This window comes from Mauremys mutica, chromosome 2 (assembly GCF_020497125.1).
Source record: "Mauremys mutica isolate MM-2020 ecotype Southern chromosome 2, ASM2049712v1, whole genome shotgun sequence".
NCBI lineage: Eukaryota > Metazoa > Chordata > Testudines > Geoemydidae > Mauremys > Mauremys mutica.
Window position 1 is genome coordinate 112,310,588 of NC_059073.1, and position 288,358 is coordinate 112,598,945.

Below are 288,358 nucleotides of genomic sequence, written 5' to 3' on the forward strand. Positions count from 1 at the left end.
TTTATATGCTTTTAAAGTGCGTACTAATGTTTCTAATTCAATCCAAATTTCCAATCACTAAATTAGCAACACTGCATGTAACTAATTCACGAACTGGGGCGCGGGGGGGGGGCGGGGGAGGGCGTTGGGGAAATGTCAGGGGTGTATGGAAATCTCTGGGTGGAAGATAATCTCCGCCCGGACGCGGGGAGCTCCTGGTGGTAGGAAACGAGGGCTGCTGTCCTGGCAGCTCCGCTGTTTCCGTGCAGGACCCGGCCCCGGGCGCAGTCACAGGCCGAGCCGGGCCAGGCGCTGCTGCGCTCATGGGGCCGCCTGGGGTGTGAGCAGCGGCCTGAGCAGAGCTCGGCTCGGCCCGGCCCCGGCGGCCCGGGGGGCGCAGCCGCGGGGGCTCCGGGTTTGGGCTCCCCGCCCGCGCAGCCGCTGGATCCGCCGGGGGGCCCCAGGCACGGGCAGGGCCGAGGGCGGGGGGTGGTTCGGGGTCGGGCCCGGCTCCTCCCCCCAGGGGCGGGACGTGCCGCGCTGCACGCAGCAGCGGCCGTAGCTGGGCCCTGACACCAGCCGCTGCCGCCTGCGACCGGGCGCTGCCGCGGAGGTGGGTACGTGCCCCGGGCCGGGCCGCTCAGGGGCGGGGCTGGGCCCCGGGAAACCTGCGGGGCTCGGGGGACGCGGGGCGGGCTGGGGGGGGGCGAATTGGGGGCGCTCCCCTCACGGGCCTGTCAGGGGCTGGGCGGGGCTGAGAACATCGCCCTGACAGAACCCGGCGGGGGGAGCCGGGCTGGGACCTCGGGCTCGCAAAGCCTGAGCCCCTGCAGCCTGAGAGCCACCCTGCGTGGGTTACACCCGCCTCCAGCCCAGGCCCCTGGGGCTGCCTCCCGTTAAACCATGGGGGTGGGTTGCTGGTAGCCCCCACCCCCCATCCCCCACCTCCGGCGCACCCAGTGTGAGCCTGTGTTGCCTGAGCTAAGAAAATGGGTTGGGTGCCAAGTCAGTAGCAGGCTGATGAGTCTGTATTACCTAGCCCAGGGGTCCTCAAACGGGGGTCAGGACCCCTCAGGGGGGTCACAAGGTTATTATGTGGCGGAGTTGCAAGCTGTCAGCCGCCACCTCAAACCCCACTTTGCCTCTAACATTTATAATGGTGTTAAATATAGAAAAAAGTGTTTTTAATTGATAAGGGGGGCTGCACTCAGAGGCTTGCTGTGTGAAAGGGGTCACCAGTACCAAAGTTTGAGAGCCACTAGCCTAGCCACTACTAGAGAGGGTTAAGAGTGTCACGCTGAGTCAATGTGGGTCAGTGTAACCCACACTAAGGGCTTGCTTATCCTTTGTATGGTTTGAATTATACCTAGTGTAGTTTTCGTTACACTGGGTATAATTCAAGCCATACAAAAACTGAAGACCAGCCGTAGCACATTTGAAAATCTGAGCGTAGAAAGGGCAAGTTGTATTTTCAGAGAAATGTAGGGCTTGAGAGGTCATCTAGTTCATCCCCCCCATGCTGGGGAGGGGGACGGGACACCAAGTATACCCTACTATCCCCAATATCCAACCTATTCCTAAATACCTCCAATGATGTGGATTCCACAGCTTCCCTGGAAGCTTATTCCAGTGTTTTACAGTTAGTTTTTCCTGATATCCATCCTAAATCTCCCTTGCTGCAAACTAAACTGACTACTTTTGTCCAACCATTGGTGGGCATGGAGAACAATTGATAGCTGTGTCCTCTCTATAACAACCTCTTACATATTTGCTGACTGTTATATTGTTCCCTGTCAGCCTTCTTTTCTAGATTAGACATGATATGGTCTGGGGTGTGTGTAGGTCCCTAGTGACCTCAGCATCACCCTTGAATCTTTGAGGGAGTGGAGCACTTCATCCAACTTGTTGGATGTACTCTCCAGTCACATGTACCTGCCATGTAATAAATATTGGATGCCAGCAATCAAGAGGCACACTGTGTGGTAAAGCTAATGGCCATGGGCCATCTGACATGTTCATAGCCACCTGCAGCACCATCTTTTCTACCATCTGGTACTCTTGGATGGCTTTTCTTAGCTCTTCATTCCTGATGGAATTTGGGTATGTACGGGCTTATCCTTTCCCATGCCAAAAATCTGTATTTAGCAAAAAGGGCCTTGTAGTTTGTGATACAAAATTGGAGGGAGGAAGATGAATATCTTATGCCTGAAAAGATCCAGGTTTGGAGTCCTTATTTTTCAGCACACCCTTGGTAGATCAGGTCTTTTCTTGGACCATGGACATAAGTAGAGACTCGGGCTGGATGAATGTAAAATTTTTTGACATTTTTTATAAATATTTTTCTACTTGCTTTGAAGTAGGGGGAAGCGAGCCTTAATGTGTTAGTTGGTTAAGGTCATCCCAATACATTTTTAAAAAAATTACTTATTATCCTAGTCTAGACAGAGCCCTGGCATATAATGTGGGCAGGATATGTTGTGTTTAACCCAGGCTCCCGCTCAGGCAGAACACAATGATCTAGCACATTTTTAAAGTGCTAAACTGAGTCTACACTTGTACACTAAGTGCAAAATTGTATTTAAATTGTTAACGCTCACATTTTTCTAGTCTAGAAAAGAGCAAGTGAAGGTTTTTCCCATGTTTATCCCAATGTGACACTTTAAATAAGACTTCCCTTTGTCTGTCTCTCATTCCTGCCACAAACCATTGCCTCAATAGATTCTAATCTGAGATCCTACAAATGGTTACATGAATGCAAACACCCACAGGTCGGGTCTGTGAACACAGGTCCACCTATGCATTTATCATTGCAGGAATTAGGCCCTGAATATTTCTGTTTGACATACTGTTGTTGTCTTTTACTTTGTTACACAGTGAAACATCATATACATGCTACAGTATGCTCTCAGCAGTACAGTTGCCTGTCTAAGCTGTATGTGTGTATGTGATCTATTTTTGAGTATAATTATTTTTAATTATCAGAGGGGTAGTCTGAATCTGTAAAAAGCAACAAAGAGTCCTGTGGCACCTTATAGACCAGGGGTCAGCAACCTTTCAGAAGCGGTGTGCCGAGTCTTCATTTATTCACTCTAATTTAAGGTTTCGCGTGCCGGTAATACATTTTAACCTTTTTAGAAGGTCTCTTTCTATAAGTCTATAATATATAACTAAACTGTTGTTGTATGTGAAGTTAATAGGGTTTCAAAAATGTTTAAGAAGCTTCATTTAAAATTAAATTAAAATGCAGAGCCCCCGAACCGGTGGCCAGGACCCGGGCAGTGTGAGTGCCACTGAAAATCACCTCGTGTGCCGCCTTTGGCACCTGTGCCATAGGTTTCCTACCCCTGTTATAGACTAACAGATGTATTGGAGCATAAGCTTTCCCACAAACTCTTTGTTTATTATTTTTAATGTATGCTTGAACAAAATTAATGTTTTTAAAGTGTCTAATAGACAAAATTATTATGCTGTGATGCCAGTAGTGAAATCATGATCTTTGTAAAGTGCAATAAACTCTCTGCATTATATAATCTTAGTATGTATGTTCTGTCATCAGTACCAGATAGTTAAAATTGGTTTAAATATTTTTATATACATTATTCTTTCAATACTATAATGAGAATGATGAGGTAATATAAGGGAAATAAACACTGGTTTTGTGTGTGGTTTTTACCTTTGACAGTTTCCAAATATAGGGGGAGCTTCTTCTTTTGATTGGGATGTAAGAATATCTGAGTCAGTGGAAAGTACTGTGAATTTTAAGTATCTGGGAAGATTCTATTTAAGGGAAAAAATATGCTGGTTGTAGTGAACATAAATATGAAGGGTTTTTTATTACTTTCCTCCATTTTTGTATAGTTGATTCTCTCTATGCTTTTGTGGATTGTATTGATTTATCTATTAAGATTACTTTAAATTCTATTTACCACTAAAGAGGAAATTGACTTATAAATACTACCAATAACACTTTCCAATATGTTCATTCTTTATAAATGTTACATAGTATAAGGAAAATTACAATACCAAGGTGCAAAGGATAGAGCAGCTGTACTGTGTTGAGAGGTAATTGGATCTAACATGCTAAACACCAGGATTGAAATCTGTATTATGGGCTTGGCTGAATGGTCTTAGCCCATTGGCCCACTAAGCACTTGATCACCCTTACCCTGTCTGAGGGTCTCATCAGCCTTGTCATAAGGGAACATAATTCCCAGTGAAATCAGTGTAAGTTGTAATAGTTTACTCCAGTTGTGAATTTTGCCCAGTGTATGTTTTACCATCTGTAAAGGGGGAATAAATCTCAGAATTAGTTAATGGTTGTATGAGGTATTAAAAATTAAAAGCCCTGTATATGCTAGGCATTACTGTCTGCACAATATCACATTTTTCTTTATTAAACCCATGAGATCATACTGTATGTTTTCAATACAAGGACTCGAGTCACGGCAGAGTGGAAAGAATTAATTCATTTTATGGGGGAAAATATTAATTGGCTATTCCACCTTGAGTTCAAGTAAGATTTTGACATGTCTGTGTTTTGTACTGGGGAAAAAACCTAGAAAAAATGTACGTATTTCAGTACTTTCTCCACAAGAGGAGGATCGGCAGTCCTTTAAATCTTTTGTTATGTTTTATCATATTATTTGATTGCTCTGTAAGTTTGAAATACTGTAGTTGTGAACTTTGTCCATAAGCAATAGTTGAGCAAGATAAATGGGGTTAAGGATGAAATAGTATACACTGCCAATTCTCCTCTTGTGGGGAAAGTACTGAAATACGTATATTCTTTCCCCAATACTGAACCTCATTCTTTTTGTGACACAGAAAAGAGAGTATTTAAGAGTATATTCGCTGTATAGTCTTTGCCACATAAACATGTATTCATACAACTTTTCATTTGATCTCTCTTTTCAGAGTAGGAACTACTGTATAAAGTGATCCTGATGAGTCTCTTCCAGTTTACCAGTAGAAGGCTGGTTTCGCAAGCATATTGTGGACTTAAGCCTCCTTCTTCCAAGAAACAAAGGATTTGCTTAGAAATGGCTCGCCCTAATTCAAGTAAGATAAATTCATTCCTGTGCTATGTATTTTTCTTTTATACTCCAGACAAATATTCTGTAAATTATTTTTCTCTCTTCCTTGCTTTCTGAGTTTTGAATATCTTAAAGTTAAGCAGCATTGTTGTAGACACAAAGGACTGATCAACATAAATGTTCAAACTCGAGAGAGTATATTATATAAACATACAGTACAACACCTGCACATATTTCCTTATTTTAAAGATTGCAAGGTCCAAACCACCAGTCTTCTTTGCTGAATCACTTTTGGCTCTGTGATTGTAGTATCAGTTCTCTGCCTTATCACTTTGTAAAGTTATAGGAAATTAATGATGTTTGCGTGTTCCTTGTGTTTCTATAACTTTTTAATCCTAACTTTTGCAAACAAGTCAAATTAGTCATCATGTGGATGCAAGCTCTAAGTTTAAAAAATGTTTTGGTTGTTTAAGTGCAAGAGAATCCTGTGGAAAATTTAATAAATGGTATGTTTTTAAACTTCGAATTGAAATGACTGAAAAGATTTAAAAAAAACAAGTTTAAAAAAAATTCCTTCTAGGCTTAGACATAGCATGAGAAATTTTAGCATTCAAGGTAACCTGTCGCAAGTTACAAGTGCCTGATAATGAGTGTTTAAAATGGAAATGCAGTCTCAACATTAAATACAGCATCACTACAGTGAAGCTGTAATAATCAGGAGGAGAATGACGATTGAATAAAAGCTTGATTTGAACCTGCCCGGGCTTTAATAATAACAATCTATATTTTAGTTTGAAAGTGAGATTCTTGGAGAGACGAGTATTTAAATGGAGAAGTGGGCTGTGAAGCTTTGGTTTCTTTTTTTTTTAAATGAGTGAAAGTCACCTTCTTTGCAATCAAGCTGAATGATTGCCAAGTTCCTGACATAGTTAGGGGTCAAAATGGCTATTCCTGTTAACATTTTTTATCATGTCAATATTTATAAAATAGGCAATATATTTGTGTCACTGTATATTTTTGTGTGTATGTTTAGATTTGTCTTGCATATTCATACAGAATAAAATTCACTCCTCCGCTTCTGCACTGCAGGCTTTCTGCAGGAATTGAGATAGTGAAACCACTCCCACCAACTCACAGGTAGGGTGTTGGGTAATGCTACAGCTGTTCAAATCCCGGTGATGATCTACATGAAAATCTTTCATCAAAAGAGTTAGTTTAACTTGAATACAACAAGCAAGAGATTTTAGATCAGGGATTCTCAAACTTCATTGCACCGTGGCCCCCTTCTGACAACAAAAATTGCTACATGGGGACCCAAGCCTGAGCTTGCCCAAGCCCCACAGCCCAGAATGGGGGGGCCAAAGCCTGAGCCCCACCGCCCCGTGTGGTGGGAGCCAAAACTGACGCCCAAGGGCTTCAGCCGCAGGCAGGGGGCCTGTAACCTAAGCCCTGCCACCCACAGCTGAAGCCCTCAGGTTTCAGCCGTGTGTGGTGGGGCTTGGGCTTCAGCTTTGGCCCTGGGCCTGAGCAAGTGTAAGCCAGCCCTGGCAACCCCACTAAAACAGGGTCGCAACCCACTTTGGGGTCCTGACCCCCAGTCTGAGAACCACTGTTTTAGATTGTAATAGTAAAATACAAATAGTCAGTATCGAAGGTCCACCTCCACGGTCACTTTCTAGGAGGGATGCGGTTTGGTTTGAGCTGTGAGACTGGGAAGGTCACGTAACATCTGTCAATTTAAAGGGATGCTGTTGACGTACAAATCCTATTTCTTTCTGCAAATATCTTGTTTGCTATAGTTCAAAGCAACATCTAAGATTACTATAATTGAATGAGATTAGAGATGCAGATATTTTTTGTTTTTCAGTTTGTGCATTTGAAAAGCCCTTTGTGTATTAGTTTAATTCTTTGCTCTTTGTAATTAGTCACTTTTCCAAGCTACTTGTGTGGATTTTTCACACATTCCTGGGAAAATGACTGATAAATGTAAATGCAAACCAAAAATTGACAAGGTGACTCAGAGGCAGGTGTCATACCTTAAACTATTTTCAATTAATGTTTTTTACACTAACTAGATTTTAGTTTGTGTCTTCCTTTTAATTAGCACAATGTACGAAGAATTTTAAGATGGTTGTATCACAGGTCAGGGTAACTATTTCCCCTCAGTGGTCCAGCAAGGGCACTCACTCTCAAGCTTCCAGCTTCCCAGCCATTGTCTTTCTGGGTGGAGACCTGCTTCTCTTTCCCTTCTGGGGTATTTCCCGGCTGCACAGTTCCCTGCCTTCACTGTGTTATTCCCAGCACAGATAGGTTGCCCAAGTTTACTTGCTTGCTTTCTCCTGAGCGATGGTTAACAGGTGTAATTGTTATAAAGTACTACACAGCACTTCCCATACAAGCCTATTTTATTCTTACGGTAAAAAGCGTTACTGAGAAAACATAGTAAAACCAGTAAAAGAATCTACATGTATGCTAATAAGCTTACCAGCCGTCGCCCAACCCTAACATTGGCTATGGGAGGAGGAGTCCTTCAGCTTCCCCTCCTCCCCCCGATTTCCTTTGTGATCACAAGATTATCCCAGCCCCTGTTCAGAACTAGCACCTGTTCTTATGGGGCCTCACTAGGCCCAGTCCTTTCAATCCTAACCTAAGGATTGGGGCCTTCCATGGAAGCCCTTAGACAGTTTAAACTCAGGCTGTTTATCCAATCCTTTCATTGTCCTTTGGTACCTGGAGAATCCAGTTTGAACTAGTATATGCAGACCTCTAGGGAGAGGTGGGTGGTGGCTTCAAAGGGGAGGAAGTATATATTAGCATCCCTCTCTTACTAGAGAAGGTACATACAATGCCACAGTATCACAATTGCATTTTTAATACAGTGTAATCCAAAAGTATTAACCCTAACTCAATAAGGTTTAACTTAATTCTGCAAAGTTTATCTTAATTCCATGAGGTTTGTTCAGGATATTACAGGATATTGTCAGCCTGTCACCGCTTGGATGAAAGGGGTTTATATATAACTAGAAATTATAGCATTTCAGAATTATTATTATATCCCTGTTAATTCCAGCATAGGAACTTTTGTTTAAGGCCTCAGTCTTCCAAACACTTAACACGTGTACCTAACTTCATGCACAAGAGTAGTCCTCTTGCAGCTAGTAGGGCTACTTGTGTGCATAAGTGTTTACAAGATCAGGGCTTAAAATAGTTTCTCATGGATAACACTTCTAATTATGATCTACAGAACATCAGGAAAGAATAGATATTCTAAAAGTAAAAGTGTGGCTGTTTTGCCATACAGCCACATTTGTGCTTGTATGTCCATTGCTACATACCTGAGTGATTAAACGGTCTCTATTTAAAAATGAAACAAAATTGGTGGATCAGTTAATGTTGTTTTTTTTCATTATATTTAGATATGGCTGATTTTCGAGAAGTGTTTGCCAAAGCAAAGCATATAGCCATTATTACAGGGGCTGGTGTTAGCGCCGAGAGTGGTGTTCCTACCTTCAGAGGCACAGGAGGCTACTGGAGAAAATGGCAAGCTCAGGTATGTAGCTGAGCCAGACAGTTGATGAGCTACTATTATTCCTTTAATTCAGATGTGCTATTACAATGAGTTAGAAGCAGCTAGCCGTTTAAAGGGTTGCAGTGCTCCCACAGTGCTTCAGTAGTGACAAAATGTTCTCTGCTCAACCATCTCTGCAGCTTCTTTCTAACGCTCCACTGTGGTAGCCTCATGCAACTGCTCTTTTTCTCTGGTCAACACAACAGTCTTAGTTGTCTTGGAGACATTTAGGGGTCCTCCTTGCTGCTTCCCTGCCTGCTTTTTCCCGCAGGACACCTCTCCCTTTCTAAATTCAGACAAATGAAAAAACCAGGGATGGAGAGTATTGAATACATTTTCTTTGCTTATTTGATTGCTTCTTGTCTTGATGCTTTTGTCTGTCACACTTTGACAACTTCCTACTGCAGCCTGCTGTCTGTGCTCCTTCTGTGACTCAAAATTAACTTGATTTAATGTTCTCTTTCTTATACACCTCTACCCCAATATAACGCTGTCCTCAGGAGCCAAAAAATCTTACCAGGTTATAGGTGAAACCGCATTATATCGAATTTGCTTTGATCCAACAAAATCGTGGATCAGTCGTGTCGTGTATCGTCGTCCGTCCGTCCTCCCCCCGCCTCTGGAGCCCTGCTTTACCATGTTCTATCTGAATTTGTGTTATATCGGGTCGCATTATATCAGGGTAGAGGTGTATTTGCACTGCAATCATAATCAATTTTGAGTGTGTGTGTGTGTGTGTTTTTAAGATAATGCTCATGGAAGATTAAATTCTTCTGGAAACTAGAGCAGCTGTGTAGAAATCCAATTACTGGCAGGATAAAGGTGCACCTGTATTTCTTTCAGTAATTGTGCATTTAAATACAGTATATTTATATAAATGTTGTTTTTTCGTATGAGAACTTTGACATATTAATGTTCAATCTTTATGTAGCACTGCAAGTATATAGTTCAGATGGATTTATTTGAATGAGCTTTCTCCTCCTATCTTTTAAACAAGAAAACTGAATGCAAAACCCATATTAATGCAGAATTATGGCTGAAATTTTATAGGCACGCAGGAGACAAAGTATTAGTTGCTGCCAGAATGAAAGCCTATCGTTTGGCTACATTATTCATAAATTAAGACAGAATTGAAATTACCGGTAACACAAAATATATGATGTAAAGGTGTCTAGTTTTATGGCTTCTTTAGTGCATATAAAATATTAACTATTATGTTGCACTTAATTTCTTTGTTTTTCTTTTATATTGTGTTTGTACTCTCAAGAGGAGGCTTGGTTGGGGTGTGTAGGATGAGTTCTGTGTGCACAGTGCAAAAGTACAGAATTCTGGATAATATTACAGAAAAATTATTTAGGGGAGAGGGATAGCTCAGTGGTTTGAGCATTGGCCTGCTAAACCCAGGGTTGTGAGTTCAATCCTTGAGGGGGCCACTTAGGGATCTGGGGCAAAATCAGTACTTGGTCCTGCTAGTGAAGGCAGGGGGCAGGACTCGATGACCTTTCAGGATCCCTTTCAGTTCTATGAGATAGGTATATCGCCATATGTTATATGCAACTTTGAATGGCCTTACTTCATTGCATAAAATACAGTATTTATAGATCCATAATTATAAGGCCATAAGGAACAGTTATGATCATCATGTATAACACTGTATGGCCCTATAGAAAAAGGAGGACTAATTCTGGCTATTGACTTGTATCCTTGTTAGATATAGCTGGTTACAAATACTGTGATGTTAATATCTTGTCATCTACATAATACCTAGGGCTGTCGATTAATCGCAGTTAATTCACACGATTAACTCAAAAAAATAAATTGTGATTAATCACAGTTTTAATCTCACTGTTAAACAATAGAATGCCAGTTGAAATTTATTTGCTACATTTTCATATATATTGTATTCTGTGTGTTGTAATTTAAATCAAAGGGTATATCAGGGAGAGGGATAGCTTAGTGGTTTGAGCATTGGCCTGCTAAACCCAGGGTTGTGAGTTCAATCCTTGAGGGGGCCATTTAGAGATTTAGGGGGTTGGACTAGATGATCTCCTGAGGTCCCTTCCAACCCTAATCATCTATGATTCTATTATTACTTTTGATTACAAATATTTGTACTGTAAAAATGATAAACAAAAGAAAGTGTTTTTAAGTTCACCTAATACAAGTGCTGTAATGTAATCTTTGTCGTGAAAGTGCAATTTACAAATGTAGATTTTTTTGTTATATAACTGCACTCAAAAACAAAACAATGTAAAACTTCAGAGCCCCCAAGTCCACTCAGTCCTACTTCTTGTTCAGCCAATTGCTAAGACAAACAAGTTTATCTCCAGTAAATGTAAATGCTGCCCTCTTCTTACTTACAATGTCACCAGAAAGTGAGAACAGGCATTTGCATGGCACTTTTGTGGCCAGCATTGCAAGGTATTTACCTGCCAGATATGCTAAACATTCATATGCCCCTTCATGCTTCAACCACCATTCCAGAGGACATGCTTCCATGCTGATGATGCTTGTTAAAAAAATAATGCATTAATTAAATTTGAGACTGAACTCCTTGGGGAAGAATTGTATGTCCCTTGCTCTGTTTTACTGGCATTCTGCCGTATATTTCATGTTATAGCAGTCTTGAATGATGACCCAGCACATGTTGTTCATTTTAAGAACACTTTAATGCAAAGAATGTACCAATGTACCTAAAGATAGCTACAGCACTCAACTCAAGGTTTAAGAATCTGAAGTGCCTTCCAAAATCTGAGAGGGACGAGGTGTGGAGCATGCTTTCAGAAGTCTTAAAAGAGCAACACTCCAATGTGAAAACTACAGAACCCGAACCACCGTAAAAAGAAAAAAGAAAATCAACCTTCTGCTGGTGGCATCTGACTCAGATAATGAAAATGAATATGCTTCAGTCCGCACTGCTTTGGCTCGTTATTGAGCAGAACGTATCATCAGCATGAACGCATGTCACCTGGAATGATGGTTGAAGCATGAAGGGAGATATGAACTTTACTGCATCTGGCACATAAATATCTTGCGATGCCAGCTACAACAGTGCCATGAGAATGCCTATTCTCACTTTCAGGTGACATTGTAAACAAGAAGCGGGCAGCATTATCTCCTGCAAATGTAAACAAATTTGTTTGTCTGAGCAATTGGCTGAACAAGAAGTAGGACTGAGTAGGCTTGCAGGCTCTAAAATTTTATATTGTTTTATTTTTGAATGCAGTTTTTTTGTATATAATTCTACATTTATAAGATCAACTTTCATGATTGAGATTGCACTACAGTATTTGTATGAGGTGAATTGAAAAATACTGGGGGGTTTTTATAGTGCAAATACTTGTAATAAAAAATAAATAGAAAGTGAGCACTGTAGACTTTGTATTCTGTGTTGTAATAGAAACCAATAAATATGAAAATGTAGAAAACATCTAAAAATATTTAAATAAATGGCATTCTATTATTGTTTAATAGTCTGATTAATAACGTGATTAATTTTTTAATCGCTCAACATCCCTAATAGTAGATACAGTCACATGTAAGTTATCATCAGGTGTGGTTGTTTTGCTCTTATTACTAAAGAATGAATGTTTTTTTTCAGGAACTGGCTACCCCAGAAGCCTTTGCAAGGAACTCCTCCCGTGTGTGGGAATTTTATCATTACCGCCGGGAGCTGATGTTGAGTAAACAACCAAATCCAGCACATATTGCCATTGCAGAGTGCGAAGCCAGACTGAGCAAACAGGGAAGGAGTGTTGTGGTCATTACTCAGAACATTGATGAACTCCACAGAAAGGCAGGCACAAAACACCTCTTAGAAATTCATGGTTAGTATTAATGCACACATACACTAGAACTGATCAGAAGATGGAGGGGGGGGTGTTTCTACTGAAATCTTCGAATTGTTGCAGAAAATGAAATTTTCAGTCAAAAACTTCAACTGAAAACCAAAACCATGTGCCCAGTGGCTCAGTTCTCCTTTATGGGTCTGGCTTCCTAGCCAGATTACATCTCCCATTACACATTGTGGCCAAGACCTCCCATGATGCACTGTGGCTGCTTAGCAAGAGGGGACACCAGGGTGCAGCATCGGAGATGTAGTTTGAGATGGGTGCATGCACTATTGCTCACAAGAGGTGCTGTGGTGGCATGTCCAAATAAAATTTTTGGTTTTCAGGTGTTTGAGTTTTAGATTAAAAGTCAACATTTTCCAGGGAAAGCAGACACTTTTTTTCATTAACAGTTGTTTTGTTGAAAACTCAATTTCTGTCAAGCACTTGAGATGGAAAATTTCGACCAGTCTTAATGCATGTGTAATGCCGACAGACCCTGGTTGTCAGCAGGCAGGATCGAACCTGGGACCTCTGGAGCTTAGTGCATGAGCCTCTATCGCATGAGCTAAAAGTCAACTGGCTGTTAGCTAAGGCTGTAGAGCAGACTCATTTAACTCTCTCTCTAAGTGGTCTTGGTGCCACTACATGGGACAGAACACCACACCCAAGGAGGTGTGTGGGTTACACTAACACATGTACTTACTCTGACCAACTATTGCTGAACTTATCACCTGCTGTCTCTATCCTTTGTTGTTTGTCATTTTGTTTTTTATACTGACAATGGCACTGGAACTGTCTCTCTCTTAACACTTTCTCCTTGCATATCTCAGATTGACTTGGATGAATATACTCATACAATAGAACTTAGCTTATGTATCCTAAAGGGTAGGAATTACAAATTACTGAGTTTTCCAGTTCGTGAGCAGGGATAATACATCACAAAGTATTTTGTTGACTTATTTTGATGTGTAGTTTAATTCTGATTATAATTAATTTTTACAAAATATACTACAATATATCATGAAGTCTTAGTAATGTCAGGCCTCACTGTATCATTCGCTGTTAATTATTTGAGAAGTCAGAGGTACCTTTTTTGAGCATTTTTTGTGCAAATTACAAAGTGTGCGTTTTAACACAGTTCTCCTGTACGCAGGAGGAAATGCTACCATCATAAGTCATCCTTCTTAGCCAGATTGCAAACAATTCCCATTTCTTTGTAAAATTATGTTTTTCAGCAATACTGTGTTATAGTCATCTAGATATCATGAGATAAACCAGAGTATAAGCCACAGTCTACTAGAGGGACCATTTCTCTGAATAAATATGCTATTGGTTTCTTTGACTGCCAGTCAAAAATGTTATATGTGCATACTTTATAATAAACTAATTCACAGTGCTGCCAAGCTGGAATTTCTTAGTTCTGTGTTCCTGTAACTTAAACTGCCCACAAGATATATTCTCCAATGTCAAATAAGGGAACACTTGGGGTGGATATAACTGTTTGCATGCGTAACCACATCTGAAAGTCATTGTTTGATATTAAAATCTGGAATTGCTGCTTTGTGCATTTCAGGTAGCTTATTCAAAACCCGATGCACCAGCTGTGGAAATGTGGCAAAGAATTACAAGAGTCCAATATGTCCAGCTTTGGCTGGGAAAGGGTAATATATTGTGAACCCCATACTTTCTCTTTTTCAGTTTGCTACTTACTTATTATCTTTAGCAGGGTAGATATTTTCAGAGCTGGGCTGGGTTTTAGCCAGGTGTCCCCCATTTACCTCAGTGGGAATCGTGTTTAAAGCCCACATGATGCTTTTAAAACATAGGATATATTGTTTCATTATCTCTAGCTTTATTCACTGAGAACTGGAAGGATGTCAGGCCACTGAAACAGCTCACTGCTAAAGTGCACATAGGGCTTAGCCATGTTTTTCCAAGTTTTTTAAGTAATGATCTTACAGGAAGTTAGCAGAATAAGTTTATTAAAAATAACCCACTAGCAGAGACTAACCTGGATCCAGTTGTGTTATATATTTTGGCTTATATTTTATATCACTCATTAAGGTTTTTTTATATCTTCATTTACCTACTGTGACACCAAGCCCCATTTGTGGTTCACTACTGTATGTCAGCAAATCTTGTCAGGCCTGACATACTCACTACACCTCCCACATTGGTAAAATTCAGAACGGGGGATGTATTTGAGGTCACCTTGGTGGTTGTAACCAAGGTTGATGGAAGCCAGAGTGGGGTTCAGAACTGCTGAACCAGGGCTGTTTAGCACACAGACACTCAGGGTGTGACCTGCATGCTTGTAGGCAGGCTGGGAGCTACAGCAGCAAAATATTGTAAGGCACCCAGGATTGCAGGGCAAGTGGTGACCACCCCCTACTGGTCTGGATTGCCACTGAATGCAGTGACACCTACAGAAGAGGAAAAATGAAAGATGTTTAACAACAACAGCTCTGGGAAGTTCCAAAACCAACAAGCTGCATTTCAAAGATCAGTTAAGATTACTGAGTGACAAATCAAATACAATTTTCTGTCATATACAAATTATATCAATAATGAGCACTTTAATGACACATCAATTATTTCAAATATTAGGCTACATAATGTCATATGTTTGGCTATTAAACTACAGCTCCACCCTTATTCTCAAGAAACAGCAATAGATACTTTATTTTTCTGATATCCCCATATACCAATATTCCTTGAAATATTTAGGTATCAAAATCAAAAATACATTAAAATTCTCCCAGTGATCCATGTCTATCAGTTGTGGTTGATGTGATTAAAATATATATTTTGTTTAAAAAATGTTGTAGAAGGTGTAGTGTAACCTTCAAGATGTCTTTACCTATTTTTTATTTGCTTTCAAGTACTTCAGTTTTGTAAATGATGATGTGATACATGGGTACATTGCTGTCACTTAGCAACCTTGACTGGATTTGAAGCAAAGTTTTCGGGTTTTGGAAACTTTTCATGTTGGACTCTAGGAAATTAAACATTGGTTCTGTGCACGAGAGTGTGACCAGATGAATTAAACTGTTATGTACTATTTCTCCTTTCCTCACTTTCCCCTTTTTAAAATCTTTGCCACTCTGTCACCAAAAACAAATTCAGAAATTTTGGAGGCTGCTGAAAATCTGTTTTAGGGAGTGATAACTCAGAAACCCTTTGTCCAAATCACTTCACATTTAGTAGAAAACATCTATCTCCACCCCAATCTTAATCTGACAGGTTTTAGACTCCTATTCCTTTGTTGCGGATTTTGGAGATAGGAGAACTATCAGGCTTGTAGTAAAAGCTTGATTATAGACTTAACTTTGGAATGGCTTTGGTGCTCCATAATATCACAAGATACAAAGGTAGTGTATGAAAAATTGTTTATCCTAAATCTTACACAAAATTGTATATCCACTCTATTAGAACAAACATTTCAGATGGTCTGGAACCATCAAGTTGAGTGGTTACTATCCTATGTTACCATGGGTACTTGTTACCTTTATCCCCTTTTCTTCCTCCCCACCTTTCTACCATTTTTTATGCTCACTTGTTACATCTTGTCTTAAATTAGATAGTAAGCAATTCGATACAGGGACTGTCTTTCTATAGGTATGTCTACACTGCATGCTTCTTCTGGTGGAGTGTAGAATATGTACACTATGCTCCCTCCTAGCATGGGTATAAATAGCAATGTAAACTGGGAGGCACTGCTTGGGTGAGTAAAGTAAAGACACACCTGAACCCTGTGGCTGTGTACCTGGGTATATACACCCTACACAGCTCTCTGCTCACCCAAGTAGTGCCTCCGATGTCTACACTGTTATTTTTAGCAGTATAGTGTCCTGCAGTTGCTTCCCCACTGCTGGAGTCTTTCCTTGCCACAGGGACCTGCCAGAGCCTTTTCCTGCCACAGAGAGAGACTTTGGCAGCAGGGAATGGCTCTGGTATGTGGGAGGCAGTGGGGAAAGGCTCTGACAGCTCCCCCACAGCCAGAACCTTTCACTGACAAGTGTAGCTACACACTGCAGTGTGGATGCAACTTGCTTTTCATCATGGTACGTAGCTACACATTCCCTAGGCACTGTGGCCTGTAAAAATGATGGTAAATCTGACTTCAGTCATTTAACAAGTAATTTTCTTCTAGGTCTCCTGAAGAGAAGAGCTGCTTCAAGTTAAAGGCCAGGTCTACACTCGGAGCAGTTTGCTACCGTATAATATAGCAGCAAAACGCTCTTTGTGTGAACATAGTTTATGCTGGCAAAGTGGTGCTTTTGCTGGTACAGCTTACTCCAGCTGTGCTGAATGAAATAAACTATACTGGTAAAAGTGCAGTTTTTCTGGTATAACGGCGTCTATGCTAAGGGCCTTGTGCCAGCATAGCTACGTCAGTTAGGAGTCACACTTCTTCACACCCCTGACTGAAATAGCTATGCCCTTTGCAGTACGTACCTAGCCAAAGATGACCTGCAAGGGAAGATTGGATTTGTGCCCACTTTTGCTGCTTTATGATATGTAAAGAAGATCTAAAAATCTTTTTTTAACCTTCGTATTAAGGATATCGAATCTGGTCTCTCTGAATTTGCTTGATGGCATGTGGTGATGGGGAAAAATGGAGAGAGAAGTTTGGAATTTTCTCACCTCTTAGTGGAAAACATGGGGGCATTAGATGCAAACATGTCTTTCTTCCAGTTGCGTTAGGCCTGGTCTACACACGCAATTTGTATTGGTATAACTGGTTTGGTTAGATCTGTGATTTTTTTGTTTGTTTGTTTCTTATTTATCCAATTACAGTTATGCTGGTACAGCTCTGTGGGAGGACACAATTATACTAGTGGGGATGCACTTACACCAGTACAGCTTATTCCCCTTCCTGTACAGGAATAAACTATACTGTTAATAACTGTATCCATGCTAGGAGTGTTGTGCCAATATAACTGTATACCAATATAGTTAAAGTGCTATACATTTTGTGTGTAGGGAAAAAACTTAGTTAAATAGGCATGAAAAAAAACAGTATTTTAAATGGTCTGACTGAAAATTACATTTCCCCTCAATATCAGGTTTCACTTCCTTGGTATCTGTGTAGTGATGCTCTTGCCCCGTCTGTGGTCATATAGCGTTGTCCCTGGTGGACAAGTCTTGAATTTCTCATATGTGAAAAAATCAAGGAAAAAATGTGTTTTGAAGGAAGAAAAAGCCCTTCCCAGGACTTTTTACATTAAAAAGAAGCAAAAAAGGGGCATACGTGCATTCCCCCCTGCCCTTTGTGGTGCTCCACGTAAGTGGAAACCACTTTTTTTGGTGCCTCGCACCTGAGCCCTATTATTGTTCTTGCCATTCTAAAACCAGTGAGGAGCCTGTTTTACTGACTTTAGAGTTGTAGTAGATATATTTATTTCCTACAGCTACTAAACCACCTTGATTTGGGAGAGTGCTCTGGAGAAATAAGTGTTATTTGTAATAGCATTTTGTTTGGTACATAAAATGTGTTTTTATATTTTGACTTCAGTGCTCCAGACCCTGAAATAGAAGATGCCAAGATTCCAGTTGAAAATCTTCCTCGGTGAGTGCTGACTATCATCCCTTTTCACCACACCAACATGATCCCCCTCGAATTTTACAAGTACTTTGAAAGGATGCCTCCACAAATGATTTTATTATTATTATTTATATAGCATCGGAAGAACGTGAAAGTGGTTTACAAAATGAGAAAGAGAGAACAAGTCTACACTACAGGCTTGTATCAGTATAACTATGTCACTCGGGTCTGAAAAATCCACACCCCTGAGCGACGTAGGTATACCGACCTAACCCCCGGGATACAGCGCTGTGTCAGCCAGAGAGCTTCTCCCGTTGACATAGCTACTGCCTCTTGCAGAGGTGGATTAACTATGCTGATGGGAGAAGCTCTGCCCTCAGTATAGGAGTGTCTTCACTTAAGCTCTTCAGTGATGCAGCTGCATTGGTGCAGCTGCACCAGTGCTGCGTTTTAAATGTAGACTTGCCCATAGTGCCAAACATCTTAAATTTAAACATAACATTACAAAAGATAACTGATAACGGGAATGTGGATGAGGGTTATAGTGAAGAAAAATAGGTTGCTTATTTATCTGTACACATCTGGTAAAGACAAGGCTAAATGAATAGATTGTTTAGCAAGTGGGGAACTGAACAGTGGTAGCAAGCAGCCAAGTACTATAGGATAATCTGGTGTTTATTCAGTAGCTAGCACTCTTTCCTCTGAGGCAGTATCTAATACTATGCTTGGGGATGTCTGCTGCAAGGTATCTTGTGATCATTAAAAATTCCATGGCACTTTTTGTGGCAGTAAGTGATTTACCTCAACTTCTTGCACTTGACTATATTATTTTTTATTCCTTGCATAAGACTGTTGGGTAGCATTGTTCAGTCTTGTTAGACAGCTTCTGTACTTCACCCAGAAATGTAGCTGCACTGTATAACAGAGGAAGCTCTCCCGGTACACTTTAGTTAAGATGATGTTGGTCCAAATGGAGTGTAACAGTTTAAATCCCCAATTGTTCAACTGACTCCATACAAACATACCCCCTTTGATGTCTGCCAGCACAAAATCAATTTTGTAAAGTACTATAGAGTCCTTTGGAATAAGAGATTTGATGTCTTAGCTTCAGCTGTAATGTAAACATTATTTTTATATTATCATGTCTAAGGCTGCGAGTCTTTCACAGAAGTCACAGATTCTGTGACTTTCTCAGACCTCCGTGACTTCTGCAGCGACTGGTGCAGCTGACTCCAGGGCCGCCCTAGCAGCTGGGGTGGCCCTGGGGGATGGCTGCTGCTCCGGCAGCCCCAGGCAGCTGGTCCTGGAACAGCAGCGGCAGAGCCTCGAGCTGCCCCCCCCCCCCCCCAAAAAAAAACAGCATCGGTGGGGCACCTGCCTCTTCGCCCCCCCCTCGCCCCCCAGCAGCTTCTCCCAGATCCTCCCTCCCCTAGAGTTAGGGTGAACAGATGTCTCATTTCTTCTTCGAGATGTCCCTGTGGGTGCTCCACTCTAGGTGTTGGTGTGTCCCTTGCTCAGAAATTTTGACAGTAGTACTTGTACCGGTCACGCACGCGTAGAGCCTGCCCCACACGCTGAGTGTGCCTTAATAGTACACGAGTGCAACCGGTCTCCTCAGTTCCTTCTCTACCGTCCCCGGCCTGAGACGGAGCTCAGCAGACTCGTTAGAGACTTTTCTTTCCCTTTGTTCAAATACCTTCCTTGTTAGTTAGTTTTCCCAGTAGTAATTAGATACCACTTCTCCTATCTATTTCTCTCTTTAAAAAGAAAAAACAAAAAAAAACCCTCTTGTTCCTGTCAGCGGTAGCCGCTTCCGACATGCCTGGCTCCCCAGGCTTTAAGCGCTGCTCTACCTGCAATGATGCCATCCCTCTCTCAGGTGGCCATTCAAAATGTATAAAATGTTTGGGGGAGTCCCACATCCGCCAAAAATGTGCCCACTGCAGCAAGCTAAAATCCAGGGCACATACGGACAGCGAGCTGAGACTAAAACTGCTCCTCTTCCAGAAGTCCTTAGGATCAGCTTCAGACCCGGGCGCCGACTCTGCTACATGCCGCAGCCTCAAAAAAAGAAAAAAAAACCTCAAAAAAAACGGCACCCACTTTTACCCGCAAAGGGTACTTCGTAAGAGAAGACTTCCCTGGGCAGGTCTTCAACCTTCCCCGGCTGAGCACTTTTGACGTGCCGGGCTCCTCTGGCGCTGTGCGAAACTTGGCTGCGGTGGAAGCACAAAGCTCCAGTGCGAGGCTTCCAGTTGCCTGCTTCTCTTACAGCACCATTCGGCACCGCTACGGAAGCGGTACCAACACATGTTGACATGCCTGACACCCTCCCCACACACACACACACAGGCTATTCTCGCTCTCCCAGCACTGTCATCCTCTGAGCTGGCTGGCAGTGAAATAAGGCTCAGGACACCGGTGCAGAGGAACCTTTCTTCACGACAGATTCCTCTTGCACAGCCTTAACCTCACAGAAAGGCTGTGACACCGCAATTCATGCAGTCAAGGGACCTGCTGGTGTCCCCTATCCTGCAGTTACCCCTACTTAATGCCTACTTCTCTCCAAATGCTCAGTCAGGGTCCGGACAGCCTTCCTCCAGTGATGAGGAATCTGGACTGCAGGGAGAATTTTCACCCTATCAAATCTCCCGTCCTCAGACCCCAATTAATAGAGGTCATAGAAAAGTTACTTTGTCCTTCTCTCAGGATCCTGCCCCGTGGTGCGTAAACCCCTGGATGGCACCACCCAGACCCTTCCCACCATAGTGGCAATATTAGGCTCCTTGGGCACCTAATCCTCGAGACCACACTCGCTATGCCACCAGTCAGGTGTGATGCCTGCCCAGTACCGCCAGTTGATGAACCTGCCACTGACTTAGGACACCAGGCAGCACCGTCACAACTGCAGGATCAATCACGACCTGCCTCCAACCCAGTAGACCCACTGGTTACGCCTGATGTAGCATTACTTCCTCCTCCCCGACATCTTCCGATGACTTCTCAAACTGTCAAGATCTTTTTAAAAGAGTTGACAATGAGTTAAGAATTAACCTGGAGGAGGTTCCTGAACAGCAGCATGAGCTAACTGACATCCTGCAGCCCTCTTCTTCTTCTAGGATTGCATTACCAATCAATACAGCCCTTTTGGAACCTGCTAAGGCCATCTGGCAAACTCCCACTGCAAGCCTACCTACCTGTAAGCGAGCAGATCGGAAGTACTTCATCCTTTCCAAGGCCTCTGAATTCCTTTTCATTCATCCAGTGCCAAACGCTCTGGTAGTAGACGCTGTCAACCAAAAGAGCAAACACCAGTTTCCCCACTCCACCCCATCCAACAAAGAAAGTAAGCGATTAGATCGGCTCAGACGTAAGGTACACACACCCTCCATGTTACAATTTCGCATTGCTAATTATACAGCCGTTCTGGCAAAATATGACCACAAAAATTACAATAAATTCATGGACTTTATTGATGACATTCCAGAAGAAAAGAGACAATTTACAGCCCTAGTTTCTGAGGGACAAATCATCTCCTGTACCGCTCTTCAAGCGGCCCTTGATGCAGCCAATACTGCAGCAAGAGCCACTGCTACCGCAGTGGTGATGCACTGAGGTTCAGGGCTCGCCTCCTCTTCCTTTCCTCGAAAGGTCCAGAGTACCATTGAAGATCTTCCCTTCGATGGCGACAAACTCTTTGCCTCCATGACGAATGATGTACTTCATTCAATGAAGGACTCAAGGGCAACTCTCCGGTCCCTAGGAATTCAAACCCCTATGACCAGAAGATGGCAATATAGATCTCAATCTTACCAGCGTCCACGCTACCCCACATACACCCGCAATTCCATGGATCACATGAGAAACAATAGCAGCAACACCAGAGACCCAGGTACCAGCTCCACTGGGGTAGCCTCCGTTGTAGAGAAGGGACTGAGGAGACTGGTCGTGCACGCGTACTATTAAGACACACTCAGCGCGTGGGGTAGGTTCTGCGCGTGCGCGACCGATACGAGTACTGCTGTCAAAATCTCCGAGCGAAGGCGCAGGGACGCACCAACACCTGGAGTGGAGCACCCACAGGGACATTCATCTTGAAGAACCTCAATTACTGCACAGGTGAGTAACCTCCTCTTTTAAAGGGACAGTCCCAGTTTTGGGGGCTTTTTCTTATATAGGTGCCTATTACCCCCTACCCCATCCCATTTTTTCACAGTTGCTATCTGGTCACCCTACCTAGAGCAGTGGTTCTCAACCAGGGGTCTTGGGGCCTCCTGGGGTGCTGCAAGCAGGTTTCAGGGAGGCCGCCAAGCAGAGCCAGTGTTAGACTTGCTGGGGCCCAGGGCAGAAAGCCGAAGCCCAATCGAATGGGACTGAAGCCCGGGACTCGGAGTCCCACCACGCATGGCTGAAGCTGAAGCCTGAGCAGTGTAGCTTCGCCAGGGCCCTTGTGGTGTGGAGCCCCAGGCAATTGCCTTGCTTGCCTCCCACTAACACCGGCCCTGGCTTTTATATGCAGAAAACCAGTTATTGTGGCACAGGTGGGCAGTGAAGTTTTCATAGCATGTTGGTGGGGCCCTCAAAAAGAAAAAGGTTGAGAACCCTTGCTGTAGAGCATCAGCAGCCACAGGAGTGCTCCCCCCACCTCCCAGCACCTTAATTTTAGCTAGGGTTTTTTTTTAGTAAAAGTCAAGGACAGGTCACAGGCCGTGACTTTTGGGTTATTGCCTGTGCCTTGTCCGTGACTTTTATAAAAATACCCGTGACTAAATCTTAGCCTTAATCATGCCTAGATTGAACATATTGTTGTCCGAAGTGTGATCGAACAAACCTATTGTAATAGAAATAGGTCTATTTTAAACATTTTTAACAAATCAATCCAAGGCTCAAAATCACTTTGAGTGTTCCATCTCCTTCTATTGTTGTAACTTTTCACAGGTGTGAAGAGCAAGGCTGCAATGGCCTCCTCCGTCCCCATGTTGTGTGGTTTGGAGAAACTCTGAATTCTGACATTCTTACAGAGGTTGAAAATGAACTTGAGATCTGTGACCTCTGTTTGGTGGTAAGGAATGCCTTAGTTTCATATTTAGTCAAGCAAGCTGAAATTAAGAAATCACATCTCTCAGATATGGGAAATGTAGATACAGCCGTGAGACAGTTTCCGTGAAACATAATACATTAAAATAAAGTCTCAGTATGTTAAGGTAGCATTAAGTTTGATAATTTAAACATGTCAGTGAAGAATTTCTGAGCTGAAGTAAATTCAGCAGTGTTAACTTGGCCACATAGCACATACTATCTATATTAAAGTTATACATTAGCTGCATATGCAGTAGTTGAAAGTACTTATGCAATATGACCAAGCTAATATTGCTTAACTTTAGAATTCCTTAAACACTGGAAACTTAAAAAAAAAAAATCACACTTTTGACAACTTCTTCTTTTTTTATATATATATAACTGTTTAGGAAGTTGTAAAAGCTAACATCATTTTAAAAATATATTTATTTTTGTTTTAACTTTGCATTTGACAGAATTTTATAAATGGTCAGATTAATAGAGCCAATCAGTTTCCCCTGTTTGCATGGATTTTTCATGTAGCTAAAAGGGGGAGAAAATATTTCAAAACATAAGAAACTGTGTTCTGTAAAATCCCATAAGTTGGTAGGAAGGGAAAGGGACGGGTATTGTACTTGAAACTACTTTTAGCTTTTTTCTTTAATTGAACGTGTCCTTATAATGTGTTTACATTCTCAACTTTAAGGTTATTTTAACATTTAATTTATACTAAATGAGGAAAAAAAGAGAAGAAACATCTTTTTAATGATAGCACAATCTATGCTGGTAGGTGAGTGACGGTTTCCTCGGAGCTGCCTCTTCCACCATAGATTATTCTTTCAAGTGCAACTTCATCTTTTGCTTTTTAATATATTCAGAGTTTTACATGCTCAGATTAGCGCTGTTGATTAATCGCAGTTAACTCACGCGATTAACTCAAAAAATTAATTGCGATTAAAAAAATTATTTGCGATGAATTGCTGTTTTAATCGCACTGTTAAACAATAGAATACCAACTGAAATTTATTAAATATTTTGGATATTTTTCTACATTTTCTTATATATTGTATTTTGTGTTGTAATTGAAATCAGTGTACATGGTTTTTTATTGCATATATTTGCCCTGTAAAAATTATAAACAAAAGAAATAGTATCAGGAGGTAGCCGTGTTAGTCTGTATCCACAAAAACAACAAGGAGTCCGATGGCACCTTAAAGACTAACAGATTTATTTGGGCATAAGCTTTCGTGGGTTAAAAAACCCTCACTTCTTCAGATTTATTTGTCAATTCACCTCTTACAAGTATTGTAGTGCAATCTTTGTCCTGAAAGTGCAACTTACAAATGTAGAGGGTTTTTTTGTTACATAACTGCACTCAAAAACAAAGCAATGTAAAACGTTAGAGCCTAGGAGTCCACTCAGTCCTACTTCTTGTTCAGCCAATTGCTAAGACAAACAAGTTTGTTTACATTTACTGGAGATAATGCTGCCCTCTTCTTACTTACAGTATCACCAGAAAGTGAGAACAGGCATTTGCATGGCACTTTTGTGGCCAGCATTGCAAGGTATTTACCTGCCAGATATGTTAAACATTCATATGCCCCTTCATGCTTCAACCACCATTCCAGAGGACATGCTTCCATGCTGATGATGCTTGTTAAAAACAATAATGCATTAATTAAATTTGCGACTGAACTTTTTGGGGGAGAATTGTATGTCCCTTGCTCTGTTTTACTGGCATTCTGCCATATATTTCATGTTATAGCAGTCTTGGATGATGACCCAGCACATGCTGTTCATTTTAAGAACACTTTCACGCAAAGAAGGTACCAATGTGAGCTTTCTAAAGATAGCTACAGCACTCGACCCAAGGTTTAAGAATCTGAAGTGCCTTCCAAAATCTGAGAGGGACGAGGTGTGGAGCATGCTTTCAGAAGTCTTAAAAGAGCAACACTCCGATGTGGAAACTACAGAACCCAAACCACCAAAAAAGAAAATCAACCTTCTGCTGGTGGCATCTGACTCAAATAATGAAAATGAACATGCGTCGGTCTGCACTGCTTTGGATTGTTATCGAGCAGAACCCCTCATAAGCATAGATGCATGTCCCCTGGAATGGTGCTTGAAGCATGAAGAGACATGTCAATCTTTAGCGCAGCTGGCACGTAAATATCTTGCGATGCCAGCTACAACAGTGCCATGTAGAGATGAAAGTAAGCCAGTATGGTCTGCTATGGGGTACTGGCAAGAGCCAGCTGGTACACCGTACCAGACTGGCTTCCTCAAGCTGGCGATTTAAAGGGCCTGGGCTCCTGGCAGCAGCTGGAGCACCCCTGGCCCTTTAAATTGCCACCTGAATCCCGCTGCCAGAGCCCTGAGGTAGCAGCAGCGGGGCTCCGTCGGTGATTGAAAGGGCCAGGGGCTCCAGGCGTCTCTACCGTAGCGGAACCCCGGGCCCTTTAAAACTTGATTTAAAGGGCCTGGGGATTTAAAGGCCCCACCTCTTCCAATTGAGGCCACACCCCTTCAGGTTGAGGCCCCGTCCCCCCTGCTCAGGACTCCAGTGTACTGGTAAGTCCTTTAAGTTACTTTCACCCTGGTGCCATGAGAACGCCTGTTCTCTCTTTCAGGTGACATTATAAACAAGAAGTGGGCAGCATTATCTCCTGCAAATGTAAACAAATTTGTTTTTGAGCGATTGGCTGAACAAAAAGTAGGACTGAGTAGACTTGCAGGCTTAAAATTTTACATTGTTTTATTTTTGAATGCAGAGGGTTGGTTTTTTTTTTTTTACATAATTCTACATTTGTAAGACAACTTTCATGATAAAGAGACTGCACTACAGTACTTGTACTAGGTGAATTGAAAAATACTATTTTTGTTTTTTACAGTGCAAATACTTGTAATCAAAAAGAAAGTGAGCACTGTACACTTTGTATTCTGTGTTGTAATTGAAATCAATATATTTGAAAGTGTAGAACGCATCCAAAACTATTTAAATAAATGGTATTCTATTATTGTTTAATGGTGCGATTAATCGCATGAGTAATTGCGATTAATTTTTTTAATCACTTGACAGACCGAGTTCAGATCCCTCTATAAATATTAATCTCCACAATACACCTAAAAGGTAGGTGGGAGGCTACTTCCTTCATATATTTAAACTTGCTTTAGGTTGTTTTCTGTTAGGATTTCCCTTATTTATTCCCTTGCCAGTGGCCGTGCTTCTGAGTGACTTCACACCCCTTCCCCCCAACCACATATGACTGAAAATGGCTTACTTTGTAACCAATCAGCACCATACCACTGTCAACTAGAAGGGCTGAAGAGCAAACGTGGGTGCTGTTTTTACTCCCTTCCAGTCCAAGGAGCACTGCATCAGACCTCTTATCCCTCAGGTTTCAGCAGGTTGCGCTAATCAGGCCATATTAATACTTGTAGACTTGTATTGTAGGGTTGAACATGCATTAGATGTTTTAGCAAATCTGCAGGTCGAGAGTCTCTCAGGATGTCTGAAGGTTACTGAATTCTTTTTTTAAAATGCTGGTCTGGTGCTATTTTTTTCCCCTGCAGGTGGGAACCTCTTCTGTGGTGTATCCTGCTGCTATGTTTGCTCCTCAAGTATCTGCCAGAGGAGTGCCAGTTGCAGAATTTAACATGCAAGCCACCCCTGCTACAAATAGGTTCAGGTAAAATTGCTCATATTTTAGGTAGAAGGGGGAAGCAACGTTAACTTAAATGATATCTTATGTTGTCCTGATAAAACTTAATGCTCTTAAGTCTTGAGAACAGTGGTGTCCAAACTTGTCCTGTTGGCCCCCCTTACTAGTAATGGAATCTGTCCATCCCCGCCCCCTTGCATTACTGCACAGACAAGGCTTCATCAGCAGAGGAGCTTGAGCTGACGGAGGAGCTGGGGCTAGAGGTGGCTTTGGCCTGAGGGTGGAGAGGGAATGAGGGCAGAAATGGGTTGGGGGACAGAGCAGGGGGTGGAGTGGAGCTGGGACTGGAGCTGGTTTCAGAGCAGAGCTGCGGCTGGAGGCCAAGTGGAGCTGGTCTGGGGGCAGAGCAAGGTCTGGGTGGTGCTACCTCCCTGCTCCCTGTGGAGGCTGGCCCAGGCCCCTCCATGTGCCCCTCTAAAACATTTCCCCCATGACTCTCTAGGGTGGTGTGCCCATAGTGTGGGGGGCACTGGTCTAGAAGACATTAGTCAATGATATTTCCTAGCACTTTACTATTTTTGCAAAATCTGCCTAAACTTTATAGAGAAGGCAGTCCGAAGAGTTTATAATTCTCTGTCAGATTGTATTAAACTCTCCTGTTTTATTTTTAGTGTTTTAGTTTAACTGACAATTTATTGAAAATACAAAAACTAATGTGAAGTCTATAGAATTATGGTCAATTTACTACTTCACCCTGTTGTTGTAATAGCTGTTTAAGCAGCAAATGATTCAAGTGCCGCTTGCTCTGGAGTCTGTGTAGAAAAATTAACCCTTTTAAAATGACTAGACAAACTGCAGAAACTGGATTAAGGGAAGTGTATAAAGGGCAGAAATGCTGTGGTGGTAATTTGTATTCTAACTGGCTTTCTGAAAAGTTCTCTCTCATCATTTTTTCTCCTAACCATTCTGATTTCTGTTTCAGATTTCATTTCCCAGGTCCCTGTGGTACCACCCTGCCTCCAGCGCTTGCTCGCCATAAAAGTGAAATAATCTCATGAGTATTCATCTGAGGAAGGGAGGGGAAATAATTAAATTGCTAAGAATATCAAGAAGTACACACAAGGTGAAATGGATGTTTGTAGAAGAAACCCTAAGTGTTGTAAGGAGACTACATCTGTGGATAAAACTAATCAAAGAAAGCCTGATTCTCAGTTACACTGATGGCAGAGAGAGGGTTGGGAACAGGGGAAAATACTGGACTTTCGAATTTAAAAAAAGGTCACGTTTCTGTTGGAATAAAATCTTTTGTCAAAGGAAAACATACAATCATGAATGACTCCAAAATTGCCTGGCTACAGTAGGAAGCGGCTGCTCTGTTAGATGAATCTGAACTCCACAAAGACTTCATTGTAAACCAATTTGAGGCTTATGTATCTTTGACATGTTCTTAAGAGAGGTGAAATTTCTGAAAGGATGTTGTGTGAAAGGAGGGAAAGTAACTAACTTTTTATGGGGCTAACACTTCAGCACTTTGAAAATAAATAAGCAGAATAAAAACTTTTGAGTTATGGGAACGTTTATGCCAGGGCGAGGTCTATGCTTGCGGTGCTGCACTTTGTGTTTGTGACAGTAGCACAGTGCACGAGGAACATTTCCAGCCGAGCTGCTTTGCCCTCTGCACCAGGGAGCTGCACGGTCTTTGTGTTATTTCCCTTGCTTAAGCAGCTGTTACCTTGTTACGGGTTATGTTATTAAACAGCGTCACTGGCGCCTCGGGTCGCTTTTTACTGCTGAGCTGTGGCTGGTGTCTGTCTTTGCATAACTTACTGCAGGCTGCGGCGGGGCCGCTGCACACGCGCCTTCTGCTCCCGCCGTGCGCCCGCGGGCAGCGCCCCTGCAGCCCGGCTCCGGGCACGTTCGCCGCGGCGTCTCTCCCTGCTGGGAGTAGGTCGGGACGGGGGAGGGGCCGGGGCCCAGTGTCGCGCTGGTTGCCGGGAGCCTCCCCGGCCCGGGGCAGCGGTTGGTCTGCGCCGAACGAGGAAGCGGCTCTCGAGCTCCGTGTAGGCGCGCGCGCGCCCCCTGCAATTGCAACGCGCGAGCCAGGGGAGAGCGCGGCGCGTGGGCGGGCCTAGGCGGAGCAGGAGTGGGAGGCTTGCCGCGGCGGCCCCGCGACTGCTTCCGGGTCAGAGGTGAAGGGGGGGGACTCCTCGCCTCGAGACGCTATGGCGATGACGCGGGGGCGGCTCGCGATGCTGGAGAAAGAAGCTGCTGCTGCCCCGGAGCCGCCCGCGGGCGCCGCTGCCGTCTCCGAGGAGGAGGATGAGGCGCCCGAGGAGGTGACCTTCGAGCGGGCGAGAGCCGCGGCGGAGACCGACCGGAGACTTGCCGGGGAGACCGCGCGGAGGTAACAGCCCGACCTGGCCGGAATCGCCCCCCGCGCGGGGAGTCGCTTAAAGCAACGAGCTGCCGCCGGCCCCTCCCCCCGGCTGCGGGCTGGGAACCGTTGCCCGTCAGAACGCGCTGGCCCGGAGCGGGCGCGCGCGGCCTGAGCCTGCGCCCAACAAGCTGCAACGGCCCCGCCCGAGCTGGTGGCTGCAGCGCCCGTCGGGGGGGGGTCCTGGGCCCGCAGCGAGAACCGCGTGACGTGAGGGGACTAACGGCGGGAAGGTTCCCGCCACTGCCCGAATGCGCGAGCTGCGCACAGCGGTTACCGGCCCTGAGCCCCGGCCGGACCCGCTCGCTCAGAAGTAACGTGGCCGTGGCAGGCGGGGCAGCCGCGCCGGAGTCCTGCCCCCAAACACTGTTACTCCTCAGGCCTTACACCGCTACCATTGTACAGTGCTGGGATTACAGGGGTGTCATGGAGCCAGGCCCATGCTCAGAAGGGGCCTCGCCCTGCTCTGCTTGCGGGCTGCCCCCCCCACACACACACCCCTGCTCGTCTCGGCCTGGAGGGCTGTGCCAGGGCGCTTTGCATGGGGGGGGGGGGAAGGGGGCTGGGGGTAGTGGCTGCAGAGGTGCTGAATTTCTGATTTCCCCATGGGTGCTTGATCTGTCCCAAGGCCCTGCCACCCACCTCTTCAGTGGTTTGAGCGTTGGCCTGCTAAACCCAGGGTTGTGAGCTCACTCCTTGAGGGGGCCACTCATGCCATGCCATGCCCCATTGCCCCTGGCTGGACCCTCACTCTGGGGACTGACCTCCCTGCGCCATGTTTCATTGCCCCTATGGGGGCCCACAAAATGTTAACCCGGCCCTGATTTTGTATGGTCCAGGTGTATCCCCAATTTTATTTATTTATTTATTTATTAAATCCAAAGAGGAGGAGTGAAGTCGTGGAACACTCAACTTTCTAACTGTTGCCCTGTGTAGGGGAAGTCTTTGCAATATTTCCACAGGTATCAATTTTGACCTGACAAAATTTCAATAAATTGTTTAAGGTTAAAATTTAGGCCAGTGGTTATCAAACTTTTTTTTTCCCCACGGAAACTTGAAAAATTGCTGAGGGTCTCGGCGGACCGCTTCATGATTTTTCCAAATGTTGTTTGTACTGTTAGCGAACTATTGTAAAGCACTTTGGATAAAAGCGCTATATAAAAAAACCCCTAATAATTAATGATTTTGTGTTCTACAAATAAAAGGACACAACTCATATTTTAATATCCGTAGTCTTACCTTTCTAATGCGATGGATGTGCCCTCTCTCCCCCGCCGTGGCAGCCCCTGAGCTGGGGCTGGGAAGGAGGGCTGTCTCTCTCTGGCAGCTGCAGCCCTGGAGCTGGAGAAAGTTGCTTCTTTCTCTGGCTGCTGCAGCCCTGCACGTTCCAAATTCCCCCCAACCCCTCTTCTCACCCCACTGCCCTCTCCCACCTACCCCTTCTTGCCCCCAAGGCCACCACCTCACTTTACATATGTGTCTTCTCCAGGGTCCAGGCACCTAATTACTGGAGCCACCCCTGCACGGCTCCACTAACTAGGTGGGTGGCCTTCATTCTCTTTTGTGCAGCCGCCCCGGTATGCACCTTAGAGGGAACTATCCACAGACCGCCTGAATAGAGCTGGTCCACGGACCACAGTTTGAGAACCTCTGATTTAAGGTGATCTCTCCTCCTTTCTTTCCTGCACCAGTCAGAACATCTTTCACGAGCAGGAGAATGAAGCCCAATAGCATCATGGGAAATTCTGCTGGGCACACAGAGGATGTTGGCCTAGCTGTACAGTGATCCCCTTTATAAGCAATGCATATAAAGTGATGGCACTTTTATCCTATTGTAATTAACCAATTGATCCGTGTTTTAGGTGCTTTAATTGTAAAGAGTCCTCTTGATTTTGGCCTCTACCTGTTTGCTAACCACATGTGATATAATCTTGTTTTTTTTAATTATGTGCTTGCAGGAAAATTTAACTTACAAACACAGCATATGTTGTGTTTACATCTTTCTTACATTATGGTGATAAGTCCATTATTGTAATATCCACAAAAAAATGAGGACACAAGTCTGTCAGGCTGCAACTAAAATATTTTCAGCTCATTTAGAACATTGTGATGTTGTGTCTCAGCACACATGTAGAGTGCAGGGCCGATCACCTGGCTCAGAAACATACATAAGAAAGATTATGACGAGCTCGCTGTGTGGCTCAAAAGCTTGTCTCTGTCACCATGAGAAGTTGGCTCAGTAAAAGATTTTATCTCACACAACTTGCCTCTCTAATAGGATGTGGCAGTTACTAGAGCGACAAAGAGTCCTGTGGCACCTTATAGACTAACAGATGTATTGGAGCATGAGCTTTCGTGGGTGAATACCCACTTCGTCGGATGCATGTCTGCAGTTACTAGACACACTCTGTTTGTTTATGAAGCTGTATAATGTTTTTATTGTAGGCAGGCCAATCACCCTATAGCTGAACCAATCAGAGCTCAAGGGGGGGACATGTTATAAATATCTGTCGAAGAGAGCCTTGTGACTTCGGTGTCTGATCAATGCAAGAGCATGCACATGTCTGCTGTGACGGATGATTTTACTGAGAACACTGAAAAATGTTTTGAAAAGAAAGAGGATACTGACCTTCTTAAGAGCTGAAGAAGCAAGGCATGTGCACTACATATTCTGGGCACATTATAAAATCACAGAAATGTAGGGATAGAAGGGACCTTAAGAGCTCATCAAGTCCAACCCGGAGCGGAGACTGAACCAAGAAACCTAGACCATCCTGGACATGTTTGCCTAGCCTGTTCTTGAAAACTTCCAGTGATGGGGATTCCACAGCCTCCCTTGGAAACCTGTTCCAGAGCTTAACTATCCTTATAGTTAGAAACAACTTTCTAATATCTAGCCTAAATCTCCCTTGCTACAGATGAAACCCATTACTTCTTTCCTACCTTCAGTGGGCATGGAGAACAATTGTTCACAGTCCTCTTTGTAACAGCCCTCAACATATTTGAAGACTGTTATCAGGTTCCTCTTCAATCTTTTTTTCTCAAGAGTAACCATGCCCAGTAACCCTTCCTCATAGATCAGGTTTTCTAAATGTTTTATCATTTTTGTTGCTCTCCTCTGGACTCTCTCCAGTTTGCCCTCATCTTTCTTAAAGTGTGGTGCCCAGAACTGGATACAGTAGTCCAGCTGAGGCCTCATCAGTGCCAAGTAGAGCAAACCAGTTACCTCTCGTGCCTTACATACCACACTCCCATTAATACACCCCAGAATAGTAGCCTCTTTTGCAGCTGCATTGCATTGTTGACTTATTTAATTTGAATAGCTGTTTTCCCCCATTTTGTAGTTGTGCATTTGCTTTTTCATTCCTAAGTAAAGTACTTTGGACTTGTCTTTATTGACTGCCATCTTGTTGAATTCAGACCAGTTCTCCAATTTGTCATGGTCATTTTGAATTCTAATCCTGTCCTCCAAAATGCTTGCAAGCCCTCCCAGCTTGCTGTCACCTGCAAATTTCATAAGCATATGCACCCCCCCTCATTAATGAAAATATTGAATAGTAGCAGACTGAGGACTCACTTCTGTGGGACCCCAGTTTGATAGTGAATCATTTATGACTACTCTTTGTGTATGGACTTTCAACCACTTGTGCACCCACCTTACAGTAATTTCATCTAGACCATATTTCTGGGGGTTGGACCTGGTGCAGGCAGCCAGGGGCTGGGGTATGGGCGACTGGCCAGGTGTTAACGGTTAAGGTCAGTTAACATTTTACATTCCTAATTGCAGTGCATAAGTCCCTTTGTGAATCTAGCCCTTTCTGTTTTGTTTGACTTGGAGTAGCTACGGTGGGGGTATTAGTGTGAGCTAAAAACACAGTTAGGACAAGCAACTTCAGTTTTAGCAGTGAGGCAAAGACCTGAGAATATATCTCGGAAATAAGATTGGGAGTAATGGACTCATATGTTTGTGCCAAAGTAGAGTAGTACACGTTTATGTGTAACAGTGACAGTGGTGCGTGTGTCTGTATATGGAACAATAGTAGATGTTCTGCCTAAGAGCTTTTGTTGACAATTTATTAGTTAGTATTTAAAATACTATTTACTGTGCCTTCAACTAGTTTCAGTGCTTTGTGTACATTAAATGTTTGTTTACTATAAAAACTGTATGGCCTAACTACAATGGAAGGAGACTAATAAAGAAATAACACCATCTTCATTCAGGGTTTTGCATACACTAGCCCTGTGGTTTAACTCTAGAATGCTTTTATTTGTGCCCCAATTTAAAATGATTTCACAATGGTAGCAAATAGTGATGGAATTATCACAACTGGCTGCCCCCGAATCTGGAGATGGGAAAAGCAAATTGCAACAGGTGAACCCTTATACATCATAATTTGCTTCCTTTGGACCAGAGGATGGGGAAAGGTAGAGATAGCAGATTGTGACAAGTGTACCCGCATCTGCCACAGCTTGCTACCCCTGGACCCAAAGATGCAGAATGGCAGAGACAGCAAATTGTGATGTAGCAGTTTGTAACATTGTACCAGCTCTGACCTGCATGTTCTCTCTCTCCCCGTCTCCCCCACAGGGACAGGGAGCTGCTGAAGGAGAAGCGGCGGCGGCGAGAGGAGTTGTTCAAAGAGCAGAAGGTAAAGAGGGCCCACTTGGTCTGGGCCGGGCCAGGTTGCACTTTGTGCCTGCTTGCTGAGAGAGAAATGTAGCCCATAGGCAAGTGGCGTCCTTGTCTGCCACGAGCCTGGAAGATGAGCCACCGGCCCCCTGCCCGGGGACAGCGTCTCCCATGACAGTGTGGGAGTGGAGGAGCCTTTACTGCAGAGTCCACTCAATGTGGCCAGGGCATTAGCGACTTCAGGTTAATATCACCACCCTGCAGGAACCAATCGCACCATCCACTGTAGTGTGAATGGGATTTGGCTGTTGGCAGCCACATGCCACTTGGTGAAAATCAAGGCCCTGGCTGCAGGTAGGGAAGGCAGCCCTGAGAGCCCACCACAGGCAGGCTTGCAGGACTACAGCCAGGCAAGGAAGCATTGGGACCTGCCTTTCCTTGCTGCAGCCACGTAAACCGGACTACTCCTAGGGAGTGCACAGGCGATAAGGGCCTGCAGGCTGGGAGGGGAGGGGAGGCTGTGGCCAGACCAGTAGCAGGGATGGGGGCTGCAGTCCAGATGCCAGAACTGCATGGTACCCTCTCTGTGTTCTCCAACTTGCACCCTGCTGGAGCCTGCACCCAAGGACAAAAAGCACATTGAGCCCTGGAGAGTGCAGGGGAAAACTGTATTGTGCAGCTCTGTGGGCCTCCAGTGCCCCCACTCCATTTGGGTAGCAGCACCCTTCCCCACTGCTATCTTGCCTGCCCTCTGCAGGTTTGCAGAGGGCAGGCAGGGAAAGCACATTCTAGCACTTGCCTCCCTGGCTGCAGCCTCACAAACCTGCCTTTCCCCTTATTGGCAACTGCCAAATAATGGCAACTTTTTGCTGACCGCTGAGAGGTTGCTAATAAGCAGAGTCTACTGTACCAAGATTTACAAAATCTGTGGCTGTTTGAACTCAACAGTTGGGTGGGCTGGATAGCTACTACCACCACTTACTTATTTCTTCAATCAAGAAGGAGCTAAGCCCCCTGATCTCTAGGAACCAATTAGAACCTACTTACCAGTAGCCGAGCCTAGAGACCCACATGAACATATTTTGAACATCTGCACAATCTACTTACAGCAGTACTCTTTGTAGCAGAGTAGACAGGACTGAATTTGCTGGTGGAGCTTGTAAGAATAATCCACCTCTTTTTCCCCCCCAGTTCACAAGTGATTTTTCTCCAAGAGTTGAAGTTAACCAAAGTTTTGAATATTTGTTGACACTCATATTTTGACAAGTTCAAAAATATGTATAATATATTTGCCATCATCAAATACTGCCTTGAAAAGGAAAGTTGTAGCCATTAAAGCATTTTCTTAATTTTCTTTAGAAAAGAAAATTACTTCCTGAAAATGTTCTAGAGGAGTTAACTTCAAGACCACAGATTAAGTAAGTATAAGTAGTGCCCTAATACACAAAACAATGCCCTAACTTTATTAGGACTGAGCTGTATTTTCTGGCTTGCAAAAAAACCCCATCAGCAGTAATAAAGGATCTGTGGTTGGAACTTTGATGATGGGTGGGCAAGAACAGAATGCATTTCTCTCCTATAACTGTATTGTCTCTGCAGGTCTAAGAGTAAGAGGTTTCTTCATAATCACTTTTCTAATTATATTCTTAGCATATCTTTCCAGATATGTTTCCAATCAAATTAGCTACATCCAAATGTCATGTTGCTTAGATTGTTTCGTCCTGTATATGTCATTAATAATGAACTGTGTTGTTGCAAGAGTATGGTTTATGGTATTAACAAGATTTTGCATGTGCTTTTGTAGCTTACTATTTAAGATATTTTTGAAAATTCAACAGCATACTGGCACTAAAGTTCTAGTAGGGTTACCTAGGTTGTTCCAATCCCCATCTTATCTTTAAGCCTCAAGATCATATACAGAAATAATTATTTAAAAGTATTTATTCTATTTAGGACCCTGTAAATATTGTAAGGAGTTATAGACATTTAAAGTACATAACTGTGCATAACCACAGACTGATGGGCTCTTTCTTCAAATGTGAAGAATAATGTTTCTAAAAAAACCCTCTCATTCCCTCCTAAGCAACAATAACCTGTCTGACACAACCAAACAAGGTAAGATACAAACTTTTTATATTAATTTCTTTTTATGATGTTCCAGACATCATGTCCATTTTGTATTAGAACTAGCTGCAGTAAGATTGTTCTGTGACGCTGCAATCCCTCGTGATAGTGAAACCTGAATTTAACAATTGCTGGTTGCTTCAGCCTAGCAATTCCAATTTCCTCTCTAACCCTCCGTTCTTCTGGAGTTATCAGTGTTGGCCCTAGTTCCATGTCCTCTTGTTTTGAGAGGCCTGCTGTGCAAGTGCTTGATTTAAAATACTTGGTGTTGTCTGAAGAAACGTTCAGAATCAAGCAGCTTGGAGAGCTGGACAGCCTAAGTAAAGAAGAGGGATCAGTAGAAGACAACCAGGTTTTTCTGGGTGACCCAACAATGGGAGGCAATCCTTTGTATTTGCATCTTTGTAATTCTCAGAAATGACCACAACCATAAAACAGCCTTTACTAATACATGTGTTATCTTGATTCTTGGAGCAGGGCCATGTATGTTCCATATTCTCATGGCCCTGTAGAAACAGAGAAGAAACTTTTCACCTCATCAAAACCAAAATCCAGGGCACTCAAAGACATAAATGTGTAGTGCTGTAGCCTTGTTCATCTGCAGATCTGTGTTTTACAAATATAATTTCACAACCTCCTGTAAGCTATGTAAACATTACCCCCAATTTTATATCTCCATAATGCTTTAGAAACAATAAAGGAGTTGAATTCTAGGTTTCTTGATAAATCAGTCTTCATGGGTGGTGCTTAATTCTCTTAAGATACAGGGAATGAAGCCAACTGTGGACTGTATTTTAGGACCCTCCCTGGGATATGCACAGCCATTATGCAATATTACAGGCTGTCTCTACTCTACAGCTTTATTGCTCACTATAGCAAAACTTGAAGTGCTAAATACTGATCCAGCCATGTTGTGTCTCTTGCTAAGTAGCACTGATTCTTGCCTCTCATCCTTTCCTGTGACCAGGCCGTACCAATGATTCCCCCTTGAACTCCCTTATTGTTCAGGAAGGTGGTCATTAAGCTCTGATACCACATTTACAGGTGTGTCCTCCAAAGCCTGTTTTGTCCTCTACTCTGCCTGAATGGCCTTGTTCTGAAGGCAGCACCTCTTACTGTTATGAGCTGCTGCTTCTGGAACTGTTTGGTTTAATCAAAGACCTATGCATTGTTTTTCTCAAGGGCTTATCTATAATCAGTTTAACTTACTGTCTGTGGATTGACAGTGTATGGAAATAGTTTGACTGTATTGCATCTATTTTAGGTGAAAATCGAAATAAGAATGAAGAACGTAACAGGAGACAGGACAATAAAGGAAAGAAACGGGTTGTTAGGTATGATGTTAAGTAGCTCCAGTTCAGTTAAAGTGTTACTGCGATCAAAATCATGAAGGACTTGAACTCTACTTTGAAATCAAACTTCTACCCCTCAGTCATGTCAGTTTGACACAGGCCATCCTAAGTGAGTGACCTCTCTTTCCTGCAGTAGAATGCTTTTTCACTGATAATGAAAGGAATACTTTCTTTCTGTCTTATTAATATTGGGGCATTGGCATTCCCTGTGTTATTATGGAATCCCCACACTTCCATGCACCCCATATCATTCCTCCCTCTGACCAAAAACCTCTGGGCAGAACCCCCTCTAATATCCTTTTGATGTAAGTCAGAAGTGGTCTCCTGAGAACAATGCATTTTAGCACCTCCCACACCTGTGCTATTTTTGAAACAATATGTGGCTGTGAGTAGGTTTTACAATGAAACTACACCATGCCTTGTTTGAAATGTGAATGTGCTGCAGTTGGTCCATACATAGAGGCAGCATGCTTAATCTGGAGCAGCAGAAAGATGGAATATTGCCCTGTGGCTGATACTGTACGTCATTGACATGCTGTGGAGGGAAATGTGTGCCTTTTGGTAATAGAGGGCAAAGATAAACTTGCTAAAAACTGCAGTTTGGACTGTGTTTGTCTTAACAATCCTGTAAGTTTCCTTCTCCCTTTTGTCAGGAGCTTCAGGACACAGCTAATTCCTCCTCAGCCTACAGTGAAAACTGCCTGGAAAATCTGCCTGAGTGCATGGATTCCCCTAGTCACTCTGAGTGCTGCAGTGAGATCTCAGATTTCATCTGCAAATATAGAAAAGAAGGGTTACGGTTCCTGCACTATGCATATGACCTGGCTATCATGCCGTACAACAGTAGTGAGGGACTAAAATGATGCCTTATGCACAGTCAAGTCCCCTTGCTGGAAGCAGTGGGATAATGGAAGAGAAGGATCTCACAGAAAAAATACCAAAATTATTCAGACATGGTCTAAGCATCCAGCTGGTGATGAGAGTCTAGAGAGTAGTTGGTACTGGCTTTTGTCAGGAATATTTTTAAGCTCCCACAACTTTAAAGGCAGAGACATCATTTTTGGTGCTGTTGAACTCAGTGGAAAGATGTGTATATGAGACTTACTGGTATGAGCTCTCCATGCTGGGATAATATAAAAATAGTTTTGAATTTTGCTGAAAGATTTTCTAATGAAGATAAATATTACATGATTGGAACGTGGCTTAGGAATTAGAAGGCAGTAAAAGCATCTCTTGTAGCAAGATGTTGGCCAGTACATATACTGTTTGGGGGTTTTAAACAAGTGACTTTATTTTTTAACTTTTACTTAACTAGATTGAAAGGACGCTATATGGCTGTGCGCTTAAAAGACCAAGATCTAACCAGCCAGCACCAAAAAATGGCCAAAGACTTTATACAGAGTCATCTATATGGACCAGGCACCAACCGAACAACTGGTAAAGTAACTCTTCTAGGTGTCATTCTGTATCTTTTTGATCACTGCCCGTATGACCAACTTTTCCTTTCATTTATTTCAGCAAACCAGTTCTTTTCTTTTGCGAACAAGAAGAGTCCAGTTAAAAAAGCTGCAGTTCAGTTTGTGAACAAATCTTGGGGTAAGTGCAATGAATCCAAAATAGTTTGTTAGGTATTTTTGCACATTTTAAATAGGGAGTATGATAAATTTGTCAGCTAAAGGGAGGACAAAAACTAGCCACGCAGGGGTTTGGCTAACAGTACACAGTCTGGAAAAGTGTAGTTTAATATTTATAAATCTGAACTAAACTACTGTAATATTGTGCTTAAGAGCCTTTTGGTGAAGGGAAAGCTAAACTATATACGCTCTATGGAACATGATAGTTTAGGTCTGACTGAAGTGCAGAGAGGTTAGGACAACAGTAGGTGGCAAGATGCAGCAATTTAAATGTGCCTGATACTGTTTTACTATGGGCAAAAGTCAACATTTTGAAAACTAGGGCCCTGAACCTATTTAAATAGGCTTATAACTGTAGTCATAAGAATGCTTTGTAGGAGCAGGGCTAAAATTTCCTTTAGTAAATGTGTTAGGTAGAATCTGCCACTTCAAAACAAAATGGCTTCAGTATTAATGTGGAAAGTTAGCTCTTGTGAATGTTATTTTTGGCCTATGTGTATAAAAATGAGATTAGGAATATAAAACCTATTCTTTTCTAACTGCTGGTCAAAGCATTTGTTTTGTGAATGTTCAGTATATCAAAGGATGGAGTTTGCTTAGCAACATGGTATTTTGAATTCACAATGTTCTCACCGTAAGGATGATCTTGAGGCCCTGAACTTGTCTTTTTTGGCATAGGTGGGCATTTTAAGTGTGAAACTTGAGGGTGAGAGGGGGGAATAACTACGTAAAATGTGAAAGTCTTAGTATTAACATGCCCAAAACATCTACTTCAACCCCTTAAAGAGGGACGAAAGCAAAGAACAATATCCATGTGGCTAGGCATTTTAGAGTGGGGTGGAGCAGTTGGAGTCACTGGGGCCAGGAGATGTCAAGGAAAAACTAGTAGGGGGAGGAGGAAGATTAGTGTGTACTGTTTTGCTTGCTTTCTTTGACATTAATTAAATGTGCACAACAGAAATTGTTTTTGAGTAATAACAAATTAAATACTCAGCTGTGGGCTTCAGTTACAAAACAATAGCTTTCTTCAGTTTTGAACAGTATTTTGTCTAAAAGGCAATGTTCCATTAGGTGAAGAAGTATTTGTGCTCCTAGTGATATATTCTTTGCCATGTCAAGAATGTCCAAATCCTGGTGCATAGTGGAATCTTCTGCCACAGTACATGCTGAGTCACAAGATTTTCTGTGCTATTTAGTCTGAAATGCTGTAAAAGGAGCAATGTAGCCTTGTTATTCTAAATGAAAGCTACCTGGACATACCACAGAACCTGCAACATTTTTTTATTTTAGGGCAAGAGAAAAAACAGAAAGCTAAGCACTTTAAAAAACGCTGGATGTCTATGAAGATGATGTCTTCTGTATGAAGGAAAAGAAAAGCCCTCCATGATGGACACTAATGAAATTTGCCAAGGAACATGCTGGCTTTCTCAATTTTTTTTTGCTTGTCTGTTAAGTTGCAATGTTTCACTTTAGTACTGTACAACTAACATCCTAAAAATAGAAATTACTGGTATAACTGTTTTAAAATGGGTGTGTGGTCAAGTGGCTGTCTCTTGCAAAGATATCGCTGAGTAAACATTTTATGCACTAACTATGGCCAGCACCCACCTTATTTGTCCAGAGATGTTTTGGTAGGCTCTGTGGATTAACTTAAATAAAAATATACCATTTAGATTATCACCTTTTTTGGTCCGCCACTGTTTTTAACCTTTATAGTTTTTTTCCACATCACTAAATACCTTTATTTCTCTTAAACCCACCACTGCTGTGATGTTTAAAATCAGTATCTAGCTGATTTCTCAAACAACAAATGACTGATATAACCAAACTTCTTAAACTCACCCTGCACCTAAGTTATCAAAATGTAGTTCTTATACTTAAAATAGGTTTTATTGTCAATTATGGCATAATGTACATCTTCTTACTATGCAAAAGTGTGTCCGGCTGATGATTTCTGCAAGCAGAATCTTGCTCGGGCTGCCCACCATCTAGAAGGCACTTGTGCCCATGCCAAGTGCAACTGCTATTTTGAAGGGAGTCTGCCCCATCCAAGCTGCAATTGAATGGTACCTGAGGTCACAGGATAGGACATTTGAATCAGCTGTGATGCTACCACACTGCTTGAGTTCTGCCTCCACGAACCTTCAGCTTGACAAGGTCAGGGGGTTTATCATTACTGCAGGTTACAAGGCAAGGATTGCTTCTGTACCATACCCACCACAGATTCCCCCCACTTCTCAGCCTTAGTTCAACTTAAATGAATGAACATAAAAGATGAAAACAGTCTCTGAAGTTGCTGTGTGACTTCATCCTGATGGCTAAGTTGTGAGCTCAGGTTTAATGTTTTCTATAGAAGTGCTCTGTATCAGACTTAAGGCAAGTAAAAGGCCAGATTCTCAGCCCTCAAATTACTCACCAACTTTTCTCAAATCTAATATTCCACCAGGGATAGGAGGGAACTTATGTCCTAGCACTTTAACCTTTTGCCATGTTGAAAGGTGATCTGTTTTCTCTCTCAGGCAGTTGCTAATCCTTGGCAATATTCCTGCATCCTGCATTATCTACTAAGGGACTGGCAAACTAAGTCTCAAGCAAAATTATGCATCTAGTTTACTAGAACTGTGTTAACAGAAGCTGTGTGTTAATTTTCCTGGTTGAATTAGCAGGATCATTCCTGCTGCCTCCTGTTGACTCACTGCATTGCCTTAGAGGCTGTCAAGCTGAGTATTCACTTTTCATATTCCCTTTTAGTACACTACCTTACCTGCTGTAGTTTTTCTGTTGCCCTTTAATCACACTTTTTACTTTTGGATATCTTCTGTGACTCACTAGCTTTCTTGCTGACTAATATAAGTACAGAAATTAAAATTCAGAGTCTGATGACTAGCATCTTTTTTACATTTCCTTTTCTGAAATCTAGTGTCAGTGCTCTTTGGGTTTGATTAAATTAAATCTTATATTTAAGGGCAAGTAGGAGGTTGAAAGCATTTCCTTGATGGCTCCCTCACAAATTGTTGGCATGTTCAGGTGAAACTTCAGTCAACTAGCCCAAGCCCAAGACTGGGGAAGCTGGAGTATATCCCAAGCAATAACACAGCTGGAAGCAGGCAGTATTTTGCTCATGAGAAAGCAGCTTTTAAGCTATTTTAACTTTCTACAATTACTTGATGCTTCTGCCCTGTACATAATTAAAGTGATCAATTCACATCAGTTTCAAAAGCTAGAACAGAAAGTAGAATCAGTGTAGCATACAAATCCATGCTTCTAATACCTGTAGAAGTAAGTTTTTAATGGCTGGTTAATTATATCACTACATTTTATTGCAATATAGTACTCATTTAAGCACTTTTAAAAATGCAAGGTGTACAAAGATTAAATTAAGACTGTAAATTGACTAATATTTGGTTTTTATATAAATAGAGGTCGTAACCACACTGTGACATGTAATACTGTTATTATACAACAGTTAAACTGGTGAGTCTATAACAGAAGTTGTCTGTAGTTAAAGAAAGTTGAAAAGACCATGTTAAAACAAAAACTACTAAGATCAACAGGTAGGGATTGTAAGTAGCAACAAACATATTCACTCAGCTCCTGAGTATTTCAAGTTTTACAGTACACGTTAAAAAATATTTCTTCCCATCAACACTATATATCCAAACTGTCAGGTGTTTATGCATTTTGCAAGTTACACTGATTGAACTATGTAATAATGAGGGTGGAGGTTGGCAAGTCATCCTGCTTGAAGTTTACATCACCCACATGCTAACACATCCACAACATTTTCTATTCTTCTGCCCCACCTCAAAGTGGTAGGATTTTTGGTTTGTTTTGAACAATCATTTAAAGAATTTGTAATTGTCAATTTGGATGTCTGACATTATCAGTGATACTTTTAACTCTTAGTTGTCTAAGAGGTTAAAGATGGAAAATTTCTCCTAACACTAAGTTAGAAAATCATTTGCATCATGCTGTAAACTAGGAAGCAACATAAAGCGACAGACCTGTCCTTAGTACATAATTAAAAGATCCAAATTCCAGTCAGCAGAGCTGATCTACCTCCATGTTGAATATGCCACAATACATACTTGAGATCTTCAAATGCATAGCTAGTGTAGATAGTCTTCCACTGTGGCAAATGCACACGACCCAATTCCCGAACGCGCCATCAATCCTAGACACTGTGAAGCCTGTCCCATTGCTAGGGCAAGTGGTGGCTGCTTTGGCAGATTGTGGGTCTCTGAAAAGATTCAACAATGCAGATGTGTAATAGATCTTTAAAAATTTAGCATGTAAATCACTTTCTAGGACACAGCACTAGGAATGGAGTTGGCATACTGGAACAGATCGAAGATCTACCCAGTTTCACACACTAAGCCTTTCAACTATACAGTAACAAACTGCAGATCTGTGATTTAGGTAAGTTTGGATGTATAATACAACATGCACATTTCATACTACTACTAATTGTTTGAAATCATTAACCTGTTGCATTTCCTTTGTGCATGAGGTTTTAGATATTTATCAAAAGATAAGTCTTGCTGTATGATGAACTGTGGTTGCCCGTAAGCCATTATTTATCAAGTTACCACAGAATGGTTTCTGATACTGCAGCATTGCCTATACATGAAATAACCATTGCGATTATCAACTTCTACTGTAGTAATCTGAAAAATTGCTGACTTTAATGGTGAAAGGCGTATATACTCTGATACGCTCTGAGAGAAGCAAAGCAATATAGTTGTGGCACTAATAACCCCAATACCAGGGTTTTATGATAAATTACTGCAAAAGCAACAACATCACAGAATTTTATTCTGTTTCTCTTCTGCGATGCACTGTCAGTAATTCACAGGGCTGATGTAATCTGTTCAGTTGGGGGGGGGGGGGGGTTGTCCATTGTGCCATGAGTCTTCAACACTCAAGTCTGTCAAAACTCTGGTTTGCGGATTTTGTCTCAGTTTATTTCAGGTACAGTGATTATTCAACTCTACCTATTGCAGAATACACAGTCCTTTGCAAGAGTCTAGGGAAAGCAATGTCATTTGTGCTTACAAGCACCACTTGCCTGAACAAACATGCCAAGAAGCAAAAAAGCATATATACTTACCAAGTATTGCACTATTAAGTACAGAGCACACAGGTTCTCTCTGTATTGGATCAAGCTGGTTTCCAACTGGACTGCTCCAAGGATCCGAATATGCAAGTAAACTGAATGCATCCTGTTAGAAAACAAAACTGAACACTAATCTTCCATCTAAAACTCACACGCTAGATCCAGTTAGTACTGACAAAGCTATTTTCCTCATTCATTCTAATCTAGAACTAAAATTTAGCTGTCTGCCATAAGAGGCTGCAAATGCACTTTGTTAATAAATCAGCATACAGAGATACCGTATGATATGGGCATGTGCCCAAAACTCTAATTAAGAAAACTCAGCTCATGCCATTTAGCCCAGCAACCTGCAACTTCGTAATATTAGAAAAACCTAAAAAAGTTATTTTCAATGTGTGAAAAGGACTTAGATAAAAAGTATTTGGTGACAAGGAGAGCAAAAGAGGTTTAAAAACTGTATTTATAATACAGTGCTTGTTTCAGCTAGCAAAACTCAATATGGTTTTTGTATGGGAATTATTTTCCACCAGTCTCATGTAACAAAAAGCAGATGGAGAAATTATAAGGGAAAAAAAACCTGACAAAGATTTTCTCTATGCTTCCCACCCACCCAAAGAGAGAAAACATTTCACACACATGTATGCTCCCTTGATAGAGCACTCCGTGTTCTGCTTCTTCACTGGGTCCAATATTTACCTTACCGGAACTCAAAATGGCACATATGTAGTCCACATTCTAGATTTATTGGGAGGCAACTATGTGATTTATTGTATTTGAGGAGGATACAATATGTCTTGTATTTTTAAATCTAGAAGTTTTTAAAAAGAATTTTTAACGTTTGTCACTTACCCTATTGCGAGAGTAACGTTCACCTTATATATTCAGACTATAAAACTGCAGTACAGAAGATGGGAAGCCATGCTCCTCAGAATAGAAAAATATTGCAATAGCTCTTATTTTCATGAAGGAAAAAAAAGAAGCAAAAAACTCTCTTTGGTCAATGCAGCAGATATTGCAAAATTCCATTTGGAAATGCAGTCACCAAAAACACGAACGTAAAATATTGCCATACCTTCAGCATTTTCTTATTTGTTGTGTTTTTGCCACATTCTCTCCTTAGCTGTTCACTCATTGCCTGCAATTCTCTTCCAAAATGGATCATTCTTTCAATGGCTGCTTGGCTACCTCCACATAGTTGACGTCTTAACTGACTTGAGTCAACTTCTGCAAGAATGACAAACCATCATCACTAATACAGTATGGCAGTATAAATGTACGGTACTAATAAGTTTCTGCCAACGGATTAATTCATGTAATCAGGAGCAGATATGCGATCTCAGAATGAAAGCAATTCAGGAGCAGGATTCTTGGCACACTGTGCCTGGTGTACAGTACACAGCTGTGGAGCTATTTAAATAATTACTTAAGTCTCTACCTACAGAAATGGCATTAGTTTAACAGATTTAATTAAAATGCCCAAAAACCTCATGCATCTGGTTTAAAGACATGTTTAGTTAAACTGGTGCAACACTGCATAGACCAAGCCTAATGAGGAAGCCTATTCTCTACTGGGGAGAGGCGGCGGAGGCGGGGCAACAATTCTAGTTGCCTGTTCACATTAGCACCCAGCATTACAAATTCTGAACTGTCAAAACAAGGAGGTTAACAGATCAGACATTGCTACAGAGCTAACCCCAGAAACATACTTTATGTCTGCAAGTCCACTGTCACTTCATAGTTACTAGGAATCAACAGGACCCTGGGGAAAAAGCTAAAAATATTACAGCAGGCATAAATGTCAACTAATCTTAAGTCTCAGATCATAAAAGGATACTGGCTAAAAACCAGAGGTTTTTTTAAATCTTATTTGAGCATTAAAAATTGGCACAATTACAGGTGATAGTACTTCCCACTTCTAATATTTTCCACCAAGGGATTTCAAAGCACTTTATGAACATTAATCAATTTCAACATGTTATGAGATTATCTGTAAAAATAGGGATAACACTAAAGAACCTAAGGTACGGAGAAGTTAGCAGACTTACCAAGATTACATGGGCGGCTATGGAACAGAATTAAGATCTCCAACTCTGACTTGTGCTTTAGCCACAAAGCCATCCTCCCTATCCCTTTAAAACTAGTCTAGTCTGTACATAATTTGCTTGTGATAATAACAATCTAGCTTTCAATAGTGTTCAGCAAATTGTAAGAGTCATTTTTACCACAATTATCTTAGGTAAGTGAACTGTCACCTCCAAAACAGATCTCTGGTTACTTCAATCACACACTCATGTATACATTACTCTACAGAGAAATTGGAAAGAGTTCAAAAAACAAAATATCATAAAATAGTTCTCAAACTGTGGGGTGTAAAGTATTCTGGGTAGTCCAAGAAGCCACATTTCTTTTACAGAAGTGAAACACCCACGAGTCTTGAAGCAGCGATATCTGTTGCTAGCTGGAGCCCAGTCTAGGACTTGATTTTCCAGAGGCTGTAAACAACTAAATTAAAAAAAAGCAACTCTGTGCCCTGTGCAGCTGTTTCACGTCTATCACAGAAAGCCTCTGTGGAAAAGGCTGCAAGAGAGTAAAGAAGTGGTTTTTCGAACACAAACCAGATCTTGTTATTCAGTTTCAGCAATGTAATATACAGGGTAAGACTGAGGATTCAGATGACTCTCTTTCAGTACTGGGAACAGAAGTACTGTGTTAGTTTACTAGGGAAGCTGCAGAACAGCACTAGTGTATGCTCTGAGACTGGAGCAGTTTCACAGATCTTTTTAAGAACTGTTGTACTCTGAAAGTCTACAAAAAAAAATCCATATGTTTGTCTCACTTTAAGTTTAAAAAAATTTGTTTTTCCAACACGCAGCCCTGCAAATACAGGAATTGACTGTCAAACTGGATTCTCTGTCTCACACATGAGGAGTATGAAAGATTTAGTGAGGCCAAATTATGGCCTATTTACACCAGTGTAACCCTCAATGCCTTCAGCATGGTTGCACAGGTACATTTGATAGGACCTATAATTAAAATTTAGTTAACAACTTCCTCTTAGCTGTGCTGTCTCTAAAAGAAGCTGTTAAACTTACGTGTCACTCAAGTCAACAGGTATGAGTGCACACTGAACAGATCTGATGAGTAAGAAAGATTGGGCCATTTTTACATAGTTACTTTTTAACGTAGGACTATAAGTCAAATGTGGAAAATATGAAATTTCTCTTTTGTGGAAAGCAGAACCATTTCAATCTCATCAACCCTTCCTGTTTCTGTCCATAGAGAAAAGAAGATTGTCCTAAAACATCTCCCGAATTCTTTAGTGTAGGCCATTTTGGGGACCCCATGCTGAAATAAATCTTTCCTAAACCCCCTCTTCTGGCCTTCAAACCACCAACAACCACCACCTCTCCAAGCTCATCAGATGCAAGTTGCCCACATACCAGGAGACACCAACTCAAAGGAGCACCAGAACCCACCAGAACAAAATGCAAAACCTGCAAACATATCCCCACTGCTACAGCAGCAAAGAATCCTGTGGCACCTTATAGACTAACAGACGTTTTGCAGCATGAGCTTTCGTGGGTGAATACCCACTTCTTCGGTTGCAAGTGGACTTCGGAAGAAGTGGGTATTCACCCACGAAAGCTCATGCTGCAAAACGTCTGTTAGTCTATAAGGTGCCACAGGATTCTTTGCTGCTTTTACAGATCCAGACTAACACGGCTACCCCTCTGATACTTGACACCCACTGCTACAATTATCAATATACCTTTCCATACCCATAGGTCTCTACACATACTTATCAAAACACGTGGTATACCTCATCTAGTGCACCAAATGCCCCAGTAACGACTATGTGGGTGAACCTCAGACAATCACTACACTCTCGAATGAACTCTCACAAGCATAATGATAAAAGACAGACACCATATCACCTGTGGGTGAACACTTAAAGAGCTCCCTCTCTCAGTCCTTATCCTCCAAGGAAACCTGGACAACAGTTTCAAAGACAAGCCTGGGAGCTTATATTCATTACTCTGCTAGACACTAAAAATCATGGACTGAACAGAGTCACTAGATTTATGGCTTATTACAACAATCTGTAATCCACTAAACAACCTCTCTCCTCCTGCCCCTCCCTTCCTTTTCTCTCTCTGAGAGGTATTAAAAGGCCACCTCATCTTGAATGGTCCCTTGAAATGTGTGTTAACTACTTATGCTAAACAATCTGTTCAAATCTTGTAGTTTCCCAGACCTGAAGAAGAGCTCTTTGAAAGCTTGTCTCTTACCAACAGAAGTTGGTCCAATAACAGATATTGGTTGTAATGCTATCAACTAGAGTTGAGTTTTCAGGGGAAAAAAATCAGTGCTAACATCAATGAACTAAACAAAAAGCATGATGGTTTCCAACTGAAGTTGTGTGCCGCTTATTTGATTTTTTTTAAAGTATCTATTACAATATTCCCCTCTCCCCTGCTTGTTTTCAGATTAACATCATGCCAGATAGAGTTACGAGAGTTACATATAGTACAATACTAGCAAAATGGAAAGTTAAGATTTCAGTCAAGTCACTAATTTTCAATTTGGGAAGCATTGCAAGTAAAAACATAACCTTGTTGCCATCACTTTTTATTAAAAATGTAAGAAATATCACTGCAGACCCATTTCTGTGTCACATTCTTCCATTTCGTGATCATGTTTAGAACTACCATTTAGGAAGCCATTGGATGAAGTCTCTGCAACTCCATTGGAGTAGTGATCTGTTTCCATGTCTACATCACTGCTGAGAAAGAGGGGAAAAAACATATCACTAACTTCAAAAATACTTTGGTTTGCTTCTTCACTTTACAGTTTCACCTTAACAATTTCCTGTCTGCCCTAGTCAAAATATCACCTTTTAAATAATATCACATTGGATCAGTAATAATTAACCACAGATTTATTCACAACAACTAACTACACAGGCATCAGGGATTTTGGATTGCCCCAACCCAACAGCCAATGTGAAATACATTAACACTCAGGATGAGGTAGTACAGATCTCTGGTGCTAAGAGATGTGAAAAGTTAATTTTACTATTTTGTTGAAATTTGTTAAAATACATGTTACTACATATAGCTAATTTAGAGATAATTATCAGAGATCCTAGTTTTTCTTGATAAAAAAGATCTTGGATAAAAAAAATCTGTTTTTCCACGACTAAAATGAAAGGCTGACCTTTAGTTTCTCTGGCCATATTATGATGTAAATTCAATATGTTTTATTGATACAGTGGAACCCTGTTTACCCAATCTAATTGGGACCGGGGCCAGATCAGATAATCAAAACTTTGGATAATCCAGAGAGCTTCAGCCCGGTTGACAGGTCTCTGGTGAAACCAGAGCCCTTCAGCCCCAGTTTGGTTTATACGGAGAGCTGGATAATGGAGGCTTGGGTAAACGGGGTCCTACTGTATGTTTTTATTTTTTCACAAAATGTAAAAACTAAAGATTCGCTGTAAAAATGCAAATTCCTCATTTTTTTGTGGCAAACTGATTTCTAGGATCCCTGATAATTATACACAGAAATTCCAATGTGGGTTTTGTGCTTGGTCACAAGCGGTAGGAAGTATACTTCAACTGCTGAGCAAATCTGCTATTCCGGTTCTCTATTTTATTTTTTACACCAAAGGGCAAGCAAGCATGAAGTTTATTTGGAGAACACCAGCTTTAGGTAAAACAATGCAGTTCTTTCAGCAAGTTTCAGTCCATAGATTATTCACTCAGACTGGAAAGCAATACCAGGAATAAGACTTAGGGCAGAGGAACAGGGTTGGGGAAAGAACCAAAACCCAGTCAGCCAAAGCAGGCACAAGACACACAAGAATCTTGTTCAGAAAACACACGGAGCACAAGCCTGCATGAGAGATCTCTGTTCATGGCACTGGACAAAAGCACTCTTTGGAAGCTGCATGTGCTCTGGTTGAACAGAGTGCCTTCAAGGGCTGGAGCCTCAGACAGACCCATATTTTAAAATGTATTTAGGTGTTGCAACATTTAAATGATGTAGGAGCCTAAATCTCATTTTCAAAAGGAATTTAGGCACTTAGAAGACACCAACAGGCAATGCCTAAATACCTTTAAAAATATGGGCCATAGTAACCACATACTCCAGCTCATTCTATTATCAGTTATGAAAAGCACCATTTAAAGATGCACTTCCTCTCAGCCATTGCTTTTAAGGCTAAAAGAAATCCAGTTTACAACTAATTTCAATACTAGGGAATATTCAGCGCCTTTAACATCAGGAGAAAAAGGCCCCTTGTAAATGATGGGCTGTAGTGCATGTTACAAAAAGCTTCAAAAGGCAGGTTGGAGTTCATGGAGCTCTTTGGCAGAGACAACTGCTAAGACAAAACACTTCCTTGAAACAGAGACGTGTTTTTGGAACCTCATCTGTTTATGCTAATTTTTTAATTTCTGGAGAAGGGACCAGAAACCATAATTGCATTAAAAAGGCAAGAAGAAAGCAACAGGGCTGTCGGCAATACATCTTCAGTGCCTGCACACAAATGCAAGGAGCATGCGGAACAAGCAGGATGAAGTGGAAGTCATGGGATAATGAAGAAAATTATGACTTAATTGGCATCACGACACTTGGTGGGACAACTTCCAGGACTGGAATACCAGCACTGAGGGATATAGCTTGTTCCAGAAAAAACAGGTACCACTGAGGGAAAAAATTCTGGCGACTATATGCAGGGCACGCACATACCTAACGCAAAATGGACATGTGCAAGCACTCGAAGTAGTAGTTCCATATTTGTCATCATAACTGGTTCTTTATCAAAGACAGCTTTAAAAGTAAACGCTCCCCCTCCACCTGCTAGGTCCGTAAACTCTTCCTGCACTCTCCAGTCTGGCTCTGTCCATCTCACCCAGCACCAGCAATAAACATTTTACAGGCCAAATTAGGCTCGGTTATACCTATGCTATCTATCATTTTAGCATTACCATCTCTGACATATGCAAACCCATTAAAAGCAAAGGGGTCGCACACATCTAGTGCTTACAGCAAGCCATTGTGGTTATGTACTACATACAAGAGAATCCACAGTTCACTCAATCTTATCTGCATACAATGAATAAAAAGCAGTGAATACGTTTGTCATTGAAGTCCTCACACATGATTTTGAATAAGCACCAGACCAGAAGATGAAGGGAGAAGTCTGACGACCAGAAGAAGCTGGTCTGCGAACAAAAACTGATGTCTCTAATGTCACAGTTAAAATAATTTGCCTTTTCCCAATTTACTCATTTAACAGAACAGTATATGTGTACTATTGTACTGAGTCTTAAAGGTGAAAGTATCACAATACATTTAATGAAAAATATGAGAAAATAATTCCAACCCTCTCACCCCATCCCATTTTATCAACTATTAGTGAGTACTCAAAAACACATGCTATGCCTGGGTCCTAAAAACCCATATAAAAGTTGCTCTCTGCAGTGCAAAATAAAGATGTTTATGACAAAAAACTAGCATCCTGGTGGATCAGACATCTGTTTGGGAGATTACTCACCTGGTGTAGCTGTTAACTTGCTGTGATCTTGATACATTTATATTGTTGAGTTCAGGTACATTCAAACTTGTGGATTGGTGTTTAATATGACAGTAAGACTGATGTGCTTTGTTTGATATTACTCCATTACTGCAACTACTTTCAAAACCTAAACAAAAGAATATTTTAGTAATCTCAGTCAGTTACAAATTGTGATTTTATGTACACATTTCTGAAATAAGTTAAGATTGATTTGTTCATGTACAGTAGATTTATCAAATAATTCCACATACCTAGCTTCCACTCCTCAAGCCTTTGAAACACATTTAAGGCTTTCACAGTAAAGAGGCCAGGTAATAAAATTAACTAGCAAATAAGAACAGCAGCTTACATTTTCAGTTCACTAGCAAAAGTTCCCAGTGAAATAAACAAGTCAGAGGAACTACAAACCTTTTTCTTGGAATATACCATTCAGAAAGTATCTGAAAACCCTGACTGGGCTAGTGTCTGCCTTGGTTTTTAATGGCTACACTTTATCTTAATTGGCTTCGTATAATAGCTGTTACAAACACTTATTTTTGTGTTAGTTTTCATGTGTTAGTTTTCATATGTAAGTTCAGTAATTTGAAGGTATATTCAATATTATCAGCTAAACAAACGATTAATGAGGATCAAAATTTGATGGAGAATTACAATTTGCTAAACCGCAGAACATTTGGTTAAACATCACTCCAGCCTGATGTACTACTCTTTCCCGCTAACACCTCATCCCTCCCTGGTAATATTTAATTGAGGAAAGCTGTAATTTAAAAGCAGACACATTAAATGTGTACTAATTTGATACTTTATTTTATCAAGTCTTGAAAATGGGAGTTCCACATATTCTACTCTAGCAATAGATCACGAGCACTTTCAATCTGCCATTCAATAAATCCATCAGCCACTACTAATATACAGCTTTGCATAGATTTATTATTATTAGGTGTGGCTTTATCTTCAAAACAATAGAAAGTCAATGTTTTGGGAGATTTTCTGCATCACATCCTACTAAACTTTCAAAGCTGAAGATAGGAGAAACAGGATACAAGTTATAAATACCTTCTATCTGAATATTATAATAGCTACATGTTAACTTTTCATAAGGTCTTCGGTCCCTTCCCCACGACAGCAGTTGCCTTTCCAGCAGCAGTGTCCCCGATACTGGCCACTTAACTCTCACTTTCTACTTAGGGAAAACTGGACTGAAGACAAGAAGTTGGCCTCAATTTAGATTTTATAACAGAATTGAACTGAAAGTGAACAGAGGGACACCAACTACTGCTGAAAGAGGACTGGCTTCAGTGAAGATATACAAAACTTCCACTTTCTTTCAAAGAGCCTAATCTCTCCCTCTGTCCAACCCACTTGCACTTTAAAAGCTAGTCCTCCCCTAAAATATTTATTACTTACACTGAATTGGAAGCCTTGAAACATTCAAGTCTGTCTTTTAAGTTAAAGATCTGCTTAAGACAGCCTGATCACCCTCAGTAGAGCTGAACAGCATCAACTGATGTTTGGTTGTCAGCAGAAAGTCAGAAACTGACCTGCCTGACCACCAACCCCTTATACCAGCACAGCACTGGGACTCCTTATCAGTCACTGTCTGTTCTCTATGCCCTATAACCCATGCTCATTCCTAGGCTGAAGGAGATGGTAGCTTCTGGTCATGTCAGCAGATCAAATGGGGCAGTATGGGGGGGGATGGAATATAGTGGGTCCCCTGCCAAGGGAAAAGCAGTGCAATTTGGGATTCACTCTTAAGTCCCACCCTGGAATCACCTCCAAGCAGCTAACCACATACTAGATGCCAAAAACCACCCTACTACACAGAAGACTTCCCAAAATATTTGGAACCAGTCCCCAAGTGACATACACCATGAGATTAGCTGGTTGCCCAAGCCTTTACTTTCACCTAGCTGGATTTATACTTTGATGACTGGACCTCAGCTATGCACTATTTCCAGTTGGCAAATGACTGACATCACCAAAACCAGCCAATTGAGGAGTATAAACTTCCCTCTGGGTAACTAATTCAGTATGTTAAACTAGAAAACAGAAATCATTAATACGCAAATCTGACAGGTCTGTAATTCATTCTTGACATTCAGAATTGAAGAAAGATCTCAGTATAGTGTGGGGTTTTCCCCTAGTTTGACTCACCAGAAAAGTGTGTGCTGCTTCCTTTGCTCACTGCTAAACTGTGAATATTCATTCCATGGCTGGGGCTCATGCTAGGACTACTAAATGATCGAGGGCTTACAGGGTAACTATCTTGTGATTTTGGACTATGGCCGCCCAGACACCGCACTTCACTGTCTGTACCATTCACCATTTCTATAAACTGGCGCACCCTAAACAAATAAAAAAGACAACATTATTTTAGGGAGAAGACATGCCACTTCAGAATTTCAGATAAATTACTTCTACTTGCATTGAATGTTTACATCTTGAAAACAAAGTTTTACTCACTGACAAAGCACTCAACGTCAGAGATTTAGGCCTGGTCTATACTTAAAAACTAGATCAACCTAGCTACGCCACCAATTGCTGTGAAAAATTTCATTCTGAGAGCCATAGTTAGGTCGATCTAACTATCAGTGTAGAACTCTTCCGTTGGCCTAGCTACTGCTTCTCAGAGGTTGATTAACCACACTGATGAAAAAAACCCTTCTGTCAATGTAAGAAGTGCCTACACTACAGTGCTACAATGTAATAGCTTCAGCTGTACCAGTGTAGCGCACGTAAGTGTAGGTATATTCTCAGTCTTCAGATTATGAGGTTAGAGAGTATCCAACCAGAACGTAACCACAAGAGAACAAATAACTGATTTGTGGGGAGGACCTAGAAAAGCAAGAACTTTATCCTGCAAGAATAAATTTTGACTATCAATAGCCTTTTAAAAAGGAAAATTTAGAAATATTAAATGTTCTATTTTAAATTAAAACTTTTTCCTCAGGAAGAGAAGGGTTTTCACCTTGTGCAGCAACTCAGGTTCTTCGAGCTGGTTGTCCCTGTGGGTGCTCTACTGTAGGTGCGTGATGCCCTGTACTTGTAATCTAAGATTTGTGGTAGTAGTGCCTGGTTGGGCTGCGCATGCACCAGAGCTGTCTCACGCTGCTCCGATCAGTTACATAGCGGTGTGCAGCCAACTGACCCAGTTCCTTCTCTACCTGAGAGAACTGGCCTGAAACTCTGAAGTAGAGGGGAGGAGGGAGGATAGTGGAGCACCCACAGGGACAGCCATCTCCAAGAACCTCAGTTACTGCACAAGGTATCTTCTTCAAGGAGTGTCCCTGGGAGTGCTCCACTTTAGGTGACTGTTAAGCAGTGCCCCTGAGTGGAGGGGAGGGGCTTCAGAGTTGGTCTATGGACGGTGGATAACACCGTAAGTCCAAAGTGGAGCATCGGATGCTGATTGTTGTTCTAAGGCATAGTGTTTAGTGAAAGTATGGACTGATGCCCATGTAGCTGCTCTGCAAATGTCAGTGATAGGGACGTTACTGAGAAAAGCCACAGACGCTGCTAGTGCCCTGGTGGAGTGTGTGCAAACTCCCAGTGGATATTGTGGTTTTGGTAGCACAAATGGATATATCCTGCCATCCATTTGGATAATCTCTTTTGAGATGGTTTGACCCATCAAGCGTTCTGTTATGGAAACAAATAGTCTAGATGATTTTCTAAAATGTTTTTGTTCTTTCACTATAGAAAGCTAATGTTCTGCGAACATCCAATGTGTGGAGTGAGGCCTCCTTCCCGTCCGCATGTGGCTTAGGAAAAAATACAGGTAAGTAAATGGATTTGTTTAAATGAAAGGGGGAAGCAACTTTGGGTATGAACTTCAGATGCCGTCGTAGGATTGCTTTCTTTAAAGCATGTTGTATAAGGTGAGTGTGCCATTAGGGCACCTAATTCTCCCACCTGTCTGGCAGATGTGATGGCAATGAGGAAAGCCACCTTCATGGATAAGTGCAACAAAGAGCAAGTTGCAAGGGGTTCCAACGGCTTTCCCATCAGTCCACATAGAACAAGGTAGAGGTCCCACATGGGTGTAGTTCCTTATTGTGGGATAAGTGTTTTCAGTGCCTTTAAGGAAGCGTTTAATCGTCAGGTGAGCAAATATAGTGACCCTGTCCACCTTGTCGTGGAAGGAGGTAATAGCAGCCAAGTGTACTCTCATGGAGCTTGTGGATAGCCCCGATTTTTTAAGTCCTAGCATACAGTCCAGGATCCTCAGTAGGGGGGGACGATTGTGGCAAGATTTGTTTATCTGGGCAACAGGTGCAGAATCGTTTCCACTTATGGATATATGTGTTACTTGTACTTTGTCTCTCACTGCTCAGTAATGTATCTTTTACTTCCTCAGAACAGGCCTTCTCGACCCCAGTCAGCCACGGAGTACTGCGAGGTTGGGGTGACAGAGGCATCCCATATCTTGTGACAGAAGATGAGGTACTAAGGGAAAGGTTCAAGGCGGTTTCACTGCCATCTGGCACAAGTATGGGAACCAAGTTTGTGCACTACGAGAACAACCCTGGATTTGTCCTGCTTGATCTTGTGACCGACTCGGCTTAGGAGTGGGGTCGAAAGAAATACATACATCAGTGGTGCCTCCCATTTTATGAGGAGAGTGTCGGCTAGGGAGTGGTGTCCAAATCCCACTCTGGAGCAATATTGTGGGCATTTGGCATTATAGAGCTGTTGCAACTAGATCTATGGTAGGGAACCGCCATAGTTTGAATATGAATTTGAGAATTCCAGGATCCATCCCCCACTCATGGGTTTGTAAGAAATCCCTGCTTAGTACATCCGCCATTGTAGTCTAACATCCTGGCAGATAGGATGCCGATATCAATATGTTGTTGGTGATGCACCAATTCCAAAGGCGTATCGCCTCTGTACATAGGGAGTATAATCGTGCTCCCCCTTGGCCGTTTATATAAAACATGCATGCTAAATCGTCTCTGAGGATCTTGATTTATTGTTCTCGATTAGAGGAAGAAAGTGCTCACATGCATTTTGGACTGCCCTTAGCTCCAGTAAGTTTATGAGCCAAGGGCAATCTCTGTTTGTAAAACCTGCCTTGTTTCTTTTTGTTTGCAGGTACGTAAATGCCAACGGTTTTTAAGGTCGCCCTTGAGTCTTTTAGGGTGTGTAATGAAACATCGGTTTTGTCTGCAAATAATTTCTGCCCCTCGAAAGGTAAGTCCTCGACCATTGCCTGGACCTCCCTTGGGAACCTGGAGAGGTGGAGCCATATTGCATGGCGCATAACCATGGATGTCATGATGGATCATGCTGTCGTGTCTGCCAAATCAAGGGAGGGCCGTCCTGGAGATGAGACCCCCCTTCAGAAATGTTTACCTTCTACTGTTTTTTTTGACATCTTGTAAATTTTCAATAGAAGTCGACCTTTGGAGAACAGATTGTGTGTATATTTGGCTAGCAGGGCAGCATAGTTAGCTATGCAGAACTGAAGTGTAGCTGAGGAATAAGCTTTCTGCCCGAAAAGGTCTAGCCTGTTCCAGTCCTTATTGTATGGGGTGTTTCGAGACTGGTGTTGTTTGCCCCCTTGGTTGGCCACCTCCACTACTAGGGAGTTTGGTGTAGGATGTGTAAATAGGAACTCCGCCCCTTTTGCTGGCACATAATATTTTTTGTCGGATCTTTTACACGTGGGTGGCGCTGAAGCAGGTGTCTGCTGGATTATTTTTGCAGGCTCCATGATTGCATTACTAATTGGCAGAGCTATCTTTGCCGATGGGGATGCCTGGAGTATGTCTGTAAGATTGTGTTGGGCGGCTTCTGGTAGCTGAGCCAATGAAATGTCCAGGGATTCAGCAACCCCTTTGAAGCAGTCCTGAAAGGATCTGAAATCATCCCCCATGGTGGAGGGTGGTGGCATTATGATTTTGTCCAGTGATGAAGATGAGAGCTGAGTAGATGGCGAAGTGTCATGTTTGGCTATGTCCTCAGGTTCCTCAGTGTCTTCCTCTTGTGTTTCTGAGGGTGCCTGGACAGTTGAAGGGTACAAGGCTAGGGGACCTAGGCAGGCTAGGAGGCCTGAAGTTGGACTCTATACACTGCCCCAAGATCCCAGTATGACCAGTTAGGTGGGAATGGTATGAGGGGGTGCCCATGGGTGACCATATCATCCTCGTATATCTGCAGATGGTTGGTGATGAAATGGTCATGGCTTGGGTGAGGAGTGGCGAGGAGTATATATTACTGCCTTGTCCTTTTCTTCCTCATCACTGGAGATTGGGGGGAGGAGGGGAGTGTGGGCTGATCTGCAGGTAGTAGTCAGCTGGCTTGATGCCGATCTGGATGGGGTACCCTCGGTGCCGAGTAGAGGAGATTCAGGTGTTGAGATCACTATCTGGTCCACATGCCTCATGAATTGCTGAGGAAACATGAGTCTCGGTGCCAGAGACGGAATGGTGGACGGCCCAGGAGCACGAGTTGAAGCTGCTAGTGCTAAGGATTTAGAGCTGTACAGCACAAGTACAGCAGGTGGTGCCATTGTACTGCTCAGTGCAGAGATCTTCAGTTCCATGGGTGCTGTTATGTTTCACTTTAATGTGTAAGCCTCCATTAGAGCTTGCCCACATAGGGTCCTTAGCTCTTCAGGAACTCTCGGGGCCAGATGTTCCTGGTGCCTCGCAGTCCGGCACACTCAGTGCCATTGATACCACGGCAAATTTTTCAGTTGAGAATCACTTTCTTTTTAGACGCTTCTCAGTGCAGAGATGTCTGCGACTGCTTTTTGGTAGCCTTTCTAGGAGTAGGCTCCTTGGCAGCCATTGTTGAAGTGGAGCCCATGTCAGAGACTGGCAACCATTGGCCAGCAGGTGACCTGGACTCGGGGATGAGAGGTTGGCCTGAGGGATTTCTCCATCATAAGAAGCTTAAATTGGAGGTCCCTGCCTTTTCTTGTCCTAGCTGTCAGTTTACTCAAAAATACCCACACTGCAGAAATGTGCATCTCACCAAGGCAGCGGACACACTGAGCGTGACCAGCAGAGACCAGTATGGAGAGTCTGCAAGTCAGGCAGTGTTTAAAGCCATATGAGCTGGGCATGCCTGAGGGAGTCTGTCTCTTAGAGAAAAATATAAGGGTAAACCCTGTTTAAGGCTAAGGCTGTACAACTGCCAGAGGCAGGGGTAGATAGGAAAGGTAAAGGAATTTTTTTTTTCCAATTTTAAAGAAATTAGAGTAAAGCAAGTGTTAAGTTAGTTGTAGTTAGCTTCCCTAAAACTATCACTATGAACTATTTATTATAAATCTTATTGAGGTAAGAGAGGGCACTGCTGATTGCTCCGACTCAAGCCAAAGGCAATAGAGAAGGAACTGGGGGATGGCTGGCTGCACACCACTATGTAACTGCTTGGAGCGGTGTGAGAGGACTACAGCGCATGCGCAGCTCAACCGGGCACTGCTACCACAAATCTCTGATTACAAGGTCAAGACACCTAAAGTGGAGCATCCACAGGGACACTCCTTGAAGGATCTACCATTTCCCTCAAAGTCAATGAGGAAAGAGGACTCAGTGTCTGGAACTAATAAGTATAAAGTGACAAAAGAAAGTTTAACATTAAACATTCATAATGGAAAACCGTTGCAAAAAATTAAAACACACAGATTTAGATGAAAACTCAGATTCTGGAAGACAATTTTACAGCAAAAACAAATTATGTCCACAGAGCTACAGAATACAAAGGATCCTGATGACATACTAGTTATTTGATCTAAAAGATACATATAGCACACAGAAAAGTTAACTAAATAAGCAGTTTCTAAAAATTCTGTTGAATTTAAAGCTTTCACAGGAACAAATTAATTATGTAATATCTCCTAAGACTACACAGTTCTCTATAGACAGCTGCATAATTCGAAGACTCACTTTAATGCAAATAAGAGATTAGGATTTCTTTCTAGTAAACTTGGATACAACTGTTGTGTTGTTTCAATGGCTTCTCCCATTCTTCCTGCTAAAACCAATTTTTGAATTCCTGTCCACCAAAGCACAAAAAAGTAAGGTTAAAACTTATAGTTTAAGGATTCATATACATTAACTATTAAAAATACCACCAACATGAATCAATAGTATTTTTACCAAAAAATTATTGGAAAGAAGAAATGGGTTGGTTTCCTTGGAAATTCTGAAATATTTTAAGAGTTGTATTTATTTTACAGATATTTATATAAGCATTATATACATTATATATTGCCAGCTGCTTTGCAAACACACTGACCTACCACTTACTCAAATAGCTCATTTAAAGGAAGATTAAAAAATTAAGCAGGAGGGATAGCTCAGTGGTTTGACCATTGGCCTACTAAACCCAGGGTTGCGAGTTCAATCCTTGAGGGGGCCACTTAGGGATCTGGGGCAAAATCAGTACTTAGTCCTGCTAGTGAAGGCAGGGGGCTGGACTCTAACCTTTCGGGGTCACTTCCAGCCTGAGATAGAATGTAAGAGATATACCTAAGACACTGTTGTAATTTATTTTTAACTGATATATCTTCATAAAGTATGTCCACACTGCACTACTGTCATTTGCAAGACCAGGAATACCGGACTATATCTAGCTCATAAAGGCTATATCTAAACTATGAAAAATGGTCAAGTTTAGATTGTGTTTAGTTAATATGCTAGCTAAGCCCAACGTAAATATGACCTCTCGTCTAATGAAAATCAGAGTAACACCTTAACTTAATTTTCACCTACTTACTTTATAACTTAAGCGCCTGACTAGACTGCAACTCATCCTGCTAGAACTGAACTAAAAGTGTTGAACTTTTCCAAGTGTAAGCCTGACAAACTCAATCTGCATCTAAACAGCACCTGCTAGCTAAGCTTCTACTACTTTTCCTACTCAAGGCAAAAATCTATGTCTGTGGTCCCATTCAAGTTAACTGACTGACAACCAACTCTGGTTTACTAATATGATTGTCAGCATTAGTCTAGACCGGTGGTGGGCAACCTGCAGCCTGTCACAGTAATCTGCCCGCGGGCCGCAAGACAGTTTGTTTACAGCTCCCAATGACCACAGTTCGCCATTCCCAGCCAATGGGAGCTGCGCAGTCCACAGAGACGTGCTGGCCATCACTTTCCGCAGCTCCCATTGGCCGGGAACGGCGAACTGCAGCCACTACGAGCTATGGGCGGCAAACTGTCTCCCAGCCCGCCAGCGGATTACCCCAATGGGCCATGTGCGGCCCGCAGGCTGCCCACCACTGGTCTAGACGCATCATTAACATTTGTTCCAAGATAACATCAAACACCTCTGTGTCCTCCCTTTCAAACATAAGCGCCATGGTAGGTAATTCATAACATTCCTCTTCATTAAACTAGTTCCAAAATTAAACAGTACTTTCAAGATTAACAAACCAGTGGCTCAAGAATCCATGATTGTGCATTAATACACTGAATTATAATGGTGTAAGATTGTTAGAAAGACATTCCATGATGAAAAGATTCATAGATTAAATTATAGGGAACTGTTTTTAATATGAGCCAATTTAAGTTAATTTGTTTTAAAAAGTATACAGTATACTTTCCAGCCTTACTTTGTCTATTTTTAATGGAGGCTAATTCTTCTAGTACAGTCTGGTCTGTAGATCTGGCAAAAGCCTCTGCTGTTGCACAGTACCCATGATGAACTAAATAAGATGAAACCATTCTGAGAAGAGAATTCAAACAGTTAAAATATGCAACATCATTTACACCATTATGCAGGTAAAATAAACTGAAGACAATTTTCAAATTTCCAGGCATATGAGCAAACAAAATCACTTGCTTGATAAAAGCAAATAGTGGAATTAGTAAGATACCTAAACCAGAAATATATATTTGCAACATATAAAAATGTCCTATCCCAGTTATCTAGTCATGAATACATTAATTGAATGTATTTGATTCCTTCCCAGAAGAGCTAAGCTCCTTGTTAGAGCATATTCTTACTTGTACTTGTTTTTACAAACTATTTTTTAACATTTTATTTCAATTATATAGAAACAATTGGGGTTTTTTAACCAATCCCATTTGTTAACTCAAGCTATGATCAATTACATACTGATTTTTTTAAGTGTATTCCTGGCTCATGAAATGTGCTGGACTTAAAGCCCTGTGAGGCCAAATTCTGTATTAATCCACAGAACAAATACAGTATGCTCAGCAGCAATGAGAGTTTCTCTAAATAGCACCAAAAATGTTCCACAACCCAGAACTGACATGAAAGTCTGCATGTCTACACTGCAAAAGAGACCTGCAGCATGTCTCAGGTCAACTAACTCAGGCTCATACCACAGGGTTAAAAATAGAGTCGATATTTGAGTTCAGGCAGGAGCCAGGACTCTGAAACGCAGTGAGGGAGGTGGGTTTGAGAGTCTAGGTTCCAGCCTAAGCCTGAACGTCTACGCTGCTGTTTTGAGCTCCACGAGCCTGAGTCAGTGGACCTGGCCTCCAAGACTTGCCACTGTGGGGTTTTTTTCCCCCCCTTTTATTTGTTTGTTTTTGGGCAGCACAGACATATCTTCTGAGTAAGAGGGAAGATTTCACGTTAAGGAAATCTGTGACTGTACCAATACTCACTTGTCCACTGGCAACTAGAGACTACCAACCCAGTTTAAACAAGCCCCAGAGTAGCCAGCTGAATTGCAGTCACTAGTGACATTGATATGAATTTGCACTTATGACTTAACTACTGATCTCCTGCAAACACTTACGTCCGTGTACATAAATTAAACATGAATAGCTCCACTGACATAATGGGTCTGCTTATATGCATAAAGATAAGCACATGCATAAGTGTTTATAGGATCACAGTCCTAAAGGAAAACCCTCAAATCCGTTGAACCATCTAAGTCTTTGTTTTAACAGATTTTTAGCCTGAACGCTGGTGCAGAAAACAATCATGGTGACAAGTGTCTTGACTCTGTATGGTAATTAAAAAATTCAAATACTTGTGACAATTCACTTAATCACATGAATTGTAATTGATCCAAAATACTGTATTTAAGCTTCTGAATCAAAGTACACTGAGAATGACAAATTAAGTTACATTTCCCCTTCAGTAATTTTTTTTTTTTAAATTAAAATGCTTGTTTGGCTAGGAAAGATGACAAAATGGCTTACTCTAGCACTAATGTCAACACATATGGTGTCAGGAGGTGGTGAAACAACAATATAGTGAGTATTCACTTAAAGACCAAAATGTGTTCATTGGGATGTTCCCATAGCCAGTGAGTCTGCTCAAAAAATTAAAATTAATGCCACATTAATACAAAACACTGTTGTAAACAATGCATTCCAGCAAGTAGCTGGACTAATGTATCCAAATTTACAAGTTCTACTGACATTATGTGAGTGCAGAAAGGAAGACTACCATAAAATAGGTTTTCAAAATCTGATTTCTTTAGTTTAAGTGAATTTAGTGCTCATGAAAGAAGGAGGAGGCTCTGAGAGAGAAAGCGAGAGAAGCAGCAATTTTTAAACTGCAAATTTCATCCCAAAGTACTTTACAAAGTTAAACAAATTACATGTAGGGATCGCTATTCCACAGCACATACACACTATTCCACAGCACAAACAATATTGGCAGTGAGTAAAAACTAAAGCCAACTGAAAATACAGGAATTCAGGCATGTTTAATTTAAATTACCTGAGTTAGGCAAAAAAAAATTTTTATTTTATTTATACACACACACACACACACACACACACACACACACACACACAGTGTTCACCTTCTCTTGTCATTTCAGATTGAATGTTCTTTGGGGGCAGAGACTAAGGGCTAGTCTACACTTACCTGCCGGGTCGACGTGGTGAGTTCGACTTCTCGCGTCTAATCTGGACGCGATAGTTCGAACTCCCCGCGTGCTCCGGTCGACTCCAGTACTCCACCACTGCAAACGGCGGTGGCGGAGTCGACCTTGGAGCCGCTGACTTTGATCCCGCTGCGTCTGGACGGGTAAGTAGTTCGAACTAGGGTACTTCGAGTTCAGCTACGCTATTCACGTAGCTGAACTTGCGTACCCTAGTTCGACCCCCGCCCTTAGTGTAGACCTGCCCTGAGTGTATTCCATGTTTTGTGAGGCAACTAGCACACTTCAGGGTGCCAGATAAACAGTTATTATTCTCCATAGGCCGTTAAGTCCCCTGCTTCTCTGCTGAGACAGTCATTATCTGTGTCAATTAGTGTCAAGTGATACAGTTGTTTCTTTGATAGAGACACCTGTCTACCAAGACCTGAACTGATAGAGATTTCTACATATGCCATCCCAATGGCTATTCAACAGAAATAATTTTTGATCACTACTGATCAAGGCTGCATTTGCACTAGTGACCAAGAAGTCAAATGTCATATAGCTTTTCACTAATTTTATATGCCAGACAGCTGCCCTGATGAATCTTAATGGTAATAGTTCTAACTGTATCAAAGAATGCACTTCATTTTTTACCATCACTTCAATATGACAGGACAATATTAAAGTTCTCATGAACATTTAAGAACTGCCTGTATTTGTTAAAAAACTATTTGAACAGTTGAATTTAATTAGGATTTCGTACAAACATTTTTTAAATGCCCATTTTAAAATCCCTTTTATCAAATTTTAAGTATACAGTCTTTAAAATCCCTCTAATTCTTACTTTTGAATCATTGTCTGCCATTCTCCTTCCCGATCTCCTATAGGAAATCTGTCGATCTGAGCCTGAATTTTGGTTCTCCATTCTCGCATATAGTCTTCAATGTCAAACACAAATGGATGCTGCCCAAAGTTAGCATCTACCACTTCTCCTGGTGTTTGAAGCCCTACTGTAGGGTACAAGTTTGGCTGAAAGAGATTTTTTTTTAAATCAATACTTTTTCCTCTTATTCCAAATTCCCCCCTTTTTTAATCAGCTTCAACATCCCCACCCACACCCCTCACTGGAGAGAAGTAGTACTCACTCTCTTAGCATTCCCAGTGGTTAGTCAAATTTAAGTAACTGATACCAACTCAGCAATATGAGGACAAAACAACTCTGTCACCAGTGGGAGAGAAAATAAAACACTGCCCATTATTTTGACATCCAAACCTCAACACTGGTAATTCTTCAAGCTAACAAATGCAGTTTTTAAAGCATGGTAAACGTCACACTTTTTGGCTTTGATTTTATGTTGAAAACATGCATCTCCAAGTAAAATAATCCTGGTCTTAAAAAAAATATTGATTTCTAAACAAGAGCAAAAAAATTTAACACAAATGTATTAAGTGGGTCATTTCCATTTTCAGGTGTACCACCACTAAAGTTCAGATATTTTAGCAATGTTTTAAGGTAGAGAATTGAAATGATAGGGGCAACTCCTTAGCTTAGAAATTCAAGTATAATGCCTACAAAGAACGGTACCAGTTCACTAAAGCCCTCGTGATTTCTTTGATTTGTATCTAAAATGACTTCAAAGCATTGTCTTCCAAATTCTATTTTCTTTTCAGAGATTGGCCTTCACAGTGAACTTTTAAATATGGGCCCAATTCCCAAAGGGGTAAAAATCTGTTTTGCCAGCACTTATGTGTTCTAGGATCAGAATGAATTGTTGGATGCCAATAGTGTCTCTTCAGCTTTCTCTCTTAGGACCTAGAGGTGCAATGATGCCTTCCAACAGGATTGTGTGTCTAAATCGTTGTCCTCTAAATCACAACACCAAAGTCCAGATTGAAAATGATGTGAATGAGAGAAAGGCCAAAAAAAAAAATCAAAAAAAATCATGGTGTACCCATGGTACGGGGGGGCATTCATACAGAATGCTGCTGGAATAAAATCCAATCAAAAGATAAACTAGGGTTTATAGAATTTTATGCAGAATGTCACGATATTAAGGTATTTTAATTTATTTAAAATAATTAGTTTACATACTTCGTACTATGAACTAAATTATGATTGAAAAGCCAAGTGTGACTAGTATGGACACACATTAAAAATAGCCTTTTTTGGAGGAAACACCTAAATTTGTGATTTTACACACACACAAAAGTTGGTGTTTTAAGAAGTCTTTGCATATAATATAGCCACCATTTGTGTTTGAACAATGGGCATTTTGTGCTTCCAACTCAGGTATTCCCAAGAATGAACGCACAGACATACTTACATATTTGGGCATAAAACTATTACAATATAAAATGTTAGCTTTATCATTATTGTTCACAGATTCTCTCTCAACTGTTTGACAAGCACACAGGGTATATAAAAGACGGTTACTCACCGTTGTAACTGTTGTTCTTCGAGATGTGTTGCTCCTATCCATTCCATGTAGGTGTGCGCGCCGCGCATGCACGGCTCTTTGGAAGATTTTTACCCTAGCAACACCGGCGGGCCGGATGGGCGCCCCCTGGAGTGGCACCGCTATAGCGCTAGATATATACCCCAGCCAGCCCGTCCGCTCCTCAGTTCCTTCTTGCCGGCTACTCCGACAGTGGGGAAGGAGGGCGGGTCTGGAATGGATAGGAGCAACACATCTCGAAGAACAACAGTTACAACGGTGAGTAACCGTCTTTTCTTCTTCGAGTGATTGCTCCTATGCATTCCATGTAGGTGATTCCCAAGCCTTACCTAGGCGGTGGGGTCGGAGTGAGACGTGGCAGAGTGTAAGACTGCTGAGCCGAAGGCTGCATCGTCTCTGGATTGCTGTACCAACGCGTAGTGGGAAGCGAAGGTGTGGACAGAAGACCAGGTGGCCGCTCTACAGATGTCCTGGATGGGGACATGGGCCAGGAAGGCGGCAGACGAGGATTGAGCTCTCGTAGAGTGAGCAGTGAGACGGTTAGCTGGTACACAAGCAAGCTCGTAGCATGTTCGGATACATGCAGTGACCCAGGAGGAAATCCTCTGAGAGGAGACCGGCTCGCCTTTCATACGCTCCGCAACTGCTACGAATAGTTGGGGCGAACGCCGGAAGGGTTTTGTTCGCTCTATGTAGAAAGCAAGGGCCCTGCGGACGTCCAGGGTGTGAAGCTGTTGTTCCCGACTCGAGGCGTAAGGCTTCGGGAAAAAAACAGGAAGAAAAATGTCCTGGTTTAAATGGAAGGCCGACACCACCTTAGGGAGGAAGGCCGGGTGTGGCCGAAGCTGAACCTTGTCTGCATGAAAGATGGTGTACGGTGGACCAGCTGTCAGGGCATGAAGCTCGGAAACTCGCCTCGCTGAGGTTATGGCGACGAGGAAAGCTGTTTTCCACGACAGATGGAGCAGGGAACACGTGGCCAAGGGCTCAAAGGGGGCTCTCATGAGCCTGATCAAAACCAGATTCAGATCCCAGGACGGAGTAGGACGCCGCACTGGCGGGAATAAGCGATCTAGGCCTTTGAGGAAGCGGGAAACCGTCGGATCGGAGAAGATGGACCGGTGACTGACGGGCGGCCGAAAGGCGGATATGGCTGCTAGGTGCACTTTCAACGATGAGACCACGAGACCTTGCTCCTTAAGTGACCAGAGGTAGTCCAGGATCGTTGGTATAGGGACCACGAATGGATTCAGGTCTCTCTGATCGCACCAGATTGCGAATCGCTTCCATTTCGCGAGGTAAGTCGAGCGAGTGGAGGGCTTCCTGCTCTCTAGCAGGACCCGCTGGACCGCCACCGAACAGGCACGCTCCGCGTGGGTCAACCACTCAGGCACCAGGCTGTAAGATGGAGAGACTGCAGGTCCGGGTGGCGGAGCCTGCCGAAGTCCTGCGTTATCAGATCCAGCCACAACGGGAGGGGAATGGGATCCCGAACGGAGAGCTCGAGCAGCAGAGTGTACCAGTGCTGCCTCGGCCAGGCCGGAGCGACGAGTATGAGGTGGGCCCTGTCCCTCCGAAGCTTGAGAAGCACCCGATGTACGAGCGGGAACGGAGGGAAGGCAGGCATATAGGAGGCGACCCGTCCAGGAGCAGAGGAATGCGTCTGACAGGGAGCCCGGGGCGCGACCCTGGTAAGAACAGAACTGGTGGCACTTCCTGTTCTCTCTGGAGGCAAACAGGTCTATTTGGGGAAACCCCCACCTGCGGAAAATTGTGTACACCACATCTGGACGCAGCGACCACTCGTGTGAAAGGAACGACCTGCTGAGACGGTCGGCCAGCGTATTCTGCACTCCTGGAAGATAGGACGCTACCAGGTGAATCGAGTGGGTTATGCAGAAGTCCCACAGGAGCATCGCTTCCGTGCAAAGCTGGGAGGATCGGGCCCCACCCTGCTTGTTGACATAAAACATCGCCGTTGTGTTGTCTGTCAACACTGCGACACAACGCCCTTGGAGACGGGAGCGGAAGGCTTGACACGCGAGACGAATCGCCCGCAGCTCCCTGACATTGATATGTAAGGAGAGCTCTCGGGGCGACCAGAGACCTTGGGTGTGCAGGTCGGCCAGGTGTGCCCCCCACCCTAGCTCCGAAGCATCCGTGGTCAGGGTGACAGATGGTTGAGGAGGGCGGAATGGGACTCCGGCACACACCACTTCTGGGTCCAGCCACCAGGTGAGCGAAGAGAGGATCGGCTTCGTGGGCGTGACTACCATATCCACGGAGTCACGGTGGGGCCGGTACACTGACGCAAGCCAAGTTTGAAACGGGCGAAGGTGCAACCTCGCGTACGGAGTGACGAACGTGCATGAAGCCATGTGGCCCAGGAGGCGGAGGCAGGAGCGCACTGTTGTCGTTCGAAAGGATTGTAGTCCCCGAACTAGGGAGACCAGAGACTGATGCCAAGGTTGGGGCAGGCAGGCCCTGGCCAAATTGGAATCCAGGACCGCTCCGATGAACTCCACCCTTTGCGATGGAGTCAACGTTGAATTCTCAGCATTTATCATAAGTCCTAGGCGCTGGAACAGGGCTAGGATCGTGGTCATGTGACTCGCTACCAGTTGGCGGGATGGTCCCCGGACCAGCCAATCGTCGAGATACGGGTAGACGTGTATCCAACGACGGCGGAGGGCCGCGGCAACCACTGCCATACACTTGGTGAAGACCCTCGGCGCTGTGGAGAGGCCGAAGGGTAGCACTGCGAACTGGTAGTGCGTGCTGTTGACAACGAAACGCAGGTAGCGTCGATGAGGAGGGTAAATCGCAACATGAAAATATGCGTCCTTCATGTCGAGGGCGGCAAACCAGTCTCCCGGATCCAGGGAAGGGATGATAGTCCCCAGGGTTACCATGCGAAACTTGAGCTTGAGCAGGTACCTGTTGAGCTCTCGGAGGTCGAGTATGGGTCGTAGACCTCCCTTCGCCTAGGGGATGAGAAAATATCGGGAATAAAATCCCCTGCCTCGCATATCGCTCGGCACCTCCTCTATGGCACCCAAGCTCAGCAGAGACTCGACCTCTTGTAAGAGGACTTGCTCGTGAGAGGGGTCCCTGAAGAGGGACGGGGTGGGTGGGTGGGAGGGCGGGGGCGAAACAAACTGAAGACGGTAACCGGACTCTACCGTGCGTAGCACCCAGTTGTCCGTTGTAATCTGGGACCACGCCGGGAGGAAGTGGGAAAGACGGTTGAAAAATAACGGGGAAGGATCTGATGGAGAGACTGATGGGCCGTCCTCGGGCGTCCCATCAAAATGCCTGTTTCGGCCCTTGAGGGGCTTTAGAGGGCGCCTGGGACTGGGTACGCCGATTGCCCGATGGTCTACGGCGGTTCAGTCTGCCTCTGCGTCCATTATCAGGCCTCGACCTGGACTGATTAAATGGCCGATAGGGCTGCTGCCTGAAGGACCTCCGCTGGGTAGCAGGCGTGTGCATGCCCAGGGTGCGGATGGCAATACAGCCATCCTTAAGGGTCTGGATTCTGGAGTCTGTCTTCTCCGAGAATAGGCCCTTGGTATCGAAGGGCAGGTCCTGCAAGGTATACTGACTTCTGGCGGCAAGGTAGACGATTGCAGCCAGGAGATCCTCCTCATGGTCACTCCTGATGCCAAAGTCCTGGCTCCAGAATCTGCAGAGTCCAGTGAGACCTGAATGGAGGACCTGGAGGCTTTCTTGCCCTCTTCTAGCAGGGCAGAGAACTCCTGCCTGGAGGTCGTGGGAATCAACTCCGTAAACTTAGAGAGCGCCACGAAGTTGTCGTAGGCATAGCGGCTAAGGAGAGCCAACTGATTGGATATCCGTAGTTGAAGGCCGCCAGCCGAATAGATCTTCCGGCCCAACAGGTCCATCCTGTGTGCATCCTTGGACTTCGGCGCTGGCGCGGGCTGCCCATTTCTTTCCCGGTCATTCACCGACTGCACAACGAGGGAGTACTTTCGCTCCACGCCTCCAGCAGTGGGAGGGATGGACGCAGGTGATTGCCAGATTGTAGTGGCATTTCTCTGAATAGTGCGAATGAAGGGCAGGGCCACTCGCATGGGGGCCTCAGCTCCAATCACATTAGTAACCGGATCCTCGTCCTCAGTGACCTCTGCGACCGGGAGGTTGATGGCTTGTGCCACCCGACGGAGGAGGTCCTGATGGGCATGCAAGTCAATCGGTGGGGGATCCGATGATGAGGACCCCGCCACCGCCTCGTCCGGCGAGGAAGACGAGGAATGGCCCTGACCCATGGCTTGTAGCTGTGGTTCGTCCATGGGGTGCGAAGCCTCCGCCTCTACGGGATGTTCCGCCGGTACCGCTGGCGGCGGAACCTCAACCGGAGGTGATGGAGGGGGCCTGCTGACAGTGGCTTCCGGCACCCTGTGGTCGGAGGGCCTGGGTCGCTGGAGGGAGGGGGCGGCTTGAGCCTCGTGAAAGGCCCAGGGGGTCCAGAAGCCCCATTGCTGTGGACCGTGGTCCTGTCCTTGGGGGTCTGCCCGGTGATCTCCACCGCTGCCCTCGTGCGAGGCGACCGACGGTTGGCGAGAAGGCCACGGGGGGGGGAGGCAGAGGCGCTCAGGGACTGCGCCGTCGATGCCGCTAGTCTGTCCGTGTATGGTGCCAGGGATCGGTGCCGATCGTCGCGGTACCGGGAGCGAGAGCGGCACCGTCGACCGCGTGAGTACCGGGAGGTCGACCGCGATCTTGACCGTCGGCGGCAGGAGCGGCTCCAAGAACGGTGACGGGATCCGGACCTTCTTCGGTGCCGACGGCCCGGAGACCGGGACCGGGATCGCCTCCGGGAGTGCGACCGGTACCGCAATGAGGAGCGGTACCGGGACTGCGACCGGCGCCGAGACTGAGAGCGGTACCGGGATGGTGACCGGTGCCGGGACCTGGATCGGCGTGAAGGTGACCGTCTCCGAGATCAGGATCAGGAGCGGGACCTGGATCACCTTTTATCCCATCTGTCAGGGGAAGGAGGCCGTATCATGGCCGGCTTGCCCACTGACTGCACAGCCCGCACCGGCGGTGCCGGGGGCCGGAGGCTTGGTGCCTCTGTTAGCTCTATGAGCTCTCTCGCCGTCGAGAACGTCTCGGGCGTGGACGGGAGAGGCAGCTCGACCACGGTTTGCACCGGGGAGCACAGAGGTACCGGACTCAACGTACAGGTACAGGACTCAAGGTACCTGCCGGCGCCGGAGTCGACAGTACCGCGCACGTTCCGTGCGCTGTCGAGGTCGGTACCGAGGGGGCCGACACTGGCTGCTGGACAAGCGGTCTCGATGCAGCAGTCTTCCCAGACTTTGGCTGCGGCTTCCGTTTCCCGGATGGTGAGAGGGAACGGTGCCGGGGCTTCGGTGCCGGTTGCTTCTTAAGAGTCTCGGTACCGGACCGGTCGGGGACCGCTGGAGCGCTCCGTGCCGAGGACGACGGCGGAGCTGATGGTGTCGGCACCACAGGGGTAAGCGCCGATTCCATTAGGAGCTGCCTTAATCTAATGTCCCGCTCCTTTTTCGTTCGAGGCTTGAACGATCTGCAAATAGGGCACTTATCTGGTCGATGGGCCACACCAAGACAACGCAGGCAGGAGTCGTGAGGGTCCCCAATCGGCATGTGCCGCTGGCAAGCCACACAGGGCTTAAACCCCGGTGTCTTGGGCATACGCCCGCACCGGACGGGAAAAGAGGGGCTAAGCCCCCCTAATTCCCCTTAATCTACCTAATAACTTACTTAACTAACTATTTTAACTACTATATACACTAACTACAAAACTAGAACCGAGGTGAGCTAGGGATGTGGAGGACAAACGAGCACTCCACTGTTCCAACGGCCGTGAAGAAGGAATTGAGGAGCGGACGGGCCGGCTGGGGTATATATCTAGCGCTATAGCGGCGCCACTCCAGGGGGCGCCCAGCCGGCCCGCCGGTGTTGCTAGGGTAAAAATCTTCCGAAGAGCCGTGCACGTGCGGCGCGCACACCTACATGGAATGCATAGGAGCAATCACTCGAAGAAGAAATAAAATATTTTGAAATCATGTATTACATTCTCATCCTGATTTTCTGATCAAAATCCTCAAGTAAATGCCCTGATACTAAAATCTGAACAGAGAAAAAATTGTAACTATTTGCTTTTCAGTATTAGTGTTTACAGATACTGAGTTTCAAGTTGTTGCCTCAGTGATATCTGTCAAACTGAAAACCAGATATAAAATGATATAAAAAGGGCATACTGCACATTTCCAATAAGCATAAGCTAGACAAGAACAGTCATAGTACATTTGAAACAGCTATTTATAGTATGCATAAAATTCTATTTTCTGTTTGAAAATCCACTTATCTTACCGGTAGATCCGTAAAAGCAATACCTGCAACAAACAGAGATGCATTAAAATAATTTTCATATATTTGTATTCAAAATGTATTTGAAAAAGCAAGCAACTTCCTAGATGCTTTTTTTTTTTTTTTAAAGTATACAAGAGCATTCAAGTAGTCAGTTAAATTTGTCAGATCTTATAATTGTTGAAGAGAATATCTAATAGGGAATATCTAGATGCTAAATATTTAGTTTCTCTAATCGTTATAAGTTTGTAAAAACTTCCCAGACCTGCCTCAAAAGTAAGTATGACAGGCATGCTGACACCCATAATGCTTCTGCACAAGTTAGTGTAGTAGTAACAGGAACCAAAAGGTAAGTATTTGGCAAATAGAAAAATATTTTCAAAAGATGATAAACATTTAAACTACCATACACAAATATTCAGACCAATATTTTGAAACTTGGCAGCTTAAAGCTACGTTCTCTTACCCATGTTATACAGGAGTCTAAGTAAAGATTTGACAGCCTATCTTTAAGCAAACAAGTGTGAAAATTTAGGCCGCAGTTGACTGTCTTAAATGTTACAGAAAAAAGTAGCAATAGCATTTTCATAATATATTCTGGCAATGTACAAGTTCTGTCATATGCAACTATAATAATGAGATGAAAGCAGCAAAGAGTCCTGTGGTAACTTATAGACTAACAGACGTATTGGAGCATGAGCTTTCGGGGTGAATGCATGCATCCGACAAAGTGGGTATTCACCCACGAAAGCTCATGCTCCAATACGTCTGTTAGTCTATAAGGTGCCACAGGACTCTTTGCTGCTTTTACAGATCCAGACTAACAAGGCTATCCCTCTGATACTTAATGAGATGAAAGTTTATTGCAAAGAAGTCTCTCCTACTGGCAATGCATAGAACTTTTCTTGTTTGCAAAAATTAAAGCAGAAGTAGCATATTTGCCAGAGGCTTTGTTGAAAATTAATTAGTTCTGATCCAAACTAAGTATTCTACTAGAGTTTGATAAAGTTAAACCAGGTATTTTAGTATCTAGTTATAAAATATGAGAAGCTGATAAAACCAGAAGAGTAATTTTGGAATTTACTGGAATTAGGAACAAATAAAAATAAAATCTAACCTTTATATATTCCCAGAGCTGTAGGTAAATTTTAGAAAAATAATTCCAATTTCAAATAGATTCTTTTGAAGGAGTGAAATTCTGTATCTGAAACCCACAGGGTATATCATAATTTTCTTCTCTTCATGCTGAAGGATTTTATTTTTAACCTTACTAGCTGTCCATCTATGCTGACAACTCAAATCTACTTCTGTTTTATTTCTCCATCTGATATAGCACTATCATCTCAAATGTACTATGGCAAAAACAAAGCTTCTAATCTTTCCTCCTAAATCCAACCTCATTTTCCACCACCGTTAACTCCATCCTCATCACTGAGGCCCTCGATATAGGACTCCCTATCATTATCTTTCTCCCACGCAAACTGTAACCAAATCCTGCTGCTTCTTCCATCGCATCCAAAATTTATCATTTCCATATGGCTAACTTGCTGTCCATGTCCTAATCGTCTCTTGCCTTGACTACTCAAACCTCTTCCTCTTTGGAATTCTTACCTGTCACCTCCTCCTCCAATTTCTCCAAAATGATCTCTTACGTGTTGCTATGATCTTATTACTCAACTCCCTCACTTTTGCAACCTCCCAACAGCTTTCCATGACTTTAAACAAGCTTTTTGTCCTTCCCTTCAAGGCCTATATTAAGCTCCTGCCTAAATCTACAGCCAGTTTCTTTCCTAGTCCCAGTCCTACCAACAAGAGACGTCTTAACTCTTCCCCTTTGTCATTTTCTCACATTGTCTAAGCCTTATTCCAATGGTACCCAGCCCTTTTCATCTGGCGGAGGACTGTGGTGGCAGATGAGCATCCGCCGAAATGTCGCTGACAAGCGCCATCATCCAGAGTGTCGCCGCCGAAATGCCGCCGAATTTTGCCAGCATTTCAGCGGATGCTCATCTGCCGGCCAGTAGGCGGGTGCCATGGCGCCCGCAGGCACCACACTGGGGACCCCTGCCTTATTCCGTTAGCCCCTATTTCAACAGTCTTCCAAAACCTATTCACCAAGCCACAACCCTCTCTCTCCTTAACCCACTGCTAATACAAACATACAAGACATGAGGAAAGTAAAATATCTTTGGTCACTAAAGTGTGTGCAACCTATCTGAACTGCCAGACAGGTAACTTATGTAAGATTAACACCAACCATCCCTGCTGTGCTCATCCTCAAAGTTTCTGTACAATGTAGTATAATGAGACATGATGCTAAAACATACTGTGAAGGGTTAACTGGCATAAATTTGGGATGGCCTATGTAACTAACTTGTGGCTTTGTTCCAGCTCTAAATGGCTTGGGAACTGGTTACCTGAGAAATCATCTCTCTTCCAGTTGAGATAAATGAATATGCTTTAGATAAAGCCCCTTTGATTTAAGGAGTATGGAGCTACTGGCAGTGTGCTGTTCACAAAGGGACACACTATATTCTCCTATGCTCTGGGACAAAGGGTAATTAGATTTGTTAGCAGACTTCAACTAACAGTAACACACAGTATATAATTACAAATTCAAAAATATAAGCTTGAATTTAATTGCGACAATTGAAGACTAGAGACCTTCAGAAAATTCAGATGCCAGATCTTAGTCACCATGAGTTGAAATATACGCAGATCTCCTGAGAAAGATGGTGTGGGAAAACCCCTCCAAATTCATGTATAAGGTTTTAATGTTGCATTAGTAAGTTTTTCCACTTTTCTTATCTGCTCATTTAAAGCCCTGGAGTATAACCCCATTTAAAAAAAAAAAAGGTCCATATTTAAGGTGCTTATGAATCTTGACTCCAATGTCAGGGACCAGTATAACACAATTTTAAGATTTTAAATGTACAAAAAACTGCACTAGGTTTGATGACATCAGCTGTCATTAGCAGTGATTGTTTTCCATACCCAAACTATGTCCGTTCTTTGTGTAGAAGCAGGTATTGTTGATAAGGTTTACACAACAACCAATGACATCACCAGTTGTAAATGTTGGGCCATAGGGTTGTCCAGTTCCAGAGGAACAAAATGAATGTCCATCATCTCCATGGTAACCATATGAATGTTTATCCCAACCTATAACAAAGCATTTCAAGTTTTATTCACTTGTTTCCACTACAAATTAATGGAAAGAAATAAACATATAGCAAAAGTTTACTTGTTACAATCCAAGCAGTTTTTTATTAAGGTTGATTACTACACTCACCGTTATTCCTGTAAAACGGAAAAATAACTTACCAATACACATAAGACACAAACTGCTAACATTAAAATGCTCTGGTTCACATGAATATCAACTTCTTTCAAAAATGGTTGAACATATAATTGTATTTACGGGTGCCAAATAGACTAATCAAGAAAAAAAGGGAAAGTGTTGCAAATACTGTCAATTCCCTCTCCCTTTTTAAAAAAAGATTTGACATTCAAAATTGTCAACATTTGACAACTGACCAGATCTACTGTCTGAATATTAAAGCAACCTGAATGTCTGGCATGTCCTAATAAAATAATAAGGTTTCCTCTTAATGTCCCACACTTTACAACATCCATACTTGAAGGCACATGTCACGGTCACATTCAGATTGTCTAAAGACCTAGACATGTCTCCGGAGAAAGTCACAGCCACTCTTGAACATCCTTAATTGTTGTTCAGCAGCAAGTAGCACTACCTCCATATGATAGCCAAGCCCACAGACTGTAGTACTACTAGCCTTGCTGCCCTAAAAAACTTCAAATCCAGAAGTGAACTCAGGGGAAAAGTCACTAATACTAGATAATCAAGAAGGCCTAATTCTGCATGTGGAGAAGCTGGAGAATAAGTAAGTTTCACACAATTGCACACTTTCCTCTGTTTTCAAAAGGAAACTTATGAATGAAGCAGCTATAGTGTTCCCTCAGTACAAACACAAAAAACTCTCTGGAAAGGAGTGACCTTGTAGGCATCAGATGTTCAGATCTGCAAGGGAGCATACATCTGATGCAAGGGTATATAAAAGGAGCTCAAACCCCAATTCCAACCCAGTTTCATTCCACATAATCGGCAGCTAACGGACTCCAAAGAAGTGGGGAATGTGGATCTATATACAATCTGCCTGAAGAGCTAGTTACTTGGAAGTAACTCATTTTCCTGAGTACTATCCAACAGCCCCACTCATGGGAGATTACCCAGCAGTAACTGTCAAAGGAAGAGAGTCACAGAACTAAAATTTCAGGACTGCTCTCCTGAATTTTCAGGATTATTTTTTTTTTTAAATTGGATGCTGGAATTATTGTACTCTTGACAGGAGGCTTAGACTGAAAATGCAGCTTGTTTGGATGCATGAGAAACTGGAGACTAAAGATGCTGTAAGGCTAATTTAACATTATTTACATTTGATTAAAATTAACCAAGTCTTTAAAAAAGGCATTTTTTGTGTCTCCTATTTCTTATGTATTCAAAAATGGGAGCTGCATTTCCAGTCCTACTCAAAGGGCAGCTATTTTAGTGATCAGAATCTTACTGTATTACACTGAAGCTTTTCTTTAACATAACATTTTAGGTGAAATGTTCAAACACTACAATTCGGGGAAGTTATGGTTCCCACAACAGCCATATCTTGAATGCATGTATAATAAGGACACATTTGACAGCACAGACAGTAAATGTTATATATTGCACTACAGGATCAGTTTAGTTTACTGTCAGAACTAACTTGTTTTGCTAGCCTCTGAGCACTTAAAATCTCAGCCATAGGATTACAATTATTTTTCTTCTTAAAAAACCAAGCAATTAAAAAAAAAGGTTGGGCGGGGGGGGCTAGGCCAATACGATTTGAAATAGCGAAGTTTAAAATCTCTGAAAAGCCCGGTAAAGTATATACTAACATGTCACAACGTGTTAACAATGTACAACAATATTCCATGTATTTGTATTAAGATATAGGCCCAGATCCTGAAAATCAATGGATTACTTGTGTGATCAAAGTTAAGCATGTGAGTGTTGGCACCATAGGAGCTGACTCCGTGAGTGGCTCCAGAGCTAGATCACCCATGGAAAAAAGTTAGTGGGGAATACCTTTGACTGCCCTGCCGAGCAACTCTTCCCCCTCCCTTCCAGTGCCTCCTGTCCGCTGCGGATCAGTTGTTCCGTGGCATGCAGGAGGCACTGGGAGGGAGGGAGAGGAGCGGGAATAGGGTGACCAGACAGCAAATGTGAAAAATCGGGACGGGGGTAGGGGGTAATAGGAGCCTATATAAGAAAAAGATCCAAAAATCGGTACTGTCCTTATAAAATTGGGACATCTGGTCACCCTAAGCAGGAATGGGGTGTGCTCAGGGGAGGAGGCAGAGCGGGGTGGAGTAGGGGCAGGGCCCAGGGCTGAGCAGGGCTTGAGCACCCCCCAGGGAAAACTGGAAGTCAGCACCTGTGGTTGGCACCATGCTGTGCATTCCTTAACATTCTTAAAACAGATAAGGAATCAATGTTGAGACAAGAGTAGATGTCCTGCTCTACTCATAACAGTGATATGCTTTTGATTACAGCAGGAAATCTCTGTTAGCTATTAGAAAATGGTGTACTACAAATTTACTGAGCAAGGAAGCATTCTGTGATTCAGGCTTTCACACAACTGCTTCCTTTACCAGATTTGTATTTATTCTGTAGCTGAAGTGTCTTGGTGGCGTTCTAAATAGGAAAAGTATGATGGATATTAACAGGCTGGATTGATTAAGTCAGTGATTTAAAATGAGCTATTTTAATCATTATTTAAATCAGCAAACCAGGTACACTGATTTAAATAATCAGTTTTAATTGTGTTTTGCATTTGTACGTTCTTTTCCTAAAGCAAGGTTAGTAACCGTTAAAACACTAAGTAAATCTCACCTTCTCACACCAACTTAATATAGCTTTTACACTACATCTGGTGCTTTCTTCACTAACTAGCAGGATACACTAGATCTAAAACATTTATTTATGCAGTTACATAGCTTAACTTACATTTATTCTAATTTTTATTTATTAAAAATGGTGAATGATGGATTTCTTATTTACTAGATTTTTTACTTGTGATTTCAGATTAAAATTCAAAGTCAACTAAAATGCACAAAAACAGCATTTTAATTTTTTTATTAAATAAAAACTACCTTAAATGTTCTGGATATATAAGCAAAAAAATTGTATTTAAAATTAACTCATTTATTAAACAAATAAAGCATAATTTATAGTGAATTGAACTGACTGGTTCCAGATCCTTAACCAGTGATTTCTACCTCTTCAGTGGTTTGACTTCAAAACTTTGGCACTAAACATGTATTGTTGACTATTTTTGTATTTCATTTAAAATATTTTAGTAGATTATAAGAAGCAGAGGCTTTAACATAGGTTGCCAATTTCAAAGCAAATTTTAAATAGATTTATTATTAAAAATAAGCCTGCATTTACTTTAAATAAAAAAATCTTATTTAAAATAAGACAGAGTTTAATTTTATTTGCTTTTATCCACCCTTGATTTTAATGACCTGAGAGCCAAAGTACAGTGACCATGATTAAGAATTAACTTTTTAGGCTGTAAGCTCTACAATAGCAAGGACTGTCGTTATATTGTATTATGCCCTGCTAAACACACTGTTGATGTTCATCAGGATCAAACATATTTCAAAATATATTTACTTACTATACTGCAGAACCATTAAGTTAATGATATTAATTGTTTCTAAAATCAAACACAAACATTAAACGTACCTGGTAGTCTGTTCATATTTACACCTTGAGCAGAAAGCCCAATTCCCATGTAACTGTAAAAATCAAAATAAAACAAAAACTTATCTTTCTTTTACAATACATGAACAAAAATATATGAAAGACATTTCCAAGAAACATTATCCTGATGAATCTAGTGCCAGTTAAATTGCTGAGAAATCATTTAAGACACTGGCAGTGCAAACTGGAATATGGCAGTGCAATCAAAACAGGAAAGACATTTCCAATGTACTTGCTGATTTGGTGCATCATGGATGAGGTATTTGTCCTTGAGGGAGGAATGATTTTAGAACACGTTCCCTCTCCTGCAAACATCTCAGTTTTTATATAAAAGTACTAATGGAGGCCATCAAGTTCACAATAGGGCCTTGCTTCACTAGGCCAGTAACTGTTGCTATGAAGAGAAGGCTATTCCAGAGAAAGACGAACCCCTGGAGGGTCCACCAATCCCTTGAGAAAACGCAGAAACAAATCATTTTACCAAATACTCACACACAGACTGCATGCACATTTAAAAACAAATGTATATTTTTAGAAGACATTTATTAAAGTCACCCTAATAACCCTAATCATGGTCTTTGAATGTTGTTTGCCAGAAGCTGGGAATGGGTGACAGGAGATGGATCACTTTATGATTACCTATTCTGTTCATTCCCTCTGGGGCACCTGGCATTGGCCACTGTCAGAAGACAGGATACTGGGCTACATGGACCATTGATCTGACCCAGTATGATCATTCTTATGTTATCAGTAAGACTGAGCACTGGCCTGCTAAACCCAGGGTTGTGAGTTCAATCCTTGAGGGGGCCATTTGGGATTGGTCCTGCTTTGAGCAGGAGGTTGGACTAGATGATCTCTTGAGGTCCCTTCCAACCCTAATAATCTATGATTCTATGTGTCTAATCTAAGAAAACTGTTCAATTTATTGTGGTTTTGAGAATAGTTCAAGCTAGTTCACATAATAGAAATAAAAGAGAAAGGCAATATCTTTTATTATACCAACTTCTGTTGGTGAGAGAAAGAGCAGCTTCTGAGCTACACAGAGCTCTCTTTCAGGTCTGAAGGTGTAACGTTGCACTCCATAATGTTTTATGGAAATATGCTTATGAGTGTAATATGATGCAACTGGAATATGCTTCATGCAAAAGGTCTCTTGTAAGGTATCACTACAAAGGTTATAACCTACTGAATATATTCCTCTTATTTGTATGCATGTGTCATCCTTGTATCTGAAGCTAAAAATATGAAGCATAACTCTGAGACCCTATTGTAATTATGCAGATGTGGGTCATAACGGTGGTTTAGAATCTTGATGGCTCCCACTGACTAAAACGATAGGTTGTAAAGGGTTTACTTTACCTGCAAGCCTTCCTATATATGTGCCGGCCAGTCCTGGAAGAATGGAGGGGGGCTCACAGTGACATGTGACCATGTCACCTGATACTGGAATCCATCTTAAACCTGGTACTTTTCCATTTAGAAGGAGGGGTGGGGACAAAAGATTCCTGCTTTGTGCCAGATATATAAAAGGTGGAGCAGAACAAAGGGAGGGATAGCTTTGAGCATTGGCCTGCTAAACCCAGGGTTGTGAGTTCAATCCTTGAGGGGGCCATTTAGGGAACTGGAGTAAAAATCTGTCTGGGGATTGGTCCTGCTTTGAGCAGGGGGTTGGACTAGATGATATCCTGAGGTCCCTTCCAACCCTGATAGTCTGTGATTCCAGTCATGAGAAAACCCCTGGTTTACACCTAAGATGTCTGCTGGAAATGACAAAGACTGTACCAGGAGAAAGGATTGGGCGCAGACTAGGAAGGAGTCTAGTCTGTGAAAGAAGCTGATTGGAACATCTCTGAGGGTGAGATTTAACTGTAATCAGTTTCTTAATGTATTAGGCTTATACCTGAGTGTTTTGTTTTATTTTGTTTGGTAACTTACTTTGTTCTGTCTGTTATTACTTGGAACCACTTAAATACTACTTTTTATACTTAATAAAATCACTTTGTTTATTAGGAAACCCAGAGTAAGTAATTAATACCTGGGGGAGCAAACAGCTGCGCATCTCTCTCTATCAGTGTTCTAGATGGTGGATAATTTATGAGTTTACCCTGTATACATTTTATACAGAGTAAAACAGATTTATTTGGGGTTTGGATCCCATTGGGAACTGGGTGTCTGGGTGCTGGAGATAGGTGACCTGCTGAGCAGTTTTTGGTTAAAGTCTGCAGCTTTGGGGGCATGGACCAGACCTGGGTCTGTGTTGCAGCAGGTTAACATGTCTGGCTCAACAAGGCAGGGTTCTGGAGTCCCAAGCTGACAGGGAAAACAGGCTCAGAGGTAATCTTGGCACATCAGGTGACAGTCCCAAGGGGGTCCATCACCAAACCCATCACAGAAGCTACTCAGAGTTGGTCCATTAAAAGATATTACCTCATTCACCTTGTCTCTCTAATATCCTGGGTCCAACACGACTACAAAACTGCATACATAAATCAATCAAGGCACAGTAGCTAATGAACAAACACTATTAAGCAAAAAAGACCCCCTAGGCCAATTTGAAAATAGTCTATGCTAATAAGCTTGTTCTTAACATTTTTCTCTTTGTATACATCTGATTTTCAAATAAATTTTCTATTATGGAGTAGAAGTTAACTTGGTATTTTAACTACAACTACTAACCAGCCATGAGCTAAATGGCCTGAAAGTGACCAGTACATCATGGATGTAACATGATTACTTGTGGGAATTCAGGGTTTCCTGTCACATCTGATCACCACAATTAGCTGCTTCCCTGCTGCCTCATGTATTGCTACATGCAAAGCATTCCCTCCAGTGATGCCTGATGTATCCCAGGCACACCCCTGAAGTGCTGACAATCCATGATGGAACCTCAGCACTTCAAAGATGAATGCCATAGTTTCTGATACAAAGAAGCTGAAGCATCAGTCAGTAAATAAAGGGGTCAGGAGTTGGACTTTTATTTACATTACTGAGGCACTGATCAAGACAGTCAACATAACTATTCCAAATAACGTAAATGAAAAAACCTAGATTTCCATTAAATATGTAAAGGGATCAGATTTACAAGGCCAGCCTATAATCCCCAATATATGGACTCCAATGTGAAAATTATAAATCAGTCAAAATACAACTGACAAGAGGGTTTTGTAAGCAAGTGTAAAGGATACCAATTTAATCGGCATACATTTAGACAGATTCTTTATGAAGTCTAACTACAAGAAAGCACCCACAGTTTAAAATTAACCAAATTACACCAGAAACATTTTTTCAGCCTGGTAGTCAAATGTTCATATCAGTATTTTATAAAGGAACAGTATTAAGATTATGTCAAACTGCAGGATCAAAGACAGATATCAAGTACACTGAAAGATGAGACTGCATGCAATATGTTGGTCAGAACGTCCATTTAATCTGAAGAAGGAGCAGACGATGCTCCTGCCTGTGAAGATAAAAAATGTTCTTCCCCCTTCTTTCCACCTCATATCACTTAAATCGTGGCTCTATGGATATTAGTCTCAAAAAGAGGCCTGTCATTTAATACAGCTGTAGACAGTAGTTTCATGTGGTGAAGAAAGTGGCACACTAACTACTCCTCCCCACTAACAGTACTGTTACTGTAGATACCATGTGAGTCACTTAATATTGCTAAGAAAGCTAAAGGGTTTCAGCATAGTGTCTTTATGGAAACTAATGTGAAACTAGACAGTATTTCAATTAATTTATATTCTTGTAGAAATCTGAAAGAGGAAAGGATGAGCTAGAAATCAGTCAAGTATGTTTAATCAAATATTGACAAAAACAGTTAAGGTTAACACAGATCAATGCATCTGCGAAACTGAGGGGAAAAAAAAAAAGAGTCAGCACACTTTGGTTCTCACTTTTAGTTACTGCAAATCACAACCTACACTGATTTCCTCTTTGAGCACTAAAATACTGCATGTAAATTAGTTGAAATAAAGCTTTTGTATTTTTACTTGTTATCCAGCACCTAGAGCTATGGATTAAGTGTTTTATAAACTGAAAGATTAAAAAAAGTACAAATTTTTGCCCAGAATAATTGCTTGTACAAGAAACACTCATTAGATGAATTGCAGTTACTAAGGTTCTGCACTCCTAAGGTTCACATATCAAGAATTTCTATAGTTTTGGAACTGGAGTAAAATTAAGGGCAAATATATGGATTTAAGAAGGGGCCCAGCACAAAAGGACAATGAAGCAAAAGGCAATGGCAGGCCAGGCTCAAGGTGTAGAGACAGACTCTAGGCTGCTGTCCAGGGCAATTACTGCCACACTTACTGGAAGCACTGGCATAAAGTGGGGCTCAGTTTCGGAGGCAGTCACGAAGAAAGCTAGGGACAGTTACCCATCCCCCATTCAGGGCATGTCATGGTATAACAGTCCAGGTAAAGATGGTGAGAATACAACAGGAAGCAGCATTACTCACTTCAAAATGCAGTCAGTCAACCTGCAAACCAATATGACTAAAGAACATGGAGAGAATGAGAACATAGCTACAGCTCAAAGATATGTGTATATTTTAAAGATTGCAGTTCCCTCCTTGCCTCTTCCCCTACCCAAAAACCAGCCCCCATTTTGCTACTGATATGAGTAGACTGAGGAAGAGGGTGGGTCAGTGAGAGTGTCTGGGCCTCAAACCAAATATCTGGAAGGAAATCATGAAGTCATAAAGTACTAGCAAGACTCGGTATGAACTAATATTTCAAAATACAGTGTAATCTTAACCATGCACCATATACAATCATTTTAATCAGCCCATGAGAAAGCAGGATAAAAGCTTACGGTTGACAATAGAACTAGAGGCGAAATGCTAAAAAGGACTATTCCTAATAGTATTCAGAGGCTTTTATATTTCCCTCTTTTTAATGTAAACACTCTTTTTTCAGGTTTCTAACTAATCACATGGCACAAGAACAAGCTGTCTATTTGAAATCAGAGTATCCTCTAACTTATATGCAGAATCAAACTCGCATTTTAAACCAATATATAAATTCCTCAGAATGCTAAGGAATTAGAAAAAGGTTAAGGTTCAACTATTTGAATTCTCTTTTTGTAAAATGTAATCTGCTAAATGGGTAGCCATAAACAGACCGCTGTGTTTTTTCACTAGATTTACATTTTGTCTTCACTTCAAATTTAATGTGAAACAATTCAAGTTGACCCACAAGAAAGTGCTTGGTGTCCACAAACCAAATATATTGTTGCAAATCATCTGGCCTTTGAATATGCATTAACAACTTTACATTGGAAGCGTGTTTGCTGAGAGTGAAATCCTGCCTCATCTCATTAGAGTAGGTGTGGGTGCATCTCCATCTCATGGCAAATGCTACACAATTTTACTGCCAAGTCATCCTGCTGGTATCCATGCTGCTCTGCTGACTACCTGGGTCGCCTGCCTCTTTACCTGTGTGCCTTCTACTGCTCCAAGATTATCCTGGCTGGCTGTTACCTTTCGGTTTATATGCTAGCATGCAGCCAGAGTCTTTCCTTTGCAATTCCACCTTGTGTGGGTTTCAGATACCTGTGTTATTCTTCTGATCATTGATTAGGCAGTCATACCTCATGAATCAGTGTGGTCTTGTTGTGACAAAGTCCTTGACTTCATTGCCCTCTAGGGAGAGGTGTGAGTAGTCATCTGAAGTGGAATCACCACAATGCACAAGTATACCAGTAGTTATCCAAACAAACCAGGGCTGCAGCAGCGGGGCTCCGCCAGTGATTTAAAGGGCCTGGGGCTCCCCATGGCCGGAGCCCCAGGCTCTTTAAATCACTGCTGCAGCCCTGCCACCGCTACCCCAATATAACGGCATTTCACCTATAACGCGATAGGGACTTTTGGCTCCCCATGACTGCGTTATATCAGGGTAGAGGTGTATTTTTATACAAGTTTATGGGAAAGGGGTTTTGAGCAACTTACTTCCGAGTACCATGAGCATACTATAATATTTGTATAAAATCTCACTGACTCTTGAGCTTTTACACCCCATTGGTCAAAATGGCGGCCATGGCAAAGAATGTATAAATGCAGCCATTTTCCCCCTCTTTGCTAACTCAGCCACCATCTTGCTGTCTCCTGTCCCACACACCTTACCATTGTGTCTGTTGTCTATCCCTCCCCTAAGCATGCCCCCATACCCAAGACGGCAGCACCACGGGAGTTAAAGTTTTAAAAGGAAAGCACTTTTTATCGTAGCAGGAAATACACGGGGGAAAAAAAGCAACTGACTCACTTTTATTAATGCCCTCTCCACTTTTAGCTAATATGAGTCATTAGAAGGTAACTCAGACTAGGCATGGTGCAAAAATTAAACGAAAAGCACTAAGAATTTAACCCACCACATACAGAAGAGAGCCCCTCCCGCCACCCTCTCTCAAAAGTTTCTAGATCTTGGTTTTATTACTGCCCTCAGCTTTGAGGCAATGCAAGTTATTACGAGGTAAACTGACCAGATCATGCTATACCGACATCTCAAAAAGAAAGATTTTAAGGTACTTTATGAAATTCACCCGCTCTGGCACTACTGCAGAATTCTATTTATTTTGCAGTATACTTTATGCTAATCCTCAGGTGTTACAAAAGAAAGTTTAAGACAAAGGTAATACTCCAATTTAGCACCGAGATTACATGGCAATCTTGGAGCACTGCCCAGATAGCTTGTGGATCTTTTCCACTGCTAGACCTGCTCTGGGGTCACGATTCTGGCACACAGGAGCATGGCATATTTTCATGGTTTGCCCATTGCCTTTCTGAAAAATATCCTCCTCTGATTCTTGTGGACACACTTGAGCATAATATCCTCCATTGCAGGGGATCTCAACCTTTTTCTTTCTGAGGCCCCCCACAACATTATAAAAATTCCACGGCCCACCTGTACTACTACAACTGTTTTTCTGCATATAAGAGCCAGGGCCAGCATTAGGGGGTAGCAAGCAGGGCAATTGCCTGGGGCCCCACGCCATACAGGGCCCAGTGAAGGTAAATTGCTCAGGCTTCAGCGCCAGGTGGTGGGGCTTGGGGATGCAGGGCTTTGGCTTTCTGCCCTGGACCCCAGTGAGTCTAATGTTGGTCCTGCTTGGCGGACTCCCTGAAATCTGCTCACGGACCCCCAGGGAGCCTCAGACTCCAGGTTGAAAACTGCTGCTCCATAGTAAGCACAGCCTACAGAAGTGTAAAGTCAACTAACTAGGCTGACTGATGCTTCCCCCCGCCCCCTCCCTCCACCAGCAGCATGCCAGTCTGCACCTTTCATTTATTATCCTCCTAGTTGTGGAGCAACTAACTCCCTGCTGCCACCTTCAGACCACAGGGCCAATGATCCTACTCAAAATGGGAATAATTTGAAAGTGTCTTAACATGTCCAAGCAAAACCCAAAACTCAAAGAAGCCCAAGGAAGTGCAATTCCAACATCAAGGGGGGCGAGGGAGAGTCAACATTTTATCACTGGTGGCATGAATACTACAGCTGGAATAATAACTAGTTTCCCCCCCCCGCCCATAGCTACTGAAACTTTGGAGTGACCAAGGACAGGGGTGCTATCATAAAGCAAATGCCTGTCCTATACAAGATAAATAGGTGCTCAAGAGAGGGCATTCAAAGAGCTCTTGAACACATCCAAAGAGAGAGACAGAAAGGTGTGTGGAGGGAAGGGTTCCTGAAGCATGACAAAGAAGAGGGAGGACGACAGAAAAATGGCTAAAACTTCAGACCCAGGGGCTGGACATGTTGGAAAGACAATCCTCCTGCAGACTAAAGTGCCTGTGTTCAAGGACTCAGCCACATCCTGTGCCTATGTCACAACTTGCACATCCCCAGCAGCCCTTTATCTCCAAAAACATCTGAATTGTGGAACAGATCCTTCAGTGCAACCTTGCCCAGAAACAGGTCTTTCAAGGCATTCTGTGCCACAAAATAAAGAAAATGCTGGCTTTGTGAGTTACCTTTAACTCCGTCACAAACCAGGGAGATGCCATTCTACCAACATGCCACTCCCCAAGATGCAGAGAACAGTGTAAGACCCTACATACACATATTTATGACCTTTACAGCAAAAATTTATGCTCACTTTTGTTTTTAAAACTGTTTGTTTACAGTGTTCCAAATAAGGTGTACACTTCTTTAAATGCCAAGTTTATAACGTACTGTTTAATAAATAACATTCATGTTTGTACAGTGTAAATGAAATTATCAACATGTTCTGTTTTAAAATACTCATATACTGTTACCATAGTATGAAATGTATTTCCTACAAAGGTAGGCTCCTATTTCCTACAACAGCCATATAGTCCATGTTATGGGCTGTTCATTTCATAGTAAGCTTGCCACAGGTTTCCTACTAACATAACCCATATTCCCTCCTAAAACACACTAATATTTCATACTAAGGCAGCCAAATAAGATAGAAGTTGTGTTCCTTGGAGATTATATTGTTCACAATTGTCCCTAGACTCAAAGCAAGAGCACAATTCATCCCTAACACCGTTTCCCTGAGTAGCTGCAGCATGTAGCAGAGCCCCACTCTCCAGCAGTTCAAAATATTCAGAAAGTTCCCCAACTTCTTCCTCCCATCCATCCACAAGACTCTCTCACTTGCCCTCAGACAGGATGTACAATACGCCCATTATAAGAAGCAGATACATCTAGGCTGGAGGCTAATGGGCCCCCCGCCCCATGTACCTTTCGATCGCCTAAATCAAGAGTCATTCTGCAATTACTCTGGTCACCGTTAACAAGTTCCAAGTGTCAAGTAAAAGGCTTCATCAGTGCAGGAAGCAGTCAGTGAGCTGGGTTTCCCAGAATGACTGGAGGAACAGCAATGCCATCAATATCCAGAAAGACCACAGGAAAAATAGTTCCTGTTTATAATACAGAACACACTCCAAATATGTTACAGATCCTGGCATCATGGGCTTTTCCAGACCATCCCATGTTAATATTGGGAAACTTTCCATGGTAATCACCCAGGCCATACTGCGCCAGTAAGAAATATCCCTTTCTCTGATGAACTCCAAGGCCAGGTCGGGGGAAGAACGGGGGGACGGACACACAAAAATAAGCATATGCTGCATCTCATCAACAGCCCCAATCCAACTGGGGAAGCTCAAGCTTGTAAACCCATTAATAACCTCCTGTTCATTGCAGAGCTTTCTGACTCTGGGGGGAAAGCAATTCTTGGAGAGCATCACACCCCTCAATGACAACAGCCCTGACAGGCGATTTACCAACCCAACTGGTTAACAAGCTTCCAGATGGTGACAGCCACAAACTTCTTCACATGGAAGAAAGTTCTCATGCAGGTGTTCTGCCACTGCAACTCTGGGGCAAGCTCTGCACAGATCTCTAGGAAAGTTGCTTTAGGCATCCTGAAGTTCTGCCCCCATTGCTGATCATCCAAGGTCTTCAGCACTACCTTGGTCCCAGCAATCACTGCTAGTTTTCCAAGATAAAAAAAAAACATAGTGCTTCAGTGAGAAGAATCGTTTGAGGAAGAGATCTAGAAGGGTCTGTATGTCAGCCTCCTCCTCCAGTGATGCCTTTATATCCCTGGTTCTGAACTCAGGCATGACAGTAGACATCCTTTAAGCAGCCTATTTATATTCATCCCTATAAGGATCACAGCATTGGCCAAAGTTTCCTTGTTGCTGCCTGCCTGACAGCACTTGTGAGCCACCACCATTTTCAAAGGAAGAACAAGGATGGAATGAAACAGGAGAAATCATAGGAATTATTCAGTTTGATACCAAGTCTCACAATTCCATAGCCTAAGAATCCCACAATCCACAGTACAAAAAGTCTCACAATGCCTACTGAAGAGTGGTTGAGCAACAGCATGTGATGTCTGACCAGAATTTTGTATGTTCATTGCAAAACAGTGCTATACATTTGCGGCAACATAAGGCAACATTAAACTTGATCAAGGGATAATAAAATGTTGCATACAACCAGATCTTGCAACCATTCATTGCAGATCACTTAACATAAATAAACCCAAACCAAGTTAAGTGTAGAAATGCCCTGACTGGATTTCACTGCAATGTGAAAAAGAGAGGAAGTAATCTTATAGTAGCTAGGCTTTTTTTGGTTGTTTTTTCATTTGAGAACTGCATTCATATCATTGCTGGAGCTTAAGTTTCTATCTTGATGTCTGATTAAATACAGATTAAGCAGAACTATTGAGAATATGAGGATAAGAAGAGAATGAGGAAAAAATCATTAATATGAGGAGGTATGGAATTAGAGACTGTTGAGAGAAAGAACAGGGATAACCATTCACGACAATGCAGATTTTAGATATACAATTCCCATTATACTTAACTGAAGCTGTGCAGCAAAATCTTGCACCATCATGTTGAATAGCTATCTCAGTGTGGAAGGCAAAAGAGTAACTATCAAAATTCAGATCTAACAACATTCTGTATACTCTTTCACATTTCTAAAAGGAATATGGAGTATGTATCAAATCTTGTTACCAAATCACTGCTTTACTAGAAAGCTTGTTGGTATCAATGATGAAGTTATTGCTGTATACATTATATATATATATATATATATATAAGATTCCTTACTTTTGATAATAAATCCCATTCTGTTTAAGAACAAATTAAAAAAAAAATCTCTGTCTTTGGTAAAGCTCACTAAAACATTTTTGCTAAAAACACCACATTTTATTAGGAAGCTATAATATTACAAAAATCAAAATCCCTATTTTTTATTGCTCAATCTTTCTTTTGTGCCATCAAGATATTACAGATGTTGTATCTGGAGAAAGTTACTCCATCATGCCTTGAAATCCAAGTTGTTTTGGTGATGATGAAAATAAGCGACTAAGCTAATATCTGGATCCTGTCCTCACATACGTGCTATAGAAATAAAGAAAGCAGCTTAACACCATACAGTGATAAATCCTAAGTTACCAAAACATCCGTATGGGACCAAACGCAACTGAGGTCAAGTACTATCTAAGTTATATTTCTTCCTAACACTTCAATTTTAAAGTTATCAAACATGGCAATATGGAAAATAGTGCCAATAACTAATAAAAAGGGAGGTTTAACACTCCGGGGAAAATAATCAGTTATACAGTGAGTGCAGTTAAGAAGAGGGTTTGTTTTATTAGAAATCCTACCAGTAAAAGGGTACGGGGGGGGGAGGAGGGAGCTTAACTACCCCCTCTATATGATGATTTAGATTACACAGTATAAAATTTTAAGAGGTTTTCGCATTGAGTCACTTGCAAGAATATTAAGAAATCTCAAATGCCCTACAGTATTCTACCGTCGGTATTCATTGATGCCTGATTTTTAAGAGGTCAGAAAACTAAAAGCCATCTTTACAACATGCATTAAAATTCTGAGAAAATTAATGCAAGAGCTCTATTGTCAAGACAACCCATGATTCAACATAATGCACTGTTTTATGTTTCCTTCCCTATAAACTGCTTCAAAATATGCAGGAGGCCTAGTCGTTCATTTAACCCAAACTGAATGCAGATTTCTTTTTCCAAGAAATTTCCTAAGAAGCCATTTTTGAAAGTAAAAGACTAGTCCATTCACACACAGTTCTATAACCAGTGGTAGAGGAAAATGAGATTACAGTCCACTGTAATAATGACTTTTTCTTCCATGGTATTTGTCCTCAGAAGATTTTAATACATTGATTCGGTCTTCATAGGTTTCTTCTGGCTTTCTAAGGTCAGCCACACAATTTTTCTCCAGTGGATGTTCTCTGCAAGGATGTAAGTTATACCAACTGAACAATACAGAGGAAAAAAATGCATACAAATATGACCCCTGCCAAATAGATGGTATTGTGGAGTAATCGCAGAGTGTTCTGCGAAGTTATACGCAGATGCCCAGGTTGCTGCCCTGCAGATTTCCAAGATAGGAACATTCTTGAGGAAGGCGACAGAGGAAACTGATCTTGTGGAGTGTGTGCAGATTCCAGACGGAGGTCCCACTCTGCAAACATGATAGCAAAGCTCAGAAGATTTCCTAAAGGCCTTCATCCTATCCAGGTAAAAGGTGAGGGCTCTCCTAATGTCTAGCATGTGCAGTATAGCCTCCCTGTTATCATGGTGAGGCTTAGGGTAAAAAGTCAGGGGGTGAATCATCTGGTTTATGTGAAAAGACGAGGTCACCTTGGGGATGAACTTTGGGTATGACCTAAGAGTAACCTTGTCTTTAAAGAAAACTAAGTGGGGTGGGGGGGAATATGCCATTAGTGCCACTATTTTCTCTATTCTCCTTGCTGAGGTATGACTACCAGAAATGCTATCTTCATTGACAGTATGTGAGCAAGCAAGTGGCCATAGGTACAAAAGGAAGTCTAGTGAGGCTCTTTAAAATTAGATTTTAGGTCCCACATTGGAGTGGGATGTCTGGTTTGGGGAAAGAGTTTCACTGTGCCCTTAAGGAATCTCTTTGTGGTTGGGGGTGAGAAAACTGAGTAACCCTCTACTTGTTGATGGAAAGTCACTATGGCTGCCAGGTGTACTTTAAGCAAACCAAGTAACAGCCCTAACCTCTTGAGGATTCAGCATGTAGTCCAACACCCTGGGGAGAGAAGATGCTGGGGTAATTTGTCTGGAATTCCACCAAACCTGAAACCTAGTCCACTTTTTCAGGTAAGTATGACAGGTAGCCGATTTTCTACTGTATAGCAGCATTTCCTCTATCTCCTTGGAGCAGGAACCATGTTGGAACCATTAACGACCCAAGCCTTGAGCTAGAACATCCACAGGTTGGGATGGAGAATGTGTCCTTTGTTCTGCAAGAGGAAGTAATGTGTAGGTTGCGTAGGGATCTGTGGACATGTCGCAAGCTGTGACAGGTAAAGGTACCACATCGGTCTCGGCTAGACTGGAGCAATCAGCATGACATTTGTTTTTTTCCCTTTTTATGTTTAACAGGACTTTCAACAGCAAAGGGAATGGGGAAAGGTATATAGAAGGCCCTTGTCCCATGGAAGAAGTGTGTCACCTAATGAGTGCTGTTCGAGGCAAGCCCTGGAGCAATAGCGTGAGCATGTCCTGTTCAGGTAAGTAACGAACAAGTCTATTGTTGGTATCCCCCATTGACAGAATAGGCTGTGGAGTACTGCTGGGTTCACTTTCCACTCATGGTCGTGTGAGAACTTGCAACTGAGACTGTCTGCTATTATATTCTGCATCTCCTGGTAGGTAGGCTGCTGATATTAGAACACTGTGGTGAATGCACCAATTCTATAGCTTTAGTGCTACTGTGCATAAGGAGGATGATCTGGCACCCCCAATGCTTTATGTGGTACATGCATGCTATGTCATGATCTTCATGTGCATTCTCTGACCAGTGTAAGAAAGAGAGCAAAAGCATTCTCAATTGCTCTGAGTTCAAGGAGGTTGATGTTGAGAGTCCTCTCCATGGACTACCACTTGCCTTGAGTCATGAGGTTGTTGAGATGTGCTCCCCAACCTATAAGTGAGAAGTAATGTCAGGGGTGTGGGGTGTGCAAACAAGACCCCTGTGCAAACATTTATTGGGTCTTTCCACCCATCCAGGGAGTATTTGATCCTGGAGGGCATCAAGAGAAGTTTGTCTAACCTGTCTTTGTTTGGTCTGTGAACCAATTTGAACCATGTCTGAATACACCTCATGTAGTGTCTGGCATGAGATACTAAAAAAAAAAAGTGCCAGCCTCCATGTGCGCAGAAGCTGGAGGCAATGCCTGGCTGATGTCTATGGGCTGGCCTGAACTTATGAGTGTGGACAGTGTGAAATTTGTGTTGCGGAAGGAGTGCTCTGACTTGCAGGGAGTAGAGACTGGCCCCTATAAACTCTGAACACTGTACTGGAGTTAAGGTTGACTTTTGGACATTGATTTATAGCCCTAGCTTCGTGAATATTTCCATAGGCCCGTGAGTGGCCCATAGGGCATCATCGAAGAAGTGGGCCCCTGAGGAGACAGTCATCCAAGCATGGGTAGATCATGACCCCCAAGGTACATAGGTGAGCCGCTACTATGGAGAGAACTTTGAAGAATACTCTGGAAGCCAATTAGAGGCCGAAGGGGAGTATTCTGTACTAGTAATGGTCCTGACCTAGGGTAAACCAGAGGAATCATCTGTGGGATGGCAGAATTGATATGTGGAAATAGGCATTCTGGAGGTCGAGGGCAAAGAACAAGTTTCCCTGTTCCAGAGATGGAACAATCACTGCTAATGTGACCATCATGAATTTTTGAGCCTTCACAAATTTGTTCAATGCTCTGAGATCCAGTATAAGTCTCCAAACTCCCTGTTTCTTGGGGATCAGGGAATAAAAACCTTTGCCTCAGAGAAGTACAGGAACAGGTTCTATGGCTCCTAGGCATAGATCAAATCCTACCTCCTATTTCCTCTCTAAAAGTCTCTTGTGAGAAGGGTGTCTGAGGAGGGGCGGGAAGAGGGGATTAAATGAATAACATACCCATTGGAGATAACATCTGACAGATGGGGTTTGGAAATTGTGTGTTCCCAATTTTGACGTAACGGACCAAGGCGGCATCCAAAGGGATGAGAAAGTTGCAGCTGATGGTGTTGTTAGTGATCTCTCAGGGCCGTGACCAACATGTCAAAACTGGTGTTTTGAGGTGGAAGGCTGTGACATGGAGGATGGAGGACCTGATGGTCTGCACCTCTGAAATTTGGATGTTTTCCGCTGTGGAGTGTACTGGGTCAGATGTGACTTATTAGAAGACTGAGAACTAAATTTCCTTTTCTGTCCAGGTATATAGATCCCAGTGACCGTAGTGTGGCCCTAGAGTCTTTCAGAGTGTAGAATGCGGCATTGGTTTTATCTACAGTTTTGAGCCTTTAAAGGGGAGGTCTTCGACCATTATCTGAACCTCCTTCAGCAGCCCCAAAACCCGTTGCATCACAACTGCTGTTGAAATCGAGCAGGCCACAGTATCCATGGTATCTAATGCGGTCTAGAGTGCTATTGTCTCCACGCTGGTGCTGTCTTCGCAGAGACAGCAGTACAGCCCGTACTCCTATCTATGATTGGTGGTACCACTGCCTCAGCACCTGTGCCTATAGGGTCCTTGGCTTACTAGGGGTGTCTGCTCCAAATGACCCATGCGATTTGTTGGTTCCGTGCTTAGGAGCCATCGGTACTGAAATGACCAAAAGTGCCGGAGATCTCCTCTGGCTGGTTCAGGGCTCACTATGAGGGCTTGTAGCTCTCTTTTTTGGAGATCTTACGCAGGGAATCTGAAGGTTTCTTCCTTGGTTCATCCCCTTTGGAGTCGAAGGCTGCAGTGATGGCCCACGTCAGTTGCAGAGGTCCCTCCATCAGGAGTAGTTTCAGTTCCAGTTTTTTTTCCAGAATTAGGCTTTTTAGCTACTGGCAAAAAGTACACTTCTGTGGAACATGGGCCTCTCTGAGGCAACGGACACAGTGGGAATATCCGTCTGTTACTGGTGTGGCCTCCCTACAGGAGAGGCACCTTTCAAGCCCGGGAGAACTGAGCATGCCCCTTGTTGGGGACAATCTCCAGTAAATAGGATGAAATTCAATAAGGACAAATGTAAAGTACTCCACTTAGGAAGGAACAATCAATTGCATACATACAAAATGGGAAGCGACTGACTAGGAAAGAGTACTGGAGAAAGGGATCTGGGGCGTATAGTGGATCACAAGCGAAAAATGAGTCAACAGTGTAACGCTGTTTCAAAAAAACCCAATCATTCTGGGATTTATTAGCAGGAGTGTGGTAAGCAAGACTCTTCCACTCTACTCCACACTGATAAGGCCTCACCTTGAGTACTGTGTCCACTTTTGGGTGCCACATTTCAGGAAAGATGTGAACAAACTGAAGAAAGTCCAGAGGAGAGCAACAAAAATGACTAAAGGTCTAGAAAACATGACCTATGAGGAAAGAATGAAACAATTAGGTTTGTTTAGTCTGGAGACGAGAAGACTGAGGAGGGACATAATAGTTTTCAAGTAATAAAAGGCTGTTACAAGAAGAAAGGTGAAAAAGTTGTTCTCCTTAATCTCTAAGGATAGGAAAAGAAGCAACGGGCTTAAATTGCGGCAAGGGCGGTTTAGATTGGACATCAGGAAAAACTTCCTGTTAGGGTAGTTAAGCACTGGAATAAATTTCCTAGGGAGGTTGTGGATGACCTGTTGAGGTCCCTTCCAGTCCTACATTTCTACAGTGGGTCTGAAGACTGTGGCTCAAATCTCAATAAGGGTCACTAAAGAAAAAATGGATTAGTGATCTTATCCAAGCTCCATTTATCATCAACCCTAGTGCACCACAATTTGGCATAGTTCAGTAACTGTTCTAGAGACCAAGATCAGACTGCGTGCATTAAGGGAGCTGTGTGCAGAGGCTAGCGAAGTGCTTGACTACGCAATGCCTGATTCAGACAAGTACTATTGGCCACTCACTTTCCTGAACATGAAATTTACGTTTTTGAGTAGTCACAGAAAAAAAAAACTAACTGACTTCAGCTTTCCAATAACAAAATTACAGTAAATAAGGAATGCATTCAACACCTTAGAGAAAGGTTTAATATATAACCATCTCATTGATACAATAACCAAGAAACATTTCCCCAAGTGCATCACGGAATATTTTGTCAGTAATTACTGTGATATCCAAGGTTTACCAAAGCACAAATGTGTTTTTTTATACTGATGAGGGTTGCCTATAACAGTAAGTGACAGTGCATTGCAGTTAATATTTGAAACAAGGCATCACTCCCACTATTTTTAAATGCATGAATAGACTTTTCTGGAAGCAGTGTTTTTAGCTTGACAGTCAAGAGACATAAGGGTGCATATGTTTTTGTTTTAGGTTCCTTACCATGCCCTATCCACCCTTCTCAGTGGAACCATTGTGGCCTTGCTCACTAATGATGAGTGCCAACAGTTGCTTCCCAGGCACCATAGTCAAATCTTAGAAGTCTCCAGCTCTCCAAAAAAAGCTGCTGGATCAGCAGAAGCTTGTACAGTTGTGGAAGTAGAGCAAGAACTGACAGGGATTTCAATGCAAACAGTCACCTCTGTTAGCAAGAGTCAAGCTAACTGTAACCCTAATAACGTGAGATTTGTAGAAGCAAAGATTGTGAGAGGAGAGTGGGAAAGAACTGTGTGAGAAGTTGTTGCGACCTTGTGTCGATAATGAGGAATGTAGATTAGCGTCTAAATAGAAGTGAGAAAAATAAGATATGAAGATGACCTATGTATAAACAAAATGCAGCTGTTGCTTATTATTGTATGTAACAAAGGGTATAAATGCTTGCTGTAATTGTTTATCTGTAGAGAGACCTGCCTAGGAGGGGGAAACCCTGTGGCCTAGCGCACTCTCTCCCTCTATCCAATTGCTTGAGAAAAAGTATCTGACTTTGCTGCACCCAACCAGAAAGTGAGAACTAAGTCTGTAAAAGTGTGTCGGAGAAAAACTGATATTTAAACATTCCTCCTGACACTGAGCCTGCATTTCTCCAAATCAACACCACTGACACTTCCAATTGAAGTAAGAGGAGTTCTTGCTGACGTTTAATTACTTATTCTGTTTTTCCATGCCTCCTGATCCTTATCGCCATACTTTCCCCAATTCCCTCTTCTCCATGCCTACATCCTTTGTTCCTCCACTCCCCTCAATTCCTCCTCCCTCACCTTTCACCATTTCCACCTCCTTTCCCAATGTTCCACACAGCGCCACCAGAACAAAGGGTGGGGGCAGAGTTAAGAGGAAGATGAAAACCAGACAGACTCTAGAAACAGGCAGAGGCTTAAGGAGTAAAACTATCCAGAAAGAGGCACAGGATAACAAAGCAAATAATAGAAACAAGGCAGTGGTTGGTTGATTTTTTTTTTTAATTAACACATTTTAAAGAAATTGGCCACAAACAACTTGTGCAATTATTTATTTGTACTGTGGTGGCACCTATGAGCTCCCCAACAATCATGGACTACGACCTCACTATGTGAGGTATGTACAAAACAGAACGAGATGGTCCCTGTTCGATCCCCCAACTCCTCCTACAATCCCTCAACTGGCTTCCTGTCTTTGCTCCATATTCTGTTGAGAGGCTGTCCTCCCAATATGTCCCAACCTAGTCAATGCTCTGACCAGAAGACAAAAAGGTTACCCATTACCTCAAGGAGGACTTGCTGGTGCCTTAAAAAGAAGGTGAAGTGATGGGACAAAGTGAAATTAACTGTACTTGACACCTTTAATAAAGTTGAATAATCTTGGCAAGAGAAAAAAACTCAAAAAAATTCCTGGCATGGGGCACCTCAAAGTCAATTACGTGCTTATACAATACCTGTAACAATGAAACACCAATACTACTCAGGCCTTTAAGTGCTATCACAATAGTTACTAAACCATATTGGAGAATGATTACTCACCTTTTGTCAGAGCAACACCACAAAAGTGTTATAGTGGGCAGTCCCCCAAGCAAAAAAAATATAAATATATATATCACATATATACACACACACTACTGCTTTTAGAACTTCCCCACGAAAAAATGAAAGACAAATGTTCCCTATATAATTGAGGCATATTTGCCAACCCACCTTTATTTATTCACATTTCAGAATTTTCCCAGTAAGCCCTTACCTGCTTTAGTTAGATAATATGCCTTTTTATAAAGCAATGCAGCCTAAAAGTTCTGAGATACAAGAGAGAGACTCATGACTTTCACAAACCAAAACACTCTGGAAAATAGCAGCTGTACTTGCTCAACTGTTCAAGCCCTTGTGTTCTTTCCATGGGGCCATTGCTTAATTACTAAACATCTACTCAGCATATTTAACAGTTGAAATGTTTTCAACAACAGTTCATTGCCAAGTGGTTTAATATACACAAATGTCATTTACTTTTTAAAATTAATACAGTACTTGAAAAAGGTGCTGGATTGACAGTCCCAAACAATAAACTTCTCTATTTGGCCACACAATGGACAGTACTGAGTGGTACCTGTGCTGTTAGCTTCACAACATGTCTCCACCACATTGTGAAACGACTACACCTGAGAGCAGGCTCAGTCTTTGTGGCCATTTAATCCATAACTCCTCTGCCAAAACTGCCACCAAGGATGCTAATTATGGCGTTTTTTATAACCAAGACACTTAACTATTGGGAAATGAACTAAGCCTACTAATTCATCTAACACAGGCTGCCAGATGGTAATTTCTGGTCAGTAATGAAGAAGGCTAGCTTTAAAATGGTGAGAGGTGAAAAGCTCACTATATGCATTGTCACCAGTCTCATGAGCCATCTAGTTGCTATAAAGTATTTTTTAACTGAATAATCTGTTTTGACTTTGAAGCTATCAGACTGATTAAATGAAAACTGGTATGGAGATGTAGAAATATGTAAAGTGCAACTCTTCCAGAAAGGCAGAAAAATAATATGAAAACAAAGAGATACAATCAATGCTTACCCATCTCTTCCTTTACTGACAATTTTAACTTCAAAATAGTATATTCCACAGGCTGCAGGTATAGGGTGTGTGGCTCGAACTGAAGCAGCATCCTTTGGAGTTTTGCCATGGCCTGCAAAACAGTCACATTAAAAATCTAAAGTATATTTTAAATTAGTAAACTGTAGAAGTGCAAGTTTGAGTGTACAAGCCAGTCATTCAAAATAAAGGATTTACTTTGAGTAGTCAATTTACTTCAGTGCATAAAAAATTTCTGATCAGACTCTCATTATTTGTGTATGGAACAGCATATAAAGCAATGTTCTTTCTTATGAAAGTGTTCTAGAATATGCTAGCCATTGTCCCTTGTCTAAACAAGCTGAGAGAGGTACTCAATGTCTGCCGCTTTAAAAAGGCTTTACAGTTATCTGAAAACAATTACAAAACAAGATTCATTCTGTTTGCAATAAAATGTGGATATATGATTGTGACAACAGTCCATATAATAAATCTTGAAAGCGCTGCATGGCTTCTCAGTTGCACAGCATTTACTGATTTTTAGAAACTGAAATGTGATACAATTGATTTTAATCTACTGCTTGGTATACTTATATTTCTTTAAACAATTTCAAGATATTTTGTTACTGCTGTCTACAATAGAACTGTCAGTTACTTTATAGCAAGCACAGTAGGTAGCTTATTTACATGTTCTGAATGTCTTTGATTTCAACAATGCATTAACCTCATAAAGTCTTCAAATAAGTAAACATAGGCCCTGCTCTTTTTGTTACAAAACAGCAAATGCTATATCAATCTGCTACTGCAAGAAGTCCTAGTCTCTGTATTTTTGGCCTTGGACAACTGTTTTCATTTTCTAGTTGTGTACTACCTTTAGTATGTGCCATCAGGGGCGGCTCCAGGCACCAGCACATCAAGCGCGTGCCTGGGGCAGCAAGCCACAGGGGGTGCTCTGCTGGTCGCCGTGAGGGCGGCAGGCAGGTTGCCTTCGGCGGCATGCCTGCGGAGGGTCCTCTGGTCCCACGGCTTCAGCGGACCTCCCGCAGGCGTGCCACCGAATCTGCGGGACCGGGGACCTCCCACAGGCAAGCCGCCAAAGGCAGCCTGCCTGCCGTGCTTGGGGCAGCAAAATACCTAGAGCCGCCCCTGATAACCATTTTTTTTTAATCTAAAATTGTTTGAATAATCCAACATTGATTTTTTTACTGAAGTTTATATATAGCCTTTATTTTCTGCAATCAAATCATACTCCTGCCATGTACTCAAATTACAAGACTGGATGCATTTATTGTATTTCTCAATGCTGGTAAGTTATAATTATCCCAATTAGAGTAATAAGCAAATCTATAGCTCTAGAACAGGGGTCTCAAACATGCGGCCCACGGGCCGCATGCGGCCCTCGGAGCTCTTCCCTGTGGCCCGCGGAGCTCCCCCAGTTACTTCCTGTTGCCGCCAAACTCCCCTCACCCCCGCCCCCCTCCCCGAGTTATTTTCTGTGCCTAAGCTCCCCGCGCACTGCTCCCCAATGTTTGGGGCCAGGTCTCTCCCCTGGCCCCACCTGCCGCCCCTACGCGCCTCCCCCCAGTGTCTACCAGCCCCCACTTGCTGCCCCCTCACCGCCCGGTAGCCTGCCCGGGAGCTCACGCTGACTCCACTCCTCCTCCGCTATGCCGGCTTCCGGCATCACCTGCTGCCGCAGGGTCCTAGCGCCCCCCTGCACTAGGGCCAGGGCAGGCTGCCCTTCCCCTAGTCCTGAGACTCTCCAATGCCCCGAGCCTCTCCAATGCCTCAAACCCCTCACCCTCAGCCCCACAGCCCTCACCCCTGCACCCCCTCCTATCCCCAAACTCCGTCCCAAAGCCTGCACCCCCACCCCCTGCCGCAGCCTGGAGCCTGCACCGAGCACAGAGCCTGCACTCCAGACCCCCTCCCCCACCCAAACTCCCTCCCAGAGCCTTAGGCAGTAAATCTAAGTGCGTGTTTTGTCCTTTGAGTGAGGTGCATTACTGAGTGTATATATTTATTAAAACTGCTTGGAAATGACTTCGTCAAAAAAAAGAACACTCATGGAAGAAAAGAGAGTTTTCCAAGACAAATGGGAGAATTTATATTTTTTCACAGAGGTAAAAGATAAAATTCAATGCCTTATTTGTCAGCAAACGATTGCTGTTCCCAAGGAGTATAACGTGCGTCGGCACTATGACACGATGCACCGTGAAAAATATGATGCATTCACCGGAAAAATCCGAGAGGAAAAAGTTCAGCAACTTAAAGCAGCATTTGCCAAGCAAAGAAATTTATTTTCAGGGATTAACAAGTCTAGCGAAGATTCAGTAAGAGCAAATTTTGTGATAAGCGAAATGATAGCTAAATCATCGCGACCTTTTACAGAAGGCTTATTCATAAAAGAATGTCTTATGAAGGCCAGTGAAATTTTATGTCCTGATAGGAAGAAAGTTTTTGAAGGCATAAGCTTGTCTGCAAATACAGTTGCCTGCAGGATAACGGATTTAGCTGATAATGTGCAAAAACAATTGATTCAAATGGCAAAAGACTTTGAAGTATTTTCAATTGCTCTTGATGAGAGTACAGATGTATCAGATACCGCACAGTGTGCAGTGTTCATTAGAGGTGTGGACTGCAATTTGAATATAACTGAAGAATTGCTAGACTTAATGCCACTGAAGGGTATCACAACGGGACGTGACATATTTCAAGGATTGGAAGAGTGCATTGAAAAAGCTGTTGGTGGCGCTTAGCACTTTCCAGGAGGGAGGGGGGAGGAGCGGGGAGAGACAGGGCAGGGGCGGGGCCTCATGGAAGGGGTGGATTGGGGGTGGGGCCAGGGGCAGCAAGGGGGCGTGTCAGTGATGCGGCCCTCGGGCCAATGCACTAGTCCTCATGCGGCCCTCGGGGTCATTTGAGTTTGAGACCCCTGCTCTAGAAGTTCCAGAATAAGTTTTTGTTTTGTTCTTAAGTGCTAGCAATTCATTGTTTAGATGCCATAAATTAGGTTGCCATACTTGACTATACAGAAGTCCTTGGGCCTATTAAGCAGCCAAAGCCTTAAAGGGACCTCTCTGAAGCTTGTGAGCAGAGCATGAACTCTGACTATCCTGTTTAAAGGTGGTATCATTAATTTATTAAATTACTTGTGTTAAAAAAAATTTCAACTTGTTTTTACAAGTAAAACCAAAGAACTGACTACAGAAAAAGTATTTTCCCAAGTTTACTTTATGCATTTGACAGTGATTTCTGTAGTTAAACTGCTTCCACTGTATATTCAAGTCAGTTTCCGCTATTTGTGTGGGCCTTTCATACAACAGAAGAGAAAAACATTTTATGAACTAAGAAAACACAACTGTAAAGCCACTACTATTGCCAGGGAGACTCAGGAGAAAGTGGCACCCCAAACTACTTTTAACTCATTTTAAAAATTAACTACATTTCAAGTTTCTGTCCCTTCAAAAGTTTCCTTATTGTTCCTATGTAGGTGATGAATTTTAAATACAGTTTTTTGTCTCAGATAATCTATGGTTATCACTTTAGATAGTGAATTCCACTGCAAGTAATGTAGTCAGCTGAGTATCTCTAACATTCTAAAGAACACCTGTAAAGCATCCCAACATTTTTCTCTACATTACCTAAAGTAGAGATCTTTATTTTTAAAGACTATCATAGCCTCTCTCTAGTTTATTTTTCATAAGGGTCTTCACAGGATGACAATTTTAAAGTGTACATTTATAATATTTAACTAAGAGCTTTAAAAAAAATCTTCTGCAAAAAGACAGGATCTTACACAGCAGTTTCACTGCCATCCACGACAGATTTTAGTTTTACCTTGTAGGAGAGCTTACAGACAACTAATTACAATAACTAAACTTGTTCAAGTTTAAATTTTGATTTTGTCCAAAAATGTTTTAAAAATTTGGAGGCTACAACGTTCTATGAATAGGGCTTCCTACTTTTATTATAGCAGCTAGACATTCCTGTTGATTAACACCCATTTTCGGGCATTTACAAATTGAAAATTGGTTCTGAAGTAAAATAGTAAAAAAAAAATCTAAGCATAAAAAAAATCACGTTTGAAAAAGCTAGTTGGAACATCATATTTAGCATCTACTGAAAATTACATTTTTAAGCTTTAAAAAAATATGTACGCTCAATCCTGCAAAGCTCTAACCCAGAGGTTCTCAAACTTCATTGCGTCACGACCCCCTTCTGACAACAAAAACTATTACACAACCCCAGAAGTGGGGACCAAAGCCTGAGCCTGCCAGAGACTTGCTGCCCTGGGCAAAGCGGGGGGGGGGGCGGGGGGAGAGAAGAGCCAAAGCTGAACCCCAAGCCCCACTGCCCTGGGGGATCCGTGGGGGAGGAGATGAAGCCCAAAGGCTTCAGCTCTGGGCGGGGGGGCCTCTAGCCTGAGCTCCTCTACCCAGGGTTGAAGTCAAAGCCTGAGGCAGCGGGTTTTGGCCTCAAGTGGTGGGGCTTGGGCTTCAGCAAGTTTAACACCAGCCCTGGTGACCCCATTAGAATGGGGTCATGACCCACACTGGAGTCCTGACCCCCAGTTTGAGAACCGCTACACTAAAGTGCATACCTTCACAAACACTGAGTAAAATAGTCCTACTTAAGTCAATGGGAGTACCCATCTGGACAAAGTTATGCATGACCTTACACCACGGGTAGGCAACTTGTGGCACGCGAGCTGATTTTCAGTGGCACTCACACTGCCCAGGTCCTGGCCACCATTCCGGGGGGCTCTGCATTTTAATTTAATTTTAAAAGAAGGTTCTTAAACATTTTTTAAACCTTATTAATTTTCATACAACAATAGTTTAGTTATATATTATAGACTTAGAGAAAGACCTTCTAAAAATGTTAAAATGTATTACTGGCACGCAAAACCTTAAATTAGAGTGAATAAATGAAGACTCGGCACACCGCTTCTGAAAGGTTGCCGACCCCTACCTTACACTCTTTAAATACAGCTTATATAAATACAGTTCCAAAATCTTGATTTTTTGATTTAGCAGACACGGGTGAGCCAGCTAAGAGAAATAAGAACAAAACTACTCTCAGTAAACACATGGGGAAAGGTTTTAATGAGACCAAAAAATGGTCTGTTGAATACTGACTTACTTCAATTTCTTCCACAGATTACACTTGGTTTTAATTGGGCAAAATTAGATCCCAACTTTGCTGTCTGTGTTACAATGGCAATCAAAACAGAGTCACTTTGCAATTCTTGCACAGTGTTGGTTTGGTGGTACTTCAAGTGGTCCTGGAAAAACTGTTCAGGATTACCACAACCAGATCCTTCCCTTTTGTTTATTAGGGAAATATAGAGATACAACTGGATGCACTGGAAGTCAGCTAGAAGATTTTTAACTTGGCATTAGAGGCAATTCAGAGAGGACTTGTCTTTACATGGAAAGAAAAGACTGCACTGTCAACAAAGGCATGGTTAATATCTATTTGCCAAAGCCTCACTGAAAAAAATCCTATCGATGGCTATTTAGTCAAATTGTATCATTTTTGCCCATTTTGTTTGGGCAATCACCACACAGGTGACCTAAATGAAGTCTGTTTCTAGGAAACAGCAAATTAAAACAAACCAACCAAGATTATTGATTTTTTGTTTGTTTTAAAAACTGTACCGCTTATGGTTTGTCCTGTCTATTTAGGTAAATCTCTTTATGATTATTTTTGCAATTAGATCTGTGCTACTTTTTGGCTTATGATCACATACACAGTATTAGAAAACATAACTATCAGTTAGTTTCGGTGAACATTAACATATTAGAAGATCACTGGAACATTTTCATTTAACATTTTATTGTGAATGAACAAAAATTTTAAAAATATTTAAATAAATAATTCAAAGATCGTATTTTCATAGTAATTCCATTTTGTTGTGGCCTTTACCCTATAAAAATGGACCTTTATGTCTGATTAACGTTCTCACCTTCAGCTAAGGACTGTTAGATGACAATGAAAGGTATATTAGAAAGTTGACAGAAACATGTTTTTCTGAAATGGTTTTACCTTTCTCGTTTATGAAGATATACCAAGAAAAGTCTAAGTAATCAATGTAAATAGTGCTAGGTCAATTCTAATCAATATGTAAATAGTTTGTGGTGTTCCAGAGAGTTTAATTTCAGCTTATTCCTATTTTATATTTATTTTGTGACCAATTTAAGAAACATAGGTGAGGTATTACCGATGCCCATATATGTATTTTTTTTCTGTGTCTAAACTTTGACAAAAACTACAGAATTAAGAATCGGAATTTCTGAAATACATAACTGAATGACTGACTCAGAAGTTCTGGGAAGAAATTATGCTGGTTCTGGTAGGTGATGTGAGGACAGCTAGATGTTCCCCTCACACACAGCCTCACCATTTTTATGAGGGTATATTTCATATGGACAATGTTGTACAGTTTTGGCAGTGATTTTTGTTTCCCCTGAGAAAGTATGCTCAAGGCCTGTTTTCACCATCTTAATGCCATCAGAATTTGGTCCTTCCTCTTGCAACTTGACCTGGTAAACCATATCTCCTTTTTAGACAGATTTGATTAGTTCAATTGCTCTACAGTAGGCTTACAAAAAGACAATGATCCAGTGAATGTGTTCATGCAGAATGAAGCAGCACAACTGTCCAGGGTGGGAGAAGACATTCTGCCTCCCTGAAGCTCTGTATGGACTATGTGGTGGTTGGCAGAAAAATTACAAACCCTCAAATTCCATCAGAGATATGGATTTTCTTTTTCTCATAAACCAAAGAAAACAAAAGCCTCAAATCTGGGAATATGTCACTATGTTCAAATTATTAAGTGATCTGAAAAAAATAATCAGAGGACAGACTACAAACTGAAAAGTGGCTTTTCCTCGCTATTTTTTCATGGGCATGTTAGGATTTTAAGATACTGCATACTAATATCTGGGAGGTCAAAATGTGGCCTTCAAATGACACACTGACCTCTACATTTTTTCCGTACAGTTCACTTGAAGGCAGGATTTTCCTACCTTTAACTTACTTCTCTCCTCTTCCCTTCATCTTCAATATTTCACAAAGAAAACCTCCCATCAGAGAGGCAAGTTCACTTGGGACATTAAACAAGAGGGGAAACAAAAGTGAGAGAAACAGGTGGAAGGGAAAAGAAGAGGGAAAATGTTTGGGGGAAAAAAATTATGTTATCAGAACAGTGCCACTCACAGATAAGGAACAAATGCCTCCAGAAAAGTTGATTCTATCACAATGTTGCAGGGGCAACAGAGGAAGTTTAAATAAATGTGTTTAAGGTACAAAAAACAAGACAGAGGAAGAAGGATGATTTAGTTGGTGTTGGTCTTGCTTTCAGCAGCGGATTGGACTAGATGACCTCCTGAGGTCACTTCCAACCCTATGATTCTAAGGGAATCATTTTTTTTTTGGTCTTGCATACTTCTCGACTGGATCTATTTTTCAAGTGGACTGATGGAGGATCCCACAAATCTCTCCCCAATCCAAATGTGCCAATTAAGATCTTTACAAAAACAAACCACAATCTCCTGTTCTTTCCCCATTGCCTAGACAGCTGAAGGTGTACTGCCTGTGCCAGCACTTTACAAAATTAGAGAGGCTGAACCTTTTCTTTAATTGGAGCCCTATTTGAAATTGTTTTGCAATGGGTGATATTCTATGCAATGCCGTTGATACCATCTTTCCTTATTTCCATCATCCATTCTCCATCCTGTCCTTTCCTATTTTCTTTTTGTTTTGTCTTGCTTGTTTTTGTCTCTTAATTTTTTTCCCCTCATTTATTTTTAGTTCTCCCCTCACAAGTAGGTACAGAAAAGTGGGGGTGGTGTCTGTTGGTGCCACTCGTAGCTTAGCCAAAAGATGCAAAAGCAATGAAGCAAAACTAGGGCTACCAGCCTATATAGGAGCTACTCCAATGCCTGTCTACTGGCTTGTCTACACTTAAAACACTACAATGGCACAACTATACCAATGTAAATTCTTAGTGTAGACCAGGCCAAAATTAAAGGTGACAATGGAAGAGGGAGGGAAAAGATGGGCAGTTTTCAAGGAGCCATTCACTGCTTTAATGATATAGCACATTTCCAGTTAGAGGAAGGAGGGGAGGTTATATGCATTACAGTTGCCTCTCACCCACTCCACTTCTGATCCACGTTCCCCTGGTCTAGTCTGGTGACCCCTACGGGTCTATTCATACTTAACTTAATCTTACTTGACAATGCATGGGTTAACAGTAATTAGAGTGACAACTTAGTCAATGTACTTTTATGGCAACTATCTCCCTAGTTTTCAAGTGCCCAATGTTCACTAAGTAGTCGCCCACGTTTCAAAAACACATGGTTACGTCCTGCTGGTGGGAGGGATGAGGAATAGGGCAAAGAGAAAAACAACTATATTGTCACAATAGAACACATCAGAAAGATTCTATATCTACCTGATTATAAACTATTATTTATAAAACACAGCAAAAAAAAGAAAAAAAGAAAAAGAAATACAAGTGGGAGGACTTGCTAACCATAAAGCTACACCCTTGCTATGAGAATCTTCACAGCAGCCAGATCCCAGTACACACAAAATACTCCTAAAAATATCAAAGTAATAAAAATCCAAACAAAAGCCAGAAAATTCAAAAATAAGGACATACTATTAATATTAACTTACTCTAGGTGTCCTCCAAACAAAATACAAACCAAAAAGCCTAAAATAAGGCTTACCAAATTTGAATTTATTGGCTTTTTTGCATCAAACTATGTTTTACTTAAAATAAATATTTTGTATTTAATATAGATTAGGACCTGTCTATTGTAGGTTATTTTACAGAATACATCTAACCTTCCTTGGCACCCAAATTATATAATTTGTGTTGCCATCTTTCTCCTATTTGAATCAACCGTAAAATGTTTCTCAAGAATTCACTTGAGCTTCACCTCTGTAAACTTTGAAAAAGGGTAACCACAAGGCTTTGGGGTTATTCCTCCCCGCCCCCATACTCATTTTGACTACAATCTGACCTCGCCTTCGTTGCCAACCCAGAAGCTGCTTTTAATCTGAAGCACTTCTACTTTAGGACTTGTGTGTGGAATGCCAGATGTGTGTTTTTTTCAGGTCAGGGTGAACTCATGTTTCTAGTTTATATGACATTTTCTCAACAACCAATACTTAAAGTACCTTATTGTTATCTCTGTCTGATTTACAAGAGTGTATGTAATTTGTATATCTTTTCTTCTGAAATAAAAGCCTTACAATACTGTAAACTGATCTGTGAGAAACCTGAGCACAAAGTATGAGATTATTTTCTCCTACATTTTAAATTAATCTTGAATATTACCCACACTACTACTCTCAACATTATGTATAGTACTTATACAGAGACTATAATCAGGGACTACTTTTAATTCTATTATTTCATAAATGTTTCATTTCCTACGAATTAAGATGTGTTTTTGCTGTGGCTTCCCCTCCCTGTCATTTCCGTGTTTAGTAGTTTTACATTTACTGATATTATAACTTGATCCCCTATAACCCTTGTTTTCTCCATTTCTAGACAAAAAGCATTTCATCCTGCTTACTTTTGTAGCTAGACACGACACCAAGCTGATTCTGCTTTATTCTCCTACTTGTCCTCAAACTCGTATGATAGCAGAATCGACAAGCTGAGGAAGTCTACTAGTTTATAGCCCCCCCCTCCCAAAAATCTAGGGTGAGAAAGGAGAAAAGATCTGATGGGCCTTTCCCCTCCTCTCCCACGGGTTTATATTGGGGGGGAGGGGGAAAACGGGGAATCCGAATCATCACCCCCGGTAATGTAAACTCTTTAGGAGATTCCAGAAAGAGTTCTTTCTTGTTATGTCTTCTCCTGATCAAGCTGGTGCCTTTCCCAAGAGAGATTTCCACCCAGGTGAGGAGGGGACCCAGTAGGGGAGTAGACTTAAGTAGAAGGGGCACTGGGTGAGAAGCCAGGAGCCCAAGCCCCCCTCCTCCAGGGAACTGGGCAAGGGGCCCCAGGGGGACTACATGTGTACATGCCCCCCCTCACCCCCAGGGTGTGTGTGTGTGTGTGTCTATATAGAGAGACGTGGCCTAGCTCCCGGCTCCATGGGGGAGAGGGCCCGGGTCCAGGCGGGAGGTGGGCAGAGGGGGGCTGGGCCCTGCATCCAGTCCAGGGCAGGCGCCCCCCGGCGGGCCGGGCTCTCACCTTTGTAGTGCACCCGCAGGTTGTTCTGCGAGAGGCCGATGTAGCTGAATTTGTCCTTCGGGCTCCAGGAGCGGGGCAGCGGGGTTTCCTGTTCGTCCACGGCCGGGTAGAGCCGCTTCAGCCGCCGCTTCAGCTCCTTCTCCTGCTCGTTAAGGGCCGGGTCCCCGTGCGGGAAGGCGGCCGGGGCGCTGCTCCCCGCCGGCAGGCCCAGGGCGGGCAGGGGCCCGGCGGCAGGCGGGGGCGGGGGAGGCGGCGGGGCCGCGGTGGCCGGTGGCGGCGGGGGAGGCGGGTGGAGCAGCAGCGCGGCCCCCGGGGCCGAGGCCGGAGCTGGGCCGGCGCTAGCGGCGGGGGCGGCGATCCCCGAGGCCTGGGGAGCCGCCGCCGCCAACGGAAGCTGCTGCTGCTGCTGCTGCCCGGACATCCCGGCCTCCGCCACCTCCTGCTGCGGCGGCGGCGGCTGTCTGCGGACGGTCTCCGGGGCGGGCGCGGCGGGCAGGCCCGGGCACTGCGGAGCAAGGGGGGGGCGGTTTAGACGGGCGGCCCGGAACCGGAGTAGGGGGGGAGGGGCGAGGAAGACGGCGGCGGTTACAGACCTGGGGCTAGTGGGGAGGGGGCGCGCGCGGGGGGCTCGAGCTCGGGCCGCTGCGCAAGACAGAGGCGAGAGGGTGAGAGCGCGAGACGCCGCGGCTGGTCCCCAGGCCGGCGCCAGACGCTGCTGCTGCGGTGGAACGTCCCGGATCAGCTGAGCAGCTCCCCGCGGCGGCGCGAGGAGGAGGAGCTTCCGCCAATCACAGGGCGCGAGGGCGGTGGCCAATCCGCTCCTGCACGAGAGAAGGCGTGAAGGCGGGGGAGCCTGGGCCGCGCGCTGCTGCTGCACTGGGGCTAGTGCAAAGCGTGGCAGCTGCAAGGAAGGGCTGCACGTTTGCCATGGGTCTTAGTCTCCTCCGAGCCTGGGAGCCTCCTGTCCCGGTCCTGCTTGGAACCGAGAGGACTGAGCAGGGACTAGCTCAGGCTACGAGCTACTGCCTGGAGGGACGGCGGTTTGCAGCTCCAGCAAAAAGCCTGCGGGGCCTCTCCAGCCCACTCTCCCCCTGAGCCAAGAGGGGTGGGATCGAGCAGTCCTCCCGGGGGTGAAGAAGCCCCATGCAAGCTTGGGTAGAGCGAGGCACAGTCTTGGGGGACGGAGAGAGGGAACTGCCCTGCTGTACTAGTGGCAGCCAGCACCCTTCCCAGGCGTTAAATATGATCATGCTTGCCTCGGGGTGCTACTATACAAGAATTCTATTTTATAGACTGGGTTTGTTGATTTCAGGCAAGGAGCCTTCTGCTTTGCAAAGGATAGCACTGTTCTGTGGAGGGGTCTAGGCAGCCGTTGCTTAGCATGTATTTGATCTTAAAAGAATGATACCTCTTAGATTGTCAGGAAAAAAATTACAGTTATTACAAGGACCACCTTTGATTATTGAACATGAAAGAAATTAGAGTATCAATTCCTAAACTATGGTCCATGGAGTGAGTACTTCCTGTGGTCTACAAGATTTGCTCCTCCCCATAGAGTGGGTTTTTCTCCCTGGTTCCAGGTACTAAAATTCAATACATTCATACTACAACTATTCACAAAGCGCTCACTCCATATCTGACCCATCAGTCCTCATCCTCAAAGGAAACCTACAACATAACACTTTCAAAGGATGAGCCTGGGAGTTTACATTCATAACTTTGGCTGACACTAAAAATCATTGTCTTAATACAGATTCAGGATTATGGTTTATTACAACAATCTGTAACCCACTAACCCTCATTTTTGTCCTAGGACTACAGCAGTGTTAACAAGCCATTTCACCTGGAATGGTCCCTTAAATTTAGCATAAGTTAGTGGTTCTCAGACTATTTACCATTGTGAGCTGCATATGCAGCTCTCTGTGTTATGTGAGCTGCATCCAAACACTATATATGTAACTATCTGTATGGCTGTGAGGATGTCAGTGGGCTGTAGCTGTGTGCTGATTGGGCCGCAAGTGGCCCGTGAGCCATGGGCTGAGAACCACTGGTATAGGTACACCTCTACCTCGATATAACTCTGTCCTCGGGAGCCAAAAAATCTTACCGTGTTATATCTAACTTGATTTGATCCACTGGAGTGCGCAACCCCGCCCCCCCGGAGCACTGCTTTACCGGGTTATATCCTAATTTGTGTTCTATCCGATGGCGTTTTATCGGGGTAGAGGTGTAGTTAGCATATATGCTATCTGCTCAAGGTTGTATTTAGCTGTGACACTGGGAGTATCTATCCCAGACCTGAAGAAGAGCTCTATGGAACTCAAAAGCTTGTCTCTCTCACCAGTAGAAATTAATCCAATAAATAGGGCCCTACCAAATTCGTGACCATGAAAAAAACCATCACGGACCATGAAATCTTGTCTTTTGTGTGTTTTTACCCTATACTATGCAGATTTTACAGGGGAGACCAGTGTTTGTCAAATTGGGGGTCCTGACCCAAAAAGAGTTGTGGGGGGCCCCCAAGGTTATTTTAGGGGAGTTGCAGTATTGCCACCCCTACTTCTGTGCTGAGTTCAGAGCTGGGTGGCTGAACAGCAGGAGCTCTTGGCCAGGCGCCCAGCTCTAAAGGCAGTGTCCGCTAGCAGCAGCACAGAAGTAAGGGTGGCAATACCATAACATGCCATCCTTACTTCAGCGCTGCTGCTAGCAGGGTGCTGCCTTCAGAGCTGGGCTCCCAGCCAGCCACCGCCACTCTCCATCTGCCCAGCTCTGAAGGGAGCACCAATACCTGGAGCAGTGCAGAAGTAAGGGTAGCAGGGCTGTCCTTAGGCATAGGCAGCAGACACAGCTGTGTAGGGCACCATGAAATCTGGGGCAATTTGGTGCCCCAAATTTCATGGTGCCCTAGGCAGCTGCATGCTGCATACATGGCAGCACAAGCCCTGGTGACCAGCCCTATCCTTTGGCTGTCCCCTGCCATGGGCTGCACCCACTGCAAGGGGCAGGCCCATCCCTAGGGGGGTGTGGGGCCCTGGACAACTCCCTCCACTCTGCCTCTTACCCTTCCCCCCTGCACCACCCCCATTCCACCTCTTCCCCCAGCGACCCTGTACTCACCAGCAGCGGTGGGAAGCAGAGCAACATGGCCCCAGCCGTGTAGTGGGGAGGGGGGATGGAGCTGGGGAAAGGTCCCCACACACACACGGGCAGCGGTGGGAAGTGGACTAACGTGGCCCCAGCCTGCTCCACTCCGCCAGCTCCCAGCCGCATCGCTCCACTTCCTGCCGCCAGTGAGTGCAGGGAGGTTGGGGAAAGGATGTGCCCCCTACACTCGCTGGTGGCAGGAAGCGGAGCGACACAGCTCCAGCCCGCTCCGCTTCCCTTGTCCTGGCCCCAGCTCTGTCACTCGGGGTGGGGGAGAAAGAGGAGAAGTCCTCCCCTGCACTCACCAGTGGCGGGAAGTGGAGTGCCGTGGCTGGGGCCGGGCTGCTCCACTTCTGCTGCTGCCAGTGAGTGCGGGGGTGAGGGGAAGCCCTTCCCCCAAGCCCTCTCCCCTGAGCGACATGGCTGGGGCTGGGGCAAGGGGAAGCGGAGGGGGCTGCTCCCAACCCCCCGCTAATCCCCCAGCCCACTCTGGGCCTGCAGGACCCCCAGAAGTGCCCCCCCACAGCTCCTGTCTCCCAACCCTGTGGGAGGGAGGCCTGGGGGGCTGCGTAGGGCACCCAAATGGCTAGGGATGGCCCTGCCTCCCTACAATAACCTTGCAAACTCCTCCCCCCAAAAACCACTCCTTTTTGAGTCAGGACCCCTACAATTACAACATCATGACAATTCAGATTTAAATAGCTAAAATCATTAAATTTATGATTTTGAAACCCCTATGACCATGAAATTGACCAAGAAGGACTGTGACTTTGGTCGGGCCCTACCAATAAATGATATTACATCCCCACCTTCTCTCTTGAATATCCTGGGACCAGCATGGCTACAACAACACTGCACACAATCTTTCTTTTAGCAGATAGTCCATACTATGAGAAAGTTTGAGAACTCCTGGATTAAAGAGGGAGGGGAAAAAATGTTCTTATTTCTCCCATGTGTTTACTTTGTGGTTTTGACAGTGCTTTGAATAGCTAGTTTCACTGTAGTCAAGTAGTTAGTCAGCTACTTAGACAACATTTAAAAAACAGAAAAATTTTAAAGCCATAAATATTGGAGGGGGTGGGCTCAAGTGCACACAGAGTACCTGAAACAAATTTTAAATAAAGTATTTTAGATAGTAAGATTTTTAAGTTAGCAGTGGCTCAAGACAAGAATGAAAATAGGAAATTAAAAGAGGAGATAATCTTCATTCCATAGTTCTGGGTGGCAGTGGTGTAATAAAGGTATTGCACTCAGGAATGCTGGTAAGAGACTAATTATTAGTTCCTGTATCTAATCACATGACATGGATCAGAGTTATAAAATGTACCTCTGACATATGTGAGGGCCCTGCATATATGGTCTCTAGCAACTACAGTTTTTGGTTTGGGGTTTTTTGATCAAATGGAAATAAAGCATAAATACCATTTTAAAAAACAAACAAACCCTGCTGCAACTCCAATTAATAAAAACATCTAGGATAGAGGTAAAAAATGAAATTGTCACACTGGATTAGATCTGAGATCCATGTAATCCATTACCTTGTCTCAGACAGTGGTCAGTACCTGACGCTTCAGAGGCAAATGTAAGAACACCATGCCAGTGCAGGGACCCCCACGTTACATCTTATCCTGATTGCCAATACAGTCAGAATACTTGCCTAAACCTTGCAAGTTTAATGATTTAGCATCCCCAATTAATAGGCAGCAGGTTTAAAACAAACAAAAGGAAGAATTTCTTCATGAAACGCACAGTCAACCTGTGGAACTCTTTGGCAGAGGATGTTTTAGAGGCCAAGATTATAACTGGCTTCAAAAAATAATTAGATAGTTAATGGAGAATAGGTCCATCAGTATCTATTAGCCATGAGGGGCAGGGATGCAAAACCATGCTCTGAAGTGACCTTAGCCTCTGTTTGCCAGAAGCTGGGAATGGGCAAAAGAGGATGGATCGCTTGATGATTAACTGTTCTGTTCATTCCCTCTGAAGCACCTGGCATTGGCCACTGTTGGCAGACATAATACTGGGCTCTATGGACCATTGCTCTGACCGAGTATGGCCATTCTTATGTTCTAATTTTTTGTTAGCAGTAACTGTTTTAATTCTGGATATTCGTGTTATCCATACAACTGTCCAGTCCCTTTTTTAATCTTCCTGAGGTCTTGACCGCAACAACTTCCTGTGGCAATGAGTTCCATGGTCTAATTACGTGTTGTGGGTGCAAAAGTATTTCCTTTTATTCGTTTTGAATTTGCAACCTTTTTATGCCTGTCCCTTTGTTCCTGTACTAAGAGACAGGGAGAGCAGAAGTTCCTGCTCTGCCTTTTCTACCCATTCATTATTTTAATATACTTTTACTATCTCCCCTCTTATTCATCTCCTTTATAAGGTAAATAATCTCAGTCTTTTCAATCTGTCTTCACATAAGAGAGTTTTTCCATGTTCTTAATCATTCTTGTATGCAGTGGAGTTGTAGCTGTGTCAGTCCCAGGCTATTAGAGAGACAAGGTAGGTGAGGTATATCTTTTATTGGACCAACTTCTCAAAAGGGTTGTCTTTCTCACCAACAGAGGTTGGTCCAGTAAAAGATATTACCTAAAGCCACCTTGCTCTAATCATTCTTGTCATCCTTCATGCTACAAGACCAATTGCCCTTGGTCTCATTCTTCTCGTATCCTTTTTGATATGCACCGAGCAGCAACACACACAGTATTGCAGGTGAGGCCACACTATAAAGGCATTATAATACTTTCTGTATTATTCTCATTCCTTATCTATCCTAACATCTTGTTTGCTTTTTGAATGCAGATGCATATTGAGCCTCTTCCCCAAAATGTCTACAGTGATGCCCAAATCCCCTTCCTGAGCTGATACATACCTTATGAGGTTCTAAATTAACTAAGAAGTTTACATTTTTTTCCTCCAATATGCAGTATCTTGCAGTTATTGACATTGAATGTCATTTGTCATCATGTTGTCCATTCATCTAGATTTCTTTAGGCCTTCCTGAAGTTCTTCACAGTCCCTGCTCATTTTGACTAATCTAAAGAACTTTGGGTCATCAGCAACTTTTGCCACCTCAGTACTCACCCCATCTCCCCCCCATACAGTGGAACCTCAGAGTTATGAACACCAGAATTACAAACTGGCCAGTCAATCACACACCTCATTTGGAAGTACACAATAAGGCAGCAGCAGAGACCAAAAGAAAATAACTGTACGGTACCACGTTAAACATGTACTACTAAAAAAATAAAAGGGGAAGTTTTAAAAAAAGATTTGACAAGGTAAGAAAACTGTTTCTGTGCTTGTTTCATTTAAATTAAGATGGTTAAAAGCAGCATTTTTCTTCTGCATAGTAAAATTTCAAAACTGTACTAAGTCAATGTTCAGTAGTAAGCTTTTGAAAGAACGCTCCTAATGTTTTGTTCAGAGTTATGAACAACCTCCATTCCTGAGGTGTTCATAATGCTGAGGTTCTACTATACAAATTAAACACAGAACCTAGTACTAGCATTTGAGGCAACCAACCCACTGTTCAGCTTCTGCAATGATGAAAATGACCATTTAATCTTACAGGCTGGGTAAGGTAATATCTTTTATTGCACCAATTTTTGTTGGAGAGAGAGAAGCTTGGGGGTGGGGAAAATACAGCTACAAATACAATGCATATATTTAGTCCTACTCTTTGTTTTCTGTTTCCTAGCCAGATTTTGATCCATGACAGAACTTTGCCTCTCACCCATGATTACTTAGCTTCTGAAGTAGCCTCTTGGTGAGGCATCTTGTCAAAGGCCTTTTGAAAGTCTAAATAAATTACCAGCCAGTTCTCCTTTATCCTCTAGTTTATTGACACAAATAACTCTAACAGGTTAATAGATCAGTGAGAAATAATTTTCTTTTGCACAAGCCATGCTGGTTAGACCCTACCTCCCATTTTTTAAATTTCTAAGTTGAAATGAGCATGTCAACCAATGACTAGACAACGTAAGTGCCCTGACAAGAGAAGGGATTATTTTGCCTCCTATTGGACATCTGTCAACAGCTATTATCTTTTAACCTTAATGATTTTCTCATTACATGACACTTCTTCTTGCAAAAGAAGGCATTTTGCAAGGCCTGTTCAGCTGCAGAGGTGGATCCACTACTTGCATCCGGTGTTTACTACTCCTCATGTTTTCATCATCATTCAATGAGTAGTAGTAGGTCGCTTCTGGTTTTGCGCAAGTGATGTCAGCAGTAGCATTGTGGCCATCTTCAAGAAAGAGAGAGAGCCAGTATTCTCCTTTGTTCTCTTTAGACATCTTCTATTCCTCCTGCAGGATCGACCCTTGGGATAGTTATGATGTGGATGGTATAGTTGTTACATTGGTAAATTGACAGCCAGTTTCTGTTTGGAGTCTAATATCTCCCCTTTGAAACTGTATCCTGTTCTTCCTGTAGTGTTCCTTCTGTTCTAGTTTCCCTGCATTCCTCGTTTGTAACTACTGTAGAGTTAATTGTCTTTGTCTCAAGAAGTTTATTAGATACTGGCACAAAATTTTTATCCTTCTGTCCATAGGTTGCTGAAGTGGTGATTTTAATCCAAAAGCACTGTGAGCATATTGTGATACTTTAACAATGCTAAGTATAGATCTCTGGAATCTACCAAGAGGGTTTCTATCAAGCTCTTCGCTATTTGATCTGACTTTTCTGAAAACCTGTTTGCCCATATGTTGAAAGAATTTATGAGCAATCGTCAGTTATTAACTTTGTGGAATCTAATAGCGAGCAAGCTGCAATTTACAATGTTGCTAATAGTGTTACTCATGTATAGCACAACAATTCTATTTTTATAAAACTGGGTAATTATTAATAAAAGTGTTTTTGTTTAAGTAACAATATACCTGTGCCAACTTTAGACAAAGGGCAAAACAGGAATCTCACATGGTTTCAATGATGCTTTTGCATTCTGCTTCTTATGTTTATTTTAGATTTCCACATGGATACTTTATCTTCAATTAGAGCAGTTATGCCTGGTCCGAATAGGAGGACATCCTGGGCTCTATGTTTACACATTTAATACCCAGATGGGCACTGTGTCTTATGCTAAGCATTACAAACTTCCTGGTGTGCAGCACTATGATATGTGCTTTGTACAGAATCCTACTATATTCAGCAACTTAATCCTTACTGGCCTATTATATTTTCATCTTTGGAGATACCTAGGCTGCTTTTCTGTTGGCCATCGAATTAGAATTACTCACTGTCGTATGGGTAGATTATGTTGCATTACTTATTTCAGCTTGTCAAATTTTGTTTTGGAAATAGGTAGTAATACTTGAGTCATATTTACTTCAAATCTCTTTTCCTGCAGCTTGCTGCTGTCACAATAGATAGAAATTCATAAACGCATATAAGCCATAGGCAGTTCTTTACCAGGCTCCAAATTTACATTTCAGAACAGGTATTTTTGCAAGTTCACAAGCTGAAGCATACACTTTGAACAATAATAGAAAGACATTTTTAGGAGCTCATTGGAATAGATCTGTAAGCAAAAGTTTTCAGTCTGCATCATCTGGCCTAGTGTGCAAGTGTCCTATTCTGACTAAAATGTCAAAACAGGCACAGAAATTAAATACCTAGCGAATGTGAATAAAAAGCCTTGTCGTGAGAGAAATATATGAGGGAGTGGAATAAAACCTGCCTGGAGTGCACTGGCTTATCCATTTTGTGAAAGCAGAAAATCAAGCTATCGTTCTATCTTAGAACAGTTGTTCCCAGCTGGTGGGTCATGATGCATTTGTGAGTCACTTTGAAGCAACCCACCTAGCACAAGCAAGTTGGCATGTCTTAAAGTTTGTAATATGTAATGTAAGAAAAATAATTGTATTTAATCCTGAGTCTAGTTTTAAAATGGACTGGAATGTGGTGGGGGTGAGAAATAGTAATAGCCACAGTTTCCAAAGTGGAGGAATGATCATGTGCAGTTAGGACAGCAGGAACTAAAAGAACCTAAGTGCAGAGAGATCATGTGGAGTGAGGATGAGAAACAGGAAAAGGAAAGTGAAAGAAGTAAGAAGAAAAGAGTCTAGAGAAACTAGTAACTTAAAGTATATTACTCCCCTTTTTCTCCTATGCACATCCCTTTCCCACCACTCTCTGCTTCAGCCATCTGTCTCCAGTGACATAATGCAGGGGTTCTCAAACTTCATTGCACCAAGACCCGCTTCTGACAACAAAAATTACTACATGACCCCAGGAGGGTACATGACCCTGGACGGGGAGGCCAAAGCCCAAGGGCTTCAGTCCTGGGCAGGGTGTGAGGATGGGGGTGGAGGGGGTGGTAACGTGAGCCCCGCTGCCCAGGACTGAAGCCAAAACCTGAGCACCACAGACATAATGGATGAGTTCCAATACAGTTTGTACTATCAGAGGGTCATTGAAAGGTTACATTTGTCAGAGGGTCACAGAACTGAAAATATTGGGAATTATTGTACCAAAATGATACCACTGAAGCTCTCTTTCAAGAGGTCTAGAATAGAAATTTGCAAGTTACGTGTTCTTGTTAAGCACAGTTCAGACTTCCTGTCACAAACTAGACTATGGTTTTCTATCTAGTCTATTCATTAGAAGTGTGCCCATCATGACAGACTCCAGGTAACAAATCAGAGACCAGCCACTGAATCCGTTTTTACAAGCTACTGAAACAGATGATGTTCCAAAACATTGGCAAGCTTCTACCCTAAGTTTCTGGAAGATAAAGTAACATGAATCCTTTTGGAAATCTCTGCTAGTTGTTTCGACGTGGAGAGAATGACCGAAAGAGAGGAAAGGTAGTAAATGAAAATATATATATATAAGAATTGATAGATATGGACCAATTTTATCAATTGCCATTCTCAAGAAAACTTAGGGTAAATGTAATTTCTGTAAAAACTGGTAAGTTGCAGCACCTATCTGGGAAAGAATAGGTGAATTACTAGATTTCCAGAAGGTTAGTATAATTATCCTTTAACATTCTTACATGGTTTAGTCTGCACAGTAGTTCCTGAATACAAGATATGCCCTTCAACTGGTCTCTCTTGAGCCCACAGAAGCATTGACAGTTTCAAGGTAATCACAAGGGAGAATTGGTAATTGAAAGGATTTAAGGCTCAGATCCCTAAAGGTATTTAAGTGCCTAACTTCCATCGATTTCAGCAGAGTTACATGAATACCGTAACTCAAATTGACGTAGCTTAGATCTGCTTACTGTGGGGTTCACACTACGTGACGTCAACAGGAGACGCTCTCCCATTGACTCCCCTTACTCTTCTCGATCAGGTGGAGTACAGGAGGCAACAGGAGAGCGATCGGCAGTCTATTTAGCGGGTCTTCACTAGACCTGCTAAATTCACTGCTGATGCATTGATCGCCACAGCATCGATCCTCCGGTAAGTGTAGACAAGCCCTTAGTGTTTAAGTGGTTTGAGGTTTTGTTGATGCTGAAAATATACTTTTTTTTTTTTTAAAGCTCGGGGTAGCAAGATTTGAGACTGCAGACTTCCAAAAACGTGTGTCATGCTGACCCACTTCTTCTTGAAAGCTAATTTAGGGTTTTTGGCAAAGATGTTATGATCCCAAGAATGCTGAAGTGTCCAACAATTATCCTAATTATTGTTATTGTGTTTCTAGAAGTGGGAAGACCCTGAGGGAAAGGAGAACCAGGAAGTGGGATGAGTAATGCTAAAGGAATTGTTAGCAGCACATACACAGAGTGGTTCATCGTGCTTTTTCCTTTAACTGACCTGACTAGTATAATTGATGTTTTATAAGAACAGTTTTTTTCCCTCTTTCTGTGCCTATCACACTTAAGAATGCACATACTACACATGCGAGTCTCAGTGGTAGAAGTGGAATTTTAAAAAGAGACACTGAACTTGAAATCAAGACACTTAAAATATAGGAGTTCAAAGAAGTTTGATGATAATACAGCTGCCTCTAAATCCTACTGCCAATGTTTCTTGTGCTACCAACAATACATTCCTTGCCCACTCTCCCTTCATCTCCCTTCTTGCTGTGTGAAATACACACAGCAAAAACCAGGAGGAAAGAGACTATAGTGAAATCATGAAAATGACTATGCAGAAAGAGGTCCAAAATAGCTCAGAATTTCAGGGAGTGCTGCAAGATACATCATCTTAGGAGAGCTGCTGAAGAAGTGAATATTGGTTGGGGCAATGTTTAGAGAAAAACAGGGAATTTATTTTTATACTTCCTGGATATTTAGTATTATAAATAATATGCTATTTTTAATTATTGTATTTTTAAGCATGCTAGAGGCACCTAAATGCACAGATAACCACTGTGATGTTGCACCCCATAATGCTTTATAGAAATATACTTATGAGTGCAAATATGACATAACTAGATATGCCATGTAACATATCTCTGTAAAGGTTATGATCTACTGAATATATTCTTCCTATTTGTATGCATGTATCATTTTTTGTATTCGAAGTTATGAATATTGGCTACGTACTTGTTTGATTTTAAGTAGCGTCAGTGAAGCATTTGGTCAGCTTCTGGAGACAAGAGTATTCTCAGTAAGTGCCCAATCAAGAAACACTTAAACTAACAGTGAACTTTGAGAGATGCCAATCCACATCTGAGCTTTCTGGGAATTTGGTGTCAGCCTGTAAGGAACTGAGTCATGCATGAGCATGTGACTTGCCCATGTGACTCCAAAACTCCATCTTGGAGCTGGATTCTGCATAGGAGAGGAAAAGGTGTTTCCACCCACAAGAGAAAATTTAAGCCCCTGGAAACTCCTCCATTTTGTCTTCAGCTGGCACAAAAGATAGCCTCTCCATCCCAAGGAGATGCCTGAAAGAAACTGGAACAAAGGACAGTAACTACAGGGGTGTGAACAATTGCTGGACCCAGACTAGGAGGAAGTCTAGTCTGTAAAAGAGGCTTATTGGAACATCTCTGAGGGTGAGATTTACCTGCATTTAGTTTTTACTGTATTAGGCTTAGACTTGTGTGGTTTTGTTTTATTTTGCTTAGCAATTTACTTTGTTCTGTCTGTTATTACTTGGAACCACGTAAATCCTACTTTTTGTATTTAATAAAATCACTTTTTACTTATTAATCAACCCAGAGTATGTATTAATACCTGGTGGAGGGAGCGGGAAAGCTGTGCATCTCTCTCTATCAGTGTTATAGAGGGTGAACAATTTATGAGTAAAACGGATTTATTTGCGGTTTGGACCCCATTGGGAGCTGGGCATCTGAGTGCTGGAGACAGGAGCACTTCTTAAGCTGTTTTCAGTTAAGCCTGTAGCTTGTGGGGGACGTGGCTCAGACTTGGATCTGTGTTTGCAGCAGACAAGCGGGTCTGGCTCAAACAGGGCTGCTCAGAGGAGGGGCAAGTGGGGCAATTTGCGCCAGGCCACAGGCCCTGTAGGGGCCCCCATGAGAGTTTTTTGGGGCCCCTGGAGCGGGGTCCTTCACTCGCTCTGGGGGCCTCAGAAAACTCTCGTGGGGCCTGGGCTCCCGGAGCTTCTTCCGCTCCAGGTCTTCGGTGGCAATTCGGCGGCGGGGGGTCCTTCCGCTCCGGGACCCGCCGCCAAAGTGCCCCAAAGACCTGTTGTGGAGGGTCCTTCCGCCCCGGGACCTGCTGCCGAAGTGCCGGGTCTTCAGCAGCAATTCGGCATTGGGGGCCCCCTGCCACGGGTCTTTGGGGCACTTCAGCGGCGGGTCCCAGAGCGGAAGGACCACCTGCTGCCGAATTACTGCCAAAGCAGGGGGCCCCCGCCGAAGACCCCAGGCCCCCTGAATCCTCTGGGCGTCCCTGGGCTCAAACAAGGCAAGGTACTGGAGTCCCAAGCTGTCAGGGAAAAGAGGCTCAGAGGTAGTCCCAGCACATCAGGTGGCAGTCCCAAGGGGGTTTCTGAGACCCAACCCATCATAACCACCTCTTATTTCATACATGTAAAGAACAAATGCACAAACTAAAAAAATAGAAATATATTTTTTCTAATCTCATTCAGTTATAATAATCTTAGGCAATACTTGCAACACTAATAGACAAAAAAAATCAAACAGAAGTGTGATTTTGAAGGGAATTTTTAAATTATATGATCCAAGATGGAGTTAATCTTGATGATTGTAGGAAAAATAATTTCCTGATCTAGCATATAGAAAATAAGCAGTTATTTAGGTCTGTCGGGTTACACCTATGTTAACACCTACTCTCGTTCTAATTAATTGGTGATGCAATTCAATCAATGGCACAGAATTCAGACATTTTTACTATCCACTTTGCAGCTTTCTTCATTGCTACCACCAGGGAAGTTGTATAAGTGGTGAGTTTTGGCTAGAGTTTGGCATTGAAGACAAGACCCTGAAGGCTCATGTCCACATCCAGCGTGCTAAATTTACATAGTGCCTCCATTTGTGAAGTGACCATTTAAGAAAATATGATGGATATTTATTCTACTGAAGGGGACATTCTGAGGTTAAAAACTGTGTATCTTGAAAACTAAATCTCCTTACTTATGTTACTAATAAGTTCATAGATAAAAGTTAAAATAGATTTTTAACAGTCCACTTTTAATAATTTATGCCAGTGGTCCCCAACGCAGTGCCTGCGTACTGGCCGGCGGCCAAGCATCCGCCGAAATGTGGCCGAAATGCAGCATCACCAAGAGGCATCACTGCTGAAATGCCGCTGATTTTCGGCAGCATTTCGGTGGTGACGCCTCTTGACATTGCCACTTCTCGGCGGCATTTCGGCGGATGCTTGGCCGCCGGCCACAGTCCTCGGTGGCTCGTCGTCCGGCGCCCAGCACCCGGAAAAGGTTGGGGACCACTGATTTATGCTGTTCCATTTATTTTTTTTGTCCATGCTGACTGACATGCATGAGTAGCTAATTTGCAGTCCGTTTTACTCTAGCAGGATGCTGTAGTGTTTAGGTTGCTAACATTGCAGGGCAATGATTTTTTTTTAAATAAAATCTAAACTAAGATACAAATTTCCAATATTGCCAACCCCAACTATTCAAAAATCATAACTCTGGTCCCACTCCAAAGATGAGGTGGGCTCAAAAAGCCTTATTTCTTAAAAATAAGGAATGTTGATTCCTTTTTATGCGCCTTCTGGTTTCTGAGCCTTGATGGTACACTTATTTCTCATTTACACGTTTTTTTCCTGTTACCATGAGGGTTAGGAACTTACATTTTAAAAACTGAAAGCTGAGATTCTGACTTAATCACTTGACTTTAACAGATGGAGTTTAAGAAAAACACCAAGTATCATGATACTCGAAATAAGATCACAAGAGTCAGCAACACTGAATTTGACCTGATAGTACTCTAGCATCCACTGATTACTGAAGATTGCAAGCTGTGTGTGGGAGCCAACTTTTGACTACATTAAAATGATTTCCTTCAATTTTGTATTCTCAATACTCTGTGAGAAAGGAAAAGTACAACTGTACAGCCTAAATATTTTCTCCCTCAGAAAGCACATGCATTGGTAATTTCACTGTGCACTTTTAATCTTAGTGTTATTAACATCTAATTGTGACATACTGCAATATCTTTGGGGGTCATATTGTATTACAGTTATGAATGATTTATAGAATCCTAGAAATGTTGGACTGGAAGGGATCTTGTTAGGTCATCTAGTCCAGTCCTATGCCCTGGAGGTAGGGCTAAGTCAGGGGCTCTCAAATGGGATTGTGACCCTTCAGGGGGGTCACAAGGTTATTACATGGGGGGTCGCAAGCTGTTAGCCTCCACCCCAAGCACTGCTTCACCTCCAGCATTTATAATAGCATTAACTATATATATAAAACATTTTTTTAATTTATAAGGGGGGGTCTCATTCAGAGGTTTGCTGTGTGAAGGGGGTCACCAGTACAAAAGTTTGAGAACCACTGGGGTAAGTATTATCTAGACCATTCCTGACAAGTGTTTGTTTAAACTGTTCTTAAAAACCTCCAACAACAGAGATTCCACAACCTTCCTAGGTAATATGTTCCAATGTTTAACTACTCTGACAGTTAGGAAGCTTTTAATCTCTAACCTAAATCTCCCTTGCTGTTCTAGACTTTATTTCATCAGGCCCTGCCAACTTGGAGACATCTAAGACATCTATTGTCTAAGCAATTCTTAAATTGTATCTGCCTATCCAATTTACACTTATGTTCACTATGTTAGTCATCCAATCACTGCTAACCTTTTTGATGAAAGTAGAAACAAAAATGGCATTTATGACTTCAGCCATTGCTGCATTTTCTATTATTGTCTTTCCCTCCTCATTGAGTAATGGTCATAGCCTATCCTTGTTCTTCCTCTTGCTTCTAATGTATTTGTAAAATGTTCCCTTGTTACCTTTTAGGTCCCTAGCTAGTTTGATCTTGTTTTGTGCCTTGGCCTTTCTAATTTTGTCCCAACATGCTTGTTCTATTTTTGTATGTTCATTTGACCTAGTTTCCACTTTATGTATAACTCTTTTTTGAGTTTCAGGTCACTGAAGATCTCCTGGCTAAACCAGGGTGGGTCCTTACTATGCTTTGTATCTTCCCTACTCATTGGAATAATATGCACTTGTGCCCTTTATAATGTCTGTCTCAAAAACTGCCAACTTCCCTGAACTCTTTCCCCCACCCCTTAGACTTGCTTTTCATGGGGTCTTATCTACCAATTTTTTGAGTTTGCTCAAGTCTGCCATCTTGTCTTTGTTCTGCTGTTTTCTCTCCTACCATTTCTTAGAATCATGAACTCTACCATGTCATGATCACTTTCACCCAAACTACCTTCCACCTTTCAGTTCTCAAGCAGTTCCTTATTTGTCAAAATCAAATCTAGAACAGTCTCTTTCCTATTTTTTTCCTCCGCCTTCTGCAATACATAAGAGAGAACTTGTTATGATTGTTCTCTGCTCACAGTGGGAGGGTTGCCATACTCCTCCAGGAACTAAAAAAAAAATAAAAAAATTAAGTGTGTGTGTGTGTGCGGGGGGGCGGGGGGGGAGGGTGACCAAGGTGAGTCACTGAGATTAAACAGCTCCAGAGGCATTGCACCTCTTGGGGAGGTTTGTTAGTGTGTACTGTTCAGGCTAGATTTTCCAGAGACTAGAAGACAAACAAAGGGCTTTTAGTACAAAAGGATGATCTTGAACTGACTTCTGATCCAGCAAACAGACAGGACCTTTTCTCCCATGGAGGGCCCCCCCAACTCTTGTAGAGGGGTTGGAAAGACTATGGCCTATTAAGACCCTAAAGACTGATGGGGTACTCCTAGCCAGCTTTTAGCATACATGTAGAAACATTTAGTGTTTTTTTTTAAATGTTTCCTCTAATGTTTTTACCTTAAGAATAAATGTGCATGCTTAGAAAAAGCTGTGTGGTAACTTGTAACTGCTGTTACATATACTGTTCATAGCCCTCAGGCAGGAAGCAAAACACAGGCGCTGGCCTTTAGACAGACTGGCTTGCTGGGGATATTGCAGTGTAAGGCAGGGAGCTGCGCAGCTTTAAAAACTCCCTCATCAGAAGGGAGTGGGACAAGGGTCCCAGCCCAGAGCCAGGTGACATCAGGAGACCTGACAACTCTGGGAGCGGACCACAGAGGAGTAATACAGGTGCTGTTAGCCTGAAACTGTGACACTAATAATGTGTTAACAAATGGGTATATGGACCTAAGTCTGCTATTGGCATTTCAGGCCCAAGTCTGTTAAAGCTCCAGTCAACATGATTTTGTTTTTAAACTAAAGACTACAAATAGTAAATGTCTGAAAACCAGCTTCTTTAACAATTCAGCATTGGTACAGATTTATCTCAGTTCGTTCCTGGTAATTAATGGGCTTTTCTGATAAGCTATTTGTTTGCTTAATCTTGGCAGTCTATTTACAGTTAGGTATCCAAGAATAAATTTACTTGGCAGCCTGTTACTACTTGTTCTGGTGCAGCCACTATGTCATTCAGACATTTTAAAAAGGTGTATGTATATCTCAAGTATGAATAGCAACACTGCTGAAATCCTGTGAATATACATTTCTCTTGTATAGAACCTTCTAATTAGCAACATGAATGTTCAGCTTAGATTCTTGAAAGCTAGAAAAGTTGCATATTAAAATATCTTTATTTTTACAGACTTTGTAGCATTGAGCTCAGGATTTGTAGTAATTCTTACAAAGATGCAGTCTACAAGGGTTTAAAATTAATGTATGGCACATCATCCTCTTCTTGCAGAGTGGTTTTATTATATCTCCTTTAACATAGTTGTATTTTTAGATGTAATTATTCACTATTGAGGACCACTTTGCAACATAAATCAAATTATTCATATGAGGATAAAAGATTTTAGTTTAGTCAGCTGATTCTGCTTTCTTTCTGTGCAGATTATGCCAACACAACTTGCCTGGAGTCTTTGATCTAGTTCCATGCTTCAGTAATATAGTTTTGGTTATTTAAAGTTATGAGGACAGACAGTAACTAAGCCACCTAAGTAGTGACGGGTGCAGTGTAGATCTGTAGCAGGAGGGACTGCCTGCAATGCTGTTGGGGCTATTACACCAACACTGGGACTGTGCTGGTGTAGGATCACCTGGTGGTTTGGATTAGATTCGCTTCAAACAAGGCTAATAGTAAAGCTTTCACGCCAAAGTGCTTCAAATGGTGTGGATACATGTTGGGTTACAAGCACACTATGGACACAAGACAAGGTGATTACCATGTTCTGTGCAATAAGCAAAGTCTCCTTAGAATGGCAGCTCTAGTGTCTGACTGCTAAGACTAGTCGGTCATGTTTAACTCATTATATTTGGCCTTTCCATAAACTATATAGTTCTTTACATAGAGTAACATTTTCAAAAGCACATAATTCCTATTTTTCAAAAAAGAAAAAAAAAGTGACTTTTGGCACTTAAGAAGCCTAAGTCCCATAGACTTTCATTATGCTTCTAAATGACCGCATCACTTATGAAAATGGAATTTAGGCTTAAACACTTTTGAAAGTTTTATCCTTGAGCACCATGGTACCCAGGAAGGGGTGGAATTCTTTTATTTTTGAAAACAAAGAAAATATGTCTGCCCGATCATCATCAAATGCTTGCTGAGTAAAATAAGGTCAAAAACATCAGCACCGACAGAAACTAGTGAACTTGTAGGCTAGCCTACAAAGCCTCAGAGGAACCATTCTTCTTCATGGCAGCTTTCAAAAATGAAGTCTTTAGTATTATGTTGGTGGTAGGAGAAATGAGAAAGATAGCTAAAACATTATGTAAGGATGTGACACAGCTCATATTATGGCTGTGACATGGCCTGATTTGAGAAACCCTCCCAAGCCAAACTTGGTCTGCAGCCTCTCAGATCTTAATACTAACCTTGTATAAAGCTAATCACATGGGAATGACAAGTTAGAGCAGGGGTCCCCAACGCAGTGCCCGTGGGCGCCATGGTGCCCATGGGCGCATCTTAATGCGCCCGCATCCTGGCCCCTGGGAGAACACCCGCCGAAATGCCACTGAATTTCAGCGGCATTTCGGTGGGGACACCTTTCGATGACGACGCTTGTCGACAGCAAGCGACGTCATCAAGAGGTGTCACCGCCGAAATTCGGCGGCATTTTGGCGGGTGCTCCACCGCCGCAGTGGTCCTTCGGCTGGCGCCCGCCAGCCAAAAAGGTTGGGGACCGCTGAGTTAGAGAGACTGGCACAGCTCAGAATGGGGGCTGTTTGTATATACATTCATCAGTTTGATCCAGCTACCAGGACTCACCAGGGCATAGGATGCCCCAGATGCATCTCCTTTTCCCCAGCCAGATATCTTTCCTCAGGGACCAAGTTAGTGTATGACAGAGGTGGCACAGAGCTGTTCTAATTGCTCTGAGTATCCCTCTATAAAGAAAAATCCTAATGAGGCCAAGTAAGCCAACTTTAATCTACTGGAGAGGCATAAAGTTGTGGGACCATGGCTAAGGATCTAGCCTTATTGTAGGTGGGGCTGGTAGCACCACCTCTTAAAGTTGACTGACATTTCCCATTAGAAGACTCTGTTTTCAGTTGCTTATAAAACTTTGCCAAACTAGCCATTCAGATTGAAGTTTTTCCATGCCAGGCATCTGCCTCAGGCTGATTCTCCTCTCCCCTCACTTACCCCTTAATTCCAGCCACAACAATTCAGCCATTTCCAAGAACAAGGCTAGGGGAAAATATGCTGTTTTACCCATGTCCCCACCCACTCCCTCCCTCCCTTAATAAGCTTTAGCACCTCCATGCTTTGGAGCAGGAACATTAAATTTAGTAAGGGGGTGGTCTTTGTTTTAGAGATGGGCCTTTTGCTCTCTGCATGAAAATCCAACCAAATCTGGCCACGTTATGAGCCTTTGAGGTGTGGGGGAGAAATCAGTTCACAATGCTCAGAGATTTGCTAGAGCTTCACAGGTAAAGTTTCTGAAGATTCTGTCCATACTAAGCTTGCTGGGAGATGAGGAGGACTTTCCCTGGAATTACAGTTCTAGGTTGCTGTGGGCTGGGCCAGGGCCACTCCAGGTTGGATCCAGGCACGGTAACTAAGAGCAAGGAGCCTGCCTCTCCTGTGTTCTCAATGACCCCCTGCTGAGTCCATGCAGAATGAAGGAGAAAGTTGCCAGATTCAAATGCTGAAGGGACAAGAGCCAGATCTGGGATGGGTAAGACAGTGGGGTAAGACAGCCTGGAAGATGGAGGAGAAAGACTAGGACTGAAGGCCCATGTGAGGCAGATTGGGTAAGGAGCCAGGAACAGGTTGGGGACTGGGAGCCAAGGGTGGGGAGAGGAGACTGAGATAGAATAAGTTGTTGGCAGAGGAGAATGATTCTGGCCAGGTGAGGAGACTGGGACTCGGGGGGGGGGGGGAGCGGGGAGGGTTGAAGACTGGGACAGGGATTACAGATGGTAGACTAGAACTATCCAGGCAAAAAAGAATGAGACTGGGATGAAAAAAAGTCTGAGAAGTAGAGACTGGGACTTGTTAGGTGAGGAGGATGGGACAAACAAGGAGCCAGGATGGGGAAGAGAGAGCACTGAGACAGGTTGGAGGGACAGGGCAGAAAAGTCTGTGCCCACTAGGGAACATTCCCCTCCAGAGCCTGGAACAGAACCGGACCCTTGGCTGTCAGCAATTATTGTGAAACCCACTGGCAAACAAACAAACAAACAGTCTCTTCCTCCTTTAGGGCTGCTCCACATAACAGATGATAATCAGTTACTCATTAGCTCAAGTGGCAGAGGTCTGTGTGGTGGATATAAAGGTTCCAGTCCTTCTGCTGATCCATGGGGTGTCAATATGATGCCACACGATGGAATTTCTATTTTCTCCAGTTTGTTTTTTTAAAAACCTAGAAAATTACACACAATAAAATGATATTAAAAGAACACTGAGGTTGCAAAATCAAAAGTTATGAAGTGCCAGAATTGTTTGCCTGTGCCATGTATTTAATGGCAGCACTACTAGCAAAACAAAACACAGAATTGTCATCGGCATCTCAATGGTTGGCATCTTGCCAATCACTTTTTTAAAAAAATAGATTTTAATACAATGGCTGCTACATATGATACATTTGTCTAGTTCTGCAAGATTTCGTGGACAGATTGTTAGAATAGCAATACTTCAGGATGTCTTCTGAAGACCTACTATTCCCTTGAAGTATTCCACCTATAAACACCATGCCCCACTCAGTGCACTTCTATAAATGCATTGTAGTGCTTTGGACCCTTTCATGTGAGCATATAAACATCCCTGCCCACAAGGAGCTTTTTTGTTCAGCATATTTTACCCACAGTACGGTGTATGTACATCTACGGAGTTATATAAAGAAGGAAGACTATTAATAGCAGAGAAGACAGCAACTAAATGTTTACATTTCACCATGATCTATGTACCAGTTCAAACACGAGCGTTCCTCCTCTCTCCCCATGCTATGCATTTGGAATGTTAATTCCTGTAAAAGGAAGTTTTTGGTTAAGTGGTTAATTGTTTTCTCCAGTATATCCAGTGACAGCAGCCTGATTTCCTTTATTTCATTGACGAGTCAAAATGGTATGGTCTTATATAAAGCAAAAAATATTTTGTTCTCTAAAAAAATGCAAGGAAAAGGAAGTACTGTAGTAAAAATCGGACACACTCAAAGGACATCAAGTCACCAGAATTTTTGAAGTCCTCATTGATTAGATATCATGCCTAATGTAGTGATTCAAAAACATGGGTTCCAAGCCTCTCTACAAAACAGGACTGATCCAAACAGCAGAACAAAAAGTACAACTGTTGTTTGGGCAGCAATGCAGTTCTGTAGCACCTGCAAGGAGAAGAGCTATTAACTAGTTGTAGGAATAAGTGTGTGAATTTAATTAATTAAAAACCAACAAGAGATATTGGATAATGGTTGGAACAAGTAAGTATTGGTCAACAACACTGACATGCTACACCTCTTTGAATAAACAGTCCTTAGTGATTATCCAGAAATGTTCTCTTTCAGCTGGCTAGAAGGTGAACATCAAAAATTGTGTAAAGAAAAACACCAAGTTGTTTATAAGGTTTCCACGAGGGAGGGGAGAAATAGATGACGTTGTTGAAAAGTGGAATTAGCCCTGAATTTTAAAAGCTGATAATGTCTCAGGATGTTAATGTGATTATTTTTGCTTTTGTTTTTCCGAACAGAAAAAGTGCAGTACAGTTAAAATATGCATGTACTCCTACAGTCTTTACTGTAGCAAAACTTTCATTGGATCAAGTACTGCAGGGGCCCAGTCTTATAGCAATGTACTGAATTGAGAGAGATGTTTTCAAGTTCATGAGGCCTTAAATTTCCCCCCACCGCCCACTTTCATGCAAGGTAACATTCAACATCCTTAAGGAGGTCTTTAATGCAATATCCTAAATTTGGATCCTCATTGACCTCAAAGATGTTTTAAGCACCATGTTCTCTAGGGATGCATATACACTGGGCAAATTGGCTGCAGCTCCATCAGAGTTTTCAACAGGACAAGCTGTAGTGCAATTAGGATGCATGTGTTTTTACCACATCATCTAACCTTACAGGACGCAACTGGTAAAAATCTGCACCCTGTCTGCACTATGGCTTCCACTAGTGGAAGTGCAGGGGGGGTGCTCCCCTGTGGCAGAAACATGCTTACTAGTTTTGCAAGGATAGGCAAAACCCTAGTTGGAAACATGAATGCATGAAGGAAGAGGGGCTTTCCTAAGTACAGGGACTCCAATTTGATTCCTCTTTTAAGATGCTTTTGGCTACAAGCAAGCATTGCATACATTGAGGCGGCCCTTTCCAGTCCACTTATAAAATTTTCTTTCAGTAGTTCTGAAATAGTAACTAAACCTCAGTGAGACTTGATTCCAGCCACCACATTTTTCTTAAATGGTTGATTCACTGGCAGGAAAATTCGTGAACTCTCAATGGAAAAAACAAAACACTTAAAAAGCCAAAATGCCATTTTGCTCCTATTCAAAGGATATGTGGACAAAGAACAAGGAGCCAGTCCATAGGTCTGAAATTCTGCAAAAGAAACCTTGACATATTCAATAATCATTTGGTACTTTCTCCCTGCTTTGATCCTCTGTCCCTCTTGCTTGTCATCTGCATCAATAAACTCAATTAGAAGAGACAACAACAATAGTGCTGAAACCAATTTGAATTTCTACCAAGAGTCACAAACAGCTATTGCGGTGTACAGAGATCACAGGGCAGCAGCCACCTGATGGTATGATGAACTGTGTGTCAAGAGTAATTTTATTAGTCCTCAGACTAATCTAGGTTATTTTCTTATCACAATTTTTAAGCCCTCAGAGAAGCATTTTTAAAATGCACAGCCTCTAACTATTTCTATGGCTTTTATTGGTTTTCACCATGTATTACTACACTATGGAAGGATGAATATAAAATAATCTATTCTATTTTACCTCTTCTATTTAGCAAGCATTGGCTTTTTTTTGCCCAGCCCTGAGTGAATGAAATGTGTCTGTTTTTAATTGTGTTCATATCAGCATCACAGATTAAGAGTATCCTACTTCTGGAAATATTTGCTAGCAGAGGAAGCACAAAAGCATATAAACCTGCACTTGGTGAGTTCCACTAAAAGGATTTAGTTTTTCATAATTTTCTCAGCGACAGAATGGCTATAAGAAGCGATACAGCCCCATTGACCTAGCCTTTACTGCACTCCGTTATTGTTCAGTACTGCCCAGAGATCTGAGGCCATGGCTACACTTGCAAATTTGCAGCGCTGCAGCAGTCAGAGCAGGGAGACTCATTGTGCAAGGCACTGTATGTACATATAAGAGAGAATTCATGCCTCAAAGAGCTTATAGACAAGATGAAACAAGTGGGTGTAAAAAGAGAGGGAATGGAGAAGATAGATAAGGGCCATTATTCCTGATTTGGTCTTGAGGAAGAATTGGAAGGTGCAGTTTCCTACTTTACAGATTAGTTGGGGAAGGGCAGCATGAAAGGAAGCACAAAAGGTACTATTGCGAGAACTATAACCAACACCCACTAGAGCTGTCCATGCAGACAAATCAGTGTCTAACCCTTAACCATCCAGAGGAGGTTGTCCTAGCCAGCTCTCATGGGGTACTTTCACCAAACCTATTTGCATTTAACCCTGTTATGGAGAGTTTCATATCAAGTATTCATATTAGTAATCCACAGCATGCATTATACTACACCGTTGCCATGGCAAAACAAAAGGACTTGTTAAGATGGACCTCAATCCATGCTCCAATATTGTGAGTGCAAGTAATTGTACCTGCAATCACATCAATTTAGAAACCTAAGTTTGTGTACAATCAGGTAGTCAGTCTCCCACACGTGTGCAATTTGGTGGAAGCTCTTTACAAGGATATTTAAGCCTCAAGGCTCTAACAACAAGACTTATTGAACCTAAGCCAGATAAGTGGCAAGCCTAAGAGCAGTTCTGTTGCTGTTTTTCTAATGGTAAGTACATTGAAGCTAAGCAGAGGCAGAGTTCAATATTTACAATATAAACTGTGTGTTATTAAAGTGAGTGCTTGGTAATGCTTGCCATAGTTAAAAGAGAAAAAAAAAACAGTGTCATATCAGAGGGGTAGCCGTGTTTGCTGCTTTTACAGATCCAGACTAAGAGTCCTGTGGCACCTTATAGACTAACAGACGTATTGGAGCATGAGCTTTCGTGGGTGATGAAGTGGGTATTCACCCACGAAAGCTCATGCTCCAATACATCTGTTAGTCTATAAGGTGCCACAGGACTCTTTGCTGCTTTTACAGTATCATATTATATATATAAAAATAAAAAAAATAAACACCTCTTTTCACATGCTGATTACTTTCTGAAAGTAATGCCACTCCCCCCCACATCCCTTTCTGCTAGGAAACCGACAAGGAGTTAGCCATCTAATAATGGCTAGGTTGAGAGGCAGGCAGAAATAGCAAGAAATATAGAAAAATATTTTCTGGAAAATTTAAGCAAGTTCTCATCAGCCAAGAGTGGCAAGAGATGGAAACTTAACATGAACTAGTGTCCTTGTTTTTTTTTTAAAAAACAAACACACACAAAAAAACAAAAACACAAAACCCTCACTTTTTTCTAGTGTAGACTAGCTCTAAAAAAAAAAAAAATAAATAAAATCACTGCTTGACGACTGCACCAAGTAGGTGCAATGGAAAATTTCCTTATTTATATTACAGTAGTGTATAGAAACCACAGTCAAGGATCATAGCCCCATTACACTAGATCAGTGATCTCCAAAGTGGGGTGCATGCTGTTCGGGCGGGAGTCCGAGTGCCTTTTTTTTTTTTTTTTTGTGCTTCAGCGTGGCAGGGGGTGCATGTTCAAAAAATTTTTACTGATAAAAAGTTTGGAGACCACAGCTGTAGATACTGGATGAGAGAGAGAGAGAGAGAGTAATGGGAGAAAAAGCCAGTGGCAAGTGAAACACTGGGACAAATTAAACGATCTACAATACATTACATACAGAGTGTTTTTGAGACTGCAAGTTTCTTGGGACAAGGACTCTGTCTTGTGCATGTCCCTTACACAGGGCCAAGCACATGACTGACACACAAAATAATAATCCATAGATTTTAAGACCAGAAGGGACCTTTTTGATCATCTAGTTCAACTTCCTATCTAACATAGGCCATATAATTTCACCCAATAACTGCTGCACAAAGCCTGTATCTTGTGATTGAGCTTGAGCAAATTTTTTAGAAAGTCATCAGATATTGATTTAAAGACATTAAGTGACAGAATTCACCATATTTCATGGTGAATCATTCCAGTGTTTATTATCCTAACTAAAAGATGCATAGCATCTCTCTAGCTTCAGCTTCCAGCTATTGGATCCTGTTAGGCCTTTTGTTCTGCTAGATTAAAGTGTCACAAATCTTCTCTCCATATAGATAGATTGTGATTAAGTCAGCTCTTAACTTTCTCTTTGATAAGATAAACAGATTGATCATCCTAAATCTTTTGCTATAGGGCAGATTTTCCAGACCTAAAAATAATTCTTGTAGCTCCTCTCCAAACCCTTTCTTCAGGCTTGTCTATGCTACAGGTTATGTTGGTATAACTTATGGTGCTCAAGGTTTGAATAAGCCACACACCCTCTGAGTGATGTAAGTTACACTGAACTAAGCACCACTGTGCATAGTGCTATATCGGTGGGAGAGCTTCTCCCACCAACATAGCTACTGCCTCTCAGGGAGGTGGTTTTATTATGCCGATGGGAAACCGCTCTCCTGTCAGCACAGAGCATCTTCACCAGATGTGCTACAGCAGTGTAGCTTCATAGCACAGGTACACTGCTGTAGCATTTTCAGTGTAGACTAGCTCTAATTTGTCAACATCCTCTGAAGTATTGACATCAGAACTTCACATCCTATCCCAGTGATGGTCTCACCCATGCTAGAATACTACCTCCCAACTCCTACTAGATATTCCCTACTTATACATCTCAGAATTGCTGTGACTAAGATGGTGAGTACATCAAACTGGGAGCATGTGTTCAATTGATTATCCACCAACAGGTCTGTTCTCTCTCTAAGTCATGCGATTCTATGATTCATCCAAAAAATGAAGTTGTCTGCATCATTGCAGCACTGGCCTAAGCAGGTTAGAGAGAGAAAGGAGGAGGAAGCAACTTAATATTCAGTGGCTATGGTTTTAAGGCTTCTTGATATGATACCCAATTAAGTGTTTGTTTGCAGGCATAAAGCAAACACCACAGAAAATTATGCAGACACTTTTCTAGTCAAAAGAAAACATACCCCAGGGTACAGTGAATTCTCACACAAAGTTCCATGGTAGTCTGAAACACATCTAATTAATGGTACTGCAGTGGCCTGTTTCAAGATTTTATTGTGAATCAAGTACAGTGAGGACAGGATTGCTTCCATGGAGAATAAAAGCAGTTTACAGATATAAAAATCTAAGTGACTGAACAGAGATTTTATGAATAGCATCTGATGAATAGAGGGGTTTTACCCTAGTAAAATTAATTGACAATGCTGAAAACATTTCTAAGTACAGTTACTCTTCCAAATCTTGTTACTCTGTCATTTAAAGAAAGACACAATAAAATCAAAGTAATAAAGAGGTTCAGGAAATCATGTTGCATATTGTGCTACATTGCCTGGAACATATCATACATAATTCAGCCTACTGGAAGGTGTTTATTGTTTGACAGGTTAGTTTCTAGTTGCTATATTTCATGACAGTAGCTTTGTTCTCATTTTAACTTCCTTTGATGTTCCATTAAATTTCTTAACTCAAAAATATATTTGAAAGAGGCTAGACCACGTAATGTTGACCTATTTTTTGTTTTCTTGCATGTACTAAGGTTGTGAGGGCAGGGTCCACAAACCAGATGAACGGACAGAGTTTAAAGTCGGCAGGTTATTCAGTCCTGTGAGCAGACTGTTCAGATTTGGATTTAGCTGTTGTGCATAAAAGAAAGAGAGAGCATAAAAGAAATGGAACAGGGAAAGAATACAGAAAGATTATGCTAAATAGGTGTAATGTCTCTGCAAGCTGAAATGTGAAGAGCCAGAAGCCTTTTTTTGGGTCAGTTCTGAAATATAAAACCCAAGATATACACTGGGCTCAACTTTTCTTTCTATTATGCTGGTGAAAATTCAAAGTGAATTCAGAGTTCAGAAGAGTTACTCCAGAATTACACCAGCATAACTGAGTGCAAAATCCGGCCCAGTATTTTTTTTTTATTATATTACACACACACTTACACTTTAATAATGAGGGGGAAAAAGATATTGTCTGGGAATGAATGAGGGGTCTCTTGCATCTGTGTTAGTCTCAAATACACAAGAGAGAAATTAAGGTTAAATAATTTTCCCAATCTTTCTCTTTCCCATTGCACTGCCATCAGAAACCATTGCACTCTGGTCAGTTTACATCCACTCCATCATTCCCAAACTATGTGTTTTATCATTTTTCTTCTTATCCATCTGCACATTTCTTTACTAAAATGACATTTTTACTTGCTTCACTTCTCATAGAATTTGCCTCATTTCTTTAAAGAAAAAACTGATTTGCAGTTGCTGACATGAGTTTTCCAGTTATGAAATCATTTATCTGTATGGTAGATTCTGCCTGCTGAGCTAACCCATAATAACCCAAAATGCAAATGGGCATGCATCTCCTGACCCCAGCTTTGAAAGCTGCTTTTACTTTCCCTGCTTCGCGGGCCAGACAAAAGGGAAGACAGACTGGTGCTTAGAAGTCAGCAGGAAGGACTGGAACAACACCTGCCTGTGTGCTAAGTGATCTGGATCCTCCATTTCATCCCACAAATGTTAAGTGCTGCAGACACTGAGAATCTGACAAATCAATCCCAGGAGAGATTATGGTTGATGCCAATTAGGTTAATTAGAGAGTTCTACATTCTTTTCTCCCTGTCTCTCCCTATTTTCCCCCAGCTTCCTTTTTGCTCTCTCCCCAACCCCCCCTTCCATCATCCTTGTCAGAGAACCAGCTTTAACATCTAAGGATTTGCTGCCAAAAGATTTTCAAACATGGGATCTCCAGTATATTTTAAAACATCTAAATTAATGCTCAGAATAGAAAGAATGTTCAAAATATCTTCCCTAGCCTATGCCGGCAAACTCTCTCTTTCTTTCTCTATGCAAAATTATTCTCTTGGGGGAAAAGTCTGTATAAGATCGACTCTGACCTCCCTCCTTCCCTAGTGACTAATGCTAGGTTTTTCACTGGTTCCCCTCTATTAACAACTCCACCAGCTTCTGTCAAAGAGGGTAAGGACACCATCCCTGCCCATCCTGGCTAGTAGCCATTGATGGACCTATCCTCCATGAATTTATCTAGTTCTTTTTTGAACCCTGTTATAGTCTTGGCCTTCACAACATCCTCTTGCAAGTAGTGCCACAGGTTTACTATGTGTTGTGTGAAAAAAATACTTCCTTTTGTTTGTCTTAAACCTGCTGCCTAATAATTTCATTTGGTGGCCCCTAGTTCTTGTGTTATGAGAAGGACTAAATAACACTTCTTTATTTACTGTCTCCACACCAGTCACGATTTTATAGACCTCTATCATATTCCCCCTTAGTCATCTCTTTTCCTAGCTCAAAAGTCCCTGTCTTATTAATCTCTCCTCATATGGCAGCCGTTCCATACACCTAATAATTTTTGTTGTCCTTTTCTGAACCTTTTCCAGTTCCAATATATCTTTCTTGAAATTGGGCAACCACATCTGCATTCAGTATTCAAGTTGTGGGTGTCCCATGGATTTATATAGAGGCAATATGATATTTTTCTGTCTTATTATCTATCCCTTTCCTAATGATTCCCAACATTCTGTTTGCTTTGACTGCTGCTGCACATTGAGTGGATATTTTCAGAGAACTATCCACAATGACTCCAAGAGCTCTTTCCTGAGTGGTAACAGATAATTTAGATCCCATCATTTTGCATGTATAGTTGGGATTATGTTTTCAATGTGCATTACTTTGCATTTATCAACACTGAATTTCATCTGCCATTTTGTTGCCCAGTCACCCAGTTTTGAGAGATCCTTTTGTAGCTCTTTGCAGTCTGCCTGGGACTTAACTATCTTGAGTAGTTTTGTATCATCTGCAAATTTTGCCACCTCACTGTTTATCTCTTTTTCCAGATCATTTATGAATGTTAAATAGGACTGGGCCCAGTACAAACCTCTGGGGGATACCACTATTCATCTCTCTCCATTCTGAAAACGGACCATTTATTCCTACCTTTTGTTTCCTCTTTTAGCCAGTTACCAATTGGTGAGAGAACCTCTCTCCTTATCCAATGATTGCTTAATTTGCTTAAGAACCTTTGGTGAGGGACCTTGTCAAAGACTTTCTGAAAATCTAAATACACTATATCCACTGGACAGGGTCGTAGCAACAAAGAACGTGGCCCCCTCCGAACATATGTCCGGGGCCCCTTACAATGCAGAAACTGGAATGCGGTATTTATTTTATACAATATACAGGGTTCATATTATGTATACATAGGCCTACAGTGTACATGTATTCCGTATTTACGCAAAGCGCTTCTTTCGAGCCTTGTTCTCTGCAAATTGGTTAATCAATGCGTCATAGTCCAGAGATCTGGCAATCTTGTTTTCGATTGAGATAACTGCAAGCACAGAAAGCCTGTCATCTGTCATGGTTGAGCGCAGGATATTCTTGATCAGTTTCATTCTGCTGAAGCTCCTTTCAGCACCGGTGACAGTAACTGGTGTGGTCAGAAGAATTCTGATGTAAATGCAAAGATTTGGATATATCTCCTGAAGGCTGTTCTTGTATATGTACGTTAAAAAATTGTTTGCCGTGACAACTCCTCTCTCTTTCTCGATGACATAAATAAAACGATTCAATTCCATTATGAGTTCGTTGGCATCAATGTCTCCCATTTTTCTTTCAAAATTTTTGCTGTGATTCTCCAGTTCATTTTCTCTGTGACACTGCTTCAGGCTGTTAGCGTTGTATAGAAATCCAAACAACTTATACCACTCCACGAGTTGGTCAAATCGCGACGAAACAGAAGATATGGCCTGATCAGTGAGAACAAGAAAGAACTGCGATTTGAATTTTTCTTCAGCAGAAAGACGACTCGAATCATCAGCACATTCGTAATCAAACATTCTCTTCTTACGTCGCACCCTGGTTTCTGGAAACACCTGCTCAATACCGATATGCTCTGCTATTTCACGTGCATTTGTGACCACAGAGTTATATCCTGTATTTCGATAGTCTTCCAAAAACTTCATTGTAGCACCGACTTCTGCCTGCAGTACGTCAATTGACACATCTGGTGACTGAATTAATTTGCTGGTTTTATTGACGTGAAATAGTATATCGTACCACGTGTACACAGTCAGAACAAAAGGCCACGTAGTAACATGGTCTAAAAGCGCACCGGCTTCTGTTGCTGTATTGCCATCTTTCTTTTCGAGCGCATATTCTCGCAAAGATGACAAAGCATTGCACAATTCTTCAAGGTGATAACGCAATGGCTTCACAGCATCAATTCTCGACTCCCAACGAGTGTCTGATAACCCTTTAACAGATATTGGCATATGTTCTTGAAGTATATCCCAACGTGAAGGTGACGAAGAAAAGATAACGTATATTCTGTTAATCAGACCGAAAAAGTCAACGGCATATTTCGATGACTTTGCCGCGTCTGAGATCACAAGATTCCAAGTGTAAGCTCCACATGGTACATACAAGGCACGGTCATTTATTTCTAGCATGCGGGCTTGAACTCCTTTATTCTTTCCTCTCATATTTGCGCCGTTATCATAAGCTTGGCCTCTCATGTCAGCAATGTCTATTCCTAAGTTGTTTGCGTTTTCAAGAAACGTTTCCAATAAGCCCTCGCCAGTTGTATCATGAACATTAAGAAAACCAACAAACGCTTCACGAATATTGACACCATCTTCACCATTGCATTCAACAAAGTGTAACACCACAGACATCTGTTCTTCATGTGACACGTTGGGAGTACAGTCCAAAATAACTGAATAATATTTTGCTTTTTTAAGCTGCGCTATGTTGGCCTCTTGAATGTTACTGGCAACAAGTTGAATCAGCTCGTTTTGGATCTGTGGACTGAGGTACTGAACATGTGTCTCTGCTTTCTTAATCCTCTGTAAAAGTTCGCTGAGGACAGTTTCATACTTTGCAAGCAATTCAAACAGTCCCCAAAAGTTGCCATTTGAAGGATCGCCGAACTTTTCATTACTTCCTCGAAATGCCAAGTTTCTTTTGGACAAGAAAATAACGACATCAACCATGCGCTTGACAACATTTCTCCAGAAATCTTTCTTTCAGAAAAGCCTGCAATTCGAGTTGGTCAATAGATGTACGGTTTACTATGCCTGACCGAAGGTCAAACCATTTCACCATACAGTCTTGATGACCTTTGCCTGTTTCATGCTGCTAAAGTCTTTTTGACAGCGCTTTCCAAGCAGATGTTCCACGACGTAGCCGTATGTCGCCAGTGCCAAATAATTTACAACAAAAACAAAAAATGGCATCTTTCTGAACTGAGTACATTAACCACGAACGTCTTATTTTCTCGCCATTTGCCATGGTTCGATAGAAATGAGTACTTGTGAACCTCCGTCTTTCCTCGTTAAATGGAAATTCGTAACTTTCATTCTGCTGCGGTGGGCCACGTGCAACAATGTCACACACTTGCCTGTCCGATATTATAGACGGCCAATCTCCTGGATCATCAGTCAGTGGTTCAGATTCAGATACTTCTTTCCCGGCAGCAGCTGGAATATCTGTCACAGTTTGTTTGGTAGAACAACTGGCTTCACCTTCGACCTCACTTGAAGCACTTCTGGATACTTCTGGATACGATTCGTCGCTGCTAGCGCTGTCCATTTCATGTGCCTGTTCCTGTACGTTGGATTGCAGCGCAAAATACGTTGACAACTTTGGAATTTTCTCAAGTTCCTTCTCGGCATCTTTTGCTGCCTTTCGTTTACTAGTTCCACTCTTATACATTCTCTTAGACATCACAAAGCACGCTTCTGCGTTGGAAACGATAAAAAATTAAACAACTAAATTAATAACATTTATCCGCCGACCGCCATTATGAACGCAAATACACATTCTTTGAATGGGTCCAACTAAAATTCGAAACTGACGGACATACAACTGATGTAGCCAATAGCATTATGATGTATCATAATGACTTCACGGTTTTGTCAGTAAAACCGACATGGATTGTGCAATAGCGTCAATAAATGTCACTTACCTAGTTATACTTTACATTTTTTTGCCACTTTTAGGGGCCCCCTTCCTTGCGGGGCCCCCTCCGGTCGGAGGGTACGGAGGGCGCTCGCGGTTGAATGTTGACAGTTACCCAAAACCACCCTCGACACATTTTTTCCCCCAGCAGGCATTGGGGGCTCTACCCAGCATTCCAATGGGCAGCGGGGACTGCGGGAACTGTGGGATAGCTTCCCACAGTGCACCGCTTCCAAAGTCGACGCTGGCCCCGTTACTGTGGACTCAGACAGTCGAATTAGTGTATTTAGTGTGGATACACAAATTCGACTTCATAAGGTCGATTCCACAAATTCGAATTAAGTAGATTTGAAATAGTCTTGTAGTGTAGACGTACCCATAGATGCAGTGTTTTAGACTACTACTGATGGGATGTCTGATACTGCAACGAATATTAAAATAGTGTGTTCTCACTCAAAAATTAAAAGATGATTGAGCAGCAGACAGAAAATAGGAAAGAAAATGCCATTTGAGTGATATACATGTCACAATGTTGGCAGTTATAGCCAGACAGACATGCAGATTTGCTCAGGAAGCAAGAATATGAAAATCTTTCTCACTTGTTAGGTGTGGTCCTTAGGCTCCTAGCAAGTTACTGGTGCAGCCAACGCAGGCGCCTCTGTTATAAACTCACGTTGATCACTCCTTAGCCTGCCACTCTCCTAAGAAATTCAACCCTTACATAATATTCTAACAAACATTCTCCCTTACTCAGCCTAACAAGTCCACATTCACTGATGTCCTCTTTAGAAAGGTGAGCATCAAATAAAAAACTGAAATGGATTTAAGCACAGTTTTATGATGCCTGTCCCACTAGCCTGTTTGGGACATTCAGCACAGAAGTAAGTTTCAACTCACCTTTTGAAAAATTCTCTCCCCCTCCGCCCCATCTTTGAATTATCATGGTACTTCCTAGTTCACCACATGTATCCCAGAATGCTTCATTTGGTGACATCACAGATAATGGGGGTTGCAATGACAGTTCCAGAATTTGTGAATTCACATTGAGATTCCCTCAGTGAAGAAACAGTAAGATTTTAGGGGAACTTTTTTTTTTTTAAAGTTAGTTAAATTGTATTTAGGGTTCCTGTCAGCAAGGCTCTGTACATTTGTCCAGTGGTGAGCTGGAGCCAGTTCCCAAGAATCGGTTGTTAAAATTAGACCTCCATGGAGAACCGATTGTTAAAGGGCCAGGGGGTGGGCAAAGAACTCCGGTCCGCGGGCCGGACCATCCTGTTGCTCCCAGGATTCCCAGCTGGGAAGGCTGAGGTTCCCCCGGCCCCTCCCCTGTTTCCCCCCAGCTGCAGCATGGCCAGCCACCGGTACCAGCTGGGCAGCTCAGCTGAGCTCCTGAGTCGTCCTACTGCTTTGAGCTGCAGGCAAGGTAAGGGGGGGGGGGCTGCGAGCTCCACGGCCGCTGGGGGGGGGGGAGAGAATATTTTCCTCCGGCCCCATGAGTATGTCTCCCCCCGCCCCTCCCCCGCTTCCCTCCCCCCTTAAATCAGAACTTTTTATAGGGAACCGGTTGTTAAGATTTTGGCAGCTCATCACTGCATTTGTCCCAAAGGAAAATGTCATACAAATATTTGATACAATCCATGTAATGTATTTAACTATACCTTTGCCATAACAAGATGATGGATAATGGATAAACCAGGAATTGCTTAGGACTAAATTCTGATGCTCCCACAGAACTTACTACTTTAGAAAGTTGCATTGTCTGCCCAAAGGGTGCCACACAACATCCTGACAGAGATTACTCAGAGCAACAGAGATGGTGCTTATGGATTACAAGCTGGTTAGACATTTTTATAAACACACTGACTTTATCTTTTACCCCTAGGCCCTGCCCTGCTCTCCAATCCCACCATTCCCCTCCTGGTTATGACATTGAAGGCCTGCATGGTGGGATTGGGGAGCAGGGCAGGGCCTAGGGGTAAAAGATCTTGGCTTCTAAATTTTCTAACACATACAGGGATATTCTGCACTGCAGCTAAAATAGCTTTAAAGCCATGAAAATGAGTCTAATTTTGAGCTAATGAGGGAAATTCTTTTCAAGACTGTGAACTGTACATACATTTTATCTATGCTCATTATGAACATTAGGAAAGTTTTGTACCATAACAGTTTGTGACCACATGCTCTTCCATGTCCCAGGCAAACACTAGGCTTGAGTAGGACACAAAAATGTCTAGTTATTGAGGCAGCTTCCCACACCCTACCTGTGAAAGGATTCCCTGCAGCAGTTGTAGAAGGCCCCTCAGGCCTCTCCCAAGTAGCCCTGTCTGAGACAAAGTCCTTTTACAATCAAGCAAAGAGAAACTCAACCTACCTTCCTCCACAAGGCTCTGGCAGTCAGCAGTGTCTATAGAGATCCTGGACTGGTCCTTTCTCTCAAAGAGCAACACATAACAGCTCTGTTCTTCTCCTTAGTCAGCTGGCTAGTGAGCTGTCTTCCTCCCCATTTAACTTCGCCTTCATTACCTGATTGCAAGGCCAGGTGTAGCTGCTTGGGGCTGAATGGGCCCAGAGCAGCTCTTTAGCCCTTGCTGGCTCAATGTGGCCTTGGTATATCCCATCACACAGTTCAATTTGAAATACTCATACATTGTATATGCACAACTTATCCTTTAAAAACATCTGCCCAACATCTGTAATGTGAAATTTTACAGATACAGCAAGAAGGGACTGTCCATTTAATGTTAATCACAACTTTACTATTACAACATCTGTAATAAAACTGAGCAACCAATGCACTTTTAAAAAAGAGCTTGACAGGAGGTGGGCGGGGGGAGAGCTGCAAGAAGAAAGGAGAAGTTAGCATAATTGGAATATTAGGCAGTGTTCATCTACCTTGAGGACAGGAATAAACATTAGCCAAAACTATAGATTTTGCTGTAAAAAGTTGTTTTTGATATTCTGTGTTTTGATTTGTTACCAAGTGGGCATCACCCCCAAGCAATTAAGTCTCCATAGGAAACAAGTCTTTAAGGACAGGGTGTGGTGGGGAAATGCTACAGTAGTGCTTAGCACTTTTTACCCCATGCCTTGTCTACACTTGCAAAAATCCACAGTTGATAACAACAGGCATCTATTGGTGGTGTTGTTTAGAGACATGCACAAAGATTAGCCATGTTGTTCTGCAAACACATCAGCAATGTAGTTTTCCTAGTATAGTGTAGACAAGACTTCACTTAGTGCCAAGTCACTCAGAAAAGAAAGTAAGTGTAGACAATACTTTGTTATTCCTTAGCTACCAGCTTAGTGGCTGCTCTTACCTTTACTTTTCACAGTATATGTATGCTTGATTTGACTTCTCTGTTGCTCTAAAAACGTATTTAATGTAAGCCAAGCTAATTTGGATATCTGACTTATCTCGTGCAGTAGTTGGCATCTGGAGAAAACTGACCACAGAAGAGACTGAAGGTAAATGCCTGCATAATGGATCACAGGAACAGAAAAGGCAGGACTCAGACCAAACTTCCTATTTCCTCTAAAGCAGTAGCAGAGAACAGCTAGTGAAGACTATTGTGGGCACACAGAAATCTGAATGCTCTACAGGGAATAAGGCAACAATTACTTCTAAATAACTTCTGTCAGGAACATAAGTCTTTGAAGTGGTAGAGGAGCAATGTTCAGAATAATGGTAAAATGTGATATGCTGCTAAAAAGTATATTCTACTAATCTTGTGCTAGGAAGAATAAAATTCTCAGTTATATCAGTTTTGATAAAAATAATAGGCAAGTCATTTTGCCAGCATATACGCTTTTATTTCAGATTAAAACAAACACCAAATATTCCACACATTTCATTAATGACAAAGGTCAGTTTTCTATTTATGCACTTAACATGAACAGTTAATGATGTAACAATTGCTCAAATGGAATGCATTTTAATCTGTAAAAATATAAATAGCTGTACAATTAAACACAAGATATGATAAAAACAATTAAAAATGCATTATGAAACTATAAAGTGATCAAGGAATAAAGATTTATTTTTCAAATACAATTCCTGTTCCAGTATATTTAAAAAAAAATCAGTATATCTATTTTTATTAACTTAATTTATAATGCAACTATATCATGAAAAGTGACTATGTATGCATTGGGATGTTTCATGTTCAGTGTCTTTCAAATAGAATTTGCTTAGTTTAGAAGCAAAAAAGATCCCTTTATTTGAGCCTTGAAAACTTACATTGGGATGTGAAAATTGGTCTTGCCCATGCATTGTGACCAGTAATAACAAATTGGCAACTGGAATTCAGCTAACAATTATGCTGATAGAAAAAAAATAAAATTGTGCTGTGTCGACTCTGCAGGTGGTAGCAGGAGTGAAAAAATAAAATCCCTTTTTTTCCAGGGAGGTAAAGCAGACATGACTTGCAATGTAGAGTGAAATCCTGGCTCCACTGAAGTCAGTAAGAAATTTTGCTATTGACTTCAGTGGGGCCAGGATTTCACTCAGTGAGTATATATAAAATGTCATTTTATATAGTCATTTACTGACCATAAACACACTTTAAAGCTTTTAGTATATTTTTAGTATTGTCAAACTTTTGGCTTGAAATATGATCCTGATTTTAGATGGTTTTAATGATCTTTCTAATATTTTGGTCAAATTGCAAGATCCAAGGCAGTTAAAATAGAAGCAAACAGTTTAAAAGTGAGATAAATAGATGAAGTGTTAGTGACAAGACCTTGAGTGGCTAGACTGTTTGCTGGCATAGACACAGACAGGCAGAAGAATAGGAAAAAGGTTGCAGATTACCTATGCCAGGGTATATAAAAATGGATAAAGAAAGAATAACATTAAGCAATTACATCAGAGGAATCAGGTATATGTAGTTAAAAGCAATAGACTGCTTCTGGCGCTGTGAAGGCAGATACACAGTACATTAACATTAAGGCAGATCATGTGTGCAGAAGAATCAAGGAACATTTCCAGTTAATGCAAAGAAAATATCTAGTTTGAAACAACTCTTCTTTCTCTACTCATGGTTTTAGCACATAAGCCCTTAACACCACACTTGAAAAAGGACACAATCAACATTTTTAATATCGACAGGGCTAGGGTAATTTAACTGCAAAGAAACAGGTTAGAACTTACTAGGGAAAGAGGCCTTTCTTGGTTACAGATTTTAACTAAACAAAAATGTAAGCAAAATAAAAAAAACTGTAAGAACTCCCATCTCAGTTTCTTCTTCCTACTAGTGTATTTAGTATACTAGTAGTATATTCCTACTAGTATATATATGTAAAGTTTGTTTTGTGGGAGATCCTCCTTAATTCACATTTGCTCCCCAGAACCCCAAGGCTTATTATAATAGGACTAACCTGTATTTCTGGCAGAGGAAGACTGCAATCCCCAACCCCCAAAGAAAACAACCTCTACCCTCCCCATAAAATTCCCTCTGCAGAACTTTCTATTCATGCCGGCCTAAAGGTACTCAGAACCTGAACTCCCATTCTCTGCCCAGCAGCATACTGTACTATTGACAGAAAAGTAGGCTGCCTTGAAACTTTTAGAATTGCAGTGGTTTTATAGAAAGACAAAATCCACCCAGCTTGCAGCTATGCCAGACAACCACACCTTCTGAATTGAGGTCTGCCAGTACAAAGCCAAAGTTTTGAAATCTGATACAGAAATCCATTTCAAATCCTGATGAGAAATATGCTATAATACTGAAGACATTATGTAGCATGTGCGCAGAAAAAAGCTTTTAGCGAAATTAAGGAATGGAGAATTAATGGCAGTGGAGTTGGGTTTCCCAGTTGCTGCTTGTAGATATTTGTTCTTTGGATCAAATCTTAACATTCCAAAAACTAGTTCATGGGCGCTGATGTGCTTGCTCCTCATCTGAATCAGTAAGCTGGATTTTGATTTTAAGGATCAGATTGGAAGGGATTTATTTGAGCTTTTCAAATGTAGAAAGGGCTTTTGCACTTTTTTTTTTTAATGCCAGTGCAGGTAAAGATATTACAGCTTGTGTGAATATGTCAGAAACTATCATAACTGATCTGCAATGGCTTTTAAATGCATAGCAAACTGTACCATGTTCCCTGGCCAATGAAGGTTTTGCATCTAACAACATATCTGATTTAGAAATTTCATGGCCTTGAGCACCATACCTGGAGACTTTACAGGCTTGGAATACTGAATGTTTCCTATTTTTTATGTTGCCCCTTTTTGTGAACTTTATTAATTCCAGTCTACAGCAAACATTGAAAGTGCTGGTTTTCCTTTAAGATCCATTTCTGGAGCAAAACAAAACAAAAACTTATAATCTTGCAGCTTTATTTCACTGCAAAAGTCTCAGATCCTCTTGTACAAGAATCTCACTTTTCAGCAGAATTCACTTGACATCTGAAAATAAATATGCAGATTAAATTATTTACAATTCACTAATATTTTAGTCATATGACAATTCATTAACTGCTTAGGCATCCAGGTGACCAGAGATATATTCTTGTTACCCTGGAATATATAGTTCCCACTAAGTGCTTTTATATATATAAAAGACTGAAGTAGATCACACCTGATGTTTACCTAAATTATAATACTTGACACTTTAAAATAATGACATTTTAAATAAATATAAAAATCTAGCTTTACCACAACCCTTAAGAGTTGCGTAATTATTAGAGCTTTTCCACACATACAAAACTGATTCAAAAGATGCTGGTAATTTGGAGCATGTTGTTTTGTAATACTTGCTTCCTTTACACTGACTCTTGAATATTCTCTCCTTTTCAGTGTTTTATAGAAGTCTTTTTATTTATGTTGTTTCTTAACTCTTAGCAGCTGGGGTAAGGTTTACTAAATTAAGAATCACTACTAATAGGAAAGACCAAATGGTTATTTTTATTAGGAGTGATTAAACTCAGATTATTATTATTAGAGTTACATTTTTAATGATTATCCATTAGCCGTTAGGTCCAGGGTAGTCCTAGCTTTTGTAAGATACTTCTACCTCCATCTGGCTTCCTCTCTGCCTTCATATAACAAATGATAGTCTCAACAGCCAAGGAAGTTCAATGGCTACTGGGGTATATATACACAAGTTAGCCAGCCTGCCAGGACTTCAATAAACAAAGCAGGGAGCAAAACTGGTATGGTACCCTGCCAGCCTTTATCATCAGCCCAAAGAAAGGGAAAAAACAAAAAGAGAAGCTAAGCAGAGAGACAGGACCCTAGGTTAATGAGAGTGATTGGACCTGGCAGCTCTATTTGGTAGTTGACCCTGGACACATTAACCCCATTTCCCTATAATTTCCCCTTATTGCTACCATTAGTGGAAGCATTAATGTAGAGAAGGCATTGATATTGTAACTACCATTCCATATGGCCTTGCTCTGTGCAGGATTAAACAGTGGATAGTCTACATTAGTGCTCCTACCATTGCTACCAGTAGAGGAGCTGTACCATTTGTAGAACCAGTGGGAAACTTTTGGGGAAATGGCTAGTGTAGACATTCCCTTAGTGATCACAGCCCTAAGGCTGTCACTCTAGTAAGTGATAGCCAATTGCTCTTTCCTCCCTAGAAGAGAACTAATCAGCTTTAATTCTCACCTCAAGAGTAAAAGAAGCAGTTCTCTTCTATCAATCAAGCAGTGACAGAGAGCAGTTTGTATCTCTATATAGGCTTGCAGAAGAGATTAATATCAGCTATTAGATCTTACTGCTCTTCAAACATCTATTCCAGCTTTAGTACAAAATTTACAATTAGCATGTGCAATGAGTTTCAGAACCTTGTGTGTCCTAAATGTGAGTTCTTAAAATGCTACGTAAAAAAACAAAGAGGTCTTAGAGACACTGTTTCGTTACACAACACTTTTTCATGAAACATAATTGTTTGTTTGGACGGCAACTTGGAAAACAAACCATGATGCAAACAACACTGTAAAAATTAGTATAACAGATAGAAAAAATATTTCTTTACAATATATGAATACATTTTATTAACAAAGAGGAAGTGTGTGGGCTGTGCATTAATCCAGTAGTGTTTCACTCCAAAGGCTAGGTCCAAAATTTCCATAAGATCACTAATTAAATACATTTGGAGATTTTAAATGTATGACCAAATTCTGTTCTGATACATATAACTGCTATTGCACATGCATATCTTGGCAGAGTCTGGCATATAATTCCTAGTGGATTCTTTGACACATCACACAGTCACTACACCATTTGGTATAACGTGCAGTCTGCTTAACGTAGGCTCTAAAATTACAATAGGAAAAGGATGTTGCCGGTCAAGATTGAGGGGACTTGGCAGAGCTGTGTCGACTATGCCTGGTTTGTACCAGAGGTAATCTTCTCCCTATATTTATTCCCAGGCACATTTTGGTTACATTTTCAATATAGATTATTTTAAAAAATAACTATAAATAAAATAGTATCGACTCGCTTTAAAGTGAATACTGAATTCTTGAAGCCTGGAGAAAACATCCTTGATTTTCATAAGGCAAGAGAGGCACAAGTTCTTTTAAACAGATGCTTTATTATATCCACAGACGATAAAATCCCAGTGCTACAGTAAGACATGTAAATACTGAACCTGAAAGAAAACACAAGAGTTAGTGTGAAAATGAGAAAAGGTGAGAATACATTGCTAGTTCTTGTATCACTCCCTCAGGAAGCAGTATTCCAACAGTTAATTGCAAATACAATGAATTTTTACAAGTTATGGCTATATTCTTTTTTTTTAAATTTAAGAAAACAAGCTATTCATCTCCAGAGTACAAACACAACTTCAATAGGGATGTGACCACAAAATGACAAAAAAGAGAAGAAAGGAAGGAAAGAGGGAGTGAAGGAAAAATGGGCTGGAAAGCTATCAGTAATATTGAAAAATCCTACTGCTTACCATTCCAAATAAGTAAGATCAACATGGCAAGTTATGGTTACGAAATGAGGAAATAAAGATAATATGAAACATTAGTAGCAAAGTTCAATATCTTGCAAATGCTATCGTTTTTTTAAATCTCACTTATAAAGAATAGATATGATCAATTTAATTTGTTGAAAAGTTTATCCTTTAACAAGTTTGCCATTCTGTCTTTGTGAGCCCTCATCTCCTTCTCACAGTCACCCTCCAAAAAGTAAAGAGTGTTTTACCTTTGTTTTTAATAAGAGCAGTTACGCAATGCTAAGTGATCACACAAACGTAAGAACGGCCATACTGGGTCAGACCAATGGTTCATCTAGTCCAGTATCCTGTCTTCAGACAGTGGCCAATGCCAGATGCTTCAAAGGGAATTAACAGAACAGGGCAAATATCAAGTGATCCATCCCCTGTGGTCCAGTTTCAGCTTCCGGCCGTCAGAGGCTTAGTAACATCCAGAGTATGAGGATGCATGCCTGACCATCTTGGTTAATAGCCACTGATGGACCTATCCTCAATTAACTTATCTAATTCTTTTTTGAACCCAGTTACAGTTTTGGCAATGTGTGTTGTGTGAAGTAGTAATTCCTTTTCTTTGTTTTAACTGTGCTGCCTATTAATTTCATTGGGTAACCCCCTTGTTCTGTTATGTGAAGGGGTAAATAATACTTCCTTATTTATTTTCTCCACACCATTCATGATTTTATAGACGTCTATCATATCCCCCTTTTCCCTCTTAGTTGTTTCTTTTCCAACATGAACAGTCCCAGTCTTTTTAATCTCTCCTCATATGGAAGCTGTTCTATTCCCTTAATCAGGTTGCAATCACGTTGGAGGACAGGACTAGAATTCAAAATAACCCTGACAAATTAGAGAATTGTTCTGAAATCAACAAGATGAAATTCAATAAAGACAAATATAAAGTACTTCACTTAGGAAGTGCAATCAAATGCACAACTACAGAATTGACTAGATGGTAGCACTGTTGAAAAGGATCTGGAGGTAACAGAGGTTCACAAATTGAATACGAGTCAACAATGTAATGCAATTGTGAAAAAAAGGCTAACATCATCCTGGGGTATATTAACAGGAATACTGTATGTAAGATGTGGGAAATAAATGTCCCACTCTGGTCAGCACTGGTGAGGCCTCAACTGGAGTCCTGTGTCCAATCTGGATGCTAGGCTTTAGGAAATAGGTGTATAAATTGGAGTGTCAAAAGGAGAGCAACAAAAATGATAAAAGGTTTAGAAAACCTGACCTATGAGGAAAGGTTAAAAAAACTAGGCATGTTTAGTTTTGAGAAAAGAAGACTGAAGGGTGAATTGATAACAGTCTTCAAATATGTTAAGGGCTATTGTAAAGAGGACAGTGATCAATTGTTCTCCATGTCCACTGAAGATAGGAAAAGAAGTCATGGGCTTAAGCTGCAGCAAGGGAGATTTAGGTTAGCTATTAGGAAAATTTTGCTAACTATAAGGGGAGTTAAGCTCTGGAATAGGCTTCCAAAGGAGCTTGTGGAATCCCCATCACTGGAAGTTTTCAAGAATAGGTTGGACAAACATCTTCAGGGATGGTTTATGTTATTTGGTCCTATCTCTGTGCAGGGGGCTGGATCTGATGACCTCTGAAGGTCCCTTCCAGCCTTACATGTCTATGAAAGTGTTCTTTACATACAAATGCCCCAAAGCTGAAAAACAGTACTTCAGCACAGGACATTAATCGTACAAGCTGAACTGTTCCAATTAATGGACAGTTTTCCGTTACATTCCGTTACGTAACCACTCTTGACAGGCAATCAGACCATTTCTCTTTTAATGTAAATAAATTTAAGCACAATTCAACGAGTAAGCATGTGCCTAACTTTAAGCACACAAATAATCCCACTGAAGTCAAAAAGTCTACTCAATGTGCTTAAGTCCCTTGCTGAATCAGGGCCTTTAATAAGAGAGTTGAACACAACTCTAACATGAGTGCATATATTTGTCAGAATTCCTTACCTGCTAAGTATTTAATATTATCAAGTTTGTGTGATTCCAACATGGTTTTCAGTCCTGCAACTTCTGTGTCTATTTTCCTATCTGTTTGAGTTAGAGCTCGGTCTTGTTGTGCATGCTAGAAACAAAGCAGAGTATTAAGTTATTTGAACACAATTGAACTTAAACTAAAACTAAATAAACCTAAATCTGTTTCCTTTCTGAATTACTTTTTTTGGCTCTCCCTTCACTCTTGCAGATTCAGTACTTTAACAATGTATTAAAAACTAAAAATAAGCCTCTCTCAGGAGGCTTCTGTAGTTATACTCCTCCCTTTAAGAAGTATTACATAATGTTATATTTCTTAAGAAGCCAGAGGTTTCCCTTACAGTACTGAAAATTCATACCACCACATTTAGGTGAACACAAATATAAAACTTATTGCTCTGTTGTAGTGTTTTTTAAAAAAGCCTATAAAACATATTTCCTGATGGATTTATTACAATGGTGACTTCATATCAAATTTACAATTAGCTGTAGAGTCCATCATAAAACCCTGTTCACAGGGTTACCTTAAAAAATCATGCTGACTATACTTGACCTACAGCTTTTGTGCCTGATCCTACAATCCTTAAACAAATTTCCAAAAAAGTAAAATGAGAGTTTTGCCAGAATAAATATATAATCTGGCCCCATTTTTATCTCACTCATCTGTCCACTTCCTTCCCAGCACTAGATTATAGTTAAGGATGCAACATCAGCATTCCCTTCTTTGCTGTTGGTGATTTGTATCACAACTTGAAGAGGTGCAGATAAACAAGGTGCTGAAAAACTGGCAATATACATGAATGGTGGACATACTGAATATGTACCAGTCTGGGAAAACAAACGTGCCTGGACTAGTAAGGGATGATCTGGCTTTATTGAGGCTTGATCCTAGCTGATCTTTCTGATCAGCTTGTTTCTAAGGAGAAAAGGCATGCCCCTGGAAGCTTAATCAGGGAAATTAGATGGTGTCCATTCTCCAGGCCTGTGGGAGCTAATGCTAGGAGCAGAATCTCACTATTCTTGTTGGTTTGGTTTGTAAACATCTCCACCATGGAAAGAACCACCTTGATATAATCTGATCAAGTTTTTGTTTGGTTAGCTCCCACTGTTCTACCATTCGCTTAAGACAACTAAGCAAATCAACATGACTGTTGGGCTTGCCACAGATGTACATAGCTTTGTTGGGCAGACCCAGGTGCTCCAATTATGGAAGAATTTTCTGGCCTCTCTTTTTAGACTTTCACTTTCTGGTCCATCTTGGTAGTTGATATGAGTCCAGTAGTTCTGTTGTCACCTTCCAAGCGAATAGTTGCAGTTCCCAGAAGGCCTCTTGGGAGGAAGCTGACTACTGAATTTCCTGCTTCCCACAGCTCCAGGAAGTTGATGCTGAGCTGGGATTCCTGGGAAGATCACTTGCCATGACTCATGTCCAATCTAAGCTCTCCTTCCCAAAAGTTGGTGTTGGTTGCCATGCACACTACTGGTGCATCTGCCAAAGCTGTGTCCTTGTTATCACTACTGAAGGGACTGGACATCTGAAGGGATTATCAACACATGGTCCATATCCTGAACCAGGTACCTCCACGCCTGATTGGGAAGTTCTGAAGGAGATGAAAGTTAGAGTACTCAAGGTACTTTTCCCTTCCTCACAGGCCTTTGATCATATGGATCAGCTGAATGCATTAATGTGCTGAGAAATTGCAGCTTGTATTATGTCAAATTTCTCCTCTGACAGTACCAAAAGACCCAGGTTGGTTTGGAATTCATAAGGTGAGGTAAGGGAGCTCTTCTGAGGATTCACTATGCATCAATTATGTTCTAGGAACTGGATGATTTGGTGAACATGGCAAGCTCATATGATTGCACCTTTGCTAGCAGCTTATCCAGAAAGTGGTAGAACTGGATGTCCTCTTATCTCAGAATAGCAGAAAAATCATTAACTTTGTGAACACTCCAGGGCTGGGCATCAGATTAAAGTACACTGCTTGAATATGATAATTGTTATTCCTGAATGTAAAATATAGGAACCATTAGTGGCAGGAATGTTTTGGAATGTTATTATTCTTGAGATCTATGAAATATAAGAAATAATTCCCAAGATTTCTTATGCCAGATCTTTAAATCTCCATCCTGAAATGAGTTCTGTACACAGAGAGGTTGAAGATTGACAAGAGCAGGCTGACAGTGCAAAGAAGTGACCATCTGAACAAGAGCCATTTGATATAGCTGGCTGGGTACCACTCTACAGCTGAGGCTTGGAGTCCCCTACCTTCCTCAAGGGGCTCTCCCAAAGAGTCTCTCTGCCAACACAAACCACACTGGGAAAAGATAGCAAAAAACTCCTGAGGAAAGGAATGATCAGAGAGCTGAGGAAATCTCTGCTTCTGAGTACAGAAGCAGAAGACTGGGGAGTCACATTAATGCAGTTGACTAGTTATACCTGTTGAGGATGCCAACAGACAAATTGCATATGGAGGGGGTAGCAAAGAGGCTAGAGAGGATCCTTTTGTTGGGCTCAGATTTAGAAAGGGTAGAAAAACCTAGCAGTTTCAAGCAGCTTCCATGATAGAGGCAATGTCACACACAAAAGTTCTCAAAATAACTCAAACCATATAAAAGATAATTGAATTGAATATTTATATATGTTCAGGGTTTTGAGAACATAAAACTCCATGTGAGCTTTGCTTTCATGTGCATCATGTATTCCTGGGGAAATTCTGCTCCACTGCGTGATGCAAAATTCTCACAGTAATTAATATTATGCGCAGAATTTCCTTTTCCTCCCACAGAAATGGGCTGCAGAGCTGCTGGCTGCCACTAGGGGGTACTGGACCCAGCAGAGCCCAGTTCACAAATAGAAGACACTACCGGGGGAAGGGGAGGGAGCTGGAGGGTACCCAGCAGCTCCTGTTCTCAGCATGCCCTGAAGGAAGGAGGCGGTGTGCAGGAAATTCCACACTAGCTTGGGACCCAGTATTGGGCAGTTTCTCTCTCTGGATCTCTGGGGGGTAAGGGGTGTGGGTATCTGGGCTGGGGGGTGCCCTATGCCTGGGCTCTGGGGGGGTAGGGAGTATGTGTGAGTGTCTGCGCTTGGGGGGGAGGTGCACACAGGTGGGCTCTGGAGAAAAGGGGCAGAGAAACAGGAACTGAGTTGTCATACGGGTTTCTTTAATTCTCTACTCCTGGGGGAATTTTTTTGTGCCTGTATTGTTACAGACATAGTTGCTGACAGGTATTTTGAAATAAATTACAAAATAATTGAAACTGGAATGATTATGTAGTGTTATTTTGACAAATAAAATACGCAGAATTTTACAATATTGTGCGCAGAATTTTTAATTTTTTGGTACAGAATTCCCCCAGGAGTATTCATGTATGTACAGCATTATATTTCAGTTACCTGTGTAGTAATGTCATAGTACTATATACAAGTACACAACAAACTATTTAAAACTAGCTAAAAACTGAGTTTTGTACATTTAGGATACCTGATATATGGACATTTAAATACTACTCATGTTAAAGATGTTTGTGCCGGCTTACAGTACAAAGGTAATAGGTAATAAGGTAATAATTGGAGATATACCAATCTCCTAGAACTGGAAGGGACCTTGAAAGGTCATCGAGTCCAGCCCCCTGCCTTCACTAGCAGGACCAATTTTTGCCCCAGATCCCTAAGTGGCCTCCTCAAGGATTGAACTCACAACCCTGGGTTTAGCAGGCCAGGGCTCAAACCACTGAGCTATCCCTCCCTCCAAATACACAAATACAATAAGCCTTATTATATCATTCAACAATCCATTCTTAAATTCTAAATTCTTACCATTGCCACTATTTCTGTCCTTATTTCCAGCAGTTTTTTTTCATTAATTGAATACTGAAGGAAAAAAGGAAACAAAAAAAGCATTATTCTTTCTCTTCTGAATTTCTTCCCAGCTTCACATTAGTACTTTTGCTTAGTTTCCAACATCATTGTTATAATTCGTAAGCTGGAATTCTTCTGTGTTTGCCAACAATATTTAGAGTTACCATTGTAGAACAGATGTTGCTCTTTGGAAGAAAACAGAGTTTAAGCCAAATGTTTCAGTAAATCTCAGAGTTATAAGGGCAGCAGATCTTCTACCAGAAACTGCCCTTTAATTATGGCAATATGTTTGCTGATTGGCAATGGGAAAGGATTGCAGATCTGCATTTAAACACACACACGCTCCATAACTGAGGCTAGATTTAAATATTCTGCTGTGTTCACTTATGCATGGCTTAAAGAGGACAAGGTTAGATTTTAGCCACTTTTCCTCACACCCTCCTCCCTCCCCCGCCCAGTACGAAGTTTAAAAAAATAAAAGCAGATTTAACTGTCATATATAGTTGTTTAATCAAGATTAGATTTGTTCCCCACTTGAAATTTTGGAGTGACAGTGAAAGAAAAGATGGGTATCCCTTCTTTTAATTTGTAATTAACACTATTAAAAATGATTAGATTTGTCAAATATACTATGTTTATGTCTGGTGGTAATCCATTAAGTGGTTTATGAAACCAGAAAGATGCATCACAAATCCACATAATGTTCTTGAGTTCTATCTGTGTCTTTGATTGAACTAACAGATCATATAAAATGGAGGATGGGGGGGAATATCACATGTTGCAAAGAAAAAGATTACTGCATGCTTGCAATACCTGAAACACATCAGTATCATTCAAGTTAGGAGAGACTCTGGTGAACGGAGAGGGGGAGAAAAATACCACAAACATCTTCACTCAATATTTCTTTGTAAACAAGTGATAAAAAGGCAGATTATCTACACCAGAACCTAATTTAAAAGTGCAATGTTTTTCAACCAAAGTTACAAACTATCATGACAAGAGATTGAACATTACAATAGTAAGTAATAGCTGATCACCACTACCTGGTGCCATGCTCAAAAGAACAATTACAGTTAAAATGATTCCATAATTTAAGAGTGAAATTATGCACAATACATATTTTAGTAGTGTTAGCTATATTTAAGGTTGCTAGAACTTCTATTCTAATGGCCCCTTTTTAGTAGTTTATATTTTTCAACTTTTTTGGATGGAATTTTCCAGGTCTGGCCTCTGTTCAAAGTTTTGTTGTTGTTTGTTTGAAATTATTCAGATATTTTAAAAAAGAATAAAGACAGGGAAATGCACACTTTCAGCAGTAAAGAAGTCAACAACTTGTAACAGTTCTAGCACCTAAGTAGATGGGGGACAGAAAACTAAAAGTTGGCAGGGAGGTGGCCCTTAGATTTGATATGTGTTTTCAGTGGTTGAGTAACAATCCATAAAAGTGAAAAGTACAGGTCCAATAACAATGATATTCTTTTAACGTTTTTATGGCATTTCCTAGAATTTTAAAAAGTAATAGAAAAAAATCCATAATGTGGACTAATTTGCTAAGCAGCAAGTGCTGGGCTAATGGAGTAACTGGTAGCAGAAGATAACAGCCTACTACTATGTTGATCAGCACTAGAGGCAGGTGGTGCACAAACTTTATCCAGGAGTTTTACAGATATTTGCTGGCAAGAGAATTCTTGGTTCCGGAAGGGAGTCTGCTGCAGTGGTTCTTCCCCTGTCCCCCCTCAAACCTATGTCTATCCTCCAGCCCTTGTCCCTTACAACAGGGGTCCCCAACCCCCGGTCCGCGGCCCGGTACCGGTCCGCGGCCTCTTAGAAACTGGGCCGCGAACCGACCCAGTGGACGCCTGCGGGAGGTCTACCCGAGCCGCGGGACGAGCGCTCCCTCCGCAGTCATGCCTGCGGGAGGTCCGCTGCTCCCGGGGCTCCGGTGGCCCTCCCGCTGGCATGACTGCGGACAGTTCGCTGGTCGCGCGGCTCAGCTGGACCGCCCGCCGGCACGCCTGCGGGAGGTCCACCGGCTCCGGTTGAGCTGCCGCAGGCGTGCCTGCGGGCGGTCCAGCTGAGCCGCGCGACCAGCGAACCGTCCGCAGTCATGCCTGCGGCAGCTCAACCGGAGCCGGTGGACCTCCCGCAGGCACGCCTGCGGGCGGTCCAGCTGAGCCGCGGGACGAGCGCTCCCGACCGGTCCCTGGTCCTGAAAAGGTTGGGGACCCCTGCCTTACAAGCCCTGCTCCTCCTAATGCCTCCACCACCCTTACTCATTCTCTTCTTGGCTCTTGACCTCCTCATTCTCTGCTCCTTCACATCCCTCAGCTTCTTCCCACCATCCTCTTATTGTCTCTCCCCACCCCATCTTCTACCCACCCTCTGCCTCAGCCTCCTATACATCCCACCCCCGCCTGTCCCATCCAATTCCCCCCTCTGGTTCCTGCCTCTCCCCCTCCATCTACACCCACATTTCCCAGCTTGTGCTCCCCACGTGCCTCCCCTAATACTCCCTCTGCTCCTATTCAACTCTGACTCCTGGCTCTTATCTCTCACTCTTTCCTCCACGGATACTGTCCTCCTAGCCGTCCTTCTCCCCACCCTCTGGCTCCTGCAACCCCTCTTTTCCTTTATCTCTTCCCCATTCTTTAGCCCTCTGCAGTCTAAATCAGGCTGCTCCTCCTCCTCACTGCCTGGGTACCAGCAGGGGGTACACAGAGCACAGGGGAGAGAGTCTCCCTGCTCTCAGTTCTGCTGCCACAGTATCCTGGAGCAACATTTGCAAGGAAAGTTCTCAGTCTCTGCAGCACTGGACTAGAGCATTCCCCATTTTTTTTTTCATGGGACCAGCATGCTTGACACAAAGACCACCCCTTTGCCAAATTTCAAGTCCCTGCTTCAAAACACGGAGGCACTACAACATCTTAAAAAGTCTTATAAGCATTTGTTAACAGGGCAAAACACTGTATTTTCCCCTAATTTTGTCCTCAGAAACCGCTGATCCTATTTTTTAAAAGGAGGGCTATGGGAGGGGGAGGAAGTTCACCCTGAGGCAGACACCCAGTATGGAAAAATTCAGCCCAAATGGTTAGTTTGGCAGGGTTACCATCGAAACAGAGTCTTACAATGTGTTGGGCAATCTTAACTAAAGACATCACTCCTGTGATGTCTATAAATATGTTGAATACTATAGTAAATTTAAGCAAGCTGTAAGATTCATTTGAACTAGTTTTATATAAATTGCCAGGATCTCCAATTCAATTACATGAAAGAGAAAAGATCATTCTATTCTACAATACTCATGGCTCCACCTCTTTCGTTATGCAGACCCGAGGTATTTTCTTGTGTGGTAAGAGCAGGTAAAGCAAACTGCCAGAATGTTCCTGGCATATGCCCTAGTACCAGCGGTTCCCAAACTGTGGGTTGTGGCTCCAAATGGAACACACCATCAGCAGGTGAGATTCCGGTGATCCCTACTACATGGAGGGTGCCGTTTTGCTCTGCACAGCATGACCTTGCATGCACCATACATACGAGGTCACGCTGTGCGGAGAATGCTTTTTTGTAGAGAAAAATGGTGTTGTCCATGCAAGGTGATCTCGAACATACTGTGCATGTGAGGTCATACTGTGCAGAGGACACACTTTTTCTCTACAAAATGGCATCCTCCATGCTGTCTGGGGTCCTGGCAGGAAATACTTCATTAAAATGGGATCGTGCCAGCAAAAAATTGGGGAACCTCTGCCCTAGTCCTAGGCTCAGAGCAATGAAAAGCTCCCCCTTTGCTCATTTCTCAGCAGCCTTAGTTTGCCCATTCAACTCTGAGTCTTTCTGGTTATATTTGTGACTGTCCCTCCGAACTTCTTTGTGTGGGCTTATGCCCCACATTTCAGTCAGCCTCTCCTCTTCCCAAACTGGATTCTTGGATGCAGCAGCAGGAAACATTTTGACTAGCCATTGCAATGTCATAACCTCAGTAATGCCTTTCTGCTTCCTACCGTATCACTAGAGAAACTTTCCTACCTTGCCTTTAAATGCAGAAGTTGAAACCGGATAAATAACTGTAATACAAGTACTGTGTATATATTTATATTTTTAAACCACACACTGATAGAATATTAACTTACCATGCTTTGAAAATATTTTATGAGTAAAGCCACTGGCTAAGCCTTTACTAATTTAAGTTACCTCAGGTATCTTCCTAGGTAAGTGTGCTTTATTTTTTCCTACAGCTTTTATAGGACTCTGGGCATTCAAGTAAAGGTCTCACCTGTGTCCAAGTGCATATGCCAATAATGCTTTCACTAATGCAGAAGAAACAACATCTAGACATAAGCACAGGTTGAAGAGAGGCCGCAGAACTTTCACCCAGCCCTTTATTTTGGGTTCTCCTCTTTCTTATTATGTACAAATAAACCTTATTTTATATGTAGCATCATGTTCTCCATTCACCTGCCTCTTTCCCCATTCTATGCCAGAATTCTGCCCATGCATGATGTCTGCTGACAACAATTAGCTAGCTAGCAAGCAGTCTCCTTGAAAGATACAATGCCCTGTATAACAGACTGCAGTGGAGTACATGACTGTAGTTTACAGTTGTCTACTTCTTCACATAAAGGTTGAGGGTTTCATCTAGAAAAGCAATGTAGTCTAGTGCTTTGTGCAAGAGACAGAGTCCAGATTGCTGGGCTCTATTCCGGTCATCTTGGACACATCACAAACACTTTGTGCCTAAGTTAACTGATCCGTAAAATGCATACAATAATGCTTACCTACTCAGAGATATTGTGAGGTTTGCTATTTAAGTAGTTAAGAGCTTCAGAGGAAAGGTGCTACAATAGTGCAAAGCATTATTTTTGCAACATCTGAAAACTCTACAAGTTCAAAAGTCTGAAGGCTTCAATTTGTTCTTCAGTCCAATCCTCTCATGGGGCAACACAGAGGGCTACCCACAGTATTAAGTCATTGACCCAACCCAGGATAGCTCGTTTGACAACCATTATGAGTAATCACTTTCAAGGGCACATCTACCAGTTTTGAAAGAATAAAGATTAGCAGTATCTAAAGAAAACAAAGCTAACTGCCCAGAGTAATGGTCAATATTATTCCCTCACTACACGTCTATGAAATATAAATGTTAAATGTGATGACTAGGGACTAGGGAAAATAAAATCTGTAGAAAAATGTCATTCAAAAAAGACTACTCAAGTTAGGCAATATAATTTCCTTTGATTTGCTGAAATACATTTTGGTAATGGCATTTACAGGAGCTTAAAACAGAGTTACATATAATACTCTAAAAGAGGGAAAAAAACCCTGCCAATTTATTATAACCTTTATTACTCCAGTTTAAGATCATAAAGATTTTCAGTTCTACCAATCACTTGAAAGTCAGAAGTGACTGGATCCATACCATTTAGGACTAGACAGTGTGAAGATCACTTCAATCCAACTGTTGGCTGACATACTGGCTACAATGTAATTGGTCCCCTATTGGGGCAAGGATAAGCTTTCAATTTAGGTAATTTAACAAAGCATTTAAACTTAATTTGACTAGATAATTTAGAAAAAACCCATTGTTTTTAATATCCAGATTAATGAGGAAATAATGTCAAAATATGATAAAATATTAAAAGCGAATGGTGTCGCATTATACTACAGCACTATTAAGATGAATAATCATGGTTCACACTAGCTTCTGGCCACAAGACTTCATTGACAATCATGAAAATTACATTCTTGACCAAACAATTTCAAATGGTATTCATGTTTTACATACTTCTAGAAGAAATCCATAAAACATACCAGTTCTTTTACTCTGCTCTTCTCCAGATTGAAGCCTAATTTGTTATCTGCACGAACTTTGGTAACTTCATCCTAGAGAAAAAATATGCAAAATATATCAGGAAATTAAAAAAAAAACAAAAAAACATTTTCCTTGTTCAATTCATAAGCTAAGTAATGGAACAAATTTATTGTGCCTTCCTACTGCAAACCTCAATAAAAGGACTTTTTTCCTGATAGGCTGCATCAGTTTCACAGTATGTGGGGACCTATTTTGCCCCTTCAATCAATGAAAGATACTCATGACCTCTGGGGTGAACAGGATTCCTGAAAGCTAGGACAACTAGCAGCTGCTTTTGAGACTAAAACACTGACATAGCAGATCCAGGACAATGTAATATGTCCATCCAAAGAAGCTGAGAACACTTCTTGTGTCCCAGGTATGACAAACTTAGACGTTTGGAGGCCAGGTCTGGGTATGTGTAAAGTTTTGATGTCCCATAGAGACATGCTACTGCTCTAATCCATTCAAGGCAGCATATAAAAATATGCTTGCAAAGAGGACACTAGTAATGGTCATCTCTCTAATAACTGTTGAGCTTAAAAGAAAACTACAGATAAACTAAGAATATTTACTGGAAGTTATATAACAGACATTATATTTCTAAAACTTTATAGAGCTACTTGTCACTGTTTTACTCGCACAATAGCAGTAAATGGTTCTGCTGCTTCCCAATGACAGCTACCATTTTACTGCTACTTCCCAGAGGAATTCCAGTCTCCAGACTGTGGGCCATAGAGCAAGCTGCTAACCAGACTAGTGCATAGGATAAATGTGAAGACTGATGAATATTTCAAGAAATTCTATGTATTAGAGACATGCAAGCATTTTTTTTCACAAGTCACTATATTAAGCTAATAAAAAAACCTGTTTAATTATCTTAGCATGAACACCACTTACACTGATTTCTGCTTTAGTAATTTTTAATTCTGCTAAATAACTTTAAAATTAGTGACAGATATTTTACAATTATCAATTCTTAATTATGAAATTTTAAGTTAGGTTTGTTAAAAGAAAATCGTATCTCACATACTGTGTAAATTTCTGTGTTTTATATAAGAACAAAAATTATTTTAACCTTGACTGTTACCCAGAGTAAATTTTCATTACATGACTAAGGAAAAATGTAACTGAATAATTGAATTTTATGTAAAAACAAACAGTGTTGACCTCAAACCTCTATAAAACCTACTAATGAAAAGTACCAGTTTTAGGAAGAATTATTTTGGATAGAGATATTAACATCTATGTAAAAGGAAATAAATATCAAATGCAACTAATTATAATATATCTAGTCTAAAAAATAGGGATTAATTAGAAGTATTTAAAACTATATTTTAGAGTGTTCAAAAGTGCACAATACAAATATACAATATGAGCCTTATTTTAGTCATGATGTAATATTATGGAAATCAAGTCAACAGGAAGGGGATGGGGTGATGAAGGCAATAATTACAAGATATCACAGTTACTAAGGCCTTGGCTACACTGGCGCTTTACAGCACTGCAACTTTGTCACTCAGGGGTGTGAAAAAACACCCCCGAGTGCAGCAAGTTACAGCGCTGTAAAGCGCCAGTGTAAACAGTGCCCCAGGGCTCCCAGCGCTGTAAGCTAATCCCCACGGGGAGGTGGAGTACCTGCAGCGCTGGGAGAGCTCTCTCCCAGCACTGGCACCGCGACCACACTCACACTTCAAAGCACTGCCGTGGGAGCGCGTCCGCGGCAGCGCTGTACAGCTACAAGTGTAGCCATACCCTAAGCCTAGATATGTCAACAGCTTGATGGTTTAGTGGAGAAGCATTAGATCAGCAACCTGGGAGTGGAAGAGTGTGTCCTCTCTCCAGCTGAGAGGAGCAAAGTAGGGCAGAGTGGTGAATAGGAACCCTGAGACTGTCCTCAGGGGCAACCATTTTTCCTAAGGGCAGTCCGGCTTCATTAACACTGGGAACAATGGGAAGTGGTGTCCATTTTAAAAAAGGACTTTTTTTTTTTTTAATTAAGGGCATCCCATAGCTTCACACCCATTGAAAATTGGAGACAGCAATCATTTTAAAAGAGGCCAGTTAGTAATGAAATTCTCTGAAGGAGACAAATTTTCATAGCATCTTCTGAAGCAGCAGCAGCTGTCAGTTAAGAAGAACAGAACTAAAATGACCATTAACTCTTAAAAAACAAACCAAAAAAACCCTTTTCATGTAGTCTGTATACTCAACTTCAGTAAAATTTAATTATATGGGAAGTTTGGAGAGAGTATTCATTTTTCTGTTATTACAATTATTTGGATAAAAGCATGGTCTGGCACATGGGGTTAAATTTCATAAAGAACCAATTTTTAAATTAAAATTAACTCAAATAAACCAATTTACTTGCAGATTCTCAGAAAATCAATTCTGTGCCCAAAGAGTAAATGCTGTAAATTTGGGGATGATGCCATGCATTTTCATAGGTAACAAAGTGGCCTTAAGAACAGAACTCAATTCAGTCTTAACCATGGAACTGAAACTGACATTTGCTTAATTCAATCAATTAAATGCAAATAAAGGAAAACAGCTAAGAGAGTAAAAAATAAATCCGATTAAAAACATATTTTTAGGTTTTAATAATTTCAGGTACCACTAAGAATACATACATGAAGCTGCCTTTGGAGATTTCAGTCCCCCATACAGGGTACCTGCAGCACAACAACTAAGCACTTTAATAGTAAAAACCTTTTAAAAGTGAACAAGACAGATATTTAAAATGGCTCTCTAAATTCTTCATGTTCATTATAGTCATATTGCATCTAAGTAATAATATAAACAATGTATCTTACCATTACTTGCTTCTTTAGCAGATAGAGTTCAAGTTTTATTTTCTTAAAAAAAAACAACATATAAATAAAAGTCCTAAGAGTACTGGTGAATCTGCATTACAGCTACTAGCATTGTACTAATGATCAATAAACTATGAATATTTCTAATTTCCTTTTCATTTTATAGATTGTCTAGTCCCAGCAAAATGTGAGACAGTTTATAGTATCAATTAGTTATTTCTGCAAAAACACTTTTTTTAGAAGCAGGTGTATCTACAGCTTCTTTCTGCTATTAACACTCCAGAATTGTTTTTTAAGGGTTCCATTTTAATAAATGGTAAGGGCTGTCAAGCAATTAAAAAAATTAATTGTGATTAACTGCACTGTTAAACAATAATAGAATACCGTTTATTTAAATAGTTTTGGCTGCGTTCTACATTTTCAAATAGATTGATTTCAATTACAACACAGAATATAAAGTATACAGTGCTCACTCAATGTAAAATTTTAGAGCCTGCAAGTCCACTCAGTCCTACTTTTTGTTCAGAGAATCGCTCAGACAAAAGTTTGTTTACATTTGCAGGAGATAATGGTGCCCACTTGTTTCCAATGTCACCAGAAAGTGAGAATAGGCACTCTCATGGCACTGTTGTAGCGAGAATTCCAAGGTATTTACTACTACTACTGCGAAACATTCATATGCCCCTTTATGCTTCAGCCAGCATTCCAGAGGACATGCTTCCATGCTGATGACACTCGTAAAAAAAATAATGCGTTAATTAAATTTGTGACTTAACTCCTTGGGGGGAGAACTGTATATGCCCTGCTCTGTTTTACGCGCATTCTGCCATATATTTCATGTTATAGCAGTCTTGCATGATGACCCAGCACACGTTGTTCATTTTAAGAACGCTTTCACTGCAGATGTCACAAAATGGAAAGAAGGTACCAATGTGAGATTTCTAAAGATAACTACAGCACTCGAACCAAGGTTTAAGAATCTGAGTGCCTTCCAAAATCTGAGAGGGACGAGGTGCAGAGCATGCTTTCAGAAGTCTTAAAAGGAGCAACACTCTGATGCAAAAACTACAGAACTCAAATCACCAAAACAGAAAATCAACCTTCTGCTGGTGGCACCTGACTCAGATAATAAAAATAAACATGCATCAGTCCGCACCGCTTTGGATTGTTATCGAGCAGAACTTGTCATCAGCATGGTCAAATGCCCCCTGGAATGGTAGTTGAAGCATGAAGGGATATATGAAACTTTAGTGCATCTGGCATGTAAATATCTTGCGATGCTGGCTACAACAGTGCCGTGAGAACGCCTGTTCTCACTTTCAGGTGATATTGTAAACAAAAAGAGGGCAGCATTATCTCCTGTAAATGTAAACAAACTTGTTTGGCTTAGCGATTGGTTGAACAAAAGTAGGACTGAGTGGACTCGTAGGCTCTGATGTTTTACATTGTTTTGTTTTTGAGTGCAGTTATATAACAAAAAGCTCAACATTTGTAAGTTGCACTTCCACGATAAAGAGATTGCACTACAGTACTTGTATGAGGTGAATTGGAAAATATAATTTCTTTTGTTTATAATTTTGACAGTGCAAATATTTGTAATAAAAAATAATGTACACTGATTTCAACTACAACACAGAATACAATATATATGAAAGTGTAGAAAAACGTCCAAAATATTTAATACATTTCAATTGGTATTCTATTGTTTAACAGTGCAATTAAAACGGCAATCAATCATGAATGATTTTTGAGTTAATTGCGTGAGTTAACTGCGATTAATCAACAGCCCTAATAAATTGTGTTTCCAATTTATGTATGTTAAAACACAGTTCAGAAACACCTTAAGTTAACAGTTCCATTATTTTTTCCTTACTCATTCACCTCTAAATATATGAGATTAAGGATAAACAATTCTTCCCTTCTCAACAGCCAACAGAACATCTTCTATTTTGTTTCCTTTAATTGTGACCTTTGGCAGAATTGTTAACCTACCATGCTCTACAAGGTTTCTTTCAACATCTTTTTGCTCGCTGTAAATTTGTTAAACCGCATCTGCCAACCAGATGGTAAAGATTCCTCCTCTTCAGCAGACTAATTTCACTCCTTTGGGCTGACTGACAGGGTCCCTATACAGCAAAAGGATATGCTCAGCTTCTAGGAAGAGGAGCAATGGATATCTGACATATGCCAGGAGTGTTTTAATTCTGTCCCCAAAGGAGCCTAAAAATCTTATAAGACATGGATTCAACTACGGATTGTATAACTACTACTGGATCAAATTTTTTAATGCTGTAAATGATTAATTATATTATATTACTACTTCTTCAGGTTACTAGGAGCTCTGCAAGCAACTCTCCACACTTGATACTATGATTCCTCTACTCTTGGCTTTCCCTCCCCTCCTCCCAACACAGAGAAGTTTTAAAACACAACAACAAAGTTTGATGCATGGCTTTCCTCTAAGATATGTGTTCTCAACCTGGGCTCATGACCACCTTCCCTTACTTTATGGCAAATTGAGAGGGGCATCTCAAAGCTTTTTTCTGTTGTAACATGAAGTCATTGTATGGAAAAAATTGAGAACCACTTCTCTATGTGGTATACAAAAAACAGTGCTACTGTAGTTTGCATATGTGTTTTTTACCTCATTTTCAGCTCGGAGTGCTGAAAATTCACTCTTTTCTAAAATAATCATATCCTTTTTCACACCACCAATATGAGACATTATTTGCTGAAGAGTGATTTCCTTTGAAAGAAGAAAGAAAAATTCAGCTCATACCATAATAATTGCAACATCCTAAAAAAGTTCTCACTTCTATACAAACATAATATTTAAAACGCTATTATTTTAGTGTCTGTGTCACTTAATTGAGACTTGCGATCCAGACATCTTATACTGACCAATTTTCATCCTGGATATGGAATACACTTTTTTAAATGAATGTGATAACATAAGATGGCTAATTTAAGCTCAGAAGCTAGCTAAATTTTAGAGCTAGTACAAAACACTAGCTATTTTCTGAAACATCTACAGGTTGGTGGAATTGTAATATCACTGGTAGTTCCTCTCTTCACATTTTCAGCTTTTCTTTCTCTTCCTGCTGCAGCTGTATGTGTAGTGTTGTAACATTAAAGCAACTAGTGGCTCCAGTGATGCAAAGAGCTGGAGAGGATATGGGGAAAGAAGTGCATTCAGACCGTATCAGTCATATTGCACCTGCCAGCCGTAATGTCTGCTGACTTATGAATACATGTAATACTACATACTGTACCAAGTCAAATAAGAGGGCATTTTATTGTAGGCATGTACTTAACCTAGAATACGAATAAGATCTTGTGACAAACTGCTCTTTTCCTCTTACAATAAAAAAAATATGCACAGAACAGCATATAAAGACAGCACTTCAGTAAAATGTTCTTTCCTGGTGCAGCCAAATTCAAGATATCCGTTTCAAGAATGCTTACTTCAACACTCCAGAGAATGCAATTTAGGTGCCATAACTACTCAGGAGTGCTCAACAGGTCCATTAGTCACACCAATACAAAGCAATGATATCTTGTGTTTTTCTTTTTTTGAATTGTTACAGCTAATGATGACCATCAACTGGCTCTGGTTATGAAGACATGTCAATAGCAGTATTACTTCAAAGTTTAATCTAAGTGAAATATTAAACAATGCCTAAATCCTGATGTCTTCCCTGTGTTTATTTTAAATAAGCAGTATTATCTCATACATATTTTCAATTTCACTGAGGACAGCAAACAGGACAGAGAACACAAAAAGTGGAGAAAGGTGCCTGCTCCCACTTGTTTTACCCTATCTTTCATCCTCGCCAGTTCTCTCTGTAATTGTAGGCATTTTTCTATAACTGTACTAACATTAGTCTTTACCCCATCCAGGTAGTAATGGAGGTAAATATTTTTCCCCATGCTATATATGAGGATGCTAAGGAAGAGAGGCTATATGACATGAACAAGGCCACAGAGAAAGTCAGCATCAGAGCCATAATTAGAACACAAAAATTCCTTGCTCTCAGACATTCATATAATTTACTAGAAGAAACTTTCTTATGCTATTGAGTCACCCTTGTGACCAAAGGCTAGAGATGAGCTAGCTTCTATAAGCCATTCAGGCTCCAGGGTTCTGTACTTGAATAAACAGTCTGTCCAAACCCTTTAAAAATCTTATAGTCATCGGGTTGGAAAAAAGGGAGTGGTTATCCACACGATGGTGGAATTTTGATCCCGCCACTAGATGTAATGTGATTGAGCTAACTGCCAATCCTTGATATTTCAGCTACAAACAATCTATTCAGCATAGGCTGGACTAAGCAAGAATAGGGGAGACCTCTTTCAGCTTCAACCAGATGGAAAACCTCTCCCATTTAGCAAGACAAGCAGCCACCAAAATGCCGCCATGAAGTGGCAACGTCAAGAGGCGTTGCCACCGAAATGCCGCCATTAAGGAGTGTTATCACGAAATTTGGCAGGATTTAGGCGGGAACGCTTCTTCACGTTGCCACTTCTCGGCAGGATTTCGGCAGCTGCTTGTCCGGTGGCCAGTAGGCGGGCACACATAGATGCCCCGGCGGGCACCATGGTGCCCGCCATGGTGTCCGCGGGCACTACGCTGGGGACCCCTGATCTAGAGCCTTTGAGAGTATGCAGAGAGTCTTGTCTGTCTTTTGTGAGAAGTGCTACGGCCCTTCAAAATATAATTCCTGGATTGTCTGTTGTCCTTCTGGAGGGAGGCCAGAAGAGTGTAACCAGGAGATGAGTGCCTCATGATGATAGCAGAGGCCATGCTGCAAGCTGCATAATCTGCTGCATCAAGACCTGCCTGCAGAGCCATTCTGGCAACCAACCTGCCCTCCTCTATCAAACACTGGAACTCCTGTTTCACCTTGTCTGGGAGCTTGTCTTTGAAACTCTGAAACTATATCCCACAGGATGAAATTGTAGCACCCCAGCAAAGCTTGCTGGTTTGCAATATGAAGCTGTAATCCTCCTGTGGAATAAAGCTTCCTCCCAAGTCCAGCTTCTTCTCCTCAATTTTTGGGGGTTGTTGCCTTGTGTCCTGTCTGTCTCTCTTTCTCATTGGCTGCTGCCACAACGAGGGAATCTGGAGGGGGATGATTACACAGGTGCTTGAACCCCCTGAGAGGGAACACAGTACCTCCTCTTTGTTCTTTCTGCAGTCAGAGGCAGGGAAGCTGGGGTCTGCCAGAGGACCTTGGTAGGCTCTAAGACAGTTCTCCCTGTAAATGAGACTATTCTGGTCGGAGATGCTGATGTCAAAATATTCAATAGCTTATGTGATTTTTCCCAGGCCTCCTCTGTGTGGATGTTTAAGTCCATAGCCATCCTCAACAATTCCTGATGGGTCTTAAAATAATCAGAAGGCAGATAAATAGGCTCCACCACAACTGCCTCATCAGGAGACCAAGAAGCAGATGCCAGCAGTATTGGGGCTGGTCATGAGAGGGATCCCGAATCTGTTTGGAGCAAGACTCAGTACTGACAATAGGGTGCTTTTGGCACTTATGCACCCATTGACCAGTAGGTGGAGCCTGCTAAGGTGGCTGTAGAAACGCTCTGGAATGAGGGAGGAAGCACCACAGACTCCAGAAGGGCCACTGCTATGGCTCCAGCCCCCAACTGTCCGTAGCCCAAGAGACCCTTCTATTAATCCCTTTCTGGAACTAAGGCTGAACTCACGTTGGGCAGGTGACATACTCCTGATGGTGGGACTGGCTAGGTTGGACTACACAGGATCCCACTTCAGAGTCTGATGAAGGAGAAGCCTCTTCTTGTGACCATGGCAGTGCCACTCTCATTGGTACTAGTGAAGAAGGTTCAGAGTCTGAAGAAAGGGGAGCAGAGAAGATCATCTATAGCTTTCCCCTAGCTAGTACCCCTTTAATTGATACTTTGATGGTTGAACCCAATGGAATTGCCTGATGCAGAGGTTAAGGCACTGGTGCCAGGTGAGTCTCTTGAACTGATTATGATGATAGCACTGAGAGATTTAGCAACTCTCTTGCAGCCTCAAATGCCTCAGAATAGGTGGCACACTCTGCGGTACTGTGGTGCGAGGAGATGCCAATGAAGGTACTTTGGGAGCTGGACTTAACAGGCCAATACTAGGCTCTGGAGTCAGTAAATTCCCGTTAAAAGGCATTCTCTGGGGAGTGGTTCCTCCTTGAACACACTCCTGTGTCTTTAGAAGAACTCAACCTCTTCACATCTTCCAGTGAACCTGACACACAGTCTGATTTCCAATGCCTCTTCCTCAGTATTAGCAACACCAAGCTGCGTCTTGGTACTGGTAGTGCCAGAGGTGTGCTACTGGCCAATACCAAGGTGCTTGGTACTTGGACCAAGATAGATAGCTCAGATGGAGGACATAGTGCCAATTCGAGCAGCAAATGTTTTAGTCTGGTTGCCCTGCCTTTTTTAGAATGGGGCTTAAAGCCCTTGCAAATGGCACACTGGTCACTCATGTGAGCCTCCCCCAAGCACTTAAGGGAGTTGGGATGAGGGTTACTATTAGGCACTGCCTCATGATAAGAATGGTAGGGCTTGAAACCCAGAGAGCATGGTATAGCTCCGGTACCAAGGCCGGTACTAAGACAGGGTGCCAGAACCACACAAAACAACTTTTTTTTTTAAGCTGACTACCTATTAAACTACACTACCTATACAGCAGTTACTATAGTACATCCTCGCTATAACACCCTTCATAATAATGAACCTTCAGCTATAATGAAGCTGGACCCTGGATTCCACTTCGAGGTCTGCTGCAGCTGCAGGGCTGGAGGAGCTGTCAGCCTCCCCACCCTCACGAGCACTCTTTTGCTATAACAAACCCCTGGCTATAATGAACAAATGGCTTGGATCCCAATATGTTTATTATAGCAAGGGTGTACTGTATTTACAGGATTTGACTAAAAATTGAAGAAGCAAGGGGAGAATCAGGCCTCAAAACTAAATATAAATCAAGTATCCAGTTTGAAAACACCCAGAATATATATAGGGATGCTTACATTGTATATTTAACCCCAAATTTCTTTGCTGTTGAAAATGTAAGGTACAATTTGAAGCACAGTCATTCCTTAAACACCAAGTTATGTTTTACTAGTAGAAACATTAAATTTTGGTTTTCTTTAAATCCAACGCCTTCTTGTATCTCACCTGCTGTACTTTGGTGACCATGTCCTTGTAAATCACATCCATGTTGGTGTTCATAATTTTCACTAACGCGGATACAATGATCTCTGATTGCTGAGTAGTGAACCCTAAGCAAAACAAAATACAGCAAAACAGAGAAAAATTATGCCAGAACCATTTTTTCAGAGATGTCTCTTTCAAATACTATTCACAAAGATTTTTAATAAATTATGGCCATGGCAGAGGCTACAAACATTCCTCCCTCCATTCAGAACTAATAACAGAACACAGTGTTACTGTTCAATTAATTAAATTTAAAACACATGAACATCCAAGGTTTCTCCACCATAAAATGACAACTGTAGTATAGCTAAATGGCAGCTTCTACTGTTCACCACTATCCCTCAACAACAATATAGGATGCTGGTATTTTATTTATTAAAACAGATGTGGATATAGATGGGAATGTCATATTCTCTCTCTCATGCCTGCTTAGTTTTTTGTGAACAATCATGTTATTGGAAGTTATAACCTTGCTCTTCAGTAACCTGATTTTAGTGCCCTACTTGTTCAGAAAAATGTAAAAGGTATGCACAATCCAATAAATCAGAACAAAGCTAGCTGGTCTGTTTTAGGTCTACCAGTCTTTGAGACTCTGTAAAATGTAACAATATGTAAAGTGAAGTGTATTATGATTTAACTCAGTACTGCTGGTTTTTGTAACAGTTGCAACATTCTAAGACATTTTGCAAAGCAATAATCCCCCAAGAAGTACTTTCAACATTTGCAGGTTCACAATAAAGGCAATGATACAATATTATGGATGAGAATTAAAAAAAATACAAAAGGAGGGCAATTACAAGGTTAATTAAGTGTTATATAGCAGGTCTGGCCAGTTTCTGACCTCAGTTACACAGATGTAAATCCAAAATAACAAAGGTCAAAATTTGATCTTAATAATGTCCTTTTAAAGCAGAATAAATATCTCAGTAGGTTTTAAGCAATCTTTATAAAAGCTATCTCACTAAGAATGACACTTTTAAATTAAGTGAGACAGAGAAATAATTGCACAAGTTTAGTACTCTGAAATGATACAGCAGAAATAAGTTATAGATCACTCTACATATTTGAATAATTTGTAACAGAAAAGTTACCATTTTCTTCCAACAGGCACACTAGAGCATGGGTGTCAAAGAATAGCTTTCTACTCCCCGATAAGGAAAATTTCCCCTTGACACTGTGAGTTTGTAAAGATGATGCCGCAGAGATGCTTAAGTCTACAAAAAACACATACAAGTTACTGTGTCAATATGAAAGTACATTCACTAAGACACTTTTATTCCTTTAAGTAGTTCACTACTTGCTTCCAATAACTAAAAACTGGCATTACTTTAATCTACTATAAAATTCAATAATCTCCCCCAACACACATTATTGCAACATGCTCAGGATTCTGGAGTTAGAGTGTAAAGCACTTTGCAATCAGCTATTCTGTTCACTTTTTTAATACAGTTGTATGCCATCACCATGGGATCTGAGCACTTTCTAGTAGCGTATTACCCTTGTGAGTAATCTTGCTGAACTCAGTGGGACTCCTCATGCATAAAGCCACATTACAAGTGGTACAGCAGCGTAACTGTTCTGCCACTTCAGTGTAGACATTTACTACAGCAACAGAGAGCACACCCCCTTAAGATGCAGTAGCTGACAGAATTCCTCCATTAACCTAGCAGTGTCTACACTGGGGCTTCAGTCAGTTAAACTACATCTCTCACACAGTGTGAATTTTTGACACTCCTAAATGACGTAGCTAAATCAACCTAAATTTTAGGTGTAAATGAGGTCTTACTCTCACACACAGATATTTGTTGGATTAGGGCTTAAATAATGCCATCAGCACCTACTCAAGTCAGTGGGAGCGGAGGGTACTTGGTATCTTTGTGGCCTAGGTTCACAATCTTAGGCCAGATCTACACTATAAGTTTACATTGGTGTAACTATGTCACTCAAGAGTGTGAAAAACCCACATTCCCTGAGCAACGCAGTTATTCCCACCTAACCCCAGGTGTAGACATGCTATGTTTATGAGGGTTTGTCCTGTTATCATAACTACCGCCTCTTGCAGAGGTGAATTACTACTCTCATGTGAGAAGTTCTCCCCTCAGTGAAGTAGTGTCTTCACTGAAGTAATACAGTGGCACCGTTGTACTGGTACAGTTACATCGCTGCAGCATTTTAAGCAGAGATCTGCCCTTACTTCATTAGCAGTTACTTCCCATTGCAGTATTTATTGAAGTACAGTAGGACTTCAGAGTTACAAACTGACTGGTCAACCACACGCCTCATTTGGAACTGAACTATGCAATCAGGCAGTGGGGAGGAGGGGGAGCAAATACTGTACAATACTGTGTTAAATGAACTACTAACTCTGAGGTTCTGCTGTACTTGATGACCCTTCAAACTGAAAAATATTTATGCACAATCAGATATTTACCATTGTAAACAAAACTTAAAAACACACACAGCAAATATTGTTGCAGTTTGTTTTTTTCAAACGGGGTGTGAGGAGATGGGATTGTTGTAGGGAACGGCGATAGGCTGGAGTGCTGTGGCTTCTGAAGAGTTATGATGTTGACTTGTGATAAAGATGACACCCATTTTATTATATGTAACAACTCCCACCAAACTGTAGAGAATATATAGTTATGTTCAATTCAAATCTCCTGTAGAAGTGTTTAAAGTGTAATAGGATTAGTTTTCTGGATTAAGAATAACTGGGAAAAAAAGTAAACGTTTATTCCTACAACTGGCAGAAAACAGCATTTCCGCAGGAGGGTGCATTGTCTGGGGTGAAGCATTGGGGGACCAAATAGCAACGATAAAAAAATCGGGATGGGGTGGGGAGTAATTGGCACCAATATAAGACAATGCCCAAAATATCAGGACCAGCCCCATAAAATCGGAAGAGCTGGTCACCCTAGTGAAGCAACAGCTGAGACCCTCCAGCTCCCTTTTCCTAAACGCGGCTTGTCCCAACATCACCGGGGCCGGCCAAGGCGCCTGTACAGTTGCTCTGGCTTTGGACACGCTCGGGCCCCGGGCCTGGGCCGCCTCCGCTGGGCAGACCGGAAGCCCCCGCTGCTGTCGGGGTGGGGGGAGGGCAGCCCGCGCGCGGAGAGCGCCCCAGGCGGGGGCAGAGACCTCCAGCCCGCAGCGCTGCGGGGCCTGGGGAGCAGCGCGCACCCGCCCTCCCGGCCCCCAGGCCAGGCCCAGCCCGCCGCTCCCGCCAGGCGCGCACGGGGGTAACTGGCAGAGCCAGGCGGGGGCAGGGAGCGACGCCGGGTGACCCCCGGCCCGGGGAAGTCCCGCTCCCCCTCCCGCAGCCGGGCTGCGGCGCCCGCGGGACCCCCGAGCTCACCCCGGTCCCCGCGCGGGCCGCAATGGCGCAGGCGGCCGGTCCCCGCGGCGGCGGCGGCGGCGGCAGCGCCGAGCCCGCTGATGCCTTTACTCCAGAGCATGGCGCCGGGGGCCGCATCCCCTGGCGGCGCGAGGCGGCGGTTACTAGCGGGCGCGCCTGGGCCCGCAGCGTGCGAAGGAAGCGCGGCTGCTTCCAGTCTCCAAGGCGACGGCGACGGCGCGGGCGCGAGGCTGTCACGTGAGGTGACGGAGCGGCCGTCTCCCCGCCCTGGCGGCTGGAGCAGGAGGACCAAGCACAGCGGAAGCCTGGCCCCGGTCGCGTCACCCTCCGCCTGAGGGCGGTGCTAGGGCTGTCGCCTCAAATCCCTGCGCCCCGGCTTCCTAATTCCGTTACCAACCCATTTGGGCAGCCAATGCGCATGCCAGCCACGAGGGGGCGTTTCCATATGATGCCCGGTGATGTCATGGTCTTCGCTCCCTTGATTGACGTAGAGGCGTAGGCGTGGCTGGGTGCTGGGTAGTCCCTGGGAGCTGGCCCAGGGGGAAGGCTGTGGGCGGGCGGCCTAACCTCCTGCTGAGGGCTAGCAGAAGAGCCAGGCGCGGGGCTGTATGTTAACAGGCGCCCACCCTGGGCGTTGTCTGATGCTTTATGAATTATTGCAGGGTGGCCAAATTGAACCTGAGAAGCAGCCAGACTTTATCAATGTGTGTTGCCAAACAGCCACAGTAATATGTCAAGAATCCTGTGGCACCTTATACACTAACAGAGTTTTGTATCTTGCATCTGAAGAAGTGGGTATTCACCCACGAAAGCTCATGCTGCAAAACGTCTGTTAGTCTATAAGGTGCCACAGGATTCTTTGCTGCTTTTACAGATCCAGACTAACACGGCTACCCCTCTGATACTAGTAATATGTCAGCAGCTCCCCATCAGCTCCCAGTGCCTCCCACCCACAGGCAGCCCCTGCCCATTAGTGCTTCCCCTCCCTCCCCACCTACACTGCCCAATCAGCTGTTTTGTGGCATGCAGGAGGCTCTGGGGGCACAGGGGGGAAGGAGTGAGGGCACAGCAGGCTTGGGAGGGGGCTGGAAGGGGTGGAGTGGGGACAGGGCCTGTGGCAGAGCCAGGGGTTGAGCAGGAAAGTTGAGCCTGTAGCTCCATCCCTGGAGTTGGTGCCTATACAAGGAGCCGCATATTAACTTCTGAAGAGCTGCATGTGGCTCCGGAGCCACAGGTTGGCCACCCCTGAACTAATGTGTGGAGGAGTTTTGGCACCCACTATGAATGCTGCCTTGCCTGGTGCAAACCACTAAGGATACTCTGAATTAGACCTTTGTTGTGGACAAAAAAGCCAGCAACAAAAGGAAGGTGTAACCCCCCCCCCACACACACACAAAAAGCAGGTTAGTGGCAGTGTAACAAAGTACTCAGGGAAGGCTAACTGAACTGACTACATTGCAGTGAGTTGCATTGGATCCTGTGGCTTTCATAAGTCTGTCTGTGTGTAGCTGTGGTTCTCCTAGTACACCCTACTGCCACCTGTTACTTACATTGGAAGCAGTGATGAGCTGCCAAATTTTTAACAACGGGTTCCCTCCTCCCTCCAAAATTTTAACAACGGGTTCCCTCCTTCCCCCCCCTCCGGGGGGGGTGTCGTGGCCCATCCAACCCCTCATGTTCCTTGACACACACACTCCGAGACCCCGACCCATCCCCCCCTTCCCTGTCCCCTGACTGCCCCTTGCCGCCCCACCCAACCCCTCCTCTCATTCTCAATGGCCCCCCAGAACCCCTACCCCATACAACTACCCCTTCTCTCTGTCCCTGAGTGCCCCCACCACCTCATCCAACCCTGCTCTTTCCTGACTGCTCCCCCGGACCCTTGCCCCCATTCAATCCCCCTGTTCCCTGCCCTCTGACCCCCCCACCCCCAAACTCCCCTACCCTCTCTCCAACACCCCCTCCCTGCCCCCTTACCGCGCTGCCTGGACGTGGCTGGGCCAGGACAGGAGTCGCACGGGCCGGAGCCGGAGGATGCGGCGGGAGCCCAGCGGCCGGAGCCAGGTGGCTGGCCGGGTGGAGCCAGGGAGGGCTGCGGCCAGAGCTGGAGCTGGGCAGCCAGGGCCGCCGCCAAGCCCAGACCCGCGCTGCCGGAGCCCGGCCCCCTGGCAAAACAGCAGGGGCGGCTGGAGCCACGGGGCCAGGCCGGGCTGGAGGTGGGGGGCCGTGTCCAGAGCCGAGCATCCCGGTAGGTGGGGGCACGGCAGGGCCGGGGGGGGGGGTGCGGCCGGAGCCGGGCGGCCGGGGAGGGGTTGGGGGGGGGTCGGGGACGCGGGGCCGTGCCGCAGCCGGTGAAGGTCGGGCGGGGACCCGGGGGGGCCGGGCAGGGCCGGGAACGCGGGGCCGGGAACGCGGGGGGGGGACGCGGCCAGGGAGGGTCAGGCGGGGACCCGGGGACGGGGGGGGGCCGGGCAGGGCCGCGAATGCGGGGCCGGGAACGCAGGGGGGGGGGACGCGGCCAGGGAGGGTCGGGCGGGGACCCGGGGATGGGGGGAGGCCGGGCAGGGCCGGGAACGCGGGGCCGGGAACGCGGGGGGGGGGAGACCCAGGGACGGGGGGGGGGCGGGTGGCCGGGCAGGGTCGCGGCCGGGAACGCGGGGGGGGATGCGGCCAGGGAGGCCGGTGAGGGTCGGGCAGGGACCCGGGGCCGGGGGGGGGGCCGGGCAGGGTCGCGGCCGGGAACGCGGGGGGGGGGCGCAGCCAGGGAGGGTCGGGCGGGGACCCGGGGACGGTAGGTGGGGGCACGGCAGGGCCGGGGGGGGGGGGTGCGGCCGGAGCCAGGCGGCCGGGAAGGGGTTCGGGGGGAGTCGGGGATGCGGGGCAGGGCAGGGTCGCGGCCGGGGAGGCGGGGACGGGCCGCGGCCCGGCCGGGGCACACGCCCCCCTAGTTTCCTACCTTAGGGTCGTCTTCCTGGGCCGGGGAAGCCTGCTTGCTTCTCAGCCCTCCCAGGCTTCCCGCGCGAACAGCTGATTCGCGGGAAGCCGTGGGGGAGGAGAAGCAAGGAGGAGCTTCATGGCAGGAGGTGGAGGTAGAATTCGCAACGGTTCGCGCCAACCGTTTGCTAAAATTAGACGCCGGACAGAGAACTTTAGCATCCGGTTCTCTGTCCAGCGTCTAATTTTAGCAAACGGTTCGCGCGAACCGTTGCGAACCGTCTGCAGCTCACCCCTGATTGGAAGGTATAGGGAGCAGTGACCATGGAGTTCTTCTAACATTGGAAAGGCTCCTGAGCCTGAGATCTTTGGTCACATAGGTTAATAATGCTTTGAAACATATAAGCTTGTTGCCTGAATAAACCTGTGATGTCTTGGTGCATTTCCCAATGCACTTCCTGATCCTTTTCTCTCCTGCAGCAACCAATCCCTCCATTCTCAGGCCTTCTCCATGGTCATATGGCCGCTCCAAGCCCTGTGTTCACTGTCAGCAGCCATAGAGGATTGGAGTATGTTGCCTAACATATCCACCCTAGTCCACTTTCTCCTCCTGATCTGGGTCAGACATTCAACGGGAGCAGAAAGGGGTCATCTGAAGGCCAACATGCCAGTCTACAGATTACAACATACAGATATACCATTAGATTTATAGTCACAATGGAAAAGGAAAAATAAGTCTTAAAAAATCCCTTATATTATTCCCATAAAGACCTTTAATAAGAAATGTGGGGTGACAGTTCCCATCAAGTATGGCATAGTTTATTGTAAAAGCAGCAGGTGTGTTGGGGGCAGCACCAGATTTCTTGTTGTCCTCCCTCACCTTTTGGTATCCCTGGCAAAGTTTGTTTGCTTTCATGCAGTACCGCTGCTGATCTCCATCATGCCCCAGTTTCAGCATCCCCTCTGCTATTGACTTGCAGATGTCAATATTTTTCTGGTTATTCGTTAACTGTGTTTGCACAGACTTATTCCAATGCTGGGTGAAGATATGCTTGTAAAAGATAAATTTATATTCTAGAGCTGCAGCATTGTCTGATCCGTGCTGAGACTGGTGCAGACTTAGTTACTAAAGTAGACAGAGAGCCATAATTATTCTAATCTGTAAGCAGTATTTCACTTGCAAACTTTGGTTGGGAATGTATGTCTCATTTTGTTTTTAAATCTTCAATTTTAAACACAAATGTGTTAAATATCCAGAAAGAGCGAGAATTACAATCTGAAGGAACCTGTTAAATCCAGTGTCATTTCATTTCTGCTGGCATTCCGCATTTTATAGTAGCTTTGTCTTTTTCAGTTGTGCATAGTTACACACAAAATATTTTAAAGTCTTTAATTAGATATATAGTCTTCTTATTGAGGTGCTGTTCATCATGCAAAGCATCCCCACAACACTACTAAAGCTGGACAGCCTGTCAATGTAACTGGAATCCTCTAAACATCTTTGTTTCCTTCTACAGAGAAGGAGAAAAACTAGAGTGTCTAGGGGAATACAATGAATGATGCCCTTTAATTGCCATTTTGCTAAAGCAATGCTGCACAAGCAGTCACTATATCAATAGTTTACTTTGTAATTACTTTAACTTACTTTTACAGAATATAATAGTCCACAAAAATGATGTTAAACAAAGAGAACAAACAATTGTATTAATACATCATATATGTTTTCATTTTTAAAGGGATGCAAACAGGATTAATACACTGGTTTCACTGGATGCATGGCATTGCACTTGTCTGTGCAATTAAAAAAAAAAGGAACTTTTAATTGAAAAGAGCTTATCCATCACTTAGGGCAGTGGGTCTCAACCAGGGGTCCCTGGGGGGCTGCGAGCAGGTTTCAGGGTGTCTGCCAAGCAGGCTAATATTAGAGTCGCTGGGGTCCAGGGCAGAAAGCCAAAGCCCCACCACATGGGGCTGAAGCCTGGGGCCCTGAGCCCCACCACCCAGGGTTGAAGCTGAAGCCTGAGCAATGTAGTTTGCAGGGTCTGCATGCAATTGCCCTGCTTGCTACCCCCAAATGCTGGCCCTGGCTTTTATATGCAAAAAAACAGTTATTATGGCACAGGTGGGCCATTGAGTTTTTATAGCATATTAGGGGGAGGGCCTCAGAAAGAAAAAGGTTGAGAACCCCTAAGGGCAAACATATAAAACATTTATTTTAAAGGGCTATACCCATTGTCCGTATCAAGAATACTCTTCAGAATACATTTCCTTTCTTGAACCTAAAAATATCCCAGAGGTAGCTACATTTCAGTGCTGAATGAAGGGATCCCTGTAGTTATAGGGCCTCATTTTGGCTTCACTTGCATCTGCACAAGTTCAGTGACATCAATGGGCTTACACAGAAAAATGTGTTTGCAGGGCTATAAGTGAGGTGAGAATTCAGCTAATTGTATGTACAGCACGTTTGAATCATTTGGGTTTAAAAGGTATTGTATGAATGCCACAGTATTAGCAGCGGTAGTAACTTTTGATATTTATGAGTCTGCAGACAGTTGTCTTTTCATCCTGAAGTGTTCAGTAGCTGCAGCATGATATTTTCTTTGATATTTATTCTTCAAAGATCTCTTTCAAAACCCTTACAGTGATTAAAAAGCAAATGTGCAATTATTGAAGCATCTCCTTTCATATTATCTGCCTGTTTGTAGTGGGTTTCAGAACTTGTATTTGTCAGCAGAAAATGTATGCAAGAACCACTACACAGATGGAGATTGATTCTGAGTGGGTTGGGTTGTGGCTGCAAATACACAAGCATCTGCTGTCTGTCTCAGCAGTGTCCATTTTTGTCCTCTTCTAGGACAAGCAAGGTCTTAGATGATGCTTCATTGCTTACTGCCTCATCTTACATTACTTCTAGCCTTCACAGATTACCTGAGGCTACTGACTTTCATCTCCATGTAAGAGATCATCTTATTCACCTCTTCCCCCACTTTGTTCTTCCAGGTCCACTTTTTCCATCATATGATGAAATAACCTTCAGCATAGATAATTGGCATTTTAGGTGTTCAGATCTCTGAAGGCTGTTTCAGAAATTGTACCTGTAGATCCAGATATTTCAGACCTATTTGTTCTACTAGCTGGAGACTAAGGGCTAGGTTCTCTGTTGGACTACCTCAGAGGTGTAGGACAACAAGAGGTGTAGATAGAGGGAAGGAGGCAAAGGTAGCTTTATGCCAACTTTGTGCCTTCTAGATTCTGCATGGCAGTAGTGCTGAAATGGCTTCCAGCATAAATTAGAGCAGCCCTGAGTGCTCAGCTTACTGCAGCTGTTGCTTGGCTGTACAGTAGCCCAGAATTATTGTAGTTCTCATTGCTATGGGCTCATTCCCTTCACTAATGTTCACTGTACACTATTCCTGCACTGGGAGAATTCACCTCAACTTCTTGAAGCTCATATGTGGCATATAAGAGTTGGATTTGGGTCCAGAATCAGCCCCCAAAAGAGACTTCAGAGCAGGTTGCCCTAATATAGTCCGCTTGATAGTGGGTATCCAGGCGAACAATTGGAAGGTACCATACATCATCACACAATCTATAAAACAGATATTTCTATTATACATCACCAACCATGACAGCCGGTGAATAGTTTCATCAGTAGCTCAGCTGATCTTAATCATGGCCATATTGTCTCTTCCTGGGACAATCCTCTCTCCAGCCTGGTCTCTCTCTCACAATGCCTTGCTAGTGACCAGCAGAAAACCCCTCCAGGTGCTGTTATCACTCAGCACAACCACATGTGGAGACCCCACACCCAGCTAGATTGCATGAATGCTCCCAGAGCCACTCATGAATCACACAGAGAAAGGCACCAGAGCCAAATCCCCCAGTTCCCAGGAATATACCATCTTGCACTTTTCAAGATGAGCAATGTAGATTTATTAATTGGTACACCACTTCATCAATAGAAAGTGGATATACACCAGCCTTTGTACCCTGAGCAGATTTGCCACATGCTTCATACAAACTCGCTGGTAAAGATAAACAGTAAAACAAATTTATTGACTATAAAAGACAGATTTTAAGTGATATTAAGTAATAGGCAAAAAGTCAGAGTGAGTTACCAACAGAAATAAAATATAAGCACACAGTTGAAACTCTCAACCCTGTTAGACTGAGCAACAACTAGACTAAGCAGTTTCTCACCCCACTGGCTATTGGAGTTCATAGTACACAGATATCCCCCTTGAAATCTGGGCCAGTCCCCTCAGTTGGAGTCTTCAGTGTCTCCTTGTTGCTTGCAGCGTAGATGAGCGAAGGAGAAAGGCCCAGCATGTGGCCACTGTGTCCGTTTTATACCCTTAGTCCATGTGCTTGGAAAACATAAGTCCAGGCATGTCTGGGTGCATTGCTGAGTCTCCAGACAAGGTTGAACAATTCCCCTGGTGTGGCCTCATGCAGGTGAGTCATTGCATTGTAGGTCTCTTGCTGGACAATGGTTGTTGATGGGTTGATTGACATCCCGCCCGTGTATTGGCTACTTTCCTTGCTGTTGCCTCTGAGAGCTAATATCTGACTGATTCCCCAACTTACTGCATGTTTTAGTGACCAGCATACAATGCAATTCTCATAACTTCATATGCACTAATGATATGCATAAATGGATAGAGAAATGGCTTTCATGAGATTATAACCTGTCCCCTGATACCTTACAAATCATGCTTTATATGTAAGATCACGATTATATAAAAATGAGGAATATGGGGGTTCCAGGACGCTCCCCAAGGTAAAAATGTCACAACATGCACCTGTACGGGGCCCCACTGAAGTCAATGGAGACCACCTGCATGGTTCTTAGTACAAGGTCAAGATATAAACTGTTTAGACAGGCTGTAAAGAAAACAAGACCCATCTTTCTGTTCCTCCTCTAGTCTGTTAAGTGTCACTTTCATAGCTGTTGCACTGAAAGCCTTGAGATTTTGAGACAGGCCTGTGATATTCGACAAAAGTCTGATTCTTAGGTCAAAAAGCCTGATGTTAGTGAGGTATGGCTATGAGACTGCAAGATCAGGGAATTATTTTATTTCACCATCCCTTTTTAGGTCATCCTTTCTTAGCAATCTAAAAAGTTTATTGCCCATATCCTGCTATCACTATTAAAGCAAAATAAATATATAATAAGCTTTGACTTTGGTGTGAGCAGAATTATCTTCTAAGAGTAAATGATAAGTGGCCTGGTCCTACTCCCATTGAAGTCATGGAATCAGGATTGGGCCACATGCATTAGCTCTTCACTACACTCAGGGGTGAGCTGGAGCTGGTTCGCACCGGTTTGCACAAACCGGTTGTTAAATTTAGAAGCGGTTTTAGAACCGCTTGTAAACTGGCTTCCTTGCGAGGGAAGCTTTGATGGGCTCCAGTCGGGAAGCCTGTAATTCCTCCTCCCGGCCACCAGGGGGCGCTGCGGGAGCCATGTGGGCTGTCTCCTGGCCCTGTTGCTGCTGCTGCTCCTTGGACCTCTGGCTGTGGGGCTCCTGCTGCTACGTGGTGGGTTCCCAGCTGCTCTGCTGGACCTGGGCTGTGTCCTGCTGCTCGGGCTGCTCCCAGCCTCTCTTCCCACCCCCTGCCCACAGCCAGCCCCTGTCTGCACCCCCTGCCCACAGCCAGCTCCTGTTGCAGCCAGCCCTTGTCACACCCCCTGCCTCCAGCTAGCCCTGCCCCACGCCCCTGTCTGCAGCCAGCCCCATGTCCACTGGTGCCCTGCAGTTCTCAGGGCAGTAACCCTGCACACCTGCTTCAATGAGGGGGGGGGGCAGGGAGCAGCTGGCACCCACACATGTGCACACCCTAGGGTGACCAGACAGCAAGTGTGAAAAATCGGGACAGGAGGTGGGAGGTAATGGGAGCCTATATAAGAAAAAGACCCAAAAATCAAGACTGTCCCTATAAAATTGGGACATCTGGTCACCCTAGCACACCCCAAGGGAGTGGTGGGGACCCACACGTGAAACTGAGCTCATTTCTAGTTCAGGCCCATCTTTTTAAAAAAGAACTTTAGGTAGGGTTAACATACATCCGTATTTTCCTGGAGATGTCAGGCTTTTTGGTTCTTAAATCGCTGCTCCCGGGAAAATACTGACATATGGTAACCCTATTGGTACAAAAAATACATACTGTGGCACATCCCTTAAATCAAAACTTTTTATAGGGAACCGGTTGTTAAGATTTTAGCAGCTCATCACTGACTACACTTGCCAGCAAAATGGAAGAAAGCTACAACATAATTATCAAATTATGTAATTAGGGATGTGATTTTACTTTGCAAATTTATTTTTAGGAAAAATTATTGATGATCATTGTGAAAAGGGCAAAAAGAAAGGAAATAAAGTTTAAAAAAATCAAAAACAATTTGCATTATTTAGCCCTCCAATAACTTTTTTCTATTTTAGTTCTAATGCCAAGAAAAGTGCCTATGGCATGGTTAACAGTTATGAACACAACAGTTTCCATACCAGAGAATTCCCTTTTGTAAACCCAACTTGATTCTCCAAATTGAATAAAAAGTTGTAAAGTTTATTAACAATTGACTTGATTAAGGAACAGTATTCAATAACAGATCAGTTCATGTCAACACAGAAACCACTGAAAGAGAAAACAATAAGTTAAAACCAGATTAAGAATTTGCTGAAGTCCAATTTCAAGTGTATGTGTAGGATATTACAAAGACCATTAAAAATACAAGTTTTCCCGAAGTGGATCACAAAGAGTGAAAAAGGCACACTTTCTTACATTAAAGACATTTTAAAAGTGTAGTGTTAGGCCAAATCAATTACAGGGTTTTAACTTTGGGTTCAGTTCTGCCATCTTTTCTTGCATTGGGTAATGGGACTAATCGTAGAATAAGATGCTACACAAGCTAGTGGTGGAATCAGCTCCCTGGTTACTGGAAGGAGCTCAGACTGTGTTTTTGGGAGAGAACCTCATGACCATTTAGAAAATTAATGCTCCCAGCTTCAGTACATTTTTTGCCATAGTATTGTCATAATACCTACTAGCACTTCCTGAAAGTTGCTGAGTGTCTCCACCTCCCGTTGAGATGAATGGGAACTGTGAGTGCTCCACACCTCTCAGAATCAGGCCCTAACTTTGATGTACTGAGTGAAATTTGTTACTACCATGTCAACTATGCACATACAAAACCCCAAACCTCTCACACATCAAATGTCCTGTGCAATTAAATAATTACTGCTTTTTGAATGTTTGAGAATTGAATGTATTTGGCTAAAAAAGCAGTGCATTCTGCATGCATTTGCATTTTATTTATTTATTGGCGGCGGGGAGGGGGCTGTCTAAAAAAGCCTTCCATTTTACATCAAATAGCATTCAGAGTGTAAAGACTTTATCTGAGCAGATGTGCCTTTTTAATATCAGCTGTTAGAAAAGATAAATGCACTACATTTCTTATTTTAAAATGCTTTATTGATTTTATGCAACCTCTAAATGTTTCATAACAGAGGAAAATATACAGTACAACTTATTAAACCAATGTATATTTGCATACTACTAGGCAGGCTACAACTTTCAAGATGTATAAACCCTGAATGCTTAACTTTAAGCTTATGAGTAGTCTCATGGTAGTCAATAGAACTACTGTTAGGCTGTGTCTACACTTACAGCAGTATGTAGAGTACAGACACTGTGTACCCTCCGCCCTCCATCCTGCATATAAATAGCAGTGTAGACAGTGAGACACTGCTTAGGGGAGTAAAGACACACCAGAACCTTAGAGTATGCACCCTACACAGTTATGTACATGCCCAATCAGTGCCTCCCCTCCCATGTCTACAATGCTATTTTTAGCTGCATAGTAGCCCTTGCTGGAGCCTTTTCCTGCTGCAGTGAAAGGCTCTAGCAGCAGGGAAAGGCTCGGCATCCTGCTGCCTGAACCTTTTTGCTGCTGCGTGTAGGTACACACTGGAGCGTGGATGTACTCTGCTTGTTTTCACTGTTGCATGTTGCTCCATGTACCCTACACACTGCCACAAGTGTAGACAAGGCCAAAGGCTTTAAGTTATGCACATGCTTAAGTGCTTTGCTGTATTAGGGCTAGAGTGTTCAGCACCTTGCAATATCGTGCCCAAGAGGCATAAGGCAACCATTGACACCTGGGGTTAGGAGGGAACTTCCTTCATAGGCAGGTTATTACATAACTGCACATTGTAGGAATCTCATGCTTTCCTCTGAAGCTGCTGGTACTAGCCGCGGTCAGAGACAAGATGCTGGACTAGATGGACCAGTGGTGATCTGATATGGATTCTTATATTCCAAGATATTAAAGAAAAAGTAAATCCTTGTGAGTTTAGTCCTAGCACGTAGCCAGACAGACATTTGAATTGTTCAAAGTCTTTCCCCCACTGTGACACACAGGGCCCTTGGCAAAGATTCCCGTTCTTTGCAAACAACTCTTGTCTCAGACCTGACAAATTCACTACATCAGATACATGGCTTACAGGGTATTTATCTATAAAGGTAACAAGGTCTCTATTGAAAGCTTGCAACTTATTAATGTTCATAATCATGGTGTGATATATGTATTGGTAATATTTAAGGAATAATGTAACTATATTGAATATATATGGTCTTAAGTTTAAAAGGAGTCACTAGGGAGTAATATTACTTGGTGACAGCCTGTTCAGGCAAAAAGGAGCTGCCACTCCTCCTTGGTTAGGTGGTGATGTAATGCAAAGGCAAAGACAGGGCTGGCATAGCCCACAGGAGAGTGCTTGAGTGGCTGAAAGGACAGTGGAGTAAAGGAGCTAACACCAAGTTACCACAAACAAGACTATCTCATGCCTGAGGCAGAGGGAACAAGGTTACAGATAGTCCTGGGCACCCAGAGAACCATCACACCTCACCCTCCTCAAAAGAGCTGTTTAGATAAAAATGTTGCCATGGACCATGGAGGGGAAACTCAGGTGCAGTTAGCCTGAAAGTGAGACACTGTTTTTTCCCCTCTCCCTTTTTCATTTGAGAAATAGAGGTCAATGCCTCCAATGCCCTTTTCCCGAACATATTCATTTATGTATGATGAGGGTGTTATTTTGAATGAACAAATGCGGGGACAGTTCCTAACAACATAAGATACAGTTTTATTATGGAGGCAAGGTGGGTGAAGTAATATCTTTTACTGGACCAACTTCTGCTAAGGAGAGAATCACAAGCTTTCAACCCACACAGAGCTCTTCTTCAGGTCTCGGAAAGGTACTCTAAGAGTCACAGCTAAATGCAAGGTGGAACAGATTGTGTATCATAAGTAGTTAGCACATACCGTAAGGGACCAGTCCAGGTAGAATGGCCAGTTAACACCTTCTGCAGTCATAGGACAAAAAGGGGGAGGGAGCTAGTGGGTTACAGATTGTTGTAAGCCATAAATGCAGTGTCACTGTTCAGTCCGTGATTTTTAGTGTCTAGCAGAGGAATGAATTTAAAGCTCTCAGGCTCCTCTTCTGAAAGCATTGTGTGCAGGTTTCCTTTGAGGATGAGGACTGATAGGCCCATTCAAGGTAGAGTGGCCCCTTAGAATATGTGTTTAGCATAAGTAGTTAGAAACCTGTTCCGCCTTGCATTTAGCTTTGATGCTCGGAGTATCTTTCCCAGACCTGAAGAAGAAAGAGCTCACCCATCTTGTCTCTAATATCCTGGGGCCAACACGGTTACTATACTGCATGCAGTTTTATGTAATTCTACCCATAGATGGCAGTAACTGCTAATAGTGCTAAATACTCTACTTACGCCATTTCAGTTCAAAAACAGTCTCACATAGTCCATAAGGCTTTCAAAATAATAAGCCTGATTCTTCAAGAGGCTAAAAGCCCTCTATTGGGCACCTAATGTGAGCTGAGGTGCTCAGAACCTTTCAGGAGCCAGCCCACTGCTAGAGGGGAAAAAAATACCGGTAATGCTAAACACAATAGACTGAATCAGTGGATGTTGCTTCAATCAAGCATTACCATTGCTATTTTCCATCTCCATGTATGTTTTTAAATTATAATGTGTAATGTTCATTCAAGAGCACCAGTTAGATTAATAAGCAATAGTAGTTAACGAGAATTCATATTCTCCTTTAGGTTCTGATTGATGACTGGAATTTTTTACCTATACAACGAATGGGTAAAAATCATTTTAAGTTTAAATTTATTGAAATTGAGTTACATCAGAGATTAATTTGGCCCCATCAATCCCCCCCACAAGCTAAGATAGAAAGAAAATCATCATCATACCATTCAGAAAGGGCAATACACAGAGAGAAAAGGGGTAAATGGTTTGTGAAGTTACAAGGCAATGAGGAAAATCTATGCAATTCTACTGTTTGAGTATGAAGTATCATTACCACTTTTTAGCCTGAGTTAGTGAGGCCTTGTGGATTGTTTCCATTCGGAGGAGAAATTGATTATATGAAACAGGATTGCACCAAAGAAATACCTGACTATTTCCAAAGAATCTACACAGAGTCCTATTTCCCTGAACACAGTAGGAATCAAAAACAGAAGGAAGTTTTTTTTACTCACAATTCCAAACTTCTACCCAGTCAGTACTCTGCCCCCTCTGACCTTTCTCCAAAGGGGCCATGTTACGAGTTGCTTCACTTGTTGTCTCCTGGCTTTCCTGCTGCCTTCTGACTCAAAGACACACAGTTCCACCAAATACTACCCAGCTCCTTTTTTTGCATTCAGACTCCAGGAAAAATCCCTCAGGTCAGGTCTACGCTACAGACTTCTGCCAGCATAGCTATGTCGGTCAGGGGTGTGAAGAGGTGTGACTCCTGACTGACACAGCTATGCTGGCAGAAGTTCCTAGTGCACACACAGCTAAATCAGCAAAGCATGTTTTAGACATGGCAGTGGTTTTACTATACTGGTAAAAAGTGCAGCTTTTCTGGTATAGCTGTATCCACTCTAGAAGTGCTATGCTGGTATGGTACACTGGCATTCCTATACTGGCAAAGCCCTCTTAGTGTGGACATGGTCTCAGATCTCATGGCTTGATCCCTACTACAGCCTTGCTATGATGGTCTGATTTGGACAGTGGCTTTTATTGTTTCAGCTATTACCTATGGGTACGTCTATACTACCCACTGGATCGATGTATCGGGGATCGATTTATCGCGTCTCGTCTGGACGTGATAAATCGATCAGCGAATCGACGCCCATATTCCACATCAGCAGGAGGAGTAAGCGGAGTTGACGGGAGAGCCGCAGCAGTCGACTCACCGCCGTGAGGACGGCCAGGTAAGTCGAACTAAGATACTTCCTTGTTGCGTATCTTAGTTCAACCCCCACCCCCGCGCTAGTGTAGTCCAGGCCTGAGCAAAGGGGCATTTAATTGCTCCCTTCTTTAACCTGAATGGAAGGCAGCTATTGTGTCCACCAGCACTGCCCATAGATCAAAGAGACATTCCCTGGGAGATACCCAACCTCCAGAATAATAAGGGAGCAGAAAGCCATCTTTTCTTCTGGTCTTCTGATAAGCTTTAAAAGCAACAAAGAATCCTGTGGCACCTTATAGACTAACAGACGTTTTGCAGCATGAGCTTTCGTGGGTGAATACCCACTTCTTCAGATGCAAGTGGGTATTCACCCACGAAAGCTCATGCTGCAAAACGTCTGTTAGTCTATAAGGTGCCACAGGATTCTTTGTTGCTTTTACAGATCCAGACTAACACGGCTACCCCTCTGATACTTGATAAGCTTTACTTTCCCATGGCCCTGGTACCTGCACTTTAGCCAGATTCACCATTGCCTTTCACCTTGTGGAGTCATGTAACCTATGTAAACTGGGTGCAACATCATCATGGGTGTAAAATGCTAACATCAGTGTAGGTGAGTGGAGAATTTGGATTTGGTAGATTTTGCATACTTATTAGTGACTACACAAGCTGCAAAGCAGTGAGGAATTAGTACCAAGGTGTATAATGGCAGCAGTAACTTTCATAGGCTACAGCAACGCTATAAGCTAGGGATGTCTGAGGTAGACATACTCACACAAGCTCTCATCTGAGCTAGCACACTACACATGGCAGTGTAGCTGCCCTAGCATAGGCAGGAGTGAGTGGTGGTAGCCACCTCAATTACCATCTGCTTGGACCCTGTGATACAAACTAGAGGCAGCTAGCCAGTGCCGCTGCTCCCTGTGCTAAAGTGGCTATGCTACTATTCAAGCTAGCACACATGTCTGCTTGAGATGGGAATCACACCTCCTAGTTCTAAGTGAAGACATGGCCACAGAGTGAATATGAGGCAGCAGAAGGGGTTGTGTGTGAGAGTTCCCCCTTTGTAACACTTAAGTCTAACAGTATTCCTGGGGACTACTGCCAGGCTGGCTTTATAGAAATCCTGCCTGTTCCCACACAGGTGAGCTTCCTCCTTGATTAAGGCTTTCCTCCAAGCCTTCAGTCTAATAGATTAATTGGTCCATCTGGACACCATATCACACCAAGTAGTGGAAGAGGAGTAATTCCCTTAAATCTATTGACTGGTATAAAAAAAGGTGTGGGAAATTGTGGTACTAGAAAAGTTAATCAATCAAGTCAGATGTTTACAGAGAGAAAGCAAAAAAAAGATTACTATTTAGAAATCTGATGGAACTTTCTGGAGTTTGCTGGAAGAGGATCATCTCTCTCCACCAAAACTGCCAGTTTGAGAACTCTTTGAATAGTAAAGAAGGGAAAAACACTTCAATAACAGTCAGCATTAAACTCAAACTGAAGATATTAAAATAAGAACAAACAGATGGGAGGAAGAAGGAGAAAAGCTTAATACTGTGTAAAGTTTTGATAGGACAACTAATAAACAGGATACGCATCTAAATGTAAGAACAAAACAAAACAGACATTTGAACCTAAACATGAGAAGAAAGACTAACTGATACTGTCAACTGAAAAGACAGGAGAGGAAGACTAAAAAAGCATCAAACTGCAGTATGTGATCAGTATCAGAAGACTGAAGAAAGTGACTGGTAGCAGGTCTTGTCACTACAGATTTAGGTATTTCTACAGGTCAGTTTACAATTGTGTACAATAAGTTTATATCTATTTAAGTTGTAAACAGAGTTTTATAAGATTTCTATTATAAAATAATTGATCTGTTAATAAAAATATAATGGTAAAATGATACACCAACAATATGATGTGACCTAGCACCATTCTTAGGCACTGATTCAGTATTTATTCAAGTTCCAGCCAGTCCTGTGAATTTCTGCATGCCATCTGTATGTTGCTAAATGCTCAACTTCCAATGCAAACTGAAGGCATACTCAACACCTACCTGTCAGGATCTGGCTTTAGAGATTGCAACAGCACCCAATACATCACTAACACCACTTTGTGTATTTTCCTTTTGGGTGCATTTTCCAAATATTGATTGGACCCATCCTTGTTTAACTCAAGAGTTCTGATGAGAGCACATTGTGAAATCATACATACGTATGTGGGGTTTTTTTTATACCAAGATAGAAAGGTCACTCCAGAGTTAAAATAAAACAAAAACACACCTAAGGAAGATGACTAATTTTGTCAGGCATTACAACAGGAGTAACTATGGGGCCTGCATAACTGAACCAATATATCTTTTCCAAGTGCAGTATTGTGTTCATGAACAGAAAATTACCCTGAAAATAATTTAATCTTTCAGCAGCACCAATTCCATAAACTATTTAAATTTATTTTAAAAATTATAATCTGTGAAATACTTCAGGATGCAACAAGGATGGGTGGCACATTATTTCCATCTCAGTAGAGAGCACAATCTATGACCAAATACAAAAGACACACAGATAGGATTTATAGCAACAATTTTAAATGTTGCATCTTTACTTTCATACAGTCATTAATGGGAGCATGATATAATTATTTTATTTATGCCTTGATTCTAGTCTATTACAGTATAATATCTCTAATATTATATATAAATAGACACAGAATGAAAGGTAGGTAAAGTCTATTGGAGACCCAGAAAATCCTGCCTTGTAACCCCAGCTCTGACACAGATTCCCTCTGTAGCCTCAAGAAAGTCACTTGAGATCCTGCAAAGAGAACCACACAGATGGACTCCCACCCTCATACAGAACCCTAGTTAAGTTTGCAGATGGCCCCAATGCATCTGGGATGCAGATGGGCTTCGGTAGCCTTTGAGGTTGCTGTGCCCCTCATTGAGGGAGAAGTATTTGGCCAGTGGAGCCACATAGTCATGTAATTGCTGACCATACCACACACTCCAAAACCCACCAAGTGCAGGGCAAAGGGAGACTCCATGAGCACAGCTTTGTGCTAAACAAGGAAGTATAATCCCCTAGGTTTGCATGTCCTCTTCAACCTATAGTTTCACTGTGGTCAGTGTCTTTTGGAGGAGAGGATTTGCATCATATGAATGTCTTTTTTGCAACTGTAGCCCCTTCCTGACATCCATAAGCTCAATATAAAAACACCGTGTTTCACCTTGTGATGAATGCTGGGCTCACCAGTGGTGCCACCTAGTGGTTAATTCACTGGGTCCCAGCTCTTCCCCAGTCTCTGGCATCCCTCAGCTGTAATATAATCATGATTCAACATTGTGGCAGTCTATCTTTGGGTAGACAGCAACTCAGGCCTCCACCCCTCCCCCTCCAGTCACTAATTAGGTTTGCCGTCTTCTGGGGTAATAGAGGACATGATAGCAAGCACCCTGGAGTGCTTTGGGTTGGCCCTGGCCTCAGCTTCACAGTGGGGCAAGTTCCTGGGTTGCACAACCCTCCTACCAACCTGGAGGGTATTAGACTCTCCCTCTATCCAGGGTTAAAGGAAGGCTGCAGTCCTGGATCAGCCCCCACCTCCAATCAGGCTCCCAGCTCAGCCCTCAGTCAAAGAGAAAAAGCTCCTAGTTGCCCCTTGCTTGGGTCTCCTCCCTGGACCCTCTTTTAGGGCAGCTGCTGCTTGCAGGCCCCTGCCTTGCAGTGAGGACTTCTGCTGTGCTCTTACTCAGAGTCTCTCAAGGATCGGTCAGTTCCCACATCCTGTCTGTCCCCCTTCTGAGCTGCCCCGCTCCCTTTTAAGCTCCTCCTCTGGAGGGTGCAGGCTCTCCAGGTGCAATGGAGCAGAGTCACCTGGCCCCAGAACTTCTCCATAATCTCTTCTGTTCCAAAGTGGGGTTTATACATGCTATCACACATCTACACAAGTGATGCAAGCTCATTCTGAAATGGATGAACCTTCACTTCTGTAAACTGTTTTGTTTTTCCAAATATGATCAAAAATATATTTGATCAGTGCCCCGTATTTTCTGCTCTGCCACAACTGAAATCTTTGAAGTGTAACTGCAAAGCCAAAATGAAAAGTGACTAAATCTCAGATCAATGTGCTGGACGCTTCCACTGAGCAGCACAGAAATTAGACTCAGCTAAGCTTTGCTAATATTCTCTCTCTTTTGTCAAATTCTCTGACACTTTCTGGTTTGTGAACTCAAACACCCAGAAGGCATCATTATAGGCCATTAATGATAACAGAAGTTTCACTTAACCCATGAGGATTCTGGTACATGTAACATCACAGAAAGATGCACTTGGGGACATCTTTACCAATTGAGAAAGTGCCTGGGAATTTCACAGAAGATACAATTTATTTTATTTTATTTTATTTATTTATTTTTAGCAAAGTGTAGCTAAATCTTGTTTCTCTGCTGACTGCTCCCCACAGCTTAGTGATGAAACTCAACTACCTGGATATAATTCGATGTCCATCTGAAATATATCCAAGGTAGTGCTGGATTCACACTCCAATGTCTGACAAATGACTGAGTGCTTCCCATAAAAAACAATTGCACAAAACTATTTTTCATATATATGCAAAATATCCAGTAATTGTATTCTGCTGCTATGTGCACATTATAGATTTTTAAGGCCAGAAGGCACCATGAGATCAACCAGTCTGACCTCCTGTATATCACAGGCCATTCAGTTGCATCTGATTATCCCTATATTGAGCCCACTAACTTGTGTTTGACTGAATCATATATTTCAGGAAGGCATGTAGTCTTGATTTTAAGTCACCACTTCCCTTGACAGTTTAACCACTGGAACAATCACTCTCACCGTTCAAAATTTGTAATGTATTTCTAATTTGAATTTGTTTGGCTTCAGCTTCCAGCCATTGACTCTTGTTGTGTCTTTCTTTACTAGATTAGAAAGCCTCTTAGTACTTGGTATTTTCTCCCTGTGAAGGTACTAACCAAGTCACTTATCAAACAAAAACAGACTGAGCTCTTTGAGTTTCTCATTATACAGTATTTGTTTTAGTGCTCAAATCATTTTTCTGCATCCTCTCCAATTTTTCAAAATCCTTTGACAAATGTGTACACAAGTACTATACACAGTATTCCAATATTGATCTCACTATCGTGGTATACTGAGGTAATCACCTGCCTATTCCTACTTGCTGCTTCCTTGTTTATACACCCAAGGACTAAGCATGAGTCTTTTTTGCCACAGCACTGGGACCTCATGATGAGTTGCTTGTTCACTGTGGCCTCGAAATCCTTTTCAGAGTCACTGCTTTCCCTCATCCTGTAAGTCTGGTTCATTGTTCCTAGATATATGACCTTACATATGACTGTATTAAAACACACTGTTGGAATGGGCCCACCTTATCAAGCAATCCAAACCACGCTATATGACTGCTCTTTCCTCATTATTTACCACTTTGCCAATCTTTGTGTAATCACAAATTTTATCAGCAGTGATTTGTTATTTATTTCCAGCTGACTGATAAAAATGTTAAATATTATCAGGTCCAGACCAGTCCCCGTGGAACTCCCCCATTCGATGATGATTCCCTATTGACAACTACTTTTTGGGATCTGTCAGTTAACTAGTTCTTAATCCATTTAATTTATGCTTTATTAGTAAAATATAATGCTAATCTTTAAATCAAAATGTTGTGTTGTGCTATGTCAAACGTCTTACAAAAGTCTAAGTATATTACATATATACATTTACCTTTATCAACCAAATATGTAATCTCATCAAAGAATGAAATCGGAGTCATTTGACAAGACCTGTTTTCCATAAAAGCATGTTGACTGGCCTTAATTATCTTCACTCTTTAATTCTTTATTGATTGAATCTATTATCAGCTTTTCCATTATTTCGTCCAGCACTGATTCAGGCTAACCAGCCTATCGTTAACCAGGCCATCCCACTTGTCCTTTTTGCATATTGGCACAACATTAGCAATCTTCCATTCTCCTGGAATTTCACTGGATTTAGTCAAAGGTTTGTTAAAAGTTAATGTCAGCGGAACTCTTGGGTGCAAGTTCTCTGGGCCTGCTGATTTAAAAACTTTTATCCATTGTTGATACTGTTTAACATCCTCCTTCGTTACTAATGGGCTGGAAAGAATTTCACCATCCTTCCTCTTTTCAAATGCAGAACAGAAATATTTACTGAACACTTCTGCCTTTTCTGCATCACTATTAACAGTTTTACTATCTCCAGCTAGTAATGGGCCTATAACATTGCTAGTATTTCTTTTGTTACTAATATACTTAAAAATCTGTTTATTATTGTCTTGAGTCTTGCTAGCCATATTATTTTAAACTTTTTATTCATGTGAATGTGCATCACTCGTTGAATCTTACTTTACAGAGAACGAAAAAAGGTTTACTTGCACAGCTTAGAAGGGAGAACAGAGACTTTGGTTATAATACATAACATTAGACAAATGCACTAGAAACTGTATAGATTTGCAAAGAAGAAGAAATGCCCAAAGATCCTATACACAGTAGCCTTTCCATTCCATGGAAAACCCCATGATCACTGCTCCCTACACCTTCCTACATAACAGGCAGCAGCATGGTATACATCCTCACCACCTATTCCTCCATGCAGGGGGCAAACCATAGCTACACATACGCCAGCCTGTGAAAACCACAAGATCAGGCACAACTGACTAGATTGTAGTAAGTTAATATACACTGTTTACTTTGTAACAGTGTTGCTAAACTGCTTTTACCTTGTGCGTTTGTTTGCTCCTTATTTTTGCTGCCTTTTTTTGCACACCATAAAGTTCTATTTTTGGAAACTCAGAATAATCTTTATTGATTTACATCAACCATTACAGAATTCATAATGGGAGGCAATAATCCATGCACAGACACTCTGTCATGAAAGCACCAGACAACAACAGTGCGTCTGACTGTTACAATGGTCTTTTGAGGCCTCCCTCAGCCACATGGTTGGTTCTTCTCATAGATTCATACCCTTAAAGGTCAGAAGGGAACATCGTGATCATCTAGTCTGACCTTCTGCATATTGCAGGCCACAGAACCTCACCCGCCCACCTCTAACCTCTGGCTGAGTTACTGAAGTCCTCAAATAATGGTTTAAAGACTTCAAGTTACAGAGACTTCATCATTTACACTAGTTTAAATTTGCAAGTGACCTGTGCCCCATGTTGCAGAGGAAGGCGAAAAGCCTGAAGGGTCTCTGCCAATCTGGCCCAGAGGAAAATTCCTACCTGACTCCAAGTATGGCTCTTGAATACCTCTTCTGTCTGACTATTCAAATTTAGCAAAAAGCTGGTCCACTTTGCCCCTCCGCCCTGGTGGTAGCTTTTCCATTTTGCCTCACAGATATTATTTAGTACACAACAGGAGCAGCAGGTTTGTATAATTTTTGGTGGTGTCCAGAAGACACCAAGTCCCGCCGCCCCCACACCTGCCTAAGGCTCTGGGAGGGAGTTTGGGTGCTGGGTGTGGGCTCTGGGCTGGGGCAGGGGTTGGGGCGCCGGAGGGGGTGCAGGCTCTGGGAGGGAGTTTGGGTGCTGGGTGTGGGCTCTGGGCTGGGGCAGGGGTTGGGGTGCCGGAGGGGGTGCAGGCTCTGGGAGGGAGTTTGGGTGCTGGGTGCGGGCTCTGGGCTGGGGCAGGAGTTGGGGTGTGGGAGAGGGGGTGTGGTGTTTACTGCGAGCGGCTCCCAAAGCGACCTGCACACCCCTCTGGCAGCGGCTCCTAGGTGGGGGGGCAGGGGTCTCCACATGCCACTGCCCACAGGCATCACCCCCACAGCTTCCATTGGCCACAGTTCCAATGGCAGAGTCGGCATTTGTGGCGGGGGCAGCGTGCGGCGACACCCCTCCCCAGGGGCTGCAGGGATGTGTTGGCCACTTCCGGAAGTGATGCGTTGTGCGGGGTGAGGGTGGGCAGGAAGCCACTTTAGCCCCGTTGCGCTGCTGGTGGTGGTGGCGGCAGGGGTGGGCCCTTTTAAATTGCCCGAGGGCAGCAGGTGGGGCTGGGGAGAGACACAGCCCCAAACATTGGTGCAGCCAGGCCCCCGTGATCTGAATATTCCTGGAGCATGGGCATCACGGGCCCATAGAACTCACCGCCTCTGGTACACAACATGCAGCTACAACCATGCGAACGTTTGTCTTGCTGAGATCCAGTCTTAGGTGTAAACAGTGAGTGCAACGCTTTAATCTACCAAAAGCTCATTCAACAGTCACTCTGCACCTGCTGAGCAGTAGTCAAATCTTTCTGTGATGCTGTCAAGGTGGCTGGTGTTCGGCTTCATGAGCCAGGGGTCTCCCAGAATCATTACTGGCACTTCAACATTGCCAATGGGAATGCAACTGGTTGGGGAAGAATGTCCCTGCTTGCAGCTTTGGAAAAGTCCTGCATTCTTAAAGATGTGAGAATCGTACACCTTCCCTGACTAGCCCACACTGATGTCCCTGAAGTGTCCCCAGTGATCCACCAGCACTTGAATCACCATGGGAAAATACCCCTTTTGGTTTATGTACTCGCTGGCAAGATGGGCTGGTGCCAGAATAGGAATATGTGTCCCATCTATCACCCAGCCACAGTTCAGGAACCCCATTGCTTCAAATCCATCCATTATTTCCTGCACATTGCTGAGAGTCACAATCCTGTTCAGAAGTATATACTTAATGGCCTTGTACTGTTGGATCACAATGGCCCCTACTGTGGATTTTCCAAATCCAAACTGATTGTCCACTGACCAATAGCAATCCGCAAGCTTCCAGAGCAAGATGCCACTTGCTTTTGAACTGTCGCTGCTGCTCCCATTCTGGTGTCCCTGCACTGGAAGTTTGGGGCGAGCTTGGCACCCAGATCCAGGAACAGGGCAGTCCTTAGGATTTATGGGGCCCTACGCAGTATTATTAAACTGGTGCCCCTATGCCCGACGGCAGCCCGGGCTCGCAGCCGGGGGCAGGGTGTGTGTGTGTCGGGGAGGGATGAGGCAGCAAAGGATACCGAGCCACCTGGCCCACCTCACCGAGGTGGAAAATCACAGTTCCCTGCAGAGACCCCTGTACCCTCTCCCTCACGCAGAATGCACAGTGCCGGCACATTCGGCTTTGTGAATATGGCCCCTGCCTAAGGAGACTGCATTGCGTGCTGGGTGTGCAGGAGCCGACCCATTCTTACCTGCTGTCATGAGCAATGGGTGAAGCTGCTGCTTGGGGAGGCTAGTGCCCCAGCCCGGCTGTGGCCCCGCCCATACTGCACCCCTGCTGTGCTCCAGGCCCCACCCCCTTCTGTCCAGGCCCTGCCCCTCCCCACTGTCTCCCTCCTCTCTTCCCTCCCTGATCACCCCTCTCCAGCCAAATCCCTGAACCTAAATGAAGCAAATGACATTTGAAACAAAAACACTCTTCTGCAATTTCTTTCTAAAGAAAATGGAGCATGTTTTCCACTTGCATACCAGAAGGTGAAGACTGGACATGCAGAAGGTAACTAATTAAAAGCACTAAATTTGGGAATAAAAAATGTCACTCACAGGTTTTTTGATATACCCTTAAGTTTGTCAGAGATTCACCGGTATTTGCAAAAACTTTGTAGTAAGGGCGAATCAGCTGTCCTGCTGAATACAACATTAAATATTACGGAATACATGATGCAGCTCTTCTCTGCTTCACATTTGCTTAATCAGTATTTCTAAGCTGATTTTATATTTTAAATGTACTCTTAAGCCTTCATAAAGTAATCATTCCAGATTACTACATATTTAAAAGACATTATTTTAAATTAATCAGTCACAGAGGTTTAGTGTGTTCATAACAATGTTCACTGCTTTTAGAGAAAGGGAAAACTAATTTGCTTTGTGTGATCTCCATAACAATAGACATGTTTATAAAATTTCACCAACTTTAAAAAATATGTTTCCAAAGATTTTAGGCAAAACAAGGGATTTTATATCTTACTAAGGTACTGATTTTGCTAGAGGGTTCTCTTAAAACTAGTTCATCAGATAGTCAAAGGAAAGAAAGGGAAACTTGTTTGTCCAGCTATCTGGCAGGAAAGGGCTGCTGTCCCTTTAAGGGTTCTCCTCAACGAGGGGTGAAGGGAGAAAGGGATGGACAGAAAGGACAGGAAGACTTTGGAAGCAAGTTTTGTGTACTCTAGTAATTAAAATTAAAATGTGTATTTTAGATAAGGGTGGTCCTTTGAAGGACCATTTAAAAAACTATATGTCTGAAGATTCAAGCATTTAAGGCTAAAGATGAATACTCAGATGGTGCATCTAAAAATCTATGCAAGGATCTTTTAGAGATGTGATTTTATCATCTTCAGTAACACACTAATGAATATTTTAAAGCAAATTTTAAACTAAGGTCCTGTAGACTAACATGTTCTGAGTAAACTTTAGATAATGTTTTCACCCCTCAGCCAGAAGGCCGAGAAACAATACTACAGTCATGCACAACTCTTTTTGTCAGTAAATTCAGAAACTGACAGTATATACCTGGGGACTGGCAAACACCTGTTAAATGGCTTCATTACCCCTTGAATGGCTCTTTAGCAGTTTCAATGTTGTGCTAATAGGTCTGGCAGGCTGGAAGGCTTTTTCGCTTTTAAGTTACTAGATCCCCTGTGGGGTAAGAGTCAGGAGGCTGCAGCAGCTAGCTTTGGGAGCCTGCAGGAAGGGTCAGAACAGGGATAGGAAGAGGCGGGAGGGTGGACACTAAAACCCAGGGGTGCCCCAAATTTCTAGGTGCCCTACACAGCCGTGTATGCTGTGTATGCCTAAGGATGGCCCTGTCCAGGAACGTGGCCTTTCACATCTGAAAAGTCTGCAGCCAGTGCTCATCATCCCTAACCTGCATTACAATGCTATCCCACCACTTAGTGTTCATTTGTCAGACCCAGAAGCTCCTATGCACCTTGTGATGTTGCTCTGTAAATGCCAGAAGCAACCTAACATTTTTATTCCCTGTCTCAGGGCTGGTCTACACTAAGGGGAAAAATCGATATAAGATACGCAACTTCAGCTACGTGAATAACGTAGCTGAAGTCGAAGTATCTTATATCGATAACTTACCCGTCCTCACGGCGTGGGATCGATCTCCGGGGCTCTCCATATCGACGCCGCCACTGCCGTTCGCGGTGGTGGAGTTCCGGAATCGATATAAGCGCGTTCGGGGATCGATATATCGCGTCTAGATGAGACGCGATATATCGATCCCTGAAAAATCGATCGCTACCCGCCGATACGGCGGGTAGTGTAGACGTAGCCATAATTATCCGTCCATTGACCTCATGCATCTCACCTTGATCTGCACACCACTAGGTGTAGTAGTAGTCGCTGAAGTTCCACAGATAAAGGAGAAACAACAATCCTGTATTAGCAATGATTGTGAGAATTGTGCTGAGCAGTGCGGAGTCCATGCTTCTGCCAGAGAGATGGTAGAGACTGAAAAGCAGTGCACAGGACTTCGGGAATTTAAAAAATAGCATGACAATTATGGGATGAAGTAAACCTTATGGGATGGAGAAAGCGGGATTGTGGGAAATTGACCCCTAGTTCCCAGAAATCACTGGGTGAATTGGTGGTATCCCACAAGCGCCAGGAAAAAGTCCCACAAGGCATTGTACCAGACAGCAGCATTGCGCATATTGGGATACCTATCCATAGCGCATTGCATTTTCAAATACACTGAAGGGCATATGATATTTATTAAAAAATAGATATTTTCCAGTTCGCCACAACTCTCATATGGAGAAAACTGGATTCTTATATGCTGGGAGGAATTCTAGATGTGTTGTGACTATAGTTAATGGAGAGAGAGACAGCTTTAACAGCAAGTTCTCTCTCTCTCTTTCTCAACAGCAACACTACATTTTTTAATCTGTGCAGTAAAAAGGGAGTTACTTTTTTATCTTGTGGAATCTTTTATAGATAAAGACACTTAATCCTCTGAGAGTGTAATAATGAAGCTGCAGACCACTCAGAGTCCAGTTCTGCTCCTGTTCGCTCCAGTGGTGCAGGATCAACACAATGGGGGAAAACCTGGTTCCACTGAAGTCAATGGGAGTTTGGCCATTGATTTAAATGGGGTCAAAATTTCCCCCTATGTCTGAGTGGATGCACAGAAAAACCTTCTGGGAGTGTTGGAAGAACAGGGCATTATTTCTAAACAATACTCAGGTTGACATGATGTGCAAAATGTTAAAAATGTTAATCACATTGGCTTTTGTCAAAGACTTAAACTGAGGCCTTGCAAAGGAAGAATGGGATAATATTGAGGAAAAAAATAAAGCATACCTTAATATAGTGTATCTATGGCAATTCAAGGCTATCTTCTGTATAGGTCTTTGTAATAGGTGGCTCAGAGGGCCAAGCTGCCTAGTGGTTGGAGCACCTGACTTCCAGCCCCTTGCTTCTTAGGGTGGTAGAGGTGCCTGTTCCTGACCTTAAGCCAGGGATCTTCAGCTTTTCACCCACACCTGGGTCTATGTCCCTAAGAGGGTGTGGTAGGGGGAACCAGGCCTCCTCCATGGGGTCCAAGCCCAAGGCCTGTTGGAAGTAACACTGGCAAGGTCCTCCCTCCAGTGAGTTTAAGTTGCTTCCCTGGGCTACTTCCTACCTATAGATCCCTTCAGTTTAGAGCATGGCTCCTCTAGTCCAACAGTCAGTCACCTCACACCCCAAATAGTCCAAAGGAGCAGGACACTTCTTGACCTGCACATTCTCAAAGGAGAGGAGGTGGTTAAAGAAGGTGCTGCCTGAGGGCCTTACCTGCTCTGTGTTCCCCTCTCAGGCTCCCTCTTCTGGGAGAAGGGCTCCTCTCTCCTGCAGCCTGACCACGACCCTTTGCCTGGGCTTCTGAGCATCTTTTAACCTGCTCCTCCAGTCACAGCATGATTGGCAGGTCTGGAGGGGTGGGGCTACCTGGGCCCAGTATTGCCTTTTAACCCCTGGGTTTAGGGTAGGGTTTCTATAACCCATGATAATCTTATTCTACGCAATCAAAGTTACACAAATTTAACAGCAATACATAACAGCTCAATGTGGAAGAATAGGGGATTGGACCACCAGGGGGAGATGCCCCCAAATTAATTTATCCTGAAAATCTCCCAGAGGAGTGATTCATAACATTACTAAGGAAGTCTTCTCTGAGGCTGCGTCTCTGTGTTATCAAATTGGTGAGGTTTGCCTTTTTAAGTAGGTAGAAGAGTAGGAAAACATGTATGCTGTTCTTTGTTGGCAATGAGAATCATTTTAGCTCTTTGGGAAAATGTTGAGACTTATCACTGTGCCAGTGGTAATGGAACATTTTAGCAGAAAAGATTGATGATGCACAATTAAACTGACTATTAGCAACTGGTAGTACAGCTTAAGAGATGCCAAAATCTGGTTTGGGTTATACCGATGTAGCCCCAAAGATGTCCACTGGTGTAATCTGGGATGGAAATTTGGCTGACGATGTTTACAGCCTCCAAATTGGCATCTTGTAATTCCTTCCTTCATTTATAAAAAAACTATACTTTAGGCAAAATTTTCATTTCAATGGTATACTTAGCTTTGAATCCCATATGGCAGCATCCAAACCAATCCTACTTGCCATTGTCTGGAAATGTTTAGAAGTTCTGGAATACTACATGCAACCCTGTTAGAGGAGAATTTAGCACAATGTGCTTATGTTATCTTGCTTGCGATTTTATCTTATATGTTTTACTGATTTGTTTATTCTTTTAATCACATTAGAATACAAAGTTTACTCTTTTTTCTTTTCATACTCTATTTTAGTTTGAAAGAAACACCACTGAACCTCACACTGTCCTTATACAAATAACTAGTGAATCCCATAATGTGGCCAGGCCAAAAAGTTTTTTTAAAATAAACTCCACTCATTTCAAAAAGCCAATTGAAAAAAAGCAAACTAACAAAATGGAGGAACACTGATCAGCTAAATAGCCTTTTAGCATTCCCATGTTCCTTCAGATACTCTCTTCCCCTTGCTTTTCATTTCTTAATGATCTATAATTTTTCATCTCGAAGAGTAAGAGATAAGTTTTTAAAAAAGTTTAGATCAAAAAGATTCCCTATCCTTTAAGCACTATAATAACAATCAGTCTACAATCCATCTTTCTGAACCGAGGAGAAGCTAGGTAACCATCTTTTGTTCTGCTCCTCATGCGCCGTTATTTTCAATCCATGTACCCAAGACATATAACAATTGATAGCACTGAAATCTATCTGAGCTGAATTAGACAATGCTAAGTGCTTTAGAAGTGCCTGTATCTATATTTAAAGGTCTTTACAGTGAGCACTAGTATATCAATGAGTTACACCTCCTCCCTTTGTCATCATCTGCATTAATAATGGACTGTGAGCATGTCTCCAGCTCTTGTCCAAAGCTTTTTGTTTTTACACATTCCACATAAGATTTGATGATGAAAAGTAAAAGTTAAATGAACTACGGCCAAAGTAGTCTGATTTGTTTTATTAGAACATTATGACAACTTATTTTATTCATTTACTTGTTGATTTGTTGGGATTATATTGCTCTCTTACAAGGCTGCTGCATGACAGCATTTAACACCTGTGGAAAGTAGCTGTGCTTTGTACTGCTGGTGTAGTGTTAAAAAAAAAAAAAGAGAGAAGATGATCTAAGAAAACCCCCTAAAGACTCATTAAGAAGCTTACTGTCTGCACATTAGTGTACTGTGCTAAATATATTTGCTGATTTTGATGTCAACAGCAACTAACACGTATGAAAAGCTTATGCAACATCAACGAGGGTAGTAAAATAAAATAAAAACATTCAGTTTAAGGGGCTAGATTAAACTAACCTGTGATTAACAGTTTACCATTATAAACAGTATCAAAAGGCAACGAGGAAATGACTGCATTATGTACAGCCACCACTACTATACAGGTTCGAAAATAAAGTTCTGGGGTGCAACCCAGATCAGTGAGGGGTTGTGTCACTCTCTGTCCTGTAGCTCTAGGTGCCTTAAATGCTCTGCTGCTGTGACTCATAGCCTGGGCACTAGAAGCCAGCAGACAAGCGTGCAGGTCACACCCTGAGTGTCTGCATGCTCTGCATCTCTGGATAAGCAACTCTGCCTCCTGCAGCCTGCCTACAGCCCCACCCTGGCTTCCACCAACCTTGGCTACTACTTGCACCGTGAACCCAGCAACCTCCCTGCCCCCGCCCCTGCCTGAATTTTCCTATAACTATGTGCCCTGAAGTTAGGGTTGCCAATTTTCTAATTGCACAAAACCGAAAACCCTTGCCCCATCCCTGTCCCACCTCTGCTCCTGCCTCGCCCCTTCTCTGAGACCCTGCTCTGTTGGCCGCCGGTGCCTTCGGCACATCAGTGGAGGGTCCTTAGGGACATTGCGGGGGCCTCTTAGGGGCGGGGGCCCTCTTAGAGGTGTGGGGCCCAATTCGGGGGAATCGGGAGAATCGCCCTGAAGCTGGCCCTGCTGCCTGCCTTGGCTCTGCACTGCTCCTGGAAGCAGCTGGCATGTCCGGCTCCTAGGTGGAGGTGCAGCCAGGTGGCTTTGCACTGTACTTGCTGCCCGTGCCCACAGGTGCCACCCCAACAGCTCTCATTGGCCGCGGTTCCCGGCCAATGGGAGCTGCGGGGCCAGCACTGGGGGCGAGGGCAGCACGCGGAGCTTCCCTGATCACCCCTGGGCCTAAGGGCCGGACATGCCGTCTGCTTCTGGGGAGCTGCACAGAGCCAGGGCAGGCAGGGAGCTTGCCTTACCGGAGCCGCCAGCATCCAAACCGGATGCCTGGCAACCATGGGCGCCAACTTATATGGGCTCGTGGAGCTAAAGCCCCAGGAATATTCAAAATCAGGGGCTCTGCTCCACCAATATTTGGAGCTAGGTTTCGCCCCTTTAAATCCCAGCCGCGGCCGGGAATCAGAGGGCTCTGGGCTGCCCGCTGCTGCGGGGAGCCCAGAGCCCTTTAAATCCCAGCCGCGGCCGGGAATCAGACGGCTCTGGGCTGCCTGCAACCGCGGGGAGCCCAGAGCCCTTTAAATCCCAGCCGTGGCCGGGAATCAGAGGGCTCTGGGCTGCCTGCAACCGCGGGGAGCCCAGAGCCCTTTAAATCCCAGCCGCGGCCGGGAATCAGACGGCTCTGGGCTGCCTGCAACCGCGGGGAGCCCAGAGCCCTTTAAATCCCAGCCGTGGCCGGGAATCAGAGGGCTCTGGGCTGCCTGCAACCGCGGGGAGCCCAGACCCCTTTAAATCTCAGCCACAGCCGGGAATCAGAGGGCTCTGGGCTGCCTGCAACCGCGGGGAGCCCAGAGCCCTTTAAATCCCAGCCGCGGCCGGGAATCAGAGGGCTCTGGGCTGCCTGCAACCGCGGGGAGCCCAGAGCCCTTTAAATCTCAGCCGCGGCTGGGAATCAGAGGGCTCTGGGCTGCCCGCAGGGGCAGAGAGCCCAGAGCCCTTTGAATCCCAGCCGCGGCGGCTGGGATTTAAGGGGCTCAGGGCTCTCCGCAGCTGCCAGCAGCTCAGAGCCCTTTGAATCCCAGCCCCTGGCCGCTGATTGCCCCCTCCCCAGACCCCTGTCCCAACTGCCCCCCAGGACCCTCACCCCCTATCTAAGCATCACTGGTCCTTGTCCCCCGTTACCCACTCCCGAGACAACTGCCCCTAACTGCCCCTTGGGACCCCAGCCCCTATCTAAGCCTCCCTTCTCCTTGTCCCCAACTGCCCCCTCCTGAGACCCCACCCAACTTCCCCCCAGGACCCCACCCCCTACCTGTCCCCTGATAAACCCCCTGGACTCCCATGCCTATCCAATTGCTGCCTGTCCCCTGACTGCCCCTCCGAACCTCTGCCCCATCCAACCCCCGCTGCTCCTTGTCCCTTGACTGGCCCCTGGAACCCCCTACCCCTTCTCCAACCTTGTAATCTTGTAGCACTGACGCGTTGTAGCTTCATTTTATATCAGCTTACAGGGTGGGAGTGGGGGGGGCACCACCATTTTGGGCCCCACCAAAAATTATACAAACCTGCCGCCTATGCTAGCAACTCTACCTGAAGTATCCAGCCCTCTCCTGGACCACTCAGAGAAATAATAAGGTTCAGTTGTTCCTTTAAAGAGACAAAAGCACATTATAACATTAACGTAAATGGGATAAATACACCCTGCCCTTCAGACACAGTATTGAGCTGGTTTATAGCAAAAAATAAAACAAAATTTATTAAAAGGTTAAGTGATGCCAAGTAAAAGGAACAGTAGAAAGGGTTACAAGTAAATAGAAGTGAAAATGCGTCTACAAGTCTAAAACTACAAATTTTTTTCAAGATGGTTTCTCTCACTAATCATTCTTCTTCCCAGCCATGGCTGACTTTCCCTCAGAATTTTTCCACAGAATTACAGGGTGCTGGCTTCCCTTGCCTTCCCAGTTGAAAGATCTTTGCCTAAGCAAGTTTTTCACCTATATTCATTTGCCAGAGATTTCAAACCCTCCTTTGTTTAAGGACCGACCCATCTTTTTCAGCTTGCAAGTGCTCTGGTCTCTTGTGTCTGCCGAGGGATGGATGTCCAGATGGCTTCTCCTTTCTCTTTATATCTTCCCAAACTCCCTGTTTTGTCCCCAGACTCAGGCTGACCTTGTGCTGTTCTTCCCTTACTGTTGATGTCCCATCCCCAGCTGATTTTTATGTAAATGGGGCTTCCATTGTTTTTGGCCACACCTTGCTTAATTTAATTGAAAACAGGTAGATAGCAGTGACAGTCCGGCCTGTCTGGGAGGGAACATGTTTCTCTCTGAGTTTGGTCACAGACATTAAAGCCTAAAATCATTGTTTCCATATTTGCTCATATAGTGTTAATACATACATGTCACAACGATATTAATCACCAGTGTGTCATCAGCTTTCAGAGAAGACCTTACTTGATACACTTATGTAATACAGTAATATTGTATACAATCAGTTGTTTCAATTACTTATCATTTGGGGATCAGACCCCCTGTCTCTATAGCCCAGAGAAAGTTTCTCTCTCCCACTGAGGCGTAGATGCCATGCTGTCTTCTCCCCTGCTTGATGACTTTGTTTACCTAATACGTAAACAGACCTTCATTGTCTTTGCCTGATGACCAGCCTTGACAGACAAGCAAATATACATTCTTTTGTCTAGGGCAGAATGGGTTTATGGATTTCTTACCAAACACCTTTTAAGAACATAATTCTTGCCCCTACCCGTAACTGTTTGTACACACCCTGTATATACATCATGCAAGGATATTAATAATCAGTGAGTCACTGGTTTTCCAATGGTATCTTACATGCCACCGTTTAGATACAGATTACAACAACAGTGTATTAGGTGTGGTGAGCATGTCACATCTGACAAGAGCTGCTGGCACAGAATAGTGAAACACAAATGGGCCTCTATAAGAACTATTGATGTGTATATTTTTTCTATGGGTTGTTAAAAATATTTAAATAAGCCTATATGTCATGGGGAAAACAGGCCAAATTAATGTTATCCACAAAGGCTCTGATCCAGGAAGGCGCTTAAGCATGAACTTGCATCCATTCCTGCCCAGGAAAGCATGTAAACATATCCTTAGCTTTAGCATATGCGTCAGTCCCATTGACTTCAATGGGTTGTGAGTAGAGCTGGGTGAAATTTTTCAACTGACATTTTTTTGGGGGGGAAGGGGGCGCTACAAAATGCAGATTTCCATTGATGAACATTTTGTGAATTTGTAACAAATTCACCACCTCCTCCCTATCCTGGCTGCTCCAGTTTGGCTTGCAAAATCCAGCAAAAAGCAGAGGCAGAGAGTCAGCTTGGCTGCCTGTTATTTCTCCACCATAGTAGCCCTCGTGCTTAGGTGGAAAAACTGCAGGGAATTCCAGCAGCCCTGACAAATGTGTGCTATTCCAGCTGGGCTGCCAGGAGGTGTGATGGGGTTGCCAACTGCATGAGTGACGTGCAAGATGCCTGATACGCTGAATAGTGTGTGCATTATAATGCATCCATTACAGATGATGAAAAATGCATTTATTTTCCCCCATGAATATTCATTCACATTTTAAAATGAATTTACTTTGACCATGCACACACCCTTTTGTGTTCACTTTCCATGAACATTGAGCAGTTGTTTTACTAGCACAAATGTTTACACAAAGAAACTTTCCAAGTCACATGCACAAATATTTGCAGAAACAAAATTTTCTGTTTGCACATGTGAGTAATTGTGTCAGTAGTGTTTGCATGCTCAACCAATTAAGGAACATAAACAAAACTACATTATTTATCTCAGTAGTTACAACCAGCAGCACAACTCAAAGTTTACATATTTGTGGACAATCAATTGAGGAAAAAATTCCAAATGATATTGGTAGAAAATACAAGCCCAATTATAATTCAGATCTAATTTTAATATTCAGTCTAGCAATTTCCATAGGATTTTGTCCTTTTCCTTGTGCAGGATGCAGGAAACTATTGAGAATAGACAAGCCAAGAAGTTAAAGGGTAGGAGCGAAGCTTTGGACATGGGGGAAAAATTCTTTAACGTATGTGTAGTAAAGACAGTAAATGGAGGTTGGGGCACTTCCATTCTAAAGTGATTTAGCAGAAGGTAGGAAGAAGAGCCGCAGTTGGGAAGAATGAGATTGGACTGATCTATGGGAATAGACCAAAGTGCACTAAGGAACTTTTAGCACCTAGCAGCAGGGTCCATTCAGTTAGTGCGCAGCAGGCTAGCGTGAGGTAGATTTACATCCCAGCTTGCCACGCACTAACTGTTCCTCTAGACAACCCTTCAGGAAAGATAACAAAGCTGGGTTGGAGCAGGAGATGGGGGCGAGAAAGAGAGAGAGAGAGATTTCAGGGTCAGGAATCTCTGATGAGTGTAAGCAGCTGGTTGGAAGGGGTTGATGCTGAGTGCAGTTCTGTGCTGAGCTGAAGTATCCTTGATTCATTGTGATAGCTGTAACTATTGGGGTGAAGGAATACCTGCACTAGTGGCTGTTGGAAACAGGAGAGAACCTCTGAACTTGACCATTGTAAGATTGTGCTCAGATTTGGTTTTGCAGTTTCAAATATGCCAATTAATTTCCTCCTTCTCTCAGCTCAAATTTCAGGACAGTAACACCTGTGTCCTATGTGCTGGTAACAGTTTAATCTTGAATTTACTTCCTGTCATTTTGTGTGTGTGTTAGATACCTAGCATTCTTCGGAGGGACCAGGTGCTGGGTGGAATGGCAGAGAATTCTCCTCAGGCCACAAAGTGCATGTGCTTCTTTACAGGTGCTAAAGCAGATCAGTGAATGGACATGCATCTCTGGCCCCTTATGTACCAACCTTATGGGGTGGAGGATGGTACAAGCTGCATAGCAGCAGTATGTTAGATCCCAGCCCACTTTTGTACTACCTAATGGGATAAAACACATCTCCAGTCATACTCCATCATGTACTAGTGGAATAATGACGCTTCCAGGAATACTGTCAAATAACACCGCAGCACAAAGGAGAGTATAAGAGAAAGGCCTAAGAAAAGTTGTTTTGTATTTAATGGGACAAATTATCTGCTGGCACAACTCCATAGTTTTCAGTGGAGATGCACTTGCAGAACATTTGGCCCACTATCAGTAAGTGTTTCACCATGGAGAATGCATAATGAAATATAAAGTTACTGAAGTTAGGGTAAAAGTTCAGTGCAGTATGCCGGGAACTAAGCACTATTCTCTCATTAACATTAATTAAATGGGAACACACGGTTAATTCCCTGAGCACTGTGCTGAAATCAGACTCCATAATATCCACACTGCTGTTCTACTTAAGTCACTAGAAGCTGCTTCACACTCCTAGACAGAGCTCGTAAAATAAAGTATTTTCTCAGGTAGGAAGATTACATGCTAGTGTTTGTAGTAAGTAGAGGCCCTGAGATATAAACCTTGGTATCCAAGGCCCGGTATGAGGCCTGAGGCCTGAACTAAAGTAATGGTCAAGACTTTGCTAACATAAAGCAAAGTTAAGCTGTGAGCCAGAGGCAGGCCCTGCTCACAGAAGCTGGCAAGGAAAGGGCTGATGCTGCAAAAAGATACGTACCTAAAAAGTACTGAACACTAGATATCAGAACATTCACATACTTGCACATTCCACACAGATAACAAGGAACAGGCTGACCCATCCCAATGACAGGGCCAAAAGGGTAATATGATGGATAGAGTTGTTTTGTTCGAACCAACATGTACAAGGTGAGAGGCAGAACCTTACTATGTAGAGGGGTTGTACCTCGCTACGTAGAGGGGTTGCACCTCAATACGTCAGGAGTGATGTGTAACTTGTTTGTACCTGTGTATAAGAATGCATCCTTGGGGCGGTGTCTTTGTCCAGCCAAGGGGGCAGTGGAAAGTCCCGCCACTGACTGAGCTGAGTCCATTGCCAGGGGGCACATACTTGTAGTATGTCCTGTAGAGTAAAATCTAGAGGGAACTATCATTGTGCTTCGTTTGACAATAAACCTGGCCGAAGTGCCTTCGTACCTTACTAGACTCTGTGGTCATTGGGGGTTCTCTCGGGATCTGCTGTGTCAGCTATCTGCAGAGCTGGGGCAGCACACAGAGGGAACACACGCACGCAGCCGAGTGATATCAACACTGAACAGAGCAGAGCACCACACCGGTAGCATCTGACAACAGTGTTCTGCACTAAATGATTCAAATACAACCCATTTGTTTGGGAAACAGCAATGTTTTACACTTGGTAAAAACACCTACAGCTGGCAGGTAGCGTCTCTCTCAAAGTATTTCTAAATGTGATCATTATACAAACACCTGGGAGACCCAGCTATCCCAGGCCTCCCTATTTTGTTGCTATAGAGAATTACAAACCCTTGAAGCAGAGTGTTTTCCTTCCTCCAAAATAGGCTGCTCAAGTCAAAATCCCAATCTGTAGTAAAACTAAACCACAAAATAATTTGCATTGAGGTTAATGGCAAGAAAAATGATTTATATCCCTTTGCAGCAAAGAGTCCTGTGGCACCTTATAGATTAACAGACGCTTTGGAGCATGAGCTTTCGTGGGTGAATACCACTTTGTTGGATGCATGCATCCGACGAAGTGGGTATTCACCCATGAAAGCTCATGCTCCAAAATGTCTGTTAGTCTATAAGGTGCCACAGGACTCTTTGCTGCTTTTACAGATCCAGACTAACACGGCTACCCCTCTGATACTTATATCCCTTTATGATTTATAAATAAGTTCTGATGTTTTCTGGTTGTTGTTGCTCCCTTCCACCCCCACGACTTTTTTACCTTAGAAATAGCAGGAAAGTCCAGTCTGGTCTTTCCAAATTTTGTGAGAGGACTCACTGAAGGTCTTAGATATGTGGACTGTGAACCCTAAATTGAAGGGCCAGTGTGTTGAATTTAACAAAGTTGTGTTTTCTCCCAAAGTTGTTTATGGTGTTGGTATTAAGTAGGTGTTAACAAATAAGCAAACAACTTTGAACAGTCGGAGTTCAAATTACCTCTCAATTAATAATCAGGTTCATTTGCAAGATCCTTCTTTGGCAGTAATTGATTAGATGTATCTTGCTTTTAGTAAGCTTTTGACGTAGTCCCACATGACATTCTCATAAACACACTAGGGACCTATAGTCTAGCTGAAATTATTATAAGGTGGGTGCACAATTGGTTGAAAGACTAGACTAAAAATAGTTATCAATATTCACTGTCAAACTTGGGAGGGTCTATCTAGGGGGGTCAGTCCTGAGCCTGATACTATGCAATATTTTCATTATTGGCTTGGTAATGGTGTGATGAGTATGCTTATAAAATGACATCAAGCTGGGAGGGGACACAAGCACTTTGGAGGACAGGATTAGAATTCAAAACAACCTTGACAAACTAGAGAGTTGGTCTGAAATCAACAATATGAAATTCAATAAAGGCAAGTGCGAAAGTACAATACTTAGGAAGGAAAAAAATCAAATGCACAACTAAAAATTGGGGAATAACTGGCTAGGTGGTAGTACTGCTGAAAAGGATCTGGGGGTTATAGGGGACTACAAATTGAATGTAAGTCAATAATGCCATTATGAAAAAGACTAACACACAAGATGATATATTAACAGGACGGTTGTATGTAAGAGTAAAACACAAGAAGTTATTTTCCCACTCTACTCAGCACTGGTGAGGCCTCAGCTGGCATACTGCATTCCATTCTGGGCATCACACTGTAGGAAAGATGTGAATAAATTGGAGAGAGTCCAGAGGAGAGCAACACAAATGATACAAGGTTTAGAAAACCTGACCTATGCGGAAAGGTTAAAAGAACTGGGCATGGTTAGTCTTGAGGAAAGAAGACTGTGGGGGACCAGATATGTTAAGAGCTGTTATAAAGAGAACGGTGAGCAATTGTTTTCCAAGTCCATTGAAGGTAGAAAAAGATGTAACATACCTAAGCTGCAGCAATGGAGATTTAGGTCAGATATAAGGAAAAACTTTCTAAGTATAAGGGGAGTTAAGCTCTGGAATAGGCTTCCCAAGGAGGCTGTAGAATCCCCATAATTGGAGATTTTAAGAGGAGGTTGGATTTGGACAAACACCTGTAAGGTTTAGGTTACTTGGTCCTGCCTCAGTGCAGGGGGCTGGACTTGATGACTTCTCAAGGTCCCTTCCAGCCCTACATTTCTATAATTCATGGTATCTCTGATGTCATAATCCTACCTTTCTCCATTGATCCATACAGTCCGTCAGGTTTTACTTACATACCAGAAAGAAGCAAAGAGGGCACAGATCCAAGCCAGCCCTTTTTCAGGTGCAGGTCACTTTTAAGTAGAGAAGGGCCCAAACCAAAACCCTGGATCAAACACCCCTAACCTTATGGGGTATTTGGGATCTTGCTGTGAATTAGAAAAAAATAGGACTGGGGATTTTTGCTTTAAAAATAAGGACACCACTATACAAATTACGTACATGCATTTTGTTATATGAAAGATAGCATTTACTGTTTTAAGATGGAAACTGCATCAGTACCCCAATTCTGGCTAATGCTGGAAAAGTCATGTAATCTCACCTGTTACCAAAGGGACACATATATCAACTGCAAAAGCTGAGTTCATACATACCTATATTCTGTCTGAAGCCAGCATACACATACAGTATACACAACACTCTCACCCATTCTATTCCTGCTAAGAGATGGAATGATATATGCAGAGGGACTGTACATTGCCTCATTCAGGCAGCTGCATTTGCCTATATGCACATGTGTGTGGATCACATCCATTTCTCCTGTGACCATGCACCATCACCGCCCTTTGTCCCAGAGGACCTGCAGATTCTCTGCAAACTGTTCTCTGCAGCTTTCCAAAGGAGGTAAAAATCAGTGGTATTATCAGCTTTCACCATGTGCTCCTGTTGTTGCCTGCACAGAAGGTTTTTCTGGCAGGAACATATTTCACCACTAGCCTGTTTTTAGTCCCATGTTTTTAACACTGTCATAAAAGATCAAATCCAGAAAATGAAGTGCTGCACTCAAAATACACATCAATAGGCTTACCCTGACATTTCACTCTTATGCGCATCTCCAGTATCTTGAGTGTATCTCATATGCTCTGCCCAGTATTTTGCTTTTCATATGGTTAAAATGTGAGGCTGTGTAGCACTTCAATTTGTGTACACTTCAGTTATGTGGCCATGTAAATGCACATAACATACTGTACATTCTCATGTACTAAGAGCAGCTATTTGGTGGCTTTTTTGATTAAGAAGCCACAGCAATACTAAAATGTATTGGACTTGATCTGTTCCCTAAATTAATACAATGAACAACAGGCTAATCTGTTTAGGTCATCAGAAACACATTTATCTTTTATGATTCTTTGCTGGAAAATTAAATTGTTATTGAGCGAACAATTACTTTTACAAAAGTGCTAGATTATTTCAGATAGGAAAACATCATTATTGTATCATTTACTACTATACTATAGTTTGGGTGGCTGAAAGGCCAATTAATATTTCATGGCTTCACATTAGAAATAAAAACAAACAAAAAATAACCCCAAAGCTCTACGTGAAATTTTTCATAAGACTAGCTAGGAAAAAACACATGAGGCAAGCTTCTGGGAATCACACTCCTACAGGCAGGCACCTGTTTTGCATTGAATCGGATAAACCTTAGGGTGATCGTTCATACTGATTGCACTTACCATCAAGGAAAAATCACAGCTATTACTTTTCAAGGTGAAGAGGAGTGGAAAGTGGTTCTGAAGGGTTCAAATACTCAGAATTGAAGTTAAAACTGTCTAGGGTCTGGTCCTCTATGTTTCCAATTTGTTCACTTTATTCAAGAGTAAAATACAGTGAAATTAGCTTGTCTTTATTTCACTGATCACAGCTTGCACATTTATTTGTAATGTTTTACCAGGCCTCCCATGCTGTTTTCCTTAAAGCCTCTCCTTCTGTCAAGTTACATTCCATCTACCTGACTTTGTTACATGCTGCCCTTGTCACTGTGACTTCCTCTCTTTTAGCTTCCTTCTGACTCTTAGACCTTGTCATGCAGAGGATAACTGCCTGCCTGTATGTTTTATAAAGCATAGCTGACACAGCTGTATTTAACCATTATTTTATTTAACAATTGTCAAGACCGATGATCAGGAATTTGTTGCTGGCCCACGGAAATTTGTTGCTGTTCCATTGGCCTCCTGGGACAGAGCCACAGAGGCTACTCCTTGTTCAATGGAGAAAGGGCCTGCTCCAGTTGCTGGGGAATGTTGAATTAGTCACATCCTTGAAAAAAAGGAGTGGCTGCAGAAAGCCTATCTTCAGGAACAAAGGCTGCAGCCTCACTGCACTCATTACCACCTATGACAGCTAAACTCCTAGAAGGGCATCAGGAGATTCCATTGAGCCTGGAGAAGGAGCCCCCTAGGAGTCCCTAGGCCCAGTGTACGGTTGACTTCACTGGGAGTTGCAGGTGCTCAACACCTCTGAAACTGAGGCCCCTAAATGGTAAATTAGGGGGCTAGTTTTCCTTCAGCTTGATTAAATGCCAGTCAGCAGGGGAAACAAATGTAAAAGCAGTCACAACCTGAATGGTGCTAACAGCTCCATCCCTAAGTCTGCCAGGGCGAACAAGAAAAGGACCATGAGGCTTGAAGAAATAAGAGATGAAATAAAGTGGGGTTGGGGGTGGTGGTGGTGAGGGGGAAAGCTTGCTGTCAAGGGAGATTCTCTCCTTCATCTGGAATTCTAGGATGGGATGATAGGGGTAAGGGGGAGAGGTGGGGGCATGACAATGGTAAATGGAGGAGCCATATAGCACTTAGAGATTGTCCCCTCCCCCCCCGCCCCCAGTCAGATTATTAAAATCAACCTCAGAGGATTGTCCTAAACCTTGTCTGACCCCACAGCCATAAAAGGGGGTAACTGCAGCACTAGAGCTGACTTAATGGTAAGTAAGGCCATAGCCATGGGTTGCAGGGAAAGGTTACAGGCCCCAAGGAGCATTTGTGGGGAGTGGGAAGCTGATTTTAATCTCAAAATGTGTAGGCTGATGTTGTTTTCATTTTGGCTTTAATAAGCAGCCTCTCAGTCCAGCAATGTTTTGGTTTTACTACATTATGAGACCACCAGGCCACAGATTTTATAGAGCTAATTTCCATATCCTCTCTATGATAATTAAATATTCCCATGGAATCCACTCTCCCTTTGATGGCTACACCTATTAGAAGAGGCCTATTTAGATAGACACACAGAAAATACATACTGTATAAATGTATTAGTAAAGTTATCAAGTTGCAGCTATCATATCTTGCAATCTGTACTGCATTTCCTTGCACCATGTATTTTATTAAGTAAATAGTAGCCCATAACAAGAAGTATAGTTATGCTGGACAATCAGATGCATTGTAGGTATTGATACCAAAGGCCAAATGCTTTCAGTGACCTCAGAAGTGTGCACTATGACTACATTAGTTATTGCTTATAGAATGTGTATTATCATACTTTTAAAATAACTGGCTAATGAGAAGAGAACAGTAGAGTTATATCAAATACCTGTACAGTCTGAACTTTCCTCAGCTACCTTCCTGGTTCTTGTCATTTGAAATAAACAAAGGATTGTCTAGTGAATTATGATTACATTGACAATGTAATATGTCCATTGAATCAGAGTTTTTACACATGGATCGGATTTCGCAGATATAGCTGCAAAGACTTCTTTTGAAATTGGCCTCTTTAAAATTGAACCAGATTCACATCTGGGTTGTAATGTCAGCATAAGCCATTCTAGCATGAAATGTAATTAATCTGAGTTTCATTTTGTGTAGAGGCAAGAGTTTTGGCATGTGTGGTCCAGGTATATACAGCTTTACTTATCAAAAGGATTTGATTTTTATGATGCGTATTTCTATTAAAGTGACCCATTTTTTAATTCTATCTAGGCAGTGTGCTCAACATCTAGAGGATCAAGAATATTGCCATGTAGGCCCTCGGGATGGCATAACCTTTCAGTATCACTTGACATTTTTCACTCTTAAATCAGGACATAAGTGTCAGCAGTGTCTTGCCAGGAAAAGCATATCCATTGATACATAGCATCACTTCTCAATGAAATATTAGCCTTGTACCAACTGTTTGCTTATTTATTATACTATTTGAACAACACAAATATATGAACTATTCAACCACAGTATGAAAAAGATAAATATGACACACAAGCACAGATTTCACATAAGTTAAAATGTTGTTCCAAGGGGATATAAACAGAGTATAGGGATTACATTAAGCAAAGGAAAATATAGGGCTGGATATCAAGAAAACATTTCCTAACAGTGTTGTCTGTTAGATAGTGGAGCAATCCCACAAGAGAAGGGGTGGAGGCCACATTGCTTATCTAAAACTAGACTAGATAAAGCACTCTTCTGTATTGCGGAAGAAACAATGCTGCAGAGGCACAGGAAAGGGACAAGCTAGCCAAATAGGCTTTTTCCATATCTAATTTCTCTGATTCAATGGATTTTTTTTTATACAGGCCAATTTGTATAATTTATGGAAGATGTGTAAATAGAGTAAGTGGATTTCAGCTGTAGTTTTGCAAAACACAATATACCATCATTTGAATTTGATACCAAATTAAATTTGTGCTAGCAATTCAGACTGTGACATGATTTCCCTTTGTTTAAGGAATAATATCTAATGCTTTGTAGTACAGGATACATCAATGCAGGAATGACTGCTAAGATTGATTAGTGGATGAAATCATTGTGGTGCAATTGCTGTTGAAATATAAAAATTCAGCCATTAGAAAAACCCAACAGCTTATTCATAAAACTAAACAGCTGTACTTTCATGTATTGGCTAACATTTGACAAAAACCCACAGTAGGTGTATTTTCTGTGCCAGTGTTTCTTAAACTGTGAGGCTCCAATTTTTTATTGGAAAGCTGATGCAAAACCCTGGGGAAAATGGTTTCAGGTGGAGAAGAAAAGGAATATATATAGTTTTGCTTACTGCTTGATAGAATGGAATCTCCAATAGTCACGGCCGGCTCCAGCTTTTTTGCTGCCCCAAGCGGCGAAGGGAAAAAAAAAAGGCCAATTGGTGGCACTTTGACTGCAACCCAAGTGTGCCGCTTCATTCTTCGGCGGCAATTCGGTGGTGGCTCCTTCACTCCCTCTCCTCCTCTTCAGCGGCACTTTGGTGGCAGCTCAAAGAGGAAGAGAAGGACTGAGGGACCCATCGCCGAATTGCCGCTGAAGACCTGGATGTGCCACCCCTTTCCATTGGCCGCCCCAAGCATCTGCTTCCTTCGCTGGTGCCAGGAGCCGGCCCTGCCAATAGTGAATACTTACTGGTAGTACTTGAAAGGTAACGCTTAATTTGCTCATCTGAAAGTGGAAATGAACAAGAAAAAAATACAACAGGCTGCCTTATCCACTTTAAATGTTTTAAAAATATAATTCCAAAATGCCCAGTTCCTCCTCCATTTCGCTAGTGAATGCTACAGTCTCCCCTCCACCACATTTAAAATAAATTACGTGGAGGGCACCTAAGTATATTTTGGTAATAGGAGGAAGAATGCCTGTGACAAAGTCTGAGAAACTCTGAATATACGCCAATCTAAATGTATCTGTTAAATGGTACAGGGTATACCTGTCATTCACCTGTACCAACTCCATCCGAACGGAATGATTAAACCTTCCCCTCTCAGTTTCTATAACAGAAATCAAGACATGGTATTAGACCAAAATTGCCACACAGCTGCTGTTTGATTCATATCTTACCAAAGAGCGGTGGGTTATGTGTTCCGGGGTGAGTACCTTCCCACAACCCCTGCAAAAATCTCTCTCATAGGAAAGTTAAAGACTTACCTGCTTTGAGTGTCTTTGGGCTGTTGGAAAAGGCTCTTCTCCACTTGAAGAAGGTGAATATTAGGAGTCTTTGAAACCACTATAAACAATGGCTCGGTGCCCTGAAAGCAAGTGAGACAGAGACCCCTTCCTAAGAGCAGGGTCGCCCAGAGGATTCAGGGGGCCTGGGGCAAAGTGGGGGAGCGGACATAAAAAAATGCACCACCCACTGTGGCGCTTGTACTCATCGGGCGGCGCTCCGAGTCTGTGGCAGCGGAGGGTCCTTCACTCGCTCCGAGTCTGTGGCAGCACTGAAGGACCCACCGCTGAAGTGCCGCCGAAGACCCGGACCACCACTGGATGAGTAGACAGGGAAGGGATTCTCGGCCAGGGCTCGCGGGGCCCCTGTGGGGCCCGGGACCTGGGGCAAATTGCCCCACTTCCCCCCCCCCGGGAGGCCCTGCCTAAGAGACCACCAACTTTCCTTTCTCATATCCCTTCTCAAATCACCCTTCTTTGATTAGTCCTGTATGACACTTGTCCATTATGTTTAACACTGTTTTGGACTCATTTGTGCCTTCAGATGATTATAATCTCTTGGCACAAGGACTCTGCTCTTTGTTGGACACACTGTGAAATCCTGACTCTCTTGAAATCAGTGGCAAAACTCCCATTGTCTTCAATGGGGCCTAGATTTCACCCATCATATCTATTTTACAGTAGAACACACACTCTTACTCAGCTGTATAAATAACTGATAAGACAGAACTTGAACAGCCGCTATGTCAAAGACATCAGTTTTCATTTTGGTCAGTCCTGTGAAAAGGGCTCTATCATGCAGCTGAAGCCACAAATATAATACATGTCTTTAAATGATTAAAAATTGGATAGGAAATCACTCTGATCCTAAATGTTTCTTTTAATTCTACAATCAGCTGCTTTGTCACTGAGAAAGTAAAAATAGTAGTGACAAGGTCTGATCCTCCACTGCATCACTACATCATGTAGTTATTTACATCAGTGCAAAGTGGGTGTAAAGAACTATCAAATCAGATTTTGCTACACATCTACTAGTAGCATCTTATAATCACTTTGCATAAGTGCAAAAACTACATAACGTTAAAGGCCTCAGAGAATAAAGTCCACAATATTTGGGGCAGCAGTTCTCAAACTGTGGGTTGGGACCCCAAAGTATGGTGTGACCCCATTTTAATGGGGTTGCCAGGGCTGGCATTAGACTTGCGGTGCCTGGGGCAGCCTGAAGCTGAAGCCTGAGCCCCACCGCAGAGCTCGGGCTTCAGCCCTGAGTGACGGGGCTCAGGTTACAGGCCTCCTGCCTTGGACTGAAGCCCTTGGGCCCTCTACCTTGGGCAGCAGGGCTTGGGCTTTGGCCCCCCTGCCAGGGCCGCCAGGCTCAGGTGGGCTCAGGCTTCTGTCTCCCCTCCTGGGATCATGTAGCAATTTTTGTTGTCAGAAGGGGGTCGCGGTGCAATGAAGTTTGAGAACCTCTGATTTGGGGGATCTAAAAGGAGAGAGCAATATGGTAAACTCTGTTGTTGGATATGCTTTGACAATTAAGTATGTTTAATAACAGAACTGTATCAACAAATACACAAACAAGAACCATGTTAACTTCAGCTCCAGCAGAAATGACTGTTCATGGAAAGTTTAATATTGGTGAAGTGAGATAAAATTGGGAGGTAAGCAAGTAGGGCTTGATTCTGTTCTCATTTACATTGATTTCACACCAGTGACTTCAATAGGGTTACTCTTGATTTACTCCAGTATAAGTGAGCTCAGCATCACAGGGAATGAGTCCACAATGTTTTCCGTGTTTATAGTTCTCAGCCATTAAGATAATGTTTTAAACAATGGAGAATGAAAGTAAATTAAACAGATGGTATTGTTCTTTTAACTTTGATAACAGAGCAAATAACTTCTCTCATCTTCTCCAAAAATAACTGAGAGTTAGAATCTCCTGACAATTCTGATTGGATACATTACAAGTCATATAAGAATTTTATGAGACCTCAAGTACAATAATGTGCTCCAGCTGAGTGGCAGGATAGCTATTTAATCAATTTCTGCATATTCCCACTTTTTTGAGTGACCTAATATTAAAGTGTGATCTAGAATAATAGTGTACCTTTAACTAGATGTCAGAGAAATCAAACTTATAGATTCTGCAGAAATACAATTTAATGGCCGAGCCATACTCTTTGGCACTGTTTACAGTATTACAGTCAGTGTACTTTTTTTACTTGTAGAGCAGTAGGCAAAAGATTGTCGTCATCGACTTGATATTAAGTTATGTTTTAAACCCAAATAGTAAAATATGGGGCTGGAGCTAAGATAACTCAGGGTAACATTAAAAATTTTAAAAATAAAAGACAGGGAAAGACACCAGATAGCACTGCAGACACGTTGTACAGTTGTAATACATACATACATGGCACACATTTGCAGAAATTTCTTCCTGTGTCAGCCACCTATTTATTAGAGATATTACATTCAGACAAATTGAACAGGAAAACCCTACAGATATGTAAATCCCTGCCACAAATACACACATTTCCCAAACATTATGTATACTCTAAAAACCATATCTTTTTTTTTTCTGGGTGGCGGTGGTGTTGCACATTTCTCACATTTGCCTGTGTTTGGATACTGAAGTTTATGGATTAGTTACACGATGTGATTTACCTATGCTGTAGATGCCTGCTCATCTGACTACATATGCTTTACCGTAAGCATTAAAAGTAGTAATTAAGTAATACCCCTTTCTAAGAAATATGAAAATATTTTAATGCTAATTATTAGCAGTGGATTATTGAAAAGACTAAAACATTTCCTTTAACCATTGAGTACATAGCCCTGTAATCTCATATACTTGAAAAACTATACTCTGCTACATGTTTTCTTCTTGTACATATGTATTATTATACACTTCCTTAGTGTGAAGAAAAGTGGTACATTTTAATTGTCAACTTTTTTCTGTCTTTAATAGGAATGAAACTGTAGAAGTGATTTGAATTGTCTTCACAAACTGGGCTAATCCGATTTCAAATCACCTAGGGTGGCCACAAATCCATGTTATGCTTTCCTTGTCCTATCTCCATCTTGCAATACACGGATTTGCTTTAAGACCCTTGTTAGGCAGTGCATTTGGTCTTTGCATTACTTGCACCTTTCCCCTTCATGCTGCACTAACCTTGCATGTAGTCCCAAAACTATGCTTGCACTGATATGCAGCTCCTTTTCCTTTTTGGCTCTGCTGTGCCTAGGAGAACAGAGCCTTAGTTATGTTCTCAACAAGCATTATTTATTCACTTGAACATTAACCACTCCTTTTCATTTTTGTGGTATTCCATGAGTTCAAAAAACTGACTAAAAACCAACCCAATTTTGTAGGGTCTGATTCTGTTTGCAACTATGCTGGTAAATCATTAGTAATGACCAAAGTCAATGGTGTTCTACCCAGTGTAAGAGCCTGAGCCTTTGAGTTGCAGATTGCCATCAACTCTAAGTGAAGTCAGCGGGAGCTCAGCATCTTGCAGGGCTGAGCTCTAAATGAAATAATTTATTAGGCCCACAACATTTCCTGACAGAATTCCCACTGTGAATTTGGGAACCAGAAAGCAGATACACATATCTATCATTTTTCTTAAATTGGCATCATTTATAAATGAGACAGCCAGTCACCCAATGGAAGAGAAAGGTCTGTCTTGCAGCTAAAGGAACTAAGGAAGGTTCTCTTGTGTATCTACCAGAAGGTGAGAATCCATAAGGTTGGTCAAGTGTCTTACTAGGGGAACTCATGGGGTTAATGTGTTTTATGGAGGTGGAAATGCACACGGTGAGTGAAGGTTTAATGGGGTATGGTTAGAGCAATTCATAGGAGAACTTTGAATCGGTGAAGGGAAGTCCAAAGGAGTTGGGCATTTCAGTAAGGGGTGCACATGGAAATAAGCTGCTCATGAGCGAGTGAGCATGTGTGGTTGTGTCTTGGGGTGGAGTCTCAAGGGGAGCTGCAAGCATAAGGAGAAGTGCATGCATGGTAGGTGTACGGGGGGGAAATGTACACAAGAGATTTTTCTACTAAGACAAGAAGACATCTGGGCTCTCCCTACCCCAGGATGCGACTGTCTTTTAAGTGGAGAAAGGGAAGTCAGTAACCAATTACCTCCAACAAAGATTTGTGCTACAGCAAAGGCTGGTGGAACCTATGGTATCTTGTCTTGTTCTTATAATAAACAACAAAGAGACTTAATTCACTAACAGACATAACACATGACAAAACAGAACATAATACGGGCTTTGCCTGGGTGGATGCCTAATGTTCCAATGTCTTCCAAGGGCCTGGTCCTGCTGCTCTGACTCATGTGACTAATCCAGTTGAAGACAAGTGCTACTTATTTGAATAAGGGCAGCAGCATCAGGTTAGGTAATTTTGCTTTTTTTCCTATAGCTTAACCTTAAAAAATGACATATAAAGTCTATTTCCATTGGTTAGTATAATGAACAAGTAGAACAAAGCACAATAAATATCAAAGCAAAATTAAAAAACAAAATAAATGGACCATAAAATTGTGGCTACTGCTTCTGTTTAGTGTGATGAATAATAATAATAAATAAGAATACAATAGGGAAGATAAATTATGCTACAAACATGGCAGTATCTTATTTGACTATATTTGTTATCAAGAAGACATGCAGTCCAGAAACTCATGGCATACACATTGGCAAAAGCCATAAACCATGAGAATAACAAGGCTCGAAGGAACAAGGCTGACGAAGACAACCCCCAGGGTGACTTTCTTAGATACCAGTAAGTAGATCCCTAAAGGCAAGGAACTAAAGTATAGCAAACCTAACAACCAAATGAGCACTCGAATTGAGGTCTGGAAGAGCAAGGACGTACAGTTCCACACTGTCCAGTTGTGGGATACAGTTGCAACAGAGTCAAAACTCGTGGGCCTGTAGAATTCCACCACCGGGGTGGAGTTCAGAGTCTGTGGGCTTTCTCTCTGCACTTCCATGATGGTTATAACCAGGCAGTTGGAGGAAGCGTGAGAAGGGCTAACAAGAGACGCCAGCCTTTTGGGAGTTAGCAACAGTTCTGTAGGATTATCTGGTAGGCACTTCTTCCCCTTTCCCCCACAAGCCAAATTCACAAGGATGTTGTTGTCATCAGGAAGACTACTAACCTCATCATCAGGCAGGCATGTCTCAAACCTACAGAATGGGCACACTATGACTCCCTGAGGAGAGTCCCCAAAGTCTATGATCTTGCAAAGGCATTTGGCACATACTCTGTGACAACACTCCAGCACTTTTGGTTTCCTCTGTCTCTGATTATAGCGATTGTAACAGATCTTGCACTCAAGCTCATCTGAGCCCTGGGACTCCACAGTATCCTCTGGTAGTTGACCGATCATTTCTTCTAATGGTTTGTAGACGTGTGATGATGGGAGTCAAAAATAAATGCTTCACTAAGGATGCTATTAGGGTGCCCCTCAGATTATCACATCACCCATATCAGTCAGGAAAATAAGAGAGGAAGACGTCACAAGTACCAGTAATCTTCATTCATTTTCATCTTCTGTCAATGACTTTGTACTGTGTGGCCTTCACTCTGTGCCATGTATCCATGTAAACAAGACAATGTGGAGTTTCTGTAGAGGAAAGAGAGTCTAGCATTGTTAGCACTGAATTGACAACAAGTCTTTTACAGCTTTATCTTCCCAACAATATTTAAAAAGCTCTCTAAAAGCATTTCTTGAAATAGTTTTTGTGTGTCAGACAGGGCATATACCGCATCCTTGCTGATTATAAAATTTTATACCACTCCGGACATTTATATATCCTTAGTCTCGCGTGTAGCCCCATTGCCTCTCTAACCCCGTTAAACTCTTATTGGAGCCTCATTCTGTTAGATTTGTTCACTTATCTAGGACCATGTTTTTTATTTTTCTCTCTTTACATAGCTGTAAGCGCCCCTCTTTTCCATTATGCCTCGAAGCCAAACTCACAGGGCAATGAGGGGTGGGCTTTTACTATCCAATCAACAGTCCCCCTTAAAAATATATTTTGAGCCCAACCAGTACATCTCCCAAGTGCCCTGTCCCTTTTTTCCTGGTGCTTCTGACTTTCTATGCTGTGATGACTGGTTGTAGACCCCTAACTAGAGAGAAGGTTGTAGGAAGCTTGCATTCAGGGCCGGCTCCAGAGCCCAGCGGGGCAAGCACCCGCCTGGGGCAGCCCTTTCCCGGGGGGGCGGCAGGCTGGGCCGGCGGACCTGCCGCAGTCATGCCTGCGGGAGGTCCACCGGAGCCCCGGGAGCAGCGGACCTGCCGCAGGCATGACTGCGGAGGGGACGCTCGGCCGGCGGCTCCAGTGGACCTCCCGCAGGCATGACTGCGGACGGTTCGCTGGTCCCGCGGCTCGGCTGGACCTCCCGCAGGCATGCCTGCAGCAGCCCAACCTGAGCCGCCGGATCAGCGAACCGCCCGCAGCTGCGGGAGGTCCAGCCGAGCCGCGCGACCAGCGGACCCTCCGCAGTCATGCCCGCGGCTCGGGGGCGCCTCCCGGGCATGACTGCTTGGGGCGGCCAAATTTGTAGAGCCGCCCCTGCTTGCATTGCTGCACCCCCTGTACTGGGTGGGGTTTCTGCCATCAGGACCTGCAGCTTGGGTTGTGCTGACAAAAATAAGTAAGTCCTGCTATGTAACAGACATTGTGTGTATCATCCTGGCACATTACAGATATTAAATACAAAACATTAACCAGTGCTGCCTGCATTGGGTAATAATAATTGTCAACCTCTTTAAACCAGTGCAATGTGCCAGAGGGCCAAAAATGTTCCATAATATTACCCCAAATTCATTCACATTCTTGGCCAAAAAACTAAGTTTCACAACATGTTTTGAAGACCACAGCAAATTCATGCTCTGGCAGAGTACCAGAGACAGTGTGTACACAGCTAGCTACTTGCCACTCGGAACACCCTGTCCTAATACTCTGATCCAGCTGAGCTGTGCTGTGCTTGCAGAGGCAGATAAAAATTTCTCAGGGCCCTTGGCCAGAACAAATGGGGAGGGGCTCTCCCACTTCTGCCTATGGCCCCGCCCACGGCCCCACCCCTTTCTGCCCCTTCCCTCAGATCTGCCCCTGTTCCACCCAGGGTCCCCCCATTCTGCCCGCTCCACAACCTGTTTGCTCCTTTCTGCACCCCCACCCTGCGGTCCCAAGACCAGAGAAGTTCTGTCCCCATGCCATGACCCTGGGGCTGTAGCAGGGAGTGAGAACTTCTGCGGGAGACGAGGATCGGGACTCTGGGGCTTCTCCTGCTCTGCCTCCCAGGCACTTCTGCCAGAGAGCAGGATCGGGCATAGGGGCTGCCCCTGCCACCCTGTGGCTTTTGCCAGGGTCAGGGTCGGGGCAATCGGGGCTTCCTCTGCCAGGGATGGGGTCAGGGGCCACTGTGGGGGCTTCCCCCACCCAGGAGTTTTTACCAGGGAGAGGGTTGGGGGGTGCAGGGGGCCCCCCTTCCTGCAGTTTTTGCCAGGGTTGGGGGGGCCACTGGGGGGGGTCCCCTGTTCCACGGCTTCTGACGGGGCCACAAGGGGAGCTTCCTCTGTCCCATGGCTTCTGCCAGGGTCAGGGGGTTACCGGCTGTAGAGAGAAGTCTTTTGGGTATTACTGTGTAGTCCTAATCAAAACTTAGCTCTCTACATATTTTTGTTTTCTGGCCCTGATGAGCATTTCCAGGCTTCACCACAGCCTAAGTCCCTGTATTTGTATTTGTCTATCAATCTTCAAACTTTAATTTCTTGACCATTAGTTTTGTCAAGATCTTGATTTTTTCCTCTCGGGAAATTTATATCTTCATCTTACACTGAGGCAGCATATTCTCTCTTTTTTAGATTCCTCCACATCTTATTGATAAAATTATTATTATTATTTGTATTGTGTTAGCAATTGGCGGCATTATACTAGGCACTGTAAACAGCTGGTCCCTGCTGCACAGAACTTGAAATCTAAGTATACCGGGAGACACAAGAGATGGATATTTTAAATTTCACATGACCCCTGGTTACTTTTTGCACTTCTCTATTCATTCACACTAGTCTTTTTATTTTACTCCTAGTATCATCTCTAGATGACCTTTAGTCACACATAAATGCCATGAGATACTAATCCATCAGGAATTTGGGAAACCTACAAAATGGGCACAGTAAGATGAAATGCGGGCCTTCAGGGATCCTAAGTCCCCCAGAAAAGGCTTAAAAAAACCTAAAAAAATTCTGGGCCTTGGAATCCCCTGTCTGGGGATTCGTCCTGCTTTGAGCAGGGGGTGGACTATATGACCTCCTGAGGTTCCTTCCAACCCTGATATTCTATGATTCTGTGATTTATAAAACCTGAGTCTCATCTAGTTCTTTTGTACTGGGTGTGATATAGGGTAGTGAATTCATCAATTCACAATTAGGGTTGGTCAAAAATTCTGTCAAAACAGCTTTTTGACAGAAAATTGGGAGTTTGAGAAACCAAATTTTTTTTCACAAAGAGTCTGCTTGCCACAGAAAATTTCAACTTCTTGTTAAAAACCCTCAACCCCCAAATTTTTAGATTTGAACCAAAAATGTTTGGTTTTTCAAAGAAAACACAAACATTTCTGAAGAAAACAAACCCATTTTCCAACCAACTCTATTCATAATTTTATCACATTTGCTTGCATACCATAAACATGTATTGTATGCTAAAAAAAGTATTTATGTGTAGCAAAAAATACAGTATTTTGTTCAATTCTATTCTCTTTATTTGGCCAGATTCAGCACTACTCTAAGACATCAAAATTCCATTGAAGTTCCACTTATAAAAGTAGCAGATTTGGCTCATCATTTCAGATTTCCTGAACCCCTTCTTCTGGCCTTCAAGTAACTCCCCAACCTCTCCAGGCTCATCATCACAAGCAAGCGCCACACAGACCAGGACACACCAACTCAAAGCGGCACCATGCCCTGCCAGAATAACAGATACAAAACCTGCAGCTGTATCTCCACTGCTATAGTGATCAGTACCCCCACAACACACCTTTCAAGATTCCTGGGTCCAACAACTGCCTATCACAACATGTGGTGTACCTCATCCAGTGCACTCAATACCCCAGTGACAAAGGACAGTTACCTGTTCCGTAACTGGTGTTCTTCAAGATGTGTTGCTCAGGTGTATTCCATAGTAGGTGTGCGTGTTCGCCACGTGCACCGGTGCCGGAAGTTTTTCCCTTAGCAGTACCCGTATTGGGGGAGCACCGCTGCGACCCCGGGAGTGATGCCTCTATATCTCACTATAAGGGGAGCTGTGCACTCCCCTGACCCTCGGTTCCTTCTTGCCAGACAACTCCGACAGAGGGGAAGGAGGGCAGGATGTGGAATACACCTGAGCAACTCATCTCGAAGAACGCCAGTTGTGGAACAGGTAACTGTCCTTTCTTCTTCGAGTGATTGCTCATGTATATTCCACAATAGGTGACTCCAAGCTATATCTGATGGAGGTGGGTAGGAGTTTGAGGGTTTCTGGGACGCAGTACCACCCTACCAAACCCGGCATCATCCCTTGCTTGGGAGATGATCACATAGTGCGAGGAAAAGGTGTGGACAGAGGACCACGTGGCAGCTCTACATATGTCCTGGATAGGAACATGAGCTACATAGGTGGCCGATGAGGCCTGAGCTCTTGTAGAATGCGCCTTAACGATAGGTGGTGAGGGAACCCCTGCCAGGTCATAACACGTGCGTATGCACAAGGTGATCCAGCGCGAAAGGCACTGGGTGGAAATCGGTTGTCCCCTCATCCGCTCGGCCGTCGCAACGAACAGCTGTGAAGATTTCCAGAATGGCCTGGTTCGGTCCAGGTAAAAAGCCAGCACCCTACGCACAGCTCCTCCTTGTTGGAGAAGTGGGGCTTAGGACAGAGTACCGTTAGGAAAATGTCCTGATCCATATAGAAGGCAGAGACCACTTTCAGGAGAAAAGCGGGGTGTGGGCAAAGCTGGACCTTATCCTTGTGGAAGACCGTATACAGGGGATCCGAGGTCCAGGCCCTAAGCTCCGAGACACGTCGGGCTGATGTGATAGCAACAAGGAATGCTACCTTCCATGACAGATGAGACCAGGAACACATGGCCAAGGGCTCAAAGTGAGGACCCGTTAGGCGCGATAACACAAGGTTTAGATCCCATTGCAGCACGGGGGGCCTAGCATATGGGAATGAACGATCCAGGCCCTTTTGAAAGTCGGAGGTCATATTGTGGAAAAAGACCGAGTGTCCCTGTACCAGCAGGTGGAAGGCCGATATGGCCGCCAAATGCACCCTGAAGGAGGCAGGAGCTAGCTCTTGGGTCCTAAGAGACAGGAGGTAATCGAGAATAAGTTGGAGTGATGTGGACAATGGGGAGGTTCCCCGCTCCCTCACCCACCTAGAGAACCTGGACCATTTGGCCAGGTACGTCCGTTGTGTGGATGGCTTTCTACTTTCCAACAGAACTCGTTTGATGTTCTCCAAACACCTCCCCTCCTCCTCATCTAACCACGGAGCAACCACGCTGTTAGGTGAAGTGTTGCCAGGTTGGGGTGGAGGAGGCATCCCCCTTCCTGGGAGAGGCAATCTGGGGGAAGCGGCAGCCTCCGCGGGGGAGCCGCTAAGAGTTGCAGGAGGGTCCCGTACTAGTGTTGATGGGCCCAATCCGGAGCTATGAGGATGACCTGCGTTCTGTCTGCTTTTATTTTTTGCAGGACTTTGCTTATTGGGGGAAATGTGAGAAGGCATAGAAAAGTTGGCCTGACCACTGGAGGAGGAAAGCATCCGAGATCATCCCCCTTTCCACCCCTCCCCTGGAGCAGAACTGGGGGCAGCGTCAGTTCTGGTTGGTTGCAAAGAGGTCGACCTGGGGAACTCCCCACTCCTGGAAGAGCTGTAGGATGACCTCCCAGTGGAGTGACCTCTCATACTGGTGGGAAAGAACCCTGCTGAGGTGATCAGCTCGCACATTGTGGACGCCAGGTAGGTGGAAGGCTCGCAGGGTGATATCGTGGGCTATACAAAACTCCCACAGGCTCAGGGCTTCAGGCATAGGGCCGAGGAGCACATTCCAGGCATAGGGCCAAGGAGTGCATAGGGAGGCACCCATGAGAAGCCAATCGCCCAGGGATGGGAAGATCTGCATCCTCTCCTCTGGAGGTAGGCTGCTACCACTGCCACACATTTGGTGAAAACCCTGGGAGCCGTGGAAAGGCCAAACGGGAAGACTGTAAACTGGTAATGGTCCCCCCATATCAGGAATTGGAGGAAATGCCTGTGTCCCTCGAATATATGGATATGGAAATATGCGTCCTGGAGGTCCAGGGCCATGAACCAATCCCCCGGGTCCAGGGAGGGAACGATAGAGGCCAGGGATACCATCCGGAACCTGTAGTGGACCATAAAACTGTTGAGATCCCATAGGTCTAGGATGGGTCTGAGCCCCCCTTTCGCCTTTGGGATCAGGAAATACCAGGAGTAGAAACCCTTGCCCTGGAATTCTACTGGCACCCTTTCCACCGCCGCCAGGCGGAGGAGGTGTGCCACCTCCTGGTCTAGGAGACGGGCGTGCTCCGGGTCCCCGAGACTCACCCGGGGCAGGGTGTGGGGCGTGTGTGTGGGAGGTGAACTGCAACATGTAGCCCTTGGAGATAGTGTTAAGGACCCACTGATCTGACGTTATACGGTACCACTCCACATGGTAGGCAGATAAACGGTTGCAAAACACAAACTTTATTAACTGGGGGGCTTCCCTGGCAACAAAACCGCCTCTTTCCCTACCTTTTGCCCTTTGAGGGGCCTGGCTGTGGGGCCAAGCGGGACTGACGTTGGGACCTACACCTCTGTTCCCTCGGTCTTTTGGGTGGGGGCTCGTATTTGCTCCTAGCAGGGGGACCCGAAGCCTGTGGCCTGGGCTTGTCCTTCGCTGGAGGGATGTACAGGCCCAAGGTTTGCAGGGTGGGGTGGGAGTCTTTCATCCCATGCAGGTGGACATCAGTTTGGTCCGCGAACAATGCTTTCCCATCAAAGGAAAGGTCCTGCATCAAGGACTGGGACTCTGCAGACAGTTCGGACAGGAGAAGCCACGATGCCCTGCGTATGGATATGGCAGAGGCCATCGAGTGGGCTTCTGTGTCAGCCACGTCTGACGCCACCTAGAGGGCTGCTTTAGCCACTGCCGCTCCTTCCTCTACCACAGCCCTGAACTCCTTTTAGTCCCGCTCCGGGAGGAAAGGTTCAAACTTTGGTAGGGACCCCCATAGATTGAGGTCATACCGGCTCAGTAGGGCTTGATTGTTGGCCACCCTGAGCTGGAAACTCGCCAAGGAATAAACCTTCCTGCCAAACATATCCAGTCTCCTGGCATCCTTGTCTTTGAGGGTGGGCGCAGGATGACCGTGATGTTCCCAGTGGTTCACTGATTCCACCACCGGGTGCCGGGTGGGAATACAGGTACTCGTGGTCCTTAGCCGGCACGAAGTATTTCCTCTCTGCTTACTTGGAGATGGGGGCCAAGGAAGCTGGGGTTTGCCACAGGGTAGTCGAGATATTGGCTACCCCCTGGTGGAGAGGCAGGGCCACCCGGCCCGGTGCCAAGGACGAGATCACATTAAAAAGAGAGTCAGACGGCTCCTCCATCTCCTCAGCCCGGAGCTGGAGATTGGACACCATCCGCTTAAGGAGCTCCTGGTGAGCCTTGAAGTCCTCCTGTGGAAGGGTGACAGTGCTGTTATGGCCTCCTCTGGTGCTGGCGAGGGGACTGGCATGGTGCCTAGGGCATCGGGGGGTACCGGTGGGTCAATGCGCAGGTCAGAGTCCGGGTGTGATGCCATCGGCTCGAGACCCGTTGATTTTTCCCTCTGCCGAGGAGGGGAGGCCGAAGGAGCCTGGGACGCTCTGGCCACCGAGCAAGATCTCGCCTGGGCGGGCATCTGAGGCCACGGTGCCCATTGACACCATTGCCCCTGCCACGGTGTGCCATGCCACTAACCAACTTGGGGCCGGGCAGCGCAGTTTGTTCTCACTGAGCCGCACGACTTGGAGATGGGTGGGTACCAATGCTGAGGTCACCGTTGACTGCATGGTACCGTAGGAGCGGCGAGAGTGACGGTGCCTGCGACAGTGCCGTCCACGTGACCGGGACCTTGACGACGAGGACTGGTACCTGTCCAAGGTGCTGCTCCTATACTCACCCCGGTGGCCGGAGCTACGATGTGCTAGTGCCGGTGGACCGTGAGAGGAGTCCCATGTGTGATGTCTAGTAGAGTGGGAACTCGAGTCAGAGTGTTGACGTTGGTGGCATTGGGATCGGCTATGGTAGCTGCGACGCAAGGAAGAGCATTGGTGGCGCCTGTCCCAGTGCCTCTGTCCCCGGTCATGAGGTGTGGAGGAGCCCCAAGGCTCCCGTGCTGGCGGCAAGCCGGTCAGCCTGAGTGGAGTAGAGGGCTTTCGTGAGCTGCGGGAAGACCTCGTCGAGCGAGGCAGCGAGCGGTCCTCGGAATGGGGACTGTGCCACATCGGGGAGGTCTGTTGTGCTCCCCGTGGCGGCTTCCCTTGAGATCGGGGGCCTGTCTCGGGTGGCGCTCCGGGCACCGGGAGGGTTAGGATGTCATGCACGGCCTGTGCAGCCTCCAATGTCAACGGCATCCTCTCTGCAGGGGAGGCACGCGCGGACGGGACTGAGCTGCTCCACTCAATGCAAGTTGGAGGCCTGGGTCCTGAAGGGGATCGCGGGCTGCCCAGCTTGGGTCCGGCCTCACCCCTTTCCTTCCCTCAGCGCCGCTGTCTTCCCTTGTTTCTTGGAGGGGGAGCGGTGCCGGCTACTGGAGGGGACTTCGCTCCGCACCGAGGACGCGGTGCTGGGCACCGAAACTGTTTGGTGTGCCGGTGCTGGGACCAGCGCTGATTCCATTAGGAGAGCACAAAGCCTAATGTCCCTCTCCTTAGTTTGCAGCTTAAATGATCTACTGATCCTGCAGCGCTCACTTACCTGAGTTTCGCCCAAGCAGCGGAGACACTGATTATGCGGGTCACTTCTTGGTATAGAACTGCGACAGGAGTCGCATGACTTGAAGTCTATGGCACTTGAGAAACTATTCAGCTATTGGAACAACTGTACTACTAAGGCTAACTAGAGAAGCTGCAGCAAGGCTGGAGCATGAAGTTCCGACTACCTTCACTGACGGCAAGAAGGAACTGAGGGTGCGGGAAGTGTGTGGCTCCCCTTACAGTGCAATACAGAGGCGTCACTCCAGGGGTCACAGCGGTGCTCTCCCCGTACAGGTACTGCTAAGGGAAAAACTTCCGGAACCAGTGCACGTGGCGAGCACTCACACCTACTGTGGAATACACATGAGCAATCACTCAAAGAAGAACAGTGGGTGAAACCAGACAGACAATCACTATGCTCTCGAATGAGCTCACACAGCAAAATGATAAAAACAAAGACAAAAACAGGCTATCACCTGTATGTGAACACTTTCCACAAAATGATAACTCTGTATTTGACCTCTCAGTCCTCATCATCAACAGAAGCAGGCACAACACTTTCAAAAGATGAGCCTGGGAACTTAAATTCATAACTTTGCTAGACACTAAATATCATGGTCTTAGAGACATTGGATTTATGGCTTTTTACAACAATCTGTAACCAACTAACCTCCCTTTTTGTACTATGACTTCAGGGGTGTAAACAGGCCACCTCACCCTGATCGGTCCCTTTGCATATGTACAAACTACTCATGCTAAACTATCTGTTCGACCTTGTATTTAGCTGTGATGCTGGGAGTACTTTTCCCAGAAGAGTGCTGTGTAGCTCAAAAAACTTGTCTCTCGTGCCAACAGAAGTTGGGCCAATAAAAGGTATTACCTCACCCACCTTATCTCTCTAATATCCTGGGACTGACCTGGCTACAACACTGCATACAAAAAAGAACAGAGGCAGCCAGGAAGCTGGAGGTTGGGTATGTGTAGCAGCACAGATTCCTGTGCCTTTGGGAACTAGAGTCCAGGGCCACACACAAGCACAGCTAAAGAGAGGTTAGAAATCAGTGTTAGTCATGCAAGAAGTTCCCTCTGTATCACAGTTCAAGCATGGTGACAGGGCAGTGTTTGTGGGATGCTTGCCCCCACTGCTGCTGTGTAGATAAACACAGGACTCCATTTATCAGGGCTATCCAGCCAGTGCTTTTTACTAGCACTAAATTCACACAGATTTGTGTGTGCATGGAAGTTTATGGTTATAGGTACACTATATTCAAATATTCATATTAGCTCAGTCATTAATTTGCATAAAACGTCACCTGAAGTTGTGCAAAACGTGGTCGTTATGAAAAAAGTACTGAGAGAATAACTGGCCAAGGAGCAGGGGAAATGGGTGTTAGTTGTCTGTTGGGGCCCATTGGGGAGTTTTATTCCCCTTACTTGAGCTTGCTTGCTTAACGTAGACTCTTGTAGGGGGTTGCAGACTGGCGGTGTTCATTTGAAAACTGCTCTGCTGCTGCACCCATTTGCTTGGGGGAGAGGGGGGGAAGGAGGGGGAGGCGTGTTGCCAGCTTGCAAGGGAGGCATGATGGTGATCCTGAAGGGGAAGCAGGGTGATGCCAGGTGCTTAAACTATCTGGTTGGATCTCTTTCTGTATCTCCAAGCTGTTATGCAACAAAGTGGGAGTCAGCCAAGTTGCTAGCTGCATGAGCAGGTGCCCTGATGTTTCCCTGTGGGCTGGTAACCACCAGAGGAACCTCTGCTGCTTGGGAATATGTCACAAATGCTGCTGCACTCCACTGAACATGGAACAAATCATGTTTTGGGCCTAGAAGTGGGAACAGGAGCCCTTTCATATTCCTCATGGGGCTGGTCCCACTCATGGGATCTATTGCTATGTTAGCAGAGATTCCCCCAGCCTTTCCCAAAGAGCTTCCTTGAAGATCCACTTTCTTCCAACTGGAAGTCAAACTGGAGGGAGCAGGAGAAAATTTACAGGGGAAATAAAAATAAATGTAATTCCCAAGGAAAAGAATCCCTTACAAAAGCTCACTGACAAGGAGCAGAGGAAACATCTGCTCTCTTCCATGGGGTCAGGGCAGAGTGTTTCAGCAAATATGCCAGCAGGAGGAGCTTTGAGTTAAAAAAAAAAGGAACTGGCATCATCTCACTAGTTCGGATGGAAATACCCTGATATAACTATAGTCCAGAGCAGGGCATCCATATTAGAGGAATCCTATTTACAAGAAGTATTTAGACTTCACTACAAAGGCCACACTATGTTTTTAAAGCTCTGTAGCTGATTTTTTACCTATATACCATCCACACCTATATTATAAATCAACAGCTCCTCCAACAAAAGCTCTTTACAAATGACAACAACCCAGTCCAAAATGACAGAGATGAAACAGCCAGAGGCACACTGCCCTTCAAAAGAAGAGACTTTTTAAAGCTATCAAAATACTTTCCTTCAGAAATCTCACAGAAGCTTTGATCACGTCTAGCTTTCCCAACAAATTGCAACCTCTTCTTCGGTATTGATTGGAAAACCATATCTCCTGTAGACCAGTGCATTCATAGTCAACCACTTCCAACTATATACTGTCTCAGCAGCAAGTGCCCAGATCACTGGATTTTTCCAGCTTGTGCTATGCAGTCTGCTAAAATAAAAAAACTGCTTTACTAATGCTGACATTTGTATACACTACATTCAAAGCTCTGGCAGCTATAGTGTGTTCAACCTGTTTCATGCCACATTTCTGCTAGCATTGGACAGTTTTTAACAATGAGCATTTGCCTGTCAGCTCCAATCAATGTGTCACTTTGCATTAGTTACAGGATGTGGGATATCGATCTGTTCTTGGTTTATAGTCAACTGTGTAACTACATTGAAAAGTGCCTTAGTGCATTCTTTGCATGATGAAATGATTCTTACTGAGCGAGGGAGAGAAGTGTGGTTTTTTTTTTTATAAGGCTTTCAAAGAAAACCCAAGAAATACCATTCATGGAAGGGAAAATTTGCAACATGTGCAGCTTAAAGGTTTTATTAATATTTTAGAAATAGCTAATAACACATACAATAAATCTGAGTCAGGGACTGCTTTTTACCAGAGATTAGAAGAGCACTTAGCACAGTGGGAGCTCTAAGTACTGCTGTGATACAAATAACACTAGAATACAAAATATAGAAAATTGTCATTCGGGTACAGGTGCATGAAGCAGGTGAATAGCATATACAACTGTGTTATAGTTACAAAGAGTATAAATACGTGTGTTAAACTGTCACAAACCATATGTAATTCTTCCTTGTACCAATAGTCTAGGTGAGATTTTTAGGATCCTCTTCTCCTTACTAATGCACATGTAACTTAGAGTATATTTATTTTTCTGAATAGGTGAGTGAGTACCTTGGCCTTTGAAAGTTTATAATATGCAGTAACAAAGGGTTTAAGGCATTGTGTGGTTTAAGGGATAACAGTGTAATCAATGGGTAACACCGTTTTTCTGATTCCGTTGGTAAAGGTTCCTTGTGTAGGCAGGGCAGACATTACTTACCTTGTTTTGTATCTAATAAAGAGTGAACGTTACCTACTACAGTTCTGTACTTTGCCTCGGCATGTACATTCCACCACATTTTTGCCTATACCTGTGCAGAGATCACCAGACTCCACTACATGTAACCTAGTGTAATTTGCATTACTTCTTAATTATTCTAATAGTAAAACTATGTGCCGGGTAGCAAGTGAAAGTGACAGGAATATCTGAGGATATTGAAAACACAATAGCCTGCATAACTTCCCTTTAGCTCTAGACAGAGGCTAAGACAATGCAGATACCAATCTTGCAATTGACTATGACGTAGACTGCTCCGTGAATGAGGCACACAGAAACCAACTTTTCCAGAGAAAGATTTTATTTCTCATATATAATTATTAAATCATTTACACGGCAATATGCTAGTGGAATATTTGTATCCAAAATAAAGCTGTGCTTTATTTTATTTTTAGAATAAAACCAATAAAACACTAAGGGCCAGATCCTGCAGAAGGTGTATATTGACTTCAGTGGATTAATGCTAATTTACACAATTTAAAGATCTGGCCCCAAATTTGTATTTAAAATGGTAACAAAATGAGTTTTGTTTAAAAAAAATTATTCAACTATTATTTCTTTAAAAAAAACACTTTTAATTAATTCATTTCCTGTTTTCCTTCCACTTTTTTCTGTATTGGACAAACTGTTTGGTTACTTTTTCCTGCAATACTTTTTCACTGCAGCTGGATTTCCCTTTATGACCCTGAAATCAAAAGAAATGATCCATTATAATATTAATAAATACTGCATAATAGAAATCATATCTTTAAAAACACAATCATTATGCTATACAAAGAGATAAGACAATTACTTCATAGAACAGGCTCAAAGATTTACCACTCTCTGGTAATATTTTTTTCACTGGCTTGCTCAATTAGGTAGATAATCTGGGGACCTGTTTTCCTTTTCCAGATTTTTTGCCCTTCAGAAGCTCTGAGAATTACTGTGCTGTCTGTAAGACTGATTCTAGATGATGAATTGAAAAGATATACAATGATAAATAAAAAAGCTTTCCAACATTTTATTATGTTCATTAATGTTTAATAATGTGATCTGCAGATATGTAAACCATTTATCTTTATGCTCAGCATTAATAAAAAGCCATGTTATTATACTGGGTTTCAGAATGCCTGCCAATTAAAGATGATAACATTGTGGAAGTTTGCTTGACACAGTACATTGGAATGTAACAGATTAAAGTGAGTTAAGAAGCATGGTCATAGAAGCTTTTTGGGTTTGAGTTGGGTTTTTTTCCCTCAAGATTTATTGTTGTACTGGAAAGTGTTGGTTAATGCATACAAAATTACACATCACTAAAATACTACAGAATTGTTTCCCTTAGGACATATTTTGTACTTTCTATCATTTGGGAGGGACCTTTGAGTGTGGGAACAGATGAGAACAAATTACAGTTACTCAGTCATGATTTCTTCAGTCAGGTGAAATTACCATCTGCGCCAAGGGAACAAAAAAGGCCTATGTACTGTAAATCCCACTTAAACCTTCAAAATAGAGTTTAAATAGAAATTAAGCAGTGCATAGGCCTTGCACAGGTCTTCTGGTCTGGGGCTATAAATACTTCCAGCACAGAGTGCAAGAGAAGGTGTAATTCTTCCTTCTACTATTGCTATTACAACAGCTTCCCTAACACTGCAATGTTTTACTTGGTACACCTTGCTAATTAGCCACTGAACATTTATATGTGGAAAATAGATGGTTCTGAAGCAACCCCCTAGATCCGGAAACCCTGAAATTTCAGGAAATTCAGATCTGGTTCTAGATTTGAACTCTATAGTCTATGCCTGTCTCTAATATGTAAATCAGTGATGGGTGCAAATCAGAAAGTATGGACATTTGAATGTTTATCTCTAGTTCTCTGAATTGTGATTCAGTCTGTGCACATGAAGTGAAATCTTGATCCCAATAAAGTCAATGAGAGTTCCGCCACTGACTTCAATTGACCCAGGATTTCACCCAAGAAATTTCCAATCCTCTTGTAAAACTTCCAGTACTCCCTGGTAGCCAGGCTGGCAAGTCCATAAAAACAGCCTGGGTGTGTCCTGGGTGAAACCAGGAAGTCCAGAGCCCTATGAAAATTAAATACAAAACCAATGAACTATGATTGTATTGATCTCAGAAAATATTCCATTTTAATTGGTTCAAATTTTAAGCAAAGATCTGTGTAAAAATTCTCTCATATTCTTATTTTATCTGAACAAGCTAGCAAAGCCATAATATAAAAGGAAAAAAACAAAGGAATTATATTTGATGCAGTGTTGATACTGAAGCTTATGTATATTTTGCTATGTAGGTTTTATGTTTTATTCAGAATTGGTATGATTTTTCTTTGCCAAATAGAAAAGAAAATGTGAAAGACAACTGTTTTTACTTTAGTTACAGAATGCTTACAATTCATAAGTGGCAGAACAACCTACTTTAGATACGAACTTTAACACATGAAGCAACCCTCTCAGTCCTTACCCTCTCAGTCCTTACCTTACCTCCATTTTCTGGAGAAAATGTGAACCAAACTCTGTCCTGATTGATGTGCTATGCAATCTCCATAGCTTCAGGGGTCACCTGAGGAACATATCATCAAACTCTCTACATATATTAACGTGTAAGACCCAAACTTAGGTTTACTTGGAAAGCATATTTAAAATAAGTGTTGGGATAAAATAAATACATTTTTTGCAATATGCCAATATTTGGTTTGCCAAAAATTTGACATTCCCCTCTCAGTTAACATTACTACAAATGGAATTGTATTGATGGAACCGAGAAGGGGATCTGGTTTATAACTCTCAAATATGCTAAAAAGAACCCTAATAAATTAAAAATCCAGATGTTGAGAGAAAATAAAATATCATTAAATTCTGCTACTTACTGATCATAGGATAAAGCTAAGATGCATGCCTCCATTGTGGTCTTCTTGGTGTTTCAGTGATCACGCAAATGAAAAAATAGTGAAGAGGCACTAAGTTGGCCCTTGACTACATTAGTCACCATACAGATGTTTGTATTCATATGGGAATGATCCATTGGACATGATTTGTACACAAGGGGAAAAAAAGCAAATATAACAACAATCCAGTAAATTTGCTTTATGCTTCAAATTTTCTTGATGGTCACTTAATTTGTGGGAGCCCTTGCTGGCAACTATGCAGCACCAGCACGCGTCATTTTCATCTGATTTTCAAAGGCATATTTCCTTTGCCTTGACAGTTTTCACGAATAATTAAATGGAAAAATTCTGGCTGTATTTTTACATAAAGGATGAGCTAATTAGAACCTGAGTCCTCCCTTGAACAAGGTGAATACTGCAAAAAAGTATCTGTGAACATTCATTTGAATGCTTATTTGAGCCGTTCATGATTGAAAATAGTCTACAAGGAGTATCATAGCAATTCCTGCTCTGTACAGCAGAATTTCAGTTTCATAAACAGAGGCCCAGATTGTTTCCCCAGTATCTGCACATAGAAGGGCCCTCCACATGCAGAACTCTCTTCCTCTGCATGGAAGGGGCACTATAGCCCTTCAGGAGCGCTGTTTCCTACACTCACCTTTCCCCACCTCATCCCAGACCTTGCAGGACTCTCTGCACAGTCGGGGATCCACACAAGAAAAGCAGGAGGCGGGTGGTGAGCTGGGAAAATAAAGGGTTTGGGGTAGGATGCTCCTGTAGCCCTATATAACTTATATAGCAAAATTAATAAAGCTCTAGGCTGGGTTAATATTTCCACAGTCTCCAACAGGGAGCTTGGAGGGAACCATTGCCAGAGGGAATCCCTGTCCGTGCAGTTCCAATGGGAGCTGGGCTGGGGGCAGTGGCTGTTAGGAACCAGAGTAACTGCATGAACACTGGGCTTTCACATGAATGGGATCGGCTTTTCCAAAATAGGAGGACAGCAGGGCAATAGGGGATAATTTCTGTGGAGGATTTTCACATAAAAAAGTCCCCTTCCATTGCTTTCCAAACAGGCCCAAAGGAAGTACATGCAGGGACATTTTGCTCTGTGTTTGTACAGCACCTAGCGCAATGGGGGTCTTGGTCCATAACTAGGGCTCCTAGGCATTACTGCAACACAAACAAAAATACCATTAAAGCTAGCCAAGGATTCTACACAAAGTTGTGTGATCATTTCTCAATCTATAAGCTATCTTTTCCACTGGTGAAACTTCTGAAGTCCACTCCTGTCCTGTAGGGACTTATTCCGATTTCCATTGCTGTGCAATATAGAAATTAAATTTTTTAAATGAATTTACTTCAGTGGAGCTCATGCCCCTTTATTTGTTTTATGTGAATGCTCTAGTGTATGAGTTTATTGGCAGGAATGATCACAAAAATGGCAGATTTTAGGTGAACATTGCAGGGTATTCACAGAAAGGGAAATGCCAACATTCATACTAGAAACCTGTTTCTAAGAGTTAGGCTAATCCAGTCCTGGAGCAGAAATATGTCACATGCTCTATGTTTTCAATCAAAACCACTTGTATTTCAGATACCAAATAAACCACTCGCAAACAAGCTACAAAAGAAAAAATATTTGCAGAAATTATTCTATGAATAATTTAGAACAACAGATAAATGAGACAAAATTTCAATCTGTTTGCAGAAATTTAAACAGAAAAAGATGTGAAACTGGTTGAATAAATCACTTGGTACAAATGATTTTCCCAGCTGCAGTTGTGCTTACCTAGTAGAATCTATTGCAATGGACTTTTATGCTATAATGTAATTGGGAACTGAATGCAGATCCCTTTTAAACAATAGGAATGCAAGTGTTAGAAAGGCAGTTTTGGGACTTCCTTGTAACTGCTATAAATTAGTATGAAGCTGTCCAAGTGCTATAAAGTGCTGCCTCACCAGCCCCGCGGCTGCTGGAGCATTGCTGTGACTTGCTTAAATCAAATTAATGACGGAATAAGACTTCTCAGTCTTCAAGAGGACTGAAATTGCATTATTGAGACTTAATATGGTACTTAGCAGTGAAATGTGCTGGTCTTGTCCCAGTCGTGGGTTGTCAATGAAAGCGAATATTGTACTGACAGCAACTGGAGACAATCCTTTAACTTAAGCAGTAAAGTTATTGCTATTGGATACAATGCTCTCTAGTTCAAGTGAAGGGCAGAATCTTCACAGACGGAACTTGTATATATAATGGTAATACATGGACCACAAATGTTCAGCAACAAAACGGATGGTGGGCTGTTAAGAGACTTTCATGCCAGGCCAGAACATGCAGATATGCAGTCCCCTTGCACTTTATTACAACTGGAACCAACACTTTAGTGCTGCTGTTGTTGTTTAGATTAGGACTGATGATGTGATATTCCTGTTGGAGTATTTAATTCTAGGGCTTCCCTGGAACTGGATGAGGGACAGTCATATTATGGCTAGATCCTGCAAACCCTTATTCACCTGGATAGGTCCTAGAGACATGAGCAGTTCCAGTACACTGAGGAGGCTGGCCAGACAGTTGACTGTGGAAGAGACAGGGGAACACTCACTAGATGGAGTGAGCTCAGAATGTCTCCCCAAAGTGCGTGTGAATGGGAAGGGATTGGGTTCTTGGGGGCAACTTTGCTGCTCTCCACTTTACTGATTGCAGTCATAGATGGGAGAGTAGGTATTTCAGAGTGCTGGCTGACTCTGGTGGAAAGTGGAAAGAAGGAAGGAATTGTCTCCCCTTCTGTCAGCCAATGAAACTCTTCTCTTCACTGTGAGAGACAATACCTCCCCCAAAGTAATTTCTAATGAAGTCATGGCTAATATGGCAGTAGAAAGGCATCTGAGATTACATTTACAGCCCTTAAGGATTCCATGCATTGTCTCTGTGGATGCTCTCAAACATCCCTCCTATGCCCTGGATGCCAGTACCACTCCTTGGGCACTGAGCATGGTGAGCTGCAGAGCTCCCTCTGCACTGCATCTGCTGAGTGGTTGCATCACAATTTGGCCATCTGTGATTTCTCAGCTGTGTCCATCAGACAATCTGAAAACACGTGCGCAACTGAAAAAATAAAATGCATCTGACAAGCATCAGCCTCAAGTAGAATCCACCTGGAAAACAGCTAAGCACACTTCTCACTCTTACCCCATCAGGAAAAAACTGAAAAAGTTAGTCTTCCAGAATCTATGTCATACAAGAGGAAGGGACTTCAAGAGGCAAATGCCCACCATTGGAAGTTGTCTGACCCCAGTTTCCAGACTTGCAAATCTATTACCAAAGGTATGGTTAACAAAAGTGCTCCAATGACAGAGCATATATAGAGCAAAATCCAGACCTTTATTGCACTCCAAAGGGAATTGATACTCAGAAAACAGGTGCCATATATTCCCAGTTAAACTGCACTGACATCACTGAGCAAGCAGGAACCCACCACACTCTGTACTAGCCGTAGCTTCCAACAGGTCTTCAAACGGTAACCCCAAGAAGTGCATATTGCAACAAAAGAATATAGAGGTCATAAAAGCCTGGATAATTGTGGCCACGCCTGCAATACAGAGAAGTGGTTGAAATTATTTAGCCAATGCAGATGAAAAAGGGTACTTCTAACTATTGATACTACATAGGAATTTGTTAAAAATTAGGGGTCCAGAAGCAAACACAAACTGAGACTTTTTTACAAAAGGCATGCATACCCCTTTGACAATGGGTGCAGATACCCCCCTCACTACACTCTCAAGATGCTTCCAACTACTCATCAGCTCCATTTTAATTTGGTCTGACAGTGTTCTAACAAGTTTAGTCTTGTCCATACTCCTGTTTTGGCAGGCAACGGGACACTGCATGAGAGAAGTGAAAAAGTGACGAAGAACTGCATATCATCATATACTCATGGTGTTGGAGACCTACTGCGTCTCACATATGTTGAGCAGGAAGAGTGACAAAAAGGAACTTTGCAGAATCTCTCATAAGAGCATTGTCAGGGCAGAAAAAACAATTGCCTAGCACAAGCTTCAGGATCCTCTAGTCTGAGAGGAAAGAGTGGACCCACTTGGTGGTAACCAAGTCCACTACTGCCAAGTTCAGCAAAACCTAATGGTCAGTGGTACTGAAGGTTGCTTAGTGATCTAAAATAGCTAAGAGGAGACAATCAAATGGTTAAACTAGTGCAGTCTACGTGTTAGATTGAGATTAAAAATAGTTTAAAAGGTATCAAAATTGTTCCAATACAATCTTCTCAGTAACCTGGCTCAAATGAGGAAGATTAGAAATATGGCAGTAGTTGGCAAAATTGATATAAAGTGACGACTTCTTAAACATGAACCTAACACTTATTTGTGAAAAAGTGGATCCTTGGCAATGATTTCTTTCAGGAAATCTTAACCAGTAGTATACTCAATAACTCCTTCAAAGGAAGCCATAAGGAGCCGGAGTCTACTAGCTCATAGGTTTCCCTGCTCCTAAGTGGGCAGCTGAGGAGGCTGGGTATGCTAGCTCTATGTCATTCCAAAGACCCCCTAGCATAAGGAGTATATTGGGGATATGCAGGGGGTTTGTGGTTGGGATATGCTGTGCTCTAGCAGTCTTTGAGGGCATAATGGCCTCTAGGGAACCTTTTACTAGCCAGAACATGGAGCAGCCCTGAGGCTACTCTTAGGCCTGGTCAACGCTTAAACCGTAGGCTGACAGCTATGGTGCTCAGAAGGGTGAAAAATCCACATCCCTGAGCACTATAACTACCTAAATCCTGGTGTAGGTGCAGGGTAGGTCGACAGAAGAACGATTCCATTGACCTAGTTACTGTTGCTTGGAGAAGTGATGTTCCTACAGTGACAGAAAAACCCCTTCTATCACTGTAGGCTGTGCTGCATCTACCCTATAGGATTATGCCAGCATAATGTCCTTGTAGCGTAGACATGGCCTTAGTAATGCTGGGAGCATATTCAGGCCTGAATATCCTCCTAGGATTAGGTAAGAGGAGCAGAAAGGTGGCAAGTGCTCCAGTGTATCTGAAGATTTATCCCTCAGCATGTGTAACCTATCAAAACTCAGAAATGATGTACTTCCTGCCCACCCTCCCAAAAAAGGATTTGCTACCACAGAGACAGCCAATCCAATAAAATCTGATCATTCTTGTCTGCAAAGTAGATAGAAAATATCTTGCAGTGAGAATCACCTTGTTCTGTTTTGGGGCAAGGATAACCTGGATTCCCTATTTTGTCCTCCACCCAGAATAGTTCTACTAGTCAGGACTTTGTGGACTCTATGGAGTAGGTATGAAAGCTTTCTTTGCCTTCACCACAGTCATGGCCTTTTTCCAGGGCCACCCAGAGGATTCAGGGGACCTGGGGTCTTCGGCGATGGGGGGCCCCGCTTCGGTGGTAATTCGGTGGTGGTGGGTCCTTCCACTCTGGGACCCGCTGCCGAAGTGCCCCGAAGACCCACGGCGGGGGCCCCCTGCCGCCAAATTACCGCCGAAGACCTGGCACTTTGGCAGTGGGTCCTGCTTCGGGGTAATTTGTAGGCGGGGGGTCCTTCCGCCCTGGGATGGAAGGACCCCCGCTGCCGAAGACCCGGAGCGGAAGAAGTTCCAGGAACCCGGGCCCTGCGAGAGTTTTCCGGGGCCCCCGGAGCGAGTGAAGGACCCTGCTCCAGGGGCCCCAAAAAACTCTTGTGGGGGCCCCTGCGGGGTCCGGGACCTGGGGCAAATTGCCCCACTTGCCCCCCCCTCTGGGCGGCCCTGCCTTTTTCTGTCATTTGCATACCACTACACTTGAAATGGTGAGCTATTTTCAAATATTTAAAGTGTGTTTTACCACTTAAACATACTTGAAACACAAAAATCACTAAGGCATATCACTGTCTCGGAAATTTCTCCATATGGCCTTCCCAGCAGTCTAACTAGAAAGTTTAGCTAAAGGGAACATAAAAAGTAATATAAAGTTTAGAAAGCAGGATCATATAAGAGTTCTTATACTTGCTTACTTAGCTGTTCTACCAGGTATTGTTTGAGACCCGATATATAATTTGTCACACAGTACACTGTGTTTTAGTTAAGTGCCTGGTTAATTGCATTGATGGTTAGATGCTGTACAATGCAAGAAGAATATGAATTAGAACCATCAAAAATTCTAGATTTCACTCTAATATGGACATAAATCTCCTTAGCAACATATTATTTTCTTAATAAGTACTCCCAGCAATGTCACTTTTCCTTTTAGAGTGTCACAAAAGAACAGTTTGGTGGAGAAGAAAAGAATGAAGCAGGATAATGAAGGATAATTCTTGCCTGGTCCAAATTAAGAATGAGAAGACACTTTGACAGGGAAAGAAACATTAAGATTAAGATTACATTAAAAAGTAGAATTAATGTTTCTTTAAAATAATTAAAGAATACAATGGCTTTAATAAAACAAAACCACCTCTACCCTCACTGCTCTGAGCTGTTAATGGAATGGAATGGTGAACACTCCACTGCGTATGATATCTATTCTAAAAAGTGATGTGCGAATCATCAGCCAGCTAAGTGACTTGACTGACCAAACATTCCAGGATGATTTATATATTTCATAATGCACCCTCTTTCAATGTGCTGAATGCTTGCAATTTGCATACATTTATAAGGTAAAATTTACCTCTCTGCAGAGTGCCAGGGGGTTAATACATAGGGGTGCATTTCATCCATTGTAAATCCATGGTTTCATCCATTGTGAATCCATGCATTTAATCCATTGTGAATCCATCTCCAAACACTGTGCACACAAGTTGTAGTGCATTAAAATATATCCTTTTCCTGGGGTTTGGTTTTATTGACAAAATGAGCTCACAATGAAACAACATAAAATCCAGCCCAAGCTATCTCTCTAGATGTGACTGCTTACAACAAGACTAATGCAGGATTTCTCAGCACCCATTACCCCCCTATTCTCTCCTTTAGTAGAGCCACTCCCACCTATCTTCTATTTGGGTGGAATTATGAGTCACTTGCAACAGAGATAGATTCAACAAAAGTTATTTAACGTTTTCCATCAGATCATCACTTGCTAACAAGTTGAGGTTTTGCTACAACCGCTGCCAATGAGTTGCACTTGTATTTTGCCTGTTTAGCCCCAGATCTGTAAGCAGTCTACGGTGTTACATGAGCCATGAAGAGCTACAAAAGAATGCTTTTTGAAAGGCGATAGAAGGTATCGGAGAAGACAGCAGAAGTTTTATCTTTCACTCTACAAGTTTCCATAGCCATGCAGGTCAGTTTGAGACATGTCTGGGTAAGAGGATGAGTAAAGACATAAAATTGAGACTCATCTCCATGGTACATATATTTCCCCCCCATGTAGATTTGTGAACTGTGCTGCTCAGCCATATTCTTCCCTTAAAAAGGGGAGGCAGTGACACCACACAGTAGATATGGCTTCACAACACAAGATACTGCAGCTCTTTCCCCAAATGTTTTTGTAATTCTCTTAGACCCATACCTCCAGCCATGCAACAGTGTGTCCCTCTATATTGACCCCTCTAATAGAGGTAATAAACTTTGTGGAAACTTTCAGTAATATTAACTTCTATGAGTTTCTAACAGAACCCAATTCTGCAGGATCTCTTGCACACTGCTGCATAAATGGGAGGGGGATGGGACACAGGTGAGCCAGGGAGAAGAGCAAGCAAATGCAGTGTTAGTGGATCTTATGCTATATAGATCTACCAGCCATTGCCCCCTCCAGAGAGGCATTCAGAGAGCAGTGGCCACAGTTTCTACACACTAAACCAAAATACCTATGATCAGACTAGGGTGACCAGATGTCCCAATTTTATAGGGACAGTCCCAATATTTGGAGCTTTTTCTTATATAGGCACCTATTACCCCCCACCTCCTGTCCCAATTTTTCACACTTGCTATCTGGTCACCCTAGATCAGACAGGTTACTTTTATGACACCTGCTAAAGGGAATGACTGTTTTAAAAAGATAACCTTATTGAAGAAAAGATTTCCATTGTAAGGGGGAAACTGAACAGATTTTTCTGAAGAAAAGACTCTTGTTGCAAATGCTAATAGTGCTATCTTTATGTAAAAACTATCCTATTACACATTTCCGAGATTGAACTATGCACCAAATAGAACCTTAGCTCATGTATCCAGATGTGCAATGGCTAATCCTGTAGTCCTCACTCAGGCAAAAGTCCCACTGAATTGAATAGAAAGTGGTCTGCGCAAGGTCTACAAGATAATCCCACCCGGTGAAATTCCTTCCCCACAATGATACAGATTGAATTTTCTGATTTATTTCAGCCTGTCCAAGAGGAAGGTTCATCCTGTTAATGAGGCATTCCTTCTCTATATCAAGAAGTGATTATGTTTTAGCCAGAGGGTATCATGCCACCTGTGACCAAACCTCTAGCTTCCAATTATCCCTGCCAAACTGCACAAAATAGAAACAGCACTGAACACCACTTTTAGTGATGCAACTTATGGTATAATACATCTGTAAATAATTCTTATGTCACAGAGTAAAAGGGTGAAGTGGTTAAAAGCACTTAGATTACAAAAATGGAACTGGGGTATAATGCTATGTCAACAGAACCTCTAGATATTGCAAGCCAGACCCCGATCTCAGTTAGACCAGTGTAAATCTAGAGTAATTCAGTTGAAACCAACATAACTTTAGCAAATGTCATGTTAGCAAATCTTGCCTATTTTTGTCTTTAAAAAATGGAACACCAATAGTGCTGTTAAAGTAAATACGTTATAACTATGGTGGAATATCAGGTTAATGGTTTTTTTTCTGCCAGTCTCATAGATAGGTTGCATTGAAACAAGGTCTACTGTTTCATTCTGTTGCTTTCATTACATTATTATATATTTCTAAAGGTATGTTAACAAATCTTATTTTTAGCGATTCATAACTTAGTTAATTTCATGTACATTTGCTTTGAATGTGGCATGAGAAATTTAATGTATGTACATTTTTTCAAAGGGACCTAGCTGCAAACCATAGGGAGGCAAAACTCCACGTTCACTTCCTGGGTGAGAGGGGTCAGTGCCTGTAAAGCCTGCAGGCTCAAACCCTAAGAAATACTTTGGTTGTAGTTTTAAAACTCTTTTTGGCTTATGTCTTCAAAAATGCAGTCGCCAATCCGTAGTTCTCACTCAGGCAAAAGTCCTACTGGATTAAATGGGAGGAAATAAGAAAAACAAACTAACCCCCCCCAAATTTTAAACACTTGACATTTTTGCAATCTGTAGGGAATGATGCTGTTATTGAAAACTATTTTTAAATCAAGTTATTAAAGCTTGGCAGCAGGTGTGCTTGTATCTATATCTACTATGTGAACATCTTCATTAAGAAATGGCATCTTAGTCATTACACTATCATCATACAACTCTGCATGTATTTGCATGCCCAAAATGATACACTTGTTTTAATACCAGAGGGTGAGCAAAAGGGGCAGACAGGATCTCTGTGAAAGTGTTTATGAATGCATGAATTGTGGCAGCTCTATTGGCAAAGTATCAAATCTAAAGGATTTACTGATCCAACAGGTGAATGAAGCATTTGATGCTCTTGCATTGACATTGTATCCTGTCCAAAAGAGCCATTATGGTATCAGCAGAAGTGTCTCATATATTCTGTTAATGCACCATGTGAAATCCACAATAATATAATTGCTCTGTTGGGTCTGACAGAGACCTAAGTACAATTCACTGGCAATAGCAATAAGCATAGTATTTGGTAATCTTTTAATTCAGCTATTCAGAAAATGAAATTTAATACAAAACTGACTAAAACAATATCAATAAGAATTGTATTTTTACTGGAAAAAAGCAAGGGACTTCAAAGTAAAGGTTTTCAATCCATTCTCAATGTCCTGACTCCTGGGGCAAATTCTACCCTCAATGGCACCCATTCAAGCCTACTGAACTCAGCCCCATTGAGTTAAATGGGCTGCATGGGTGTAACTGAAGACCTTTTGTACGGTTTCCTTCTGAGACCCCCTATAATGCCTGAGCTAGTAGCAGTATCTCAAACTAAAATATAAAAGCCTTAAATATAAGTTTCTTGGTGTTTGTCAGCTTTAGTTAGCACACTAGTATTATTTTAGCATATTTTTGTATTTCTTACTGTTTTTTGGGTCAGCATAAAAATACTGGATAACTCTACCTCAGTTTGGATCAGAATAACTTCAACAGACTTGGTAAACAATATCAGTGTGGCCACAGACCACAGCTATATATTTGTACTCAATTATTATTAATTCTTATGATGATTTGCTTTATAGTGCCCAAAATATACTTAGAGATTTACAGAAATATGTAAAAAGACAAGGCCCCTGCAACAAAGGTCTTACAGTCTAATATTAGAGATGATGTGATGAAAAGAGGACAAACAGTAGAGGATGTGGAGGAAGGAGGACAAGGGTTACAATTATGTGGTGGCTCAGTTTGGGCATATGCACATTTTGGGATTGTTTAATGAATATTGAGAACTTGTTTTTTTAATGAACTCACTCACTTCTTGAAGGTGCTCTCACAAAAGTGAATTTGAAGGAGTGAGACAAAGGATGAGATTTTGGTGGATGAGATGAGGTTACAAACACGTGTGGGGTGGGGAGTGGTATGGAAGAAGGTATAGATGAGAGTGTGGGAAAAGGAAATTAAGGGAAGGCAGTTTCAAGGCTGGCATTATTTGCAGAGTGGAGGGAGGCAGGATGAATTCAGTAGGACAGTGTCAGAGATATTCACAGGGCCAGATGTAGGGCCTGAATATGATGAAAACTAGTTTGACCTTGATATGCAAGCCAGTCCATTGAGTGAGTCAAAGATGGGGGAGGTAATAACATGGTTTGTAAGATGGCTAAGGAAGATGTCAGGGTTTTGGACAGGCTGGAGGAAAGCAATGTGGATATCAAGTCAGCTGGTGAGAAGCGGGTTACAGGAGACAAGGTGGAAGAGAATATGAAGGCATAGACAAGAGATTGAAACATTGGACAAATAGGAAGGTGGGGGAATTTTAAATATGTTGTGGAGTGAGCAATGGCAGGATTTTATCCTAGCCTGGATGTAAAGAAAAAAAGGAGAAGGAAGCTTTGAAATTTATCTTTGCATTGCAAACCTGGGAATGGCCTTTTTGTTGACAGTAATGGAGAATGGTTGAGCAGAAAAGGATTTAGGAGGGAAAATTACAAGACGGCTTTGGTAATCCTGAGTTGGAGCTGTCCGCAAACCATCCTAGATGAAATGTTAGTGAATACAGGAGAAAGCAGGCAAATCTATTTCCTCTGTCACTAGCCTCACAAGACTCTCTCACTAGCAAGAAGGTTCAATTTCCAACCATACTTAATGACATCTATGGAAACAAATTAGATGTTTTAGGCAGGTGAGGTCACTCCCTTAGGTTTTAGGCCACCAAGGTGACAAATGGTTCCTCTCATAGAAAATACCTTAAATAAAAACGGATAGCCATGGAAGGGCAGAAGTGATTTATGGCAACTCCTTTAACATTTGTGAGGAAATCATATTTCCTCACACAAAACTCATTGGGTTTGTAGTGGAATTGACAAACATGCATGATTCTGAGACATGATTTGATTCTATGTACAACTGGATTACTACACTCCTGAATGAAATATATTGTTTGTGACTCCAAGCCCACAGGGTTAGTCTAATACAGCTGGGCTTCCAACAAGACAGGATTGTGAATCCAGGATAAGGGAGTATGGTGCTGCCAACATTTTATAAAAGTGTATGGTACATGTGCTCTGTACCATTTATGGCTCTAAGTTAGCAATGCTCTGGCTATGGCTGCGGAAGCATTTACATTCTAAGCACCTGATTTCAAATACTTATAAACTGAATAAAGTGTACCCTTGGACTGAAATTTCTCATATTTCTTTTCAGCCTTAAGATTATTTAGGTAGAAAATTTAGTAAATCAAAAATTGCCAAATGGGATTTTAAGTGTTAAACACATCAGGTTCTTTTTTGTACTCAGATAACTCAAAACCAATAAACTTTTAAAACTCTGAACTTCTTATTCTTAGTTCTCAGTGAGGACATGTGTATTTGAGGCGAGAAGGAACCATTGTGACTATCTAATATTATGTAAGACAGGCCATAGAATGTCACCCAGTGATTCCTGCATCAAGCAAGATTCTGACTGGGCCTTTCAGAAGTGCACTGTCTGGGGAGAGTGCAAGGAACTTTTCCCACTCTCTTTGTGTGACCCCCATAACACAGGAACTGCTTCCTGACAGGGGGCAGGAAGAATGGTGATGAAAAGGAGCAGAGCTGGCCCTTAGGCTGCTGCACAAGAGGCTGTAAGTTGCATCTCATCATGGGGCATAGCTTCTGAGAACCCTAGGATGCATTTTGGACCACATCCTGTGGTCAGCTAATGCTAGTTTGTGCAGCTCTGGTGGAGCAATGTAACCGTAGCATCGTGAAAGGCCAACAATCCCTCACTACCAGGAGCTCCTTAGAGCCAAAGACAGCTAGCTTAAGAGAAAGCTGCTCTGATTTACACTGCGGACTCGGGGGAAGCAAAGATGGCTTTATGCCACCTCCTCAGCTGTACTGAGAACAACTTGGTCACAGTTCAGAATCCAGACCCCTGGATCTGAGGCAAAATGTCTCCTGATGCTCCCTCAGGAATGGCACAGCTCTGCAGTATCCCCAGCATGGGACTGTACTTACAAGACACAATCGAGCTCTACATTTTTTAACAAGCCACTGTGCTGTGTTTGTATATACCAGTGGTTCTCAACCTGCAGGCTGGGTGCGGCCCAGTTAGCACACCGCTACAGCCCAGCTGTGTGCTAAAGCCCACACAGCCCCATGCAGCAGGGTCTGGGGTCCATTGAAAGAGGGCACTGGGAAAGAAGGATTTTCCTCATTAGGTAAATCTCATAAAGGAAAGGGGAAAAAAAATCTTGGCCTCAGTTAGTGTTGTCCAACCAAGATGGAGCATATAATATACTTGGTGCCGCTCTCCTGAAAGCATACTAGAGAAGCTGGAGAGAGCTATGATGTATTTTTCTGAATACCACATTGATAAGTGTACCCAAGTTTTGGTCTATGAGTAGAGTGTGCATACAATATTAGCTATTGAATTTCACCTGGTACTTTGGGAACCATTCTTTCTTATCTCCATTCCACAATTAATATCCAAAAGGAGAGAGACTCCCCGCGCCCCCTGCAATGAAAACCATTGCATTCAGAGGAGACTGGATGTCTTCACATCAATGTTGATTTAAGACTTCAAACAAGACGGATGGGAAGAATTCCCATGGATTTATTTAAATAAAAGAGAAGTTATGTTTAAACATTAAGGCTAGGACACATGATGCTAAAAGCCAGAAAAAAGTCTCATTTAATGTAATGTCATCTCCTTAAAACCTGTCACAATAATAAATGGTGATGACACAGGGTTAGATCTCCCACAGTTTGGTCATGTTGTGCTTGGTGCAGAGGGAGAGCAAAGGTGGCTTTAAATTGTCTTTATGGTCCCCTAATCTTTGAGGAATTCAGTTGGGCATGAGTCTGGTCCCCGTGTAAGTTAGAGCAGCCCTAACCTAGACCAGCCTGCTCAAAGAGTCCAGCAGCCAGCCATCAGAATGCCCCAGCAACACCCTTTCACTCTTGGAAACTTGCCCTCTACTGGAGGCCAGGAATGGGGTGGCATAAAAGCTGTAACGGTGGCTCTATACCACCTGAGGATTCTTCCACTGCAGAAATCAGCCATGCCAACAGGATTCCAAACGTGTTGCTTATGTGAAAGCAGGGTTGGCAAAAACCATTAATACAGACACCTGGAATAGTATCCAGGAAGCAACACAGGATATAGCGGAACAGGTCACTGATCCCTGCTCATTTCCTTATAAATTCAGTTACTGGAGAAATGTTTCCCACATTGCAAGGCAATGATGGTATGATGATTACTGTTTGCTACCTGGCTCATCCTGTTTCCTTTTACATATGGGCGTATAGCCAGACATGTTTCTAACTATTCATATTCATATTGTTGGAGAGGTGTGTCAGGAATGTTGTAGGGCAGTTGCTTAATGTTTGTGTCCCTGTCTACATGGCCTAACATGTCAGCGTGGATGAGTGATGTGATATCTGATGAGGACTATACAGTGGTGGGGCTGTGACATTGCCTACTGCTATGAATGCTACAGAAATTGCTTTTCTAAGACTTGTAATTCCTCTGCCTCGAAACAATGTGATCCTGGGGTGTGTGGATTCACTTTGGGTTTACAGGTATGTTTTCCAGGCCAAGGCTACTACCTAGATAGTATGTATTTTCACACCCCTGAACAGGAAAGTTGCAGCGCTGTAAAGTGCCAGTGTAGACAAGCCCTCATATCACAATTATATACAGAAGAAGAATATGGGGGGGTTACAGGGTGCTCCTCCAAGGTACAGAACGTCACAATATATACTACCTGTATGGCCCCGAGGATGTCACATGGGCCACAACTGTGTGCTGCTTGGGTCACAGGTTGAGAGCGACTGACCTATTTTAAATCTAAATACACCTACTATGTTATATTGTCTGAAGTTGCTTGTCAGCCTGAGTGATTATAGGCATATGATGGGTGAAAAGAGTTAGCAGTTATGTGTACACATTTCAGATTGTAAACTATATCTCTAATCTATCTGGTAAATAGGTATATTTTGATTCAAAATACCATAACTGTCTTGAGAAAGTCTTGTAGGCTTTCTGCAAGTTAAAATCTCTCGCTTTATATAATGTAATGATTCACAGCATCATTATATTAATATGGTTATTTGTATTTAACAGGTTATAAGGCATATACTATTGTCAATTCCCATTATGAATAATTTAAATATATTGCAATTGAAAAGAAAAATGCACACAAAGGCCCAATTTGCAACACGGTCTGAAGATTTAAAGACCCCCCCTCAAGCACACGCACCAGCTTTTTAACAACAAGAATGCACTACTGTAACACAAAAAAAGTTGAATAGAATTTTAAATTTTAAAGGAGTACAATATTAATTCATGTTAATGGAAACCACAATTTTAATTCTGACAAATTACCCTTAGTTCCCAAACACACATTTCAGCTTGAAGCAAGTGTGTTTGGTTGTATTACTATAATCCGCCTAAAAAGAAACTTTAGATGGAAATGTGGTCAGATCCTTAACCACAGCAAAACACAGTGGGATAAATTCTGTTTGCAGTTTACATACCCACAACACCATTGGTGGACTTCCATACAATTGCTCATATAACATGCTTTAATTTGCCAGCAGGACCTAGGAAGGGTGGACAGTCACTTTAAGGTGGGTTCACTCATTCTTTTTGGAGAGATCTCAGAGGATTCAACAGGCAATTGTTTTTCCTATCTGAGAATTCTCACTTATGGAGTCTCACAGGGGTTAACCTTGTCAGCTCTCTTTTTCCATGTGTACATTTTGTAAAGCCACAGGGAGAAGATTGTGAGATATTATAGGCTACTGTGTCATCAATATGCTGACGATTCTCAGTTATGTCTCTCTCTTACAGTCTGGAGAGAGTTGTTTCCATGATCCCCTTCCAGACATCAAATAAGCACATTCTTAACTTTAAGCACATGCTTAAGTCTCACTGAAATTAAGCATATGCTTAACTACTGTTATGTTGTCTGAAGATAGGTACTGTATATAAACTATTTGGTTTACGTTTAGTCCAGAAAACATGGATTTGATGCTTGGAAAAGCATTCCTGAGAACTTCCAGGGACCATAACTGCATCCTTAGTTTTGCACACCTATCTGCCAGTTGCCAAATTGGCTTAAAGTGTTGGGCTCTATCCATCCATCCATCCCAATAGCATCTGAGTGACAGATATGAAAATAAACAGATGATTCATTGCTGGTATGGTCTCTCTCCCTCTCGTTGTCCTGTGGTAGTGAGGATAATTTGTACCAGCGATTAGTGTGTTTATGTTTTATACTGAGGGAAATCTAGGGCATCAAGATGGGTTATTTGATCTTATTGGAGTCATACCAACTCCTAGACAGAAGTGATGGTTGGAAATAATAAAAAATAATAATACCTAGCTCTTATAGAGCACTTTTCATTAGTAGTCTCAAAGTGCATTACAAAGGGAAGTTAGTATCATAATCCCCATTGCCTAGTCAATCTTAATTTTGGCAATTCCTATCTTTTGAGAGCTTGACTTTTCAACCTAAACATTTTTAATGCAGATTTTTTTTGTGTAGGTAATTTCCTAGGTTTTTAAAACAGGAAACTAGAAAAAAAACCCAGACATTTCACCATGTGGAACCATACTGACTCTCACTTGGTTGGTTTATCAGCAAGATTGGGACATTTAATTATATCTACAACACAGACCTCTGCCACTTGAACTAACAGAGTAGTTAACGTGGGCCAACCAGTAAAGGGAGACAAAGCGCACACTTTCCATATGGGTTTGAGCAACAGCACAAATGTTAAGTATCAGAGGGGTAGCAGTGTTAGTCTGGATCTGTAAAAGCAGCAAAGAGTCCTATGGCACCTTATAGACTAACAGACGTATTGCAGCATGAACTTTCGTGGGTGAATACCCACTTTGTCAGATGCATGTTGAAACTCAGGAACCCTGGGTTCTGTTCTAGATTCTTGGAGGAGTGTATCTAGTGGTTACAGACCCTTCTGTCTCTGGCTCCTGCAGCCTGTTCTTGTCCCAGTCTCCCCTCCACCACCCCTTTGTCTCCTTGTCCCAGCCCCTTCTCTCTTCAGCTCCCCATCTCAATGTCTTCTTCTCCCTGCTTGTCTCAGTCTTCCTTCTCTCTACCCTCTAGGACCAGCTCCTCACCGCTGCATTTCACTCCTCTGCCTCCTCCTTCTCCTGACTGCCTGGGCACCAGTGGGGCGTGAGGGGACTGAGAAAATGGAGATACAGTCTCCCTGCTCTTGGTTCCTGTGCATGGCACCACAGCTACCCCTGACTGCCATGAGGACCAATTGCAGGGAAAGTCATGCTCAGCCTTGCAGCCCTGAGATGGAGCATGTTCAGCAGAGATGGAATCTTCAGAGAATTTAGCTTCAAAACTAATAAGTCTCTACTGAGCTTGAATGTGAACTGAGATTTTCAGAGGCTCATAACCTGGCCAAAATTGGGCAGAATTTCACGAGATTGGCAAAATGCACATCCCTGATACAGCTGGCCACCTGCTAAATTTCAAGTCCCTGCATAGAAGCACCAGAGCATGTCAACAAAATGGCTGTAGCAATTTTTAGCATGGAAAAAACCCCAATCTATTTCCCCCCAACCTTGTTCTGAGAAATGGCTGTATTGTTTTTGTTGAAAATTTCAACAAAAGTCAGCCTGAGGCAGACATCTGGTATGGAAAATTGCAGCCCAAATGGTTAGAATTTGGCAAAGATATAAGCAACTGAAAACAGGATCTTATAATGGAAAATGTTGAGCAACCTTAATTTTAGGGATTGCTTCAAAATTACTCTAAACCAGGGGTAGGCAACCTAAGGCATGTGTGCTGAAGGTGTCACGTGAGCTGATTCAGTGGCACTCAGACTGCCTGGGTCCTGGCCACCAGTGTGGGGGGCTTTGTATTTTAATTTAATTTTAAATGAAGCTTCTTAAACATTTTAAAAACCTTGTTTACTTTACAACAATAATTTAGTTATATATTATAGACTTATAGAAAGAGGCCTTCTAAAAACGTTAACATGTATTACTGGCACGTGAAACCTTAAATTAGAGTGAATAAATGAAGACTTGGCACACCACTTCTGAAAGGTTGCCGACCCCTGCTCTAAACTATTGATATGTACTCCCAAACTTTAACTCCATTTTAGCATAGTTTTTGTCTGGGAATTAACAGAAGGTAGAAAACTGTCCCAGTCTCCCTATAATAAATAAGAGCTACATGTTCCTTTTTTTGGCCAGAAAAAAAAATAGTGGAAAGGTACATATGCATATCATCACATTTTTATTGTGCCTAAGTTGCTGTGTATCATGCCATCCAATCTGCAAGAAAAACAAATTATAACGAACCATACAGGATATGGCTCTGAAAATCCAATGTAGTAGTTTAAAAGTCACAGTTCATATGCAGGGGAAGATGCATAGCATTATACATCTTTATATGTGCCTGCAAATGGAGCTGAAACACAAGGCATATGTACACATGGACCATTTGACTTCTTTGCAGTAGTCTAATATGTAACCTATACATATCTACCATTTGCAGGTTGCTTTCTTGCGCTTGGAAATCCACTGTCATGATTACTGTATGTATATTATGCCACACTAAACTGCAGATATCTGCCAATAGCATGTTACTGCTGGAACATTAATTTACAATGGGTAGGTACAGCAACACTTCAGAAAGTGTGTAAAGGCCACATGAGAATTTCCTGAACCCTGTACAGTTAGGTCCCACAGCACTCCATAGCAACGATACTGGAAGGGCTGAAGTCACAGTCTCCAGGGTGCTGGTGCTATGTATCTCTCTGTATGTACGAAATTGTTGCTGGCGTGTACCAATGCCTATGGTGACCCTGTATCACAACTAGCAGTTCCTTGTAATGGCTTCCCATGTGACTTCTTAGGCCCTGTCCCCTGCTTCCTGAGACAGTATGTGGAATGAGGGACCTCAGGAAGGTATGAAATGGTTTACTCTGCACGGTCCTGATGTGGTCAAAACTTCTACTTCTGCACCTATTTAGATAGCAGGTTATGATATAGCTATATTCTCTGCGGTAAATTACCTTGTTCTTTCAAGGTACCAGAGTAGTACTTTGGCTTTTCTCTTTTGTCTCCTCTCACATTTCATCTAACATCACTCCCATTTTTGGAGTTTGCAGATATTCTACATGGAACCATTTCTGTAATGTAATTTGATATGCAACATAGCCATTAAGAGATTTTGGGCTTTCACTTGGGGGTTTACAATTGGAACTTAACACAAATCCTATGTTTTTCTCACCTGGTGCCATGCAAGCAAAGAGAGCAGAAGTCCCCTTGTCTTTAATGTACACAACTGACCTTTTTCTATTTGATAGGTGCATTCAATTTCACATAGCCTGGAGGAAGGTCTAGAAATGCCATTTCCCATTGTGCTAACTAACCTCAGGTTGCTATTCCTATGCATTTAATACATTCAGATTTGCTCCTTGGTGTTACATGCAAACAGAGGGCATTTAGAAGGATATGACTTTTTCAACAAAGCAACTGTTTTGACACTTTGGCAAGAAAGGCAAGCCCTTTTATTTTTTTTTTGAAGATATTGAGTAAACCTTTGCACACAGAATATATAAACCAGCCTACTGGGACTTCTGGGTTTTTTTACTCAATACTTCTGAGGTCTTTTCATGAAAGGTTTAAATGAGGGATACTACAGTGATATACATCTCAGAATTACTTAAGAGAGTTTAATATGTATTCATTTTAAATAACAGGTAATTTGTTTCTTATAAAAAAGACAATTTCAGCTTTATACAAAGCATCTGCTGCTTTTGCTCACAGCAGCTAAAGAAAGTTGTGCTTTCATGTCACCATTTCTTCTTTATATTTCTTAGCGCAATATTCTCAAGTCTCTCTCAGTGAAGCGAAATTGGTAGGTTAATTATTTAATTTAAGAGTAACAATTTCTATATTCATCTCATAGACTCATCAGTGCCTAGACTACAATTAGCTAATGAGGGTATTGAAATCCTGAAAGATGAATATTACATTATTTCCTGTGTCTTAAATCTTGATACTGTGATTGTACTCAGAATACCTCGTACCACTTCAAGTTCCAATCCTTAATTGCCAGTCAGCATCTCTACTGCCACATCTTCCTCTGTACATGGTTCTTTCATATACAATCTCCCATCTCTTCCTGTTTATATCAAAGACCACACATGTTTCAAGAACCTGACAGGATGCACACATGTACTGCTATAATTTCACTCCACTTCCCACAATAGAACACTGCTAGCTAGTTACTTAGGACCTGATCCTGCAAGGTCAGTCTATTTGTCATCATTGGAGTTGTTTTCATTCAGAGAGCTCTTTCAATGTCTATTAAACACATTTACTTGCAAAGCAATTAAGTAGCAGTGATGAAAACATAATGCTATTTATGAACCCAGTACAAATACAATATAGGCATCTAACTGTATTGCAAACTTCTACAGACTGCCTTGTCAATGGCCTTCCAAATGATCCTGTTTGACACTAAGAACAAATTCACCTTCCTACTATTCCAACCTTCCTAGCAACTCAGTCCAGACTATCCTTGGTTGCCACAGTTAACCACATTTCTGATAGAGGTTAAAAAAAAAATCACTTTCTAGTGAAGGTTGAATTTGAGAGCAACAAACACATTTCACATAAAACCAAGCTGTAACTTATTGTACGTTTACTTCCAAGAGTGTGCAGCAATTTCTTGATTCATTAATCCTAAACCCAATGCTTTAGCATTTCTTGTTTTTCTCAGGCAATACATTTCAAAATCAGACCCAGTCTTTTCCTAAAAACAAGAATCAGAATATAACGAGATATAACACAGAACTCCCAAGGGAAAACTTTCTTTTCATTTGCAACAAAATATGAACTTAATTGATGAACATGCATGTTATTTTAAATATATAAATATCATCCCCACTGGAAATGAAAAGCCAAGCTCACCAGTTGCAGATCAGGGAACTAAAATGGAATGAAACCTGAAAGTATCATTTTTCTGTAAGCTTATCTTTCAAGTTGTTGCCAGGACAGTAAGTCAACCTGTCAGACTAACAGAAGAAAGTGACCCCAATGAGCACTGTGAACCCTGGAGCTGCACAATTAAATTGAACCATTTTTATTCCTCCCACACTTGAGGCAAAGTCATAAAACTGTCCATTTCCCTCTAAGCCTTTTGCCCCTCTTCCTTTCAGATGAGTCTTCATCACTGGCACTGAGTGTCTAGTGCACTTCAGAAAAACAAAGACACAAAAATAAGAGATTTGACAAAAATCTCAACTTTCCTTCTTTTGCCACAATATTTATGTATCTGCTTGTCCTCTTCTCTAACTACATTGATATTTGTGTGTATTAATCTTCCCTTTCCCTTCTTCCTTTTATTCTTTCATGTGTTTTGCTCCACAGTGGCAAAGCCAGGCAGAGTTTAGCCCCCTCACTCCCTCCATCACACCCATTTCCTCACCTCCTCCCAAAATAATCCTGAGAGCAGGCAGGGTGTGCAGGGGGCTTTGCATCAGGCTCTTTGGTGAATGAGCTGTTTCAGGCGGGGCTGCCGCTCGCTCCTTCAAGGGGAGACACTGGTGCAGTAATAAACTGTCAGCAAGTCATTAAATCCCATTGATGCTTTGGGAGCCCCAGCCCCACAATGCCACCCAGAGACATAGTCGGCCCCCTGTGCAGGGGATGGGGATGTGGTGAAAGGTGAGGTGGCTGCAGCCAGAACCGGGTGCCTCTCTGTACCTGTTTTCAGTGCTGCAGACAAGGTTTCTTCAGGAGACGCGTCCTCCCTCAGCCTCAGCGGCAGCGAGTGTATGAGAGCAGGGAACAGGCTTTGTTACTACTCTGGAGCCCTGGATCAGTGCTGTCGCTATAGAAACTGGCTGCAGTCTGAGGTGACACTGACAAGTGGCAGGGGGCCTGAGCTGTTCATTGAGGAATATCCTGGCCTCCTCCTATTGCAGCCAACCCCACAAGTAGCCCAGCCCAAGGAGGGAAAGGGTCTGACCCCCTTTGTCCTGGTTATACTCTGCCTTTAGGGGGCCCAACCCAAGGATGTTTCTCCCCATTCTCCCTCCTCTTCTAGGGGGCAATCAAGCGCAGAGCATTACTTCCCTCCCAGATCCCTTCCTCCAGTATGATGTGCTGGAGGGCACAGTTTGAGGGGACAGCCCCTTGTTCACATTTTGCCATCAAACTGAAGGGAACGCTGGGATGCTCTCCCTGCTGCAGATGGCTCACTCCTTTCTGCGTGCTGCCAGAGACAGCTTATCCCTGGGGCTCACAAAAGAGAAAATGTTGGACTTGTAGAAGGACCAGACTGCACCAAATGGTGGGTATTTACAAACACTTCCCAGGGGAGAAACGCCCTTAAAATCCAGCTACATATTTTAAACCCCTACTACTTCACATTATTCATGGTGAACAAGGGGCCATACTATCCATTGGTTACGGAGAATTTTCAGAACCACAGTATGAACATTTCCAGCAGAGGCTCTGCTAGCTCATTGGGGGCCCCCAAGTAGGAATATGATGGGCCCCTCCCACACAACACAATAAAAAGCAAATAGGGAACCCCCTTGAGCTGCTCAGGGCCCTAAGCAATTGCTTAATCTGCGTATGCCTAGAACTGGCTCTGATTTCCAGCAGCAGCACTTAATAGAAGTGATGTTTCTCACAAGAGAAAAAGTGGGTATATTTTTGTTTACATGGGTATCCTAATGAATCAGCCCCTCCCCCCCCCCCCAGTGCTTCACCCCTCCTGGAGGCAAGTGTGAGCAGATAAGGATGGACACACACAATACATGGGGTTTATGACACATTGTGCGGAATTTTTTTGTGGGAGTAGCTCATTATTCTCTAAGGGGAGCCCAATGGAAGGTATCACTCATTTGTTATTCTTAATAATAATCATGTTTATTAGGATAATGCAGGGGTCGGCAACCTTTCAGAAGTGCTGTGCTGAGTCTTCATTTATTCACTCTAATTTAAGGTTTCGCGTGCCAGTAATACATTTTAACGTTTTTAGAAGGTCTCTTTCTATAAGTCTATAATATATAATTAAGCTATTGTTGTATGTAAAGTAAATAGGTTTTAAAAATGTTTAAGAAGCTTCAATTAAATTAAAATGCAGAGTCTCCCAGACCAGTGGCCAGGACCTGGGCAGTGTGAGTGCCACTGAAAATCAGCTCGCGTGCTGCCTTTAGCATGCGTGCCATAGGTTGCCTACCCCTGGGATAATGGCTAAGGACCAAGAACTGGGCCCGATTGTGCTGGGTGCTGAACAAACACAGATTAGTAGATGCTCCCTGCCTCAAAGTGCTTTCAATTTAAATAGCTCAGGCAGACAACATGTAGGGAAAGGACAGACCACATGCAGAGTGAACTGTGTGATGGTAGCAAATGTCATGTTAGCTCCACTATTTTTAAATTTGGGGTGTGTGGGGGGCTAGTTAGGAGAGGATACGCTAAAGAAGGGAAAGGGGGTGAGGCGGATAGGACAGGACAGGGAGGCGAGGGTAAGGGGGCAGGTGTGGAGTGAAGCTAGGGCAGTGATTCCCAAACTGGGGTTCGTGAACCCCTGGGGGTTCGCAAAATGTTACAGGAGTTCTCTGGAAAAAATTCCCTAATGGCAGACAGAGTTGGGATCCTGGGCAGCATGGGCCAGCAGACTTGGTCTGGTGTATGCACAGGTGTGTGCTGTGGGGGTGGTACTTTTCCATGGGAGCCTACTGCCCATGTAGGGTGTCACTCATCACCACCACAGAGCAGTGCAATGAGAGCCAAAGGCAATTCCTATTCTTCCTCTTGTGCATCCTTCTCCTCTTCCTCCACTGGCTGTTCCAATCCAACCCAACCCCGACTCCAATTTATGCAGCATGCTCTCATTTTATTTTCCCTTTTGAAAAGATCTTTTCTTCTCTCCCAAGCAAATGAAAGTTGATAATTATCCTTCTTGAATGAAAGATGGACTTCTCTCTCTTTTCTCCTTCCTTAGTTTATATTGATTAACTGCTCTCTTAAATTTGCCAAGTATAAGAAACCCAACACACAAGATACAACTCTCAAGCTACATTATCAATCTTAGCTGCTGCCAGTGCTAAACTACTGGTGATGACTATTAAGTATCAGCATTGCAAGTCACTGTAAGTTGATGAATCTGTGCCAAGAACTGCCTACACATTTCAGACGATACTCCTCAGGAAGAGTTCGGCAAAGACAAGAAAGCCCTTCCTCTCCCCCCATGGCTCCCTCACAAAACATGGGTTAAAGCAGAACTTTTGACAGATTATAAAACAGTGAACAGCAGCAGGAGGAAAGGGGGAGAAGGGAGAACAGGGCAGAGTTGCTATGAAGGACTGGGGTCACCATCTATCTACCAAACTACCTACCTAGGATGCCTGCTGAGTACCAAACCTAGAGTGAGACAAATTCATCTGATCAGAGGCTGAATGGAATCGCTTTTTTACATGAAAGAAATACTCTGATCCGAAGTACAAAGTGTAGGTTTAGAGAATGGGACAAGTTGACCCTCACAGCATAGGTGATATTTTGCTTATTAATTCCCCATTTGAAGCAGTATTTTTACATACGCTTTGGTCATCTGGAATTTAACTATACTCAATTAAAAAAATTGTTTAAAAATTAGAAAGTTAAAATGTAATTCATTTGAGATTTTACAGTGAAGAGGCCTTTCAAATTAAGACTGTAAAAATTTAAGAATGTGAACATTAGTTTGTAATAAATTGGTCAGTTAGTCTAAAGGAAGAAGCACAATGTCAACAATATAATACCTATTCATTTCAGTTATAAAAGAACTTGCCAGACAGTCTTATCAGGAAGATGATTCTATCCGATGATTTTAACCTATATGGTTTTCTCCACATGCCCACAGGAATTAGAATTTGCAAACCATTGCCACATTTCCCTCCTTTACATGTGCAAAGGAAGGGCTAGAAAATTGATAGAAAAGAGGATACCCTTGAATGCAGTACAGTATCTGGGCACTGATAATACTAAACTCAAAAGTAGCATTTTCAATCTTCAATTAAATTTACTTTAAAAAGACTGAGACTATTCAGCTTGGAAAAGAGACGACTAAGGGGCGATATGATAGAGGTCTATAACAGTGGTTTTCAAACTGCGGGTCATGACCCAGTACTGGGTCGCAGAATGTAAAGCACTGGTTCTGGCAGCTCTGGTCAGCACCGCTGACCGGGCCATTAAAAGTCCCACTGGCGGTGCTGCCCGGCTAAGGCAGTCTAGATCTAACCTGTTCTGACACCATGCTACAGCCTGGAAGCGGCCATCAGCAGGTCTGGCTCCTAGGCAGGGGGGCCACGGGGCTGTATGTGCTGCCCCCTCCCCAAGCACCAGCTTTACACTCCCATTGGCTGGAAACAAGCCAATGGGAGCTGGGGGGCAGTGCCTATAGGAGAGAGCTGTGCGGAGCCGCTTGTGTGTCTCTGCCTAGGAACTGGACCTGCCGTTGGCTGCTTCTGGGGTACAGTGCATTCTGTGGTACCAGGACAGGCAGGAAGCCTGCCTTAGCACTCCCCCTGCTCCCCTGACCAGGAGCCGCCCAACATAAGCCCGTGCACCAATCCACTGCCCCAGCCCTGAGATGACTTGTCAAGCAGCACAGGAGTCATCAGAATCAGGATTAAAACGCAAGTGCTTCTCATTCCCAGTACTTTGCACAGTTCTCTCAAAGTTAGAATGTTGTTTTATCAGAAATGGGGTTCAACCCATGTGGATATACATCACCTGGATCTTAGCCTTAGCCATTTGGCTCTTCTGGTTCCTATACATGTTTTCCATTTTTAAGCTTTTATTTTAAATTTAATTTTAGCTAGCTAAGAGTCTTTTGGATCCTATCATCTGTAACAGTGTTAGGAGGCAGTTCACCTTAATCCAAAATATGCCAAGTTGATGCAAACTTTTGAAGTTGCCATAGTTGAAATGCTGCCAATTCAGTGATGTCATTTTTAACATCAGCATCAAATTTTGCAGCATTTTAAGGTCTTGGTTATTTTACGCTTTTGCTCTACAACATTCTCCTCTTCTCCTAACTCTGCAGAAGCCTTTCCAGGCTAATGTGACCATACTTTTAAAATCAAAAGCTGGGTCACTTATAGCAGCATTTTATTAGGGTCACAAAATACTCAGACAAAAAATAAACAGTTACAAAATAAAATAAAAGTGTGCTGGGATTACCATTGCTAGCTTCTGACTCAGCATCAACATATGTTTATTTCTCGGTGTGAAGGATTTTTTCCATAACTCAGTGTTCTGAGTGACTTCATTATAAAACACTGAACAAGTGTTGTTAACATTCACTTTGCGCAAAAGAACAGCTTTGAAAGGTGTCCACACTCTTCTAACTTTTGTCCTTGCTCCAAATACTATTAATCACACCAAACACTTATTCAACTGGATTGTTTGTTCCTGGTAAACAAAGAACAAATCCTACTCAGTACAGCAATACATTAAAAAAAATAACCAAACCAAAAACCATTTCGACTGAGGAAATGAAAAATGATGCCTGAAAGAAGTTCTCAGGACACCATATAAAAATCTGGTACTGCCCTGATAAAATGATTCGTTATTATTATTATTATTATTATCATCGTGCCCGCCCCCCTCCCTCCCCCGCCCCAGCTCCACTCCGCCTCCTCACCTGAGTGGGCTTTTAGGCGCCCTCAACCACTAGGCGCCCTAGGCGGCCGCCTAGTTTGCCTAAACGGTTGCACCGGCCCTGACCAGATCCAAACCCTCCTCCCTCTTCCCAGGGAGTGACAGCCCTTTCCCTGCAGTCTCTGTCTGTTGCCAGCCAGTGATTTCCCTACAACCCCCCTGAATTTTCCCAACACCCCCCCCACCCCAGTTTTGTGAGCTAGTTACATACCAATGTAGTGACTGTTTGGAAATCTGAATTTAAACTGAAACATTAATACACACTTTAGAAGCTTATACAGTGTATGATAAAATATGTGTATCTGAAAAAGTATAATAGATTTGAAAAGTATGAACATAGACTAGCTTCCTTGCTTCCTTATACAGCTGGTTTTTATGTCAGTGCATTCATTTCGGTGATGTTGGCCAACCTAATAATTTCAAATGATGATTTGTAAGCAAAGTCTAAATGAGCTCTCCCTGACAGCTAGTGATGAGCTGGGGGCTAAGGCTTCAGGGCCAGATTATATTTACATTCACACCTAATCTACCTAGGTATCCAGCAAAGAGAGCTGTGTTGTCTAAGTGATAGATTTTGGCTGGGGTTGGGTTACAAACCACTTGAATGTGGGTGGTGGGGGGGAATGAAATGTTGTTCTTATTGTATGAGTAAAGGGCAGTAGAGCTGTACTTAGTCTGTGATGATTTGAAGGCATCAAGAGAGAGGGTGGGGATCTGTCCCTCTCCACTGTTTAAAGACAGAGCTGATTAGGCTCCACAGATAGTCTTTTGTTCTGTTAAGTGACCACTGCAGCTGAAATCACTGAGAGCTGGTGGAACCTCAAGAGACCAACTCGCAGAGGTCACAGTGGTAGGTGACAGCAGAAGGTGACTGTGCAGGGCCATTGGCAACAGAGCGGTGGAGTGAACGGTAGCACAACGAACAGCCATGGCCAGAGCGAACTGTGCCTTTTTGTCCCCCACCTGGAAGATGTACTCACGTGAAAGCACCTCTGAACTCTGAGTCTCCACTGACCAAGGACAACACCGGTGAGTGGAGTGCGGTGGAGGGAAAAGTGAGGGGCATGTTAAATAAGCATTTGTTTGTTGGACTATATTTTAGTCACTTTGCTCCAGAATGCTAGATTTGTGACTGGAAATGGAAACTTATATAAATATGTTTCCCAGTAGGCCAAGATTTTTAAAATGCAGTATTTGCCAAGGTTGTTATCTCACATTGTTGCTATCTTGGGAGGTCATTATGTTGGGGAATTTCTGTACTAAACATTTTTATTATAATTAATTTTTACATAAGAATGGTCATACTGGGTCAGACCCATGGTCCATATAGCCCAGTACCTTGTCCTACAACAGTGGTCAAGGCCAGGTGCTTCAGAGGGAATGAATAGACCAGGGAATCATCAAGTGATCCATCCCCTGTTGCCCATTCCCAGCTTCTGGCAAACAGGCTATGGACACTCAGAGCATGGCGTTGCATCCCTCTCATCCTGGCTAATAGCCACAGATGGACCTGTTCTCCAGGAATTTATCTAGTTCTTTTTAAAATCCTGTTACCGTTTTGGTCTTCATAGCATCACCTGGCAAAGAGTTCCCTGGGTTGACTTTATATTGTGTGAAGAAATACTTCCTTTTTTTTTTTTTAAATCTGCTGCCTATTAATTTCATTGGGTGACTGCTAGTTCTTGTGTTATGTGAAGGATTAAATAAAATTTCCTTATTCACTTTCTTCGCATCAGTCAAGATTTTGTAGACCTCTATCATATCCCCATTAGTCATCTCTTTTCTAAGCTGAAAATTCCCAGTCACTTTAATCTCTCCTCCTGTTTCATACCCCTCATCATTTTAGTTGCCCATCTCTGTACCTTTTCCAATTCCAATATATATTTTTTAGGATGGGTGACCAGATCTACACACACTATTCAAGGTGTGCACGTACCATGGATTTATATAGAGGCAATATGATATTTTCTCTCTTATTATCTATCCCTTTCTTAATGATTCCTAACATTGTTTGCTTTTGTGACTGTTGCTGCACATGAAGTGGATGTTTTCAGAGATCTATCCACAATGACTCCAAGATCTCTTCCTTGAGTGTTAACAGCTAATTCAGATGCCATCATTTTGTATGTATAGTTGAGATTGCTTTCCAATGTGCATTACTTTGCATTTATCAACATTGAATTTAATTTGCCATTTTGTTGCCCAGTCACCCAGTTTTGTGAGATCCCTTTGTAGCTCTTCGCAGTCTGCCTGGGACTTAACTATCTTGAATAGTTTTGTATCATCTGCAAATTTTGCCACCTCACTGTTTACCCATTTTTCCAGATGAATATGTTGAATAGGACTGGTCCCAGTACTGACCCCTCAAGGATACCACTATTTATCGCTCTCCATTCTGAAAACTGATAATTTATTCCTACCCTTTGTTTCCCATCTTTTAACCAAGTTACTGATCCATGAGAGGATCTTCCCTCTTACCCCATGATGGCTTACTTTTCAAAAGTCAATTTAAATTAAATACTTTTTTTTAAAATTATATATTTTTTAGAAATCTAGATCTGTTATGTGTTTTGGTGTAACTTGCATTATTCTTATGTTAAATTTGCATTATCCTAACAAAATATTTACTTTATTCACTTTCTTCAAATCAGTCAAGATTTTATAGACCTTTAGCATATCCCCCCTTAGTCGTCTCTTTTCTAAGCTGAAAATTCCCAGTCATTTTAATTTCTTTTTCTGTTTCATACCCCTAATCATTTTAGTTGCCCATCTCTGTACTTTTTGCATTTCCAGTATGTCTTTTTTGGGATGGGGTAACCAGATCTGCACACAGTATTCAAGGTGTACATGTGCCATGGATTTATATAGAGGCAATATGATATTTTCTGTCTTATTATCTATTCCTTTCTTAAAAAAGCAAAGGTTTCAGAGTAGCAGCCGTGTTAGTTTGTATTGCAAAAAGAACATAAGCTTTCGTGGGCTACATCTGATGAAGTGGACTGTAGCCCACGAAAGCTTATGCTGAAATAAATTTGTTAGACTCTAAGGTGCCACAAGTGCTCCTGTTCTTTTTAAAAAAGGCAAACAGAATGTTGGGAATCACTGACTGCCGCTGCACACTGATTGGATGTTTTCAGAGAACTATCCACAATGACTGCAAGATCTTTCTTGAGTGTTAACAGCTAATTCAGACTCCTTCATTTTTGTATGTATAGTTGAGATTGTTTTCCAATGTACATTACTTTGCATTTATCAACATTAAATTTCATCTGCCATTTTTGTTGCCCAGTCACCCAGTTTTATGAGATCCCTTTGTAATTCTTCGCAGTCTTCCTGGGACTTACCTATCTTGAATAGTTTTGTATCATCTGCATATTTTGCCACCTCACTGTTTACCCATTTTTCCAGATCATTTATGAATATGTTGAACAGCACTGGTCCCAGTACCGACCCCTCAGGGATACCACTATTTATCTCTCTCCATTCTGAAAACTTGATAATTTATTCCTACCCTTTGTTTCCCATCTTTTAACCACGTCACTGATCCATGAGAGGATCTTCCCTCTTACCCCATGATGGCTTACTTTACAAAAGTCAATTTAAATTAAATACTTTTTTTTTAAATGTATATTTTTTTAGAAATCTAGATCTGTTATGTGTTTTGGTGTAACTTGCATTATTCTTATGTTAAATTTGCATAATCCTAACACAACATTTACTTTATTCATATCTCTTTTATATATTTCATTGGTCCTGACACCCCCCCTGTAAATTCCAACACCCCCCCTAATTTCAATTCCTGGGGAAACCACTGTTGCCAGCTTCCTGGCTTTATGGGCCCCACTTATTCCTGCACAGCTGAACCTGCTTGCATTCAATTCCCTGCTCCCTGGCTCTCCCTCCAGGTGGAGTTAGAAGACCTACCTGGCCACCTTAACCCCTTCTAGTCCTTTCATCACAGCGGGTTATTCCATTGAAGCATTTAGTACTGATCACTCTTGTAGAAAAGATATAGGACTGGATGGCCACTGGTCTGATCTGGTATGGAAATTTCTACCTTCCCCAGAGATGTGAATACCCACATGGATATCGGTGACTGATGTCTGAAGCAGCATTAACTCACACTCCACACCTGTAACCCCTTGGAGAACATTTTTTGTGCAAGACAGGGTGCTTGACCCATGGTTTAGGGGTGGGGGACAAGGGCAACAGAACAAAGGTGCCAACTCTTCACCAGACTGTTTCCCATAGAGCCCCAAGAACAGCAGGCCCACCCTTCATTCCCTTCTATGGATCCCCAATGCACTTCCCTATGATGCAGAGAAATCCCTCAAAGCCCCCCAACCCTTTGGAGTTTTCTGGACCCCTATCCTCCACTCATGTAAATACTTGAGGTGAATTACAACTTGGCTGTAAAACCTGGCTGTAAGTGTGATGAACTTTTCAGAATGTGACATGGCTGACAGACTGACTTTTTCTGGGTAATTGTAGCACTCAGTCTTTGGCCTCATGTCTGACAACAACCAAAGGTGCCAACTCAGGTATCTGAGCATAAGCATATCCCATCAGGAGTTATTGCTGTTCCAAATGCCACTTTAAAAACCCCAGACATGGACTGAATTTTAATATACTACTGGGAAAACACGCATGAAAATACAAAGTAGGACATATAAACTTTCTTTAACACCATAGATCCCAAAGATTACACTTAATATTGATTTAAATAAAAACAAAACCAAAAATATTTGCCCAAGAGTTGAATATTCAGAAGTGCCTAAGGAACCTAATGATCCTAAGTCACCTAGGCTACGTTTACACCTGACCCACCACAGCGGCACAGCTACAGCACTGCAGCTGCACTGCTGTAGCACTTAGTGTAGCCACTCCCTTCAGCGATGGGAGGGGTTCTCTCGTCACTGTAGTCAATCCACCTCTCCTAGAGGTGATAGCTAGAGCTGTCTACACTGGGGGTTAGGTCGGTGTAACTACGTCACCCAGAGATGTGGACTTTTTGCACCTCCTGAGCGACATAGCTGGATCAACTTAATTTGTTAGTGTAGACCTGGCCTAAGGTCCAGACCAGGGATCAGCAACCTTTGGCATGGGCCAAATCTTAATTATTATGCAAAACACCTGCCGGCTTCAGTGAGGATTTTGCCCGAGTAAGGATTACAGAATTTTGAGGTGAAATTTTAATGGGAGTTAGGCATAGGGTGACGAGATGTCCCGTTTTTAAAGGACCGTCCCAGTTTTTTGGACTTTTTCTTATATAGGCGCCTATTACCCCTTGTCCCGTTTTTTCACAGTTGCTATCTGGTAACCCTAGTTAGGCATCTAACCCTAGTTATGCATCTAAATACCTTTGAGGGTCTGGACCAGGGATCGGCAACCTTTGGCAACCAAAAAACTGGGACTGTCCCTTTAAAAATGGGACATCTCGTCACTTTATGCCTAACTCTCATTGAAATTTCACCTCAAAATTCTGTAATCCTTACTCAGGCAAAATCCTCACTGAAGCCAGCAGGTGTTTTGCATAATAATTAAAATTTGGCCTGTGTTATTTATACATTTTTCATATGATGGGATTCAGCAGAAGACAAGTAACTGTAGGTTGCACAAGAAAGCAGGAGCTCAATACAGCTTGGGAAACAGATGATAATATAGCAAGACTACACATATCTGACAGTTGAAAAATTACCCTCCCACAGTCATTACTATATATAAACTTGTGTTATACTTTACATTTAATGTCAAATAACAGTACTTTCACTTTATAGTATTGCACATATCACTTCCGCAATATAGTACAGGCTACATGATCCAAACTAGTCCTGGTACCGTTAGCTCTGTTCAGTGCAGAGGGGTGACAATTTTTCCATGTTATTTGTAATTTTTTTTTTAAACTGAGATTTTAGAGCAGATTGAACCAATCTGTCCTGCCCTTTGAGAGATACAAACGTGCCCGTCTTTTCTTTACTGATATAAAAACCAATTACTGGCTCACAGCTGGGGTCCGTGCAGTAATTCAGTTCCAGCAGTCACTGTCTCCCTTTGTGTTCCCCTCCCACAGCAAAAAAAGATGATGGCACAGCAACAACAGTAATGACAAAAAAAAAAAGTGTAACAAACCCACTCTGGGAGCCTTCTTGTCACCACTGCCCACCATCTGGTATAATGTTTGGTTCAGTTTTTTCCTTAAAAACACAAATCCAGATTGATTTCAGTAAAAATGTGCGTGAATCATTTAAAAACAGGGAAAAATTATAAAAATAGAGAAAGAGCTAATAGTAGCCCAGCATCTCAGGATCTGACTCTATATTTATCAGTGATGTAAAAATTGGTAGAATTCACATTACAGTTTATATTATTGCTTTTCTTTAGGTACTCTGGTTCCCAGTGGGGTATGTGTGCCACGTGATGCAGAGGTGTTGCTAGGGTAATATTAATTACTCATTGTTCAAGAATAACAAGAAACTGTAATGGCCATAAACTGCCTGATCACACTTTCTTTCTTTAAACAAGTACTGTTGTTGTTGTTATTATTCATTATTATTATTTTCTTTTTTGCATTTAAACAGAGGTTTCCTCTTTTATTGTTCAGCTTCCTCTTATTTCTTTTCCATTGCTTAGGTACACGAGGCATTAGCTCATTGCGTACAGGAAGACAGCCTTTGTCAACAGAACAGTGCAGAGTGTGGGTCTCTGCTTTGGAGTGATCAGTGTATGCTGGACAGTAATTTCCCTAGCTGAACTATGGCACTCCATGACTCCAGTAGTTAATAATTACGGTTCTAAGAACAGCGTTGCAATATAATACACTGAATTGTTATATGGTGTTTGTCTTACAAAACTATCACAGAATGCCTTACAGTAAGAGTCTGTCAGAGGGCTAAAATGAAAAGGAGGGGGACCAAGACAAGATTTAAAGAAAGGAAATGATTTAGTGGCTTGAGGGGAAGTTGAGGGAGTGGAGAGAGAGTTTCAGATAGCTGGAGCAGAAAAATGAAAAGGCTGCTCTGAAAGAGAGTTTTAGATGTCTGTACATTTTAGATTTAATTTTGGCTGATGTCTGTACATTTTAGATTTAATTTTGACCTTTGATTTATTTTTTGTATTAAGCATATGATGATTTACGAGATAAGCACAGAACATAAAGTCACACCTTTCCACATGACTAATAAGCAGCCATTAAAAGTTTCAGGTGGGTGTTTCCTCCTCTTCCCACAACTAATTGGTAGTGTATGTAGATAGACCAATGACTAGACTTTTACTTTTCAGCTCATCTTTAAGGGCCAGAATTGGGTTTAGGATAGTTAATCAAATTGACAACCTGTGTGTACTCTCACTCTCAGTTTTTGTTTAAGTTGCTGGCATCAGAAGATGAAGAATTTTTTTTGTTACTAGGTCCAGAATTCCTGTGAATCCTTAGATACTGAACCAAAAGGGTGTGTTATAGAAGTCAGTTGTTTGTAAAAGATGATAGTTGTGTCATAGGAATTTTGCAAACTTCATTTTGAAAAGAATAAGATTTTGGCTATTGAATGACTGTTACCCAATAGTCCATGAAGGATTTTCTTTCTTTGTTCTCCCCTCTGAGGAAGACACAGCCTATTCATCTGCAGTTAGTGGGAGTCAGAGTTTTTATAAAGCTTGGAGATTACTTAAAAAACAATTGAGCTCTTTCTAGGCCATGTCTACACTATGGGTGCTACAGCGGCATTAGCTGCAGCACCTTAGCTATGCTGGCGTAACCCCATAGTGCAGACATAGACCACAGCGATGACTGGGGTGTTCCCACAGCAACAGAAAAACATCTCCCCAAGAGCTGATAGCTAGGCGGAAGGAAGAATGCTTCCATTGACCTAGCTACATCTACACCCCTGAACTCCACGGCTATGTCAACCTAACTTTTAAGTGTAGACCAGGCCTTAGTAAAAGAAATTGATGGGGTGTTAACTTATTTAGATAAAAGTAGGAAGTGACCGGTATCCATATAAGGCACCAGGAGCACAGGGATAGGGAGATAATTAGCACTTCGCTTTTGTGAGATCATGGGCTCCATGATTTTCATGTCTCAATAACTGGTCAAGTTAAATGCAACTTGATGGCATTCCTCTGTTTGCCTGTAACATGATAACTTCTGAATGACGCATCTGATCAATTCCAAAATTTCAGGGAATGTTCGAGACATCAATGGGCAGAGTCTTATCAATTTTGATGTAAACTAGGAAAAAAATGAGGGACACACAGAGCCAGGAGCAGCAAAAGCTCCCGAAAAGTGGCTGGGGCCACTGGCACCCGAACTATGCCTTCCCCTCTGTACCACTCCTTCCCCCGAGGCCCTGCCTTCGGGCAGCCCTTCTACCCAAGCCCTGCCCTTGTGCTGCCCCTTCTACCTGGGCACCCTCACATTGACCCTTCTTCCCGAGCCTCTGTCCTCACACTGCCTCTTCCCTCAAGGCCCCACTCCTGCACTGCCTCTTCCCCTCCAAAACCCCATCCCCCGCTTGCTCCTGTCTGCCCCCTCACCCCTGTCGCTGGCCCTTACGACTGGGAAAAAGTGATGGGACCATGGCCCCCTGACCCCTCCATTATGGCGCCCTGTACGAGCCAACAGTTTCAACTACATCTGTAGCTCTCTTTAGATCAAAGAACTGATTGATAGAAGAAATTAACACATTCCAGCATAACAGTACTCTTCATCATAACCCTGTCCATGTCCCAATTGAGTTTAGAATATCAATAGACTGAATAAAAAGAAAGGAACCAATAATGAGAATTGTGCTGGGAAAGGAGGTATGGGAGGAAGGAGGGATTCAGGAATGGAGAACTGTAGCATGGAAGGAAAGGGGAACTCACACAGAACCCTTGGCAGAAGTAGGATGGGTGGCACTGGTATAGGGGAAGCATCCAAATTAACTTTAAACAAAATAGCTTTTATTTTGGCCCTTTTGGAACCTTATGGGTTACTGAATTCTGTTACCTGTCCTTAAACCATGCTCAGCCTCAGGGGTGTTACTGCAAGCTATTTTTCAAGGACACTGTTGGATTCCCCAAAAGCTTTTGGATACCTACATAGCCAGTCTCAGATGACCAGCACAGCACCTTATTCTCTTGGACATACAGTTGGCCAGTGATCCACATATTTGTGACTTGCAGGCTTGATTACTACAACAAATTTTATCTTCAAAATAGTCCACACAGCCTCAAAAAGAGCCAACTGGTACAATATGTAGCAGCTCATCTACTTAGCAACCTAGATAGCAGCAAACACATGAGCCAGGTATACCATTTTCTGCCCTGGCTCCCTATTAAATGCAGAAGCTGGAACCCAGTGTAGAGGATGGGCCTGGGTTCCCCTACCAACCACCAGGAAGTGGCAAGGGTGTTGGCGATGCCAGCCAGCCAGCAGGTCTGGAAGGACTTAGAATTCCTCGGAAGGGGAGGACATTAGTGAGCTGCGTGGAGGACCAAGCTATGAAGCGGAAAGTGAGCGTGGCCGCAGAGCAAGACAATCTGGGGGAAGACACCACCAGAGGAAGAGTGCAAGCGAGGGGGAGCTAATTCCCAGGACAGCCAACAAGAGGCTCTGTTAGTGGTGAGTGAACCCTGCAACAATGGATTATAAATATATGCTATCATCAGGCTTGCACACACAGAAAAAAAAACCCAACCTCTTTGTCACTGTTTATGTCCTATAACTGGAGTATGAGGGCTTCTTTACTGCAAGGAAAAGTCAAAAGGGACATTTTTTTCCTTTTAATCTCCCAGGGCTTTGTTTTGAACGCATCAATGAAGATTCAAATATTTTATTGAAAGTTAGTACAACTGATTTATGAAAAAATGTCACAATCCCTATGTAAAGTGACTTTTGTATGCCTTGTGAGTGTTCAGCTATCTACTTCCAAACCCAATGAGCTGGATAGAAAAGAATGCACTAGAGAGGGAACATATCACCTTAGAAAACTCATTGCAAATCAAAAACCATATTATATATTACCAGATTGCCATTTATTCCAACCCTTTATTTTCTGTCTGTTTCCAGTTACTGATCCATGAAAGGTCCGTCCCTCTTATGCCTCCAACACTGCTTACTTTGCTTAAGAGCTTTTGGTGAGGGAACCTTGTCAAAGGCTTTCTGAAAGTCCAAGTACACTATATCCACTGGATCACTCTTATCCACATGTTCGTTGACCCCCTCAAAGAATTCTAATAGATTGGTGAGGCCTGATTTCCCTTGACAAAAATCCGTGTTGACTCTTCAACAAATCATGTTCATCTATGTGTCTGATAATTATGTTCTTTACCAGACTTTCAATCAGTTTGCTCAGTACTGAAGTTAGGCTTACTACCAGAATTGCTTCTGGAGCCTTTTTAAAAAATTGGTGTCACATTAGCTATCCTCCAGTCATCTGGTACAAAAGCTGATTTAAAGGCTAAGTTATATACCAGTTAGTAGTTCTGCAAGTTCATATTTGAGTTCCTTCAGAACTCTTGGTTGTATTAACTGTCTTTTTGGTTGGCTAAGTTCTGCAATGGCTTAAACGTTGAGAAAATGATTCAGAAACATTGCAGGCATGGAACCGCACACATTCACAGGCTTAATTTGAACACACAGTTACCATTATTCATGCAGTTACCATGATTGCACCTTAGGTAATCATGTGTGCAAATCATCAATACAGCATTTAACTGGTTTTTGTATGCACAGCTTCCGTGTTGTGCATGCAAATGAAACACACAAAGGTGTGTCTAAACTGTTTGACAATTAGGCGCTTTATGGATTATCTTTTCAGTGTAGGGTATCAGAGGAAGCTAACAATCTAGGAGTGAATCTGACCTTGAATGCTCTTGACAGCTTGTTGCTGGTTAGATCACCTGGAAAATTTGCTTGGAACATTACCCAAAATGCTATTTCTTTTTGCCTATGTATATGCAACATTAAACAGCATTTTTCTGTGCTCTACCCAGACTATAGTCAGACAGTGTGCTGTTGCCACCTAGAGTTGGTTTGCAGAAACCGATTTTATTTTTAAAATGCAAATGACTCTACTAACCCTTCAACTTCCTTATCCCAAAACAAAACTCTTGTTACTTAGGGTCCAGTCCTGATGGACAAAGCAGACAGTAATGTGAGGAGAAAGTCAGGTCTTCTCAGTGTGTAGAAGAAAGTTAAATCAGCATTTGTAAAATATTGTGCAATACAAGATAGATGTAATAGAAAACCAAATCCCTTCAAAAAATATGAGTACGTGTATGGAAAGGCAACTTGTGATGCTATGAATTTCCTGTAGCTAATTATACCTTCCATATTAGATTTAGGATTCTGCTAAAGAATTTCCTACCATATCATTGCTTCTTGACATCAGTTGATTTACCATTCAAATAATGTAGCATCATTGATAGTAGGTATACCAACCTCAGTATTAAAACAAACATTCTGCTTTAAAAGTCAGCAATTAAAAGCTCCTGCAAAATCTGAAAGTATGTATATGTGGCGTATGTAGCTCTGTACTGCAATGGTTATACAATAGTTTTGTTTTTTGTGTTCTGCACTTTTAAATGTCTAGGAATCTGCTGTCTGTGGGGGCAAGTGCCATTTAGCGAGGCAGAGTTGGTGCAGCATGTTACAGAGGGAAGACACACACTATAGTGTCTCATGGAGATTTGACTTTGATTCCCCCTTGATTTGTTGTTTTCCTTCGCCTAAAACAAGTAATTCACACTGACAGCATATGGAAAATAACATGATGAACCTGTAAAAAGTGACAAAGAGTCCTTTGGCACCTTATAGACCAGGGGTCGGCAACCTTTCAGAAGTGCTGTGCCGAGTCTTCATTTATTCACTCTAATTTAAGGTTTTGCATGCCGGTAATACATTTTAACATTTTTAGAAGTCTCTTTCTCTAAGTCTATAATATATAACTAAACTATTGTTGTATGTAAAGTAAATAAGGTTTTTAAAATGTTTAAGACGCTTCATTTAAAATTAAATTAAAATGCAGAGCCCCTCAGACCGGTGGCCAGAACCCAGGCAGTGTGAGTGCCACTGAAAATCAGCTTGCGTGCCGCCTTCGGCACACATGCCATAGGTTGTCTACTCCTGTTATAGACTAACAGAGGTATTGGAGCATAAGCTTTCATGGGTGAATACCCACTTCGTCAGATGCATGCGTCTGACGAAGTGGATATTCACCCACGAAAGCTTATGCTCCGATACCTTTGTTAGTCTATAAGGTGCCACAGGACTCTCTGTTGCTTTTTACAGATCCAGACTAACACAGCTACCCCTCTGACACATGATGAACCTGGTATTCCTGGAAGAATATTACCTTTCTCCCTTCATCCCTGAAATATATCTTAGTCCTTTTCCCAAGATGAGCAAAAAATAGATTTTAGACTCTGAGATGTAGCTAGCTCCCTGAAAAGCCATAGGATAATCCTTAGACCTGAAAGCATCACACCAAAGCACAAGAAACAAATGTCATGTTCTACCTCATTTTGGGTGGTTTTGACATTTTAAAAGTCTTGCTCAGATTCATGTGACTCTAGTTTCTCTTCTGCTTTAGTTATATGTGGGCTAAATGACATGGCTAATAATACCATATTCAGGGAGATTTCTACAGGGGATTTCTCATCCAACAAAAACCACTGAGGATCCCACAGCTTTGCTTACTAGCCACAAATGGAAAGGAAAGGTCACAGCTTTTTCCTGCCCACCATGATCTCGCCAGTGTGCATAGGGCCAGACTGAGGATATGGGGGGAAATTAGGGAGAAGATTCTTTGGGATATACCCCCAACTTAACTAACCTAAGTTTAGATACCATCTGTGCTTGAGGTCACCCAGCCAAAGAAGTGGAGTGCTTGTACCAGGGTCTGTGCCTAAGTGCCATCATTCTTAGATCAGTGGGACTACTACATGTGAAGTAAGGTACTGTGCCGTGTGAAGAAGAGAAGCAGATAAGTTCAGCCATTCCAGGATTTAATTTAGAAAAAGTTTAAAATCACATAAGAAATACAATTTTCAGAAAAGGCAACGTTTGTGTTATTGGAGACCACTCAAATATTAACTGTTTGGTGAAGATTGCTGAACAATTTATTGGAAAGACTTGGCTATTTTCCAAATTAAATTTTCAATTACTACTGTATCTAGGAATCCAGAGGTTATCCTCTGCACACTTTTGAAGCAAAACATTCCAAAATGGCGATTTAAATGTTTTGTAAAAGTTTAATCAGAAATCAAAAACAGTTTCCCAACCATCAGGCTCTTTGACCTTTATTACGATGTTAGAAGAGATAGTTATAAATTGCTTTATTGTTTCTCTAACTGGTCTGACTGTGACAATGTGGTTCTGGCGGGACACAACTGAGAGTGCCAATTCAGGACAAATTGCGTAAACAGGGCAGTTACAGCCCAAGGCTGGGTTAAACAGGGCAGTTACAGCCCAAGGCTGGGTTAAACAGGGCAGTTACAGCCCAAGGCTGGGGTTTTTTCACCTCTAAGGCAAACCAAATCAGCCACACAAAGAGGACTTCGGTCTCACCCCACTAGCTAACCACAAGTCACACAAGCAATTCCCTTAGACACTCCAGTTTTCCAGTATCACCACCAGTGCCACTCATCCTGGGAATGAACGGTTACGAAAACCAACACCCCAATAAAAGAAAAAAGGTTCTCTCGATCCCAAAGAATCAAGCCCCAGACCCAGGTCAATATACAAATCAGATCTCACGCTGTTGTCAATCCTTTAGAATCTAAAATCTAAAGGTTTATTCATAAAAGGAAAAAGATAGGGATGAGAGCTAGAATTGGTTAAATGGAATCAATTACATACATTAATGGCAAAGTTCTTAGTTCAGGCTTGTAGCAGTGATGGAGTAAACTGCAGGTTCAAATCAAGTCTCTAGAGTACATCCCCCGCTGGGATGGGTCATCAGTCCTTTATTCAGAGCTTCAGTTTGTAGCAAAGTCCCTCCAGAGGTAAGAAGCAGGATTGAAGACAAGGTGGAGATGAGGCATCAGCCTTTTATAGGCTTTTCCCAGGTGTAAGAACACTTCTTTGTTCTTACTGTGGAAAATTACTGCAAAATGGAGTCTGGAGTCACATGGGCAAGTCCCTGCATACTTTGCTGAGTTACAAGGAGTATCTGCCTTCTCTCAATGGGTCAATTGTGTAGCTGATGGTCCTTAATGGGCCATCAAGCAGGCTAGGCAGAGCCAACACCAGCTTGTCTGGAATGTCTCCCAGAAGCACAGCACAAGGTTGAAATACAGGCAGTATAGAGCCAATACTCATAACTTCAACTACAAAATGATACATACATATAGACAGCATAATAATAACCAGCAACCCATAACCTGGTCTTAGACACCTTATATGACCCCCTTTTACATAAGATTTGGTGCCACTACAGGACCTTGGTGGCAACCATGTTCTATATGGTCCCAGATTATATCAATGACGTCACACTGACCAGAGAGGATGATCTTTGGATCAAGATACTCTCCAGAGTACACTTAACCCATGTCATATGAAATGTGCAAGAAGCATCTGTTCTTTTTCAAAAAGGGACAAACACCCAGTGCTCCACTGCCGCAGTGGTCCTTCGTCTGGCGCCTGCCAGACGAAAAGGTTGGGGACCACTGGGTTAGGGGTTTGTTATAGAAGTGGATGGGTGAGATTCTGTGGCCTGCATTGTGCAGGAGGTCAGACTAGATGATCATAATGGTCCCTTCTGACCTTAAAGTCTATGAGTCTATAAATAAAACCCAAATCAGTATCAAATGTAGATCCTATTGTATTTTAAATAGGATCAACTGAAGAGAGAGTAATGTGGGATCTATTACATGTCACATAAACTTCAGTATTTATCATGGAGTCGAATGCCTTAAAAGGTGAATAAAACCAGGGCAAAACAATATAGCCAATCAAAAGCCCAGAATCATTAACAAAGCACAGACTCACAGAAACCCCAGCTCTTTCCAATCTCACAATAACAGTATAAGAAGCAAGAGTAGGAGGGAAGCAGTGACAGTGACAGCTGGGAATGAAAGAGGACGGTGTCAGTGAGGTTTTACTTTTTAGAAAGCGGGCAATAGCGGTGGTTTTGAGAGATTTGGAATGAGATCCAGCAAAGAAAGATCTTCATCCTGTCTGCCTGAGGTATTTATATATCACCAGTCACTACTGTATATGATTCCTCTGGCTACTTCTCCACCCCTGTGGCCACCCTCTCCCAGAGAAAAATGTCAAGGAGTGAGACATAATACCTGCTTTCCCAAGCACTGGCCACTTCTTTTCCTGGCTCTGGCTATTGAGCCACGAGGACTGACCAGACCCACCCAGGACAGATCAGTGGGTGTCAGCAATAAAATCTGCACTTCACACCTTCAACCATGCAGCTCTTAGCTCCTCTAGCTGCTTCTCCATCCCTGTAGCTGGCCTCACCCAAAAGCTATCTGCCAGGGTGAGTTTTTAAATTTGCTTCTTCTCCCCAGCACTGATGTATCATTCCAAACTTCAATGGTCTTTTATTTATTATAAATTCCACTCAGCACCAGCGGGAATATCTGTTACAGGAGCATATAGCAAAACAAGAGTTTCTGAGGTAGGCACCCACCTGCACCTTGTGCTTGTTGAATGGCTCCTGATGGTGAGTTTGTGATAACTTACTCTAAGGTTATCTAAGGATGCAGCCAAGGTGGTGGTGATAAACTGTGAAGATACTGGCTTCAGCTAAGTTGTGCCACTCTGGGGAAAATTTTACCCCATAATCCATCAGAAAAAGCAGGTATGTGATCACTCTTGATCCACAGCATGCTACAATTTTCCCTGCCTTTCACTGAAACATGGCATGAGCATGATTACATACTGTCTATGTTATTGGATCCGTGGCTCAAAAATGCTAGGTCTGTTTTCTTCGTCAGGGAATAGAAGGACCTTCGGTCAATATGCCCAATGGCCTTTGATGGAAAACTAGACAGGGTGGGATCTGAGTTACTACAGAGAATTTTCCTGGGTGTCTGGCTGGTGAGTCTTGCCCACATGCTCAGGGTTTAGCTGATTGCCATATTTGGGATCGGGAAGGAATTTTCCTCCAGGGCAGATTGGCAAAGGCCCCGGGTGTTTTTTGCCTTCCTCTGCAGCGTGGGACATGGGTCACTTGCTGGAGGATTCTCTGCACCTTGAAGTCTTTAAACCACAAGTTGAGGACTTCAGTAGCTCAGACATAGGTCAGGGTTTGTTACAGGAATGAGTGGGTGAGATTATGTGGCCTGCATTGTGCAGGAGGTCAGACTAGAAGATCATAATGGTCCCTTCTGACCTTAAAGTCTATGAGTCTAATACATTCAGAAGGGGACAGCAGATGATACAACCCTGCTTACAATTTAAAGGGGCCAACAAAGCAGAGGGAAAAATACAACATCCAAGCAAAGTAGCCAGAACACTAAGCACCTCAACTTATTACCATTACTTATTTATTGTCAATGTTACTTTCTCTTTTTAAAAAAAAATGTACTGTAGCCCCTGCCTATGATACAGTCTAGAAACATTATACTTAGATTAACAGTGCATCAGCAACCCCAGCCAAAGCTTTCCATTTTTCATTTCTCCATTTTTTACTGCTGAGCTGCGCACCACTGATTTCCGTCACCTCCCACTCAAAAATCAGTGCTTCCCCTTTCCAGCTGTCATTTGCATCACAGAATTTTTCTGATGCTACCACAGAGTGAGCACTCTCATTCTGCGGTCCCAGGCAGGGAGGAGGCTGTGGGGGTGTGTGTGCCCCTTAGTCTTGGGATAACCATTCCAGAGAGTCGGGGGGCCCAGCTGGATGCTCTCTTTCCTGTCCAGTTGCTCCTGATGGTGCTGCCTCCTCAGTGAAGTTAGGGCCTTGTTATAAGCAGCCCTTGGGGAGGGAAAGCCCAATTTGATCTGGAGAAATCCACTGTGGGACTAGGGACCCCATAGTCTTGGGCCAGAGAGTCTTGAGTCATTAGAGGAGCTGGGTGCTTTCTCCCTCTACCTTTGGATATTCCAGCTGTTGCTGTCTCCCCAGGGAAGTTTAGCACCATTATAGGATACCTAAGGGGAGGTGGGGATTGCAGTCCCATGTGGTCTGGGGAAGGTCACTGAGGGGGTCAGGTGTCTCATAGTCCTTGGAAGTCCTTGCTGCTCTCTGTGCTGCCATTGTGTCCTCATGGTAGCTTGAACCTTGTTCCATTCCCAATCTGGGGAGCAGGCTGCAGGGCTTTTTTTGATTTGAGAGGCAGTAAGAAGGGGGGAAAGTTATCAGTATATTAAAATAATATAAAGGTAAAAAAAAATTTAAGCCTTTGAAATGAGATCTTTCTGTTCTTTAGCTTCCATGGAAGTGATGGGTATCCAGAGTACTAGAAAGGCAAATTTCCTTAAAATATTATTCTGCCTTGATAAGAATAATCCAAAACAACCATGAAAAGGAATCAACACTTTCTCATTCTTTCTTGGCAGAATGTAGACTCCAGATTACAATTTCCATTAGTATTATTCATGCTGTGGTTTTCTTTCTGAATTTGACTAAGCCTCTCAACAGAGATGGAAAAAGAAAAACGAAGTATTACTGGGATGAAAGCAGAAGGTGCAAATGGTCAAAAACATGGACCTGTGTAGCTAAGCAGGGTGATGTAAATACAGGGCCTGCTTGTGCTCCTGCTCCAGTTGAAGTCAGTGGCTAAACTCTTAGGGCAACATTTTCAAAAGTGGTCTTCAATTTTGGGTACCCCAATTTTGGAATTACACCTTGAGTCAAATTTTTAGAGTTGCTGTACAAGTACAGCTGAAGTCAATCAACACTGTTGAAAATCAGGCCCAACGTGTCTCAAGATGGGCACCCAAAAATGTAGGCATCATAAATCAGTGTTCGTTTAAAAAATAAACTTTGCTATCATTGACTTCATTGGTAGTAGATGCTCATCATTATGGCAAAATTCTCTCCAAGCCACACATCAGATTTCAATTCTTTCAACATGCATGGATTCCTACTGATTTAATAGGCTATCCATGCATGTGGAAAAGCAGAATATAAATCAGCATCTGCCATACAGGCATAAAGAGAAGTTTGCCCTTAAACTTGTGCAGACTGCAGGTTATTACTAGGCTTGGCAGATTTCAATTTTCATTGTTTTATCGTTTCAATGGATAATGTTAACATTTATTTTTAACAATTTTGAGGAAAAAAACCCAATTTAAATGTTTGCAGATGTGCAAAATTATGGGTTAAGAGCTTTTTTCCAATTTTTATCTATTTAAATTTTCCGTTGTGTCAGACAGAGGGGATCAGACAATTATTTAATGATAGTAGAAGAGATACAAAAAAGTTAAAGCTTTATAACAATTAAAAGTCAACATGACATGTCAAAATGTACAGTGTTAATATTCTTAAATCAAATCTAAAGCATTTTTCTTACTTTCCCTATCTGTAAATTTTGATGATAATTGATGGAAATATTAATCAGTTTGGGTATGAATGGTAAAATCGACATTTACCGATATTACCCCATAAACATTTAATTCTTTCAAGACTAATTATGAGTAATCTACATGCACTGCATTAGTTATAGCCCTGCAATCTTCACTAACCTATAACTAATTGGTATGGCTAGCCTCAAGGGCCTTCTGTAATTAAGTGGAAGCCCAGTGACTCCACCCCTGGAAAGCCCCAGAAAATACAGCAACACTGTTCAGTTTAGCTGTTGTGGATTCTATAGCTTCTTAGGAACATTCATTTGACTGACAGTCTTGAGAGTGCCTGTGTGTTCTAACATTTAATATAATAGATTTTTAAGAATCAGTCACCTATTGCAACATAGGTCCTGTTTTTATCAGTGGAAGGGGTACAACACTGAGCAATTTCTCTTTCCTGCTCAAGGGTTTTTATAATTCTGCAGACTCTCATTTGGCACACAAAGAGATTACGGACAAAACTATTGTCTAAACTGCCTTCTTTCTAACCCCGGCAGAGAGTAAACATGAGCCCTCTTCCAGCAACATGGTGTCTCAATCCATTGCCAAGACTTATTTACTCAGGACAGAAACTGGAGCTTCTGCAGGGGTCCTAAAATATGAATAAAAAGCACTCAGATACTATGTGAAGGGTGCCAACATAGGAACAAAAATATTGTAGACAGATTGGTCACCACCACTCTGTACAAGAAAATCGTTGCCTGGCCAGATATTTCACATAACCTGTGCTGTCATACCCCTCTGATGGAACCCTTGTTTCATCCCAGTGTGCACTGTTTCTTTGAAGTGATGAAAGTGAAGATTCTCTGACTTCTAAGGCTATGTCTACACTACACAGCTTTTAGCGACATGGTTGTGTTGCTACAGCCGTGCCGCTAAAAGTCACGCAGTGTAGCCGTTGTTTGTTGGCTCTCCTGCTGACAAAGAACTTCCACCTCAACAAGTGGTGTTTGCGTTGCTGACAAAACGCTATTCACACTGGCACTTGTAGTCAGCAAAACTTTTGTCTCTTGCGGGTGGAGGGGGGAATTAACATCTTTGAAAGACAAAAGTTTTGTCGTTCAATTGCCAGTGTAGACATAGCCATAGCCTAAGAAGTGCTATGCTTCCGGGTGGTCATTGTCTTGCAGGGGACCATATGGAGTTGAAAAGGAATTTGAGATGTCTCTATCAGGCAGCCGTAGGGATGAAATCTAATTTACATACCACATTATCAGGCATATGCATCATACTACTATCTTAGCAAGCCAGTATCTGATTAGGAGGGAAAGGACTGATACTAATATTTATTGAACACTGATAGTGTTCAATAAATCCCAGCCTTTTCAGCATTCTCTAGGACACCCTGGATTTTCACACTTTGTTTCTATTTTAATTAGTAGTCATTTCCACCCTTGGATATGACCATGCAGCTCCTGCAATTAGTTATAGCCCTGCAAAGAGGTGGATTTATTTATCTCAGACTGATAAAAGTAATATTTTCAGTAGTCTCCCACCTAAACTAGTCCTACTAAGCTTTGATTGCTTCCTATGTACATAAGTGGAAATGAAACTCAAGAGCCACCAGAATGCTTAAGATAAGGGGTAGGTTATGTACATATAAGAGAGTGCTCAGGATCGGAAAGTACAGTCAGTCTCAAAGTTTCCACAAGGGAAAATCCCTGCAAGGGAAATTTTAGAAGCAGAATGCTCTCCCACAGTCAAAGCAAATCATTTCACTTTCTTTTTCCATATCTTGCTTGGTTGCTGTCATGGCCCCTGCAGGCTGTCTGTATATTTTGTTGTGAGGATGACAGACAACGGAGTTTACAAATATTTGTGGGGGGAAATGAGAGAAGGATTTGTCTGAGGCCATAACTACCCCGGGGGGGCGGGGGGGGGAGGGGATCATATTTTGAAATGTGTTAACTAACTTGATATTAAACACAAATTAACACGCTAGTCTAGACAAGACCAAGTCATGTTTTAAAACATTTTAGCTAATATGTTTTAAGTACTAAGGGAGAAGTCTTGTTTAACGTCGTTAGTTAAAATGTGTTAATTTAAAACTTGTTTTAAAACTCAATGCCTTTTCCTCACGTAGACATGAGCTAAGTGGGAAAATGTTTTTTCCAGCAGTAGCAACAAGGAAGGCTCTCATTCCTGATTCCATCTCTTCTCCCTTTAGCAAGGACGTTATGATTGTTTACAGAAACATCTCAAAGAAAGGGTATAAATAAATTCCCAGATGAAAATTGATTTTGTTAAGAAAGGATAACATATTCCCCTGTCAAACACTGTTAATAGAAATTTTAATTTAAATTAAATAACACCTATTGCTTTTCATCCATGTATCTCCCTGTACAATACGAATGTGGTTAGGCATCATATCCCCATTTTATTTTTAAAAATAAAAGCTCAGATTAGGTAGAGAAAAGCTTGTAATATTTACTAAATGTCTCGCAGAAGCAATAATGCACGGAGATGAAAAAAAATATATATATATCATATTCAACTAAGTAAAAACATGGTAAATAGCACTAGCAGGGCTAGCTTCCACAGGGGAAGCGAGCCTGGATTTCTAGAGGTGCTAAACATGCAAAATCACTAGCTGCTTTTGAAAATCAGCACATAAAACAATTTTGAAGATTTCACGGTAAATCCCTTGAGTTCTGAGTGGACAAAAAGAACCTGAACCATTTTCAAAAATGTCAGCATCTTTTAAAGCATTATGATTCATAAATGCTTTGTGATTAATCTCAAACTTCCCCAAAAAGTCTGCCCTGAGAAGGGGTTATACAATTTGTAAGGAAATAACTTGGTCAGAAACTTAGAGCGGAGTGTCCGAATTGGGCTTCTGATAGAAACCATCTTAGCTTCTCTGTGTGGGGAAATTTATCTGTATAATTATCTTGCTGTAGTTGTACTGGCGTAATTCCCCATATGAATACCCATTTTCTGGAACAGGAGTGCCATATTCTGGTTTATGTTGCTTTCAGCATGACATAAATTAAACCAGAAAAACTGGAATATGAGTGTCCACATGGTGAATTTTACCAATACAACTACAGCAACATAATTATACCAGTCTCATTATGACAGTAAATTTCCACATGTAGACATTTCCTTAAAGCCTGAGCTATGGAGTTACTTTGGTGGTGTAACCTGAGGGTTTAACTATGGTTTCTGAAAAGGCAGTGAACGTGGCTTGTCCCTGGCTGCACTTTCAATTACACCATATTCAGCACTCGTTGCTGACACCTATTGTCATCAGTGAATAATTTTACTTTTCTGCTTCAGTCCTGTTATGGAGAGTGGCAGGAAAGGAGACGTCATCAGCAAAAACAGTAAGGGGAAGTGGGGGAGCCCTAGCAGGGTTAAGGGGAGGAGCCTTTACACGCCCACTCAGGGATTTTCCCTATGTGTGGGGACTTCAGACTCAAACTGTTTGGCTGGGACATACCCCTGCTGACGTTCTCTAGAGCTGTTTGCCTAGGGCTGGAAACAGAAGCTGCTTCACCTCTGTTCACACAGCTCCTCCTGCAAAGAACAAATCACTCTCCTCAGCAATCCAAGACAGCAGCAAGCCATGCTTTCGGCATACTACACCCAGCTTGTCATCCTGAGCAATGGTAAACATGACGCTTTCATTTTTAATTTTACTTCTCATTGATTTCTGCGGGTGTATCTTGGCAGTAATTCTTCTGCAGACTAGAACATTTAGACCTCTCTTTTTAAAGATGATTTGTGTGTACCTGTGCCTTGCAGTATGGTGTTTCATTCGTGGGACTGCTGTGGCCATTCCAGAGGTTGCAGTGACGTGTACAGAAGAAGCGCTGCTGCCCTGTGAAGCTCCTCGGGACTCACAAGTCACCTATGAGGCAGTGTCCTGGCACAAAGTAAGGAAATGTTACTGTGATTCATGCAGACTGTGCATTTTGTTTTGCTTTCCCACCGGCTTCTAACTTTCCTCATAGGAAATGCTTGGCTGTTTTATAGAGAAGAATCTTTCTGTCAGAGCAGTGGAGGTAGCATAGGCATTGCCTGCCATGACTTGAGTCACATGCCATAGGATATTTACACACAGATAAAGAGTCATGCTTGAGCATGACTCTTTAGGTGTCCCTTGCCTGCTCTCA

At 42.6% G+C, this 288,358-nt stretch overlaps 6 protein-coding genes across 16 annotated transcripts in view; 3 read left to right on the forward strand and 3 right to left on the reverse strand.

Annotated features, from left to right (window-relative positions):
* Positions 1-439: 439 nt before the first annotated feature.
* Positions 440-28,238, forward strand: SIRT5 (sirtuin 5). 3 transcript variants are annotated; one of them, XM_045006573.1, is made up of 9 exons: positions 440-592; positions 4,894-5,037; positions 8,429-8,562; positions 12,182-12,407; positions 13,987-14,074; positions 17,932-17,985; positions 22,900-23,023; positions 26,593-26,708; positions 27,664-28,238. In XM_045006573.1, exons 2-9 carry the CDS (start codon positions 4,923-4,925, stop codon positions 27,737-27,739), a joined length of 933 nt encoding a protein of 310 aa, XP_044862508.1. In that variant the 5' UTR covers positions 440-592; positions 4,894-4,922; the 3' UTR covers positions 27,740-28,238. The 3 variants fall into 3 exon arrangements, with proteins under 3 accessions (XP_044862508.1, XP_044862510.1, XP_044862509.1); XM_045006575.1 differs by having other exon boundaries at positions 464-592; positions 4,899-5,037; XM_045006574.1 differs by having other exon boundaries at positions 580-596.
* A 621-nt stretch (positions 28,239-28,859) lies between these two features.
* Positions 28,860-40,535, forward strand: NOL7 (nucleolar protein 7). The gene is made up of 8 exons (XM_045006577.1): positions 28,860-29,085; positions 33,704-33,764; positions 35,105-35,163; positions 35,829-35,860; positions 37,134-37,203; positions 38,537-38,658; positions 38,740-38,817; positions 40,146-40,535. The coding sequence occupies exons 1-8, from the start codon at positions 28,904-28,906 to the stop codon at positions 40,217-40,219; spliced, it is 678 nt and encodes a 225-aa protein (XP_044862512.1). The 5' UTR covers positions 28,860-28,903; the 3' UTR covers positions 40,220-40,535.
* A 1,438-nt stretch (positions 40,536-41,973) lies between these two features.
* On the reverse strand, positions 41,974-109,445 carry RANBP9 (RAN binding protein 9). 4 transcript variants are annotated; one of them, XM_045006569.1, is made up of 15 exons: positions 109,296-109,445; positions 108,703-109,207; positions 98,481-98,592; positions 79,005-79,057; positions 75,194-75,361; positions 72,203-72,225; positions 64,207-64,391; positions 61,122-61,234; positions 59,452-59,560; positions 53,711-53,901; positions 51,533-51,680; positions 48,633-48,754; positions 45,044-45,195; positions 43,966-44,077; positions 41,974-43,095 (listed from the first exon to the last, which is right to left on the reverse strand). In XM_045006569.1, exons 2-15 carry the CDS (start codon positions 109,121-109,123, stop codon positions 42,965-42,967), a joined length of 2,040 nt encoding a protein of 679 aa, XP_044862504.1. In that variant the 5' UTR covers positions 109,124-109,207; positions 109,296-109,445; the 3' UTR covers positions 41,974-42,964. The 4 variants fall into 4 exon arrangements, with proteins under 4 accessions (XP_044862504.1, XP_044862507.1, XP_044862506.1 ...); XM_045006572.1 differs by having other exon boundaries at positions 48,681-48,751; positions 108,703-109,442; XM_045006571.1 differs by having other exon boundaries at positions 48,681-48,754; positions 108,703-109,442.
* Positions 109,446-148,440: 38,995 nt separating this feature from the next.
* MCUR1 (mitochondrial calcium uniporter regulator 1) lies at positions 148,441-175,587 on the reverse strand. Of its 3 annotated transcripts, XM_045006055.1 has the most exons (9): positions 175,180-175,581; positions 172,916-173,038; positions 171,786-171,889; positions 167,236-167,337; positions 164,592-164,633; positions 161,739-161,810; positions 155,892-155,945; positions 152,045-152,159; positions 148,441-149,717 (listed from the first exon to the last, which is right to left on the reverse strand). In XM_045006055.1, the coding sequence occupies exons 1-9, from the start codon at positions 175,277-175,279 to the stop codon at positions 149,662-149,664; spliced, it is 768 nt and encodes a 255-aa protein (XP_044861990.1). In that variant the 5' UTR covers positions 175,280-175,581; the 3' UTR covers positions 148,441-149,661. The 3 variants fall into 3 exon arrangements, with proteins under 3 accessions (XP_044861990.1, XP_044861992.1, XP_044861991.1); XM_045006057.1 differs by lacking the exon at positions 155,892-155,945 and having other exon boundaries at positions 175,180-175,587; XM_045006056.1 differs by lacking the exon at positions 164,592-164,633 and having other exon boundaries at positions 175,180-175,583.
* Positions 175,588-223,317: 47,730 nt separating this feature from the next.
* RNF182 (ring finger protein 182) lies at positions 223,318-260,907 on the reverse strand. 3 transcript variants are annotated; one of them, XR_006577138.1, is made up of 4 exons: positions 260,780-260,895; positions 238,886-238,969; positions 237,201-237,355; positions 236,995-237,092 (listed from the first exon to the last, which is right to left on the reverse strand). XR_006577138.1 is itself a non-coding variant. In XM_045006723.1 (2 exons), exon 2 carries the CDS (start codon positions 224,166-224,168, stop codon positions 223,431-223,433), a length of 738 nt encoding a protein of 245 aa, XP_044862658.1. In that variant the 5' UTR covers positions 224,169-224,405; positions 260,780-260,907; the 3' UTR covers positions 223,318-223,430. The 3 variants fall into 3 exon arrangements, 1 of the variants encoding a protein (XP_044862658.1); XR_006577139.1 differs by lacking the exon at positions 238,886-238,969 and having other exon boundaries at positions 260,780-260,881; XM_045006723.1 differs by lacking the exons at positions 236,995-237,092; positions 237,201-237,355; positions 238,886-238,969 and adding an exon at positions 223,318-224,405 and having other exon boundaries at positions 260,780-260,907.
* A 26,665-nt stretch (positions 260,908-287,572) lies between these two features.
* The window catches only part of CD83 (CD83 molecule), a 15,408-nt gene continuing 14,622 nt past the window's right edge, over positions 287,573-288,358 (forward strand). Inside the window, exons 1-2 of one of the 2 annotated variants that reach the window (XM_045006722.1) lie at positions 287,573-287,851; positions 287,988-288,118. In XM_045006722.1, the coding sequence (XP_044862657.1) occupies positions 287,809-287,851; positions 287,988-288,118 (174 nt within the window). In that variant the 5' untranslated portion in view covers positions 287,573-287,808. Of the gene's footprint in view, positions 288,119-288,358 lie in introns of both variants that reach the window. The other variant, XM_045006721.1, reaches the window with a different exon arrangement.

Excerpts from the sequence above, each read along its gene's own strand:
- SIRT5 (XM_045006573.1), top strand. The coding sequence starts at position 4,923 with ATGAGTCTCTTCCAGTTTACCAGTAGAAGGCTGGTTTCGCAAGCATAT. Across the intron at positions 5,038-8,428 it reads AATGGCTCGCCCTAATTCAA|ATATGGCTGATTTTCGAGAA; the intron begins GTAAGATAAATT and ends CATTATATTTAG. Across the intron at positions 8,563-12,181 it reads GGAGAAAATGGCAAGCTCAG|GAACTGGCTACCCCAGAAGC; the intron begins GTATGTAGCTGA and ends GTTTTTTTTCAG.
- NOL7 (XM_045006577.1), top strand. The coding sequence starts at position 28,904 with ATGGCGATGACGCGGGGGCGGCTCGCGATGCTGGAGAAAGAAGCTGCT. Across the intron at positions 29,086-33,703 it reads GCCGGGGAGACCGCGCGGAG|GGACAGGGAGCTGCTGAAGG; the intron begins GTAACAGCCCGA and ends TCTCCCCCACAG. Across the intron at positions 35,861-37,133 it reads GTCTGACACAACCAAACAAG|GTGAAAATCGAAATAAGAAT; the intron begins GTAAGATACAAA and ends CATCTATTTTAG.
- RANBP9 (XM_045006569.1), bottom strand. The coding sequence starts at position 109,123 with ATGTCCGGGCAGCAGCAGCAGCAGCAGCTTCCGTTGGCGGCGGCGGCT. Across the intron at positions 51,681-53,710 it reads AAGCAGCACACACTTTTCTG|GTTTTGAAAGTAGTTGCAGT; the intron begins GTGAGTCAAACT and ends TCTTTTGTTTAG. Across the intron at positions 44,078-45,043 it reads CAAATAAGAAAATGCTGAAG|GATGCATTCAGTTTACTTGC; the intron begins GTATGGCAATAT and ends GTTTTCTAACAG.
- MCUR1 (XM_045006055.1), bottom strand. The coding sequence starts at position 175,279 with ATGCTCTGGAGTAAAGGCATCAGCGGGCTCGGCGCTGCCGCCGCCGCC. Across the intron at positions 161,811-164,591 it reads TGCTAAAGAAGCAAGTAATG|GATGAAGTTACCAAAGTTCG; the intron begins GTAAGATACATT and ends TTTTTTCTCTAG. Across the intron at positions 152,160-155,891 it reads GGACAGAAATAGTGGCAATG|CATGCACAACAAGACCGAGC; the intron begins GTAAGAATTTAG and ends CTTTGTTTCTAG.
- RNF182 (XM_045006723.1), bottom strand. The coding sequence starts at position 224,168 with ATGATCGGTCAACTACCAGAGGATACTGTGGAGTCCCAGGGCTCAGAT.